This window comes from Squalius cephalus, assembly GCF_949319135.1.
Source record: "Squalius cephalus genome assembly, chromosome: 5".
Lineage (NCBI taxonomy): Eukaryota > Metazoa > Chordata > Actinopteri > Cypriniformes > Leuciscidae > Squalius > Squalius cephalus.
Window position 1 is genome coordinate 46,805,688 of NC_137126.1, and position 288,358 is coordinate 47,094,045.

The 288,358-nt window shown below is 36.8% G+C and overlaps 5 protein-coding genes and 2 long non-coding RNA genes across 12 annotated transcripts; 5 read left to right on the forward strand and 2 right to left on the reverse strand.

Moving 5' to 3' along the window:
- Positions 1 to 5,072: 5,072 nt before the first annotated feature.
- On the forward strand, positions 5,073 to 19,046 carry ajm1 (apical junction component 1 homolog). Its single transcript, XM_079872069.1, has 2 exons — positions 5,073 to 5,245; positions 15,199 to 19,046. The coding sequence occupies exon 2, from the start codon at positions 15,252 to 15,254 to the stop codon at positions 18,537 to 18,539; it is 3,288 nt and encodes a 1,095-aa protein (XP_079728195.1). The 5' UTR covers positions 5,073 to 5,245; positions 15,199 to 15,251; the 3' UTR covers positions 18,540 to 19,046.
- An 11,276-nt stretch (positions 19,047 to 30,322) lies between these two features.
- On the reverse strand, positions 30,323 to 66,744 carry mapkap1 (MAPK associated protein 1). The gene is made up of 12 exons (XM_079872846.1): positions 66,556 to 66,744; positions 64,317 to 64,755; positions 58,051 to 58,140; positions 57,813 to 57,961; positions 55,682 to 55,854; positions 50,959 to 51,135; positions 47,859 to 47,968; positions 40,946 to 41,053; positions 39,364 to 39,504; positions 35,382 to 35,519; positions 32,924 to 33,021; positions 30,323 to 31,019 (listed from the first exon to the last, which is right to left on the reverse strand). Exons 2-12 carry the CDS (start codon positions 64,588 to 64,590, stop codon positions 30,897 to 30,899), a joined length of 1,581 nt encoding a protein of 526 aa, XP_079728972.1. The 5' UTR covers positions 64,591 to 64,755; positions 66,556 to 66,744; the 3' UTR covers positions 30,323 to 30,896.
- Positions 66,745 to 69,211: 2,467 nt separating this feature from the next.
- On the forward strand, positions 69,212 to 117,734 carry pbx3a (pre-B-cell leukemia homeobox 3a). 2 transcript variants are annotated; one of them, XM_079872843.1, is made up of 11 exons: positions 69,212 to 69,946; positions 70,750 to 70,823; positions 102,848 to 103,089; positions 104,217 to 104,407; positions 106,790 to 106,925; positions 110,887 to 110,916; positions 112,141 to 112,306; positions 112,965 to 113,042; positions 113,961 to 114,070; positions 115,114 to 115,203; positions 117,054 to 117,734. In XM_079872843.1, exons 1-11 carry the CDS (start codon positions 69,771 to 69,773, stop codon positions 117,144 to 117,146), a joined length of 1,386 nt encoding a protein of 461 aa, XP_079728969.1. In that variant the 5' UTR covers positions 69,212 to 69,770; the 3' UTR covers positions 117,147 to 117,734. The 2 variants fall into 2 exon arrangements, with proteins under 2 accessions (XP_079728969.1, XP_079728970.1); XM_079872844.1 differs by lacking the exon at positions 110,887 to 110,916.
- LOC307159449 lies at positions 115,127 to 117,803 on the reverse strand. The gene is made up of 3 exons (XR_013821378.1): positions 117,728 to 117,803; positions 115,388 to 115,530; positions 115,127 to 115,196 (listed from the first exon to the last, which is right to left on the reverse strand). It is a non-coding gene; the product is annotated as an uncharacterized lncRNA (long non-coding RNA).
- Positions 117,804 to 142,555: 24,752 nt separating this feature from the next.
- Positions 142,556 to 169,844, forward strand: mvb12ba (multivesicular body subunit 12Ba). Of its 4 annotated transcripts, XM_079871265.1 has the most exons (11): positions 142,556 to 143,052; positions 144,153 to 144,190; positions 150,656 to 150,778; positions 155,311 to 155,418; positions 157,132 to 157,228; positions 157,760 to 157,889; positions 159,167 to 159,316; positions 163,561 to 163,652; positions 166,260 to 166,315; positions 166,429 to 166,488; positions 167,425 to 169,844. In XM_079871265.1, the coding sequence occupies exons 2-11, from the start codon at positions 144,170 to 144,172 to the stop codon at positions 167,509 to 167,511; spliced, it is 924 nt and encodes a 307-aa protein (XP_079727391.1). In that variant the 5' UTR covers positions 142,556 to 143,052; positions 144,153 to 144,169; the 3' UTR covers positions 167,512 to 169,844. The 4 variants fall into 4 exon arrangements, with proteins under 4 accessions (XP_079727391.1, XP_079727392.1, XP_079727390.1 ...); XM_079871266.1 differs by lacking the exon at positions 144,153 to 144,190 and having other exon boundaries at positions 142,613 to 142,839; XM_079871264.1 differs by lacking the exon at positions 144,153 to 144,190 and having other exon boundaries at positions 142,621 to 143,052.
- Positions 169,845 to 184,123: 14,279 nt separating this feature from the next.
- Positions 184,124 to 244,348, forward strand: lmx1ba (LIM homeobox transcription factor 1, beta a). Of its 2 annotated transcripts, XM_079871819.1 has the most exons (8): positions 184,124 to 184,454; positions 185,884 to 186,070; positions 237,178 to 237,410; positions 237,486 to 237,664; positions 240,095 to 240,172; positions 241,514 to 241,580; positions 241,689 to 241,853; positions 243,424 to 244,348. In XM_079871819.1, exons 1-8 carry the CDS (start codon positions 184,388 to 184,390, stop codon positions 243,579 to 243,581), a joined length of 1,134 nt encoding a protein of 377 aa, XP_079727945.1. In that variant the 5' UTR covers positions 184,124 to 184,387; the 3' UTR covers positions 243,582 to 244,348. The 2 variants fall into 2 exon arrangements, with proteins under 2 accessions (XP_079727945.1, XP_079727946.1); XM_079871820.1 differs by lacking the exons at positions 184,124 to 184,454; positions 185,884 to 186,070 and adding an exon at positions 206,970 to 207,031 and having other exon boundaries at positions 243,424 to 243,658.
- Positions 244,349 to 278,547: 34,199 nt separating this feature from the next.
- LOC307159346 lies at positions 278,548 to 282,077 on the forward strand. Its single transcript, XR_013821361.1, has 4 exons — positions 278,548 to 278,678; positions 279,591 to 279,705; positions 281,770 to 281,948; positions 282,021 to 282,077. It is a non-coding gene; the product is annotated as an uncharacterized lncRNA (long non-coding RNA).
- The last annotated feature ends 6,281 nt before the right edge of the window (positions 282,078 to 288,358 follow it).

The following is a 288,358-nucleotide window of genomic DNA, read 5'->3' on the forward strand; positions in this document are numbered from 1 at the left end:
TGGACTTGTAACGACTTCGGATGCATTTTGACTCGGACTCGAGCATTTGGGACTGGAAAAATTTTCCCGAGTCCCGGTGAAATATGTTCAGGACAGTTGACGGGATTATCACTGGCCAGAATCGGGTCAGCACTGCATTGTCATCGTCATTCGCATGTGTTTTTAAGTTTTGCGCGAATGCCAAATTAAGTTCTCTTTCGCGTCTTATTGTGCTTCTACACACTTAAAGACCCCCTGTAGTCAATAATTTAATTCCTTTAAACTCATCTTTGATCATCAAAATAACATATTTAACATCTTCATGCCTTAAAATAGCTTGAATGTAACTCGACACCCTTGCCTCGTTTAGTATACGCGGTTCTATGAATATGCAAATGAGCCCCGCCTCCACTCACTCAGACCAGCTCCGAGATCCACTCGTTGACGATCACACGTTGATCTGGGGTGTGTTTCCCAAAAGCACCGTTGTTCGCAAGTTCCATCGTTATCAGCATAGTTTAACGAGTCGGTGTTTCCCGAAACCATCATTCCAACGAACATTCGCAAATAGCATCGCAAAATTGTGTGGTTGGAACGACAGATCTCAACCTGTGGTTAGAAGCAGAGTTTCTAGTTTGCATGACATGTGGACTTCATAAATCCTTATCTTGAGCTAAATAAGCAAGCTGACATTCAGTACAACCTGTGTCTTTAATTTAGAATACATACAAATGTTATTTACGTCTTTTAGTTTGTCAAGAGATTTAAAGCACCGTTTTTGAAGAGTGCGCATGTGTGAACGTTCTCGACTACGTAAGAATGAGACTATGATTGAATCTGGAAATAAAGCAAAATAACTGAGAAAAATGAGAAATAGTCCTCAAATGCCATGTCTGTAATTTATATCAAAACATCTAGCGTTAATTCGAACTCAAACAGTTTCATTAAAAGAAGGTATTACCCCACCACATGCGTCACATCATTAACCAACGTGGTTGAATGACCAATTTGCGCCAATATGGTTTCAGGAAACAGTCGTGACTAGCTGGTTGATTTCTTCAACGATGCAACGCACTACGGTAGTTAAGCAGCGAGTTACGTCGTTGTTCGAGAAACGCACCCATGATTGGTTACAAGGTAGTTTGTGACGTCAGAAACACCAGCGATTTCAAACTTTTTGAGACTGTCTTTGCTTCACTGCAGTTTTAAGGAGAAAATACTCAGCAATGCTGTCGACTTATGAATTTACACATGGTTTCTCTTAAAGCATATTAAAAACACCACATAGACATATGAACATCAATAAAAACTTGCTTTTAACCACAGGGGGACTTTAAATACACACAAAGTAATGTCAAAATGCCCATCTCAGTGAGTATTCGCGTAAACACAGTCGGTTATGTCATAAGTGAACATAAACAGTTGGGAGAAAATTGGATGTGTCTGTATATTTGATCCGTGCATTAGATCTTAAAGTGACGGCAGCCTAATAAACCGACTGCTGTCTGTGTCATTAATCATAATCAAACATCAAAAGAAATAGAGAGAATGATTCACTGCTCTTGACTGAGTAACTTTAATAATGATCATTTATTTGTAATGCATAGAGTGAAGATTGCAATCGTTTCAAATTATGTTCCCAATAACATTCCTTAATCAAGATACGTTTACTTAGGAAGAAAAATGACATAATATATTAAGTCTTGTTTTCTGAACATTTTGTTAAAATGAAGTGACAAATTTTCCCCCTTTGAATTATGTTTAACATTCTTAAATCAAGATGCATTTACTTGAGAAGCAAAATCATATTTAGATATTTGTATTGGAAAACAAGACAAAAATATTGATTAATAAAATGTGATCACAAAATCAAATATGATTAATCATGCAGACCTAACTGGTAGTGTACATGAATCTCCCATTAAGATATTAATCTGATTTTTGCATGCATATAAGGCGCTTAAAACAGAATACAGTGCATTTCAGCATCATCTTGACAATGTGCACGTGTTTCCTAAGTACTCTGGTAATGCATGATGTTGAGGCATCAGTATCATGAGATGTGTAGTATGAGGTCATAAGAAGTCTGTCGTGTGTGTATCAGAATCATTGATGGGCTCATGTGCTGAGAAAGCTCTTCATTAATCGCCAGACATTCCCATGGCACAGGTCCTGAACGCTGAACAGGACAGCAGGCAGATCTAAAGAACAGGGTCTTTAAATAATGCATGGCCAGCGTTCACGCTTGGCGTCAAGGAAGCTTGTCACTTAATGAGAGAGGAAACCCTTTAAAGAGAGAGCGATGTGGAGAGCTATAAGTGGACACTCACGGTTAGTGTTTTTGACCTGCATTTTGAAGATGCACGATAAAGCAGTTCTCAAATAATGTCACTGCCACATGGGGAAAAGAAATGTTAAATCAACTCAAATTGTCACATACTTTTTTCATAAAAAGTATTCACTTTTATTTTTTTTACTTAAATTAAAGTTTTTAAAAAAACTTTTTATTATAATATATTTTTTTATATTTATCTATACTGTGATAGATAATAATAGAATAATAGAAATATTTGTAATATGGAGCGATATGTAATAATACTGTAATATTTGCTGAGAAAGACGGACATTACTCACATTAAATTATTGTGCCAAATGCATAAACATGAAAAGACAAAAGGTGTCCTTAGAGGTTTTAGTATTCACTATCATTGATGAGTCCAGTGCAACCCACAATCGAGTTTAACAATTCTTCAGAGGTATCGCAGACAGACTTGTATGCAATACTTTTTTATTGTTGGTCTGTTTGTATACATATGCTTTTTACTTTTTGTTCACTTTTAAGTGATAACCAGTTTTCCTGCTGTGTATGATGACTGCTCCCCGAAACAAAACCTGCCGAGCACCAAAGTTGAGAATCCAAAGCTAAAGTTGCTCATGCAGAACATGTCAATGTGAGCGTCAGTCTGGAGTCATGTGTGTGTTTGTGCTGACTTCACATATAGAGGGAACAGTCTCTGTCAGTGTCCTGTGATAGGCCAGCAGGTGTGTGTGTGTGTGTGTGTGTGTGTGTGTGTGTGTGTGCTGTTCAGCACATTTCTCCATTCCCGGAGTCAAATCAATACGGAGAGCTGGAAATCCAGCACGCTTCGGCCCGCCCGGGGAATTCAATATCCTTATGTGAGCTGTATGTTGTTAGACGGGTCTTTAGCATCAAGGTCAAGGGTGTCATGACATGGAGCGCGAGTTTTCTTTACAGGATGAGATTTAGACGAGTGGATAAAACACATAGGCAGCGTTTTAAGGCATCATAGGCAGCACAATTTTACATCAGTGTCCCGTGCACATCATGAAAGTGAAAGAAAATTGGTGTAGGATTTACTTTGAAACCATTTTCACACTGGAATTTCTAGTTAAAGCAAGCAAGTAATACATTGACTTAAAAACTGTTGAAGTGTTTTAGTGTTTTTGAACTGTTATTTCCTTGTAAAACGTACTTCAATAATATTTGTTTTATTTGCGACAGCGAGGCTGTTCACCAGGGTTTGGAAACGAGCCATAATGAGGATTTGCAGTGAATAAAATGACTGGTCTTGAAGCCATCAGTCACGGAGGCCTGAATGAATGCATCATAATTACAGCGTTTCCTCTAATGCATGCGAGGTGTTGTGTTTTTAATCGCTTTTTACGGCAGGCGGCGTGTTATCGGCACACAATGCTGGCTCATTTGCATTCTTGTTCTCTTTACAACAGTTTAAGGTCGTTTGTAGTGAAATGACAAGCTGTCTTGAATAATTACAGTAGGACAAGGAGGATAAGCTGGTTCACAGCTGTGTGTTTGACTACACGTGTTCTTCGGCTGCTTTATTAATCTTATTAACCCACACTGGTCAGTGTTCCACAGAGTGATCGTCCCCATGGAGGTCCATAGAGGAATTTGAGTATTGATCCGCTGCCCATCGAGCAGCCGGGATGAGGCTCAAATCCCTGTAATTGTATTGAATACAAAAGCAAACATTCTTGTGGATTTCTGAATAACAGTAATGGATTATACGATGCATTTGTAAAGCAGAATGAGCAATTTAACTGTTAAGATATCAGCTAACACTAAAAGCAACAAACACCATTTGTAATATTTATTCAAACTGTACAGGCAAATATTTATTACATAAATATTGCAAATATTGTATGGTGTGGAGTACATTGCATTCTCCTTTTTCTGATATGTACTGTATAAAAGAGAGACCATCAGTGGTTTTGCATGTTTCAAATCTTATTCATTGTTGCTTTTCATAATTGTGTATCTTCTTAAAGGGATAGTTCACCAAAAATGAAAATTCTGTCATCATTTACTCACCCTCAAATTGTTCCAACCAAAACCTGTATGAATTTATTTCCTCTGCTGAATACAAAAGAAGATATTTTGAAGAATATGGGTAAACATACAGTTGATGGACCATATTGACTTCCATAGTATGAAAAAAAAAAAAAAAAAATACTATGGAAGTCAGGTTTGGAACAACTTGAGGGTGAGTAAATGATGACAGAATTTTCATTTTTAGGGTGAACTATCCCTTTAAATTGGTCTGGAAACCCTGTAATATGCTTTTTAATGGCAGTTTCCCCAGCTTGTGTTCACAAGGTTCATAAAGTCATCATGTTTAATGGTTTTGCATCTTTAGATGTTGGACTGTCCAATAATAATAATCATGTATTATTGATGTATATTATTGACGTTGTTGTTGTTTTACAATACAAATAATTCTATACGGTGGGAGTACCATGATACTTTGATCTTGCGCTATTTAGATGAAACTCCAAATTATTTCAAAGAATACAGCGGTATTACTATTAGTAGCCTACTTCTCTATAAATCCATGGTAACACCATAGTAGCCTATTGTATTTGATATCATCGCTATACCATGGCACTCCCATACTGTTTTGTAAGGGCAGACACGGAATATTCAGAGGTTTAATACTACTTATATGTTATATTATAGCCAAAGGCGTCACCCCGCCCCTTTAAACGCGTGCCAGCCGCGTCCGCCCCGCCCCTTTTGAACGCATATTAGACGCATTGGACGCCGGTGCTGAGGAGACGCGCGCGGATAGTAACGCCATAGATGCGTTCAGCTGAGGCGTGAGAACGACACGGTTCTCCGATACTACAGCCGCTTTCACGCTGAAATGCGACTCTCAGCACATTATAAAGCATAAGCGCTTTATATGATGGATATATATACGCTATTGGCGGATGGATTAACACGGTAAGAGCATCGCGTGATCTCTGTGTGCAGTGCGCGTGACAGATGAGCAGCTTTTCTGACATTGACATTGAAAGCACGCGCATCGATATTTGACAGATGACTTTATCGAATCGCATACGATCGGTGGGGATGTATGGGAGGATCTGTTGGTATGGAGATGGTTTGATGATGTAGTGGGGAAACAGAGTTGCGCATGATGCTGTAGGTAATGAATGCATCGCTCATATACGGGAGGAATAACCTGAAACCTCCAGCTTTATGCATTGCATATGCATGGTCATTTAGTGGGAGTCTGCAATATGAGTTATGCAATAACAACCGCTTATTCACATTGATTATCTTGTGCATGCAACTTATTTATTGCATGCAACAGACATTTCCTATAGTGTTCATTTGTCATATGTGATGATGTCAGTATTGTTATTAATAACGTTATGTAATGCAGGCTGGGGAACCTACTAGTGAAAGTGAACTAACCTCTAATGATGCCTGATGAAATGGTCTACTTGTGTCACGTGGTGTGGGATGCTCTGGGGCCATACGTCATCGTACGATGGTGCCTAGAGACTCTAATGTTGCATGCTGGAGCTGCAGTGTGCATGAGAGCAGGTTTGCATGACAGAACCCCTTTTTAATACATATTTAAAGGAAGCATTTGGCAATGATGTCATTATTTGCTCGGCCTCATCTAATTCCAAGCTTGCATGCTGCTATATTTTTCAGTGGAAAGACAAAAAGAAGATTTTTAAGAACCTTCAAACATCTCTTTACCATACAAGGACAGTTCATATAGTGACCATGGCTGTTGAGGTGCAAGTGATGTTAATTTGGAAATAACTCTTAACCTTATTCATCTTTTAACCTTATTCATCTTGCCCCTGTGAAAAAGTACACTTGCAAAGAACATACTCAAGTGCAAAGTGAATGTAATGTTTTTGGACACTTAATTGCATGTTATTTGCAATTGAATTAAAATGTATTATAGTTGAAAATTATATATTAAATGCAATGTCAAACTTTTTCACCCATTTAAATATGTAATAATTATATTGCCTTTGAAATATGGTTAAAGTGTACTGATTGTACAGACAAGCATTTATGGAAAACTAAGATATACTTTAATGTAATTTTTATGACATATTTTTAAACATATTTGTAATTCCACATTTTATAATGAGGTTGTTGAAATTTAGTACACCTTATTTTGGGGAACAATTCTCACTAGTTGTTTATTAGCATGCATATTACTAGCATATTAACTGTTTAGTACTTATAGCACATATTAATGCCTTATTCTGCATGATCATATTCTACATCCCTAAACTCAACAACTACCCTACTATCTATTAATAAGCAGTAAATTAGGAGTCTGTTGAGGCAAAAGTCTGAATACGTGTTCCCCATACTAAAATGTGACCTATATATTAACTTTAAATGTAACATTGAATAACACACTACAGTTGATAAAGTACTTTGCATTTGCTATATGTTATTCATCACATCAAAATAAGTGCACTTCTTTAAAGCACAACAAAAGAATATTAAAACATGATTTAAAATGTACTTTAAAGTAAAACATTTAATTTGACATTATCACAAAGTGCACTTTTAAAAGAGACAGTCATGAAAGTGTATTCTCTTTAGTGGCCATTTAATTTTATTAATATTATATTATCTGCATGTAAACATTTTTTTTTAAATACACATATCATTTGAAGTACACTACAAAGGCACATTCAATACAAGTAAGCTCACTTCTTTTTCATAAGGGTGGTCTAAAAAATACTTTTTTAGAAAGTTTAAATCTAATGCTTCTAATAAGTTTTAACCAAACATAAGTTTTAACGTGTGACAAAAACTCTGTGTTTGCTGCATCTTTTATCCAAGGTGAAATCATTCTAGATCATATTTATCTATCATATAATTGGCTTTTAACTCTGAACAAAAAAGTAAAAAAAAGTTACTCTCTGATAATCTGAAGAAATTTCATTCAGGATTACATTCAGATTCAAATAAAACATAATTGTTTCTCAAATACATGCTAACAAATATTGAGATTCGAGAGCTTAAGTTAAGATGTTTTTATTGAGTAATGATTTAAATGTTATATTTTGTTTCTCATACTACTGCATAACTCATACTTTAATAATTCTTTTACTTTGTTTAGTTAAACTTGACAGACATAGTCACTGTGAACTGTTATCATGTGGAAGAAAGCTGAATTCTCCTTTGGTTTTCCATAGAAATAATACAGCACGCAGAACTGAACTGAATGTTCGTCTGAATATGATCGGTCGTATGCGATGATCACTGTCCACCGGAAATGCTGTTGCCTTCGGTCTCACTGGAACCTCATTAAACTCAGTCAAAATTGCATTACACACAGTATCTCTCACTCTTGCTCTCTCTCTCTCACGTGTGTTGCACGGGCTGTCTCTTATACATTACATGCACACTCAACTGACTCATATGTTTCTATTTTTGCTCCACTTCCAAAAGCATCCACTGCATTATTTGTGCAGCCTATAAGAAAACAGAGTCAGGACAGTTTCAAGAGGTCACATCATCAGAAATCATAAATCACGTCCAGTGCTGGTCTGAAGAAGAGCTCGATGAAACTGTCAAAACCTGCTCTCACTTTCAGAAATCGAGATATTCTCCCAGCCTCAAAAGATAATGTGGAGAAAGTAGAACAGATCCTATTATTCCTGTGTTGCAGTGTTATTAGTATTACTTAATGTAGTATTCACTCATATTTTGAATTAGCTTTTATTTTTATATTTTTCATTTTCAACTTTTGCCATATTTTGTTTTTATATGTATTTAGCTTTAAAAGCCTCTTTAGATTCATTGCTCATTGTATTCCTCAATTGTAAGTCAATTTGGATAAAAGCGTTGACCATGAATACATGTAAATTTGTATATTTCAGTTTAGTTTGACTATTTTTAGTACTTCGACTTGATTTCATATAGCTTCCAAGCCAACATTTCTAATATTTCTAATATTATATTGTATTTATGTCAGCTTTGTTTCAGTTAAAGAAAATTATTTTTAATAATTGTGGTTTTAGTTAACAATAACAGCATTGTCTGTTGGGAAGCAAGTAACTGAACGCAATGCTAAATGAACTTAATTACATTTTTCATTCAGAGTGGCTTTGATGTTTCATTTGATTAGTTCATTTAAACTAAAAAAAACTTTGGCACAAATTAGGGTGCTGTTTAGCTTATTTATGTGCATTAATATATTAAGTTTGATTGTGTCGCTCCAGTAATTATCTCTATTGGTTTTGTGCCAGATAAATAGTGCTCTTTCTATTTGAATCAAATAATCTGTAGTTTAAAAGAACTTTAGATATGCCACCTTATATAACTTCAATATTTTTAACTACTTCTTAATAGTAGCTTGTAGTGTATTCAACTAAAACACCGTTCCTAAAAGACTGTAGTTGAAATACTTTAAATTATAAATGTATCTTGGCATGTCGAATATCACTGTTTTTGATGTAACTGGGCCGCCGTGAAAAAATAAATGAAGTGATAAAAACTGTATGATATGACCCTGTAATTAGTGCATGAGCTCAAAGTGTTCAGGCCGTATGAAGGTCCCCGGATGTTTAGTCCTGATGTTTAGTTATTTTTAGCTTGTTTTCAACATGCCCTCACATGTGAAAAGCTTTGCTATCTCCGCTCTGGTTATTGCATCTTTCTGTTTGCTCGTCCGGGTCAAGGAGCTTCAACAAAGCACGATTCACTCAAAAGCCTTTCATTGAAGAGGCCTTTCCCACACACCAGGAACACAGCGGCTGTTTTCCGCTCGCAGCCCTGTGGTTATGAGTGTGTGTGGTTAGATGTTACATGATGCTTATATAGTCTGCATTTCCTGCTTTTAGTATGTAATGATTTTGCTTCTACATATCGTCGCTGTTGGGCGCAATATATCTCCATATCACTACTGTTGGTCACCCTTTACGCCTGTTTGTGGGTTTTGCTAAATATTTAAACAGTGACAAGTGTTAAAAAGAGCTTGTGACTAAATGTCGTATCTCTATTGGCTCCTCGAACTGTCAGTCAAACATTATGACTCCGCCCCGCCTCTATATGAGTGAAGCGCTGCACACGATTTGGGCCATCTCTGCTTGTTTGCAATGCAAAGGTAAATAAGAACTGGTTGAGTGAATATACAGCATTTTCTTTACTCTAGGAACACAATATATAAAGACTAATGTTTTGTGTGTTTGAGGAGTGGAGAAGAGTGTCTTAGTGTAGCATATGTCGTCTTAAATAGCATGATTATATATATAATAACATGAGATTTTGGCCAAATGACAGAAAAAAAACTGAGCGCCCACATAGCTACAATTCACTTTTTAACCTATACGTGTCGGTCCAAAATCTTCTGAAATTCAGTGGTCAAAAACTAAAGCTTGATTTTGGTAAAATGGTAATAATATAATGGCATAAGCAAGTGTCTGACCATATAAAGCCACAATATCAACTTTGACAATGCAGTGTTTAATTATATTCAAAATATATACAGTGTTTTCTCCATTTCCGGAAAAGTAGCACTTTTTTCTGGACCGACAGTAATGATATGTTTATATAATGTTCTACAGATAGATAACTTTGTCTTGTGATTCTAGTCATTATATGAAGTATGTCTGGGTCATATTTCACCGCAAAAAGTGCATTTTAAAGCCATTATCATGACAATTTTGGGGTGAAATATATGCTGTTGAGATGCACAAGACTACATTTGAAAGCAGAATATCTTGCAAACTCAATATTTTCAAATACATTTTTGTGTTGCAACAGTAAAAACAACAAATGTGCATTTTAAAACCATTATCATGACAATTTTGTGTTTTTTCTTTCGTTTTAGGGACGAAATATAGCATTTTTAATGAGATGCACAGCACTAAATTTGAAAGCAGAACCTATTGTGGATCAGAAATCAGGTTCAGGCTTGCATACTGGATATTTTCACATGAATTATTGCGTGGCATAATTTTGAGGCCGTGTACATTCGGGTGTTTCCTGACCCGCAGCTCGTCCTCAGGGCATTTTGTGGTCTGTGTTTGACTTGGCCTGATTCCGATTTTATGAGACAAACTCCTGTCCTGTTCACAAGTGGAAGTGGATTACAGAGATTAGAGATTGAGGAGCACAGATTGACTGACAGCACAGACGCTACACAAAGACAAGGTCATAAACTGGGAAGCTCGTTGGCTGGGAATATGATGGAATTGTCGGGAGCAGCCGGGAAGAACCATCCAACATGGTCTCCTAATGTCAGTGTCTTTCTGAATATCACTGTTTCATGAATGTTAAAAGTCCAGATAGAGAATAGTATAATCACCCAAAAATGTATTCATCATTACAGTGAATTGTGTTGCCTTTCATTTAAAGATGCATACACATCTTCACATTACAGATCTTTAAGTTATCATTTGATAAGTTCTGTCATAAAACTTGAGATGGTGCAGGCTGATGGGTCCTTAATGCAACCTGCTGATCTTACATCGTTAACTACACGGCGCAAGCTGATTGGTTCCTGCTGCATCCGCAGCCAATGAGCTTGATGCTCAACATTTAAATTGTTTGCTGTAGCGCAGAGTTCCTCTGAAACCCTCCCTCTTCCCCAGCTCCACCTGTATAGATCTGCTGAGGGTCATTTCATTTAAGCTATCTGTGCAGCAGCAGTTTATCTAACATGCTCTCCGCAGCGTGTCTGGGAATGTATTGGCAGTAGCAAGTTTCTTCTTGTTCTGCAGCAGCGTAGCAGATCTGTTCCACCCAGACCAAACACTTTAACATTGTCATATCCATTACCATGCTGAACTCTTCCGAGGGTTGTCATGATAGAAATATGATTATCTCTGTCAGTCCCATTCGGTAAATGATTCACAAATCTGCACGTTTAAAAGAATTCAGATGGAAAATCTGTTTCAAATCACTAATGATAAAGTCTAAAAATAAAATAAAAAATATCACATTTTGTTGTGGCAATAATTAGCCAGAATTTTTCCCTTTTTTCGATTCAGAAATCTGGGGTCAGTACTTTTTTCTTTCTTAATTCTTTCTTTATTCAGCATAGACACATTCAATTGACAAAGTGACTATAAGTACATTTATAATGTTACAAAGATTTCTATTTCAAATAAATGAACTTTCTATTCATCAAGGAATCCTGAATTTTTTTTATCAGGTTTTCTACAAACATTATGAAACTATCGACTATTTTTGACTGTCAAAATGCCGGCGGACACTGCTACAGTGAATTGTTCAAAACCTTTCTTTTTAGTAAACTCTGTGTACACAAACACTGTTCTCAATGCTGGAGTTCATGTGTAGAGCCCCTGGTGATACTTCGAGCAAAGTTTCATGTTGTGTCGAGCCTTCTTAGTGTTTTAAAAATAGCGCTTTTGATGCTATCATAGAAGTGCCCCGCATGCACTCCCATTCAAAAGGCAATTTGACCTAAAACGAAAATACGGTCAAACTTAAAAGTGGAGTTTCCATTCTAATTATGCTTTTACGTTAAAGTTTGCCTCGGGTAGATTAACAAAAAGAGCCTAGGTTGCATTTTGGCGAGAGTTACCCTTTAATGAAAGTAAAGGACCACTTTTGCACCTATTATCCATTTATCTGTTTAGAGAAGTCAGTCTTATCAAAATGTGGATTAGATTAAGTTCATCAGGGCGAGACATTGGGTGTCACCAGATCAGTTTGAACAGATGGTCATTCTCCAGGCCTCACGGGAACGAGACGTTTGTTTTGATGATGTCTGACATCAATGATTTTTCAGATCAGCCCATTTGTTACAGTACATCCCATAATCAGTTTTATTTTTTCCAAACCTGGCAGTGATGGTTTTCTGTTGTCCTCGTGTCAAGTGTTTATTGTACACTCTTTCTATACTCTGTTTCTGCAGTGGTCGTTCAGCAGCTCTGGCTGCAGGATTGGGAGTTTTTTGTTTTAAAGCCTTTCACAAGACTCCCATTGTCCCCCGTATCAAATGGGCTCATTATGCGAAATTAGCGCTGGGCCTTCGGCGTGGAATGGGCCGCATTGGCAGTCCTCACATTAGCATGGAAAGCTCCTATTCAAGACTGCATTGCATTATGAGACCAGACTGCTATTGATAAGACTGAAGCGGGTCTGATAAGAAGGGTCTGATGAATTCACATCAAGAAATAATCACTGGGTGTGTTAAAAGGCTTGAAAAGTCTGAGCAAGACTCCTTGACTTTCATTTGTGGCTTTACATTTTGTGCTATTGTTTCTCATGCAAAATTATTCAAGCTGACCCCACCACTTTGTGATTTTGCATGTCTACTAAGTAATAAAAATATAGATTTATCTCGTTTTGAACAACCGATAACGATTCTTAAATCTTAAATTTTACAGCTGGATAAAAGTCAGATTTCCATGTATTTAATGGATGCCTCATGGATAGATCTATCTAATGTAGTGCATTGTGTATTCAGTAAAGAGAAAAGCACCTATAAAGGAAACATGTGGTGGTAAAGAGGCTCATATGTTCAATAATTCACGTCCATCTGTATCTCTGCGGAGTCTGCGCTGGGTTAAAAGGGTCAGCTGGCATCAGCAGTCGTGAGATGAGAGGGGAGATGGCACAGTACAGGCATTTTCACACACTTTACAGATGACAAGGTCAAAGGCCACGGATAAGCCTTGACTCCTTTGAGTCTCATTGCTGTATTTGGTGATTTTCACTGAGATGCTGGACAAATGCTCCTGTTAACCTTCATAGCAAAACTGTACTGGATAAAAAAAAATGGTGTAGTATTTTCATTCAGAAATTGCTAGTAAATTTCACAAATTCTTACATAGAAAAGGCATTGAATTAAACATGCAGTTTTGATGTAGATAGAGTGAAATAGTAGTTTTCTTTTAAAACGTACTCCAATAATCTTTTAAAAGTTTTTTTTTTTTTACGATATTTACAAAATTCAAGATGCATTACTCAAAGTTATGTTCAGGCATCTTGTTGACTGTTTAACTAACTTTAACCTTCTCACCAAGATTCTACAGCAAGGTTGCGTTTCTTGGTTTGTAAACTAGATTTCCTTTCATCATCTCTGCCAATTGATCCTACAATTTTTCTTAGACTGTTTTCAAGTACAAATGGATATTCTTTTTTAAGAACTAATGATGCATTCCCAAATCAGGGAACAACAAGGACTAGACATTATCTTGCACACAACTCTGGTGACTTTAGCCCTATTCAGACAGGACTAGTTTTCGAGGGGGAGGTGTTTTACAGATGTACTTTGCGATTTAAATCCTGTCCAAATCTGCCAAGTCTGTGTTTTTCTCACACACACTCAGTAAAAATGCAACAGTTCTCTGAGAAATTGAATACCGTCCAAATGCGAATGTCTGGGATTGCTGATGTTGTATTATCCCAACGCTTCTCCTCATTTGTTTTTGGAGCTACCGTTTGCACACCTTTCATTTAATTTCAATATGGATGCTATCCAACCAAAAAAATTAATTATGAAAGTAATAAATAGAGCCAAACTGCGAAGACTGCCCATTTTTAATATCAGTGTCAGGTAAGAGTAAGATACTTGTCTAGATTTCTCTGTTAGATTTCTCCTTAAGTTTACTTAAATAGGGTTTTTATGATAAATTATAAAAAATAAATAAATTAAATGACATATATGTCTGTAATCCACACCCCCGCCTCTGTGATAAACATGGAGATGTTAGTCCCGTTCGAATCAGTACATGAAATCACAGATGTTCGAGTGATAAGAATTGTAACTCAAAAGTCATTTAGAAAACTAGTCCCGTCCGAACAGGGCTTATGCGTATGTTGGTAGACAGCGGGTGTTTCATACAAATGCAGCTACTCGATTGTGTGACACAACGTGAAAAGCTGCCAGACAAATGCTCTGTGAGTAAGCAGCGTCTGGGGATAGAAATGTTTGAAGAGGTTTCAGTTCCTTCTTTACATAATGTCTGTCGTAGAAACACGATGTGATTAGCTGAATCTGATAAACTTAGCAGTGGGGAGTGTGTAGAATGTCTTGAATACGATTTAATCTCCCTTTTGCAATAAAATAGACATTTACGATGTGGAACTAAATGTGATTTGAAGTGTTTGTGTAACACTCCTGAAAAGGGAGAAAATAATTAACGAAGGAACGACACGGATGAGGTGCTTCTTCAATGGTGGTTTGATTGTATCTTTAATGACTACGTGCATTATTTCACTTGTGTCCTCTACAACACACCGCAGGATCTTTGTACAATATCGTTCTTCGTGACAAATGATTGCACCTGTTTAGACAAGCCTTCAAAGTGCCTAATATAGACTCAAGACACTATTTCTGTCCTGCCTTCAACCAGCAGATTTGAATTGATGAAAGTTGAATTTGAAACCAAGTATAAGAGATAAAAAGGTTTAGATTTACATAAGTGTTCTTTAGTGATTTACCATTCCAAGACATTTCATAGGTGAAAATAAGGGTTTTTGTATTAGGGATTCAGTGCAATTCTGTTGAGCCCTCTCACTGTTTGTACTATGATAGTTATGAGATGATGTTGTTGCCAGGGGAAACATCATCCTCTGGCAACCAACTCCAATTTACTCGCATACATCCTGCCAACTTATTTTGCTGAACAACGCAATGCAGTTGAAGCCATTCAGAATCAGAAATGAGTTTATTTGCCACGTACATCTGCACTGAATCTCTTCTTGATGAATTACTCCTTAAGATTATGCGATACTAATCAACTATAGAATACTAAATATTGTGCTGTTATTGTTGACCATATTCAATTTAGGCTATTTAAAATTTGTCTTGTGTTTTTGTGATTATCATCCAGTTCCCAAAAACACTCTTTGCATTCATGCTTTTTTTCTTCATGCAACAGTTTTGAATGCAACTAATTTTGTTTTGTTTTATCCCTCTCTTGCAGGGAACCTTAACCTAAACGAATTTAATGGGGAAAATAAGAAGAGTCTCATTAAGATGACACGCACAGATCCACCTGACATATTAGTATCAACTGTGTATCAAGATGTCAAAGTGAATTCCCTCTCGACCCACTCCAAAGCCTGTCATCCCTCAAAACAATGTGATTCCCCATCCATCAGGAAACTGGAGAATACCCGAAAAAGCAAAAAGAGGCACTGCCGTAGATTTGACACTGAGTCTATGGACAAACTCCAATATCATACAATAGCAATGGAGTACCCATACCGAAGGGCTGAAAGGTACGCGGCCAATCCAGATGTTACCTGGAACGCCTTAGGTCGCCAACAAGGGCATGGACTCCATCGGTTTTCTTCCCCAGACATATTTAGCTACCGTCTCACCTCCCAGCCAATGACTGCTGAGATGTCTGGCGAAATTGCTGTGACAGAACAAAAAAGGAGGACTAGATCTAGAAGTGCCTCACGGGTTCAGACCAGCCTAACTCCTGTATCATTTGGTGCTTCCCCTCCAGTGGCAAGGAGGGGTCGGGAAGCTCAAAGAGCACATAAAAACACTCAGCCAAGGCCAGAAGTTTCCCCAAGAAGAGAGTCTTCCTATGCTGCCACACGGGCACATTTGAACGAAGTACACCCCATCAAACTGCAGCCGCAGAGGAGTGACACAAGCAGGTATTCCCCTGTTTATGTGTCTGAGGGCACTGATGAAGGAAGGCCAGATAAACCTGCTACTAGTCCTCATGTTCGGTGCCGAGTGGACATCAAACCAGATGAGTCGGCCATGCAGCAAGGTGGCCGAAAGGCAGCTACATGCCATGTGGACATACCTTGGCAGAAGTATCCTAGCAGTGGCAGTCGGAGTCTGACAGTGCCTCGCCATTTCTCCACTTCGAGGACACCAACTCCCACTGAATCCTTCACGGGAGAGTACAGGCAGGCGTACCAGTATTCACAAAGTATGCCAAACAGCTACATGCAGCCTATGGAGATCCCTTTACAAAAGGTGGCCTCACCACGGGAGCCAAGGGAACACTATGGACGGGAACGAAGGGCTCATTCAAGCCCCAACGTGCCAACTAAATTCTTCTATGCAGAGGATTTGGGGAAGTATGGATCTTCAGCTCCATCAAGGACTTATTATCAAGATGACCGATACAGCATTCCAAGCCAACCCTACTCACCTAAAGTACAATATGTACAAGACCCAAGGACTCACATTGTTCATACTGTACCTTCCCGGACATATTTCTCAGAAATTGACCACTACCATTACCCTGGACAGCCTACGTACTCTAAACACTATGCTGCAAGTGAGCCAGGGGCGTATATTATACAGACACCTCCAGCAAGGACTTACTATGGCGATGACCCAAGGACATATCAGATTCAAACAACCCCTCCTCGGATCTTCTACATGGCCGACCCATACACGCAACAAATGGAGCATCATATTCCTGCAAGGGCATATTACACAGAGGGAAGACGACATGCCCGTGTGGTGCAGCCACAATCTGAGGATTGGTACGGCTCAGAGGTATCCGGCTACTCTAGCCATTACCCTTCCTCGTACGTCTCACAGGTTACTCCCACAAAAGTTAGACAAGAGCCAAAGCACACAACTTGGTACGCCAACCCATGCATGGAGCCAGCAAGAGCCGTAACAGACCCAAGGCCATACTCAAGATCTTGGGATAACATCCTCGATACCCACGTAGAGCGGGAACAGCCCGTACCTCGAGGGAAAAGTGATGAGAATCTTCTTTGTCAGGGGATACAAACTTCAAGTGAAAGACCTAAACCTGTGGTTGTCAATCTTTCCAGCTCACCAAGGCGTTATGCTGCACTGTCCTTATCTGAAAACTCTTTGATTGACAAAAGTCCAACTGAGGCCATGAGCTCTTCCAGTAAGCTGTGGTTTGTCACACCTGAAATTACCATCACAGACAATGATATCAGACCAGGTAATCTTAGTAAATCAGAAGGACGCTCAGCAAGTTGGGATGTGCTGGATTCAAAAAGTGCCCCACATCAAGAAGCCCCTCAACGTGAAGCAAAATCCCGCTCTGGAGAATCTACCAAAGAGAAACCGCACGGTAGCACATCCCTACAGCAAAGTTTAGAGCAGCTCGATGAGCTTCTAGCTGACCTTGTCATCGATTACAAGCCTCCAGCCAGGACCAGTGAGGAACTCCTTGATCAACTCAAAAAGCTCATTGATGAAGAAGAAGCAGTATCTTCAGCGAGAAAGGATTCAATGGCAGGATCTGAAAGCGGCATACCCCTTGACAAACAACCCACTTCAATAAAGATAGATCCTGAAACACTAAGAGACACTGATGGGAGTTGTGATGGGCTGAGAAGCACAGAAGAGTGCTCCCCTGACCAGAGTCCAGATGAGGACGACACGATGATGTGTTCAAACAATAAATGCCGTCGGACCGAGACCTTGTTTAACGCCTGCCTCTACTTTAAATCCTGCCACAGCTGCTATACTTACTATTGCTCTCGCAACTGTCGCCGCGAGGACTGGGATGTCCACAAGGAGAGCTGCCTCTATGGGCGAATCGGCAGTGTGTGTCGCCACATTATTAAGCACTGCCGAGAGACCGCAGAGGTCCACAAAGCTTTCTCCCGTATAGCCAAAGTTGGATACTTGTCTCGGGGCAGGGGTGTCCTGTTTTTGGGATTTCCAAATCCGGGTTCGTCCACAAATTTCCTTCAGTTTGGACTAGAAAGTCTGCTCATGACACCAACCTACTTATCCCTCCGTGAGCTGGAGAGCTTCAAAGATAACCTTGGGGAATATTGCAAGGAGCTCCAAGAGGCGGGAAAGGAATATGACCCTAATGAATGTTTTCTCTTGAATGTATCCATCGCTGTTGGTGATAAAGTGCCTGACGGACCATCGCCAAGGGTCCAAGCCCCAACCGTCAGGAAATTTGCCAAGATTGCTCTTGCTTCCTACAGCCCAGAAAAGAAGGTCCATCGGAAGGAAAGTGACATGGAGACGTTGATCCTGACCCCACCACCGGGTATGGCTGACATTGACAAGGAAGGTGAGGAGGGAAGGAAAGCCAGGGAGATCTGCTTCATCAACATTCAGCGAGAGTTGAGGATACGAGGGGTGTTTCTTCGCCACGAGTATCCCAATGTCTACCAAAAACTCTGCGAGTTTGTTGAAAGCAACAGGAGGTTCACGCCCACTACTATTTACCCTATTGATAAAAGGACCGGCAAGCAGTTTATGTGCATGATAATGGCAGCCTCCGAGCCACGAACTTTGGACTGGGTAGCCAACCCACATCTCTTAGATGACATTATTTAAACAAGTGCACCTTTTATATATTAAAGCATAGATCTCACAATAGTACATATCTAAATATATCAAGCTTATTTGTTATACATGTTTGTAGATATGTATTTTGTTAATGGAAAAAAAAATGTACTCATGTCTGCAAGGTCAGTATTATTCAATATTGGAATATTGCCCATCAGATGTTGAATATGAGTAATTCATATTGTTTGTTTGTTTTGTTTTTCATATCTAGACCCAGCTTTTGTTCATTTATGCTTCACTGGCAATTACTGCCCTCCTGTTTCTTTGTAGCAGTTCTCTTTTGATATTCTTTTATTGTTCATGAAAAGAGAGAGAAAAAACTATCTTCTATTTATTTTATCAATCTACAGAATTATGTACTTATTTACTTCAGAGCTGAATATTTTTTCCTATGCAAAAAAAAAAAAAAAAAAAAAAAAAATGCCAACATTGTCCCGCAAAAATGTTGAAAATGTTTTGGCTAAAGAAATATGATACAATATTTCTTTCAATCTCAAAAAAAAAGAAGAAAAAAAAAGTGTATTTTTAATGCAGGCATTATTATATTATATTATATTATATTATATTATATTATATTATATTATATTATATTATATTATTAACATACTTTAAGTGATTTTGTGATCGGCACAAACTTAAAGAGGAACTTAATAATGCAGAGTAGAATCACAGTACAGACAAAGGGTTGTGGATTATCCACGGTCTACCAAATGTACTTTGTGGAAAGGCTTTAATTAAAAAGAGAGCTGCTTAGAATCAAGCAACACCTAGAATTATGTGCTCCAACCTGGTAAATTCATTTTTGTAAATGGTTTGTTATTTAGCTTTCAATTTAATGAAGTAATTGGTGCTTTTTATGTATGGTTAGTAGAATTACTTGAGCAATAATGAACTTGAAGACAAAACCTGGAAAATAGTGGTATCAGTGATGTGCTGCACATTAGGTGTTGGCCGGTACTGTTCCATCAGAAACACTGTGAACTGAGTTATCTCTTATATGCGTGTCACTTGATAGAGTTTCCTTGTGATCACCTATTAGACTTGGAAATATTTTAGTAGTTGTTAAGATCACAAGGGATATATGAGAAGATGCAACTGTAGTTTCGTCTCTAGAAAAATGGAATCAGAGTTGCTGTATTGGTTATTAAGCTTGGAAAAATAGTATATTTTTTGTGGTTTTGTTTGCACATTACTGGTTTTGCATTTAGATTTTCGTTCAACAATGCAAATGCAACATGCGGTAGCAAAACAGCACTGATTCTTGAGCTATACTGCACAAAATGGCCCACATTTGTATCTGCCATTTAGGCATGTTAATAGCTAGCAACACCAATTAATAGATCCATGCAAAAACAAAATCAACACTCAGATGTGTCAAGCAAGTCAGAAATGGAATATACAGTCTGTTTAAAACCATCCTGTATTATCACTTCATTTTTACAGTGTAATGTCGCGTCATATAAAAAGTATTTGACCTAACCCGTCGGTGTTGACGAAAGGAAAAGAAGACATTTTAAGCAGCAGATCATAAAGGAATACCTCTGAAATGATATAGAACAAATCCAAAGGAATTCATTCCTTTGGCACATTCATTAGTGTGGCCTGTTTAGTCCCAGTACTCAAGAATCAGTGAGCTGATACCTGTAAAACTTTGTCACGTACTTGCAGTTTGTTCCTATTTCACCACTGAGTCTGAAGCGGGTTTTTCCTCTTTGAGTTTCCTAGTTATACTTTGCTCGACAAATCTGTTCACTGCTTTATTGATGAATTCATGTCCTAGCACAACCTGTCTGAACTCAGAACAGCTATAGCACATGTTCCAGGTGATTTTGCCCAGTTGAGTGTAAATATACAGTGGTAAACAGACAGAAAGGATTGCATGTGATTCTATTTTTTCTATCTCATTACATTAATATAGCCTAATTTAACCTGCCTGAATATTTGATATTTGAAAATATGCTGTATATGAGGGATAAAGTATATAGTAAAATATATGATTATATATAAAGTAGGAGTAATATTTTCAAGATCAATGTGTCAACCATTGCTGTTATGCTGAAAACAACAGACAAAGACACAGTCTCACAGAAAACAAACAATCTCAAGCTTGAATAAAAAAAAGATGTGTCTTTGAAAAATGTTTCTGTTGTCCTATAATTACGATAGAATGTATCTTACCTTGTGTCGATGTCATGGCTCCACCATGTGGTGTGTTAGAGGATTTTTTTTTACCTTTCCTGATCTTTTCTACTGTGTCTCATTAAGGATCCCATGCAACCGTCCGTTTAATTTTACAGAGCTTTCATTTGTCATTATTTTTACATTGAGACTTTTTTTCAGCACCGATTCATTTTCTTCATTTGAAATGGCTGATGTCACTCAGTCTCAATGTTTAACCTCCAGAGGGCAGCAACGCGCAAGATAAAATTCATTTGGTTATTTATTTTTGGAACCAAATAAGAACGTTCTTCCCAGAACGTTCCCTGTGGGTTATTTATAGAATATATTTTATAACCTATAGAGAACGTTCCCTGCAGGTTATTTTTAGGTTTTATTTTTATAACCATATTATTTTGTGCCGAAATGTCATTTTTAGATAAAGTTTATTAAAACCTGGATTAGATCAATCAAAACGTCAGATAAATCCAATTTTTTGAAAAGCATGCAAATCATAAATACGTTGGGTTGTTGTAACTTTCTTTACTGCGCATCCCTACTGCTTCTCCAGCACGCGCTTACTTCTGTCTTCCACAACAACAACAACAACAACCACAACAAAGAAAAAAAGAAAAAAAATATTATCTAATTAAGTACTAAAATTCACTAGTTTATCGAACTTTTTTAAAAATCATTTTATTAGGTTTAGTGTCAACATGTTACAATGTTTACATGGTACAATTTCTGGTAAGCTACGTTTTTATTTATTATTGCTTGACACAAATTTCACGATTTCAATTCAATTAAATTCTTGTGATTTGATTTAATATAGACTCATTTGTATATATTAGGTACAAACGTTAGGCCTTAATTTTTCTCAAGAAAAAAAAAACCTCACCTAATGCTGTAAACATATCCCTATCAGCTGGTATTATTTAAGGTTACAAATAACTCAAATTAAATATAATGCGTTTTTTTTATTACAATAACAACTTTATTTAATGATATAAGTAAAAATATAATAAGTATGTAATATAGTAGGCCTATATAGCAAAATACTCTCTATAGTTTTTTTTTCTAGCGAACTAACGTGCTATATGGTCATTAAATGGCTTTCCTGAGGTAAATGTTGTGACATAATTGTTCTCCAGCTGTTTTATTGACCCGTTTCCGCGGTTGAAAAACACTGATTGATCAATATTATGTATGAGGAATATACATTTCGGTAAGTTGTACTTTATCTTTCAACATTGTTCATTCGTGTTTATTTAGGCCTACTAATAGCTAGTAAATATGATCGGTTCACAAGTGCAAGTGCCAAAAACGGTGCCAAAACGGTATTTATTGTTTGAATTTCGTAATAACATTTACAGAATCTGAGAGCTGAGATGTTTTTTTATATCATAAGTAACCTGCTCTGTCCTCTTTACTTCGCGATTTTTCTGTGCGTGAGAAAATGGATGTGTAGCGCGAGGTGAGCGTGTGACAAGTGTCAATTGCGTGAGTCTCACGGTGAATGCGTGAGAGTTGGCAGCCCTTAGCTGGCAATGGAGTGACAGAAAGCTTTCAGATTTCATCAAAAAGATCCTCATTTGTGTTCTGAAGATGAACGAAAGTCTTACGGGTTTGGAACAACATGAGGGTGAGTAGCCTAATTAATGACAGAGTTTTCACTTTTGGGTGAACTATCCCTTTAAGAGCGAAATACTGTTGAACAAGACATGCGGGATTATCAGAAGTGTTTAAGATATTTTCATGCACAATTTTAGATTTATACAAAAATGTAATAGGCTACTTCATTTATATAGATCCAAATTTCATCATGCTGGATTTCAGCAGTTAACACACTTAATTAAGTGCATAATGCACGACACGACACCAAAGATGTGTCTGGTCAGTGCATTCTGAAACGTGTGCGGAAAATGCAGTTTGAAGAACAGCAGCTCGGTGTTCCTCTAGAGGGCAGTCAGCTTCTGTCTGAAGAGATGCTGCTTCTGGAAAACCGAGGTTATCAGTGAAGAAAAAAAAAGCATTTTACTGCTCCAGGCTGCTGGATACAAATCAAACAAACATGAGGAGTTATGAATGTGGCTCTTGGTCTATATTAATTCATGTGTTGCTGAGCGGCCCTAGTGCATTTACTGCAGGAACTATTAAAACATTATATATGATTCAATAGACAAGTTTTATACTGTACAAACTGTATATTCTATCTAACCCTAAACCTACCCATCATAGATTTTCACTAAACTTATAAGCCAATTTATAAGCCGTTTCCTCATACCAAAAAATGGCCCCACACAAGGATTTCGGATATTGCCATCTTTGTGGGGACGTAACGTAGGATTTACCCGAAACACACACACACACACACTTTTTCTCTCTCTCTCTCTCTCTCTCTCTCTCTCTCTCTCTCTCTCTCTCTCTCTCTCTCTCTCTCTCTCTCTCTCTCTCTCTCTCTCTCTCTCTCTCTCTCTCTCTCTCTCTCTCTCTCTCTCTCTCTCTCTCTCACACACACACTCACTCACTCTCTCTGAAAAAAAGGTTTCTTTTTAGTTTAGTTTATTACAAGGACAATGCATATTAACATATGTTAACAGTTAGTCAAAAGGCTAGTTTTCATCTGCAGTCCTAGGCCAGATGTACAATAGGCAACCTAAAAATACAATGTAAATACAACAATTTAATCAAAATATAACAGAATACAACAAACCCTACAATTTCCAAAATCAACAGAGAAAAAAAAAAAAAATCAATCAATGTTGACATATTTGCATGCTAAAAAGCCAAGTTTTAAAAGAAGAACGAAATCTATTATAACTATTTAATTCTCTACCTGAAAAGTGTGTGTGTGTATATATATATATATATATATATATATATATATATATATATATATATAATACATTTTATACACCAGATATAATTTTTTTTATATACTAGTGGGATATATATAATTTTTGTTCCATTTTGAAATCTCTATGGAAAATGTAAATGGTAAAATCTTCTGTAACCATGGCTGAAAAAAACGTACATGGCACAAAGTATTTTGACAATTTTGACACTGAAAATAGAAATGACACATTTAATCCGTTTAAAAAACACACAAGCAGCTCTGAAATGACACTAACACTGAGTGCATCAGCATTCAAACCTAGTGCTTTGAGAAGCAGACTACCATCAAAACAATTGCATTCAGCAGAACACACAATGCACTGTGTGCGAAAGCCAAGCTGACACCGTCTGGAAGACTCCAGTGAGGACGAAGAGCCAAAACGACCGTCGTGACAGAGCCGAAGAGATGTTCACAGCACTGAGACACCAGAGGAAGACAAAACAAGCCTCTTCCTCCCGCAACAAGAGCTGGGAAAATACATCTCCGGCTCCATGACTGTCACTCTGAATTAACTTTATTGTCTTGGCTGTGGCGAAGTCCCAGGATATTTTTATCCAGTGTCTATCTGCGTTTCTCACGGAGGGCAGAAAAAGATCTCTCAGGGGCCACATCTGCAGAAGAACCCCGAGACCGAGGCGTGTGTGAGGATGAGTCCTCTGCCAGCTGGTGTCTGATACACACAACACCGGCTCGGCTTAACCCCAGGAGAGACGGTACCTGTTGTTGACGTGCTGCTTGCTTGCTTGCTTGCTTGCTTTTTAAATGAAAAAAATTTAATAAAAAATTGTCTAGTTGGTCTTTTTCATTAAACTGTGAAGTGAAATGCAATCTGTAGTTTCTTAAACTGCATTTATGCATCTGATTGTGGGCCAAACACTGGGAAAGACAAACCCGTCAAAAAACAGATGAATTGCAGTCAGGAAATCCAAGAAGTCCACAGTCAGTCCAAGAAACAGGCTTTCTATTTGAATGAGCTAAAATAGAGTAAATTGTGTTCTCACGGTGTTCTCCTCTTCTGATGGACACTTCCAGCAGGATAACACACATCACAAAGCTCAAATCATCTCAAACTGGTTTCTTGATCATGACAGTGAGTTCACTAAACTCAAACGGTCTCCACAGTCTCCAGATCTCAGTCCAGTAGAGCAGATTTGGGATGTGGAGGAACGGGAGATTCACATCATGGATGTTCAGATCCGACAAATCTGCAGTAACTGTGTGATGCTGTCATGACAATATGGACCAAAATCTCTGTGGAATGTTTCCAGCACCTTGTTGAACCTGAACACGGACACAATACAGTCAAACCAAAAATTATTCAGACTCCATAAATTGTGACATTTTTTTTAGTGAGTGCAGGACACTATAGTCGGGGTTCCCACAGCTTGGTTAACTTCAAATTCAAGGACATTTCAAGGACTTTCCAGGTCCAATACCCACAAATTCAAGGACTTAATGTGGGAACACATTTGTTGTGTCCAACAACAAACGCTGAGGTACCATCGTAGTAGTTTCGTGCGCGCGTGAATCAGCAACGTACAACACAAAGCACCTCACGCGGGAAACACTTAACGTACGTGTGCGTAATTCATACAAGCAGCAAAATGCACTCAACTTAAATGAATACTGCCATTTCCTGTTGAATACATATAATTTTATATTCTGGGATTTTTTTTCTGACCATAAAAAAATATTTTAACGAAATAATTTGTCAGTGCATTCATTAGCTGTGTCACTGGATATACATATTGTTTCTGAAGTTGATTTGCATAACAAAAAGCTTTATGACTAATTTGTAATGAATAATATATCTTTTATGTGATAACGTTTTTAAAACGTTCCACTAACAACCTTAAAGGGGGGGTACAATGGTGTTTCATGTATTCAGAGTTGTTTACAGTGTTAAAGAGATGGATTATCATGCTTAACATGGCCAAAGTTTTTTAAAAATATTTTGGACGAATAACGGAGAATTTCTGTGCTGAAAATCTTACTTCCGGGTTGGTACAAGTTTCGGCTGGGTTTTTTTCGACCGTGGATCTAATGACGTAGACCAGAGTGGAACTCCTTATATGAGCATTTCTCCCGGAAAAGCTCGCCCGCGCACACGTCGACCAGAGGAGAGCGAGACCGCGCACATCAACGCGCTTCAACAGGAAATCATCGGCAGCGCTGTATAGTGTCTCCAAAGTGTGTTTTTGGATGTGAGGGAAAGCTTCCCAAAGAACCCAGCGTTAGGAACAGTGGATGCAACGATGAATGTTTTATAAACAAAGCCCAGATCGACGGATTCTCTCTATGGCTCTGGCTTCGCCCACACGGCCCGCCTCCAGACGCTCGGTTTTTTCCGGAAAGACTCGGTACAGCTTATCTTTCTTTTTTAAATATAATAAAACTAAAGACTTTTTGGAGATATGAAGGATGCAATACTACTCTATAGGTACTCAAGATTAACAGGAGATTGAGTGAAAATGAGCATTTCACCCCCCCTTTAAGAATAACGTTTAAGTTTTAAACGTTTAAGTTTTTAGAACGTTTATCAATGGCATATAACGTTGGCACAACGTTATAATAACGTTACTGCAAGAACGTTTTTTCATAACTTTCAGAGAACGTTAGCCAATGTTCTGGGAACGCACAAACTATCAAGGATTTCAAGGACATGTGGGAACCCTGATAGTTCATTTGTGTAGTTCACAAGTGAGGATAGCAAAATAAAGTAAACTGTGACATCTTATACCCAAACATTCTTCATCCAGAGGACCACCAGTAAAATTCGGGACCAAAAATTCTTCGGACACTTTGACCTGACCGTGTTTTGCTGAAGTGTTTTTTTTTTTTTTTAAATGCTAATGCGACCTTTTTACAACACAGACTGTACAAAATTAAGCATTGCTTGGTAATTGGTTGAGCTAAATTGTTATTATCTAATTGTGTAGTTAAATTTAACAGCTGACAGATATTCAACATAATTAATCTGTGAGACAGTCAAACAGAAGGATGGACAAAACCAGGGAAATATCAACTGATTTGATAACTCTCGTATTTTATTACCATTTTCTAAACTAAAGCGAATAAACTGTGAGAATGGGAGAAAGTTGAAGGTGTCTGAATACATTTTGGTTTAACTGTACATCAGCTCCAGCTCATCTGTCACTACTTGCATAATTCTGTTTGTATAACAAAAAAAGCACCACAGATGCAGATCACGACCACAACTGTGCAAATCAGAGATAAATGAGTGAGTGTTGGACGACTCCATGTTCAGTCTCGCTCTCTCGTGGCCTGTAGGGTTGGGCGAGCAAGGCAAACTAAATGTGACAGAGGAGAGACCCTGCACTAGCCCGAGGCTAACAAACCTACTTGGCTTTGTATTAATGCTGGAACAAAGAGATTTCTCTACATTATACAGAGACCAGTAAAAACAAAACTTCAGTTTTACTTTTAACAGTAGCTTTAATGCAAAACCTAGTGACCTGCCGTCCTGTCTACATAGGCAGCAACCTTTTAAGACACTAACCTAGCTGTGATAAAAACATAAGCGCTCTACATAAACAACACCACTCATATAGTGTCCCTCAAGCAATACACATCCGAATATAGTTTGCATAAAAAAACCCACAATACTCTAAAAAGCAGAAAATACATTGTAGACACAAATACTGGAGAGATAAAATAAAGTCTAAATTATTCAGAATCAGTGTCAGTGTTTCTGAACTCCCAGAAACGCCTCCATTGTAGTCTTGAGTTTTCTTCCCGGGAATGAACACGTCACAATATTCCTCATTTAAATCATTCATACGCAGAATAAAGGGGCGGGGCCTATTTGAGTTAGGCCCTGTTTACACAACACCGTTTTCAACTAAAACTGTAAAACTTTTTATGTGATTTGGCCATTCGTTTACACGACATCGGCGTTTTGGGCGGCTGAAAATGCAAACTTTTGAAAACGGTTTTCAAAGTGGAAGTTTTTGAAAACGGTCTCCGTGTTAACAGTAAAAACGCGAATCTGTAACGACAATGACGTCAAGCACATGCGTATTACATGTTCAGTCTATAGTGCTTCATCGCCATCTAATGGCCTGGTAGCAGAATACAGCGTTTTCAGTTGTTTTCGCGGATCGTTTTGACAATAGTGTCGTCTGTACGTGGAAAACTCAAAGTAAAAACTTCTCTGTTTTAAGCATATCGTTGTCCTGTAAACGTACCCTAAAGCCCGGGACACATGAAGCCGACGGTCGGCCGACTAAGTTTTCTCAGTGTGTTCCGCACAGTCGGCTGAAATTGGTCCTCGTCAGCTTTTTTTCGGCCGATTCGACATGTTGAATCGGCGTCGGGCCGTTGGTGAGAGAGAGAACTCTGATTGGCTGTCCAGCTTAGTGAACGAGTCAGTGCATGAGAATAATAGCAAAACAGCGAGCAAAGAAGTCAAAACGGTACAGATAGAAGGCTGTTCTAATGTTACGTCATCTTACATGAGTGTTCCTTGGCGAATATTTCAATATTAACATGAGCGGAGTGGAATAAAGAAAGTGTTTAGCAGGACTGATATTCAAAATGGTAAGCACGCACTGCTTTGTTTATGGTTTGTGAATCTGCAGTGTCGGTTTCCCTTTTTGAATGACGAATATAGATGAATATATTTGCAGAAATAGACAGTTGTCTCATTTACACGCAGGCGCAGAACGCGCATGCTAGCTGACAGTCGGCTGTAGTTCTCTCATGTGTTCAAGTGCAGCTTTTCCCCTGACGCAGAAGACGCGAGGCGACAACACAGTCGGCTTTCATCCGCGCTAGTTCTTTGGCGTCGGTTTGGTGTGTCCCGGGCTTTAGTTAGTAGTGTGTTGAAACTCACAGTAGTGTTGAGGCGCGGGACATTTCCCAAACACGCTCAAAGTGGTTGACCAATCACAACACACGGATCCAGCCGACCAATCAGAGCACACTGTGCTTTTCATAAGGAGGGGCTTCATAGAGACAGGAACTAAACAGAGCGTTACTGACAGTATAGCCGCGTTTCCATTCAATATTTGCGCAAAACTTTTGCGATTTTTTCTAAATATCGATAAAAAAACTATTGCGAAATGACGGCGTTTCCATTAACCGATGTTATGCGACTAAAACGTCATTTTTTCCTCTCGCGATAAGTCATTCCAAAAATCATGCAACGAACGTTGGTAAGTTTATATATATATCACAGCCACGTACTGCACTAGACATTATTATTATTAATGGAAGGAAACGTAGGCGTGTTATCCAAGGATTAATGGCAAGGAAAGACCATTATACTGTGTCTGTGAGCAGCACATGAGGTGTTTCTGGGTTTTTCTCCCTCATTTCTGCTCCGAGGTCTTGATTGTGGCATTTCTTTGAGGTTTAGAATCCAGTATTTCTGTCATTCTTCTGTCTTTTATGAATTCAATAAAGAACTCCGTCTCGTATTCTGTCCAAACACACCGCGCCTAAGTCAGGTGACCTGTAAATGCGCAAAAATTGTTTCCATTGCAGTTTTGCGAAATATTTCTTTTTCGAATTGCCTGAAAAACCACCTCATGCACGCATAAAAACTTTTTTGCGATAAATGGGAGTTTTTGCGAAATTTACGTGTTTCCATTGAGCGTATTTTCAATTCGCAATTTAAATTTGCGCAATTTGAAGGGTAATGGAAACGCGGCTTGTGAAGAGAGGAGCTGCAACAATGGAGAATATGAGGAAAATAATGTGTTTTTTGAGCATTCAATCATGAAAACACAAAGACTTTGAAAAAGGGCATGATGGGTCCTCTTTAAATATTGAAAACACAATAAAACAACACAAGGACAAAATATATTGTAGTTCAGTCTTTAATTAGAAAATCTACTTATATACAGTATACATGTACTGTAGCAAATATTGTTGATTCCATAGGCCGCATGATAACCCCCCCAGGTCATCGTAATATTATAAATAAAGTTTTATTTGAAATGTCTATTCAGCTGTTATCCCCATCACGGGAACACACGCTCTATTTGTCCATCCGTCAGCGCTGAACTGAGTATCACTCATCGCTCTCTGGCTTTGACAGACATAAAATAAAAAACAAAAAAGAAAAGAAACAAGATCAGTCAAGACAACATGGCAGTCGGAAACCTGAGTCAGAACGTTTTGGATAGAACATACACCCTGAATCCAGTTTAACAACAGCAGCGATTGAAGTGGAGTTATAGGAAGAGTTTCCTCTCATTTGTAGAAAGAAACAGGTTGAAACGGCAGGTTTGGTGCGGAGAACGAGCCATCTCTACACACACAGATGAAATGAACCTAGCATAATAATGTTATCTTTAACATTTATAATGAAATGTGGCAAAAACAGTCATACATTCCCATTGCAGCCCAAGAGGACAGTCCGAATAAACCAAAACATCCATCTAAAAGAGATAGAAGGCGATTGGTCTGTTATAATATATGCAATCAAAAGACACAATGCAGAGGGGAAAAACACATCACAGTAAAAAGTAGTTATTAATTTCTTATTTGATCATTAAAAATCTGTCATTCCTTAACCCTACGAGCCTCCCTCTGTTGGTAAAACGAGTTTAGAGGCTTTTCCCGACGCTTAAAATCTCGAAGAACGCAGTTGTCACATTGATCTGTAGCAGGCACTAAAGTACTATGGCCAAAGAGGGTTTGTCATCAGACCCTGAATATGGTTGCTATTTACATTTTCGTTAAAAAAAAAAAAAAAAAAAAAAAAAGATCACGATCCCTTTCCCTGTCAGAGTCTGATGCGGTTTAAGTTAATATCTTTGATACATACGGGAATAGATAATACGGTTGACTTGCTCTTTCTGGCTTGTAAGGTTCCGACTGCGTTGGTTTGGTGTGCGTTTATGTACAGTTCGTTTGTAGGCAGTGGAAGTGAGTCTTTGAAACTGACGCAAACAGCAGCAAGTTCTCGGTCCTTGGCATCCAGAGTCCAGCTGATGGTTTTGTCTGTTCTGGGCGACGGCTGTGGCTTCAAACGTTAATATAATTGTTCAATTAGATTGTTGGTTGGTTTTTCTAGTACATTCGAGTGACAGCAGAGAGCATTAGTGCTCTGATATGATTAAGGACCGTCAGTCCAGGAAAGGCCGACCTTAAGAGGCTGATTTCTCCATCCAGATGAGACAAGAACGTCTGTCTCATATTCATCCCATATTCTCTCAATCTTATCCTTTTCTAAACTTCTTGGAATCCTTCTATTTTCCCATCTAACCTCTTTGCCTCTGTTCACACAGGCCCGTCAGTTCTGATCGGTTTGGCCGCCAGCCCTACTGGCCCGACTTTTTGTCCTTCTGGAAACTGAAACTCGTGCGACGGTTCAGTTTGCGTTGTTTCTGTGCGAAGTAATCCGCCCTCGACGTGCTGGCACGAGACTCCAGGATGTAGTTCACCTGGGAGAGGACGAGAAGTAACACACTTGCTGTGAAAGGGATCAAATTTATACAAATGCACAAAATTAAAAACAGTATAGTGCCCCCATTTTAAAGGTTCTTAATTTTGTTTTGGAGTCTTCTACATTAGGGTTACAGACATCCAAGGTCAAAAGACGGTTCGATAAAGGATTCAGTCTCTCTAAACCCCTCCTTTCTGCTCTGATTGGTCAGATGGCTCAGTCTGCTGCTGTGATTGGTTGAACGCATGTTGGAAACAAAACGCCTATTACCATATCTGAATTTCAGCTCTTCCTCAGCATTTTATACACACTCATACAAACAGTAACGATGGTGTCGGATTTACAGTTTCGATTCCAGTGCAAGTCCTCATCCTTTGGAAGTGCAGAAAAGTGGATTCAAAAGTGGACATGAACAACACAAACCAAACTCTTCCAGTCTCAGCTACAGCTACAGCAGGCCCGGAGTGGGTAATCGGGAGAATCGGGAGAATTCCCGGTGGGCCGCTTCACTTTTGGGCCGGTCGAGGAAATTATTTTTTTTTTTCCACATTTCAATGTCACGTTAGTTACATTAGGCTACACACGTTCCGCATTCTGACACTGACACCGCAGCGCGCAGCCTCTGCATGGGTTGTACCATGTGAGGGAGTTCTCCCCTCCCCTCATATAGAGTTGGTTGGGTCCATAGCCCGTCTTTTCCAAAACGTTTTCTCAGGTAGGCTACCGCGGCACCGCCGGCGCCTACCGATAGCTGGGCCGGCCCTACAGTACGGTACGCGTCAGGGAGGAAGAGGCCAGGAGGTATGGAAGCTTGTTTCCGCCACAGAATAAAACATTTTAAAAGATAATTGCGACTTTGTATCTCACAATTGTGAGTTTACATCTCGCAATTCTGACTTTATTTCTCAGAATTGCGAGATATAAAGTCAGAATTGCGTGAAATAAAGTCGCAATTGCGTGTTATAAAGTCAGAATTGTGTGAAATAAAGTCGCAATTGCTTCTTATAAAGTCAGAACTGCGTGAAATAAAGTCGATATAGAGTCATAATTGTGTGATATAAAGTCGCAATTGCGTGTTATAAAGTCAGAACTGCAAGATAGGCTATAGAGTCAGAATTGTGTGAAATAAAGTCGCAATTGCTTAAAGTCTAAGTGAATTATTATTTAACCTTTAAGCTACATTATTTGTTAACCCATGGTATTAATACAAACTACAATAATTGCTAATTTGGAATTCCACCATGGAAAAAGTGGGCCGGTCTTGGGCCTGAAACTCCCGGGCTGAAAAGTGTCCCCACTCCGGCCCTGAGCTACAGTGTTTGAGGGCGGGGCAAAGTAGACGTCAATCATGGGCAGCCAATGAAGACCATAAACTATACCTGTCAACCCTCCCGTTTTTCCTGGGATTCTCCCGTATTTTACCTTGCTATCCCGTTATCATCCCGTTTAAATATTTTCCCGTATTTTTAATCTTTCTAAAAAAAAAAAAAAAATTACATAAAAAATCCCACTGGGCGCAAACCAGTTAAGTGGAAATCCTGCCCTGCAGCTAATTTCATTAGTTTTTGGAAAAATTGGCCATTGGAAAAACACCCCTTTCCCTTATTTTCAAATCCCAGAGTTGACAGGTATGCCATAAACAGGCATTTTGCAAATATGTTGCAAATCTATGTAGGTTTGTAACAGAAAGTGAGACTGGAATTGCTCGACTCGTTTCAGGCAGTTCAGAATCAATTCCTTCATTCAGGAGACAATAACTTTATTTGTTGTGCACTTTGATCTTTAAACCTTTGCAGACCTTTTACATTCAGAAACATCTATAATACACACTGTATGAAAGGTAATATTTGAAAAAGCATACTTTACAAGATACAAAAATATAAAGTCTCAGTTGAACCCTACCTTGAGCACAATCTCATTGACAGTAGCAGCATCACACTCGAAGTACAGGGCTTTGTAGTCGTGGTTGCTAAGATATGTGAGCTTAAATATTGCATGACCTACAAAGAAAGAATAAAAATCGTCTTACATCCAGGAAAGAAGAAGAGACACAGAACATGATTGGGGATGCAACTTCCAATTAACACACAGAGAGCTTGTGAGCTAATCTACATTTGGGACATCCATACATTTTTTTTCTACTTATGTGAATATATTTTAAAATATAATTTATTCCTGTGATTTTCAGCATCATTACTGCAGTCTTCAGTGTCACATGATCCTTCAGAAATCATTCTAATATGATGATTTGCTGCTCAAGAAACATTTCTGATTATTATCAATGTTTAAAACAGTTGTGCTGCTTAATTTTTTGTGTGGAAATATTTGGTGAGTTTCTAGATGAAAAGAAAGTACAATTATTTGAAATAGAAATCTTTTGTAACATTATAAATGTCTGTCACTTTTGATCTATTCAATGCATCCTTGAAGAATAAACCATTTACTGACAAACAAGAGCCTGATTGAAGGTATTGTTGGGTGCATAACAAACTGAATTAAATATGACCGTGTTAAACATAAATTAAGATGTTAGCTTTGGCATCTCGGAATATGAACACAGGACACATAATAAAATAAATGGCCCTGCTCCAAAAACAAACGCATTTCCAAGCGTAGTCGGATCATCCGTGAGCAGACTTCAGCAATCTGTCTTCACTTCATCAATCACTGTTAGCAGCACGCGTCTGGAGAGCTGCGCTCGTGTCCCTGTCATATCCGCTAAGAAGAGATGTCTGCATCACTTGCCAATGCAAACCTTACAGAAAGGCTGCATAAATGGATTTAGTTTTCTGTAACGGAGTTCCCTGTAAGTGTAATGCAATATAAATCCCTTGGTGAGTTTGCAGTGCTACAACTAGCCTATATCTGTCAGTCGGCAGTGATGTGGGGACATCAAAAGAGTTTATACATAAACCAGAGGCCTTTTCTCTGAGGAGGCGAGAGTGTGTTTTAGTGCCTATAGTGTTTTTGGCAACACTTTACAATAAGGTCTCGTCATTAGGAAAATGCAATGACTAACAATCAGCAACATATTTGTACAGCATTTATAAACCTTTGTTAACCTTTGTTATATATATATATATATATATATATATATATATATATATATATATATATATATATATATATATATATATATATATATATATATATATATATATATATATATATATATATATATATATATACACGTATATATATATATATATATATATACATACATATATATATGTATATATATATATATATATATATATATATATATATATATATATATATAGTTGGCATGGAGTACTTTCCATAAGATCATCTCTCAATGCAAATCAAACCAGCTATTAGGCTAACTGAAATAAAACCATGCCAATCTCTAGGTATGGTGAAGGCTATGTGATGATGTGGGGCTATTTTAATTCCAAAGGCCAAGGGAACTTTATCAGGATGCATAGTATCCTGGATCCATGAAGTAACTGGCCATTAAAAATAAAACTCTGCCTGCCTCTATGGGAATTTAACATAGGGGTGTCCAGACTTATGCACCCTGTATTTTAAGGAAGAACATTTATTTATTTACGATACATTATTCATTCACAAAGAAAATTGGTGTCCTTAAAGGTTGGATTTTTCCTAATTTTTTTTAATTAAGCCATTAAGTTCAATTTCCAAAAGATGATTTTTTATTCCTCTTTTTAGTCAACTTTAGCATGGGTGTCTAAACTTATGCATAGCACTGTATATAAATTAGTATATTATACTTAATAATGTATTAGTAAATTTTGAGAGTAAATAAAAAAAATGCTGTAGAAGTATTGCTCATAGTTCATGTTAACTAATATTAACAATTGAAACCTTATTGTACATTTTTACCATTACTTTAGTGAATTATAAAATAATACTTAAAAAATACATAAAGTACACTTTGTTTTACCCCATTTTTAATAAATGTATCTACTACTGTTCAAAACTTTTTTAGAAATTAATACTTTAAATTAATGCAGCACAACTGTTTGTAACATTGATAATAATCAGAAATGTTTGTTGATTTCTGAAAGATCATGTGACACTGAAGACTGGAGTAATGATGCTGAAAATTCAGCTTTGATCACAGGAATAAATTACATTTTAACACTATATTCACATAGAAAACAGTTATTGTAAAATGTAAAAAATATTTCACATAATTGTTACTGTATTTTATGATCAAATAAATGCAGCCTTGGTGAGCAGAAGAGACTTCTTTCAAAAACAAAGTCTTACTGATCCCAGAACCTTTGCATGGTGGTATAAATAAAAAAATAAATAAATAAAGATTTGATGCAGAACTAGTTATATATTCCTTTACTAAAGTATGAGCAGAACTGACTTGGACTCTTCTCCTCCACCAGGTCGCAGGCACACAGCAGATCCGAGTCTATGGAGATCGGCTTCTGTCGGATCCAGAACTTCGTGCTTGTCTTCTGATTGGTGACAGGGTCGATCTCTACCTTTTCACCAGAAACTCCTGAAAAAGTGGGAAGGCTTTATCATAAAAATCACTTTGGAAACCATAACTGTCAACTTTTATCTAAAGGGCTAACAAAAGAATGGCTTCCAGGTTTTAAAGATTATTTAAATAAGAATGGAGACCCGAAGCAGGCTGAAACTGATTCTGAGGGAAACTGTGTGTGTGTGTGTGTGTGTGTGTGTGTGTGTGTGTGTGTGTGTGTGTGTGTGTGTGTGTGTGTGTGTGTGTGTGTGTGTGTGTGTGTGTGTGAGTGTGTGAGAGAGAGAGGTCTGGAATATTATTACAGGTCTATCTCACAAGCACACACAAAGTCCATCCATAATGGATGTGACAGCTGTCCATCATTCACATGACATAAAAAACAGCATGCAAACATCAGTGTGTCAGAAAAAAAATTCCAGTCTGTCAATCAAACTGAAATTCCAAAAAGGATTCCACAACTTCCAGTGCCTGCAGCGCTGCTGTAATTGGGATGGAGCTGTGACTGTAGCAACTGTCAAGTGTGCTGGAATATTTTCTTGTGTTTTCACAAAACAGAGCTGTGTTTGATCTGAAGACCCTCAGCCAAACTTTTGTTCATGCGTGGAGTTGCACATTTTAAGAGTTGGAGAAACTGAGAAGTCAGGAGAAGCGAGAGATAACTGGAGAGACTTTTGTTAAAGGAATTTTTCAGTTAGCATTTTGTGCCGTACTAAACTAAACCATATGAATAACTTATTTATAGTTTTTATACATTATACTACATGATATTATTTTGTTTAATACTACAGTATAAATTTATGATTAAAAGAAAATTTCTGAATGGCATGTTAACATTTCATTGTATATAATACTTTCATCATAATATAATACTATCACACTTTCCTACTATACTATTAAAATAACAATACTATTACATACTATTATATGCTTCTACACTATATTATACCATTTCTAACTTCTATATTACACTACAGTAGGGTTGGGTATCGTTTGAATTTTACACAAATTGCACAAAGAAATACAATGAACAAAGATATGATTGAAATAAACAGTTTTAAGATTTTCAGGTACAGAAACTAATCAAATGTAAAATAACACTGCACTTTATAAATAAAATATACATTATATAGTTACAAAAGTTATCCAGTCAAGAACAGCTTTGACTTCTGTTGTTTAACGCTATTAAAGAAATATTAGGTTGCTGTCACTTTAAAGGGACAGTAAGTGGGATTTTCTCCCATCTAGTGGTGAAATTGTATTTTGCAATCAAATGAATAGTGCTCTCTAGCGCCTAGCATTTTCAAATGTGTGTTGCATCTACGGTAGCCATTATGTACCAAAAAGCTATGACATGATGTCCTCTAATAGCACTTCATCGAGTTTTCCTTCGGGTGAACTGGTTTGTTATTTCAAACAAACTACAAATTGACACAACGAACAAACGAATGTTAAAGTTTTGAACAAACAAAACTTACAACCTTGTTTATAGGGCCTTCTCTACTTTACTCAATAGTAGAGATACTACTTTGATACTATACCTTGAAATGTGCTGGGGTTTTTTTCATTTAATTTTTGATGTGCACAAATAAATGACAGGTACCATAAGATTTTCTTCTTGCTGTTCCTTTTTTTTTCTTCGTTCATGCATGTTACGAATGCATGAATGAATGAATGAATGAATGAATGAAACATTTATGTATGACTTGAGCAATAAATAAATAAATAAATAAATAAATGTATCAATTTTCAATACCACAGGGAAAAACTTATAGGCCTACTGTCATATAGATATTTTTATCTATTATTTTCTTATTTTTTTTGTCCATCCATTTAAAATCTAGGAAATCATTACTTTCTTCTGAAGAGATCACTTTACATAATGACATATTCAATTAAGGCTTTTTATTCATATATAAACATTGCTCAATTACCATTGCAAATCTCACCTAAATGTTTGCTCACTCAGTGTATGGGATAATTATTGGGATAATAATTGGGATAATGTGATAATTATTGGGATAATTTTGTTATAATTGCACAAGATAGCTTGTTTTTACTATATTTTATGTAGCCTAATAATTTCACAGTAAATCTCCAAATTAATGTAGAAACATTATAAAGACAGTATATTTCAAATAATTGTTTAATGGCATATTTTTATGAATGAAATGTTATTTGATTCTGATGTCACTGCTGCACTGTCACATGTGGATCCCACACGCGTCCCATTTTCTCACAACTCTTAACGTTCATTTAAGACTTTATTTAACTAATTTAAGCTCTGATGAGGATACTCAAAGCGAAAGCGCGAAAGAGAAGTCGAGTCTGGCGCGCGTCGTGTCAGCATCACAGACAGCACATTCTCTTTTGTATTTTCTCGCTTGCATGGTTAGAAGCATTTGCATGAAGAAGAACGTGATTATATAATGTAACGCTAGCCAAAGGATGACAGAAAAAAATGCTGCTTTAATTGCGTTAAATATTTTTAACGTGTTAAAGTGAAAAACATGAATCGCACGCATTGCGTTGACAGCAGCACGGACATAACCGATGTGTTTATGTGAATACGCGGCAAGACGGACGTTGTGACAATGTTTTCGTGTGTATTTGACTGTAAGCGCATCATTGAAAAATAGGCAGCTTTATGTGGACGCACTGGGAATAAGGCACGGGAATAAAATCACACGCAAGCGCAACCTCCGCAATTCAACGCCGAAAACTTATGATTTGCATTTTTATTATAAATTTGTGCGCATTATTTGTTGTTATTAGAGACTTCCGACGATCCGAGATTGATGGTAAAAATTGTTTTTTTACACAGCACCCCTGCTCTCGCCAGAAGCACCCCAGGGTGCCGCGTCACCCCGCTGGGAAACGCTGGTCTATATAGGCTAATAAAAAATAAAAATAAAAAGCCTGTAATTAAGACCTTAACATTGACTTACCTGTCGAGAAGAAAGCAGGCAACTTCAGCGTCTCTTTTGAAAGCTTTCTCCTGCATTAGCTATCCCGACATTATAATAACCCTTGTTTTTGTAATCTCCGATCACGTTTCCTTTTACGGTCTTATTGTGGACTTTTTCGACGAAGAGGACTCGTTATCCTGTGACTTAACCGTGCAGTGCAGCCTTTTAAACTTGCCGGGGCAGTGACAAAAGCGCCTCTCACTGCTCTGCTCCGTTTCTGCTGGTTTCAGTCACGTGACGCGGGCTCTGAACGAAAACGCGTTGTGGAAACGCGTTGGCCTAGTACTTTTTGTCCCTCTCTGCTATTATAGTTTTTCAAGATGGCGGAACTACATGGAAGCCTCCGTGGACTTACCCGTCCTATGTATATAAAGATAATAAATTCTTCGTTTACGAGGATAAGTCAGATCATTGGCAGAGGTATTTGTACACCATTGAGGACATATTTATGAATAAAAATATTGATTTTAGATAATAAAATACCTAAAAAGTTACTTATTGTCCCTTTAAGAGCTGCACGGATCCAATATACTGTTATGAGGTCTGTTTATGTTAAGATAAAACCGAATTCATGAGGATAGTTTTACATATTTTTGTGTGTAATGGTTCAGTATTGTGCTCTATTCAGTATGAGTAGCGGCTTTCTGTGTGCATATTTTCGATGTGTGTGCAGCAAAGAAAACAGCACTCGGGTCTTCTTGCGCTTGAATGATTTAAAGTCATATTAAAATGCACAAAAAGGAATCAAATTTGAATTTTATAACAAGTATCCAACTCCCACGTCGGTACGTGGTTCGCGATTTTGTCCCACTGATTCTGAAGAGGAAACTCTTGGGTTGGCTCTGAATGTTGGTCTGTGTATTGGCAGAAGTAGAGCCTAGTGTAATCTGTACCTAGCTGTACATCTGTGGTGAAGCGGAGCTTGTGGATCATGCTGATCTTGAAGGACTTGTAGTGGTGACTGCTCAACATGTCCTGTACCGTAGTGATGTCTATAGGCGGGTCCTCCTCCGAGCTTTCCTCGCCTCGAGAACCTACAGATGAAAGCAGGAGGTGATGGAGAAAGAGATGTTGTTTAGGTGTGCATTTGCGCACTATACATTTAAAGTTGCTGTTGTTTTTCAACAATGAATGTGATCAATAAAGTGCATCTATTCATTTAATAAAGGAAAAACTCTTCCTGAAATGTTTTATTATGTTCTATTATGCTTTTTCCACCCACATTCTTAATGTTTTTTAGTGTGTAATGTTGCTGTTTGAGAATGAAAATGGTCTGCACAGTAACAAAGCACAAAGTCCCTCCAGCGGGAGTTATTCTCTATATCAGTGTCACTGTTTCTGAACTCCCTGAAACGCCTCCATTGTAGTCTTGAGTTTTCTTCAGGGAACAAACACATCACAATATTCCACATTTAGCTAAATAATTCCCAACTAAGGCATACGCAAAATAAAGGGACGGGGCCTGGTTGAGTTAGTTAGTAGTGTGTTGAAACTGGCGGTTATGGTGAGGGGTTTCACACGTTCAAAGTGGTTGACCAATCACAACACACTGACCCAGCCGACCAATCAGAGCACACTGTGCTTTTCGAAAGGAGGGGCTTCATAGATACATGAACTAAACAGGGGTGCATTTCCTAAAAGCATCGTTGGCCAACTATATTCGCAAGTTCCATCGTTATCAGCATAGTTCAACGAGTCGGTGTTTCCCGAAACCATCGTTCCAACGAACATTCGCAAACATTGTGTTTGGAACGACAGATCTCGAGCTGTGGTTAGAAGCAGAGTTTCTAGTTTGCATGACATGTGGACTCAATAAATCCTTATCTTGAGCAAAATAAGCAAGCTGACATTCAGTACAACATGTGTCTTTAATTTAGAATACATACAAATGTCATTTACGTCTTTTAGTTTGTCAAGAGATTTAAAGCACCGTTTTTGAAGAGTGCGCATGTGTGAACGTTCTCGACTATGTAAGAAAGAGCCTATGATTGAATCTGGAAATAAAGCAAAATAACTGAGAAAAAAGAGAAATTGTCCTCAAATGCCATCTCTGTAATTTATATCAAAACATCTAGCGTTAATTCGAACTCAAACATTTTCATTAAAAGAAGGTATTACTCCACCACCTGTGTCACATCATTAACCAACGTGGTTGAACGACCAATTTGCGACAATATGGTTTCGGGAAACAGTCGTGACTAGCTAGTTGATTTCTTCAACGATGCAACGCACTACGGTAGTTAAGCAGCGAGTTACGTCGTTGTTCGGGAAACGCACCCCTGAGCGTTACTGACAGACTGGGAAGAGAGTAGCAACAATGGAGAATATGGGAAAAATAATGTGGTTTTGAACATTCAATCATGAAAACCCCAAAAACGTCATTATAGGCCCCCTTTAAAATGCTTCATGAGTGTGCAGTGTTTAAAGATCATGTGTTGCAATGGAAGGAGCATCAAAAATGTCAACAAAACTCACTGTTTTCTCGGACCAAGCAGAACTCCAGCGTTCCCTGGCTCTCCAGCGTACTGTCCAAATCCACCGCCACATTTGGTTCTGTTTGCTTCTCTAGTCGATACATGGGACCTAAAACAAATCCCACATTATTTAGCGTTTGATTTGAGCTGTTAAGAGTTTGGCTTAGTTGAACGTGGTTGAACTTGGCTCACGTGATCTACAAAATTCATTGTACTGGTTGATCTGAAAGCTCATTACATGCAATATAATATTCAAAGATCACGTGTTTATTCCATTAAGCCTGACTCTTTACTTGTTGCAGCTACATAAGCAGACCATATACATTTGTTTGTTTTATTGGATTTAAATTTTAATCAATCAAATATGTAGATTCTGAAAGACTTTTACATTCGGATGGGAAACAACTGCACATAGCATCATCAAAAATGAGTCCATGCCTAATTAACAAAATTCATCTTTGATCACAGGAATAAATTACATGTTAACATATGTTCAGATAGAAAATAGTTATTTTACATTGTAATAATATTTCACAATATTACAGTTTTTACAGTATTTTTGATCAAATAAATGCCACCTTGGTGAGCAGAAGAGACTTCTCTCAAAAACATTAAAACCCCAAGTATTTCAACAGTTAGAATCACAAAGACACACAATGAAACTTGGTTTATCTCAAGTATGCTGTAGTTTCTTCTTTTTCAATACATTAATACTTTGAACCTTTGAATAGTTTAATACAATCACAAAGAGCCCTTGAGAGAGGGTAGCCATCATAAATGACTTCAGGGTGACCAGAACAATCTCTTAGATACGGTGTGATGGGATTCAGAGCTATTGGCTTCTCTCTTTATAACGTCGCTTGATTAATATTGCTCAGTGCAAACAATCTAATTTGACCTTTTTTGTCCAATCAGATGATATCAACCCATCTCAGACCTAATGACCGATTAACTTTGACCGATCTTCACAAACCTCTCTCAATAACTATTGCCTTGCAGGAGCAATTGATGGCTATAAAACCCAAAAAATGGCTTTATTGGATACTGTTTATTTCTTGTCAGAAGCCGGAAAAAATGCCCAGAGGTAGGATCAAGTCTTTACCTCGTTTTTTTGCCAGAAAAGAAGGGAAAAAAAACAATACAGAGAAGCTGCCAATCTAAATAGGGCAAACACTCAAGGCGATATTTACCCTTTCGCAAATACCATGGTTTTCCAAAATGTCACCAGAGCCTCCGAAAGCTTACGACCTCTACGGAGAAAGAAATATGTTCACGACACCCTCCAGCACAATGCGAGATATATCAGAACACAAACGAAGTGAATCAATTCTATACAACACTCCAGTTCTGGACTTGACGTGCAAGAATCAGACTAGTTGAGTATACATGGAAGAAGCGGAGACAGTGTCTCTCTGAATCTAAGGGAGAAAATGTGAATCCCTGAAACTGCTGTGACACTGAAGAGCAAGAGACTGTGACTAATTCAGAAACACACGATCTGACCTTTTACGACCTTTCCTGCGACCCTGCGCTGATCTCAATGAGATGAGAGGTTGCTTTTTATCCATTTTATTCTCCGGCAGGTGAAAACTGAAAGTCTGATCACTTAGTAAAGCAACAGCACATGACAAATCATTTTGAAATAAGGCATTACAGTGCACTAGCCAGTACATAATCGTAGGGTGACTGAATCTAGATATTATATAGGCACTAACATTCAAAGCTTTAGGGGTTGCATATGTTTTTGAAAGTCCCTTCTGCTCATCAAGGCTTCATTTATTTTATAAAAAATAAGGATTTTATAAATTCTGTGATCAAAGCTGAATTTTCAGCATCATTATTCCTTATTTCTTCAGTGTCACATGATCCTTCAGAAATCATTCTAATATGCTGATTTGCTGCTCAAGAAACATTTATGATTATTATTATCAATGTTGAAAACAGTTGTGCTGCTTCATATTTTTCTGGAAACCATGATACATTTTTTCCAGAATTCTTTGATTAGCAAAAGAACAGCATTTATCTAAAAACAGAAATGTTCACTGTCACTTTAATGTGCCCGTTCTGAATAAATGCATTCATTTTATAAAAAAAAAATTAAATACAAAATCTTACGGAGCCCAAACTTTTGACCGGTATTGTATATGGCAATAATATACGGTAATACATTTAAATAGAATTCAACTGATATGCAGTCACAGGTGTGTATATATCAAAGGTTTCACCGATCAGGTTTCAGAGCTGTTTTATAATGAATCTTTAATAATCGGAAACCAGATGTGCTGTGTGGAGCTCCAAATCCAATCATTTTTTGTGCATGTGCGTCATTAAAATATCAAGCCAAGAACTAAATAAGACAGCTGATGCTAAATACTTACAAATCCACACAAATACAGCATCTGCTGAAAATGTTCAGCTTTGTATTACGTCTCACTGCATTCCCCCTAAGCACATAAAGCATAACAGTCACGGTCTTTCTCTTTCGTCTGAGCTCATCTGTAGTTCACACACAGGCACACCGACCCCGAACCGCAGCCGTCGCCGCCTCCCAAATGTCACCAACATTTACCCTGATAAGCCTCATAGGAGGATTCAATCGCGCTTATCTCCCCCAACAGACCCACCGAGCTTTACAAACCCTGAGCCGCTCATAAAACTAGTCATATTTTACAGTGCGCACCCTTCCTAGTGTCCACACGCCTACCATTATATATTCACTCAGTTTAACTGCTAAACGAGACAAATATTGGATGGATGGATGGATGGATGGATGGATGGATGGATGGATGGATGGATGGATGGATGGATGGATGGATGGATGGATGGATGGATGGATGGATGGATGGATGGATGGATGGATGGATGGATGGATGGATGGATGGATGGATGGATGGATGGATGGAATGATTAATGATAGATAGAACGATAAACGATAGATAGAATGATAGAAAGATAAACAATAGATAGAACGATATAGACAATTTGATAGATTGAACGATGGAACGATTGATACACAGATAGATATATATGTGGATGGATGGATGATGGATGGATGGATGGATGGATGGATGGATGGATGGATGGATGGATGGAACGATTAATGATAGACAGAATGATTAATGATAGATAGAACGATTAATGATAGATAGAACGATAGATAGAATGATAGATAGAACGATAGATAGAATGATTAATGATAGATAGAACGATTAATGATAGATAGAACGATAGATAGAACGATAGATAAAATGATTAATGATAGATAGAACGATTAATGATAGATAGAACGATTAATGATAGATAGAAGGATATATAGAACGATAGATAGAATGATTAATGATAGATAGGAACGATAGATAGAATGATAGATAGAACGATAGGTAGAATGATTAATGATAGATAGAACGATTAATGATAGATAGAAGGATAGATAGAATGATTAATGATAGATAGGAACGATAGATAGAACGATAGATAGAATGATTAATGATAGATAGAGTGATAAACGATAGATAGAACGATTAATGATAGATAGGAACGATAGATAGAATGATTAATGATAGATAGAGTGATAAACGATAGAGAGAACGATAGAAAGATAAACGATAGATAGAACGATATAGACAAATGGATAGATTGAACGATGGAACGATTGATAGACAGATAGATATATATGTGGATGGATGGATGATGGATGGATGGATAAATGGAACGATTAATGATAGAACGATAGAACGATTAATGATAGATAGAACGATTAATGATAGATAGGAACGATAGATAGAATGATTAATGATAGATAGAACGATTAATGATAGATAGAACGATAGATAGATCTATCTATTTATCTATGACAGATGGTTTGTTCAAATACAGGTATTAAATAAAAGGTTAATAAATTAATATATAATGGGAAGAAAACAATCTCTCAGTAAAGCAGAGAGCAGCGGGAGCAGAAGAGAAGGCACACACTGGACAGAAGACTGGATAGGTCTCTTGTCTCCAGCGGGTAAATAAACAATCAATACTCATCTAAATGCAGATGAGAGCACGGTCCACGCCGCCTAACGTTTCTCTTCTGGACCAACTACCCCATCACATCCACTCAAGACGTCTTCTGAGACACCATCTCGGACTAACACACAAGCCATCACCTGGCCGGGACAGGCCAATGGCTCACTGCCCACAGGGCAATTCTGAAGGTTTATTTCCAATTAAACTCCCTCTGAGGGCTCTCTTGGGTTTCTGTCCAATCAATCCGTCTCTGATGAGGCTGTACATCAAACACAAGTACTCTCAAACCACTGAAACTAAATATGCTATTATATAACTGAGTGAGTGTGGCCATCCTTTTAAGAGCTAGGAGTTTTTCTCTCCCTTTTTTTTTTTTTTTAAGCTGACTGAGGCATGTCTAAAATGTCACAAATCCCAAAAGAGAAACTCTGGGTTTGTTTTTATGCCCCAGAGACTTCAACCGCACGGGAAGATTGAGTTTGCAGTCCCTCTGATACCTTTAAAAAGACAAAGAAACGCATATCTCACCAAGTCGGAGCATTTATTTATCTCTTATTCTCACAGTCTTTGATGTTTCTAGAAAAGCTGTCAAATACTTGCTTGGTTTTGCAGAAAGAAATGGCAACGGATTGAGTTTCCAACCAAAAATAGCATCCGAAACATTCTCACGTTAGACTATTTGTGAATTTCAAAGTGCGAAATGGTTTCAAGTGAAAGGCAAATGTCACTGTGATTGATTATCTTTTAAAATGACTACAGACAGTTTAGTTGTACTAAAATAGCATACGCTGTTGTCATTTTTGAGGAAAGAAATTGAAATGTGACTATTTAAAAAAAAAAAAGCATTTTTAGGACGTCTATTAAATAACACATACAAATCAAACCAAAGAACTTCATAAGATGGATTAAATATATTAAAATCATTTAAAATATGGCAAAAACAATGACAAAACCTGGATATGAGGGAAAATGAGGAAACCTGGAAAAGTATATAATATAATGTAATGTAATTTAACATAATAAAATGTATTTAATATAATATAATAATTACATATTTTATATAATTAAAAGATATTGTATATATATATATATATATATATATATATATATATATATATATATATATATATATATATATATATATATATATATATATATATATATATATATATATATATATATATATATATATATAAATATTGTATATAATTGAAAAATTAGGAGATTGAGAAAAAAAGTGTTACAAAGTGAATGTTTTTGGATTTATACTTTAAATACTTTGTCACCATTAGGGCCGAATGAGGATTTCTATTGTGATTTATACATTTCTTCATTATTGAAGACGTATTTTTTAATAATAAAAATATTGCTCTATTTTTACTGCTTTATAATGTATTACAGCATATGAGTAAGAAAGTGGAATATTTAATATCAATATGCAGTGTTTACCCCTATGTGGATTGTTTCATATATTTTATTTATATTGAAATAATCTTTTTGTGTGTGTGCGTGTGTGTCACATGATTTGTGTTATTTGACATGTTTTTGAGTGCGTCTAATTAAGGTGTTGCAAGTTCAATAAAAAGTGGCTTGGAGCAGTTATTTTCAGACATCAATTTTTCATTATTGTTATTTTGTTGTCATGCACCTGAGCCCAAGTAGGATGCGTGGGATGTGCACACCTTTGTATTTTTGATTCTTGAAAAATGGGTGTCTTGATTCCACAGGTCGAGAACCCCTGCTATGGACTAGTCAATCTGGAGTCGATGAAGGCGTACATGAGCCATACTGACGAGACTGTGTGGATAACGCGAAGACTATAGCCTCTTCAAACTGACAGCGCTCGCCCGCAGCACCCTTACTGAAGCGAACCTCTCTCGCTGCAGGCTTTGACCTCAGTGTGTGCTAAATCCAGGAGAGATGAGGCTCCAGTGGCTCTCCACGCACCATCATTTTCTCTGCGTTTCATCCATTTTCTCTCTAATATACTTTCGTTCCCGCACCATTGCTTTCCATTCTTTATGTGCACTTCTCCGTCTCTGAGTCAGTCTGCGGCTCAATCTCCTCTCCTCACCCCTCTTATCTCAGCGCTGCCCCGGCTCATCATGGCCATCAAAGGGGCGATCCGTTACCTGTGACTTTTTGTATTAAAGTCTCTGGCCTTATCAGATTCGCCCATTCGGCGATGACAAATTAGGACGGCACATTTCCACGGTTATCGGGCCAAATCACAGCAGACGGCTTCACTTGCTTTCTAAGATGAAAACTACACACACACACAAATTCCAGTTCGACTGACAATTCAAAGGCACCATTTGCTACACTTCTTACAGCATTTATTATTTTCCCCTGAAGTCCACTTTTTTTGTCAAGGTTTCTTGCACCAAAACATTTCATTTTCATGCCGATATGTAAGAAAAGGCATTTGAGTTGTTATTGAGTTGAATTGTTTTTGTTAATAAACAATTGTAAATAATTGTAATTGTAAATAAAGCTGAAATATATATATGTAATTGTAAATAAATGTATATAAATAATTGTAAATAAAGCTGAAATTTTATATATATATATATATAAAGATAAAAAATTTTACAAAATAAAAATTAGAAATGTTACATTGGCAACTAACGAAAATATAAAGTGATAAAATTCCTACAGCTAAAATAGAAATAATGTTAAATATAAAGAAAAAATTATAAACATTACAAAAACAAAATTAATAATGAAAAATTTATAAAAATAAAAGCTTATTTAAAATATTAATTCTAATAATAGTAAATAAATAAATAAATAATAGTAAAATAACATTGCAGGCCACCCAAAATAGGAATATAAGCTTGAGTCCAAAACATATCTATCACTTCACATTAAGTGTGAGATGAATCTTTCAGATGTCTCACCTGATCCTTTCTGGGAGCCCTTCCTCTTTTTGAGGGCCTTCTGCAGAATATCCTTCATGGTCACTTTCAGGCTGTCCACTGGGATCAGGGAGAAGCCATGAGCGGCGTTTCTGTGGGTGAGGAAGGCAAATCATCAGTCATACTGAATAAATCTTTACCGTTTGAGTTAGATGCGAGATTCCTGTCCATCAGAGCATCAACACTGAGATCATGCCCTCAGATTCTCAGGACTGAGCTTTGAGTCTCAATCAATGGCTGAGCATGTCATATTCAATTATATGAAAGACATCAAACCATTAGGTTCAAGATGAGTTGAACATGATTTAGATTTTTTTTTCCTGAGGAAACTAGAACAATAGTGGTTAGAAACTGCTTATGAGCACAAAAGCATCAAAAACATCATCATCAAGTGATATTGTGATCGTAACATAGCATTATATTTTGGAATCATTACATCAAATGGCCGAAGGAATGGCATAAAAGTGCTAAACAGTGTTATGATAACTAAAATCAAAAATATTAAGAAACTTTTACGTTAATTGAAACTAAAGAAACATTCTGTTAACATTTATTTTTTTTATTTAATTTCAATTTCATTTTTTTTATTATTACTAAAACTAACTCAAACTAACACGAAAACAGAAAATCTAAAGATAAAAACCAATTTAAAATATTAATAAACACTATAATAGTATATTAATGATACTAAAATAACACGACTACTATAACGTCTAATGATTCGAATTATTGCATATAATCATAATAAACAATGACAGCGATCACTTAAAAGTAAAATGTGCGAGCCAGTGATTTCTACAGGATTTTGAACACAATTACTCTGTAATTTAATCAGCCAAGTTTCATTAACCCTTACATTTTTTAAAATATTTTCACACTTTTAGAGACATTCACCTTCGGTTCAACAAACGAGCGAGTCATCTGAGTTGATTCAGACCAATGACTCTTGCGATCGAGTCAGAATGATTCACTAAACAGCACCACACAACTCAAGTATAAATATGAAACCAATATTTTTTTGCAGATGTACTTTGAGATTCAAGAGAATCACTCTTGAATGACAGTTTAGCGGGACTGGTGTGAGCAGTTAATGTCAGAAGAAAAGCTTGCACACAGAAAGAGTGTATTGTACTCTTAAGTGGTTGGCGAGCACATAACAGGGCCGAGGGGCAGTCCACGAGTCAAACTTTGAGCACATGGACGCATCACTGCGATAGACTACATCAACAGAACAACAACCCCAGGCCAGAAACCGGAGAGCGCACACTTTCAGGACAGTGGACTCGCTTGTCCACTTCCATTTAGCAGTCCTGACCCGTCAGCCTCGGGCCAGGGCTTCTGACAGGCTTCACGTCAGAAGAGGTCGCCGGCCCCGATGGCCCACTGAGGGCCAAGCACTGGCTCAGTTCTCGCCCAGGGTCCTGCAGTGCCACATCAGTGGTCCTCTCGTGAAGGGAGCATGCATCTGACCCAGAGAGCTCTGAACACCAGCCGACGGCTGAGAGCGGATGAATAAATCACAAATAAATACAGACAAAAGACAATGAAAAGTGCAAAGCAGCTGGGCCACAAATGAAACTTTTGTTTAAAAAACTAAATAAATAAATAAATTAGTTTATGCCACAGGCAAATGGCTACTTATAATGGAGTTATACTACCGCTGAAAAGTTTGGAGTCAGTAGATGATCTCTTCTGCCCACCAATGCTGCATTTAGGTTATCAAACATACAGTAAAAATGTGAAATATTATTGCAGTCTAAAATAACTGTTTTCTGTGTGGATATATTGTGAAATGTAATTTATTCCTGTGATCAAAGCTGAATTTTCAGCATCATTACTCCAGTCTTCAGTGTCACATGATCCTTCAGAAATCATTCTAATATGATGATTTGCTGCTCAAGAAACACTTCTTATTATCATCAATGCTGAAAACAGCTGCATTCCTTAATATTTTTTGTAGAAAACCAAAATAATTTTATAGGATTCTTTGATGAACAGAAGGTTCAAACGAACAGCATTAATTTGAAATAGAAATCTTTTGTAACGTTATGCATGTCTTAGCTCTCACTTTTGATCAATTTAATTCATGTTTTTTAAAAACAAAAATCATACCGACCCCTAAACTTTTGAACGGTAGTGTATCTTATTTCTTTCCTCGCTGGTGAAATGTTAAAGGAACAGTTCACCCAAAATCTGCAAAACACATCTTTATTTCCTAATAAAAATGTTAAAAAATGTGTTAATTGGTGCAAATATCACCCAATCTAAGCAAGTGCAAGAAAAAAAAAAAACCAAAAATCTGTCACATACACAAACAAGCAGAACCCATTTTTCAAACAAGCAAAACAAACCAAACCAAAATTTACAAACCAAATTCAGTATTACAGCCCAAAGCAAGGTTCCCCATCAAAGGCAGGACAGTCTGGCAGGGAGCCATTCAAATCCAATTAGCAACTTCAAATTAACAGGGGTCTCCTAATGCTTTTTCAGTCACATTAACCAAACAGTTGATTAGAGATATTCCCAAATGCACAGAAGAGCAACAATCTAACAGAGCTCACAAAGATGAGAGCTTCATGGAGAGGCATGAGGAAAAAATCTCCAACAAACTTAAAGGATTGAGTGTTTAAGACTTGTGTGAACGGCCAGGCATTTAAACCTAAAACATTCAGATGGTTCTCATAAGAAGCGTATGAGAGGTTGTGCACTGAGGTAAACTTCAAGACAAACACCAATAAGTTGAATATTTGATGACGGAGAGAGATTTGTGGTTAGATGTGGTTCGTTTTACTCTTTGGACCTATGCATATATATACAAATATATATATTACCATTCAAAAGTTTGGGGTTGGTAAGATTGGCCCCAAACTTTTGAACGTTAGTGTAGTTAAAATGATGGTATATAATATATAAATTTTGTCAACAAAAATCTGTTCCCAACCCATTTTACTTCTATTATGTATAACGTGTATTATGACAGTAATTCAGGTACATTTTAATTTGATGTTGACTATAAATGTATTTATTCTTCACAGTAGTAGTAACTGGAGGTGATAAAGTCAGACTTAAGTGGCTTTCTTACATTCGAACAAAGAGTGACTGTTTGGGCCCCAGTCCAGGAGATGAATACTTCTCGACCAGCGCCAGTGTGCTGAAGCCAAACTTGTGGATGGGTTCGTTAGAGTCCAGCGGAGGGAAGTCTGTGTCCACCTCCCCATCATCCTCAGCGATGTGGAGACAGTAGGTGTTGACATTTTCTCTGTGGAGGCAAGAAAGGAGAAAATAAGAGAGATCAAACTCAAAGAGAGTGCTATTGTCGATGCAAAGTATGTTTACTATTTCAAACAAGTCAAATTTGCTCATTTAAATTAAACATTGTTCCCATTATAAGAAACAAAGGCATATATGTGACCCTGGAGCACAAAACCAGTTACATGGGTCAATTTTTTTGAAATTGAGATTCATAATAAGCGTTCCACTGATGTATGGTTTGTTAGGATATGACAATATTTGGTCGAGATACAACTATTTTAAAATCTGGAATCTGAGGGAGCAAAAAATCGAAACATTGAGAAAATCTCCTTTAAAGTTGTTCATTTATGTTCACGATTGTGCTGCATTCACTCACAAAAATAAATGTTTTATATATTTACGGTAGGAAATTTACTAAATATCTTCATGGAACATGATCTTTACTTAATATCCTAATGATTTTTGGCATAAAAGAAAAATCTATAATTTTGACCCATGTATTGTTGGCAATTGCCACAAATATACCTGTGCTACTTGTGACTGGTTTTGTGATCCAGGGTCACATATTGGTGGTAACAAGTCACATATATCATATGTGTGAATTCATTGCAATGAATTTCATTTATTATACACTCCCAGTAAAAAAAAAAAAAGCTTATGCTCACCAAGGGTGCATTTATTTGATCGGAAATATAGTAAAAACAATAAAGAAGAACTGTTTTCTATTTATATACATATATATTTAAAAATGGCTTCTGAAAATTATTGTCTAAAATTATTCTAAAATGATAAACTTCAGACATCAGCGTTACATGATCCTTCAGAAATCATTCTAATATGATGTTCTACTCTAATAGTTCTAATATTTGGTGCTCAATTATTAATAATGGTTATTGTTATTATCCATGTTCAAAACAGTTTTTGCTACATAATTTTTTTTTTGGAAACCACGATACATTTTTTCAGGATTCTTTGATGAATAAAAAGTTCAAAAGAACAGCATTTATTTGAGATAGAAAACTTTTGTAACATTATAAATGTCTTTACTTGCTTTTAAAACTAACTTACTGTTTGAATGGTAGTGTTTCACGGTTTCCACAAAAATATTAAGTAGCAAAAGCAGTGATTGATAATAATCATAAATGTTTCTCGAGCAGCAAATCAGCATATTAGAATGATTTCTGAAGGATCATGTGACACTGAAGACTGGAGTAATGATGCTGAAAATGCAGCTTTGATCACAGGAATAAATTACATTTTACACTATATTCACATAGAAAACAGTTATTTTAAATTATAATAATATTTCACATTTGTACTGCAATTGTGATCACATAAATGCAGCATTGGTGACTATAAGAGACTTCTTTCAAAAACATGCAAAAAATATTAATTATTCCAAACTTTTGACCAGTAACAACTTCTAAAATTACTTCTAACCCTTCAATTCAAAAATGATTAATATTAATGATAATGATAAATGATACGTTCTGTGTGTGGAAAAGTGCCTCTGAAGGACTCTTTCTAAAAGCTCTGGTTTGTTGAAGAAGGGCAACAACAACAGGGACATCAAACAAAAGCACCCAGACACAATTTATGAGTCAGGGCATGTAAATGAGGGCTATTCATTGAGGAGCAAAAACATTGAGTGTTTGTTGGGATGCAGCCTGGCACAGAATGAGGATGAATCAAAAGAGAAGCACTGGGAAGAGTTAACTTCACTGGTTTCATGGTTAAACCTTTTGTTGTATCATTATATATGGTGTAGGCTGGCACTATTCCAGATTACTTTTGCCCAGAGCTTTGTTTTATATCATAATGGATCGACTCCTTAAGGAAAACTGATCCATCAGAAATATAAAACTAACAGCAGCCTATTCCTCGATTCATTCAGCGCAGGCATGTTAAGCTTTGTCTTTATGATATAGCTTTCATCCCTCGAGGCCAGTGCCTGCCCTGGTGTTTGTGCTGGGACGATGGCGTTTTAATTTGCTCTGACACACTGTCGAAATCCAGGCCCGAGCTGTAAAGACTAACTGTCATAGTGTTAATCAGACCCATGATCCTGCTCAGGCAGCCTGAGGAGATAACAGCCGACTGAGAGAAGAGGCCTAAATCTGGGCTTTTTGTGTTTCAATAACATGCACTTCTTACTTTCACCTCTAAATTCTGATGTGGGGGGGGTAATTTCTAAATCACACGAGGTCCCTTTTTGGCCATATAAATATCAGCAACTGCACCAAATTGCATATTTTTATATATTGCAAAATGAAATTCTGATGCTGGTAATGTCAATGCATCAGATGGCAAATGGCAATGAGATGCTTATAACAGTATAGCAGATACTTACATAAAATGCATATAAATAACAGTAATCATTCTATATCTGCCAATATGTCTTAGTAAGATGACACTTAAATAGTAAATTAAAATGTTATTATACAATAGCAATATATATTTCAGTCATAATTAATTATTTTGGCAGTTTTTCCTCAAGACCTTTGTGTTGCAGTGTGTATTTAATGATAACTCGAGTCATGTATTTTCAGACTAACCCCAAATGGTTTGACTTTAAGTTTTGGACCTTATTTACACACAGTCAACTTGTGATTGTACGCCCAACCCTAAAACTTATTAAACCACTAAGGCATTATAGACGTTACATTCTGACTTTCTGTAAAGCTGCGTGGAAACTGTGTTTTTTGTGAAAGCTATTTTAGAGCCCTTTTAGGGCTCATCATAATGGACTTTTTTAGATTTTAAATGTACAGTTACACATAATTTAAGATGGTAAATATTTAATTGAGGAGTTATATAACCTAGGGTATGATTTTACCACAAAAATTCAACATATCTGACAAAACGGTAACTGCGAATTGGTATTTCGCTGCCTAGTTAAGTTGTTTCAGCAAATTGCAGCGATCCATTTTTCTTCTCTTTTTTGAAGCTTTCAGAAGTCTGTAAAAAGATATCTCCGTTTGCTTGTTTAATCGGATTGTACAGTCGATCGCACAGCTCTTTTCCATTTTAGATGTGTTTTTGTGTGTTTTCTCCACCAACACTGCCACTCAGCCTTTTTGCCACTCAGTGGGTATAACCGCATTGACTCCCATGTGCATACCCTCTATACTAGATGTAAACAGAGTCTAGGATTCATTTTAATAAACTACTCAAACTGGATCGACAGAAGCAGTTCAGCTTAACTCTAGGAGAAAGGGTGATGGGAAATTAGAGGTTGACCGCACTGACAGCGATCTGAATGTCCTGAAAGAACCATCTTTGAATTGATCATCCTTGATCCTCACTCAAAAGCAGCTTTCAGAAGGTTTCTAGTAATGGCCAAAGCCGTACGGAGGTAGTAGACTCATTGAAATCCCACACAAGTAGTGTATCTCTTCCTCTCTACAGCCTGACCCTCCTCCAGGGGGAAAAGGCTCATTGCTATGCCAATCAGGTCTCACATCAACCACCAAGACTGTCTGTGTGAGGCACCAAGCTGCCCAAGAGGGAATCTGCTTTTTTTCCCCCTCGTCTTCTCTCCATTTTAATGGTTACCCTCTCCTCAGTCTGACTGAAGTATAAATCTTCATATTGTACCATGTACCAGGGAGAAAATTCCTGCGCTATTCGGTCAGCAAACCTCGGAGACGCTCTGAATGAGGAGATGAGAAAGAAACCCAGGGGAATCCCTGCCTTGGCTGGGAAAGGTCAAGACTGGCATTAGCAGCAGAGGTAGATGGAAAAGGAATATAAATGCCTCTGGGAAGGATCACTAGTACATTACTTGGAGAGTAGCACTTTCCAAGCAGGTTGACAACAAGCATATTTTATTTATGGCACCCTAAACAAGCATCCATTAAAGGCCCGATACACTCACAGCGAAGATGTTTCAAACTCCCGGAATGAACTCAAAATTTGTTCTCAATGACATCACACAAGTCCGTTCTTCGATTTCGAGAAGTATACTGATGACTTAAAGGGATATTTCACCGCTGGAAAGATGAATGTGTATTTAAATTGGGTCATTTATGTAGTAGAAATGTGAAATTATTTTAGAAGTTGGTGCCTTCTAGACTGAGAAAAGCTCCCAGAATGCACTTGCTTCGCTGCCCTACGAGGACACTCCCAAGCCACGCCTACCGGTTACAGAGGGCAGTATCGGGAGAAATGATACAACTAGGCTACTAGTCGACTCGAAACTAAAAAGACGGTGTTTTATGGTGAGATCCCCCTATGGGCGGGTTGAACACATGCGGGACGAGCTCCTCCTACTGGCTGGAGTCTCTCGCCTCTGGACAAAAGAGCCTCAGATGAGCTAAATGAAGATTTTTGCGTCATCTGAGTTTTTTTTCCAGACACACAATACAGAAATCTCTCGTCTCAGGGGGACATGATAGCACGGTCATTCGAGAATACTACCGGGTTTCTACTGATACAAAGCTTAATGCTAATCGGTGAAGTATCCCTTTAAGAATAACGTTAACATCAACGCACTGTAATATGAAGAGATAAGTTCTTATCTAGGATGCATGTGTGAAGTGTTTTCTACTAACATGAGCTTGGGTTCACGGCCCTCACAGGTGTACTGCCAGCAGATGAGCCCGATAAGATCGTGGACCCGAGCGTTAGCCATCGTGACCACCGTCATGGGGTGAAGCTTTTCTTGGGTTGACTGCATCGAGAGGTAGACGTCAATTTTTTTGGTTGCCGTTGTACCAACATGGCCCTGAAAAAGAAAGGTGAAGGAAGCATGTCTGTAAGCAACCCTGTGACTGAAAAGATACTGCAAATGTTAAAGCAAAAAGCAGGCAAATAGATAAAAATAGTCAAACTATGGCCTTTTTTTAGCCGTGGTGTCATATCCTGACTACATTAGTGCTCTCTACCCTCAAAATAATTTTGTTTCCTCTAAGTTTGTCAGTACAAGTAGAAAAATGAGCCCCAATGAAAAATAAAATTCAAATAAACTTACATTAATTTTTCTGGATTGTTTTTAAGATTTTACTGGAAGAGGAGAAGCCTTTATGCATTCCTGACAAATTCATAGTACAGAAAACAGAGTGTTTGTAAAAACATGAATCTAAAGAGCCAAAGGGGAACAGATGATAAAGACAGCTGTAATTGATGCACAATGACAAACTACACTTAAAATCTCCAAGACTGTCAAAAAATGAAAACGGCAGTCTTTCTCTTTTCTGCGAAGGTGTTATCGCCTGGAGCTGATCCTAATGCACGGAGACAGGAGAGAAACCTGCATGACACCAGTTGTTTCTGTTCTGTACTTTACAAAGAGCATGCTTAGAGGATGACGAAAAGACTCTTTAATAATTGTTTTGATTAAATTAACTCTGCCACTCATTTAAAGCCTCATTACATATTTTTCAACAATGGGTGTTACTGGTGATTTCATAAGCATGTTCATTGTTTTTAATCATGCAAGAGAGGAAGGGTTCAGCCCTGCAACATTCATGAACACTTAAAAATTATGATGGTTAATGTTAGGGCTGTCGATTGAACATGTTAATTCAATTTAATTAGTTACAGGAAAAAGTAATGCGTTAAAATTAAGGCATTTACCGCCTAAAGCCTAAAAGTTGTGTAATAAATTCTATGTTGAATCAAAAACATTTCTTTTTTCTAAAATTACTTTTTTTAATGACTATTTGATGCTTTTCTCATTTAACACGATAATGACTTTAATTATCTTTTGGGGTAATTTCTAAGCCAAATTCAATGTGCGATTAATTTGATAAATTTATCGACACATCGTGTTAATAATTAAATTAAAAAAATGTAATCGCTTTACAGTCCTAGTTATTATAGTTATCTAAAACTGAAAATAAACCATTAAAAAATTAATTACTTGAAAATAAAATAAACATTAACTAGACATTAACATTAACTGATAAAATACAATATAAGAAAACTATATAATAATCTTATTTTATTTCAGATAGTCGCCAAAGCAACATTTCACATTTTCATTTAGTTTAACTTGATGTGTTAAAATAACTAAAACTGAAATAAAAGTTAATAAAACTATTTAAAAAAATGGTAACACTTTTCAATAAGGTTTCATTTGTTAAAGTTAACATGGACAAACAATGAACAACACTTCTACAGCATTTATTAATCTTAGTTCATTTTAATTTCAGCATAATACATTTTTTAAATAAAAAGTTGAAAGAATGCGCTGTGAACTAACATGAGCAAACAATGAACAGTACTTTTTTATTAACTAATGTTAACAAAGATTAATAATAACTGTAAGAAATGTATTGTTCATTGTTATGTTAGTTAACAAATGAGACCTTATTGTAAAGTGTTACCTAAAAAACTATTAAAAATGACAAAAACACAACAAAATCACAAAAAACTCAAATAAAAAACAATGAATAATAAAAACTTTAACGTTAGTTAACAAATGAGACCTTACTGTAAAGTGTTACTTAAACTATTAAAAATTACAAAAACAATAAATAGTAAAACCTAATAAAAATACTATAATAGTATCTAAATAATTCTAAAATAACACTGATAATGATGCATTATTTTGTCAAACTATAAAAGGGAAATTTATTAAGAAAGTGACTCATGTTGACCTTGAAAAACATCTGTATTCAAAGATAACCCGGCATGTCATTTTAGAGGAAAAGTACTCGGTCTAGACACAGAAATGCTCACCTTGCCATCAAATTTGGAGTATTCGTTGAAGGGGTTGTTGAGCTGTTGGGGACACTGTTCGAGCCTCAGCGAGAGTGTGGATTTACTACCTGTGCTCCGGGGCCTGTCCTTAAAGTCCTTCTTCTCAAAAAGCGAGCTCAAGTCATCTACTGCAAAAATCAAACATTCACAGGACAAGAAATGAAGAGGAGATAATGAGTGTGAACTTCTCTTTTGAGTACGGCTACCGCTACTGTACCTGATTGAGACGAGTTTCTCTCTTTCCACTGGATATTTTTGCACTTGATCTGGTTCTGTCGTTCTTTCCTCAGTCGCTCCAGTCTTTGAGCTTTAAATGAAAAGACTTTCATCTCATTAACAGTGTCAGTGGTGTGACCCCATTAGAGTTCAAAATGGTCAACTTCTGTTAAATGAAAAGAAGATTCTGTTACAACTGTGATTGACATATACAAGGGCTGAATGCACCTGGTGAAAAAAATATATATAAAGAGGGTTATGACACCTTTCAAGCTATGATACATCTTTGATTAAAAAGCTGAAGACATACAGGTTACTATTAGACGGATGATTTAAATATTAAAGTGCTGATCAATGTCTAACTTGACCCACTATGCCATTAGTCTTGTTTTTCCTTTTCACTGAAATATGACCTGTACATTTGTTTGAGATTCAAATCAAAAGAAATAAAAATAATATACAGTATATTTTGCATTCAGAAAAAGATGATTATTTTTTGGATGGTGATCAAGACAATTAAACAAAATCTCATTACATCGCTGCTAATCTTGTCTGGACATAATTGTTGTTGTTATTTTTAATCAGCATGATTGCATTTCTTACAGCAAATACTACAATGATGTATACTTAAACATTTGTACTTTACAAATCTTTTTCTCATTACAGTAATAAGAATAATTTTTATTAAGTAACATCATGAAAGGAATGTCACAAAGGGAAAACATTTTAATTGCCTTAAAATGCATAAGCGCTATTATTCAAAGCCCTATTGTAAAATTAAGCTGTTTTGCATAGAAATACCATCTGAAGCAAACTTAGAAAAACACAACATGACATTCATTGTTAGCCAGACAATCACTGTCTGAGAAAAAAAAAACCTCAATTAGTGTTTCATTCATGTCATTAGTTTATATTAGGGCAAGAATATTCTGGAATGTCTACAAAGACGACATTTTCCATTTACTTCATGAGGTCTACAACTGATCGACATAATTTTTTATTTTACAAACACATACTAAATATGTATAAATATATGCAGCTCGTAGAAAATATAAGATTGTCTACAAGCTGCATAAATGCTTATTGTTTAGAATGCATTTGTATGTGTTTGGAAGTTTATATTCAGAGTAGTTTTTGTACACTTTGTACCCTTAAAACTAAAAGATTCGGTCATAGAGCACTTGGCTGCCATTTTGAGAGCGAGTACAAATATGCAGCACTCGAACTTGAAGTATGTTTGCAAATGTAATCCTCTTTGACTTTAATGGCAACAGTTTTTTTACATTTTTTTTTTTGCTCTGTAACATCTCTTATACTCAAGATAATATATAAGTGAAAATATATATTCAAATATATATGTAAAGCATGAAATATGCTCTTCACAAATATGTGAATCCCAAACATCACTGGGGACTGTTGCTTCAACAATGCACAAAGTATGTTTTCTATTTCACAATGTGTACTTTTGACTTTACCTTGCCTGACTTACATTAAAGGGGTGGTATAATGCTCTTTTCACAAGATGTAAAATAAGTCTCTGATGTCCCCAGAGTGTGTATGTGAAGTTTTAGCTCAAAATACCCCACAGATATTTTTATATAGCATGTTAAAGTTCTCACTTTTTAAGGGTGAGCAAAAATGCACCGTTTTTGTGTCTGTCCCTTTAAATGCAAATGAGCTGCTGCTCCCGGCACAGGGGGCAGAGCTACAACAGCTTGTGTCAAAAACACTTTTTTGTTTATCTTCTAGTCATTGATTAGCATATTCTGTCTTGATAATCTATAAATCGTGTTCAGGGGGCGGGGTTTATGTAAATTCTAGGGTTGGTGATGTCACTAACCCGGGAGGAATGTGGTGTAGTCTCTACCAGCCGTTTGTTGTAGTCCTTAAAAAGCGATTTCTTTAAAAGCAAATATCTTCCTTTGCTTTGAACTTTGAGCGTTGTAACTTTGCAGATGTTGTTTATGCTCAAACAGCAACATTACACACTAACTAAAGTTAGAAAAGTCAAATCATAATCAACCACCCCTTTAAGAATATAAGTATTTAGTTACAATATTGACCATCACTAGTAGTTTCTAGGCACAACAAAATGATTATATAGTAGATTAAATTTATAAATTAATTACAACTGAACAGCCGTGGCAGTGATACAACATCTCAATATATATAAAATAACTAAATACCATATAGCTATCCAAAGAACTGAATCAAGTTGATACAATCAGTGTTTCTAGAGGGCAATTCAACTCTTAAAAAAAAGAGATAATTTGAAGTCATGAAATAATTAGAAAATGTATTCTGTCAAATTAAAGATTATTATTTTGAGATCACAAAATTAATTGCTGAAATTCAAATGGAATAGGATTCATAGATAAGATTCATCAGATTCATATTTTCAGCATTGTTTCCTGTCCTGAACACTTGCTTACCAGCATGCTCAGGTCTCACGAAACTGTCTTGTCGTCCTGGAGACAAGTTGTTCAGATGGTTGATAATAGAGGAATATGTCAAAGATCCCCTCTCCAACAAAAGCATCGCAAAACCACTAAGCACATCCATTTCATCAAAGTTTGAATGCCGAAGTGCCGGTGATTATCAATCCCTAGCCCAGGATTAATTCATACTCCAACATTTGCCATGACAAGAGGTACTGACTGAAACTGAATGACTCCAAGAACAAACCTCAACATAAACAGGCATCAGTATTTCAATCCTTTTTACACAGACTGGAAAAAAATGTTTGTGTTCAAACAAGCATAACCGTAATTAGAGCCTCACATACTTATGACTAAATCTGCAGTTATAATTGCCATATTATTTCCAAAGGAAAAAGTGACAGACAAGGCATAACTCACCTGTAATGTGAAAAACTGACTGACTGAAAATGTGTTTTTTGAGGAATTACTCAACTAATTTAACTCAAAAAAAACATTTTAGTATAAAACAATGTGTGTTTGCTGGTATCTACTGAAAAACATACATGAGACACATATGTTGAACACCAGAGATAGGCTATTCTCTGAAATCCAAACACTAAAGTGTGTGTTCATACTGATTATTTGGAATAAGATTAATAAATAAACAAGAACGACCATATTTAATGTGTAATGTGTTTTTAGAAAATCATCAGATAACTGATTCCAAAAGATCCAGTTTCACCAGAAATAATTTTAGCACTGGAAACAGGTTTGCAAAGGCAAGATCGTCTAAGAGTACAAATCAGTTTCAGTCAGTTGCCATTCCCAGCCAACAAGCACAATCAGATTATCCCTTGATCATGATTAAAAATAAATAAATAAATAAATAAATCAGATAATAAAATGAATTCCCCCCAAAAAAAACAGTTCATTTGATTTCAAATGGCACCGATTGAGATCACAATGCTTTGTGAAATTTCCTTTTCATTTATGTAAACATTTATTGAGCCCCAGATTATTCTTCCTGCTCACTTCTCTGTGGCTGGTACAGTAAAGCACATGATAAATGTGGCGCTGCACTAACAGGACAGCTGTGAGTGAAAGATGAAGCAGCAACAGAATATAGTGTTTACGTCTAGCCTAATTAAAAAAAGATGTTCTGCTTTGTTTTGCTCCAAGGTTTCAGCCTATTGATAATCAGAAGTGATGGGAATAGTAAGGAAACTTAAAGAGTCTGGTTCCTCAGGGTTTGCATTAACAATTCTCTCAGCTTTTCAGAATGAACACAATTTAGAAAGCAATTCTTTTGATCCATTGCATTTAGGGCCTGGTGTCAAATGATTTCAGATATTCTACAAAAATGAAAATACAGAGAACCAAAGAACTTCCTCTGAAGCCATATTTTGCTAAATGAATAAATAACTTTCTGGAGGCCTGCTATTGGAAAATCAGCCAGTTCTTGATTCCCAACCCTAATAAGCTGTGATGTCTGTCCATCTGCAAGCCATGGAGCGGTTTAGTTGATGACCAAATAAATACTAGTCTTAATACTAGATAACACATCACACTTATTTAACTTAAGACTCTGTTGTTGTTGTTTAACTTCTTTAAAAGCAAGCTAAGGCTGTACTTCCTAAATGGCTTCAAATGTTGCATTTATCAGCATCATCAACCTGACCGCTTAAAGCAGAGCAATACAGAGCAAACTCGAGCAGAAGCGTGCAAGGTTCAGTTTAGGCCGGCATCCCATTAGCAGATTTTCAACATTCAGCATGTTTGATATTATCAGTTACCAAACTCTTGTGGCCTTGGTAGCCAATGAGCTTCAAGATAATGACAAGCCACTGTCATGCTCATATATAATCCCACAGCAAATTGCAAAGCCACATATTGAAAATGCTGATAGAGCAAGTTAAGCATGAACACAATGATCTGAGCGATACTGGAATTTCTTTCAATACCTTGAAAAATACTGACATTTGATACTATTTCTATTTCAAATTTTCTCAAGGAAAACAAATGTCTTAACTAATGCTGTAAACTATGGGAGTCAGTGTTAGCCTATAGGCTTCATTAGCCTACTATAATACTGAAGGTAAACATTAACTGATTTGTTTACAAATACTTAAATTACACTTTTTTTATTTTTATAATAATAAAGTTATATGAAATATAAACATTAAATGGTGGCTGTCATAAAGACTTGCCAGATTTATTCAAACATGCATTAAATATTGAAGAACATTAAAAATTATAATGAATATGTAATATGGTGCATATATTTAGCAAAATGCTCCTCTCTAGAGTTAATTTTTCTAGCTGACTAACGAGTTTATGGTCACTGGATATGGTTTTTCTGAGGTAAATGTGAAGTTACATTGTTTACAAGCTGTTTTACTGACGTCTTTCCACGGCTGAAACACTGATTGGGAGATTCCATGTGACGTGATACAGATTTCGATAAGTTGTACTCTATCTTTTAACTCACTTTCAGAAGCTCATTCATGTTTATTTCGCACTGTAACCGGTATTATTAAGGTGGAAGAGAAGATCACAGCGCCAAAACGGTATTTATGTTTTTTGAATTTCGTAAGAAAATGGACGTAATTTGAAATCTGAGACTTTGTTTCATATCAATAGTAACAAAGCACAAAGATTGTTGCGATTTATTGGGATGCGCGCTATGATGTTCCATTCATTCATCAACTGAAAACAGCAGCCCTAGTATCTACTAAGTACCAGACAAAGTTTGTAATAATTAAGATTTTTTTAACATTGTTGAAAGTCTCTTATACTCACTAAAGCTGCATTTATTTGACGAAAAATAAAGTGAAAACTAGTGATGCACTTAAATTTCGGCTACTGACAATTTTAACAACAATTTTTGGTTTCGGGTTAGGGTTAGGTAAGGGTGCTCCGACTGATCGAGCGCCGATTGTAATCGGCCGATAAAAGCTTTATGTAGCTTGATCTGCTGTCTCTATAAAGGCCGATCAGAAGAGCCAATCAGATACAGATTGCTTCACTACATTCACCGTTCTGGCAATTCTACCAGGTGTCTGAAAAGGACAATAAATTTGCAGCGTCTTTGCGGAGACATTGCAACGATAGCAACCCTACAGCAATGACAGCAAGAAACTAGAGCCGTGCGATTTCAGTGCATCGTTTTCTTTCCTCCCTAAAAGCCCAAAGTTAACGTAAAATACAGTCTACTGTTGATAAACGGCAGGACGTGATTGATGATAAACAGAGTTATTAAAACTGCATCTTGCATTGAGAATGCAATACAAAAATTTGAATACTTATGTCTTAATATCTTAACTTGAAAGAGTTAAACCCTTGAATTTTTATTTTGGGGGAAGAAAACTGTATTGGAAACCTTTTAAGTTTCTGTGAAAACAGGTTTACAAATGGCTCTCATCACGAAACTAGTGAAATGCTGTAATAATCTTTCCGCCAAAAAAAGTTGGAAATTAGGCGGAAGTGGAAAATAAAGTGAAGCTGGCCAATATACACTTTTCTTAAAGGAACACGCCAACGTTTTGGGACTTGAGCTTATTCACCGTATCCCCCAGAGTTAGATAAGTCCATACATACCCTTTTCATCTCCGTGCGTTCCAAACCGACAGAGTTACGGCACGCACGGAGATGAGAAGGGTATGTATGGACTTATCTAACTCTGGGGGATACGGTGAATAAGCTTTAGTCCCAAAAAGTCGGCGTGTTCCTTTAAAACTAAGCGTGAGAAGGTTTTGTGCGATACTTTGCCTTTACCTGTACCAACCACATCAGTAAGCAGGAGATTCATGGTCCCGGAAGCAGAAAACAGAGTCAGACAGCTACTTGCCTGTGTTGGAGCGCCGTCGGATGCCAAAGTCCCAGCTGGAAGTGATGTCGACAGACTGAGAGAGATCACAGGTCTGGCCTTCTCCTCCACTGCTGGCGTCCCCATACGAACCCCCGGACGAGCCTCCGCCAGCGGACGCCACCGACGAATGGCACTTATCCAGATCCACGTCGTGATCGATCAGGACCATCTCGCACATCCCGGTGTCATCGCTGGTCACGTGGGACTGCCGGATGTGGGCCAGGATGATGGCGGGGTTGTCGAGGAAAGCCATTCTGAGCACCAGCCTCTCGCCCCTCTGTCGCTCTCCGGGTCTCTGTCCAGATGTGCCGACCCTCAGTCGGAGATAGAGGCTGAAGATTCCTCAGCGATGCAGCGTCTTCTTTTCCTTCTTTTGGGGGTTATTTTCTCCTCTCCATGGAGGGACATGGATGCCTGCCTGCAGGGTAACACACCCAGATGTTAAAGCCACAATACACCCACATATCATACAATCGCTTAAAGGGATAGTTCACCAAAAAATTTAAATTCTGTCATCATTTACTAACCCTCAAGTTGTTCCAAAACTGTGTAATTTCTTTTTTTCTGCTGAACACAAAAGAAATTATGGTAACACTTTACAAGGTTGATTAGCTAACATTAATGACGGTAGAATTAAAAATGAGCAATACATTTGTTACAGTAGCCTATTTATTAATCTTTGTTAATGTTAGTTAATAAAAATACAGCTGTTCATTGTTTGTTCATGTTAGTTCACAGTGCATTAACTAACGTTAACAAATACAACCTTTGATTTTAATAACGCATTAGTAAATATTGAAATTAATAGTTAATAAATGTTCATTCTTAAATCATGTTAACTAAGGTAGTTAACTAATGAACCTTATTGTAAAGTGTTACCAAAATTATGTTGAAGAATATGGTTAACCAAACATTTGTCCCCACTGACTTCCATAGTATAGGGGGGGAAAATACTATAAGTCAATGGGGTCCATCAACAATCATTCTTCAAAATATCTTCTTTTGTGTTCAGCAGGAGAAAGAAATTCATACAGATTTGGAACAAGTTGAGGGTGAGTAAATGATGACAGAATTTACAATTTTGGGTGAACTATCTCTTTAAGTAAGATTTAACCTATATAGCTTACTGTATCATATTTGATATACATGAATAACTAAGGCCTCTAAATTACCAAAATGATCAAAACTTTCCTGAAATTCCTGTTGTACGCGATCTACAAGACTTCCGATGATAGTCTTTACTTGCAAAAACGTCCCATGTCAGCTTGTTATGCTGTGAAATCTGATTGTTATAAGGTAAATGTAACAATAAAGTAACTTTACTTGATTATCCAAACATCTTTTTTTTGTTTTGTTGAAAAATCACATTCAAATATGAGTATCAAATATGATCCATCAGATGTTTATTTGTTCTTCTCTCAGTCATAATTGTATTGCATTGCATTATATGTTTTGACCCCCAAAGTAAAAACTACAGACCTTTGATCATAAAACTCAGCATTTAAATATCATCTTAAATAAGACTGGGAGATATGACAACTGATATTGCATTTTACGCAAGTAGTCTACTATATATGGTTATAATAACGTTATTGATTTACATTACAAGGTATCAGAACTGCATCCTACTTTTTGGCCATATAAATAACAACATCGACACCAAATTGCATGTTAAAAAAGATAAAAAGACCAATTGGGACAAAAATCACGAGGAATATACACAGGTATAAGTGATAAACCGGTCTTCCAGGATCTAGTCTTGTTCTTACGTGGATGTTGATGATATAAACACACAGTAAAGTACATGCAGATTGTAGACACAAGCTGTCAAGATCTCTCATGTCACCAGAAACCCAAACAACAAACCTCTGAACCAGACTATGACACAGGCAGGGACAACCGTGCTAAATAACTACACTACATGTTCAAATGTTTTTAAAATCATTCATTGTAAACAAAATGAGAACTGATGGAGCTAAAATGCTAACTAGCCAGAAAGCTAACACATTCTTATTTCTAACCGCATTAATTGTGTTCGTTATAAAAGGGAACTGATCACAATTGTACTCACGTTGCTGTCTGATAAGAATAAGATTATATTAGAACAATACTGCTGATAAAACAGATGTAAGTAACAGCTGACTGAACGCGCTAGTCAGGCCCTGCTAATGCTCGTGCTAATCTGCTCGATAAGCCTCAAACATCACCTCATCATTACCTTCATTCATGCCTATAACAGCGGCTGGAAACATCCCCGACACGCCACACCGTCTGAGCGAGGGACTGACTGTACTGTCTCATTTCATACTTGTGGAGATATCGTCCCAAAAACAGAATAAACGTGTCTGTTGTTTACTCTGTTGTTCCTGTGTTGGTGGTCCTGTAAGCTACTTCCTGCGGGTTTACCCCTCATACCGGAAGTACATCACTCTGGGAAACACCCTCTAGAGCCAAAGATCGACAAGACATGCGGCCAATCGAGGCTAAGAGAAAGTAGATAGATAGATAGATAGATAGATAGATAGATAGATAGATAGATAGATAGATAGATAGATAGATAGATAGATAGATAGATAGATAGATAGATAGATAGATAGATAGATAGATAGATAGATAGATAGATAGATAGATCCAATGATGCAAAACATTTCCATAGTCTGTTAAATAAACAGAAAGAGATTTTATTTATATGTTTTGCTATACTGAATTGTATTTTATGATCTGATGCTAAATGATAGTCTTATTTTTTCATTAATTACATAATAAGTGCACTAGCCTCCTCCATATTAATTCAGTACAATGTGATTTTGCAAGGAATAGTGTCAATAGTAGGCTACATCTTATTTGATCAAAACTATTCATAAACAGCATTATCAATTCACAGCCTAGTCAAGTCACCTTCATTTCTATAGTGCTTTATACAATACAGATTGTTTCAAGGCAGCTTTACAGTGATAACATTAAAATGATGCATTTCGGCTGTTGTTTGGCTTTAGTCAGTTCAGTGTTGATTCAGTTCCTTTGTAAGATCGTCAATTATTAAATTAGTTCATTTCATCTATAAAGCAGTCTATCTGCACAAAATGATGTCATGATTTCAATGATGTCGTCGTCCAGCTCAGTTCAGTTCTCATCAGTGCAGTCAGAACAATAATATTGCTAAAAATTGTGTTCCCAACTAAGCAAGCCATGAGGCAAGGAACCCAAACTCCATCAGGTGAAGGAAAGGAGAAAAAAACCTTGGGAGAAACCAGGATCAGTCTTTCACACGCTGCTGCCAAGAGCATAACCTCTCCTCAACATCAGCCAGACCAAAGAGATTGTGATGGACTTCAGGAGACGAGAACACAGAACACAGCAGCTTCAAGCCCTGCAGAGGGTGTTGCAGACAGCCTGAGACACCGCTGGAGATGAGCTTCCCTCCGTCCCGGACACACACACCATGCAGGCGGTGTGTGAGGAAAGCTCAGAGAATCATCATCCACTCGAGCCATGGGCTCTTCAACTTCTCACTGCTACCATCAGGCATGCGGAGCATTAGACGACTATCTGACAGCTTCTTCCCCTAAGAGAGCTCTTGATCTCCCACATTCAGCTATTCTTCAGCACTGCACCTTTTCAGTCTCACACATATACTGCACCTTATAGTTATCCATATTCACTGGCTTCATTCAGCTGACTTGAACTCACACCATAGACTAATTCAGCACATGATCCAACCCACTGTTCATAATCACTTGTGTACTTGTTGCGAGAGTCGTGTGTATGTGCTTGGGTTGTATTGTGTATTTTACATTATATAATTGGGGGGGGGGGGGGGGGGGGTATAAATTCTCTATATATATTCTATATATCTTAGCGGCCCCTAATTTAATAACAAATGATCGTTGTGACGGAAGCGAATCAATCAAAACTGACTTTAGCTGGAAAATAACTTTATTAAAGAACCACTATAAAGCCAAAACAATCTGTTACCTTAAATTATACGTTTATCTCTGTAAAGCTGCTTTGAAACAATCTACATTGTTAAAAGCGCTATATAAATGACGATGACTTGACTTGACTGTTCATTTGTATCTTAAGTGTATACTGTATGTGTGTGTGTGTGTATATATATAATATTCTATGTTGTTGTGCTATAACATATTGTGAGTATACTGATAATGCCTGTTGTAATCAGCTTGATTCAATCAGTAAATTATATTTAACTTGAATAAAATCTGATGTAAATGACATGCTTTTAAAAAAACATTTAAATTATTTATTTGTTTTTTTGTTTGTCCTATTTTTGTTGAGTATATACATTTATATTAAATTAATTACTAATTTATTTTGGATTTGTTTATAAAGATAATGTTTGTTTTTTTTTTTGGTTTTTTTTTTTTTGATATTGATGATGAGGAGGATAATGAAGAAATCAAATTATTTGATTCATGGACAAACATTATAAAAAATGTAAATGTGCAATAGTTACTGTTACTGATCAGATCTGAACAGACCTATAAAAAGATATTGGTTTAACCTTAGCTAATTTATACAGTCATATTGATTAAGATAATTTATTGAAGCATAATTTGAGATAATTAGATTTTTCAAAAATTTTAATGAATTTATCTGCTTATGTTGTTTTTCTTAGCTGTTTATTATATATAGCCTATATACACACACACATACACACACACACACACACACACACACACACATATATATATATATATATATATATATATATATATATATATATATATATATATATATATATATATATATATATATATATATGATTTATTTAATTGTGCAGTTGTGAGCGCGAGCCCCGGGTGGGCGGAGCCGACAGTCCGCACGCTGTTGTGCAACACTGGCTACATCATCTTCATCATCATCATCATCATCAGGAGGAGCTGCTGTGCACGAGACACACACAGCAATCCACACGGATATTCTCACAACCCATTACATCTGCTGTAGATCATCCACAAGAGAATGTGCATTTAACAACCTGTCTGTATTATTCAACAGCTCAGCAGGAGGAAGAAAGAACACTGGGACGCCAAGGGTTTATTGCAACTTATATTTATCACATTTTTATTTCATATTCTCATTTATTTTCTTTTGATGCACTCGAGGACGGAAATCAAATAAGAGGTGGATTTTTCTGAAGTTTTGCAGAAGCTGCCTCTGGACTGGATGGAATAATAGTGTGTAACTATAGAGCGAGGCAAACGATGAACAAGCAAAGCATCAAAGTGCATAGACTGTTTCTCATACTGGAAATCAGAGGAGCATTTTATTAAAGCACTTTTTGTTTTTCGCGAACTCGGGACTTTTACGCATCCATCATTTTAATGTAGCTGATTTATCCAGGACAGCACCAAATCTCTATCTTGTGGAATAAAAAAATAAAAAAATAACTAAAGGCATTTGAGCCTGAGGATGGAGGAGCAGAGTCATCTGATGCACACCCTGGGCGGCGTGACCCTCACCGGACTCCCGGTGGCTCTGCCGGTGCCTCATGATGGAGCAGACGCGAGAAACAAGCAGGACATCGGAGACATTCTGCATCAGATCATGACCATCACCGACCAGAGCCTGGACGAGGCTCAAGCAAAGTTAGTTTTACAAGGGCACTTTACATTGCTGGGCATGTTAATACACTTTAATAATAACAACAATAACGTCTAGCCTACTTGCAACCAGCTCCGCATGTCACACTTTTTACTCCATGCAGTGAATATTTATCATCGTGTCAATTTCCACAGTCCTGAAGACAAACATGGGCACTAAAATATTCATTGCTGTTGGCTAGGGATAAAAAGATACAATTAATTGAACACGTCCGCCACACATCCTATAGCGGGGCATGTTGTCACGCGATGGGGGAAGTTGTCACAATCTGTCATTAAACAGCCTATATATATATAGCCCACAGAAAATTAAAATTAAAACTTACGTGACAACTTACCCCGACCTGACATTTATGAAAAATAATCAGTTTTCAGAACAAACTGGACAAAGCATTAAATCAGTTATGTGTCTTCTGTACCAAGTTGTTTGGTGTTTAATCATATTAACGATGTAGGATATGAAGATACAGTTTCATTTGTTGCAGACTTCTCACAGATCAATGCACCATAATACATTTACATCACAGGTGATTTAACCACAACAGTCTGGTTTTATATAAGCCTCTTCCCTTACAACAATTAATTAAAAGTACTCTTTATAAATGCACATGCCGCATGAAACATAATAATATTTGATGTTGGTTTCCTAATGAGAAACTTGGAACTTGCTTGAAGCTGTGAGGTGCAAACATATTTAGAAGCACATTAGATTTTTAATGGCAAGTACAATGTTACCTGCATGTGTGGATGATAAGATCTTCTAAATAACTTGTGTTTTTCTTTGATAGAAAGCATGGGCTGAACTGTCACAGAATGAAACCGGCTCTATTCAGCGTGCTCTGTGAAATCAAAGAGAAAACAGGTAAAGCGCTCCTTTATGCCCCACACAATACGCTGCCATAATACACCTGCACGCATGGTGCTCTTCAATACACACCGCTGTTCAACTCACAATAGCCAGCACCAGTCCTACGGAAGCTCACGTTTATTACAGACAATAGTGCTTTTTACACTGACAGATGCTTCCTTACCAGAGTGGAAATGAGCTGCGTCCGTGACGTTTTCTGACGGTGTATTTTGTAATGGTGTGGTTGATATCTTCAGTAGGCTATTCTTCAGGAAAAAGACTGTTTGATTGCGTGTAAACAGAGCACTGCATGCAAGAAGAGGTCTGGAGTTGTTTTTAATGTTACTCATTGATGTAAGCATGCAGAAACACAGACATTTAAACATGTGCATCTCAGTAGAGGCTTTGATAATTAGCTTTGAATATGCAATGAATTCCCCCTATTTTTAGCCCAACATGTTATTATGAGAGGTTCAGATTATGCTGAGATACGTTTATATTTTAAAGGGAGGGTAGGCAATGTTTTTCATAAACGCTTTTTGTAATGCTGGTTGAAAATCTCCTCACATCCTGATAGCAATCGATAATAGAAGTGGTCTTTTTTAAAAAAGTACATATATCTTCTGTGGAAGTCCCAGGACCAAAACATGTCTGCCCAATCATTGTGTTAATGATTTTGTTTTACAATGTCTGCTTTATTATTTAGAAATTTTCATAGTCCTTAAACTTATTTTTGTATGGTATTTAAATTTCTGATCTTGGGTTTTATTTGTGTTATGGTAACTGCGGTCTTTACATTCGGATCATTGCAATCATTGAATCATTCATTCAACCGACTTGTTTAAAAACATTGATTTTATCGGGAACGAAACAAGTGACTATACAATAAGTGGGCATTGAATCATTCATTCAACCGATTAGTTCAGACTAATTTATTCGGAAACATTTATTCTAACTCTTTATGGTTGAGTAATTTAATCATTCATTAAGTATATTTGTTTATTAATAATCCTTTCAAATTAATAAAATTAATACAATTAATACATCCTCACAAATGATGTTTAGTCATCACTATACCGTTTTTCTTTAGGTCTGTCATACTACCTTTAAATGGTTTTATGATACTTTATGTAAACTTTTAATTGCATTTTTACAATTTGATTTACATATTTCTATATTTTGCTTTACATGTGTCCTACTTTTATATTGATTTTTTTAGGCTGAACCAAAAAAAAAAATGTGTTTAGTAGACTAATGTTGTTTTGTAAATCTGAAATTTTAATTTTTTGTTCATTTTTTTTTTCATATTCACATAACCTAACATAACAAGCCTAAACTTGACATAAACCCTAAACTTGTCCCTCAAATCTGATTGGTTTAATGGAATGTTGTTCCAGGATCAACAAAGATGTCGATCCAGGAACATGTTGTACTTGGTGAAATCAGGTTCTGCAGCGTGGCACAGTTATGGAAATGAGTAAAATCAGTCCAGAAACCATCAAATAGTGATATTTTATATGCTCAGCTTTACAATATTTAATTGGCTTGATGTTTCTTTGTACGTGTAATGCATGAAATAATTAAAAATCCATATCCAGTAATCACAAATACCTTGGAAGTCATGGAAATTCTTTGGTAAACTGTGTGGGGAAATTGGTTGTGTAAAAGTAGCACAAAACATTCCTTAGTCATGACAGCGGTTCAGTGCCAGCGCAGTAAACACTCTGACATTGCCATAGTAGTGAGCAACCCCCCTTTCAACACTGAATATTTTCTCAAACGCAAGTTTTGCAGTGCATGCATATTTGTATAAATATGCATCTCTCAATCTGCAAAATCAATTGTCAGCTTTAAGTAAAGCAAAGCAATTGCATTTGATTCATTAGGTTGATTTACAGGCGTGCTTTATATTAAGTAAGCACTTCTGAAGTCTACTGGGGGCATTTTAGTATTGACGCAATCCGACAGAGCTAATGAGGGAAATAAATCAGGCTGAATATTATTTCTCTATTTGGGCAATAAAAAAATATAGCGAAAGTTAAATACATCTCATTCTGGCTGTTGTGTTAGCGATAGAGATAATAGTCATGCAGAAAGTGGTGTGATAGAGGTTTATGAATGATAAAGCAGTAGATTTTAGCATTTTCTTAGCTTAGCTTTCACAAGCTTAACTTTCCAGGGTGATGCTATATGGTTGTTAGCATTGCTAATAGGTTGCAAGGCGATCTGGGTGGTTGCTGGCCGGATATCTATGATATTCTGATTTCTAGATGTTGATCAGGTCCCACATTCAGTTTAAACTCATGTTTTCTTCTTAAAGTTTTCCTTGTAATGTATCTGTTTGTACACGTAGAAGCTTTTTCTTGGTTATGTGAATGATAAGGAAACATAATGTTCTATTAGCTGAAGAACGTTGGTTACCCTTTATTTTAAGGTGTCATTGTTACAGTGTAATTATATATTTAAGTACTGAGTAATATTACTATAGGGTTAGGGTAGGATTAGGATTTGGTTAAGGGTTGGTTGCATGTAATTATGCATAATTTACTGTTATTACTGTACATGTCATGTAACAAGGACACTGTAAAATAAAGTATTATAAGAACGTTTGTTCATAAATTTGAGAAAAATTTGCCAGATCTGTGAATGTTTTCTTTTAGCTGGGAACCTCTCTTCAACACTTATCATGTATCATGTAACACCATTCAATCACTATTTCAATATTTCTAGTATATTGGCATTATGAAGTGCTCTGTCATTCTAAAAAATCAGAAAACCATTAACATGACTAAAAAGTTACCTAAATATGATCATGAATATGTGCACCTGAATCTGTCAGTCATACCTGTGTTTATGCACACACATTCCCCATGCATTCGCAGCTGTTCCTGTTCGCCGTCACTATAGAGTGCAATTAACTGGGCTTCGCTGGTTAAGATGTGCTTGACTGTGGTGGGTGGATCATTACACTCTCTCGGCCCAGGCGGGTTGTGTTCAGCTTGCTTACCCTGTAGGCAGCGGAGGACTGTCAGAGACGGGCGGCACGGATCAGTGGCTTGGAAAATGGACACGAGAATTGAGCATAATTGATTTAAATCCCCGGCGTTTCTTCCCTGCTTATGTACTTCTATGTCGGCGTATAGGACTAAAAGCATAATGTACATTTCTTGAGAAAATGTGCTCTGTGAGTGTAGTGATCGCGAAGCCAAAAGCCTTCAGCCAGAGCATTGCCTTTTATGAAGAAAAATAGCAACGAACAAACAAAAAAAACCAATGAACTATTCCAGCGTTAGTGGAATAGTTAATAATATGATGAACTTTACCTGCACTCAGAGAGAAGGCACAAAAGCTGTCATTAGGGTGATACCCTTTCAAATGGTACTAATGTGTTCAATTTAAGTATTATACTGATATACTAATACCTTTTCGGAGTAAATAAGGTACCTTTTGGAAAGATACCACCCCAGTGACAGTGCTTTTCTGTGTGTGAACTTTCTTCCTCTGTATTTTTGTCTTGTCTTCCAGTGCAAAAATCTTAAATCAAGATACATTTACTTGAGAAGCTAAATTAAAGGGGTGGTTGATTATGATTTCACTTTTCTAGCTTTAGTTAGTGTGTAATGTTGCTGTTTGAGCATAAACAACATCTGCAAAGTTACAATGCTTAAAGTTCAAAGCAAAGGGAGATATTTGCTTTTAAAGAAATCGCTTTTTAAGGACTACAACAAACGGCTGGTAGAGACTACACAACATTCCTAGAATTTACATAAACCCCGCCCCCTGAACACGATTTAGATTATCAAGACAGAATATGCTAATCAATGACTAGAAGATAACTACACATAAGCTACATAAATTCATCAACTAACCATTCAGAAATGTCCTGTTGCTTCTACATGTTGTCACTTCTTCTTCAGTCTCTCCATCATTGTCTGAATCCGGTTTGAACATAAAAGGCTCAAAGTTTTTGAAATGTTCAGTGCATGTGTGTGTGAGGTAAAATGACACTGTTGAAGCTCCGCCCCCTGTGCCGGGAGCAGCAGCTCATTTGCATTTAAAGGGACAGAAACAAAACGGTGCATTTTTGCTCACCCTCAAAAAATTGAAATTTTAACATGCTATATAAAAATATCTGTGGGGTATTTTGAGCTAAAACTTCACATGCACACTCTGGGGACATCAAAGACTTATTTTACATCTTGTGAAAAGGGCATTATACCACCCCTTTAAGATATTAAGCCTAAACAAATCTGTACCACTTTACAATAAGGTTCATTAGCTAACATTAGTCAATGTATTATCTAACATGAACTAACAATGAGCAATACATTTGTTACAGTATTTATTAATCTGTATTAATGTTAGTTAATAAAAATCCAGCTGTTCATTGTTTGTTCATGTTAGTTCACAGTGCATGAACTAATGTTAACAAATACAACCTTTGATTTTAAAAACGTATTAGTAAATGTTGAAATGAATATTAACTAAGATTAATAAACACTGTAGAAGTATTGTTCATTCTTAGTTCATGTTAACTAAGGTAACTAATGAAACTTATTGTAAAGTGTTACCAAAAAAAAAAAGTAAATTAAGTGACAAAAAATCTGTTAGTGGGGTAAGAAAAATAGTCATGTTTATTTTTCTTACCTCATTTGCAGATATATTATATTGTTTTAAGTATAAACTTTCTTAATTTTGATACATTTTTCAGAAAACAAGACTTCATATCTTCAGTCATTTTGTGTCTCAAGTACGGTAAATGTATCTAGATAATGTTTAGATATTTGAACTGAATACTGAGGAAGAAAATCCTGTTTTGCAATGAGAACTGACTTCATACATCCACTAAACATCATCTAAACACCAATATTAAAAGACATCAAGCAAAATGTATGAAGTAAAGGGAATGTTTGACAGTCTGTTGTCGAGACCACCTGACAGATGTGACACTGATTTCGGTGTGTCAGCACTTGCACTCTCGACAGGTTAACTTAACTGAGCTAAAGTATCACTGCATTCATTTTTCATTTCCCCAAAGTAAATGCTGCAAACCCCCCCCCCCCCCATCCCCCACCGCGTCTATTTTAATATTTTACATTTCCCCTGTGACATGCATGCGATATGAGTGCCATTTTTGATCTGCAGTCATCCATAATTTTTCCACAAGCCTGGGAGGGAAGGGTCGTATATTCCATAGAGAGAAAATATAACACAGGTCGGGCTGATCAAGCCGTCATGTCTGTGACTTTCACACAAGGCCGTTTCCTCTTTTTATCATGCATCGGGAAGTTGCGTACGTGCATTTTTCATTCATGGCAACGCAGGTGTGTTCTCCATTTTATTCCAGGTGCATGGTAGAAATAATATTCAAACTTTAAAGAAAATCCTTCATATTAAATCTTACTGGGCCATTCTTTGTGATTTAAAACTTATTGAAAAAAGTAGTGCTATTATGTTTGGCTATACTCTGCCAATCTTGAAGAAAAAGTTAATATTGGTAAAGTTCGATATTGGTGATTTTTAAATTAGGGACACTTTTGACAACTTTGAATCTTGCAAAATTAAACTTTTATCTTATATCCATGAATAAGTGACCTTGATCACATGGAAATTAGTATAAAGTGACAATGTGGATTTTTTTTGGTGTCACTTTTCTTTTTAACTTTTTTGAAGAAAATAGGATAAGTCTGGCATTTTCTATACAATAACAAATTAGCTAGCATGCAGTCACTTTATTTAAAAAAAAAAAAAAATTCAGAATTGTACAATAGTACAGAATTGACGTTTTCTGTTTCTGTTGTCTCTTTACAATTGCAAAAAATGAATCTATTCCCATTCCCAAAATGCGAATCTATGTATCTATGAATCTAAAAGTGAATCTATATATATAATAATTTCATACAGCTTATATGTGCAGTCATTTGTAGCCAGCTGGGTGACGCCCTCCAAAGACACGTCAGCAATGATTGACAGGCAGAGATGCTTTCTGATTGGCTAAAAAATAATCACTGGCCACTCCCCTGACTTTTTTGTTTGTTTGTTTACAGAGTCTGGTGATGTCACATAGAAAGAGGTCATTTCCGCAATACCTTTTTCAATGATATCAGTCATTTAGAGACATTTATTCGTGCTCTTCCAATAATAAAAAAAAAAAAAAAAAAAATCTGTGTTATTACCAAATGTTGTTGTTGTTCATTAAACAGTATGCAATAATAACAGAGTGTAAATGATTATTATTAAAATTGTTAAATGGGACAATAAAGCCCTTCCTACACCCCTAATCCTAAACACTTTATTATTAAACACACATTAGACACTTTATTTACCATATTTTCTTCATTTTTATTGAAAATGAATGCCTTTCCGATCTGATGTGTGATGGGAAAAGAGAGTAGAGCGAGTTCGGCAAAAGGCAGATTCGAACTCGGGTCGATTTGCGTCAAAATTGTTTGTTACTCGCCTTTCCCCTATACACTACTGACAATCCAGCGTCTTTCGTTATTCTGTCTGGCCCAACCAGACGTCAGTGGGTGGAGTTAGTGTAAATAGCCTCTGCCAATGAGGCGGGTTTGCACTTAGTGTAAATATACACTCTGTTAAAATAAAGTTTCAGTGTGTATGATCAGTATATGATCAGAAATATAATCAGTCTAGAAGTCACAGACATGTAGTTTCCTCTCTGTAGGACGGATACACATGACCCACGTCCACCGTTCAACTTCATCGGATATTTCACAGCAGAAAGTGTGGTGCAAAAAGACTGCAGCGAAATGAAAATTTAATCAGCCTTTTCTCTGCCTTAACAAGGCAAGAAACCCTCATTTGCTATAGAGGAGAAGAAACTAATATTTTATTCATAACAGTTTTGGAAGTTGGTATACTTCATTTTTCTGAGGTGAGGTGAAAATAAGACAACAAATGAAAGCTTAAAACTTGCTGCAAAGCACAACGGCCTAAAACTATATTCTGTAATGCAATATGTTTGTTCATGTAATCTCATTAGCATTCATTCTAGCACACGTACATTTGCATACGTTTGGATAGACAAAACATCATAAAACATCAACAAATTGTATTTGTAATTGTATTGCATGTAAACCCATTTACGTATGGACAACTTTAAAGACATAAAAAATGCTTACAAATCTTTGTGATTGTTGAGTTTTATGCTAATTACAAATAATGCACAATTTGGATTTGATTTATAAATTCATTTGCGATTTAAAAAAAAGTATTTCTCTTTTAAAGTTTCTTCATTTTCTGATAACCAAGAGTCTTGATGTGGGATTGTGTTCGAGTTCTGCTTTCCTTCAATTCCAGTTCACTTCAATGGATTTGTAAACATTTGTAGACATTTAAAGCCGTACATGCATAAAAGACTTTACGCTACATGCTGTCAGTGTGTCGATATTGTGTATATGGATATGATTGATGATTTATCACCCAGGTTTTGTTAAAAGGAAGAGCTCGTCAATTCTTTGCACTGGACTTGATTTTCCCACAGTGCACTTCTCTTTTCCCTGGTCTTTTATCATCAGATCTCTTTTATAGCCTATCTCTGTTTAGCAGGTTTGGTTTATGACTGTCTATCAGTCGTGTCAATATGAGCCTCCTGGGAATCTCACGGTGGACGTGCTCAGATACAGTAGATGAATGTTCAAGGGACTTTTAACTGAGATGTGCTGCTATAACATGATGAAATACAACTAATGTCGGATACACACTGTACGATTTTCACAGTCGTGGGATCGCTGTTCTTCTCACACTACACGACTGTCTGGGGTCACACCACACTACGGATCGGGTCACACAATGATATATTAACAAACCCCACTGTAAAAAATCTAGACAATATACAGGTAGATAGGAATAAAACTCTAGTTTGGCGTGGCGTATGTAAAGCTGTTGAAGTGGCATGTATTGACTATAGTTCAGATGCAAAAGCCTCTAAGTGCCATCTGATATTTTCTTCTAGAATGATCATTTTTATCTAGCTTGTATGTTTATGTTCAGTTATTTCACTTTAATGGCAAAGAAAATGACCTATTAATTGTCATTAAAGTGAAATTACTGAACCTAAATATACGGGCTTGATAAAAATGCTAATTTTAGAAGAAAATTTCAGATGGCACTTAGAGGCTTTTGCATCTGAACTCTTCATATATTTCGACAATGTATCGTAATTGAAATCTACAGACTCAAATGCATAAAGTGTAATAATGAATGTATTCTGGATGTTTTCTTTCCACTAGTCTAATATTATGGAAGCAAAATAGCCCAAAATCTCAAAATTGACCAGTGGTTTTGTCTTGCCTTAACACATTCATTTCTTTTCTCCTCCAAACACATAATTGCAACAAGTGAGAGTTAAAAACAACGCAAGGACACCGGACAGCATGTTATTACACGTCTGCGGTGTCATCAAAGCCCGTGAAGGAGTCTCGCACTCTCCTGTCACGGGAGGGGGAAAGAAATCAATAGTGCAATCCTCCCCGTTCCCGTCCTCGCTGGCGGTAATTGAAATAGAAAATCAAATGAGCGGCGGGCAGATAATTGTTTTATCAATATCCTCCTGCCCGCCCTCCGCGGGTCAGTGGCGCATGATCACCGAGCTCTGGATATGACGAGGACGAAATGTGAAATTGAACAGCTCGGCTCTCGTTTATCAGACCTGACAACTCGGAGTGACCGACTCGCAGTGGCCGGACGCCGCAGCTGCTCCCACTGAAACATCCCGTCTGCTCACACTCACGCTTACACATCTTAACATGATGAAGTGTGTGCCGTCGCCAACGCTGTCATCAGACCAACAAGATGTGAATGTATTCTTGCTCTAATATGTCCTTTAGTTGGACTGTGATATGATAGATTACAGTGATCAATGTATATTCACTCTCGGCCACCCATTCAAAGGGCGATTGTATTGTATTGTACTGGAGATATTGTAAAATATGGTCGGAGGACATTTGGATCGCACAACAACGTAAAGGGCAAACATTTGGTTTCTCATTTTGGTTGTTTAAAAGCACAACTGTCTCAGATGAAATTTGGATAAAACCCAGCCACCTCCCAGAACAACCGAAAAAGCAATAGTTCAAAGGCTATTGAGATTTTAATGTCATTATTCAGGTGTTATAAATTATTGTCCAGCCTATAAGTAGGAGCTGATGTCATGTGGTACTTAATATTTTACTCGACATAGACTACTAGACATGACTGGCTTTGTAAGATATTTTGGAGGTCATTGGAGGTTAGATGACAGACAGACAGACGATAGACAGACAAACAGATAGATAGATAGATAGATAGATAGACAGACAGACAGATAGATAGATAGATATAGATAGACAGACAGATAGAGATAGATAGATAGATAGATAGATAGATAGATAGATAGATAGATAGATAGATAGATAGATAGATAGATAGATAGATAGATAGATACACAGACAGATAGATACACAGACAGATCGATAGAAAGATAGAAATAGATAGATAGATAGATAGATAGATAGATAGATAGATAGATAGACAGATAGATACACAGACAGATCGATAGATAGATAGATAGATAGATAGATAGATATAGATAGACAGATAGGTATAGATAGATAGATAGATAGATAGATAGATAGATAGATAGATAGATAGATAGATAGATAGATAGATAGATAGATAGATACACAGACAGATCGATAGATAGATAGATAGATAGATAGATAGATAGATAGATAGATAGATAGATAGATAGATAGATAGATAGATAGATATAGATAGACAGATAGGTATAGATAGATAGTTAGATAGATAGATAGATAGATAGATAGATAGATAGATAGATAGATAGATAGATAGATAGATAGATAGATAGATAGATAGATACACTGACAGATAGATATAGATAGACAGATAGAGATAGATAGATAGATAGATAGATAGACAGATAGATAGATAGATAGATAGATAGATAGATAGATAGATAGATAGATAGATAGATAGATAGATAGATAGATAGATAGATAGATACACAGACAGATAGATCGATTTTTTAGACCCAAATTTTTTACCGAAACCATTACTTTAAAATACAATAAGAGAAAACACTCACACAGAAAAAAGGCCCAGTTCATGTGAAATGATACAGATTTAATGTAAACAGTGATCGACGGTGGATGATTCAGTTGAGACTCCCTATGATGCTCATGAGAATATATTCACATGCATGACTTACAACAGTTTTGATTTGGGTAATGATGAATAGTAGCAGTAAATCTTTGGTTCATATAGTGTTTGCTTTAAGATGCTGATGTCTGCTCATGGTTTAATTGCTCTCCTGTACTCTTGACTCTCTTGAGTGGCTGGTATATATCACACACAGTCATAATGAATTAGTCCACTTCACACACCGCATATTTCTGTATGACAGATAACGCTCTGGAGAAACGACCTGTCTTAATTTATGATAGCTCACGGAGACGAGGTGAGAAAGACCAGAGGAAGATGATGTATGTACGCAGGGAAAATAAATGTTAACCTGAAGTCAGATTGAAACATTGTTTTAGACTTTAGACTTTTTAACAATCCTGTCAGATTTATGTGTTATAGTTTTAAATGCTGGCTGAAGAACTAGTGAACACACAATCTCTATTAATGCACCAAGTTGCTCATTTGGCAATTGTAAACTTTTATTATTGGAATTATTATTTAATCAGATTATTTTAATTAATTAATTAAGCTTTTTATTGAACATCAGTGTATTTCATCAGGCACTTGAAGGCTTCTTGCTTTATTAAAATGAATGCATTACATCTACATTGTAGAAGAAACTTATGTGCCTGATAAAAGCCCTTCTATAAAACTGGTACTTAATGACTACTTTATGCACAATTCAATCAATAATATCATTAAATTGCATCATTACAGAGATGTTAAATGGGCTGCAAACACCATTTAATGTTGACTTTGCATTTACAGTTCAGCTGGGAACAGCTTGGCTTGGCAGCGTTGAAATATTCAAAACATGCTCCCATGATATTGCTAACCCATCCAAGAAACTTTATATATATAGGCTACTGTATATACCACACCAAAAGTTTGTGTCCACTAAAAAAAAGTAAGGTTTATTTAAAATCAGTGGTATGATATCAAGTACAATCTACTGCAGTGAAACAAAGTGAGTAAATCTAACTTAAGTCCTTTTAGACAATAGATACATTTTACACTTTTCACAATTTTCACTCAGAAACTGCTTGTAAGTTTCCCAAATAATTTCAAAGAAACGCAATGAATTAAACTCAATTTTGAAGTAGAAATACCGAAAAAGAATTTTCTTGTAAAATGTACAGATCTGATGCAATGTATTTAAAACAACATATAGTATATCCAAGTGTTATACTATCATAATTGGTAGACTTAACTTTAAAGTGCCACTATTATGCTATATTAAAGCTTCCTAATTTAATTTTGGAGTCTTCTACAACAGGTTTACAGGCATCCAAGGTCAAAAACACTTTAATTTTTCTCATCATATACATTGCACATCAGAGCCTGAAAACGGTTCGTTCGAAGATTCTGCCCCTCTAAACCCCTCCTTTCTTAAAGTCTACTCTGCTCTGATTGGTCAGATGGCCCAGTCTGTTGTGATTGGTCTACCGATTAAACAAAACACCCATTATAATGTTTGAATTTCAGCTGCTTCTGCTTCCTCAGCACTTTAAAGACAGTGACAGTGACAGTGACATGAACAGTAACGATGGCGTTGGTTTCTCCGATTCTTCATCCTTTTGAATACGTCTTCTCGACATGTCTTCCTGACTTCCAGTCTCAGCTACAACTCAGTGTTTGAGGGGCGGGGCAAAGTAGACATGAACTCGCGAGCAGCCAATGATGACCAAAGACAGCATTAAGCAAATTTCTTACATTGTTACATTGTAGGATTGTTACAGGAACTGAGATGGAATTGTCGACTCGTTTCAGCAGTTGAGAATCGATTCTTTCTTTAAGGAGACTTTATTTGTTGTGCACTTTGATCTTCGAAACTTTGCAGATCTTTTACAGTCACAAACAGCTATATTACACTCGACATGAAAGATGACTACTCGTAAAAGCATAATTGGGGCACTAAACAACCCAATGAAGGGAATAGATGAATGTTTGTAGTCTTTTTAACATTTTTCAATCAGCAGGTCGTAAAGAAAACATTTTCATTGAGACTTTTTGATATGTCTTGTAAGCAACCATATTAAGCTTTAGTTCCTTGAAAATTGTGAGGCGTCTGTTGTCGGCAACATTCAGCAGCAAAAACTCTCTCGGCATTCCCTTCTGCAGCAAACACGAATATAAACACCTTCGTCCCTGAAGCGAACAGTCTTGGTTTCTCTTAGCGTGTTGTCTCACCTGTATGGTAGCTGTCAGGAATTGATTCTTTCATCTAGAACAAGGGAACAAAGACTGCTTTTAGGTGATGCCAAGAAAAGCACCAGAGCCAAGGTGAAGTATTGCGTGCCTTGTCTCCAGTGGAGCGTACGGCTTTGATCAGACGTACACTAAGCTTTTGGCACACAAGAGCTTGAAAAGCCCAAACACACCATATAATGGGTATGTGTGCGCTCGAACCACACCTGACTCCTCTGCCCTCATCTGAAATGTATGAACTGTGCGAGTTTGACAGACTGAATAACAATGTGCTCTTAAAATGTCCTCGTGAAATGTTGCATTTGCACCTGAGACAGAAAACTGGGTGCATGACTGGATCTTCCCATTGAGTGGGAAGTGTTTGGAGCGTTTAATAGACCACAAAAGCATGGCACTAATATCTTGTCCTTTTGTTATTAAAGGGATTCGAAATCAATCAATCAAACATGCCGTGAAAACACATTTGCAATGCCGTTTTTGCATTTTATAACAAAACATGGCGTGCCAAGTTTGAGAATTCCCTCCATTATTCTCTAAAATCTGGAAGAGCAGCAAATCAGCATATTAGAATGATTTCTGAAGGATCATGTGACACTATTTTTTACAGTTTTAAATATATCCAAATAGAAAACAGCCTTGATGAGCAGTTTCTTTCAAAACCATTACAAATCTTATCGATCCCAAACTTTTGAACAGTAGTGCATCGTAAAAAATTATAAATAGTAATATAAAATATGCACAAGAATGGTGAGATTTAACAGTTATGACAGAGTGGAACTTAAATGTCAGTCTCTATTCCTCACACAAATCTATCGTACGGTATAACTTGAAAAGACTTGCAATAGTGCATGAGTCATAGACTAATGTTTTGACTTTGTCGGCTCCTGGTCACCACATGCTTTCATTGTATGGAAAAGAGCAGCTCAGACATTGAATCATATTATATGGAAGAAAGTCATACAGGCTTGGAATGACATGAGGGTCAACAAATGTGCCTTTATTTTTGACCCTCTGGTTTAAAAATGTCTAGCAACAGACAGTGTTACGCTGTAGAAGCTCAGTAAACTGTTGATTCAGACGGTCCTAGAGAAAACATTGAAAAAACAGTTAGTCCTCCTCCTACACCCGACTCAATGGAGTCTTGGGAAATCATATCGATCGATAGTTCCTGTTCAAGAAAGATTGCTGCGCACACTAAAGGGCGATGGATGTTCTCAGTGGCCTTCATTTACAGTTTCCAATCAATAAATCTACATGACTAAGCATGAGCGTCAGAGGTAAATTACAGTTCACATTGACTTCCACCATATGTGTTTCCACATCGACTTTTCTTCTACTTAGGATTGAGTAAATTTAAAATGTGAAAACCCTTAATGAAGGCATTTTACACAAACATTGGATTGAGACATATCTTGTTGCCTATATTTACCTTTATATACTGGCTGTCAAGCCGGAGCATTTCAGTTTTCAGAAAAATGTCAGAATTAAAGAAACTTCAAGGCTTTTTAAACGGTTAAAAACGTATTTAACAAACTATTAAAGATTCATTTAACACTTTAATGCTTTTTTCTAGTTAAAAATGAAACAGATCTCTGCATCTGTTATATTTTCCCTTTTTCTAGCAGTTTTTAAATGCAATAATGTGTCGTGTATGAATGCCTCGTAACACTGAACGGACACATCGCTCCTCATTAGCCTGACATTGGAGACTGTGTTTCTTGGATTTATGCTTCCTAAACAGGACATTAACACAATCCTCTGAGCAGCGGTCTCCTGATTAGCATAATTAACGTGCACTCCAATGAGAGTGCCAGCGTTAACGAGGTATAGCTGGGTAATGAGCCCAAGTAAGGTTGTGTCATGGATCTGATTGGCTGGTGCGTGTGCACAGTGTCCCATCTTTGGGGGCTTCCTTATTTTTCCCACCCATTCTAATGTCAACACAATTCAGGATACTTCTACACTAATCCATTTGCAAAATGCATATTTTTCTCTACGTTTTGGCCTTTTGTCTACACTGCGAACACTGAGCTTTTTGAAGACGCTTTCCCAAGTGGATACATTTGAAAACACATTGTAATGTGGACAATGAAAACGAAGGTGTTTACTCGCAGTTGTTGTCCCACTCAGCATTTTCACTGGCCACAATTTTGACATCGATACCATGGGGAAAACTGCCATGTAGATATTTTTTATATTATCTTATAATTTGGCAGCGGGTATATTAGGCTGTTGTCACTTTAAGACCTGATGCACAGATCCATTATACTGTTACACATGCGTTGTCTTTCTCAACTGTTTACATTCACTTGACTGACATGACTGACTGTGTTTACGTGAATAATCGCCAAGACTGGCATTTTGACATTATTTTGTAAAATTATGTGCAATACACGCAATCCCACGCCGAAATTCAAGCCCTATAATAGCAACAATATTCATCCGGAGCAAATGAAACAAGTGAGTGTGTGGAGGGGGGTTTGTAACTCGCTATCAGAGAGATGAGAGAGAGAGAAAAAGTTGCTGGTATCGTATTCTGTAGAAAAATGAGTATTGGAAGAGTCTATTTCAGTGTTGATATGTATCGAAAAATCTATATTTTTGACAACACTACATTGCACTTAGTTTATTATTTCAGATGGCTTTTTTAAAGACTTCAATTGAAAAATGTATATAAAATTCAATTTTGTTACACGCCACTGCTGATATCCACCCCTCATTTGACGGGTTGTTGGGTTTTAATGTCAAGCCCTGATCAGGATTACTGTTGAGTTGTCTCAGTGTTGGACAATACTTTTATTGTTATTTGGTATGTTTGCTAATGTTATAAAAGTTTATTGAGGTATATTAGGAGCATATATTTGTGAATAGTTCTCACGTGTTATAAAAACAGGGAGAGAGTTTTATCATGTCATGTGTCTGAATCGTTGCATGCAATATATGATTTGTGATACCAGTGTTTGGATTGTCCTGTTCCAGTGAAGCGTGCATTTTGTTACACAAAATCGTTGCAATGCTAAACCTGCTGCTTTTCTTGTCAGGTTGTGTTTTGACAACATATAATATCTCTGCAAAGCCCTTTTGTAAAGGTTTCTGTAGGTTGTTTGCCTGCAGTGATAACAAGCGGTCACACGGTTTAGCCATGAAATGACTCCTCAAAGACAAAATGATTTTCGAGGCGAAAATGACTTTGGAATTGATCTGTCGCTATCGACAACATGCCCCACCGCCACTGAGCCGGTCATTATTCAGGTTGTTTCCCACAGCGGGGGCCAGATGTCTGAGACACCATTGAGAAGCTGGGATTTTCTCATTTAAAACCTGGAAAGAAACAAAGTCTAAGGGTTTAAAAAACATACTAAACAATAAAATAAACAGATGTACAATGAAGAACAAGTATTGGACTATTGTGCAAATTGTAAACACCGTGTGGCACCTTATCCTGTGTGTATCCATTCTTTCATTAAGAATATGAACCACCAACCCTGCTGTTAAAAACATGTGTTTCTTCAGATGATGCTGTTATTGCATCCCAGAGCTGCCCGTTCATCAGCCTTGTCACACTGACTGCTCTACAGTCTCTCCATGCACTTCAATTAACACATAAGCCTCAATTACCCCTATTATCAGGACTGAGAGTGCCCAAGTGTGTGTGGCACTGCTGCTGCATTGAATGCAATGTTGAGTTTGGCTGTCGTGTGAGGCTGACAGTCGGCACATTTCCATTACAGATTTGTGCAAAACTCTTGCGATTTTTTCTAAATGTTGACAAAAAACTACTGCGAAATGACGGCGTTTCCATTAACCGATGTTATGCGGTTGTTATACATAATTTTTCCTCTCGCGAAAAGTCATTCCAAAAATCATGGCAACGGACGTTGGTAGGTCTATGTATGTACCACCTCATGCGAGCGTAAAAATGTTTTTGTGATAAATGGGAGTTTTTCCGAAATTGACATGTTTCCATTGGGCGTAATTTCAATTTGCGCAATTTTAAGGGTAATGGAAACGCGGCTATTGACAAGGGACGCTGGGATGAGGGTGCGAGGTTGAGGTGAGCAAACATAGTATTTCTATGTTGTTTCTAGGGTGTTGCTATGTGGTATCTTTATGTGCTTTCAATGTTCTTGTTGTTTCTAGGGTGTTGCTAAGTGGTTTCTAGGATGTTCTGAGTTGTTTCTGGGGTGTTGCTTTGTGATTGCTATGGTGTTTTGGGTTGTTTCTAGGGTGATGCTGTGTGATTGCTAGGGTATTCTGAGTTGTTTGTTGCTGTGTTATTGCTAGGGTGTTCTGAGTTGTTTCTATGGTGTTGCTGTGTGATTTGGGTTGTTTCTAAGGTGTTGCTGTGCGATTGCAAGGCTGTTTTGGGTTGTTTCTAGGGTGTTGCTGTGTGATTTGGGTTGTTTCTAGGGTGTTGTTGTGCGATTGCAAGGCTGTTTTGGGTTGTTTCTAGGGTGTTGCTGTGTGATTGCAAGGGTGTTTTGGGTTGTTTCTAGGGTGTTGCTGTGTGATTGCTAGGATGTTCTCAGTTGTTTCTAGGGTGTTGCTGTGCGATTGCAAGGGTGTTCTGAGTTGTTTCTAGGGTGTTGCTGTGTGATTTGGGTTGTTTCTAGGGTGTTGCTGTGCGATTGCAAGGGTGTTTTGGGTTGTTTCTAGGGTGTTGCTGTGTGATTTGGGTTGTTTCTAGGGTGTTGCTGTGCGATTGCAAGGGTGTTTTGGGTTGTTTCTAGGGTGTTGCTGTGCGATTGCAAGGGTGTTTTGGGTTGTTTCTACGGTGTTGCTGTGTGATTGCAAGGGTGTTTTGGGTTGTTTCTAGGGTGTTGCTGTGTGATTGCTAGGATGTTTTGGATTGTTTCTAGGGTGTTGCTGTGCGATTGCAAGGGTGTTTTGAGTTGTTTCTAGGGTGTTGCTGTGTGATTTGGGTTGTTTCTAGGGTTTTGCTGTGTGATTGCAAGGGTGTTTTGGGATGTTTCTAGGGTGTTGCTGTGTGATTTGGGTTGTTTCTAGGGTGTTGCTGTGCGATTGCAAGGGTGTTTTGGGTTGTTTCTAGGGTGTTGCTGTGCGATTGCAAGGGTGTTTTGGATTGTTTCTAGGGTGTTGCTGTGCGATTGCAAGGGTGTTTTGAGTTGTTTCTAGGGTGTTGCTGTGTGATTTGGGTTGTTTCTAGGGTTTTGCTGTGTGATTGCAAGGGTGTTTTGGGATGTTTCTAGGGTGTTGCTGTGTGATTTGGGTTGTTTCTAGGGTGTTGCTGTGCGATTGCAAGGGTGTTTTGGGTTGTTTCTAGGGTGTTGCTGTGCGATTGCAAGGGTGTTTTGGGTTGTTTCTAGGGTGTTGCTGTGTGATTGCAAGGGTGTTTTGGGTTGTTTCTAGGGTGTTGCTGTGCGATTGCAAGGGTGTTTTGGGTTGTTTCTAGGGTGTTGCTGTGTGATTGCAAGGGTGTTTTGGGTTGTTTCTAGGGTGTTGCTGTGCGATTGCAAGGGTGTTTTGGGTTGTTTCTAGGGTGTTGCTGTGTGATTGCAAGGGTGTTTTGGGTTGTTTCTAGGGTGTTGCTGTGTGATTGCAAGGGTGTTTTGAGTTGTTTCTAGGGTGTTGCTGTGTGATTGCTAGGATGTTCTCAGTTTTTTCTAGGGTGTTGCTGTGCGATTGCAAGGGTGTTTTGGATTGTTTCTAGGGTGTTGCTGCGCGATTGCAAGGGTGTTTTGAGTTGTTTCTAGGGTGTTGCTGTGTGATTTGGGTTGTTTCTGGGGTGTTGCTTTGTGATTGCTATGGTGTTTTGGGTTGTTTCTAGGGTGATGCTGTGTGATTGCTAGGGTATTCTGAGTTGTTTGTTGCTGTGTGATTGCTATGGTGTTTTGGGTTGTTTCTAGGGTGTTGCTGTGTGATTTGGGTTGTTTCTACGGTGTTGCTGTGTTATTGCTAGGGTGTTCTGAGTTGTTTCTATGGTGTTGCTGTGTGATTTGGGTTGTTTCTAAGGTGTTGCTGTGCGATTGCAAGGCTGTTTTGGGTTGTTTCTAGGGTGTTGCTGTGTGATTTGGGTTGTTTCTAGGGTGTTGTTGTGCGATTGCAAGGCTGTTTTGGGTTGTTTCTAGGGTGTTGCTGTGTGATTGCAAGGGTGTTTTGGGTTGTTTCTAGGGTGTTGCTGTGTGATTGCTAGGATGTTCTCAGTTGTTTCTAGGGTGTTGCTGTGCGATTGCAAGGGTGTTCTGAGTTGTTTCTAGGGTGTTGCTGTGTGATTTGGGTTGTTTCTAGGGTGTTGCTGTGCGATTGCAAGGGTGTTTTGGGTTGTTTCTAGGGTGTTGCTGTGTGATTTGGGTTGTTTCTAGGGTGTTGCTGTGCGATTGCAAGGGTGTTTTGGGTTGTTTCTAGGGTGTTGCTGTGCGATTGCAAGGGTGTTTTGGGTTGTTTCTACGGTGTTGCTGTGTGATTGCAAGGGTGTTTTGGGTTGTTTCTAGGGTGTTGCTGTGTGATTGCTAGGATGTTTTGGATTGTTTCTAGGGTGTTGCTGTGCGATTGCAAGGGTGTTTTGAGTTGTTTCTAGGGTGTTGCTGTGTGATTTGGGTTGTTTCTAGGGTTTTGCTGTGTGATTGCAAGGGTGTTTTGGGATGTTTCTAGGGTGTTGCTGTGTGATTTGGGTTGTTTCTAGGGTGTTGCTGTGCGATTGCAAGGGTGTTTTGGGTTGTTTCTAGGGTGTTGCTGTGCGATTGCAAGGGTGTTTTGGATTGTTTCTAGGGTGTTGCTGTGCGATTGCAAGGGTGTTTTGAGTTGTTTCTAGGGTGTTGCTGTGTGATTTGGGTTGTTTCTAGGGTTTTGCTGTGTGATTGCAAGGGTGTTTTGGGATGTTTCTAGGGTGTTGCTGTGTGATTTGGGTTGTTTCTAGGGTGTTGCTGTGCGATTGCAAGGGTGTTTTGGGTTGTTTCTAGGGTGTTGCTGTGCGATTGCAAGGGTGTTTTGGGTTGTTTCTAGGGTGTTGCTGTGTGATTGCAAGGGTGTTTTGGGTTGTTTCTAGGGTGTTGCTGTGCGATTGCAAGGGTGTTTTGGGTTGTTTCTAGGGTGTTGCTGTGTGATTGCAAGGGTGTTTTGGGTTGTTTCTAGGGTGTTGCTGTGCGATTGCAAGGGTGTTTTGGGTTGTTTCTAGGGTGTTGCTGTGTGATTGCAAGGGTGTTTTGGGTTGTTTCTAGGGTGTTGCTGTGTGATTGCAAGGGTGTTTTGAGTTGTTTCTAGGGTGTTGCTGTTTGATTTGGGTTGTTTCTAGGGTTTTGCTGTGTGATTGCAAGGGTGTTTTGGGTTGTTTCTAGGGTGTTGCTGTGTGATTGCTAGGATGTTCTCAGTTTTTTCTAGGGTGTTGCTGTGCGATTGCAAGGGTGTTTTGGATTGTTTCTAGGGTGTTGCTGCGCGATTGCAAGGGTGTTTTGAGTTGTTTCTAGGGTGTTGCTGTGTGATTTGGGTTGTTTCTAGGGTTTTGCTGTGTGATTGCAAGGGTGTTTTGGGTTGTTTCTAGGGTGTTGCTGTGTGATTTGGGTTGTTTCTAGGGTGTTGCTGTGCGATTGCAAGGGTGTTTTGGGTTGTTTCTAGGGTGTTGCTGTGCGATTGCAAGGGTGTTTTGAGTTGTTTCTAGGGTGTTGCTGTGTGATTTGGGTTGTTTCTAGGGTTTTGCTGTGTGATTGCAAGGGTGTTTTGGGTTGTTTCTAGGGTGTTGCTGTGTGATTGCTAGGATGTTCTCAGTTTTTTCTAGGGTGTTGCTGTGCGATTGCAAGGGTGTTTTGGATTGTTTCTAGGGTGTTGCTGTGCGATTGCAAGGGTGTTTTGAGTTGTTTCTAGGGTGTTGCTGTGTGATTTGGGTTGTTTCTAGGGTTTTGCTGTGTGATTGCAAGGGTGTTTTGGGTTGTTTCTAGGGTGTTGCTGTGTGATTGCTAGGATGTTCTCAGTTTTTTCTAGGGTGTTGCTGTGCGATTGCAAGGGTGTTTTGGGTTGTTTCTAGGGTGTTGCTGTGTGATTGCTAGGATGTTCTCAGTTTTTTCTAGGGTGTTGCTGTGCGATTGCAAGGGTGTTTTGGGTTGTTTCTAGGGTGTTGCTGTGCGATTGCAAGGGTGTTTTGAGTTGTTTCTAGGGTGTTGCTGTGTGATTTGGGTTGTTTCTAGGGTTTTGCTGTGTGATTGCAAGGGTGTTTTGGGTTGTTTCTAGGGTGTTGCTGTGTGATTGCTAGGATGTTCTCAGTTTTTTCTAGGGTGTTGCTGTGCGATTGCAAGGGTGTTTTGGATTGTTTCTAGGGTGTTGCTGTGCGATTGCAAGGGTGTTTTGAGTTGTTTCTAGGGTGTTGCTGTGTGATTTGGGTTGTTTCTAGGGTTTTGCTGTGTGATTGCAAGGGTGTTTTGGGTTGTTTCTAGGGTGTTGCTGTGTGATTGCTAGGATGTTCTCAGTTTTTTCTAGGGTGTTGCTGTGCGATTGCAAGGGTGTTTTGGATTGTTTCTAGGGTGTTGCTGCGCGATTGCAAGGGTGTTTTGAGTTGTTTCTAGGGTGTTGCTGTGTGATTTGGGTTGTTTCTAGGGTTTTGCTGTGTGATTGCAAGGGTGTTTTGGGTTGTTTCTAGGGTGTTGCTGTGTGATTTGGGTTGTTTCTAGGGTGTTGCTGTGCGATTGCAAGGGTGTTTTGGGTTGTTTCTAGGGTGTTGCTGTGCGATTGCAAGGGTGTTTTGAGTTGTTTCTAGGGTGTTGCTGTGTGATTTGGGTTGTTTCTAGGGTGTTGCTGTGCGATTGCAAGGTTTTTTTGGGTTGTTTCTAGGGTGTTGCTGTGCGATTGCAAGGATGTTCTCAGTTGTTTCTAGGGTGTTGCTGTGTGATTTGGGTTGTTTAGGGTGTTGCTGTGTGATTGCAATGGTGTTGCTTTGTGATTTGGGTTGTTTCTAGGGTGTTGCTGAGTGATTGCTAGGGTGTTCTGGGTGATTTACTTACTGTCTTACTTGAAAAGAGTCCTGCACTCTCAAAAAGTCCTACAGTAGCATGCCTCATCTCAACAAGTTGCATGATTCATTCATGTTTATAGCACATTTACATCCAGTAGTGATAGTGATTTGAACAAACCTCAAACACTGTGAACAATATATTATAACTTTAATGGCAATGATTAAGTTTATGCTTCATTTTGAAATTATATATATTATAATTTATATATATTACATATTATAAATGTCTATTGCAAATTTTACTGCACACAAAATAAATTCACAGAAACGAACGATTGATTGGTAAAGCTCAAATTTCACTCACCAATGCATACTGAATATATAGCAGTAGCACACTTGTGTTTGATTGACAGATGCTTTACACTTCAGTAGAAGAAGACATTCATTGTGATGTAAATTCACATGCTTCGAAGAGTCTCTGAGAGCTTAACCACGGTGTGTTGCGTTTAGAAGCCAGCAGCAGCCGTTTTCCCGTTGATTTGTGATGAGCTTATGTGAGAATAATTAATGCCAATTATCTCTTAATTACAGTGATTAGAGCTGCAGCTGTAGGATCCTCATCCTGTCGTGAAGACAGAAACTGATGCGCTTTAAATGGTTAAAGTGTGTGTGTGTGTGTGTGTGTGTGTGTGTGTGTGTGTGCGTGTGTGTGTGTGTGTGTGTGTGTGTGTGTGTGTGTGTGTGTGTGTGTGTGTGAGTAAACTGACATAAAAGTGGAATGAGAAATATAGATTATTAAATCACATGGACATTGTTCACTTTGAGAAAGATCCAGCCTAATAAACGAAGACAATGACATCATAAACTGTTTGTTTCATTTAATTTACATTAAATATCAAGTGTGTCATTGCAACGCTCCGAGTGGCACCAAAGCTGAATTGTAAAAATAATGTATAATAAATGAATGATAATAATATTTGTCTTATCCTGTAAAAATATCGAAACATCCTTAAAATACCCAAAGCAAAATTATATTAAATATAATTTTCACAGAATAAATCTTCAATAAAAATGTATTTTTCTTACCCATTTGGTAAAAAAAGGGTAAAAAAAATGGTTTAAATGAATGAATGAATGAATGAATGAATCAATCAATCAATCAGAATTTTTGTCTTTTTATCTTTTTATCTTTTACATTTTTTAAAACTTATTTAAAGCATTCAAAGCTAAATTATATGTAATCTACTGACTTGTTTTCACAGAGTAAATTTATTTTTCTTACCCGCCTGGATGAAAACTAAAGTAAAAAAAAAAAAAAATTCACAATAAGTATTTTTGTCTTTTTATCCTTTAAAAATATTTAAACATCAGTAAAACGTTCAAAGCACAATTAGGAAAGTTATAAGGAATAAATTTAAGAAATACAATAGTTTTAGCGAGAGAAAGAAAGAAAGAAATCTGCTCAAATGCAATGTAAGTAATTCATTTTTCTTACCCAGTTAGCAAATAGTTTTTTCTAAATAAATAAATAAAGAAGAGTGCCAGACACTCACTCTAAATATATGTCACATAAATCACAAAATACATCCAAATATACGGTTACGGTAATGGATATTTAGTTTACTAAGTGCCTCAAAAAAAAAAAAAAAAAAAAAAACGAAATATATTTTTTTAAAGATTTGAATCCACCATCTTGGCAAATGTTCAGTGTCAAGTAGTTTTCTCAGAAAAGCTCCTAGGATCAACCTTGTGAACACAAATGTGTTTCCTGGCAGAGCCTGTGAGTTCGTGCACTTCTTGCACTCAGTTTGCCGCAGGGTTTGTTAATATAGTTGGTGTTTTGCAGCAGCAATTAAGCTTTAATCTCAGCTATATTCATCCAAATTAACCAATATGACTGAAAGACTAATTAGAATACAAACTCTAATTAGCAAATTATGAAGCTTAAACCCACACAAATATGTTTTAGTAACAAAGTGTGAATAAATTAAGACAAGGCATCCATACCGCTTTCTAGAAAACCGCATTAAACGCCTGAAACTACCCAGCGGGCGTCTATTTTCTGACATAAGAAGGTTTAACGTGAAAAAAAAAGTCATTTTATTTCTGTAACCGTTGGTATAAGCCAACTTACGTTCGATCCCAGTGCTAATTAAGAGCAGGCTGTGGCTTTGAGAAGATTTTCTGAGCGCGAAGCAGAGCGTCGTGGGAGAGAGAATGGCGTCTATTAGAGTCTTCATGCATCAAATATGCATTTCAGCAATTGGTTTTGCTCTGTGAAGAAATCCAAAACCACCCACAGCTCCTTCCAGCTGTACAGTACAGTCGGGTTTTAAAACTGTCATTGCTCAGCGATGAAACCGGCTTTGAGCGTTTCGCTGAGCAGATTAAATTAGACTTGTAAATGTGGGGTTGTGAAGATTTGAGAGCTCTGGATTATATTTATTTTGGAGCAAGACCTCACTCGTGAAGGCTTATAGAGGACAGGACAGGAGTTAGTTCTCTTATGATTTATTTCGAGGGTCTGTTAAAGGAATAATTCACCTAAAAATTAAAAGTCATTAACTCACCCTCATGTTGTACCAATCCTCACATAACTTTCTTTCTTCTGTGGAACACAAATGGAGATGTTTAGCAGGACGTCCTGACTCGTGGCTTATTTTCCCTATACAGCGAAAGTGAATAAGAACAATGTCCAAAAATGACAAAAAACTCCATAACAATAGTCAATGTGTCTCACACTATATTCCCAAGTCTTCTAAAGTCATACTTTGTATGGAGAGCAGACAGAAATTTTGAATAAATTACCTAAAACTGAAAGTCAGAAAAGCCATGTTTGAAGTGAACGAGATTTGAAAGTAAAAGTTTTAAAGGAGAACTCCGGTCAATTTTAACATTGAGCTCATTTTTTGGTAAATTTGGAGTGCTGTCAGTACAGAGAACAACGACAAAAATCGGTGTTGCCTACACCTTATTATCCTCTTTTTAAAATTTGCACCCTGTTGACTTCAATGGGGCAAGTTTTAAACCTGCTTTTAGCCTCTTAACATCCTTGATGTGTCATTACAAGTGCACAGGTCATGTGAGTGATTCCTTCAGAGTGAACACGGTGAATCTGACTGCAGTAGATGTGAAAGATATGAATAAAAGTTTGATAAAAGTCGATTGTCGAGTTAACGCGCGTGATCATAGGTAACTAAACCTATGCGCGTGAACTCGACAATCGACTACTGTGAACTTCGACCAAAAACAGGATGTAAATACAGGTATGAGCGCTGGCTGAATTAATATCACTTTTATTCATATCTTTCACATATACTGCAGTCAGATTCACTCGTGTTCACTCTGAAGGAATCACTCACATGGCTGTGCACTTGTAATGACACATCAAGGATGTTAAGAGGCTAAAAGCAGGTTTAAAACTTGCCCCATTGAAGTCAACAGGGTGCAAATTTTCAAAAGAGGATAACACGGTGTAGGCAACACCGATTTTTGTCGTTGTTCTCTGTACTGACAGCACTCCAAATGTACAAAAAAATGAGCTTAATGTTAAAATTGACCGGAGTTCTCCTTTAAGATGATCTTTTCTCACAGTGTCTGAAATGGTTTGTTCGAAGATTCGGCCTCTCTAAACCCCTCCTTTCTGAGAGCCGACTCTGGAAATATATAATATATTTTATTAAATAAAAAATGACAAAAGCTCATGAACCTAAAATATAAACATAAAAGCCAATTAAAATATTAATAAATATATGTGACCCTGGACCACAAAACCATTTTTTTAAATTGAGATGTATACATAATCTGAAAGCTGAATAAATAAGCTTTCCATTGATGTTTGGTTTGTTAGGATAGGACAATATTTGGTCGAGATACAACTATTTGAAAATCTGGAATCTGAGGGTGCAGAAAAATCGAAAACATTGAGAAAATCTCCTTTAAAGTTGTTCATTTATGTTCACGATTGTGCTGCATTCACTCACAAAAATACATGTTTTATATATTTACGGTGGGAAATTTACTAAATATCTTCATTGAACGTGATCTTTACTTAATATCCTGATTTTTGGCATAAAAGAAAAATGGATAATTTTGACCCATATGTATTGTTGGCTATTGCCACAAATATACCCGTGCGACTTGAGACTGGTTTTGTGATGGGGTTTACATTTAATAAAATAACATTCGAAACTCTCTTGACGTGAGCTGACTGAACAACAGCTCAGAGAAATACCTTGTATCCATATGCACCACAACATCAAATCCCAGACGCTGATGTATTCCTAACATGCCCAGGCAACTTCCTCCAGTGATTAAAGATGATTATCGGAAGTCTTTGTTTGACTAATCCGGATTAATGGCATTGCAGGATTAATGCACTTGTGCTTGAACTCATGTGACCTGGCTTCCAGCAGTCAGTGGGATCCTGTGTGGAAAAGCACATAAACATTGCAAAGGTTGAGCGAGGGAATGGAGGTCATGGATTTACTCTGTGAGATCTCTCTCAGGGTAGCCGAGTGTTTAACCAGACCAGACCTAAGCAGATAAAAACACTCTACAGGCCCAAACCTGACATTTATCTGCTCGTATAGAGCATTTTAATGTCATTCAAATAAAAGCTTTTTATAAAAAAATGTACAGTCCAAAATAAAGGCTAGATGTCTACAGCTTCACAAAAACAGCCACAAAGCTGCTGGTGTTCTTAGTCTGTGTAAGGGATAATCTACAGTCAGTTTTCTTTTTTTACAAAATAAGCCAATAGGCTGATCTGAACCCTGACGTAAAACGTGCGCTTATTAAACACTTATCAAAACATGGACTTAAAATATTGATTTGCACAAATGTACAGTATTTATTAATATGTGACCCTGGATCACAAAACCAGTCGCACGGGTATATTTGTGGCAATAGCCAACAATACATTGTATGGGTCAAAATGATTGATTTTTCTTTTCTGCCAAAAATCATGAGGATATTAAGTAAAGATCATGTTCCATGAAGATATTTTGTAAATTTCCTACCGTAAATATATAAAACATGTATTTGTGTGAGTGAATGCAGCACAATCGCCAACATAAATGTACAACTTTAAAGGAGATTTTTTCAATGTTTCGATTTTTTTGCACCCTCAGATTCCAGATTTACAAATAGTTGTATCTCGACCAAATATTGTCATATCCTAACAAACCGTACATCAACGGAAAGCTTATTTATTCAGCTTTCAGATGATGTATACATCTCAATTTTAAAAAAATTGACCCGTGTGACTGGTTTTGTCATCCAGGGTCACACATGGTGTAGGTCTTCCTTTTGCAGCCAATTCATCAGTTCGTCTTGGGAATGACAGATGCAAGTCCTTCACAGTGGTCAGAGGGATTTTGAACCGTTCCTCTTCCAGAACTGTGTGATGCTGGTGGAGAAAAAGGTTTTCTGACTTGCTCCTTCAAAACACCCCAAACTGGCTCAAAGATATTTCGATCTGGTGAGCGTGCAGGCCATTAGAGATGTTAAACTTATGTTCATCAAGCCCTTCTGTCAGGTGGAAAAATGCCATGAGATTCAAATTTGACAAGTCAAATGACCCTAAAATAAAGACACCAGAACAAGGTCAACTTTTAAAATACACATGCATTACATGCATCATTTCCCACTGTAAATGCACAAAAATCCACCATGCTTCATCCCAAACAAAGCGGATATCAGCACAGATGTGTGAGTGTGGAGAGCTTCATGTGAGGTGTCAGGTGGAGAAGTTAAACTGCAGACGCTTCAACACACAGCTGTTCACACACTATCAGGCCTCAGTCTGTCATCAGCATCCAGTTTCACTGGCAAACACACCATGAGGACGGGACCATTAGAAAGACCGTCATCTTTTTAAACAGTAAACATTTGGTAACCCAGTATTTAAAGAAGGGTTGTGCCTTTAAAATAGAACTAAGAATGCATTTAAATTTCCTTTTTTCCCTGAATATAAATCAAATTTGACAGAATGTAGAATTGTAATTTAAATATATATATATATATATATATATATATATATATATATATATATATATATATATATATATATAGACATACATTTCATACACACATGCATTTTATTTTGTTAAAATTATAAACATTTAGCAGATTCTGCAAGGTGTATGTAAACTTTTGACTCTTTCTCTCTCTCTCTCTCTGTGTGTGTGTGTGTGTGTGTGTGTGTGTGTGTGTACTTGTACAACTATCTGGACCAGTTTGAGTTTTAGACCATTGGAGTGAGGACAAAGAGAGTAAAGTGAGGACATTTTGGCCGGTCCTCACTTTCTGAGAGCCTTTAAAGGCCTGTTTGAGGGTCAAGACTTGGTTTTAGGGATAAGGTTATAATGAGGTTAAGGGTCGGTTTAGGGTCAGGGGTCGGGTTAGGCACTTAGTTGTGATGGGTAAGGTTAGGGTAAGCGGCTAGAGATTGCTTTGTGTCAATGAATGTCCTCATAAAGATAGATGTACAAGAATGTGTGTGTGTGTGTGTGTGTGTGTCGGTAATTCATTATGGACATATTTGGAATACTTCAGACATCACTATAGTTATGAATACATTTGTCTATGTATATATGCACCTCTCTGTCGATTCTGTTTTCTTTCAGTCACCGTTAGCTAATTGGACGTGTGCTTAAACAGAGCCGCTGTCTGAGAGATGCGTTTGATGCGATGTGCTCTGTGCTGAATTAGCATGTCTTCGCCTGAGGTCTGAATAGGGAATAGTGCCACCTTTACCATTTTGTTGCCATTAAAAATGAAAGCGACACCAAGGGAAAGGACAAAGATGAAACTGAAATGAGATTAAGAGCAGAGCAAATGTTCATATTCTGTGGAGGAAACATGCAGTCCTGCAGGATTGCTTCTGATTCGTTCCCTCATATTCAGTCCTTCCATCTTCTGTTTGTTTGCCTTTGTCTGCTGTGCTTTAAATGTCATCTTGCATTGACCTCATGAATACTGTGTGTGTGTGTGTCCGGAGGGCAGTGTGTGTGTGTGTGTGTGTGTGTGTGTGTGTGTGTGTGTGTGGATGCTGTATCTTATTCTAGTCATTGTTAGCAGCTGTGGCGTGTTTACAATCTTGTCCTCGGGATTTTTGAAAGAGCATCTTCAAAATCACCTAAAACTGCAGAACAATGGCATCGCACTGAATGTTTCTCAGAAGAGAGATTCATTTCTATTTCATAGCTCATCTAATGCTCACTAATGCTTCTTTAAGTATCAACTTAGTCTAAAAAAAGCTTTTGAAAAGACAGAAATTATTCAATAGTTAACATCCAGAAATAACATCTATTCGATTTTATTTAAATGGTCATATTTTCAAAATGCATTTATTCAAATTGCATAAATCTGTTCATTGTAAAATCAATTGAATTTATTCAGTTAAAAATTATAAACATATATGGCTAGCTGTGGAACAAGCAATATTCAATAAGTTAAATATATAAGATTGAAACAAATTATATTTATTGATGATAAATATATAAACCTAATTAGTTATTGTGAATTCTTTTTTTTTATTATTATTATTTTTTTGCTTTTTAGATTACATAACAAAGACAACATAATATGACAACACAAACTTTGACAATTACCATTGTTTATTTCTATACCAAATGTCATACACTTGCAATGAAGCTAAAAATATAAACAACTACATCATTATGTTGATATCCTATATTTTTACAATAAAACTTAGGACAAACATGTCTTCTAATATCCTCAGTTGTTGCGTATACCGAGCTGCATCGAACACATTTGTAAATTACTTTCCATGAACCCATTGTGCGAGTTCACTTTAATACCGCGTGCTTTATATACATGTTGCTGCTGATTGGACTGCAGTTCTGACACACCCACCAAACAAGAGAAAACGTATCTCAAACCCCGTTGCACACCGGTGCACGCCGTTTCCAGGAAACATGACGTTCAACCCGGAAACCGTAGCAAAACGTTGCGCACCGTTTTGAACTTGAACGTGCCTCAGGCTTACAGTATATGGGGTGAGCTAAACAAGGTAATGAGACACAGGTGGATGTGATCATGGTTGATCAGTCTGGGCAAAGGATTATGGGGAATGGAGTCTGTGAAGGTGTGGGAATAGTCCCGGTTATACTCTCACTGGTGATTGTTACAGTCACACGCCACTGCTGAAATACACACGCATTTGGCGAGTGTTAAAGGAGAACTCCGGTCAATTTTAACATTGAGCTCATTTTTTTGTACATTTGGAGTGCTGTCAATACAGAGAACAACGACAAAAATCGGTGTTGCCTACACCGTGTTATCCTCTTTTTAAAATCTGCACCCTGTTGACTTCAATGGGGCAAGTTTTAAACCTGCTTTTAGCCTTTTAACATCCTTGATGTGTCATTACAAGTGCCCAGCCATGTGAGTGATTCCTTCAGAGTGAACGTGGGTCAATCTGACTGCAGTAGATGTGAAAGATATGAATAAAAATGATATTTATTTAGCCAGCGCTCATACCTGTATTTACATCCTGTTTTCGGTCAAAGTCCATAGTAGTCGATTGTCGAGTTCACGCGCATTGGTTTAGTACCTATGATCACACGCGTGAACTCGACAATCGATTACTATGGACTTCGACCGAAAACAGGATGTAAATACAGGTATGAGCGCTGGCTGAATTAACATCACTTTTATTCATATCTTTCACATCTACTGCAGTCAGATTCACTCGTGTTCACTCAGAAGGAATCACTCACATGACCTGTGCACTTGTAATGACACATCAAGGATGTTAAGAGGCTAAAAGCAGGTTTAAAACTTGCCCCATTGAAGTCAACAGGGTGCAAATTTTAAAAAGAGGATAACACGGTGTAGGCAACACCGATTTTTGTCGTTGTTCTCTGTACTGACAGCACTCCAAATTTACAAAAAAATGAGCTCAATGTTAAAATTGACCGGTGTTCTCCTTTAATGTCAAGCCCTGTATATATATGTGACCCTGGATCACAAAACCAGTCACGAGACGCACGGATATATTTGTGGCAATAGCCAACAATACATTATATGGGTCAAAATTATCCATTTTTCTTTTACGCCAAAAATCATTAGGATATTAAGTAAAGATCACGTTCCATGAAGATATTTTGTAAATTTCCTACTGTAAATATATATTTTTAATTATAATTTGTAAATATAAAATACATTTATATGTATTTGTGTGAGTGAATGCAGCACAATCGTGAACATAAATGAACAACTTTAAAGGAGATTTTCTCAATGTTTCGATTTTTTTGCACCCTCAGATTCCAGATTTACAAATAGTTGTATCTCGACCAAATATTGTCATATCCTAACAAACCATACATCAATTGAAAGTGAATTTATTCAGCTTTCAGATGATGTATATATATATATATTTTTTTTTTTTAAATGACCCATGTGACTGGTTTTGTGGTCCAGGGTCACATATATTCTAACTCAGCAGAGGAAGCAGAATAACAAAAACTTGAATGTAAAAAATTGTCTCCCACGCTCACGTGAGCATCCACTCCATTGCTTGCAAACTCAAAATCAAACGTGAGGTGCCAAAAAAGTCTTTGGTGTGGAATTAAAGGAGGCCGTCGCTGGAGCGCATCTGAACGGCTCACAGCGCTTCTCCTCCACCCACCTCAGAGAAGAGACCTGCCACTGTCAATCATTCTCTGGCACACACACACCTCGCACGCTGACGTGACCTCTGATAAACAGCGTGTCATAGCAGACTAATCCTGCGCTGTGCAGTAATGGCTGAGGACGTGAGTGCTGGGCCCGTCTTATTCAAGAGGAGAGAACTGCCTCTCTGAAACCTTCTGTGGGTGGTCCAGGTGTTCAAGACATTGTCTTTGCATGTCTGAATGCTTTTTTTTGTTTTGTTTTTGTTCTACGGTTAACATTGCTCATCTCATCTCTGTATTTATGTGGTTAAACAGATTTTTTTTGTTGTTGTTGTAAAAATAAGATTTCAGCATCATTTACACGCACTCATGTTGTTGTTGTAAACAAGAATGCTGTGGAACACAAAAGAAGAAATTTAGAATCTTCATCTATATACAGATTCTAAAGATTTTTTATCTATCTTGTCTGTCTGTATAGATAGATTTACAGACAGATAGATGATAGATAGACAGATAAATAATAGATAGATTATAGATAGATAGTGTATAGATAGATACATATATAGAGATAGACAGACAGATAGATATAGACAGATAGATGATAGATTATAGATAGACAGTGTATATATATATATGTATATATAGATAGACAGACTCATAGATGATATAATAGTGTATAGATAGATAGTTGACAGTATATCTGTCTATACATATATACACTATCTATCTATCTATCTATCTATCTATCTATCTATCTATCTATCTATCTATCTATATACACTATCTATCTATGATCTATCTATCTATCTATCTATCTATCTATCTATCTATCTATCTATCTATCTATCTATCTATCTATCTATCTATCTATCTATCTGTCTATCTATCTATCTGTCTTTCTATCTATCAACTCATCTCTTCCGTGAGCACTTCATCATCATCATCATGATTAAAAAAAATTCTATGCTTTCACTTTCCTTAAATCCCTCCCTAACCTAGCTTATGCTACTCCAAGCAATGTGTGAAACACATGAAGATCTGCTTCCTGCATATTCATCTTTAAAGTGTCTGTTTTGTGGCAGGTCTCAGTATCCGTGGCAGTCCTGATGAAGACCCTCCTGACCCTCAGCTCATGCGTCTGGATAACATGCTTCTGGCAGAGGGCGTGTCTGGGCCAGAGAAAGGGGGCGGGGCATCGGCGGTTGCTGCGGCAACAGCGGCGGTGGGAGTCGGAGCCGACAACTCCATCGAGCACTCGGACTACAGAGCGAAACTCACTCAGATCCGGCAGATCTACCACACCGAGCTGGAGAAATACGAGCAGGTCTGCAACCAGTGCTTATACAGGAGTCTACAGAGACACGAGTAACCACACATCCTAGCGTTACAGGAAAAAGATAAACTACTACCATTCTAGGGAACAACATAGTTACTTATCTCATGCAATGAACACATTCACACGATCATATGAGCAGTGTTATTTTATGTACTGTTATAGTTTGTATACATTTTATTTTATTTTCAGGTTTTTTTTAGTTTTAGTTCAATTTATAGTTATTTTTTAAAATATATTAATTACATTTTTATGTCAGATTTAGTTATAGTTAAGTGTTTGATGTATTTTAATTTATATTATTAGTTTTATGGTAAATCTTTACAATAAGGTCTCATTGGTTAACATTAGTTAATGCATTAGTTAACATGAACTAACTATGAAAAATATATTTTACATTATTTATTTACCTTTGTTAATGTTTACTAATAGAAATAATCATTCATGTTAGTTCACAGTCCACTAACTAATGTTAACAGATACAACTTTTGATTTGAATAATGTATTAGTAAATGCTGAGATTGACATTATCAAAGATTAATAAATGCTGTAGAAGTATTGCTCATTACAGTTCATGTTAAGTAATATAGTTAACTAATGTTAACAAATGAAACCTTATTGTAAAGTGCTACCAGTTTGGTTTATTTTATGAGTAATTTGATTGGTTCACTGGCGTGCAGCATGTCTTCATTTTATATTTACTTTAATTTTCTTCAAATATTTTTTAAATATATATATTTATTTGATTTAATTAAGTTTTTTATTTATTTTAATTTATATAATTTGTATATATTGTTAGTTTTAATTTCCCCCCAGATTACTCATTTTAATACTAATTTTAGTGCTTAGAATAGTTAGTTGCCAAGGTGTCATTTAAAAAATATTAATCTAATATTTATTTTTTTTAAATTATTTCAGCTTTAAATATATTTATTTATTTTATGTTCTTTATAATTATTATTTATTTTTATTTATTTTTTTCCAGATACTTATTTTAGTGCTTCAACTCAGTGCTTTTCACCTAATATTTATAATTAATTTTTATTTCAGCTTTATTTCAATAAACAGAAATGAATTTGCATTCACTATCAGTTATGAGTAATTTGATTGGTTCACAGGCGTGCAATGAGTTCACTACTCATGTGATGAACCTGTTGAGGGAACAGTCTCGCACGCGACCCATCTCACCCAAAGAGATCGAGCGCATGGTGAACATCATCCACCGCAAGTTCAGCTCCATCCAGATGCAGCTGAAGCAGAGCACCTGTGAGGCGGTGATGATCCTCAGGTCACGCTTCCTCGACGCCAGGTCAGAAACTCAAGCACATGCACTGTCATGCATTTGGCAGATGCTTTTAGTTGTATCCAAAACAACTTGCATAACATTTCATGTATGCATTTGTCCAGCATACTGTATCTGTTTGCTTTTTTGAATGAGGAGCAATCCAGAATACACCTCATTTACATAGAAACGGTTGGTAGGAAAAATGAATAACACATTCTACGGAGCCATGAAAGGGACATGGTTAGGCTTGCTGCGGTACTCAGTTACATTACAGTCCATCAGATTTCACTTATCACGTGAAGATAGGAAGGAGAGATGATTGACAGGACGATGATGGAGGATTTGGTGCGCAACAGATGTATGCATATATGTGTGTGTATATGTATATGCAGTGTACACACACATTCATATATATAAATATATATGTATACTATATATACACACATATATATTATATAAACACAAACATTTATGTTAGATGAAACTAATTGAAACATATTTTTTCCATCACCATCCCTAGAATGCGTCATTTCCTATCCGAGCACAATATTCGGCTTCGGGCACATCAGTGTAGATAATGCTTGGATTGCTGGTGGTTAGTGAATAAGCCCCAGGTTTTTGCTCTAAAATACAAAGCACAAAACTGGTTAGTAAATTCAAACATCATTTTGCCCCTGAGAGACTGTCCTACTTATAATGCACTGTAAATAATAAGCATTTGCTTAATAAAGAAAAACGATTATTGGTCGTGTGTCTGTTTTTACACATGTAGGTGTTTTTGCTAGTGTGGGTTTGTTGCTCATTGTATTGGATGTGCTGAAAGCGTGGCATGTGTGAACGAGTGGGTGATGTGGTAATGTTTTAAGGTCTTGTGAATCCTCTGGAGTATTTTGCTTAAACTGGCAGACGGATAAGTTGGGTGGGCACAGGAAATTTGCCAATTAGTTCCAGTTGGTTGGTCCAGTTACTTAAAGCTAAAAGTAAATTATGCATAAATCTGCTCATCAGAGAATTATTCAAATGACTCTTTGGAATTATTCAAATGCATGCAAATGAAGCAGACATTGATTGGTGGGCTCACTGATGACATCATAAAGAGAGTGGCTGCCAAGGTCAGATTTAATCTAGTCTCATTAATGACATTGCATTGCATTTATATATTATATATATTTATATACATTTATATATATATTTTAGATTTTAAAAGTACAACTAAGCATTTAAATATCATCTTATAAGACATAGTATTGGTAGATATAGAGTGACGACTGACATTTATATGCATTTTGTGTAAATATCTGCTATACTTTTATAAAGATCTCATTGATTTACAGTACAAGCATCAGAATTTCATCTTACTTATTGGCCATATAAATATCAGCATCTGCACCAAATTGCATATTTTGCTCAGTTTGGACCTCTGAATAAAATTGAGGTGTTTTTTGCTCCTCAACTATGAGATCCATGTTCTCACTATATCATCTGAGCCATAAAAGCCTGATGTATCAAATATGATATTCAACAAAAAACCACATTTTTCCATTTTAAAAAATGTGATTTTTCAGACTATCATTTCAGATGTCAGGCTTTACAGGGTTAAGCAAATCAATTGTTTTGGGCCACATCAGGGACTTATAACTTTAGTCCCATTAAAGGGGTGATGAACTGAGAAATCAAATTTTCCTTGAGCTTTTGACATATAAGAGGTCATCATACTCAAAGAATATCCTGTAAGTTTCAGAACTAAAAACTTCCTTGTTAGTCCATAAAAGCTTTTATTGACACCAGGCACAGCGAACGACAGGTTTTTCAAAGTGGGGATCTATGACGTCAAAGGGTATCAAACCCCGTCTCCGTAGAAGAAGATCAACGCCTACTTCAACACTGCCTGTTTAGCCCCGCCCACCGATTCGCCCTTTACATGAAACTCATTATAATATGCAAAACTGTTATCCAATCACAGCAGTGGGCGCTTACTTCCAAGTCTTCAATGCGGCACGCCCAAAAAAACCGAGCGTTTCAGGAGCTAGGCTCAAAACCAGGGTAGAAAATAGCCTATTACTGATTCATTTTGATGTTTTTGAATGTAAAAACCAAGCGAACGTCATAAGTTGACCTCAGACAACGATATAAAAATTAACAAAAGCCAGTTCATGACCCCTTTAATATATACTACATTCAATAATACATACTTTATGCATTATGGTGTAGTTACAGCATCGACCAGCAGGGGGTCATTAGAGCATGATAACCAGCTAAACCTTTGAAAACAATGATTATTTGTGGAATTCTCTGGTGTTGCTAGTGAATATCACACTTTAATAACCTTTAGTATATTAAGATATAGAAATGGTTCAGGATCTAACAAAACCAATGATTTATTGTTTCCATTTTATGCTTCTCCAGGAGGAAAAGGCGCAACTTTAGCAAGCAGGCGACAGAGATTTTGAACGAGTATTTCTACTCTCACCTCAGTAACCCGTATCCCAGCGAGGAGGCCAAAGAGGAGCTGGCGAAGAAGTGTGCCATCACAGTGTCGCAGGTGAGTCCAGTTCTCGGACGATACTGCGCACACCAGCCTTCAGCTGTGAAACAAGAGGAGATTTTATTCACAATCTGAGCAAAATCACTAACAAATTTGTTAGCGGTGGTCTGTGACACTGTGAAGGTGCAGAGAATTTGGCTCAAAATACAAGTGAAGAAGCAGAGCAAAGCTGCCTAGCGACGCCTCGAAACAAATGTAGTTTTCTGCAGCATGGATCCTGGAAGTATTTTTCCCATTGCTTTTCTTCATAAAAAAACATCTAAATAAAGTTGAAATAGAGTTTAGTTGAGTTTAAAGAGAAGGTCTGTTTTTAAAAATGTACTGTTCAAGGTTATAAAAACCATAAAGAATTGCAAACGATTTGGTCCAAGTTTATATTAGGTGTCTTTAACTACTAGTCAAGTCAAGTCAACTTTATTTCTATAGCGCTTCATTCAATACAGATTGTTTCAAAGCAGCTTTACAGTGATAACAGGAAAATAATGATTCAATGATGCAAACAGTTCATTTCGGCTGTACAGCAGCTCTATAGTGTTGTTCTTCGGCTGAAGTCAGTTCAGTGTTGATTCAGTTCCGTTGTAAAGATCAGCAATTATTAAAGGTGCTCTAAGCGATGTTGGGTGACGTCACTTCTTGTTGACGTTCGAAGTATTGTCAAACAAAACGGAGGCTAGCTCGACCCTCCCTCCTCCTCATCCCGTCCCCTCCCCCTCCCTTCCGTGCTTCCTGAAACAGGCTTTTCCCATGTAAATTCATTCCTTCTCCTTTTCCCTCTTCTTTGTTATTTGTTCATCGGAACGTCGTCTCTTTGGTCGTGTGTCGGCCATATCAAAACTCTCAAGATTATAAATTAACGTTAGTCGTTGTCGTTGTCTAGGACATCTCTCCTCTAGCTAACGTCCCTCTTCATGCTTCTCTCTCCTCCATTCCCCACACCCCCCTTCATGTGCACGCGCACTAACCCCCCACCCCCCCACCCCCAAATCATTCTAGTCGGTTATTGGCTGGAACACTGTTTGTTATGTTTCGTGGTCCAGGCTGGGCCAGTTTGTTTTTCTTGCCGTTTGTGGAGCCTGGGCTGTCTACAGAGACTGCGTTTCTTTACAGTGTGTTCAGGGGACAGGCATCTAGCGGATAGTGAGGAGATGTTTGCTGGATGTGACAAAAAATGTTTCAGCCTAAAAAACACGTGACAGCACCTTTAATAGTTAATTTCATCTATAAAGCAGTTCTGCAGAAAAACAGTGATGTCGTCGTCCAGCTCAGTGCCAGTGCAGTCAGATCAATAATATTGTTGAATATTAAGTGTTTCCAACCCAACCCCAAACTTCATCAGGTGACAGAAATGGAGAAAAAAACTTGGTAGAAACCAGGATCAGTCGGGAGGCCAGTTCTCCTCTGGCCAACGAGCGATCATAGCGTGATTATGATTCAGGCAGCATCACGAGTCAGAATTCAGATCGGAATCGGTCAAATATTCCATCCAGTTCCCTTCGCTTGAAGATCGCATTCATCACGCCAGTATTGAGATGAAGCTGGTCTTAGGGTCTGTGCTGAGGGTCAGTGCCGATGTCTGTCGTGTCGATGAGGTCTCCACAGGGGAGAGTCTAGTTGATAGGATCTCAGCTGACATTCAGGGCTGAGCACACAAGCGCCACAAGTGCGTCTAGTCCTAGTCCTCCATCTGATCTGGATCCGGCCTGGATCCGGCTGACTACGGTGACCTCGGGATAAGGATGAGACAGACAGGCTAATATTAGCGTAGAAGCCATTCTTCTTATGATGTAACAAGTACATCAGGTGTTATAGGAAGTGTTCCCGGTTCCGGCTGACCTAATGTATGCAGCCTAACAATCCTTTAATGGAAGTGAATTATAGAAATGTGATAATGTGTTATGTGTATGCTAGGTTAAAGAGATGTGTTTTGAGATGTGAACTGACAGAGTGTGTCTGTTTCTTGGACAATGTTAGGAAGACTGTTCCAGAGTTTTGGTGCTAAATAGGAAAAGGATCTACCGCCAGCAGTCGATTTTGATATTCTAGGTATTATCAACTGGCTGGAATTTTGAGATCGCAATAGACGTGAAGGACTATAATGCGTTAAGAGCTCGCTCAAGTACTGCGGAGCTAAACCATTTAGTGCTTTGTTAGTAATCAGCAAGATTTTAAAGTGTATGCAATGTTCAATAGGGAGCCAATGCAGTGTTGACATAACCGGGCTAATATGGTCGTACTTCCTGGTTCTGGTAAGAACGTTTTGGACCAGCTGGAGTTTGTTTATTAAGCGCGCAGGGCAACCACCCATAAGAGCATTACAATAATCTAGCCTTGAGGTCATGAACGCATGAACTGTTACGCATTTTTCATTGTAATTTAGATATATTTTTAGATGGAAAAATGTGTTTTTTACAGATGCTAGAAATGTGGCTTTCAGATTGGTATCAAAGAGACACCCAGGTTCCTAACCAACGACAAAAGTGCTCACATGGTACAAGTAGGAGCTCTCCGGAAATTCCCAGATTACAAATTGTAATTACGAACTCTGGGAGGATGAGTTTTTTTACAAGTTGAAATCTCGTAATTGCGATTTTTAATTACGACATCATGGCGTGAACGCATCTTTACTTAAAATGTTAGTACGTACTAGTAGATAAAAGACACTTAATATAAAGTGGGACCAACAATTTAATCTATTCAATTGGTTGTTGTGTCTAATCTAATCAGAAAAGACAACTACTGACTTTTATGCTCCAATTTCCCATTTTAATTAATGTTAAGTAGGAAGCTAGTTAGTCTCAGCCTCAGCACGTAAAACCTTGGCTGCAAGTAAACTATATAGATATCTATGTGCAGAATTGTATATTCCATTCTGTTTACTGAACTAGTCAATAATCATTACTTTTGGACACAGAATCCAAATCATAAAATCAATTTACGCAAATTTTTCAGATAAATCCACCCAATGACACATAAATGAACTGAACTTCAGTTGCACGAGACTGGTAGACCGTGTTATTTTTTTTATTATTTATGTACTATTACAGTTTCCATTTATGGAAGCTTGTTTCCGCCGCAGAATAATACAATTTATTAGATAATTCTGACTTTTTTCCCTCACAATTGTGAGTTTATATCTTGCAATTCTGAGAAAAAAAGATGCAAACTCACAATTGCGAGAAAAAATGTCAAAATTGTGAGATAAAAAGTCGCAATTACCTTTTTGTTTTTTTACTCAGTGGCAGAAACAACAAGCCTCCATATCCATTCATATTTAAAAATATTATTTATTTTTATATTTTCAGTTTTCAATGTTAGTTAAATTCTTAGTAATTTTGTATTTTCATTCATTTTTGTTTTTTAAAAAGTATTTCTAAATTTCTAAATACTTCTAAATTTTTAGTTTATTTCAGTTTGTAATTTTAGTACTTAAACTTAACTGCATTTCATTTTCATCTAGCTTAACTTAAGTTTTTATCTTATATTCATTTTTTACTTTTGAATAGTTTTAGGCAAAGTTGTTACTTCAGGATTGTGGGTAATGTAGTTCTTTACAGGAAATTCTGCAATTAGAAACAATATTGTTAAGTAGGAATCACACTGACACAGAATAACTCAATTTTTAAATTGTAAATAAAGAGTATGTTTTCAGTCTTTCTACTTCTAAATTTCATGTTTAAATCAATGTGTTACTTGCAGTCTCTTAGTAATTACATCTGAAATCCTACACCAAATTTATTTTCAGTGTAGAATCCAATAACACCCTCAGTTTATACATCTCTCTGAATGGCATTCTTACTTCCAGAGGCCGACTGTTGCTCTCAAATGAACTTAATGATGAACGTCTATCCTTTCTTCAGCCTGTTTAATGGGAGCGGGTGTTGTTTGTGTAATGGGTGGGTGTGTGGGGTGTACAGGAAGTCGTTACTGTAAAAAAAGCCCCTTCTTTTTGTGCCCTTAGGGGAAGGGAAGCACCATCACTGTGTCACAGGTATGTCACTAAAACACGCGTCCGTCTGTCCTCTGTGTTGTCTGTCGATGTTGGTTGGTTCTGTGTCCTGAACAACGGTCATTCTTTACAGACCGCGCTGGAAATGCTAGTGTTTGAGCGGCCATAAGACAATGCATACATGTACTCGCCACTGGGAACAGTTACATGCCTTTTTGCACTTGGATCATGTCCTCTGGCTGTCTTTTATTGGCTCCCGAGATTATGACATCAGCGAGGCGTTTTTTTATTGCGCATCTTCAACTGTTCCGCCTCCCATTGGCAGTTTAAAGCCTGTTTGGAGATATTTTATGAAGGAGCCATTGCTCGGGGTGGATGTGATTTTAATATGTCTGGGTTTGTAGCAACGTTAATATTCTTTTGCACAAGGTTGGTCCATTTACAACCGTATGAGAATAACAGTCGCTGTAAAACACATATAAACATCTTTTTCTGAGAACCTGTAAATGCTTTGTTTGCAGCTTATATTTCATTGGACTATGCAATTCTTTTTTTTTTTTTTATGAATTCTATAAATGCGACAGGTAAATGTCATGAAAACTGTCAGGAACGTGTCTGGGTGACTTTTATTAATTTTAATTTTAATAAATGTCACAATATAAACATTTTAATGGTCATTAAAGAGGCTTCATTCTCTTTATGCAAAAAAATGTATTTAACAGTAGCATTGTGAAATGTTATTACAATTTAAAATAACTGTTTTTAAAATGTAAACTATAGATACAAAACTGTTTTAAATTTTCAACTATTATTAATAAGCACCAATAATAACTGAGCTGCAAATCAGCATATTAGAATGATTTCTGAAGGATCATGTGACACTGAAGACTGGAGGAATGATGTTGAAAATTCAGCTTTGATCACGGGAATAAATTACATTTTAAAATATATTGACATAGAAAACAGTTATTTTAAATTGTAATAATATTTCAAAATGTTACTGTTTTTACTGTATTTCTGATAAATGCAGCCTTGGTGAGCAGAAGAGACATTTTCAAAAGCATAAAACAATCATAGTAACCTCAAACTTTTGAATGGTAGTGTGTAATTATTGTTTGTTGTTGTTGATTTTGGGATAAAAAAATGATAATGTATTTTATTATGTATAATATAATACTTTTATAATATTTTATAATGTATAATATTTTAATAGCATTTCCTCATGAGATTCCTCCACATTTGCCTCTCTCTTGCTCTCTATCTCAGGTGTCGAACTGGTTTGGTAATAAACGTATTCGCTATAAGAAGAACATTGGTAAATTCCAGGAAGAGGCGAATCTATACGCAGCGAAGACAGCAGTGACGGCGACTCAGGCCGTTGCGGCCGCTGTACACAACAGCCAGACCAACTCGCCCGCAACGCCCAGCTCTGGTACAAACACATACACACACACACACACACACACACACACACACACACACACACACACACACACACACACACACACACACACACACACACACTCTATGGACGAGACCACCGGGGCTAGTTGTCACTAATGTTTTGAGTCCATTTGCACAAATACTTGTTTTCTTTAGTAGTAGTTTTGCATGTTGGTTTCAAATATAAACATGTGTTGCCCAAATCAGTGGCATCCTTAAATTATTTGGCAATTATTAACAGGTAAATTAGTTAAATAGCCCACTGTGACAACATGTCCTGCTATAGGGGTCAACAAGTGTTAAATGAACTCTATCTTTTTTCCTAGCCAGTAAGAGTGGACATATTTAATAGCTTTTTTGTAGCCAGAACTTTTAAGGTTTTGTGTCTACACAGAAAATAAACCCCTTTGAAAGCAAAACTGTTTTCAACTTTCATCTATTATTAATAAACACCAATAATAACTGAGCAACAAATCAGCATATAAGAATGATTTCTGAAGGATAAGTAGCTTGTATAAAAATTGTGACAACTTGCCCCGCTCTCCCCTATATTCCATATACAGCAGATCTAGTCTATTTGAAATGAGTAATTTAAGAGTTTAAATGGGTTCTGTTCTGCATCAAATGTCTGTCATTTTTCTCTTCAGGTTTCCAGATGAAAGATGAAGACTTTCAATTGGATGCAACAGAAGATAAAAACAATCTGTTAAACAACATTTTCACTGGTACGGCAACTTGAAGACACTTCCTGTGATGAGAATTACAGTGAACTTCCTGTCTCTGTGTTCAGTTGTGTATGTGCATATACAGTGACCACAAAAAATATCCATTTGGATAATTATTTTAACCCTGTAAAGCCTGACAAGTTTTTTATTTTATTTTTTATTTTTTTTAAATGGAACGCTTTATCAAACCTTTAGACAAAAAAAAGTTTAGTATCATATTTGATACATCAGGCTTTTGTGGCTCATATACTGCAGTATGATAGTGAGAATATGGAACTCATACTCGAGGATAAAAAATACCTCAATGTCACTCAAAAATGTGATTTTTGGTGCATATGGTGATATTTATGGCCAAAAAGTAAGATGAAAATCTGATCGCTTGTAATGTAAATCAACAGTACAGCTGTACAAATGTCTTAGTAAGGTGATATATAAATGCTTAGTTTTATTATCAAAGTGTAATATTTTTAAAACACATAATGCAATGCAATACAATGATGATTGAGAGATAAAAGTTCCTCAAAATCCTGATGGATCATATTTGATACTCACATTTTAACATCTTTTCTAACAAATAATGTTTGGATAATCAAGTGAAGTTGCTTCAGTCCAGTAAGTGTCCATCTAGAAATATTACTAACAATAAAAAAGATATTCTTATGTTTATTGTATAGAAATCAGTGCAGATTTTGCAGCAGAAAGACTTGTGAACCAGGACCTGAAGGGGGCGTTTTTAGTTACTACTAAAAGGCCTTTTACTTGCTAAAAATGACAGAAGGCATGTAGTGCATTGTGTGCAACAGGTTTGATCATGTTGATCATTTGCAGGCCTTAGAAATGTGATACAGTAATATGATACACAAGAAAAAACTTCACTGAGCATGTTCACAAACTCACTGTTCCTCCGTCTCTCTGCAGGGTCTTCGGGTTCGTATAGTTTGCCAGGTTCAGGAGACATGTTTATGAGCATGTCCAGCCTGAACGGTTCATACCAGCCGGCCCAGGTCCCCGTCCCAGGACAGACACAGGTATCACACACACCAGCGCAAGAGCACAATATATACTATAACATACAACATAATATGCTCACCAAGGCTGCATTTATTTGATCGAAAATACAGTAATATTGTAAAATAGTATTACAATTTAAAACAACTGTTTTCTATGTGAATATATTGTAAAATGTAATTTGTTCCTGTGATCAAAGCATCATTCTTCAGTGTCACATGATCCTTCAGAAATCATTCTAATATGATGATTTGATGCTCAAGAAACATTTATTGTTATCAGTGTTGAAAACAGTTGAGCGGCTTAATTTTTTTGTAGAGACTGTGATACATTTTATCATGATTCTTAGAATGAATAGAAAGTTCGAAATAACTTTTTTTTTTGTAATATTATAAATGTATTTACATCCACCTTTGATCAATTTAATGTCCTACTAACCCCAAGCTTTTGAACGGTAGTATATATATATATATATATATATATATATATATATATATATATATATATATATATATATATATATATATATGTGTGTGTGTGACCCTGGACCATAAAACCAGTCACATGGGTCCATTTCTTGAAATTGAGATTTATACATCATATGTAAGCTTTCCACTGATGTATGGTTTGTTATGATATTAGGACAATATTTGGTCGAGAGATACAACTATTTGTAAATCTGGAATCTGAGGGTGAAAATAAATCTAAACATTGAGAAAATCACCTTTAAAGTTGTTCATTTATGTTCACGATTGTGCTGCATTCACTCACAAAAATAAATGTTTTATATATTTACGGTAGGAAATTTACAAAATATCTTCATGGAACATGATCTTTACTTAATATCCTCATGATTTTTGGTATAAAAGGAAAATCTATAATTTTGACCCACACAATGTATTGTTGGCTATTGCCACAAATATACCCGTGCGACTCGTGACTGGTGACGTGATCCAGGGTCACATATATGAAATATGTGTCTAGAATACCAATAATATCACAGCCAGTCCTTCATTATTTCTCACCGTTTATGATCTCCTGTCCTGTGTTTCTCTCTCCGCAGGGAGACTCCATACGTCACGCCATCGGTCAGTCGTTGGGTTACAGCGATGGTCTGCGGGGAAACCCACTTTACAGCCCTCATGGCTTGAACGTAAGTGTGTTATTTGAGTAAAACATTTAAGCCAGAAGTATATTCCGTGCAAGTGTGCAAATGCTTGGACACATTCAACTAAACGAAAAGTCAAACAGACTTAAATCTGCACCAAAAGCTCTAGTGTAAAAGTGCTTTAGGGTCTGAATATCACTCACACTCACACACACACAGACACACACACCGTCTCATGTGGTGGCGAAGGAATAATCTCTTCACAGCAGGTCTCCTGGAGTCATTCAGAAAGACGTTGTATGATCAAACCGTCGCTCCATGAGCCGACAAAGACGACAGCCGAGATTAAGACTGGGAGAGGTGATGCTGCTTCTGTGAAAAGGCAAAGATAAACATATGGATTCATATTAATATCCGCACACGCACACAGGGCTGTTTGCTGGGATAGATGCAAATGCGTTCTGTTTCCATTTTCCAAAATGCATCTAATAACGCAACGACATGCACGGCTCTTGGCAGTATATCTGCCTTCTTATTGAAACACACTCTCTCTCTCTGAGCGAATTTGCGGTCCATTTCCTTATCACTATAATAAAATATGAAACTGGAATTGCCTGCAGCTTTGTACAGATGTGAATAGCATCTTCCCAGATGAGGTTTGATAAGACATGCTTTATAATGGAGTCACAGCGTTAAAGGTTCATTTATCTATTGAGGCGGCCACGTCGAGGAAAAAAACAATACTAATACGAGAGGAAAAGAATCATCCATAGCCTTATCACAAAGAGAAATTAAGAGCAGAACGAATAGCTTCAGATGTCATGGACATTCACATTACAAAAACAATCATTTCCAAATTGGTTTAAGTCTTGTTTTACGGTTAAGATATCTAAAAATCCTTGAAATTAGAGAGATTTTCATAGTACCACATAGGATAATAAGACTTGTTTTTCAAATACAAGGCTTGTTAATACCAATTACATATTTTTTTTGTATAAACAAGTATCAAATAAGTGAGGAAACAATCTTCCAGTGTAAATAACAGTAATAATCTTAAAATTAGACCAAAACATTTACCCAAAAATCAGGAATGGGTCTTTTGCAATGTAGAATGTTTATACTTGGCTTAATAATTAAATTAAATCAATCAATTCATTAAATTAATCAATATGTATCATCTTATTATTTTAAACAAAAACTGCTTAATCCAGCACATGATGGTTTGCTGGTCTCGCCGGGTTTAAGATGGTTTCCTAAGCAGTGTTGGAAAAAAGTTACTTTTAAAAGTAATCTGTTACAATATTGCATTACTTTCTAGAAAGTAACTAGTTACTTTTAATGGAAAGTAATGTGTTAGGGTTAAAAACAAAACAAAGGTCCTTTCAAAACAAATGCATTTAAATATTGCATGTTTGTGTAATATTCTGAGTTTGCATTTCACTGTTTTGAACCATCATATTCAACCATCAGTAACCATCATGTTTTCACACGGCACACACAACGCCTCTGCACTTACGATTTCTCTCCACATGGGAACAGAAGAGCTGTCAGTAAATTCATGGGGAAACAAAGTAACTTGCGATACCAATTTGAAAAAGTAACTAAGATTAAAAATGTTTAAGTAATGCATTACTTGAAATAAGTAATCTGATTACATTGCACAAGTTACTTGTAACATAACACAAGCTTCTAAAACCGTATGAATAGACTAGCCTGAACATGTTTAGGCTGGTTTAAACTGGATTTTATTTCGGTATGGCGAACAACAGTTTAGACAAAAAGGATACAAACAGAGCGTTTTATCTGATCTTACTCTCAAAAATCAATACCGGCTAATGTCTCCATTCTGACTTTTATTACGCCTCTCAAATAGTCTCTTGTGTGTCTCTTTCCAGGGTAACGGTGGCTGGCATGATGCGGTCACTCCATCTTCTGTGACGTCTCCTATAGAGGGAGCGAACAGCGTTCACTCGGACACCTCTAACTGACCAGTCTGAGAACCCGCAGGACAACCTACACAACTCAACAGCATCTCCAGCGAGAACACGAAACGAAACTCAGACGTGAAACCGCTCTGGTTCCTCAGTACCGTACTTTGACTAAAAGAACACCATGGGATTGATGGTACCAGCTTTCTTTCCAAAACTGGTGATGCCTCAATAAACATGGCCAACATGTGCGATTGTGGAAACAAGGGATGCTTTTGTCATAATCTCTGTGAACATCTTTGAATAGGTTTAAAAATAGATCATGATTTAAATTGACTCGTATCACTGTCTTCTTGCACAGTACAGTGTGTTCGTCCTTAAGTGTGATTTTTCTCTTGCAGATCACCAACATGATTGAGAAACTGATTTTTTTAATCTGTATTTTTAATGATTTAACTTGAGCATTACTGTTATTCATAATAATAAAGGTCAATGACATCTTAGTTTTAACAAATTATGACAATAATTGACATCAACACTGCAGTCATGCATATTCAGATTCAGCTATTTATATTCAGGTACAATGTACCAAGATCACTACATCAAAAGAGCAAAGCTGTAGGCTTCCAGAAGTAAAATACCTTTGATAATGTCCATAAAGACGATGTATGCTGTATGAAGTGACTGTATCTGTGGAGCTGATTGGTTTCTTTCAGGTCCAGGTTGGCATTTGAAATGTCTATGGAGAAAATGCATGGAAAATTTACTTCTGAAATCTTCTGTTCAGCAATGCTATCAGTAACAGTTTGCATCTGAAACATTTCTCAAATTATAAATTCTTGCACTTGTAAAAATAAAGCTTCCAAAAGGTTTTTTTTACAGTGATGCCAGATAGAAGAACCATTTTTGGAACCAAAAACCAAGTTTTTCTTAGTGTGAAGAACGTTTTAAAGGGTAACTCTCGCCAAAATTGAACCTAGGCTCTTTTTGTTAATCTACCCGAGTCAAACTTTTGTGTAAAAGCATAATTAGAATGGAAACGCCACTTTTAAGATTGACCGTATTTTCGTTTTCGGTCAAAATGCGTGTTGAATGGGAGTGCTAGGGGCACGACTATGATAGCATCAAAATCGCTATTTTTAAAACACTAAGAAGGCTCGACACAACATGAAACTTTGCTAGAAGTATCACCAGGAGCTCTACACATGAACTCCAGCATTGAGAACAGTGTTTGTGTACACAGAGTTTACTAAAAAAGAAAGGTTTTGTACGACTCACTTTATCAGTTAGTGTTTCCGGTGGCTGGAATTTTGTCAGTCAAAAGTAGTCGATCTCCGAATGCAACGTAACATGAGGAGAGTAAAGATGGAAAGCTCCTAAAGCTTGTTTCCATATAAATTCATGGATAATTTTTTATCTAAGTTATCATGCTTTTCATTGAAATTACAAGTTCATGACATTTCCTCATATGGAGTCAGTTCATTACGTTGCATTCGGAGATCGACTACTTTTGACTGACAAAATTCCAGCCACCGGAAACACTAACTGATAAAGTGAGTCGTTCAAATTTTTTTTTTTAGTGAACTCTGTGTACACAAACAATGTTCTCAGTGCTGGAGTTCATGTGTAGAGCCCCTGGTGATACTCCAGCACAGTTTCATGTTGTGTCGAGCCACATTAGTGTTTTAAAAATAGTGATTTTGATGCTATCATAGTCGTGCCCCAAGCACTCCCATTCAAAAGGCAATTTGACCGAAAACGAAAATACGGTCAATCTTAAAAGTGGCGTTTCCATTCTAATTATGCTTTTACACGAATGTTTGACTCGGGTAGATTAACAAAAAGAGCCTAGGTTCCATTTTGGAGAGAGTTACCCTTTAATATTCTAAATAAACTTTTTCCACTATAAAGAAGGTGTCGAAAGTAATGGAACCATTGAAGAACTTTTATTTCTAAGAGTGTAGAGCTACTGTTGACGGATCATGCAAACCAGATTTGTATTTGATAATGCCATTTAAGCGACAAGACATAATCAAATGATAAAAAATGCATTTTTGAATGTTTTTTTTTCCCCCTTATTCCATACAATCATGCTCCGTATGACAGAATATACTGATTCTTTTTAAGTTTGCTTTACTTTTTACTACTCTTTGGGTAGTTTTTAATTTGCAATGTCTTTTAAAAAAAGGTTGTAATATTTAAAAAAATATGTTCTAATGTATTAACAGAATTTACACTGAGCAACTCTCTATGAAGAAAAATTCATGTAATATTATTAGTTTTTGATAAAGGAAATACTTGTATTTCTGGCCAAACAAGTGTTTCAATAAACATTTTGAATTGAGATTCTTAGTCTGATATTATATAAACTCGTGCACGACAACTTTTTTAGTGTTTTTCCCATTCATGTTTAATGGGAAAGTTAGTGCATACAGTATTCTGACTGTCAGTGAGCTTTTCTGTCTTGTTGAAGCATTACAAATGATATTGTCTGTGTTCAATGTTCATATGTATTTCACTTTGCATGCTGTGAGCATCAATGAGACACTACAGCCAAAAACATTTCTGCTTTTCAACATGTCTTTATCAGACAAAATATCTATAAGTGCATAGTGCGTCATTTGGGACACAATATTTTCTCTTCTTTTTTTTTTTTTGCCAATTTTATAATCTGCCAGACAGAAGTGCCTAGGAAAAGTAAAAATAGCAGCCCACACATCTCCCCAACTATCCATGTGATTTAATTCAGAAATAGAATTTATGATGCAAAGTTTGTATTGGGTTTGGGCAAAAAGTATGAGCAATAGGAATTCAACAAATGTGACAAAATCAATAAAAATAGTAACAATAATGCTTGCAAAACCTCTACAAATGAAGCGCAAAGGGGTTAAAGAAAGACTAAAGCATTTGAAAAGCTTGTGTTGAGTTGATCTGTTTGATTGGTTAACCACACACACACACACACACACACAGAGGGAGACGGCATCGTCAGCTTTGGCAAACTGAGCTTCATTAATAATTCCACCTGAGTGGCAATAAATCTGTGGTGGTTCTCGATGAAACGGCAACACACCCTCATAAATCAGTGAGATTACAGGACGATATTTCACGATCTCACGTCTATTTCTGTCAGTCGAACTAATAGCCTCTGCCGATCCCTCACAGTGATAGCTCATGAATCCGAGATTTGTTTTCAAAATGTCAACGGTGCAATATGCAATCTCACTGACAGTGGCAAAATGCCCTTTAATTATTTATTTACCCTCCACTGTCAGTTAAAGGGCTGAGAGGTCAGGCAGAAACGCGAGCGTGCGTCCAATGCATTAATGAGAAGTTTCGATGAAAAATTCCGTATGAAGATCAAATCGGCACAGGAGGCTGGGACTGGCGATTGATGAAACGTCTACAGCATATGATTCTTTGCGAAGCCTAATTGCAATTCAATAGGCTATTTAGGGTGAAAGATTTGTTTCTCTGCGATGTGAATTTAGCACAAGTTGTTGCCCTCTCAAAATAATGTGTCAGGTTTGACAAGCATGCTAAATAACCTTTTGCTGGTGGAGGACTACATTTGATCTACATTTACAACAGGAGCGCTGGAAACCACGGCTTGCAAGTCAACATACAGACATGACAAAATTGAGTCATTCTCAGCAGTGCACATTATTCTGAAGAAAAAAACAAAAACATTTCATCAAAAGTCATAACTTACTCTGTCTCTGGCACAACTTTCCTTTTCAGCCCTCTTGTTTTTCAACCTCCTGTCGTATTGAGACACTTCGAATCAATTCCCTGCATGTAAAAACCAAGTCTTTTTTCTTGTTGAATATCGCAGCTGACTCAGAAAAAAGCCACATTAAGGAATTTAAACGCTATATCTAACATTAAACTATAAGCTAACTAGCCTTCACTATAAGCTAGCCTACTAACAAAACTAGTTATAGAAACAAACATGTGTTTTCCCCATTGAGTAAAGTTAATGCATTTTCAGGTTAAAGTTAAAGCATTCTCAAGTTAATGTGTCTTGTTTTAAGGTTTTATATATTTATTGGACAACGTGACAAAAATAATAAAATACATAATTCTTTGTTACTTTTAGTTTCTAACTACATGTCACTAATGGTTTGATCACCTTCTAGAGTCAAAATAACTATATTATTAGCATATTATCTGACCACCCCTGTGGCTACAGAAAGTCTCTGTGGAATAGGGATGCCACACACACACACACACACAGCCCGAGGACAGACTCGAGAGATCTGCTCATTAGTGTTCACCATGCTGCTTGTGACACCATTAAAAGTAAACAAAAACCAGGCATTTTTCCCTCTAGCCGTGAGCTATACGAATCAGCATTGTACATTAAGGAAATTAAGGTGAAAGGTGTCTGAGGTTAAAGACACCAAAGGATTTATAGCTTTAAAAAGCATGCAACTTTTGTATAATGGCGCTCAGGATTGGGCTTTGTCAGGTGGACGATAAAAAAGGAGAGCTGATATAAAGTAAGGGAAAGCATCTCTGCAGCCAGCAGGCATCATAAAGAGTATGCAAATCACACCGCCTGTCTGCCTCATTAATATTAAACATGGCTTATTAGACAGAGCAAAAGCCTGACCCCTGGAGCGGCTCACACACCTCCTGAATAATTAATGCGTCTGATTATGTTAATCAGGAGCGTTCCAGGAGAGGAGTGTGTGGGGATTTGCTCGAGGTGTGGGACGACTCGTGCCATGGGCTTTGCTTTTTATCTCCTGTCAACTCAATCTGCGTTACGCCGCTACACGCTTCATTTTTTTTTATTTGATCCTAAAGAAAAGGTCCTACTTAATCAAAATACTAATTTGTATTGCCATGTGCAGCAGAATTCTTGTTCTGCTTTGCTATTTTCTACAACAATATACACTAACAGACACAAGTTTGGAATGCTTACGTTTTTTAAATGTTTTAAAAGAAGTCTCTTCTGCTCACACTGTACAATTTAGAGGCTAAAATAACAGTTTTTCTATTGTTATTCCTGTGATCAAAGCTGGATTTTCAGCATCATTACACGAGTCTTCAGTGTCGCGTGATCCTTCAGAAATCATTCTAATGTTCTGCTGCTCAATTACTAATAATGATTCTTGTTATTATCAACAAAGTTTTTGCTGCATAATATATATATATATATATATTTTTTTTTTTTTTTTTTAAACGTGAATATATTTTTTCAGGATTCTCTGATGAATAATGTTCTAAAGAACAGCATGTTTTTCACATATAAATCTTTTGTAACATTATAATGTCTTTACTGTTACTTTTGATAAATTTAATGCATCTTTGCAGAATAAAAGTACTTTTTTTTGTATCTTATACAATTGAATAGTGTTTCGCAGTTTACACAAAAACTGTTTTCAACATTGATAATAATCAGAAATGTTTCTTGAGCATCAAATCATCATGTTATAATGATTTGTGAAGGATCATGTGACACTGAAGACTGGAGGAATGATGCTGAAAATTCAGCTTTGATCACATGAATACATTATGTTTTAAAATATATTTAAATAGAAAAAAGTTATTTAAAATTGTAATAATATTACTGTACTGCTGATCAAATACAGTCTTGGTAAGCATACACTCTAAAAATGCTGAGTTGTTTTTTTAACCCAATTTTGTTAAAAAATTTAACCCAACGGCTGGGTTTGTACATATTTGACCCAAATCTGAGTTGAAACAACCCAGCATTTATTAGAGTGTAATTGAGTTCTTCCAAAAACATGTAAAAAAGTTTAATTATTCCAAAATGTATGGGTTAATGTAAATGAGTGGACCTGTGCTAAAAACGGACCTCAGCGAGCACCTGAAGTGTTTAGCTGTGTGTTGGAGAAGTGTGCAGGTCTTACTCACATCTACACAAAGGCAAAGGGCATTTGATTAGCGCTTTAGGCTGACCTCCTCTTGACCCCTCATTTCTACTGGATCCTCCATTCCTGCTGCTTTCCTCTGGGGAATGGAAGAAGACCAGCAATGAATGACCAACAGATCCCATGGAAGAAGATCCAATCAGTCACCGCTGGACAGAAGCGCCCTGTGAAACTCATCAGGGATAAAGATGGCCACGGGGTCTCGTCTTCTGAGAAAAACGGCCCCAGAAATGATACGATCAGCATCTGTCGGTAAGGCTGCGCTCAAGGCCATTTTTTAGCTTCAATATCCTGAAGGAGAAGATGAAGATGATTGCCAAAATAATGACTTTGTGGAGCTGGAAAAAAGATTTATATGATATATGTACGGACAAAAGATGAGATTTAGTGAGTGATGAAATTTATTTTTAGCAATTTTACCATCCCGCAAAAAAACGGTAGTTTCTAGCCCTTATTCGCCAGAGAAACAAGTGCGCAGCCATCTTTATAATTTTGTGTAATATTTCTATGTCTCTGTATATTTCTATGGCATCGCTGTCGAAGAGTAGCCTGATTCGCTGTTGAAGTGGATTTACTCATTGTAAAGTTAATGAATGTTATCATGAGCATTGTACTGTTCGAAGCGGATTCATAATAAATGTCAGTAGAAGATTTGAAAACGGGCGGCTCATTCATAAATCCGTAAGATCTTAACTTCATGCTGTGGAAATACAAACCGGTCGACAGAACACAACGAGTGTAGCGCTGGAAAGGGGCGGGGCTACATAAAGGAAAGGGGCAGGGCTACACAAAGGAAGGGGGAGTGGCTATGTAAAGAAAAGGGGCGGGGCTACATAAAGTCTATACAAGGATGAATACACAGCTGGTTTGGTGCCGATTAGTTAATAATCATGAAAGAAAAAGCATGTGTTTCTGGTGAAGAGGCTTGACCAGGAAGCCATACTTAGTTAAAGGAATAGCTCACTCAGTTCCTAAAGGGATAGTTCACCCAAAAATGAAAATTCTGTCATAATTTACTGACCCTTACGTTGTTCCAAACCTGTATGACTTTCGTTCATCTTCGTAAATGCGCTTTATAGATTCATATTTTGTAAATAAAGTGGTAAATTATGTTTTTTTTTGTGCAAATAAAGAATCACGTCGCTTCATAAAACTGAGGTTAAACCGCTGGAGTCACATGGATTACTTTAATCATGTCTTTACAACTTTACTGGGCCTTGAAAGTGGTAGTTGTGTAGCTCTCAATGAAGGGACAGAAAGCTTTCAGATTTCATTAAAAAGATCTTCATTTGTGTTCTGAAGATGAACGAAAGTCTTACAGGTTTGGAATGACATGAGGATGAGTAATTAATGACATAATTAAATTGTTTGGGTGATTTATCCCTTTAAAATAGACAAAAGGATAGACTTTGCAGAATGTCCAAAATGTACACTGTTAGGCAGTAAAAAAGTATTTTTTATATGACATGACTTTTCCTAGCAAGTTCACAAACTCAACTAGAACCAAATTAGAATTAACGCTTTTTATTTTATTGCCTGACTTTTACAAAAGATTTCCATTTCAAATAAATGTTGTTCTTTTGAACTTTATATTCATCAAAGAATCCTACATAAAAAATGATCATGGTTTCCTTCCACAGAAATATTAAGCAGCACGACATCCATAATAATAATAAGATGAACGGAGTGTCTATTTACAGTAAGTGCAAATTTACACTAGGAAAGACAAATAATTTGGACCAAAATCGACCAGAGTTCAAATTCACCTTTTGCCGAACTCTCTCTACTCCCTTTTCCCATCACACATCAGATCGGAAAGGCATTTATTTTCAATAAAAATGAAGAAAATATTCAAAAGGTGGAAATAAAGTGCCTAATGTTTGTTTGAAAGTGTTTAGGGTTAGGGGTGTAGGGAGGGCTTTATTGTCCCAATAGGGCAGCATCCATATAATTTGAATAAATATAATCATTTACACTCTGTTATTATTGCATACTGTTTAATGTACAACGACACTGAGGTGCAAATAGTATCTGCCACTATTTATAAGTAACATAAACAGCATCTAATTACTATTAGTGCAAAGAAAATAGGCCAACTACTATTTTTACAGTGTAAATAGAATATATCGCTATTTTCACTTAGTGCAAATAAGAAAAGTTTCTTGTGGAGCAAATCAGCATGTGATTTGTGAAGGATCATGTGACACTAATAAGTTTGTAAAAAATGGTACTTTTGAACGGTACTGTAGTGGTTTTGTCTGCAGTAAGTGGCAGCTAATTAGAGCGGTATTAGCATTCATGTGTGCTCGGAGAAATTTAAAGTCCTTCTAGGGACAAGTCGGTCATAAACACTGATTCATTTCAGCTGGGATGGTGTTCATCGTTTGCTTGTAATTGATTTTTTTTCTATGATGTTATTACTGGCAGACTGTAGCACCTGCGAGTGCTGCTAATGTGCCATCTTCCCTTCAGATGCTACTTCACCAATCACTGTTGCCAGCGTAACCGTTTCATAAAATTTCACGGCTCGCCATCTGCTCTTCCCAGACAGACGGAGGCTCACGCGCTCATCAGCCGCGGAGACGAGCATTAACACGGATGATCTCAACCGGGAGCCGGACAGGTGCTTCCAATCCGTTAAATACCAGCGTCTCTTCATTGAGGCACTTTTGGACTTTCTGGAAGATACAAAATAAAAAATTTAAAAAACATCTTGAAAACATCTCCAACCCATATTGCTCCATGATGTGTCAACGTTTGCTTTGGCCAGGTGGTATTTATAGCATAGGGGGCGGAGCTTTAGATTCTAGAAGGCATTTGATTGGACAGAAGAAGTGATGAGAGGCTGAAGTCTGCGGTGAAGTCATAAAAATGTGTAATCCATTTTAGCGGAAGTGAGAGATTTTGATTTCAGGAAAAACGCTGGCGAATAACGCGCGCCAATATTCGTCCCGGTGTGTAGGGCCCTTTAGAACAAAAAAGTTCAATGAGGTTCTATGTAGAATTCTTGACTCCATTTTAAAAAGAACTAATTATGCCAAAAAGGTTCTATTTAAGGAGAAATGTCTTAAACGATTGCATTATACTTTCATTTTAATGGGTCAATTTAATCTTTTCTTGTGATAAATTATGTTACGAGTTGCTTAATGCATACAATTTCATTAAAATTACAAATTAATTATAACAAAATTAAAACTAAATCCATAAAATTATCCCATGATGGGAACCCCTGAAAGGTTCTATATAAAGTGCCTGACAGAACCCTATAGTTCTAACCTTTTCTTCTAAGAGTTTAGTTTATTACGTTGGCTAGACAAAACATGCTAACAATGTGCTAAAACATGCTAGCAACATGATAATTCATGCCATCAACGTGCAAAGAAATGCTAGCATCATGATAATTCTTGTTAACGATGTGTTAAAACTTGCTAATTCATGCTAGCAATTGGTTAATTCATACTAGCAAAGTGTTAAACAATGCTATCAATGTGGTAAAACATGTTAGCAAAATGCTAATTCATGTTAGCAATGTGTTAAAACATGTTAGTTCACGCTGGCAATGTGCTAAAATATGCAAGCAACATGATAATTCATGCTGGCAAAATGTTACATCATGCAAGCAATGTGATAAAACATGCTAACAACATGTTAATTCTTGTTAGCAACATGCTACTTATGCAAGAAACATGTTAATTCATGCTAGCAAAATGTTAAAAAATGCTAGCAATGTGCCAATTATGACATGCTAAAAACATTTTAAATCATGTTAACAGCATGCTAAAAATGTATTAAATCATGGTAACCACATGGAAACAACATGCTAATCATGCTAACAGCATGCTAACAACATTTTAATCATGCTAACAAAATGCTAGCAACATGTTAAAACATGCTAGTATCATTTTTTACTTTCTCTGAATAAAACCAAAGTTACTTTCAACCTTCAGACCTGGCTTTGTCAAACCAACATCAAAGTTTGTCATCAAACTTTACTCATCTAGTTTAATTTGTTTTTTAACAGTGTCTAAAGGCCTGTACATGCTTCGTGGGAGAATTCTGCCATTTTTTCTTTACAAATCATCATAAAAAGTAATTTCCACCACATCAAAGTGATATTTACCTTGATTTACCTTTCTTGTCGTCACACACATCACTTCCTCTAGCTCTTCAAGTTTATAACCCTGAAAAAAAAGTAAGGGGCATAACTGTGGTGGAAAGGATGGCACAACTGAGGGACATTTGAATGAGACCACTTTAGTATCTGCATTAAAAAGAGCAAATTTCCTTGCTCTAATACATTGGTTTTGTTTGTTTTTGAAGCACAAATGAATTTTGCAGTCTTTCGCAAGTCTTTTTAGTCTTCTTTTCTGCATTTCACCTCGGCTCTTGTTTCCTAATCTATCTTTCTAAAAAACCTGCCATAGATTAGTATGAGCATATTACTCAGTGGCAGATTACTTATTCTGCATTTGTAAGTCGCTTTGATAAAAGTGTCTGCTAAATGAATAAATGGTTTTCTTTTTTGGTGTACAGTATGTTTAATACAGACAAAATGTGTTCAAATGCTGCAGATAAACAGTAAAAGTGATACTTTCATCTGTTGGCACTTACAGTTTACAATAATACAATAATAGCGGCTGATCCCACACGCCTTTCTTTTAATTATTCTTTGTCTTGTTTTCTTTAACACTCTTTCTCAGTGTTTCATCTAACAGCCCCAGGTCTTAAACCCCTGTAGTAAGAGGAGATAGATGTGCTTGTGCAGCGTGAGTAAAACTAATGATTATGATTATTATGATGAATGGGGAATGTAGAGAGTAAAAACTGAGTTAGGGATGACGGTCCCCCTTCTGTTGCTGAACACTGGGACTGTATCTGCACTGATTTACACAGAATACATTATGTTCAGTGGGTTTTGGGACCTCGGTGCATTAACCCTTTGATTGTCATCATGTTACAAGCACTGTTTATCTTAGCAAAGCCATAGTTCAAACTCTGAGGATTGTTTCGAGAAAAACAACAACACATTTCACATAAAGCACTGTATTGGGCTTGATCCGTTTTTCCAAAAGCATGTGATCATGACGTACGAAACTTTGTTAGCCGGAGAACCACGTGACTGCTTCAGTATCGAGGTTAAAGATAGCGAAATATGAAGCACAAATGAATTTTGCCCATGAAATAAGTATTATTGAGGAATGGTCAAAATAGACAGATCAGAGATTATATTTATGAATTTATTTTATTTATTTATTTTAGTGCCAGTACACTGACATGAATTAATAACTTTTATTTCTTAAATAAAATAATAAAATAAAATAAAACAGAACAGAACAAAATAAATAAATAAAATAAAATAAAACAAAACAAAATAAAACAAAACAAAACAAAACAAAACAAAACAAAACAAAATAAAATAAAATAAAATAAAATAAAATAAAATAAAATAAAATAAAATAAAATAAAATAAAATAAAATAAAATAAAATAAAAATAAAATAAAATAAAATAAAATAAAATAAAATAAAATAAATAAAATAAAATAATTGTATTATTTATGACCTGATTCGCAAAGCTTTGTCTAGCAATCTCTAGTTTACACTTAAGTAAATACTGGCTGCTATTTTATATTTTTAAAAAGTATCCAAAACAGTGTGCATCATGTATGCACTGTGCATTTTAAAAAATATTGTTATGCCATGGCCTCATTATGTTGAATGTTTAGATCTGCAAAATTTGAATCAATCATTGAGTCAAGAAAAATATTTATTTCTGCAAATGTTGTAAATGTCATGCTTGTATTTCTATGCATACAGAAATATTGCTAACTTTGCACAGTTTACATACTGCATTTACTTCAAAGTGACCTATACCTTTGGCCAAATTCTAAAGCATTATTTTAAGGTTTCCTTGTAATTATACATTTAAGTACCAAGTAATAATCAGTAATAATCCATTTTTATGTTTTTTTAGAGTATCACATTGCAAAATCTATTTAAATCATGTCTTTTGCATGATGCATGAAATGAGGAGGAGAGTCATACAAATCAGGCTCGAGAAAACTGATACCATGCAAAGTACAAGTAGACAAGCCTTACCGTCTCTGAACACACACAGGTGTCTCATTAGCATAACACCACAGCTTGCATGTGATAATGCACGATCCATGTCTTTCGTGTTCTCCGGTAACATTCTTCACAATATCTTGAGCTCGACTGATAATGTATCGCTATACTCTCTTCTGAGTTTCCTGAAGAGAAAAAAGACAAAACATGTGATTTAAATGGCAAAATAAATGATAAAACCATTGGTTTATAACTAAATAGCATGAATCACCTTCAAGTCCTTGCATGATTTGGTAGCATTTTTAATGTTTATATTTTTATTTATTACTATGATTAGTCATGTGATTTGCTATTATATGTTGTGAGTTGCATGCAATGCTTTATAACCAAAAAAAAAAACCCAAAAAAAAAACCTTCTAATAGTGCTTAAAATGTTATTCAATATATTTTACAGTACTGTTAAAGTGCTTCTTTTTTAATTTTTACAGTAAATTTCACAAGATTTTTCTATGGAATCAATCACATTTTTGTGCTTGTCTTGGTGATGTATTACATATAACCAGTGACTAAACAATAATATTTACATATTGTCAGCAAACATGCTAAACACACTCATATTTAATCTCCTTAATTAAGACACTAATCGATGGCTCCCCAAGACACCGGGTGTTTAAGCCAATTGCAGTATTAATAACCTCATTAATTGAAGGACATAATTGCGTATCAAGAGCCAGGCTGCTGTGTGGGTTCAGAGGGGAAGGGTTCATTTTCTCAGAGAACCAGTCATGCATTATTTACGTACGCCGATTAATAATACATCGTAGCGGGGTGAAAAATACATTTCCCCCCCACTCAGCAAACCTGCAGAAAGCAAATGATTTTAATATTCATGGCTTGCGTGAAGAACGACGAGCTACGGTTGCGGGGAACAAGAAAGACTACTTTTCATCTCCTCCAGCTATAAATAAAAATGTGCACAGAAACAAACTTCATTTATTTCGCTAAACAAATGACTGACCTGGCAACACTTGTGGGTGAAACAAAAGAAACATTAGAGAGATAAATGGCGCCTGTGATAATGGGCTGTGAGAGGGGTGAGCGTGCCTATTAGACATGTATATTATAATGGCAAAAATTCTCAGGAAAACAGCATTATGAGGAATAAAATCAGGAGAGGGATTTATCATGTGCGTAGATGAGGAAATGATCATAGAGTATCCCAGCAGCCCGTGCCTAAAGCCTGACACACAGCTATCATTAGTTTACACCAGTACATGCTGAAACAAATGCAATATTTCTGGAATACAAGAGTGTGCAGAACAACGGTTAAAGGAAAAGTTCAGACAAAAATGAGAATTCTGTCATCATTTGCTTGTTGCATGACTTTCGCTCTTTTGCAGGGCACAAAAAGATTTTTACCACATTAAAGCATATTCATACACTCTAAAAACTGTTGGGTTGAAAAAATTACTTTTTATTTATTATTACAATACAATTTGGGTTGTTTTGTAACCCACTGCGCTATTATTTTGACCCAGCATGTTGGGTTGTTTATTTAATCCAGAATAATGTTTTGAAATATGCTAGCTTTTTTTCAGGATAACTAACTTACTTTTACCTCATAAATGGGTTAATATTGCAAAAAAGTGTGCAGAGGTACGTATTTCCCATGAGACCAGGTTGTAATATTTCCAGATAAATACACTACACACCATTGTGTTTACATGATACGTCCCTTATTTAGTTCTAAATACAGCATAGTTTACAGTTTGTATTCATGCTATGAAAGCATATATGACCTGTTGTGGTGAAGGTCTAAAAAGGTAAAATACATCATATTTCTTTTTATTAAAAAAAAGGGTAACACTTAATTTTACAGTGTTCTTGTTACATGTTGTTAGTAATTACTATAAATTATGCATAATTACATGCAACTAACCCTCAACCAAACCCCAACCCTAACCCTATAGTAGTTAATGATTATTACTCAGTACTTAAATGTATAATTAGCAACACTGTAACAAGTACACCTTAAAATAAAGTGCAACCAAAAAATGTATAAAAATAGTTTAAGAAAAGCTATTTTCTTTTAAATTTACAGACAGAAATAAAGTCATATGAGCTTGAAACATTGAGAGGATGAGAGAATAAGAATTTTATTTTTAACAGTTGTTTTGAAGGACATCACCTTTTTTTATCTAAAAAAGTATTTTTTTTTTTTTTACAAATCCTCCAAAATTGTATTTTTAACATTTTTAGTTATTCCTTTAAATCTCTCTCCTTTTTTTTTCTTTAGGAAATGTAGGCCTGTGCCCCAAAACACTGTCTCTTTAAATGAGCTAAAAGAGCACAAAATATGATTTTTAGTGAGTTTGTTTTGTATATATATAAGTGTGCATTTGCCTGCATTTGGTGAAAGTCCTCCTCAGCATTAATTACTGCATATGACAAGCAGCTTGACAGGCGTGTAGAGCTCATTATCCCAGCTCACTGGAAACTTTGCAATTTACGAGTGAGGCAGACCAACCATGGGCCAAATTAATCTTTGCTCTCTCTCCTTCCAGCGCAAAAAAAAAAAAAAAAAAAAAAACCTTTTCTAATATTCTCATTAATAGGCTTGTGCTCTGGACCTCATTATGTGTCAAACATTAACCAAGGATCCGGACGTTAACAAAGAGTGCTGGAATCCACGAGGAGCGTGTTCATATACGCCTGTCTTTCTGCTTTATACGAGGATCTTTTAATCATTGCCCATGTTTCTCCTGAAAGAGGATCGTTACGAGCTGCTGTGTTTCATCTCGAGGAGAGAATGAGTAGTGAAAACATTTGGTTGTGTGAAATCTTTGAGCCTCAAGATAAAATAAAAAATGAAGCTCGCTTTGATTTAAGTGCTTGTTTTATATTTTATAAAAGTGTGTAAATTAATCTGTGAACTTAAATAAAATCTCAAAAAATACTTTTTATTACCCCTCACAATGAAGTTTAAATCAATAGATTTTAATCTAAGGCATAAAAGCAAGCATCAACGTCACTCATATTTGGGCTTAGAGATCAAAACGAACCACTTATCCCTTATAAGAATTAAACATTGGCACATATTTTGTCCCGGGACAGATATTATGATGACGTGTTGAGGTGTGCTATTGCTTTTCTAAATAATACAATTTTGAATACCTGAAAAATCCCATTTTTTTTATAGACTTTTAGACTTGGACGATACTTGGAAAATTAGCCTGCTAAAATCACCAAAAACATGTGATTAAAAACAGTGATCCAGATGGTCGCTTATTGGCTAAACTCAAAAAATAAATGAAAAAAGTCCTACCACAAGAGTTTTGTTGTCCATCAGGGAAAATAATATCCAAACACTAAAGTAATAGCACAACTCTTCTTACATGATTAATAAATGCACTAAATGAATCCATGTTCGGCCATATGAATAATTAAGGTTGGACTCGTATTGCATTGCTCAAAACACCCACATGCATGTAGATCGAGTAACTAAATCAGTTCATGGATTTAAACAGCACTTGATTTCTCACATATAGCCTTTATAAATCCGCTTGAACAATTTACTTGTGCGTTTGATGGAATGAAGGAAAAAAGGGCAGATAAATTCTCATTTTCGAGGAAGTTTCCACATAAAACATCTGCAAACGAATGGAAATGAAGATGTGGTAATCGGCATAACGAAAAGACTTTTGTGAAGCGTACTAATCCTCTGGTTTTGAGCGCACATGTCCTCCACACTGCATTAGCACGCTGTCAGAATGCAAGAGACACCAGCTAATGTAGGTCAGATGGGTTACAGTGGAATAACTTACACACATTTTGACACTAAGTCTGGATTTTGTCCTAGTGTAGTGTGTGAGAGAGAGAAAATGTGATGCACACTGAAGCAGGGCTATAGATAGGCCTAACTAAAACTAAAACTAAAACCATACTTTTATTTATTTATTTATTTATTTTTCTTTAGTGTGTAATGTTGATGTTTGAGCATGCAAAAGCTCTGCAAAGCACAATTCACTCCAGCGGAAGTTATTCTCTATATTAGTGTCAGTGTTTCTGAACTCCTGAAACGCCTCCATTGTAGTCTTGAGTTTTCTTCAGGGAACGAAAACGTCACAATATTCCTCATTTAAATAATTCATATTCAGAATAAAGGGGCGGGGCCTGGTTGAGTTAGTTAGTAGTGTGTTGAAACTTGTGGGCTGCATCCGAAATCACACACTTCCCTACTATACAATAGGTGAAAAACAGTGTGTGTCAAAAGTAGTATGTCCGAATTCACAGTACTGATAAAAGAATAGGCAAAAAGTCCCCGGATGACCTACTACTTCCGGTGAGATTCTGAAGTGTACATATGATGGACATTTTATTATCCCATGATGCCATAGGTGAGGATTTATGAATGACAGTGAAGCAACGCAACTGACACTGGTAGGTCACATGATAATGTGATACATCCAGATTACATTCATATAGAACCTACTTTATGTTTTTTTATTACTTATTTAAAATGTGATTTCGGATGCAGCCGTGGTTATGTTAAGGGGAGGGACATTTCCCAAACACGTTCAAAGCGGTTGACCAATCACAACACACTGGTCCAGCCGACCAATCAGAACACACTGAAGGAGGGGCTTCATAGAGACAGGAGCTAAACAGAGCGTTACTGACAGACTGTGAAGAGAGGAGCTGCAAAAGTTGAGAATATGAGGAAAATAATCAATATTCAAGCATGAAAACATGTTCTAGTACAGAACTAAAATAAACATACTAAAATAAACATATATACACACATCTATATATATATATATATATATATATATATATATATATATATATATATATATATATATATAAAACATACTACTAATAATGACAAAAACACAACAAACTGACATAAACTGAAAACAGAAAATAAAAAGTCATTCAAAACATTAAAAAACTATAATAGTATCCCAATGATCCTAAAATCAGGGTTCCCACACCTTGGTTAACTTCAAATTCAAGGACTTAATGTGGGGACACATTTCAAGTGAGAGCAAGGGGACATCGTGTTACCTTGTAAGACACATTGTTACAGTTTTTTAAGTGTCAAACACAACTATGCAAAAAAACTTTTTTTGGCCATATGACAGAGATCAGATATTCTATTTGTCGTACTTCTGATTTGCATAAAACTCAAGAATATTCGGTACATCCTATACTGTATTCTAAAATGATCTGATATTAACTTTTGCATGAAACGTTGAGGTACCATCGTTGTAGTTTGGTGCGAAAGCACTTAACGGGAAACACTTACCGTAACGCGAAAATGCGCGTAACTAACATAAAACAAGCAGTGTTGGCGAAATAACACATTAGCAGACTTGAGGGAATAATATGGAATTTTTTCCAGAAAACTTCTCGCACAAAATAAATTCAAGCACTTTCAAGGAGCTGTATCTATGTATGTTTATTTTCAAAAACTTTCCAGGGCCTTGAATTTATTTTTTCAGATTCACAAACTTTCAAGGATTTCAAGGACCCGTGGGAACCCTGTAAAATAACACTCTAACGCACTTAATATAATTCAATACTCAGTAATTCAATAGTAATTAGAACTACATCTTTTGAAGACATTGGGTTATTGTTGTTCATGCAGAAATCACATTTACTAACACAAGGCATAAAATCGATTGCTCAGATAAAAATAACAACAGTGATGCTGTACGATTATCATTTTAAATATAGCTTAATCAATAAGTTTTGATAGCTAAAAAGTTCCTTGAACAAGTGTCCTCATAAACTCCACCTGGAAAATGCTTCCATATAGAGATTTTAAGGTTCATTTCCACAAAAATGGTGCAGATCATATTTTCCCTGTAACCTGACAGGCCCTGGACGTTTTGAAATGCACTGGCCCACACACTATCTAATGCATATGAATTTGCGCTCGGGGGTGAGCCGGGTTGGAACAGACAGAGAATGGTCATGATGAAAGGTCAAGCACTTCAAACCATTTATATGCATGTTGACAGACAGACAGACCATCCGAACCCATACACCAGATCAGCTGGAGAAAACTACTAAAAAGGATTCAGCCTGGAGATCACGTAATCCTCATAAGAATCAGCCTACAGGTATATTCAGACAGATTGCTAAAGATCAATATCTTTTTGGAAGAATGAAAGGGATTTTGCCTAGTGTGCTCTAGTGCCAGTAAAGTGTGAGACAGTATTTGGTTCGACAGCTACAGCCCAACCCTCCCGTTCCTCACAGATTATCATTTATTTTCAGTTTGGACTGTCATTTTGTCTGGTTGATGGCTCATCGTGCTCAGTCTCAGGTGCAGGTTGTTGAAATAGCACTCGCAATTGAATGTGCGATGTCAGATTTTATCACTCCGTGACTAATAGTCACATTTAAATGGTGGTGGTACATTCAGAGGTGGTGCATGATGGAATGACAAATGTTAATATTTCTGTATAAAACATCCATTGCATGCAAATGTTTACATATCACAGTGTGTTTGCATTATATTTTGTCTTTTTTATATGCAGTATATGGCATTAAGCAACATAAAAGTGTATGCCTGTGCATTCAGAATATATTCTCATTGAAAGATGAGCTGCGGTGAATCATATATTCACAACTAGCTGGACTACTCTCCTTATCTGTCTCTCTTTCTTGATTGTAAAGACTGTATAAGAAAAGATAACTGGGTTACACTTTATTTTAAGGTGTCCTTGTTACAGTGTATTTATATATTTAAGTACTGAGTAATTATAATCAACTACATGTTCTTACTATATGATTAGGTTTTGGTTGAGGGTTAGTTGCATGTAATTATGCATAATTTACTGTTATTATTACGGTAAGTGCATATAACATATGTAACAAGGACAGTGTAAAATAAAGTGTTACCGATAGGCTAACTGTATATGTATAGTACTTACACAACAGTGCACTAGCATTACTTGTCATAAGTAATTTGTTGACCTTTTCATAAATGCTTGCATGAAAAAGTCAAGTGTGGGTGAATGAAGCTGTACAATACCTTCTCAGCCTCCGGCTAAACCACAGATCGGCCTCGGAGACAGAGCCGTGCTCACTTGTGTATAATAAGAGTGTGTATCTACAGTGAATGTACAGTATACCGGGATGTTTTGCGCATTTCCAAATAGTAAATTTGTAAAGACTTTAAAATCTACTACATGAGCAAGAAAAATCTAAATTTATTGTCTCTTCTTGCTGAAATATACTAAATATATGGTTATATACTAAATATATTCAAAACATCTCTCTCTCTCTCTCTCTCTCTCTATATATATATATATACTTTTTTGAATTTATATATATAAATTCAAAAATATTTGTAGCAAATATATATATATATATATATATATATTTTTTAAATTTATATATGTATATATATATATATATATATATATATATATATATATGTGTGTGTGTGTGTGTGTGTGTGTGTTTTGAATATATTTTAGTAACTTATTTTTCCAGATTCTTTTAAATTTTTCATAAAACAATATTATTTACAGTGTATATATACAGTATATAAATATCTAGAGAGAGAGAGAGAGAGTGTGTAAATAATATATTTTAATGAAAAAAAAAAACGGCAAACAAAAGTCACAAAAAAAAACACATATACATTAGCAAATACATTGTCCTATATATTTTCACATTATGTATTTTTAAGTAGCATCAACATTTTATAATATTGTCACATTGTATGCCTGCTTGGCCACTGATATCTCTGCTTCTTTAGGGAGTGGACAATAAGACAAACCTTTACTGTCATCCACAAAAAGAAGCCAAATCAGAGTTCAGTCGACATTGGCAATGGGATGCGGTGACCTCTGACCTCTCTGAGCCCGGCGCTGGAGGTGTGATTGATAACCCCATTATAGAGAGAGAGAAACATCTCACACAAAGTGTGCTTCACCATGATGCATGCAAACTAACAATACAGCAACACACAAGTACAGTGCAAATAACTTAAATGTTATACCATAGCCAAGTCATTATTCGCTGAAAATATTCCCCTCCGCCAAAATCATTCTCCGTTCAGCTCATGTACATGTGTGATCATTAGAAGCATGCAATAACCAATGGCTTCTACAAAGAAAGAGTAAATAATGACAGAATTTTCATTTTATGGGTGGATCCCTATTACCAAAGAAATACACTTTTAACACTTGATAATAAAGGGATTATGTAGATTCTAGAAGGATATAGACTGGAGAATAACTCCCTTTGGAGGGACTTTGTGCCTTAGTAGTTTATTAAGACTAGTGGTAATGGTAAGAGGCGGACATTTCTTAAACATGCAAGCAGTTGACCAATCACAACACATTGGTCCAGGTGACCAATCAGAACACACTAAGCTTTATAGAGGGAGGGGCTTCATAGAGACAGGAACTAAACAGAGCGTTTCTGACAGACTGGGAAGAGAGGAGCTGCAACAATGACAAATATGGGGAAATTAATGTGTTTTTTGAATATTCAAGCACGAAAACCTGTTCTAGTAGAGCCCAAAATCAACATCAAGACTTTGAAAAAGGGAATAGGTCCACTTTAATTTACAGTACGCTTAGGGACAATCACCCAAGAGTAACTGGGGCAAAGTGCCCTGCACAAGGACATAAAGCTAATAACTCCTTACAGAGTCTAATAACTCCAATAATAACTCCAATAAGAGTCCTTACAGAACCTGAACTGGTTACCAGACCTGAGCTTGAACCGCTACACCACTGGCTGCTGACTAACACTCTTATAGATTACAAAAATATAGTGGTTTTATGGAAATCTAATGCATTTTGAGAGTGAGGTATAGCAGTGGACTTAGCATTTTGAAAAGAAAAAGAGTGAATTTTATCCAATAAATCCAAGGAAAGTGATTTAAAGGGGGGGTACAATGGTGTTTCATGTATTCAGAGTTGTTTACAGTGTTAAAGAGATGGATTCTCATGCTTAACATGGCCAAAGTTTTTAAAAAATATTTTGGACGAATAACGGAGAATTTCTGTGCCGAAAATCTTACTTCCGGGTTGGTACAAGTTTCGGCTGGGTTTTTTTCGACCGTGGATCTAATGACGTAGACCAGAGTGGAACTCCTTATATGAGCATATCTCCCGGAAAAGCTCGCCCGCGCACACGTCGATCAGAGGAGAGCGAGACCGCGCACATCAACGCGCTTCAACAGGAAATCATCGGCAGCGCTGCATAGTGTTCCCAAAGAACCCAGCGTTAGGAACAGTGGATGCAGATTGTTTTTCCGGGGCAAAAACGAGTTGTGTAGACTGTTTGTTCCCTGCATTTCGACGATGAATGTTTTATAAACAAAGCCCAGATCGACGGATTCTCTCTGTGGCTCTGGCTTCGCCCACACGGCCCGCCTCCAGACGCTCGTTTTTTTCCGGAAAGACTCGGTACAGCCTATCTTTCTTTTATAAATATAATAAAACTAAAGACTTTTTGGAGATATGAAGGATGCAATACTACTCTATAGGTACTCAAGATTAACAGGAGATTGAGTGAAAATGAGCATTTCACCCCCCCTTTAATAAAGTGATTCATTATCTTATGATTAATAGTGATTCATCCAATGTATGGAAAATATAGTACATAACAGAGACATAAATAAAACATAAAAATAATAATGCAACTTAGGAAAGAGTGAAGCATTTAAAACAAGCATAAACACAAATATGCTGTTGGAACTGAAGCCCTATAGCAGTGCTGTGTGTGTCAGATAAACAACAACAAGTGCACATACACAACCTACACACCAACTGGACAGTGAAAACACTATATATACACCACAGCTTCTGTGCCAAGCTCATATGACTCGTCTGTACAAATGCTGTTTTTCAATATTCAACTGAAAAAAGACACACATTAGATATACACTATACTGTTCAAACGTTTGAGTCTGGAAGATTTCATTTATTTATTTAACTTTTATTCAGCAAGGATGCATTAAAAATCACAGTAAAGACGTTTAAAACATTTCTATTTCAAATAAATGCTGTTCTCTTGGACAAATAATCTTGAAAATAATGTATCAACATGGTTTCCATACAAATATTAAGCAGCACAACTATTTTTAACATTGATAATAATAAGATAAGATCAGCATATTAAAATGATTCCTGAAGGATCATGGGAAATACAGCTTTGCATCACAGGCATAAATTACATTATTAAACTACATTCAAATAGACAACAGTTATTTTAATTTGTAATAATACTTCACAATATTACGTTTTAATGTATTTTTGATCAAATAAATGCAGCCTTACCAACCCCATACCTTTAAACGGTATAGTGTATATCACAATAACACTATTTCAGGCTAAACAAATGTAGAAATATAAGAACAAACTCATAAGCCTAAGTATTAAACTTTGGCTTATAACCCATTTACTGTAAATTAAAGAAAGGAACCAAGTCATTTGTAGAAACCAGAATGCTATAGTGAATAACGCTATGCTAAAAAAACATTCAGAACACCTTATCAACCGCATAGTACGTAAACATTTTATTTATCCTCTACTTTATTTACTAATCACGCTTTTGTTCAAACAAGGGAAGAAAATACAGTAGATAAGCAGTGAATAGCCACTGTCAATATGGCTGTCATTACACATTTAGGATGTTTCTCTTTTCTGACACACACAGCTGAATTCACAGCTGAACACACATCTCACACTGTAGCAATGCCACCCTCCTGTGGTCATACAGCAGGATCACAAGAGGACATCAGAGTCTTAGCTAACGATGAGATTTAAGGTCAAGTTTAGTTTAAACTGTCTTTACTTCAATCCTTTCATATCTTCATAAGTAGCTAGAACTCGCACTGAAACCTAGAAATGACCGAATGCAACCGAAGCACTAAGTAGAGCAGAGGTTAAATACAAGTGTTTCACTCACCCTCAGGTTATTCCAAACCCGTGAGCAGTTATATTGTTCTGAGGAACACAAAAGATGAAATGTTGATTTTTGTTGTTGAAATTGTTTTATACAATAACAGTTCATATTGATGTGACCATTTCTCATTATTCAACCAACGACCGCTGAAGTGTTAACTAAACTAAAAATATTTCAAATAGTTTTTGCTTATTAAAATAAAAATATTAGATGAAAAATGTACCCTTAAAAATCTTAAATGAAAACGAGAAACGTTGCCTTGACAATTAATTAGAAAATAGGTAGATAGATACAAAATAATATAGAAATAAAGAAAATGGGTAAATAGGTATAGAAATATTCAAATAAAATTGACAAAAACACAACAAAACTACTAAAACTTAAAAGTATTAAAACTAAAATTAAAAACTGAAAACAAAAATAAAAGCTAATTCAAAATATTAATAAATTCTACAATAATACATACAGTATATAATACTAAAATAACACCGGACGTTAGTCATTATTCAGAGAAGTTGCAAAATGCAACACACACACACACACACACACACGTTGGGTTTCCATGTTTAATGGGAATTTTCCATAGACATAATAATTTAATATCCTATAATATCCATAATAATTTAACATAATAATCCCCACAAGAACAGATAACGTAGGGTTTACCTCACCCACACACACACACACACACACACACACACACACACACACACACACACACACACACACACACACACACAGGTTTAATGCCCCATAAACATCCAGTCTAAAGAAAGCATAACTTACTGGAAAGATCCTGATCATTTGAATTTATAACTTTGATTTCTGGAAATCATTTTTCCATTAATCTAACACCAGCCATCGTGACACACATCTGACATGTGACTTAATACAATCATTTATAATTTGGGGGAGCCCTCCACTCTCACTAACTGATGGCATTGCTAATGTAATTAAAGTGAGATTATCATGTCTGCATGGCACTCCAGATGGCACCGTTCAAAACGGTTGCAGACCAGTGGGCATTGCTGACAGGACATTTATACATTCAGATAACACATATCCAACATGAGCTGTTGCGTAGCATATACTCATCAGCCTTCACATAACATTCACGATCACACATTTGGCCATGCATACATGCAACTTATACATCTACAATCCTCAAATGTTAATGTCATCAATTAAAACCCCAGTTTGTGATTAAAAATGAAATGGTGCAGAGATTCGCAATCTACACATGCTAGTAAAGCGTTGGTCTCTGTTTACCTTAATCCTTCTTAAGAATGACCTGTGGGCTTCATTACACCGATCTCATTCGTTCTGATCTGGGGCATCAAGAGCTTTCGGCGTTTGTCCAATACTGTGAACAAAACACTCGGTCAATTAGATTTTATCTGACAACCATGATCGGGGTGTTGCTGCTAAATATCACTATCTCTATCTTTCACACTCAAACACACCTGGATATTTCATCACAGTGTTTTAATCTGTGCATTGCAGATAACATTTGATGAAGAGCAAAAAAATTAACTATTGAACATAAGCAATATTTACAGAGGTTAACCAGTTTTACCATTGTGCATATACAGCATCATTGAAATATAATCTGAAAACTTTAACCCTCAAGATCTGATATGAAAGCTGTTTTGCTTACAGCAATACTGCCGTATTAATCAAAATATGTAACTTTGGGGCAGTTTCTCATATAAAACCATCAACATATTCGATAGCACAATCACAGTGAAACTACCACTTACAACCATTAGTTAAAAAAAGGTTTTAAACATGGTTCCAGCTTAATTACACAGCTTTATGGACCTGTACCATGGTATTCTCTGAAGTTCCTTTTGATGAACATGTAGGCCTACATGAATATGGTAATCATTGGTTCTCAGTCTCTAAAATATGATCATCCTGGTGTGAGGGACCCACATTCTAAAATTTAAAAGGTATCCATTTATACTGTGAGAAATTACTTGTGTGTAAAATATTATTTGGAAAATATTAGATAACATTTATTTATTTATTTATTTATTTATTTATTTATTTATTTATTTGTCAATGTATTTAAATTATTAGGCCTATTTATTTGTTTAAATCTAATTGTATTATTTATGTATTATCTACTTTAACTTTTTTTATAATTATATATCTATTTTTACATTTATTTATATTGTTGTAAACTTAACCACAGACCTCCTTTTGTGGTATAGGACTCTCTTGCGGCCCCTGGACCCCAATTTTGAAAAAACCCTGCCCTGCCGTATGAAAGTATAAAGTACCATAATATTCATAATCTGACACCATCACTGTACCATAATATCACATTACTTTAATTAAGGGCTGATAACATTAAATTATTAAACGAAACAACTTATTAATTAATCAACATGCATAGAGCCTTTATATCTTAAAATCTCGAGATTAAATCTAGTTTTGCATTACAGCAATAGTACTTTCTGATGTTTTTGTGTGTAATTGTTGGGTATTCAGAATATAAAACATATATTAAAAGGCAAAGACTTCATAACAACTACATCAGCAACAAAACAGAGAACACACACACACACACACACTCACACCCCTACCTCCCACCCTCTCCTCGTCTCCTCTCTCCTCTCTCAGTTTCAGTGACTGGTTAGAATAGAAATGGCAGCTTCTGAGGATCCCTAAACGACTCTGGAAAATTAAGGAGAAATGCATCCTTTGAAATGGATTAACTGATTAACGGGAATGTCAACAGTCCCGTCGTGAGCTGTAACGACAGACAGAAGAGGAACCAGTGGCGTATATCTTTTCAAACAGCAGCGTCTGTCTGTCTATCTGTGTGAAGTATATTGGGGTAAGAGAGACGTCGATTAGCATTAGCACTGTTAGCTCCGCTTCTGCTTTCGCCCGCCCGAGCTTTCGCCCTGTTCCCGCCGCATTCCCTGCCGCTCCGCCCCGCTCTGCTCTTACGCGCTGCCGAGGCTCCTGCGGCCGCTGCTACCGCTGTGGGCTGCGGGTCATGAAAAGCTGCTTTTGTCCGAAAAGGAAGGACGCAGTGCATTTTACAGTTAAGTCAATGTGGAGTTTAATGGGTATATTACTATTTGCACAAATATTGAGAAGGATAAGGAATATTTAGTAAATTAAATTGCGTTAGCTTGTTAGCTCGACTAGGATAAGCATAGAATATCTCTAAGGAGTCTCCTAGCAACCTGCCGGCTAATGCTAATGGCTAAAATTGGGCTTCTGCCAAATGATGAAACTGACTATTATTTATTCATATTATGGACTCAATATATTATAATAACACCTAGATACGTGTATGAAATGTTTTAAAGAGTTGTGAATTGTTTAGCAGGATAGTAAATCATATTAGTTAATGTTACTGTAAAGAATAATGATTTATTACATGTTTGCTTTTGTATCTTACTTATCTGGTCATGTAAACAAAAACGGAGATGTTTCATGGTTATGAGGGAATAGAAATATGGATAAGGTGCTATATATTCATTTATTATGCAGAGCATTGCTTGTCTATTGGGAAAATGTATTTAATCTGCTTTGTAAATCAAATTTAAGAGTGTCATATTGTCATTTAAGAGTGTCTTTTAATTCTGTGTTCATGATTCAGATCAGGGTTTCCGAGGGTCATAATTCGCCTTTACACAAAATAAGGCTTAAAGAGACCTAAAAAAATTGTCCTGGTTTCCAATACATGGATAAACATCTTTAAATAAGGATTTACTTGAGATTTAAATGTAAAATGAAGCCTAGAAAACGTAACAAATTTAAGTGAGTGTTTTATGCTTAAACTTTTTTTGTACAATGAATAAAAAAGTAATAGATATCTGTTATCTATACATTAAGTTGTATTTCCAAACTTTGAAGTGTTGCTAATACTCCTTAGACATTTAATTTTAGATAGCATATTGATGTAATGTATTCTCTTCAATTTATTCCCTAAATGTTCATTACTTGGTCTTTAAAAGGTCTTAAATATACCTTCATAAAGCCTATACAGAAACCCTGCAGATGTCTGACCTGTTATACAGTGTCGGCTGTTATTAAGTTTACAGAAAGCAAGTGGCTGTGTAAACAGAGCTAATGCTGTAAGAAATAAATGCTCTCATGATTGGCTCTTTGAAAATGTTGAAATTGAATTTTCAGATCAGATTATCACCAAGATGCCTAATGAATTTGATAAGGCAAGTATGACATACCTATTTTGTTGTCAAATACTCCAGCATGGGTTAGACTAATCAGCATGTTGTTACGGCCAGAGTGTCTTCTGAATGCTGCTCTTGTTTGTGAGATTTGGAGCCGTAATGTATGATTCATTTATAGACCAAGAGCTGCTTCGTATTTGTACGATAAATGTTGATGTTGTATGTATTTTCTATAATGCTCTGGCCTGGATTCATTCCGAATTTGTGCCACTGGTGTTGACATATTTCCATATTTTGATTAGCACCAGATCTCTTTTGATTTTAAGTCTCAAAATTGTTAAATATTCTTTTGTATAGCTGTATTCATACTGTTCCATGTTATACTTTTCACCATCCACCTATACATGCATGCATACATAACTGGATGTGGCTGCTAGAACCTGTGCTCATGGATTTGATTAGTTTCCCGTGGTGATGTTTGCTTTATCCACCTGTTCAAACAAGCATGCTTTCTTAGAGAGGTGATGTAAACTTGAACAAGCAATGAAACCAACACATGCAGGGCTAAAACAAAAAAAAAGGATTTGTTTTCCTACTGGCATAGTTAACTTGGGATAGTAGATCTGATTTTGATTTGCCCTGTAAACTTTTTCACTGGCCCAGAAGTAAATGTCTTTATCAACATATTCGATGCATTTAGCAGACACTTTTACAAAAGAGGAACTAAAGCAATTAATCAAAGAGCTACCAATATTCGTAATATACAATGCCAGGTTTATTTGACAACCATATTAGGAATAACTCCAAAAAAACAAACCATGTGCGAACTGAATTGACAGCATAAATGCAGCAGTGGTGTAGCGTCTCTCAATCTGGCTCTGGGCCGTCCTTATTGTTGAGCCCTGAAATATCTCCCAGACCCCTCGGTTGGCAGTGTCTGTGCCATCTGAGGCTTCTCTGTCCTCCTGGCAGATGAGTGATATGAAAGCAGATCTGTCCCTAATGTCCGAGAGGCATCGCAGAGCCTTTCCTGCTCATGTTTCAGGAAGGATGCATCTGTTCTTTATGATAATTGCTTTGGTGTGCATTTGTTTATGAAGATTCATCATATATAGGCTACTCGTTAGATATAGCCAGTTGAAAGACCGGTATGAATTTTGCTTTATTGTGATTTATCCAATAGGACATCATTGATGATAAGGTTCCTCTTGGGGTAGGGGTAGGAAAGCCTATTGCCAATGCCAGTGTACTTCTGCCAACATTTAATTGTTAAGACTATTCTAAGACCATGTTTATTCAAGAATATGTCCTTCTTGGCTACACACATTTACATGCATTTTTATCTTTCTAAGTCCAATCTGACTGCAGATTCCAAAAGAACTGTTTTATGTACCCTAAACTAAACTAACTTCCAATCCAATTCAAATACTCATTAGCTATGAACTAATTTTCATCTATTGAAATTAATCCAGTCCAACTTCAGATTCTGAAAGTTCTGTTTATATGAATCCTAAACGTAGTAATACCATTCACATTAGCACTGCACAATTAATCAAAATCAAACCGAAATTGCGATTTGACGTTGAGTGATTATTAAATAGCAAAGGCTACGCTTTTCAATTGAATAAATATATGCACAGTGTACTGTACTGTGTTAGTGAAGAGTGTCTCTGTAAAAGCTGCTCCATCTCTGAAAAGCACTGCGAGTTTGATTCGCTTATAACGTGCTTTTGAAAAAGCAACATGCGATAAACATCTTCTCAAACTTGTAATGCGAAGCATTCTTAAATCTGTTGACCAACAAAAGACATTTAATAACATGTTTTTACTCCCTTCATATCGTCAATCGAGTTCCTTTTGTGGATTCTTATCACAGAATGAGGCATATATTATTTTACAGTATTCTATACAGTGCTTCTCACAAAAGTATAGATCACAAAAGGAACTTGATTGACCATATGAAGTGAGTAAAAACAAGTTATTAAATGTCTTTTGTTGGACACAGATTAGCTGTGTCGATTAGCATTGCATTATAAATAAACGTTATTATTATGAAAACACCCTGTCTTCATGTTTAATCAGTCAGATCGTTTCTATCTTCTTTTTATTCCGCTACAGTGCTAGCTTCGCCTTAGGGATTTCCTGAAACCATCATTATATTACTTCTTTGAGTTAACTGTTGAGTTTCTGCTCGAGGGTGTCCTCTGGCTTCCAGTGTGAATGGACAGACGTGGGTTTAGCGCTCATTAATGGTCACTCCATCCTATTTTGGGTAAAAAATATGACAAAAAATACTTCTCTCTCTCTAAAGAAATTTACATGTGTTTTCTCCAGTGTACAGGAGTTTTTCCCCAACCGTGGATGCATAAGAAGCTCATATTTCATACTTCAGCTCGTTTTTGGTTTTGCATGCCTCCAGAGTCCTGACAAATGTTCATCTATTGAAATGAATCCAGTCCAACTTCAGATTCTGAAAGTTCTGTTTATATGAACCCTAGGCTAAATGTTGCAATCACATTCACATAATTAATTACATATGCAGCCGCTGTGTATTTTAGTGCTGGTTCAGCTTGGTTTAATCTTAATTAGTGATAGTGCTGGTCTTGCTGGTTAAACTACTTTGGAGGCTCGATGTGCACAGCCCAGCATCCAGAACATCGCTGGCTATATAAATCATATGCATCAAATAGGAGGCTCCATAAATCAGAATATCAATGAATAATGAATGAATGGCTCAATAATAATGAACGGATATTGGGAGCGTTCCTCTCTTTACCCCTTTTCTCAGCTGGGTTCTGCAATCCTCTTTCAGATCTTAAACACGTTTCTACTAACTTCTAACTATAACTAACTAAGATCAGACTAGTTAGTAGAGCATATTTATAGTCATTTTAATTCAGAATTGTATAGGCCATTGCAATACAAGCTGGTTTTAATATAACAGTCAATTATTTAAATATAGGACTAATACAGTTCATATTCATAAAAACTATTTGTAAATTAAATTGTTTGAAACGGCAGCTTTGCAGTTTGTCATTTTGATTGTTGATTATATTGTGAGTGCTCTTGTTTTGTTTTGTGTTTTGCAGTGTTATAGTTTCAAAAAGTAAACTTTGTGCGAATATAATCCCATACTCAAGCACTGACGCTACCGCTTTCTGGTTCAAAACCAGCAGGTTTAAGTGTTTTCTTGCCCAGAACTGCCTTTTCTTGGGTAGAATTGAATTGGACCAAGTTGGGCATATTATGAGTTGAAAAGGGATTTTATGAAATCTCAGTGTTATCTATGATTTAGGATGTTGCAGTCTTGATTCACATTAAACTAAAATACAATATATGACTTCCTTGATTGCATTCCATCCCTGTTAACGAATGCAGTCTATTCCTGTTGGCTTTTCTCACTGTTGACTCCTGAGATCATCGTGTCACACCTTTTCTTTTTTAACACTCTCTCTTGGCTCTATAGAGTTCTCACATGCTCTTGGTTTGATCTCACTCTCTTTCTTCTCCTCTCTCTGCTGTTTGCTTGGCTGCAAGCTGCTTCCATGTGCACCAGTGATTTGACACAGCTTCTTTGTGGCTTGTTTGCAGAGCGCGGAGGGCAGGCCTGGTTGCCAAGGTTGCCTCCAAAGCGCTTAGCTTCATCCAAAGACTGTGAATCATTTGTATTCAGCTACATAACTCTTCAGATGCGCAGGAAGAACAAACCCTGACTCCAAAATCAGTTGATTTGTGAAGTGCATGATGGAGACGAGACCAGAATGCCTTTACAACCAGTAAATCACTAGCATATGTGACCAAATTGAACATTAGGCAACTAAAAACGTCTTTAATTAGCCAATGCTATTAAATTGTAGGATTTCAGTCACCTGTGATTGAAAGGCAAAAAATAAGTTTGGCACAATATAAATTAATTGCCCGCTGAGCTTTGCGCACTGTCGCCTGGCTGAGAGCGCTCACTGTTGCTTTCTTACACACACACACACACACACACACACACACACACACACACACACACACACACACACACACACACACACACACACACACACACACACACACACACAATTAACGTGAGAGAAGGAGAGAGACTTCCACTCATGCCACGTAAAGAGAATTGACACGCTTGATTTAAATGCAGGGCTCGACAATAAGGACTTCCCGATGGCCAAGAGTTATTACTGTCCTGATCGGGCCAGAGCTGCATCGTCATGAAAGTTGATCTTTTGCACATGTTTTTAATCCTTGCCAATTTAAACTTTTAAGTTATTGAAAAGCCCCAAAAGATTGTGAATTGAGCTCTCTTTCACTAACGGACAAATGCCCATCTTGGCGAGTATCCTAGTAAACATAGTCGATTATGTGTTAAGTGAACGGAAACAGTGAAGAAAGAAAATGCATGTGTAACAGTATCAGTGTACTGGATCTGTGCATTATGTCTTAAAGTGACAGCAGCCTAATATTCCTGCTGATGTCTGTGTTTTTAATGTTAATCGCACAACAAAAGACTCACTGCAAAAATAAAAAAATCACTTAATGCTCTTGACTGAATAACTTTTGTAACTTAAGAACTGTAACTTGAGTAACTGTAATAAGTATTCATCTATATTTAATATATGCAGTGTTATTTTACATTTGCTTATTCAATTTCTGTACCTAATCTAGTACCTTATATGTATCTAACTACTGTTAGATTTACCTGAAAATCCTAAAAAGCACTGTTTATTTCATTTTTAACTTTGTTCTATTGTGTTTATCTGTGCTATCCATGTAAAAAGTCAGTTCAAGTTTTCGTCCAATAGTGTTAGTGTAGTCTAATCAATAGGGCTGGGTATCGAGTTCAATACTTTTTAGGCACGGAATCCAGTAGAATTTTAATGGTAAAAACGGAATTAACTCACATACGTTAAACTAGGCATCTCGTAAAGTGTGCTTATCTTTAAGGTTAGCTGCATTAACATTATAGCTTTCCCCCTTCCCCCCCCCTTCACATTAATGTTACAGCCTCTGCTATAACATGATCTGTTCATAAAATTGGTATCAAAAAAAAGTATTGTTCAGGAACCGGTATCGAATTCATGGTATTGGTACCCTACAAATCAATAATATTACTGAATATTAAGTGTCTTTTACACTGCACACACTCATGCCTAGCAGTTTTTCCTCTACTCTTTGTTTAATCTGTTGATCTCTGTTTTCCACTTTTACCCCCAAGACTGTTTACGTTTTCGAGTAACATGTAAGCTCTTGTTCATTATAAGCTCTCAGACGCTCTGGAAGTGTTTACTCATCTCAAAGTAAATAAACAGACTTCATTATCAGAATCCCGCTAATTGTAATAGTCTTGGAATATAGATATTTTTCCCTTGAAGTAGTTAGTGTGTGAGATTAGAGGAACAGTTGATAAGGAAAGGACGTGTTTCGTTGGATGTGTTGCTTGTCATCTAGCTCAATGTTTGGTCTCCTCCCTCTTGTGCTTTCCATCTAGACTCTTGTTCTGTTCTGCAGAATATTGTTCTCTGTTCAAACATGTCTTTTACACAGTGACTTGGTTTCATTTGTCAGCTTGCCTTCATGTTTTGGCAGTGCCGTGACTGCCGTCGTGTTTTTATTCTGCTCTGCGTTGTCTCAGAGATATGTTTGGGTATCAGCTTGAGTACATGTGAACTTTGTAGTAAGTGTGTTGACTTTCAAAGATCTTTTCTATTACTAACAGTAACAAACAATATAGGTCATATTTGGCATCAGTTTATACTCGAACTAAGAGGGAATTTTAAATGAAGCATTACGGAAATGAACTGGAATTAACTAAATCATGAAAAATAGGTGTCATGCAAGATTTTGTAGAAGTCTATAGATTATTTGTGTGTTTGGATTGTATTAAACAGAATTCATTGGGAAAACAATATGCTACAATGTTGTTGTTTGGTCACATATAATAGTGATTCAAAGAACCCAGAGTGGATAGTTTTTTTCCTTTTCCAAGTCCTTAAATAAATGTTGTGAAGTTCACGTTGTGGATTGTCACCCTCATCTATAAATATGCGAGTAAAATCAACTACATTTGTTCCAGGGTAAATTCACTTAATCTCATTACATTTATGTATTGATTCAAGTCATTGTAGTGGCATTACTAGCAACTGAAATGTTCACCATAGTGTACTTTAGAAACATTATGTTTTCACTTTCTAACGAGAACTTTCTCCTTTTAGTACGTGTTTGCCTCCATTGCAGTCTGTAGTTTTTAATCACATTGCTGTATAATTTAACTTCTTTTAAAAATGGCATTTTATTAGCACATCCTTCTGAAAGTCATGCTGTTCATGGAAATCCCCAGTTCATTCCTATGGGATGTTATGAGGTAGCAACCGAAACCAAGGGTAGAGTCTAACAAAAGTTAATTTGCTTTTGTAGACAAAACAAACACTATTTAGGCTGATCCGACATGTTCTGTCAAGTGGTTCGGTGTTTAGCGTGTAAATAACAGCACTCCTGTCTTCTCAGAATTCCTCCATGATGCCTGAGGTGCGGGACCTTTCCGACGCCCTGCCAGAGATGCCCATGGACCCGATCACGGGCGTAGGAGTCGTGGCCTCGAGAAACAGAGCTCCCACCGGCTATGATGTGGTGAGTGTGTCCTATACAGTTATGCAGATGGTGAAGATAGCGTAGAAAGTGCATAAGGAAGGAAAACTCTTTGTTCCTCCAAAGCATTTGTCAATAAATGACATCTGTTCTTCTAGTTTTTGGGGGGTTTGGTGTAGTGCCTAGCATGCTGTTTCTACGCGAGACACTATAGCTGTATTTAAAAACCTAGTGAGACATAGATTGATTACGGGTTTCTCAATGGTTTCTCATTTCACATTTACAGTAATTCATTTAGCAGATGCTTATTATTTTATTTGATATAAATCAACATTGATGATAATAAAAAGATGTCTTTCTTGAAGAGCAAATCCGCATATTAGAGTGATTTCTGAAGGATCATGTGACACTGAAGACTGGAGTAATGATGCTGAAAATTCAAGTTTGATCATAGGAATGAATAATATTTTACAATATATTCAAACAGAAAACAGTTTACTGTATTTTTAATCAAATAATTGCAGCTGTACTGAGCATGAGAGACTCCTTTCAAAAACATGATAAACATCTTACTCCAAGCTTTTGAACTATATAAGGATATATCGTATTTGTACACAATATTTTCTCAAAATTCACCCCAAAATTTTGAAACACAATGTTGATTAATTTACAAGTCTGTTGGTTGATTTTGGAACTGACACGAGGGCAACTAGCACTACGGTTAATTTGGGCACGCAGAGATTATGTTATTGTGCGATAATCTGATAATGGTCAAATACCAGCTAAATAACCATATTCACCGATAGTTGTGGGCGATATGACCAAAGTCGGTATAGATGTAGTATGATAATGGTATAGAATAAACTATAGTTAATTTTGCTTTAAATAAAGTTTCAAAATTTTTGAGAATATTGAAATTTAATAATTTAAATCTCCATGTGAGGACTGTTTACATTAGACTAGAAGTGCGCACCGGCCGCATGCTTATACAAGTGACGATTGTTTACATCAGAGTGCACACGTGTTTCGCGCAGCATACGCAGTGTTTGTTTAAGCAGTTGATGGAAAATAAGCTATAATGCGCGTTCTAAAAATCTAAATTCGGATCTATTATTTTTCACGGTATTTTGAAGTGCCCTCGATAACAATATCGTGCATATTCATTACCGCGATTTATCGCATTACCGAATACCGGCACATGTCTAGTTGGATGTATTTCTCTTTAGAGTTAATATCAACAAAGAGCCCTGGAGACATGCACACAAACCATGTTGATCTCAGTTGCAGAAAATCCCTTGTCATAGTGTTCACAGTCAACAGGCTGGGAGAAATACAATCTGTCTGTGGTTTAAAGGGATGACGTTTAAAGGCTCACAGCTATGCAGGCGATATCTACGTAATCACACCACCTGAACTATCAAGAAGACGTCTTTAAGAATGTGTTTGCGTACAGTGTCAACGTTCTGTAACATCTATTTCATTTTGTCAGATCTCCCGGAGACTGTTTTCCCAAAACCTTTTGGAAAAATGCCACAGCATAGCGTAGGATCGTCAGGATTAATGTTTACATGTTGCACCTCATGAATAGCCTGACATGAACGTCACATAACACCCTAGAAAGTACATTTCTGATCACAGGCCCAGTTTCTGACGTTTTGTGCCGTACATTATTTTTTTTTTTTGCACCATTGCATTTGTGTTTTTTTGGGCAGGAACTCGCACATGATCTGGATCTACTTTGGCAACAGAAGACGCAGTGGGGTTGTTGTGTTTCCTTTAGCTGTCCCGGTCGTTGTCGTCACTCCAGCGCAGAGCTTAACAAAGCTTCCTGTGTGGATTGCGAGAGTGTGTGAAAGCAGGGTCTGTTGATAGCACCCATTCCACCCCCAAAACGTCTTCTCAAATAGCAGAATCGCTGTAGTCTACACGCAATGCATCAGAACTAGAGAGAGAGAGAGAAATCTGTTGTTTCCAACACTAACAGTGAGCTACTTGTGTCTTTCTGTCTGTTCAATATCAAACTACAGAAGTCTGAGGTTTGACTCTTGGACAACCCCTAAAATCTGTGCTCTTCAATGACTTCATTGAGTCATTACTTTGTCACATATCCTTCCGAGGTGTCTTTTAATTGGTTCAAATGAATGTAGGCATTGTTATTTGTCTGTTGTTTACAGACAATATCTATCTAATTTTAATTATTAATATCAAACTGCCTTCATTCATTTCAAATTTCCTTTAAAGATGGGCAAAGAAAGGGTTTCAATATTCATCCAATTTAGTATACAGGTGAAACCCGAAAAATTAGAATATCATGCAAAAGTTTGTGTATTTTCAGAGGGCCGACATTTCTGTATTTAAAATCCTTTTTTTTATTGATTTCATGTAATATTCTAATTTTCTGAGATTTTGAATTTGGGGTCTTCATAAGCTGTAAGCCATAATCATCAAAATTATAACTTTTGCACGATATTCTAATTTTTCGAGTTTCACTTGTACATTGGTACAGATGTTATAAATATTATTGAGAGTGTTATGCCTGACTTTTGCATCACTAATGATTGATTTATCTAATTAATTGTGCTTTCAAAGTAAAGCATCATTATTATTGTTCAGTCTTTGGCATTTAAACAAATTGAATGGTAAGCGACTTCTTTTTATATGAAGTTAGCTGATACTGAGCAGGACAACGACAAAGTTTGGTGTAATTTTACAGTTTTATTACAGCAGGAATTAGGAAATACAGAGATAGAGGAAGTACCATTTTAGCTAGCCTTGACTTCTTACCTACTGGCCTTGCATTTGCTTCCTCAAAGCAACGTAGGCCATGGGCAGAGAATCGGAAGATAGAGCTCAGTCTTCAATGGGGTCTATAAAATGTGAACACTTTTTTTTTTTTTTTTTCATGCCAAATTATATCATCAATGTGAGTGAAATGTTTGTTTGAAAAATGAACATGAATTTGCGTCTCAGTATTTGGATTGTGTCTCTTTTGCTATAATGACAGTGGCATTTGAGCTACATGAACAGATGTGATGATCATGTTTTCCAGGTTTCATAGAGCATCTTGAGCCTCAATGGAAGCCAGAACTTAAGATCACATGGTCAATGTCACAAATTTACTTGCATTTAAACCTAGAAATAGTGCAGGAAATTGAAGATGGAATTTTCAAATTCATAAAACCCTTTAAAATCACAAATTTCAAGTCTCAAACATTTTAATCCCAACATATATCCCTCAGACTTCTTTTCTGTGCACTCTCTTATTAAAATATTACTGACACTAATAGTATATCATATATTTGGTGTATAAATAAGCATATCATCATGTCCGGCCCTAAGACTTAAAGGGATACTTCACTGATTAGCATTAAGCTTTGTATCAGTAGAAACCCAGTAGTATTCTCGAGTGACCGTGCTTCCCTCCCTCATGTCCCCCTGAGACGAGAGATTTCTGTATTGTGTGTCTGGAAAAAAAACTCAGATGACGCAAAAATCTTTATTTAGCATCATCCGAGGCTTTTGTGTCCAGAGGCGAGAGACTCCAGCCAGTAGGAGGAGCTCGTCCCGCATGTGTTCAACCCGCCCATAGGGGGATCTCACCATAAAACACCGTCTTTTCAGTTTCGAGTCGACTAGTAGCCTAGCTGTATCATTTCTTCCGATACTGCCCTCTGTAACCGGTAGGCGTGGCTTGGGCGTGTCCTCGTAGGGCAGCGAAGCAAGTGCATTCTGGGAGTTGTTGTCTTTCATCCACATGAGCCAAAAATACATTTTCTGGCTTTTCTCAGTCTAGAAGGCACCAACTTCTAAAATAATTTCACATTTCTACTACATAAATGACCCAATTTAAATACACATTCATCTTTCCAGTGGTGAAATGCTGCATCAATTCAGACAGTGGTCTTTCCCTAACACTTGTGTGACATTTTACCCGCTCATTGTTCAGTCGTGTTTGTCGAGTGGCTTGTGGGAAGCCACGACTGATGGTTGGCTGTTTGTGTGGGCAGCTCATGCTGTTTATTGAGCAAGCATGCATGTTGACTGCTGTTGAGATGGACTGTACAGTTAGCGCTAACCATCTCATTGTGGTCCATACAAGCTGAATGCTTTTTTTTATTGGCAGAACTTCTCAAAAGAACTTCTTTAAAAGCCGGTCTTTTTATATCTATCCTCCTAAAATCATCACCACTAAAGGAACATCTAGATACTCCATAATCAACCTTACTAATCGACTAGTTTGTTGTACATCTAGGCAACTTCTAGAAAACATTTTGACTCTTTCTAATCTGTTGTGCTTATTATTGAGGGTAGGAATTTCCCAGAAGCCCTTGAGAAGCTAATTAAAGTCTGTTATAAATTAGGAACTCGTTTGAACTAAATCAGGCCTTTTTTTTTCTGATGGATTATTAATGTGAATAAATGTTTTGTCATATTTTGGCTCATGGCTGTCGTACTGAATAAATTATTTGTTTATCCTTTTAAGAACAGAATCAAGCAAGTAACCTTCTGCAAATGGAAAAACTAATTTTATTATAATGCATAATCAAATCAGTGTTTCTTTTCATTCCTTTTAGGTTGCACAAACCACAGATGGGATTGATGCAGACTTGTGGAAAGATGGCCTGTTCAAATCCAAGGTGACCCGCTATCTGTGCTTCACCAGAGCATTCTCCAAAGAGAACGTGAGTCATGTCTTCAGGTCTTTATCAGATCATTTCTTTTAATTATGGTAACATTTATAAATAGAAATATTTCTAGTCCAAGATGCTGATTTTTTAAAGTCGGCATGAAACGGACGTGGGAATCAACTGTTCTTCCCTATTGTGAAGTATATCTGAGTGAAACGGCTTCTCAAACAAGAGAAACTGTTGGGTGGGACTTTATTTTGTCCCGGGGAATTGAATTGGATTGTTGTGGATCGTGATTTGTCGAACTTATGAGAGTGACGGGTTGTCTCGCCCTCGCGCCAGTAAACACATCATTAGAGAAGAGAAATATGTCATGCCTAACAACACCTTATTTACAATATAGCACAACCCATTTGCTTAAACGTTATTTAGTACTGACCCACTTCAGTGGCCAAAAACGAGGATGAACTTTTAAATATCCAGAGCATGTTCATCATGACGGAGTGTTTATATAATATTATATCTTGTTAGAGTTGAAATGATCTCTGTAATATGTCACAGGATCTCTTCCTTTTGTTTTTGTTCATGAAAACAAAGCCGTTCCTCTTCCTTCTGTCCCTGCGGGGTTTAGTCTAATTCTTTCTTCTCAGGCAAACCAAAGCGGAAAGAGCTTTAAAATAATGTTTGTGGTTTTACTTTTTCCCCTGCTTTTAAATTACTTCTGTTTTTGGTGCAAGAAACCTTGATTACATTACTATTATTATGATGATGATGATGATGATGCTTCAAATATTGTATGCTAGGGCTGCACAATATATCGAAATTATTGAAATATCGCAAGTGCATATATCTCAACAGCTTGCAATAACTGGGGTCATGAACAAAGGACAAAGAGAAAATCACTCACTGCTCTTGGCTGAATAACTTTTGTAGCTTTAATAAGAATCAGTATATATTTAATTCATACAGTGAGAACTAAGCAGTGTTTTATTTTTATGTTTGATTATTCAGTTTCTGTTGTTAAATAACCCTAATGTAGGTCTACCTGAAACCCTTTTGCTCCAACTCTGAGCGAACTCTCTGCTCCTCACCCCGGGGCTTCTCAGGTGTTGCGCTAATCACTCCGCCCAAGTAGCAGTGCTTCGCCTTCTGAGAATATAGTTCCCAGTATGTATCCGGTTAGAAGATGGCTGTGTCTCATGTGACCTTGTTATTTGTACACGCTGTGACTATACAAATCACAACATGTAAATAGGAAAATGTTGGCGTTATTTTGTCACTTATTGGGAGCAGTATGCTAGTTGGAGCCATTTACCTCCAGTCTTTGTGCTAAGCTAGGCTAGCAGTGGGTGCGTCAGACAGAGTTACGGCACGCACGGAGATGAGAAGGGTATGTATGGACTTATCTAACTCTGGGGGATACGGTGAATAAGCTAAAGTCCCAAAAAGTCGGCGTGTTCCTTTAAAATAACACTTCTTATGCTACAGTAAAACACTGATGTTCACTTTCAGAAGTTGTAGGGATGTTTTCTTGTCACAAAAAGAATGTGAAACACGTATGTAGATTTATAAAATTTTAAATATATTTTTAAGATAATTTAAGTTTATTTGACACACTTTAAGCATTATCTTATCGAATATCGCATTATTTAATGAATTATCGCATTTTTCTCCAATTTCGTGCAGCCCTATTGTTTGCTTATGTGTTAGAAATAATAATAAATCTAGAGATGTGGTCTACTGACATTCTCCTGTGTCTCTCCACAGAGTCATTTAGGAAATGTGCTCGTAGACATGAAGCTCATCGACATCAAGGACACGCTGCCTGTGGGATTCATTCCCATTCAGGAGACCGTGGACACACGTAAGAGCCCACATCTCCTCTTGATCATTTACAACAGCTATTTCAGCCAGATCACAACTGATCCGTCTTCAAAACCATATTTTCTAAATTGATATGCACAGCATCCCAGGGTGGATTTGACGTTGAAATATGAATACTTTTGAAGTCTTTTTCAGAATGCTAAATGTGAAATCGCGCTTGCATAACTAGCTGCGTTTGTGTTCACATACTTGCGTTTTGTATATTTCAGGCTTAAATGTCATAATTTCAAACTCTCATGTTTGCACAGACACTCAAGATATGAAACCGTTATCGTAGCTTAAATAAAGCAGTGACACTCCAGACCAGAGTTAAAGAGATGTTTGTTTGTAGTTGCTAGTAGAGCTGGACCTCCATTGTGGATTTAGTTTCTCGTGTTAAATAATTAATCGATTGTGTGAAATGATCCTCTTTCATTCCCAGCGCTGACCTCGTTCTGTCTATTTTCTCTTTCTGTTGTAAACTCCATCTCCCTTTCACTTTCTTTAACATGTCCTGTTCCTCTCTCTCCAGAGGAGCCGGCGTTCAGGAAGAGGAGGTTATGTATTAAGTTCATCCCGAGAGACTCCACCGAAGCTGCCATCTGTGATATCCGTATCTTAGGACGCTCCAAACAGGCGCCGCCACAGTATACGTTCATAGGGTCAGTTACTCTACACAACAACTTGAGACCTAGACTGACTTCCTGATATATTTAAAAGACAGTTTGGAAGTATTGAGTGAGAAAACGAATAGTATTCTGCGGGTGGGCAATGTGAAATTAAACAGCATTAGGGAACATAAGCGTGACCTAACAGCTTTAAGATTTCAGAAAACCCCATGGCATTTGATGAATTTAAATGTTTTAGTGTGTGTAGATAAATATTGCTGTTATATTTATTATATGTACTTTATTTAATAATAATGATAATATATTAGAATAATAATTTATTAACTGTATTTTTATGTCTTTGAGTCATGAGTTTCATGATTAAATATTTTTCTTCCGTGAATGAACTCAACATATATATTTTAATTTTTAAAAATACATGTATATAATATATAATTAATATAATACAATATTGTGTTATATTAATAATAATCTTTTTTTATATCCTTTTTTACTTCTGGTAAAAATCTATGATCTAACCTAACTTTTTTTGGTAATTTATGGTTCCTCTGTGGAAAAAATGTTTTTCTTAAAACATGCAGGTGTCCCGTTATCATTCCACTATCTGAAAAATATATATAATTATTAGAGCAATATTCAACATCTTTAATATTGCCATAAGCCTGAAACCTATTAAGACACCATTGTTTTTAAGTATTTTTCAGCCTGGAGTATCTGGAGATCTCTGGCTGTACTTTGAGATCTCAAAAGCGCTTTCTGTCTTATATTACTGTCATATATTCTGATATATGTGACCCTAGACCACAAAACCAGTCACGAGTCGCACGGGTATATTTGTGGCAATAGCCAACAATACATTGTATGGGTCAAAATGATAGATTTTTCTTTTACGACAAAAATCATTAGGATATTAAGTAAAGATCATGTTCCATGAAGATATTTAGTAAATTTCCTACCGTAAATATATAAAACATTTATTTTTGTGAGTGAATGCAGCACAATCGCCAACATAAATGAACAACTTTAAAGGAGATTTTCTCAATGTTTCGATTTTTTTTCACCCTCAGATTCCAGATTTTCAAATAGTTGTATCTCGGCCAAATATTGTCCTATCCTAACAAACCATACCTTAATGGAAAGCTTATTTATTCAGCTTTCAGGTGATCTCAATTTAAAAAAAAAATGTACCCATGTAACTGGTTTTGTGGTCGCATATTCTTATTAAATACATCTGTGTTTTGTGTTTCTGAGTATTTAATTTATCCTGAGTAAATCATTTACAGTTTGGTGAATTCTGTGTTTCCTCTTAGAGAGCTGAACAATATGGGGATCTGGTACCGTATGGGAAAGGTGCCACGGACCCAGGACTCTTCACCAGTACAGAACAACTCCTCCACCAACACCACCAATAACATCCAGACCGTCACCAACAACTCCACTCCAGCGCCAGTCATGCCCAAGTACGTGTTTGTGAAGTGTGAACCGCGTTCGTAGCAACAGCTGCAGAATAGAAAGAGAGAGACTGAGTCAAACTGAAAGGAGGAAGAGAAACATGGAGTGGAAAAACACTTTAATTAGCAGATGCAGCATAGCATTCTTTAGATTCTGGAATAAACGAGGTTGTGGTTTTTCAGGAAATTCCATAGTAGTTATAGTATATCCCATATAGTTCCAATATATGTTTTTCCAAGAATCTTCAAGAAAGCTCAAAGATCAGCATTTATTTGAAATAGAAATCTTTTTTACATTATAAATGTCTTTACTGTCACTTTTGATCAAACAGTATTAATCAAATTAAGAAAAAACATGCGGTTTTCCATGATATAACTGGGCTAATGAAATGTTAAAGAGTGCTTTCACATGCTATTCTTGTGTAAATTGTGTATGTTTACGGGCTTGTTTGTGTCTCAGGGTTTTGTACGCCCCGGAGCTTTTTCTGACCCAAATGGGGAAGTGTCTGTTCCAGCTGTTTCCCTCTCATGATTTCCTCTCTGTCTGTCTGCTCTCTTGATACGGTCTGCCTGTGATCCTATTATATATAACAGGATACAACTGCAGTGAAGTCACATAACCAAAAATGCATCGCAATAAGGGAGTGACCGTCTCTGTCTGGTCCCTGAACGCATGTCTGGGAAACAATGTAATTTACATATCGAAATCTTAAAGGTGGAAATGGTCATGTAAAACCAAATGTGATGCATGAACCCTTGACTAACATAAGTGAACACTTACGGGATAGGGTTAGATAACAATTGGACATTATAAGGGAAAGATTATAATGCTATAAATTCAGTCACTTTAATTCAAGTCAGTTATCTTTACCACTTTACAAACGGAGAGTAAAAGTGGTTTAACACAACTAAATTATTTTTATATCCACCTTTTCCCTACAACCCTTAATATTTTGCATGAATTATGGGAGTAACTTTCATTCAACTGTAAACAATCAGCGAAAGGTTTGCTCTATGAACGCAGTAATTAGCATTTTCAAAAACTGGGTACAATCAGTGAGATGACATTATTCTACTCACCCTTCAACCATTGAACATTAAAAGGACATTTAAAAGTGTAAAAGCATAAAAAAATTACTACAACAGACCATGAATAACCCCAAAAGCTCGATTATTTCCGCAGCAATATTAAAGGGGTGGTTGATTATGATTTCACTTTTTTAATTTAGTTAGTGTGTAATGTTGCTGTTTGAGCATAAACAACATCTGCAAAGTTACAAAGCTCAAAGCAAAGGGAGATATTTGCTTTTAAAGAACAACTGGTAGAGACTACACCACATTTCTCCCGGGTTAGTGACATGACCAAACCTAAAATGTACACAAACCCCGCCCCCGGAACACGATTTATAGATTATCAAGACTAATCAATGTGCTAATCACTGATTAGAAGATAACTACACATAAACTACATAAATTCATCAACTAACCATTCAGAAATGTCCTGTTGCTTCTACATGTTGTCACTTCTTGAGTCTCTCCATTATTGTCTGACTCCGGTTTGAACAAAAACATTGACATTTTCAGTGCATTTCAGTGTGAGGTAAAAAAACACAAGCTCTTGAAGCTCCGCCCTCTGTGCCGGGAGCAGCAGCTCATTTGCATTTAAAGGGACAGACACAAAAACGGTGCGTTTTTGCTCACCCTGAAAAATTGACAATTTTAACATGCTATATAAAAATATTTTGAGCTAAAACTTCACATACACACTCTGGGGACATCAGAGACTTATTTTACATCTTGTGAAAAGGGCATTATACCCCTTTAAAGGATGTGTTAAATATCACTACAGTAATGTATGTCTGTATTATGTAACATTAGTTGCCTTAATCAAAAGTGTTCATTAACTGGAACACTGAGTGATATTATTTCAAAGCGATTTCCATCATTTGACAGATAATAAATATTGTATTTACTTGCTTTAGAAACATTGCAGTAAACACTGCATACATGTGAAAACAAACCTGGAAAGAGACGTGAGGATTTGGGGAATAAACGAGAGATTCTTAGTGCATTCCAGTGATTTATTCATGGGATCTATTGTAAATTAAATCAAGAGAGCAGATCACAAATGCGCAGAATATGTTTGTCTTTTTCATACTGTTACAGCAGAATACAAAGGAAAAAGAAGGAAAGAATATAATCAGGAGGAAAATAATGCAGCGACTGAAAAAAGCTCTTGCCATATTCTTGTTATACCAAACGTTGGGAAACGTCGGATGAGGATTATTTGTAGTGCAACCTTATGATTTGTTTCAGTCGTCTTGAGTGGAACTTCCCCAAATTGGAAGTGCCTCCCATAATCTAAATCACAGATGGCTTGTTCGGAAAAAAGATAGGATAGATTTGTTTGTTTTGTCATGATTTGGTATTAAGTGTGGAGTTTCCCTTACAGCTGCCAGCAGAACACCTACATACTGAACGCATCAGCAGAGCAGAAGTCATGTGTGCGGTGGTTTAGTCATGTCATGAGTGTTTAATGGTGGGTGTTGCACATGAGACCTACAGCATTCTCCTGTTATTAAGTGGATCTGTAGTGTATGCACAGCTTTATCTGAATGTGGGCTAGCAGCAGGGATCATGTTACTGGAGCAATTGCTTATGTTTCATCCTGAAAAATACCGGTTTCTAATGCTTAATGTGTGTGAACACTGAATTGATTCCTCTTTCACATCTCCTTGTACTTGAACGAACAACACATACACACAAAATTGTCAAAATACCCGTCTTGGCAAGTATTCACATTAACATTGTCAGTTATGCCTAAGTGAACGTAAACAGTTGAGAAAGAAATCGGATGTGTATCATTATATTGGATCCGTGCATTCGGTCTTAAAGTTAATTTTTTCGGTCTGAATTTTTTTTTCTTGCTGATCTGAAAAATTATGCAATCCATGACTCAGAATCCATAATATGATCTGAAACGTGAGTTTTGTGATTTGTTGAACCACTAACTATAATAGTATACATTGCTAAAATTCTTGCGTTCAAAAACAGCTGTATGTAGGGCAACAGAATGTTTTATTAAAAAGCAGTAGTATTTTTAACTTGTCACGTCATTGGCCGTTTCCACAACTGGCGCATTTGTTTTGGAAAAAGGTGCGTTTTCTCCCTCAGCTGGTTCGTTTAGGCATATATGAACACCGGCAATCGCGCAATTGCTCCGAGATCAGCTGAATGAGATGGTCTCGGCCAGATTGAAAACGAACCATTTCGGTTGAGGTGAGAAAGCAATCCAACCCAACGGACCAACAAACCAAGCGCTATCATAATTCATAACGGGAAATGTGTTTTATAAAAAGCAGCAGTGTCTACATCTATGCCTCTTCATCTGTGTATTATATCAGTGCATTGAAAGAATGCTGTCCCAACGAAGCCTTGATTCCCACTCTAACTGCATTAGAAGTGATATATATATCATTTTAAATGTAATTAAATATATATAATTTAATATATATATATATATATATATATATATATATATATATATATATATATAAAAGCGTGTCACAACAGCTATAGATGAATCTTGATGAATGACGCAGAGGAACGTAAACAGGTGAAGTCTGACCAATAAGAGGACAGATTTACTCACATGTGACTTGCATAAACGCATGTTAGTACGCTTTGAAGTGTTGCCTTGTGAAAGCGAGACAATCCATGAGGAAAATGCAATATTGTATTTCAAATAAAGCCCGTTTCAGAACAAATCAAATGATCTACAGGTCTGAAAACGCCCTTAAACAACACTCATGGCGAGATGTGCACAAGACATTTCTCTGAGAGGGTTTTCTAACAGCTAAAGCTATTTAAAGATTTGCCACTAAAACAGAAATTCTACTGAAATAACTACTGAAAATATCCTTAAAAAACAAAAAATGATAGACAAAATGTACTGAAAGGGTCTAGCATCATCCAGCAAACAGGATGTAGATCTCCTCATGTGATCTGAGACAGAATTATCATAATTTGCATGACTGTATTACGGATGCAACCTTCAGTCTTCATCAAGGTTGTGAGTCAGATGAAAGATTGGCAGGGACATTTAGTATGATTTAAAAAGCAGCCGTGTTTTTTTGTGGTTTTTTTACAGCTGATGAGACACAAACAACTCTGATCATTTTGAGGTTGAAAGAAGATATGTTGAATACTTGTTTGGTTAAGTGATTAAGTCTTTTATTTCTGTTCCTCCATAGGCACATATCCATGACCCTGCCGGCATGTTTCAGAAAAAGCACAACCAGACCAGACTTTGAACACCAGAACTCCAACCTCTATGCCATCTCTGGTACCAGAAACACACAAAACACAAACTGAACACCTTCACAACCTCTTCAATATCCCATCAGTGCAAACCCATCAGTGACCACCAAAGAGAGAAATGTTCCTAGAGCTCCAGTCTAGAAATTCACATGCTTTTACAAATTAAAGGGATATTTCACCGCTGGAAAGATGAATGTGTATTTAAATTGGGTCATTTATGTAGTAGAAATGTGAAATTATTTTAGAAGTTGGTGCCTTCTAGACTGAGAAAAGCCAGAAAATGTATTTTTGGCTCATGTGGATGAAAGACAACAACTCCCAGAATGCACTTGCTTCGCTTCCCTACGAGAACACTCCCAAGCCACGCCTACCGGTTACAGAGGGCAATATCGGGAGAAATGATACAACTAGGCTACTAGTGACTCGAAACTGAAAAGACGCTGTTTTATGGTGAGATCCCCCTATGGGCGGGTCGAACACATGCGGGACGAGCTCCTCCTACTGGCTGGAGTCTCTCGCCTCTGGACAGAAAAGCCTCAGATGAGCTAAATTATGATTTTTGAGTTATCAGAGTTTTTTTTCCAGACACACAATACAGAAATCTCTCGTCTAAGGGGGACATGAGGGAGGGAAGCACGGTCACTCGAGAATACTACCGGGTTTCTGCTGATACAAAGCTTAATGCTAATCGGTGAAGTATCCCTTTAAATTAATAATTAATTCATTATAAAGTAGTAGAAATAATCAGTAATGGAGTTTACTCTGTAAGTTTACTCTTTCTAACTAAAAAAAAGTATCGGCTATATGATATATGGACTATGTAGTAAGAAGAAAGGTAGTGTATTATTATTATATATCAGATGTAATGTAGAATCTGCTTGAGTTGAGATCTCACATTTGAGATGAAGGTCAGTGAAAAAGGGCTCGGTTAAATTTGCATGTAATAATCCTCTGTCTGAAATCCCATCAGCACTCTCAGTGTCCGTGTGGATTCATAACTGCTGTCATTAGGGATGTGATGATAAACCCTTCTCGAGGTGGAATCTGTTTAACTCTACCAGATGGTGTCAGAATATCTCTCTCTGTTCTGAGCTCTCGTTCATCACCGCACACATCCGTGAAGAAAAATGACATCTCCGTAATGATTTAGTTTTATTTACATTTATCATTTAGCAGATGCTTTTATCCAAAACAACTTACAAATAATTAGGCAATTTGTAGTAATTTGGTTGACTTGTCATTAGGCCTTTCGCGATTATTGATTAATCATCTAATTGTGCTTAATCAATCTAATCGTAATTGAGATGTCTGCGATAATTGTGCAGTTTAAAGTTCATTTATCACATTCATAAATCACATTTTGCCAAAGGATTTTGAGAAAAAAAACCCCACCATTGTAAAGCATATAAAGATAGAAAAAGGTCTTCCTTCATATGAAATGAAGCTTTGTTGGTTTAATCAGACTTTGTTATATTATATTATATTATATTATATTATATTATATTATATTATATTATATTATATTATATTATATTATATTATATTATATTATATTATATTATATTATATGGTCTTCCTTCATATGAAATGAAGCTTTGTTGGTTTAATCAGACTTTATTATATTATATTATATTATATTATATTATATTATATTATATTATATTATATTATATTATATTATATGGTCTTCCTTCATATGAAATGAAGCTTTGTTGGTTTAATCAGACTTTGTTATATTATATTATATTATATTATATTATATTATATTATATTATATTATATTATATTATATTATATTATATTAATATTCTCCCACGATTCTGAATAGACAACTACACAAAATAACATGTAATTAGAGGTTCTGACAAAATATTTATTGCTGCAGTTTATTTAAAAATATTTGATTAATTTGAATTAACTTTTTTTTTTAAATGACTCTCATAAAGACTTCACTTGTTTCATTACTGGATGAATCAGTATTTTAATGACAAATACATTTTTTATCACTTGCCGCCACCTACTGGTGTGACGATGTAATTGATACAATCTTTATTTGAAGCATAAAGTTGCTTTCAAAAGGTGATTTGCTCTATTTTGATCGCAACCGTAGACATCAGTGTTTATATCCTAACTATAATCTTTTATCCCAGTACTTCTGTGATCATTTGAATTATTATAACAGAAATAATGATACTGTGTGGTATTTATACATGATAACAGCTCTCTCTGGATCAACGACAGCGCCAACACAGATCTCGCTGTGATCCTTGTGATCGCGATCTTTAAACGACTAATCGTGCAGCTCTATATTATATTATTAATATATAAATTTTCACAGCAGTTAGAGTAAATCATGTGGGTTTATTTTGTTATCATTTTTATTATTATATTACATACGATTCCAAGTATCAGAATAACATATTAGGCTTACACTGTAAGTGACACAAAATTGAATCATTAATCACTATTTATTTGTTTAATAATGAATCATCAGCACAAAATTCATGATCGTGCGTGACAGACCCTACTTTACATAGCCATTCGAATTTTATTTCGTAGAATGATTTACTGCTTTATTATAGTTAACTCTTTCTAGTGTGCACTATTTATTTCTGATTTCTTGACTTCTCAGCTATGGATGGAGTGCCTTTCATGATCTCGGAGAAGTTTGCGTGTGCCTCCAGTGACGTGAGTCAAAAAACACAATACTTCAAAGCTTCCATAGGATAAAAAGTGTTATAGGTAACTAGTGCAAGAGCTTATATGGACATTGAGGAGAATTGTGTGTGTGTGTGTTTCAGTTGCAGCAGGTTGATCTAATGGGCATCAGAATCAAATCACTTGCAGAGATTGAGAAAGAGGTGAGGATCTGTTGAGTTTCAACCATGTGTGCTTTTTTTGTTTCCATTTTAATGTATATTAAATGTATAAAGAATATTATGTATATATGAAAAGGCCTCAATGCACTATAGTTTTTTATAGTTGTTTTTTATTTATTTATTTATTTATTTAATATGGACATAGCAATAACATTGGACAAACCAGATGCATTGTTTAAAGTGTTATAGCACATGTACTAATTTTCAACACCTGTCCATAGGGGCTTTTACAACAGATAAAGACACATTGTTAAACAAAACGAGGCACATTTTACACATGAGAACAACTTTGGCCCGATTTAAGCCACTGTTTGAGCTCTCTGGTAAAGATGTTAATATTGTTCTGTTATTATCAATAAGTAGTTCATTTGTTTATAGAATATTGGTGTGTTTTATCTTGTTGCTGTCGATACTGTTTTTATAAAAGCAATATCTTTTTTAAACAGGACACATTTAAAAGGCTGTGCATTACAATGATTAGTGGTTATTGATTACAATGAATGGAGGATTTGACTAATCATTTAGTAAATATATGTTCTGAAAATGGAGTATTTATTATATAAGTCTAGTTGAGTTCCTCATTCATTAAGGTTGCAATACATTGCTCAAAAGTGACTGTAAACTCATTTATAATGTTGCAGAAGATTTCTAGATCAAATAAAACAACAAATTGATTAAAGAATCCTGAAATCCACAATTTCAACATTGATAATGTTTCTTGAGCAGCAAATCAGCATATTAGAATAATATCTGAAGGACAAACACACTAATATATAATTTCATGTAATTAGTTGTGAAATGTTGAGAGGTGTGTGTTGCAGTACCGATGTGTGAGCCACTAGAGGTCAGTGTTTGCTATGAAACACTCTCAGATGGGTGTGTTTATTAACTCTTTCTGTCTGGATATGTTTGTGTCAGTATGAATATAGTTTCCGGACGGAGCACAGCGCCGCGGCCCGTCTGCCGCCCAGTCCCACCAGAACTTCCCTGGGCTCCGAGGCCTAAAGCTCACTCGCTGGAGGAAAGCCGGAGAGGACTTCTGAAGACCTGACCTGAGCTGAGACTCACACACCTCTCTGAGATTAAAACAGAAACCCACCAGAGGGCAAAATCACTTTTCTCCATACAAAAAAAAAATTAACAAATGTCATTTCATGTGGTCAAGTTCAGTCTCTCTTAAGTTGATGCTGCTTTTTCATAAAGAGCTTCGGATGCTCCTTCTCTACAGCGATCGATCAAAACCACTACAGTGTCGTAAAGTGAGTGGGAAAGGCCTGTGGAAACTCCCGTGCTTTTATCATGCGTTGCGTATTGACTTCTTCTGGCTGCTGGACTGAGAAGCTGTTACTGTTGTGACTTCATGAAGGGTCGGACTTGGACGTGCCCTTGAAAATTCACATTTGAGCCCCAAAGTCTGCGCTCGTACGGCACGGATCTGGAAGAGTGTATTATTTTTTTTGTATCTCGCCTCTTTTTGTTCATTCGCTTGCTCGGTTTTATTTCGATCGCAGCAACTGCATGACTCGTGTTTTTGATCCGTTTGGAAATGGAGCTCAGATCACTGCACTGTTACAGCATTTCAATATGTGTGTGTTTGTGTGGAAAGAGAGATTAGAGAATAGGAACACTCCAGCTCTGAGCGAGCCCTTGTACATAGACAGCCGATGATGAATCAGGAATGTGCTGTTTTAGAAAATGTGTGTTACTCGTTTTCCCTTTTTCGTCTGTGTAACATCCTTCTTGAGCGGATCTACTCCGGTCACCACTGATCCAGTTTTAACTGAGATTCGACTCTTTCTCAGTCTGTGATAGTGTTCGATGGTGCTCAGGCACTTGGATATTGTTTCTGCCAGTCCATTTGTGGCGTCTGAAGTTTATGGTGATATTTTTGTGACTTTTTTTTTTTTTTTTTTTTTAATAAACCAGTGAATATTTCTTCAGTCATATTTCACCCCAAGATCTAAAGAAAAAAAATAGAAATTAAATTTTGCATAAAGAAAATAAAACCTATTTTTAGGACCTGAAGTGTGACATTTTCATGCAAATTTTACTCAAATTTCATTACTGAAAAATATTTTTAAATGGTTTAAATTCTGTCAAACAAATTGTACACGAGGTAGGCTTTGTAATTTAAATTAAATTTAGTTTTTTTTCATATCACATTCAATTATTTTATTTTTTCATTGAATATTGGTAATGAGACTTTGGAGCTCTCATGCTTCTTTATGCAAAATACAATTTCTCATTTCTTTCTTTCGATTTTCAGGGTGACCTGAAGAATTCTTGACCGTTTTCGTGAGATTCACCTGATTATTCAGAGCAAATTTAGTTGTTAGCCGTTTTAATTTTAGTAAACCGCTCAGTCGGTTTACGAGTCGGCCTCTGCTGCTTTTGTTGGATATGGTGACGATTATGGGTGAAAGTACAGTGTTATTATTTCTAAAAACGGCAATCTCAGGTGAAAGTGTTGAGCTTGGAAACATTCACGTGTCTGAGTCCATTCAGATGGTTTGACACCTTCACTGTGAGACTTTAATCTAACACTCAGATGGGTTTCTATTGCTCACGTTGTGGGTAATAATGTTTAATAAGCAGCTATATTGTTACATGTTCTAACCACTATTGTGACTTTTATTATGTATGATTTCAAAATCTGAAATTAACCACCTCTTTGTATTGTTTCATGTCTGTGGAAGTCGATATCTTCAGACCTTCACACCTGATCGTCCAGGCATCCGTCAAGCCTGTTTTCAGATCCAAGGCCTCTAATCTGTCTGGAAAACTTAGTTTTTATCTAAATAAAATCAGAACAAAAATTATAGTTTAACAACATCACATCTGGATTACATGCTGATGTTGATTGAAATTTCTTCAGTCAATTCAGGCGTTTATTTAACAGAAAAATAAGGCCCTATATGAATGCATGCAGCGTTATCTATTTTTTCAGCATTAAAATGAGGATTTAATTTGCTGTTTCATAGTTCTCTTTGATTTAATTATTTAATGATTTTATATGAAGACTAATTTAAATGTTTAGGAATGTAGCTAGTATGTTGCCCCAGTATTTTTTAATGTTTTTTTTTTTTTGGGAATAGTTGAGTGTGTTTTGCAAGTTTGGTCATGCAAACAAATACAATAAAAGATGTTGAGTTACTGCACTGCGTTAATAAACTCCTGTTCACGATTTTATAAACCGTTCAATGTTTATCATCAAATCATTGTTTTGCCTCTAGATGAGTAGTTGTGTGTGTTTGACATTTGCATTGTCTTTATTGTATATATTGGCTGCTGGTTGAATTTTGTGCTTTATTACTCTATAAAAAATACCGTAAACTCTTCATGCATTTCTTATCAACACAGAAACAAAGAAAGTTTGAAAGCTCTTTTAGGTTAGTGAGCACTGCAATGAGTTTGACTGTATGTGATGGTTACTTTTAGATATGTGTGCATAGTGACACATCTTACCCCTACTTGTGCAGATGAGATGGTTTCGCCACAGAGTAATCCTTGTTTACTGGAACTTCGCCTCTGTTTTGGGTTCACAAACTCTCCGAGCTTCCTGTGGCCGTTCGACAAGTCACTTTATTTAGATCCAACATGCGCACAAAACCACAGGGAAACTTTCAAGACTTCAAGCATTAAAACACTGCAGAAGGTTTCGGGCAATGTGCTGCTGTTTGCGTGGCTTTTTAATGAGTTTTTAAGAGAATGAAGAGCTAAACAAGAAACAGCAAAGCACGTTTATAGATAGCGATTGAGCATTTAAGAAACCACTCAAAGGTTATTTCATTTACTCTCTTAATCGTGACATCTTGGTTCTGGTAAATACTTCACTTTTACTGTAAGTTCAGTGTGCATGCCTCTCTTTTTTACCGAAAGTATGCGCTTAATTTCTTCAGGTTTAATGAATTGTGGTTTTGAATTCAGAAACGGCTCTGCTTGTTCGTGTTTGGGTTTCTACCACTTGAAAATATCATGTACTGTGTCCTACAAAGATCTGATTAACATTCTAGTATAAACCATAGTGCACAATTACAAGACACATCCTAAGACCAGGACTGGACCCGTGAGAGCTGGATTCAGATCCAGATCAAGATCTGTCAGTTACTGAAAAGTTAATGCCAAATTTGTTGCAGCATTCATTTTAGAAACTTCATTCAGAGCCATGGGATTCTGGAAGATTCTCCAACAACCATTGGTTCAGGTAATTTATCACTTGTACAGAAATTGAACACCATCTTGTAAGACACTTTTAAGTGAGACCCAGGTAAATGACCTTTATTTTGAGAGCCACAACAAGGCCGAGTAAACACTTAACATCACATTCGCTGCAGTTCTCAAATCTCAAATTCTCCATTGAACATATTCAAATTTACATTTATGCATTTGGCACACTACAGGAAAGCTACTTGGAAATAGTGGGAGGTAAGATTATCGGTGAAAAATTACTTAAACTTGGGTCTGTTTAAATATTTTATGGAATATAATGCACAAGGCTTAAAGGGAGAGACTTTTGTTCATCTTCGGAACACAAATGAACATCTTTTCGATGAAATCTGAGAGCTTTCTGTCCCTCCATTGACAGCAACTACCACTTTGACGCTTCAAAAGCTTCAATAAAGAGATCGTAAAACTAATCCATATAAATTGAGTGGTTTAGTCCAAATTTTCTGAAGAGACTTGATCGCCTTATATGATGAACCAATTTAATTTAGGCTTTTATTCCCATATAAACATTCATCAACTCATACATCAGCTGTGGTAAACGGAAGCTCAAGCATGTTCACTTGACGTGTGAGAACCAATGAGGTTCATTCTCGTGTTACGCAGCACGTTTGAGCTTCTTAAAGAGCCAATGAGGTTCATTCTCGTGTTACGCAGCACGTTTGAGCTTCTTAAAGAGCCAATGAGGTTCATTCTCGTGTTACGTAGCATGTTTGAGCTTCTGCAAGAACCAATGAGGCTCATTCTCGTGTTACGCAGCACGTTTGAGCTTCAGCAAGAACCAATGAGGCTCATTCTCGTGTTACGCAGCACGTTTGAGCTTCAGCAAGAACCAATGAGGCTCATTCTCGTGTTACGCAGCACGTTTGAGCTTCAGCAAGAACCAATGAGGTTCATTCTCGTGTTACGCATCACGTTTGAGCTTCAGCAAGAACCAATGAGGTTCATTCTCGTGTTACGCAGCACGTTTGAGCTTCTGCAAGAACCAATGAGGCTCATTCTCGTGTTACGCAGCACGTTTGAACTTCAGCAAGAACCAATGAGGTTCATTCTCGTGTTACGCAGCACGTTTGAGCTTCAGCAAGAACCAATGAGGTTCGTTCTCGTGTTACGCAGCACGTTTGAGCTTCAGCAAGAACCAATGAGGTTCATTCTCGTGTTACGCAGCACGTTTGAGCTTCAGCAAGAACCAATGAGGTTCGTTCTCATGTTACGCAGCACGTTTGAGCTTCAGCAAGAACCAATGAGGTTCATTCTCGTGTTTCGCAGCACGTTTGAGCTTCTGCAAGAACCAATGAGGCTCATTCTCGTGTTACGCAGCACGTTTGAGCTTCTGCAAGAACCAATGAGGCTCATTCTCGTGTTACGCAGCACGTTTGAGCTTCAGCAAGAACCAATGAGGCTCATTCTCGTGTTACGCAGCACGTTTGAGCTTCTGCAAGAACCAATGAGGTTCATTCTCGTGTTACGCATCACGTTTGAGCTTCAGCAAGAACCAATGAGGTTCATTCTCGTGTTACGCAGCACGTTTGAGCTTCAGCAAGAACCAATGAGGTTCATTCTCGTGTTACGCAGCACGTTTGAGCTTCAGCAAGAACCAATGAGGTTCGTTCTCATGTTACGCAGCACGTTTGAGCTTCAGCAAGAACCAATGAGGTTCATTCTCGTGTTTCGCAGCACGTTTGAGCTTCTGCAAGAACCAATGAGGCTCATTCTCGTGTTACGCAGCACGTTTGAGCTTCTGCAAGAACCAATGAGGCTCATTCTCGTGTTACGCAGCACGTTTGAGCTTCAGCAAGAACCAATGAGGCTCATTCTCGTGTTACGCAGCACGTTTGAGCTTCAGCAAGAACCAATGAGGCTCATTCTCGTGTTACGCAGCACGTTTGAGCTTCAGCAAGAACCAATGAGGTTCATTCTCGTGTTACGCATCACGTTTGAGCTTCAGCAAGAACCAATGAGGTTCATTCTCGTGTTACGCAGCACGTTTGAGCTTCTGCAAGAACCAATGAGGCTCATTCTCGTGTTACGCAGCACGTTTGAACTTCAGCAAGAACCAATGAGGTTCATTCTCGTGTTACGCAGCACGTTTGAGCTTCAGCAAGAACCAATGAGGTTCGTTCTCGTGTTACGCAGCACGTTTGAGCTTCAGCAAGAACCAATGAGGTTCATTCTCGTGTTACGCAGCACGTTTGAGCTTCAGCAAGAACCAATGAGGTTCGTTCTCATGTTACGCAGCACGTTTGAGCTTCAGCAAGAACCAATGAGGTTCATTCTCGTGTTACGCAGCACGTTTGAGCTTCAGCAAGAACCAATGAGGCTCATTCTCGTGCTACGCAGCACGTTTGAGCTTCTGCAAGAACCAATGAGGCTCATTCTCGTGTTACGCATCACGTTTGAGCTTCAGCAAGAACCAATGAGGTTCATTCTCGTGTTACGCAGCACGTTTGAGCTTCAGCAAGAACCAATGAGGCTCATTCTCGTGCTACGCAGCACGTTTGAGCTTCTGCAAGAACCAATGAGGCTCATTCTCGTGCTACGCAGCACGTTTGAGCTTCTGCAAGAACCAATGAGGCTCATTCTCGTGTTACGCAGCACGTTTGAGCTTCAGCAAGAACCAATGAGGTTCGTTCTCATGTTACGCAGCACGTTTGAGCTTCTGCAAGAACCAATGAGGTTCATTCTCGTGTTACGCATCATGTTTGAGCTTCAGCAAGAACCAATGAGGCTCATTCTCGTGCTACGCAGCACGTTTGAGCTTCTGCAAGAACCAATGAGGCTCATTCTCGTGTTACGCAGCACGTTTGAGCTTCAGCAAGAACCAATGAGGTTCGTTCTCATGTTACGCAGCACGTTTGAGCTTCTGCAAGAACCAATGAGGCTCATTCTCGTGTTACGCAGCACGTTTGAGCTTCAGCAAGAACCAATGAGGTTCGTTCTCATGTTACGCAGCACGTTTGAGCTTCAGCAAGAACCAATGAGGCTCATTCTCGTGCTACGCAGCACGTTTGAGCTTCTGCAAGAACCAATGAGGCTCATTCTCGTGTTACGCAGCACGTTTGAGCTTCAGCAAGAACCAATGAGGTTCATTCTCGTGTTACGCATCACGTTTGAGCTTCAGCAAGAACCAATGAGGTTCGTTCTCATGTTACGCAGCACGTTTGAGCTTCTGCAAGAACCAATGAGGTTCATTCTCGTGTTACGCAGCACGTTTGAGCTTCAGCAAGAACCAATGAGGTTCATTCTCATGTTACGCAGCACGTTTGAGCTTCAGCAAGAACCAATGAGGTTCGTTCTCATGTTACGCAGCACGTTTGAGCTTCTGCAAGAACCAATGAGGTTCATTCTCGTGTTACGCAGCACGTTTGAGCTTCAGCAAGAACCAATGAGGCTCATTCTCGTGCTACGCAGCACGTTTGAGCTTCTGCAAGAACCAATGAGGCTCATTCTCGTGTTACGCAGCACGTTTGAGCTTCAGCAAGAACCAATGAGGTTCATTCTCGTGTTACGCATCACGTTTGAGCTTCAGCAAGAACCAATGAGGTTCATTCTCGTGTTACGCAGCACGTTTGAGCTTCTGCAAGAACCAATGAGGTTCATTCTCGTGTTACGCAGCACGTTTGAGCTTCAGCAAGAACCAATGAGGCTCATTCTCGTGCTACGCAGCACGTTTGAGCTTCTGCAAGAACCAATGAGGCTCATTCTCGTGTTACGCAGCACGTTTGAGCTTCAGCAAGAACCAATGAGGTTCATTCTCGTGTTACGCATCACGTTTGAGCTTCAGCAAGAACCAATGAGGTTCATTCTCGTGTTACGCAGCACGTTTGAGCTTCTGCAAGAACCAATGAGGCTCATTCTCGTGTTACGCAGCACGTTTGAGCTTCAGCAAGAGCCAATGAGGTTCATTCTCGTGTTACGCAGCACGTTTGAGCTTCAGCAAGAACCAATGAGGCTCATTCTCGTGTTACGCATCACGTTTGAGCTTCTGCAAGAACCAATGAGGCTCATTCTCGTGTTACGCAGCACGTTTGAGCTTCAGCAAGAGCCAATGAGGTTCATTCTCGTGTTACGCAGCACGTTTGAGCTTCAGCAAGAACCAATGAGGTTCATTCTCGTGTTACGCATCACGTTTGAGCTTCAGCAAGAACCAATGAGGTTCATTCTCGTGTTACGCATCACGTTTGAGCTTCAGCAAGAACCAATGAGGTTCATTCTCGTGTTACGCAGCACGTTTGAGCTTCTGCAAGAACCAATGAGGCTCATTCTCGTGTGACGCAGCACGTTTGAGCTTCAGCAAGAACCAATGAGGTTCATTCTCGTGTTACGCATCACGTTTGAGCTTCTGCAAGAACCAATGAGGCTCATTCTCGTGTTACGCAGCACGTTTGAGCTTCAGCAAGAACCAATGAGGTTCATTCTCGTGTTACGCAGCACGTTTGAGCTTCAGCAAGAGCCAATGAGGTTCGTTCTCGTGTTACGCAGCACGTTTGAGCTTCAGCAAGAACCAATGAGGTTCGTTCTCGTGTTACGCAGCACGTTTGAGCTTCAGCAAGAACCAATGAGGTTCGTTCTCGTGTTACGCAGCACGTTTGAGCTTCAGCAAGAGCCAATGAGGTTCGTTCTCGTGTTACGCAGCACGTTTGAGCTTCAGCAAGAGCCAATGAGGTTCATTCTCGTGTTACGCAGCACGTTTGAGCTTCAGCAAGAACCAATGAGGCTCATTCTCGTGTTACGCATCACGTTTGAGCTTCAGCAAGAACCAATGAGGTTCATTCTCGTGTTACGCAGCACGTTTGAGCTTCTGCAAGAACCAATGAGGCTCATTCTCGTGTTACGCAGCACGTTTGAGCTTCAGCAAGAACCAATGAGGTTCATTCTCGTGTTACGCAGCACGTTTGAGCTTCTGCAAGAACCAATGAGGCTCATTCTCGTGTTACGCATCATGTTTGAGCTTCTGCAAGAACCAATGAGGTTCATTCTCGTGTTACGCAGCACGTTTGAGCTTCTGCAAGAACCAATGAGGTTCATTCTCGTGTTACGCATCACGTTTGAGCTTCAGCAAGAACCAATGAGGTTCATTCTCGTGTTACGCAGCACGTTTGAGCTTCTGCAAGAACCAATGAGGCTCATTCTCGTGTTACGCAGCACGTTTGAGCTTCTGCAAGAACCAATGAGGTTCATTCTCGTGTTTCGCAGCACGTTTGAGCTTCTGCAAGAACCAATGAGGCTCATTCTCGTGTTACGCATCATGTTTGAGCTTCTGCAAGAACCAATGAGGTTCATTCTCGTGTTACGCAGCACGTTTGAGCTTCTGCAAGAACCAATGAGGTTCATTCTCGTGTTACGCATCACGTTTGAGCTTCAGCAAGAACCAATGAGGTTCATTCTCGTGTTACGCAGCACGTTTGAGCTTCTGCAAGAACCAATGAGGCTCATTCTCGTGTTACGCAGCACGTTTGAGCTTCTGCAAGAACCAATGAGGTTCATTCTCGTGTTTCGCAGCACGTTTGAGCTTCTGCAAGAACCAATGAGGCTCATTCTCGTGTTACGCAGCACGTTTGAGCTTCAGCAAGAACCAATGAGGCTCATTCTCGTGTTACGCAGCACGTTTGAGCTTCAGCAAGAACCAATGAGGCTCATTCTCGTGTTACGCAGCACGTTTGAGCTTCAGCAAGAACCAATGAGGTTCATTCTCGTGTTACGCATCACGTTTGAGCTTCAGCAAGAACCAATGAGGTTCATTCTCGTGTTACGCAGCACGTTTGAGCTTCTGCAAGAACCAATGAGGCTCATTCTCGTGTTACGCAGCACGTTTGAACTTCAGCAAGAACCAATGAGGTTCATTCTCGTGTTACGCAGCACGTTTGAGCTTCAGCAAGAACCAATGAGGTTCGTTCTCGTGTTACGCAGCACGTTTGAGCTTCAGCAAGAACCAATGAGGTTCGTTCTCGTGTTACGCAGCACGTTTGAGCTTCAGCAAGAACCAATGAGGTTCGTTCTCGTGTTACGCAGCACGTTTGAGCTTCAGCAAGAACCAATGAGGTTCGTTCTCATGTTACGCAGCACGTTTGAGCTTCAGCAAGAACCAATGAGGTTCGTTCTCGTGTTACGCAGCACGTTTGAGCTTCAGCAAGAACCAATGAGGTTCGTTCTCGTGTTACGCAGCACGTTTGAGCTTCAGCAAGAACCAATGAGGTTCATTCTCGTGTTACGCAGCACGTTTGAGCTTCAGCAAGAACCAATGAGGTTCATTCTCGTCTTACGCAGCACGTTTGAGCTTCTGCAAGAACCAATGAGGTTCGTTCTCGTGTTACGCAGCACGTTTGAGCTTCAGCAAGAACCAATGAGGTTCGTTCTCGTGTTACGCAGCACGTTTGAGCTTCAGCAAGAACCAATGAGGCTCATTCTCGTGTTACTCAGCACGTTTGAGCTTCTGCAAGAACCAATGAGGTTCATTCTCCTGTTATGCAGCACGTTTGAGCTTCTGCAAGAACCAATGAGGTTCATTCTCGTGTTACGCAGCACGTTTGAGCTTCAGCAATAACCAATGAGGTTCATTCTCATGTTACGCAGCACGTTTGAGCTTCTGCAAGAACCAATGAGGTTCATTCTCATGTTACGCAGCACGTTTGAGCTTCTGCAAGAACCAATGAGGTTCATTCTCATGTTACGCAGCACGTTTGAGCTTCTGCAAGAACCAATGAGGTTCATTCTCGTGTTACGCAGCACGTTTGAGCTTCTGCAAGAACCAATGAGGTTCATTCTCGTGTTACGCATCATGTTTGAGCTTCTGCAAGAACCAATGAGGTTCATTCTCGTGTTACACAGCACGTTTGAGCTTCTGCAAGAACCAATGAGGTTCATTCTCGTGTTACGCATCATGTTTGAGCTTCTGCAAGAACCAATGAGGTTCATTCTCGTGTTACGCATCATGTTTGAGCTTCTGCAAGAACCAATGAGGTTCATTCTCGTGGTTACGCAGCACGTTTGAGCTTCTGCAAGAACCAATGCGGCTCATTCTCGTGTTACGCAGCACGTTTGAGCTTCTGCAAGAACCAATGAGGTTCATTCTCGTGGTTACGCAGCACGTTTGAGCTTCTGCAAGAACCAATGAGGTTCATTCTCGTGTTACGCAGCACGTTTGAGCTTCAGCAAGAACCAGTGAGGCTCATTCTCGTGTTACGCAGCACATTTGAGCTTCTGCAAGAACCAATGAGGTTCATTCTCGTGTTTCGCAGCACGTTTGAGCTTCTGCAAGAACCAATGAGGCTCATTCTCGTGTTACGCAGCACGTTTGAGCTTCTGCAAGAACCAATGAGGCTCATTCTCGTGTTACGCAGCACGTTTGAGCTTCTGCAAGAACCAATGAGGTTCATTCTCGTGTTACGCAGCACGTTTGAGCTTCTGCAAGAACCAATGAGGCTCATTCTCGTGTTACGCAGCACGTTTGAGCTTCTGCAAGAACCTGCTCAATTCATTTGGATTAGTTTCACGATCTCTTTATTAACTTTTTGAAAAGTCAAATTATCTGTTGATAATTCATCTTCGGAAAACACAAATGAAGATATTTTTGATGAAATCTGAGAGCTTTCTGTCTCTCCAGTGACAGTTACGCAACTACCACAGTTGCATAACTGTCTCTGGACGAACAGAAAGCTCTCAGATTTCTTAAAAAATATCTTCATTTGTGTTTTCCGAAGATGAACAAAAGTCTGACGGGTTTGGAACGACTCAAGGGTGAGTAATTAATGACAGAGTTTTTGTTCTTTTGGGTGACCTATCCGCTTAGGAGCGAAAAGAATAGACTGTTGTCTTGTGACATTTGTCATAATCTCAGCATTCTTGACTGAATTAACTAATATATTGCCTCTGAACACTTCTGATGTCTAGTTCTGCCGTCATGGAAAGAAAGTTGGGCTTCCTACCAGACGTTTACAGCGCACCTCAAAGACCTCCCAGTCGAAATCAGCCTCTGAAGCTTGTGTCATTTCTACTTTGATAGAGTCTTTTGAAGGTTGTTTTTCCATTAGCTTCAGAGGAACCTTTGCCACAGGACAATAAAACAAGTACATAATGAAGCCAAACCATGAAAAAAGTCATTAAAGCAAAACCTCCCAGCAAAGAGATCTGATCAAATGTTATCTGAACTTTATTAGACTTTATAACTTTCAGGGTGACAAAAATGACATTTATTAAATACATTTTTTTAAAAGGTTACATTGATTTGAAAGATACGTTTATGCCCGGTTTCACAGACAAGGCTTAAACTAGTCCCAGACTAAAATGCATGTTTTATCTGTTTTAACTGAATGCAACTTGCACTGATATACCTTAATATATGTCAGTGCCATTGTTTTGTCTGAAGATTCACACCAGTAATGTTTTTTTCCTAAGGCACGTTTATAAAAGCTATTTAAAGGGATGGTTCTGAGTAATTTCAACCTAGGGTCCTTTGCACCATGACCTCGAGCCAAACACCCCCCAGAAGCCTTTTTCCCTTGGTTCAACATTATTAAAGTTAGAGCTTATTTAGAGATATCAGCCGGATGGTTTAGTGCAGATGCTAATGGATCCAAGGCTGTATCTGGTAAATTACCGCATTAATAATGGCCAGAATGGTACCAAACTTCTACAGTAGTACAAATAGGTTCTGTACTCATAAAATCAGGCATTGGAAAGTTTGTAAGTACATCAGGAGTTTATTTAAATAACACTTGCCTGATGGCTAATGCTACTGCTAACCCGGACGTCGAGCTCACTTCCGTGATTTGGGAAAAGTCCTGGCAGAAAGCGATGCATTTTTTTATTATTTTTTCCGAAGTGTTGACAACTTAGTGTTAACTAATAATTGTTATAAACTGGTACTATCAACAAAATATTAGTGCATTCCTGGAGCTGGGCGTCGTTACACTACATCCTTATGCATCGCTTTCTGCCAGGACTGTTACAGGCTTTTCCCAAATCACGGAAGTGACGTCAATGTCCGGGTTAGCGGTAGCATGACTGGTGCAAAGGACCCTAGGTTGATTTTACTCTGAACCATCCCTTTAAATGTCCTTATTGAACTAAGGCCTAATCCTGGATTAATCTGAGCCCTGTCTGTGAAACCAGGCCTTAATATTTAATTCAATATGCACTACTTGCCTAAAAATAATGATGAAAGTAAGACTATACTGTGATGCAATGTCAATTTTAGAATATAATCAATGATATTATAACTTTACTCTAATTGTAACTGAAGTTAAAACACTGGCTATGCAGTTCTAGTGTACCGCTTACTGCACAGTATACACATTTCCTAAAGTATGTGAAACAGTAAACATTATTCAAGAGCATTAAATGTCTTAAACAGTAATATTCAACACTGTTGTCAACTGCATCATGTTGCATGTTTAATTCAGCAAGTGCCGTCCAGTTATCATTGTTTTAATCTAATTTTGTGTAAAAATCTGGTAGTCCTGTCAAAGTGCATCTGCATGTGGATTAGCATACAAACATATTTAATATTTAAATAAAGCGTAAAGATCAATTTTCCGAGGCTGGGGATCACTTTTGGCCGCTACTGTGTTTTTTTTTTTTTTTTTTTTTTTTTTTTAAATTATCATTCTGTTTTGCATCATTTTGACACATGTCCAACACAAATTTGTTGTCGCTGAAGAAGGTTTAATCTGAATTAGCCGCAGATCCTGTTGCCTTACGGAACCTATTAAACGCAGCCACAAATAAACAGTTTAAGAGCTCGGTTTGTTTTCCCCGCTTGTTAAATGTATTTACATGCAATATTTTCCATTTGGAAGAAAACCTGCGTCACATAAATGCAGATTACATGAATTAGCTTTCATATTGTAAAAGTCATTTGATCAGGGCTTTGATGAGACATGCTTCTCTTTCAGGAGGGATTTTAATGAAGCTCATGGGAGGTTTTCCTGAATTAACATTCATACCAAACATCCACAACTTCATATGCAGTGTCCACCAGTTTCCTCTGTCGGCAGATCAGATAGAAGCGTTCAAGCCACAGATGTTACACACGTGCTGTAATCTTGACTCAGTAAGATTTGATTCTTTTATACTTGTTTGATTTCATGTTTGTCTACATTTGTTTGCGCCTCCAGGTTTGTAGTTGTGACTTTTGCACAGGCAAGCACTAACATTTTCTTCAGAAATCTCATGCATTGCAATGCATGCTCTGATTGATTTACCCCCAGTTTCACTGACAACGTCTTAATCCTAGTCCCAGACTAAAATGCATGTTTGAGCTGTTTTAACTCATCAATTTGCACTGAAATATCTTAGAATATGTCAGTGCCATTGTTTTGTCTCGAGATGAACGCCAGTAGCGGGACATTTATAAAAGCTACTTAAATGTCCTAGTTGAACTGAGGCCTAAGTCTGTCTTATTTTAAGCCCTGTTTGTGAAACCAGGCCTTGGAGTTTGAATGGTACTGTTTTGTCCTGCATAAAATACAGGTTTCTTAGCCTAACTTTAAAATTAAAACAATTATACTTTTGTGATACCAAAATGTGCAAGTGTGCTGCCAGATTGATAAATGGTGCTATTGCCTGAGTTTAATAAACGGCTATTATGAAGAGGATTTGCTCATAATTACTAACTTCATTCTTATCAGTGTCGCTGATATCAAATGGCACTATTTGTTTTATGGCACTCTTTTCTTCCCTCAAGTTATTCCGCCCTGGTTTAAATGACTTGAATCACACAAATAGATCCCAAGAGGTTTTTCTTTCATTCTTTGTAAAATGCAATGTAATTCGATCTTTTCCCTCTCTCTAGTAATGAATGATAGAGACAGAGAGGTTGTGATCAGGAAGAGTGACGCTAGAGAGCGCAAGAACCCAATATGAACACAAGCGTTCAGCGCTATTAATGATATATAAAGCCTACTTTTGAAAGCTATGAGTCTAGGATATTAATAATGCAATAACATGACTATGCATTATTTTATTTCCTTTGTATTTTTGCTGTTTAATGTTTAAATTGAATTGGTTTAAAAGTATGTGTGATTGTCTGTTGAAGAAGCAAATGTCAGTAGTTTATAATTGCGGGGGTTTAAAATAATTTGAAGCGTAGCTATTTCTAAATGTTTAAGGATAATATGGCAAAAGATTGGAAATTACATGATTAGAGTTTGTTGGGTTTTGCGCCATGCGCCCCGTATTGACATGACTTGAAATACAGTAATAGAAGTTCAAACAAAAGGGTTGGTGATTTCAGTTGGCTATAATGTATAAAATATATAAAAGTAGGCTATAGGCCTACATATATGTGCGTTTTTTATTTATTTATTTATTTTTATTATAAAGATCAATATTCGTAGAACACAGATACTCAAGTAGGCCTAAAGTATCGGATGCGCGAGATGAAAACTGACAGAATTCTTTTTAGAACGTTGAGAAATTCTAGAGGGAAAAATCTCCCGCTTGAAAGTCGCTGAATAATTCGAATTCTAAGAAGAAAAGCTCATCCTGATGTTTGTTCAGAATATTTCCCCCCACTATATTAAATTCTGCTTTTAAAAGTCTGAACTTTAGACTGTATCTGTTCTATACAGACACCAAAAGGCCTAGTGTTAAATATAAGCTAGTCTACTGCTAATTATTAATGGGTTAAAATAGTGATAGCTTAATTAAAATGAATTAAAATAATGCAGTTTGTTTGTTTGCCCTTTAATTAGACTAATGTTATTTGTATATCGTGTGAATGAAAATTAATATTATTAAAGGCTATAATACAAAATAGCCTGTCAAAGCCTCGATCGCGGAAAAAAATATACAAAATAATTTTATATTCTAATCTTTATTTGTTATGTTTTACTAATCTTGATTTTTTTTATAAAACGCAACATAAAAATAAAATAACCTATACACACATTACATCAGGTGTGTTTAGGCTATATTTAGGTGTGAGGCAGTAATAAAATAAATCATAATTTTTACTTGGAAAGATAAAAACTGGAAAAAGATGGGAAATGTTCAGGAGAAAGTCGTATTTATTTGACGGAGAGAGCGTAAATCAGCCTGTCATAATTAGAAGAGAGATGAATACTAATGAGGAAAGTAATAAAGATACAAACTCCCCCTTTCTTTTCCTCTCCTCGCAGGTTTATTGCCCTGAGATGTCTGTCTGTGAAATGAATTTGCGCAGATCTGAAACACAAAAGATTCTCCTTATGAATTTTACATGGATATTATGCGGAGAGAGATTAAATCAGCTTTTATCTGGGTCTTTATTAATCATGCAGATAATGTCATGAAGATAAAAGCAGCTGCGCGAGAAATCAAATGATTATGACCGGAGATCGGAATATATATAGGCTCGATTTGACGCATGGGTCGAGTGAGAAATTGTTTATGACAAAAGCAATTAAATACAATATGTTAAAATCGGAAGATCAAATGTAACGAGTTAAAGTAGGTTAGGCTACCTATATTCTATGAACAATTAAAGTTATTTTTAATTATAGTCCATATTTTATATAGAAAGCCATTTTCGTAATTGATTTATATAATTATAAACGTGAAATAAAATAGAACAGAAATAAAAAAGTTAATGGTTTTGAGACTTAATTTACGCCCCGATTACATGCTGTTTGTTTTATATCGGCTAGGGTATTTAAAATATCAAGACGAAAACTGTTAAAATATTAAAACGTAGGCTATCTTTTAAAAAGTGGGTTGTTTCAACCCATGTTTGGGTCAAATATGGCCAAACCCAACCATTGGTTTACATTTTAAATTAAATGAAAAACCGTTTTAACAGTAAAATTTAATAAAAAAAAAATGTAAACCAACGGTTGGGTTTGTCCATATTTGACCCAAACATGGGTTGAAACAACCCAACATGTTTTTTTTCAAAGTGTTTATATCTTATTAACGGTACAATAATTATAACAGCCTATTGTTAATAACCATCACCATAAATAATTACAAAGCTTGTTTATTTTTTCTGTCATTGTTGTTGAAATCATCACATGAACTCTGAATGTTTTGTGGTCGCAAACTGTATGAAATATGCCGTTGTTTCCCTAATTTGACCTCTAAAAATACTTTAATTGGCATGTGAACCTGTTCGTATATGTAGATTCTATAGGTTTGTTTTTTTACAGTGTTGACTATTCAATTATATTTTTGACTTGAATAATTCAGATATGTTCAATCTATATATTTATTTATAAGCACATGTTAATTATGTATTTGTAATTGCCCTCAGCAGCAGCACATGATGTGTGTGTGTTTCTGTGTGTGTGTGTGTGTGTGTGTGTGGGGTGTTGTAGGCGGTTCCGCTGTGACCCAACAGCACCAATAGCATCACACGGAGTTGAGGAGAATGACGCGCGCGGACTCCTCAAGAGGAGCAGGGCTCGTGAACGCGATCAGTGAGAGAAGAGCTCGCGCCGGTCACAGCTCACGCGCGCGGCCACTGGATTACCGGAGGATCTGACGGTTTCATTCTGTTTCTCTCCGAGCAACCGAAGAAACGCGCGTCGCTTCTCTGCTGTGGCCTACTCTACACGCATACACAGACAAGGCAGTTTACTTTTAGTTTCTCTCTCGTCACGGTCCGTGTGCAGCAGGAGTCTGGATCTGCTCCTACACTTCTTCTGGACTTCGCAACAGGTCCGAGATCAGCTGAGTCGAGATGCTGGACGGAATCAAGATTGAAGATCAGTTCAGGACTGGAGCAGAGTCTCTGGCACTGATGCTCGGTGAGTTTCTCACAGAAAACACTACGAACACTTTACTTGTGTCACACAGTCATTTCAGAGACACGTCTAAACTAAAGTAAATATATCGGTGACACTTTACATTAAGGTCTCATTTGTTAGCATTAGGCTAACATGAACTAACTATATAACCAATGTATTTTAGCACATTCATCTTTGCTAACTTTATAGGCTAATTGTTCATGTTAGTTCACAGTGCATTAACTAGCCTAATGTTAACAAACACTATACTTTGGATTTTAAAAATTTAATAAATGTTGAAATTAACATTGACTAGCTACACTCTAAAAATTATTATTATTTTTTTTCATGTCAAATATTGAAAAATCCAACCGTTGGTTTAAAAAATTTATAAACTTTTTTTTTTTAACCCAACCGTTGGTTTCATTTTTTTATAGGCTACATTTTTTAACCCAACAGTCGGGTTTGTCCATATTTGACCGTTGAAACAATATTTTAGAGTGTAAGATTAATAAATGCTGTAGTGTAGAAGTATTGTTCATTGTTAATGTTAACTAATATGTTAAGAAATGAAACCTTATTTGAAAGTGTTACCAAATAACAATAATTAAATATGACACAAATAATTTTGTGTGCACCTTTTGACGTTTTTACAGCGCTTTTCCATAGGCTACAATTAAAAACGATAGACATACTAGATGTTTGCATAATTAACTAGTTAACCACTATAGTATAACAATAACGAGTTGTAATAAAAAAAAAGAGCTTCTCAAAAGAATTAAATATTAGGCTACATGTTCGTCATAGAAGTAGGCTACTATATTGTAAATGGCTACTAATGTAAAATATATTTATGTTTAACCTTTAATCAGCTTGTTGTTGATATTGCACCAAACCAACTGCTTTCATATCAATCGGAAACATGGATCATGCTTCTGTGGATAAAGGATTTTTTTTGTTGTCTTCATTTTTTTTTTGTAAAAAAAAAAAAAGAAAAAGAAAGTTGTATTAAATAATAGTGCAGAAAATATAACACAAATGTTTAGGTTAATGTTGCAACGACAGTCAGTCAGAATTACCACAGTAAAAGTGTTTTGTCAGATAACATCGAAATGAACTGGTTCTGTTACATATTTAATATTCTGTAATACACCGGCCAATTTGGCATAATATATTTTAAGATGTTTAATTTTTTTTTTAAATATAGCTATAGGCTATTACATGAAATATCTGATGTAAACAATCTGCTTATTACATTAGTTTACCCCAACTAAAGTAGGCCTACTTTTTTAAGATTTTGAACTGCGTAACAACTGCGCGATTTAGATTTTATTATGGAAACATTTTTTTTTTTTTTTAGTGTAGGCTACTCCAGAAAGCGAGTTCCTAATGTAGCCTATGTGGCATTTGTGTGTGTATGTGTGTGATGTATATTGCTCGTGCGTTGCAGGTTCAGATTGCGCGCATCCAAGTGTGTGTGAAGGATGTCACAGACCCATCTCTGACCGCTTCCTCCTGCGCGTGAACGACTGCTCGTGGCACGAGGAGTGTGTGCAGTGCTCGGTGTGTCAGCAGCCTCTCACCATGAGCTGCTACTCCAGAGACCAGAAACTCTACTGCAAACACGACTACCAACAGTAAGAGCTCGTTCATTCATCTCGTGGCATGTGTGTGTCTTCTGGCGCGCGACGTTTTCTCCAAAGGAGCGTCGCGACATCAGTTAGCGCGCGCGCGCGCGTGTGTGTTCATAAAGGGAATATTTCGAATTTTTGTTTTAATCAAACATGGTTTTTCACATGGTTTTTAAGCATAGGCTATATCATAAATTATTTATATTTCGATATTATCAATTTAATTGTTTTAGCGGCAATAAGAACAAGATAGCCTAGTTTATTGTTGTTGTTATTGCCAAATTGTTGTTATTATTATTTATTATTATTATTATTAGGGCCTATTATCTGTACGGATATTGTAAAAGCAAATAGGCTACTTAAATCATAAAATATAGATTCATAGGCTAATTTGAACGTTAAAGCACAATAAATAAATACATCAAAATAAACGTGAGAATTTGGCCACGATAATTATAACAAAATGAACTCGACTAAATGAGTAATATGCATAATAATCTTGTTCTTATTGCCGTTGATGTGTCCACTCATAAATCACAGAGCTTGTCGTACAGTTGTACAGTGAATGGTCGTTGTAATCGCCTGCTCTTTTTTAAGACCTTTTCTTCAGTCATCGCGACATTATCGCGTCCAGTCTGACGTCACGCGTCGCGTTTTTTTTAATAAGGTCTTATAAGCAAGTAGAAGAACTACTTCTGTGTCTTCATGGGTTTACTTAATGTGGTTTAATAATTAAAGTTTTTACCACTGAGGCCTATATATTATTGCTTTTGAATGATATGTAGCTTATGATTATTTTTAATAGCCTAAACGTTTAGTGTCTTTTAAATTCTTTTTAAGAGTGTTAAATACATTTTATAGATAGATGGATAGATAGATAGTTAGATATATAGATAGATAGATGGATTCACTCTAGACAAAGTTTACACATAGTTGTAACACAATTGGATAATTATATGTATTTGTGTCTTTCGCTTATTAGGCTAAATTACACACTTTGAATTTTATTGCATAAACTTTATATTTACGCTCCAGTCAACAAACTATGTATCAGACTATGTGAGAAGTGGCTTTAATTGCATGTTATTTGTCTCTTTCAGAGTAGTATTTATAAAGCAGTGATGATGAGGCACTTAGTGCTCTTAATTCACACCCGGCTCTGCTTTTTATGGCTCTCTTTTAAGAGAGATTAACAAGCAAAGCCACAGAACACACTCACACACTCTCACACACCTCCATGTTTAACTCGCTCTAATTGACAGACACGCTTGTAATGAGTCGAACAGTAAAGCTCACTTATAGAGATGTCTCATCCAGTCAGCTGTGAATAATAATCTGCAATTCTTACATTACATTGTTTATGTTGTCGTGTTAGGTTTTTTTAAGTGATAAAACAATAGTATTTGGACTCTTCGTGGTTGTCAGTTGTTAGTTGAACGTTCATATTGTGAAGTGTTTCATTTAAGTGAGTGTTTTGTGTGTGTTATACTGTATATATTCCTCTTGCTTGAGGGTATAGACAGTGATGTATCCTCTGAATATCACTTTGCACATGTATGGTATGTTGTAAAAGTCGGAGGGAACATTTTCTAGTTATGTTATTTACTGCCATTTCTGTTTGAATTTGTGCTATTCTGTGAATTTCACATGTCTGTGTTATCAAATGTGAGCTGGAATGTGGTGTTTCGTGTTGATTTCACACTCGGCTCATGACATGATGATGCATGCTCAAACTTATCATTTTAAAACATATTTTGTTCCTATAATATCAAAGATCATAGCGATTCTGGATGTAGTCGGCGCTGCTGATTCTATACAAGCTTCTTTTTTTAGGAAAGCATTGAAATCCTGTATATTTAAGGACAATATGCTATTTTTTCCCCAAAATTTATTATAATTTCTGTACTTTTGATTCGTTAGTGGGTTTTTGGCATGTTGCTATTACTGCATACATATAAATGTTGAAATATTGGTGTGTGTGTGTGTGTGTGTATATATATATATATATATATATATATATATATATATATATATATATATATATATATATATCACTGTAAAAAGTGAATAGTTGGATCAACTTAAAAAAATTACTTCAATTGGTAACACCTAAAGAAATTAAGTTTTCTCAAATTAAATTATCACGTTTTTCACGATAAAACGTGATAATTTAAGTTGAGAAAACTTAATTTCTTTAGGTGTTACCAATTGAAGTAATTTTTTAAAGTTGATCCAACTATTCACTTTTTAGTGTATATACACACACAAAATATGTATGTATATGTGTGTGTGTGTGTGTGTGTGTGTGTGTGTTTGTGTTTATCCCATGGCTATCTAAAATATCCTGATTCATAAAAATATAATATAATGTAGAATATGTATAGCATAATCATATATACATATTTACACACACACACACACACACACACACACACATATATATGATTTTGAAAGGACAAGACGGTGATACATGCTTTATTTAAATGTATTTCTATACGTTTGATTTCTTTGTGGGTTTGTTGCATGTTTTCTGTAAAACGTTTTATGGATATTGGGATTGCGATATTCTGCTTGCACAATTTGGTTTTTACTAGAAATGCTCAAAAGAGCAAGTTTTCCATAAAGTCTGACATGGCTGAATCCCAAACCCGAAGAGGCTATAAACAGCGCTATAGACGTCTGTTCACGAGAGAGAAAATATCTGCCACTTTACAACCACTGGTGGACCCTTAGGAGACATATTCACAAACACAAGGCTTCTTTCAAAACTCTTTAATGGCGTTGACTTCCATGCTCAGTTCATTAAACCGTTCTGGAGCGTCGATGTTTTGGGTCAGGTCTAGCTGGAGTGTTTTGTTCTGAGATACGGAGAGCAGGAATTCCTGAGATCCTGAACCCTGATCTTCATAACGCGACTCTCTCCTCTTTCTATGTTTGGATTCTGATGCACAGAGAAATATCTCCGATTACAGAAACAACAAACATGCTTATTAGCCCTTCAGAAATGATGTGGGAATTAGACGTTTGCTTCTCTATTGCCTGTTCCATCACTGGCCCCTAAAACTCAATGTCACTGTATTAAAAATATCCCCAACACATGCTGCACAAGCTTTTAACTTCACTTTTCTTCAGCATTTTTGCCCAATTACTTTTAATAAGCGGCTGTGGCAATGATTTTTTAATTTATTTTTTAAGTGTATAGAGGTTCAGGAACCTGTTGACATTTTGTTTTTTATGGCAATGACATTCTTTAATCGTGTCTTAAGTGTCCAGAGGGCTGGATTTAAGTGTCTAAAACATTACATAATCTGTAGAAATATTAATGCATGCAATTAAAATGATATAATCTGATGTGGTACAGGATATTTTATATGTTCAAAATCATATTTCTTTTATACTTGTGGCATTTTTTGTCTACAGGCAGATTCCTGTTGTGCATATACTTGACATATATTGACATGATGCCAGCTGTTCAATGAAAAGCTCATTTAAATATTGGAGAAAACACAATGCTATTTTGCACAATAAAAAAAAGCATTCAATGCCGAAGGTGTAAACAATAACATAGACAATTCTCATAATGTGTTAATGAAACATTATACACCAGATAAATACTGTATTTTAATATTATCCGTATCTTTATGATTATCCAAACGGTTGTACAAGCGTTTTATTGATTTACTAAATACAGATATGACTTGATGCAGGGTAATTAACAGATTATATAAATTGAATAATGTCATGTTTTTAGGATCGTGCTTTTCTACCACATATGTGACCCTGGACCACAAAACCAGTCACATGGGTCAATTTTTTTAAAATTGAGATTTATACATTACATGAAAGCTGAATAAATAAGATTTCCACTGATGTATGGTTTGTTAGGATATGACAATATTTGGTCGAGATACAACTATTAGAAAATCTGAGGGTGCAAAAAATCGAAACATTGAGAAAATCGCCTTTAAAGTTGTTCATTTATGTTCACGATTGTGCAGCATTCACTCACAAAAATAAATGTTTTATATATTTACGGTAGGAAATTTCCTAAATATCTTCATGGAACATGATCTTTACTTAATATCCTAATGATTTTTGGCATAAAAGAAAAATGGATAATTTTGACCCACACAATGTATTGTTGGCTATTGCCACAGATATACCCGTGCGACTTGTGACTGGTGACGTGATCCAGGGTCACATATGCCGTATTCTCTTTAGAGGAACAGGTCATTTGCTGAGAATCGAGGCTAACACACGAGCAACAGTAAAACAACAGAATATTTTTTTGGAGCAGATAAACTGAGATGGGCTGACAAAATCTGTTAAGGAACAATAACTAAACAAAGCATGATTCTGCAGTTTCCTATTAATGGGATAATAGATGTGTCTGACTCCGAGCGGAGGGTGTGTTTTCTCCTCTGGCTCATCGCGTGTGTGTGAGATCGTTCAGTCTGCACACTGTGGCCTCCTTTGAGAGAGAGTGTGAAATACACACACACACACACACACACACACACACACACACACACACACACAGTTGGGTTTCCATGTTTTATGGGGACTTTCCATGATAGACAATAATGTTTTTTATACTGTACAAACTGTATATTCTATCCTCTAACACTAAACCTTCCCATCACAGAAAAGTTTCTGTTTTTACATTTTCAAAAAACATCACTTTAGTATGATTTATAAGATGTTAAGACACACACACACACACACACACACACACACACACACACACACACACACACACACACACACACACACACACACACACACAACCTTTCTTTCTTGTAAGGCTGACAATCACTCAGATGCAGTATTTTTTACATTTACATACAAATTCTTATATTTATTGATTTTTATTTTTGTATAACTTATTATTTATATTTTAGATATTTTTTAGATTATATCCTAAAACACTTTAATATATATATATATATATATATATATATATATATGATTTTTCACCTTAGGTTGAATGTGAGTCTCTGATTATTGATATTAGATTTGTATTGTATTTTTCATATGGCTCTATAACATTGTGATTTCCATATTTCCCAGTAATCTGGCTGATGTCTGTGATCTGTCAGTAGTGCTGGTTGTAGACTGATGTGCATTTAGATTTCATCAACTAAAGGACTTTTGATGTTCTGTTTCCCTTGTTCTCTATTGTAAATGATTTGTGGATAATATGATTATTAGTTGTTCTGGAAGTTTGTGCATGATTGTCTTTAGAGTGATTCTGAACTGGTGTGTTTCTCGGTCTCTGTGGTTTTCTGGTCTGAGACGTCACCTCTCGGCTCTTCTGTCACCGAGCCGTGAGGAGAGGTTGGCACGGCTCTGTTAAGTGCTGTGTACCTGCAGGCCTCCTCTCGCACCCCCGTCTCACATTCTGCCCGTGCCTGAGGAGCGGGTGCAGTTTTCTCCTTCACGGAGGAGAGAAAGACTCTCAGGAACATGTGAGAGTCCACAGACATGCAGAAACACACGCCATCTCAATGTGGCACGTCTCAAACCGGCACATTCCCCATGATGCCGCAGTGCACAGAGACGTATAGCGTTTGCAACCCATTTTTACCACTTCCATGAGATCTCTTTAAAATATATATATTGTGCATCAGATGCATGCAAATTGTGCATCAGATGCATGCATTAATATTACAGTGCTGGATAGATTACTTGCAAATTGTTCTCCATTACTGATTACAAATTACAAAGTAACTTTGTCTAGATAACTAGTTTTAAGTAATGTATTCTGACTACTTTTAGATAACTTAATATACGTTTATATATATATATAAACACAAACGATAATGAAAGAACTGCAGGGGATTGATGATAAGATAATAATTAATTATAAAAATATCAAAATAAAATGAATAATTTTTTTTTTAAGAAAGGAAAAAAGAACAATTACTGAGCATCAATAAATTATGAATATACCATTATGTGAATAATATGTAATCATGTAATCCATAAAAAAAGTTACTGTAATCTGATTATGGGCATTTTAAAATCTAATGTAATCTAATTACAGGTACTATATTTATGCAATTAAAATATATACAAATTAACATAAATATAATAAATGAATATAAATAAATGTATACACGTGTAGATACCGAATGTGTGTGTGTATATATGTATATACACACACATTTTTAATAATTAGAGGACTATTATATAATAATTAAGTCAATTATTAATTACCTAACTTTTAAATCATATATTTAAGTAGAATCAAACATTTCTGATCAAATTCTCCCAAGAACAAATAGTCCGAGCTGCTTTTATCCATGTTCATTTTATACCTTGTATGTCTCTTTTGTATCTTTTTTTTTTTTTTACTATTCTAAAGGAATTTTGTGAGAAACATCTATGACAAAGTTGACGTATTAGAGGACTCCAGTTTGCTGAGTTCTGGAAGAGCGACATTTGAGCAATACCTTTTTCCTCGCAGGCCCCCGATTCCCGAACGCACCACCCAGATTCCCTCTGTCTTTCTTGTGGGCTCTTCTTCCTATAATGGGATTAGCAGTATGACCCCCACGTTTCCGCCCCGGCTGTAGAGTTGAGCTCCACACTTTTATCACTGACTGTGACACTGAGCTCCCCTGTCGCTTTGTGCCCACCGGAAGCCTGTTCCCTAATCCACTTATTCGTGTGGAGAATGAAGGAAAAGAATGAGAGGATGGAACAATATGGAATGGAAGAGGAGGGACTCTGGAAAAGACCCCCTGCGACTCTCTTCTTAAACCAATTCAGAGAACATGAGATCGATATTATGAGGCTTTAGACGCACACATGTGTGTTTAAGTTGCCTTTTGTTTTTCAGCACTGGCCACAGATTTATTTTGCAGCTGTTTTGCATAATGAGCTCTGGACGGTATAATCGAAAGTTGTCCCAAGCAAACGATTTGCTACATGGTTTTATAGGTGCTGGTTTTATGTCTCTTGTATTGCTCTGTGCTCACTTTGTGCTTGCATTATGAAATAATTTCCACATTTTTTTATTTAACAATTTTGTTTGTTTATTTAACACATTTATTTATTTATTTACCTGTTTTGTTTATTTATATAACATTTATTATTTAGTTGGTTAGTTAGTAGCCATGCAATTCTGGGTCCTGATCACCCTTTATTTATTTATTTATTTATTTATTTAACTATTTATTGAACTATTTTGTTTATTTATTTAACATTTTTATATAACATTTATTATTTAGTTAGTTAGTTAGTTAGAAGCCAAGCAAGTCTGGGTCCTGATCACCTTTTATTTATTTATTTATTTATTTATTTATTTATTTATTTATTTATTTATTTATTTATTTAACTATGGTTGTTTATTTAACATTTTTATATAACATTTTTTAGTTAGTTAGTTAGATAGTAGCTATAAGTATGGGTCCTGATCACCCTTTATTTATTTATTTATTTATTTATTTATTTATTTAACAATTATGTTTGTTTAACATTTTTTTTTAATATTTATTTATTTAACAATTTTATTTATTTATTTACTTCAGTAGTTAGTAGCCATACAAGTCAGGGTTCTGATCACCCTTTATTTATTTATTTATTTATTTATTTAATGATTTTGTTTATTTATTTATTTACTTACTTGCTTACTTCATTAGTTAGCCATTCAAGTCACAGTTCTGGTCACCTTTTATTTATTTATTTATTTAACATTTCTATATAATATTTACTTACTTCATTAGATATTTGCCATACAGGGTTCTGATCACAATTATTTGTGATAATCATGCAATCCGTTACATGTTGTTCTAGCGACTTGTACATATTGTGCATTGTTGTAAACACCATATTTTACCATCTAAAGATTACCAAGGCTTTGCAAAAGCCTCCGAAAAGCGTTTAAAACAAACACTAAGAGATGTTTCAGTAGTGCACAAAAGATTTTGTCACATGCAGCTGCTAAAAAACAACAACAACAACAAAAACTTTTTTTTATGACTATGAATTTTTGGATGCTTCACCATGTGAGTTTTATGAAGAATATTGGTATTCATTGGTACAGTTTAATCAACCAGAACCTGTATTAGGCCTATACATTATCGGTCGTAAGATGCATCTCTGTGTTGCTTTGCATAGAAAACCGATCTCAGATTCCAGCTTCCACCGTCCTTTATTTACTCAGCCAACTGTTGTTGGTCGTCTGTTAAACAGATGGAGTGAGGCGAAACTCATTATCTCCAGCTCAGGTGCACAACAGCCTGTTTCGACCTCCAGTGGGTCAGAACTAATGTGGGGGTGACAGGTGGTCTGCAGGACACCGATCCGGACCACATTCCTTTACACCTCAACCGTCCCGTCTCACAACAGACAAGATTTATCATGACAGAACAATTTCAGGCCTGGTTTTCTTCCTGGCTCTCTCTTGAATCCAAGAAGTGACTTAAACTGCAATACATCGACTGGCCACTAGAGACAGGCTCCAAAAGAGAGTCAATCCCATAGACCTCCCATGTTAAAATGCCAAACTTTACAGCAGAAAAAAATGTTTACAGCCTGGTGCAAAAAGTGGTTTTGGTGTATATAGCTAATTTGGCCCTTTATTACAACTATGACGGGGGTCAAATTTTTTTTAATGCAAAGTTCTGCATAATTAAGGGAGTGGGCACTTGAGTGACAGGTGGATTGTGGCTGGTGTCACTACTAGCCGTTTGTCTGCTGTCTGTTAGCGTCACGCCACCTCAGCTAATCCGCTTCTTTGCCCATTTCCGGTTATCCGGGAGTGACGTGCTGCCAAGATGGCGACGGCCGGCTCCGCCCACTTTGGGCTTCAAAAGTGCTCTGCAGAAACCTACGGGTGACGTCACGGACACTACGTCCATCATTTTTTCATGAGTCTGTCCCACCAAAGTGCAGCAGTATATTCACCTGTTTCGGTAACGTGACGTTTCCCGCTCATCAGACCATAATTAGCACTGACCAAATTATCATACTCTAGTGTTCAAAAGTTTGGGATCGGTAAAATGTTGGAATGTTTTTAAAAGACTCTTTGCTCACCAAGGGTGCATTTATTTGATCAAAAATACAGTAAAAATGTAGCACCGATGGCCCCGTGGTCAGCACGCGACATGTAGCGCCGTTGCACTTGGGCGGCCCTAGTTCGAGTCCCGGCTCATGGACCTTTCCCGATCCCGTCACCCATCTCTCTCCCACCTCGCTTCCTGTCAACTCTATACTGTCCTGTCACCAAAAAAAAGGCAAAAATCACACAAAAAAATTATGTATACAAAAAAAACAATACAGTAAAAATTGTCATTTTGTGAAATTTTATTACAATTTAAAAGAACGGTATTATATGTGAATATTTTGTAAAATGTAATTTATTCCTGTGATCAAAGCTGAATTTTCAGCATCATTACTCCAGTCTTCAGTGTCACATGATCCTTCAGAAATCAGTATAATATGCTGATTTTCTGTCGAAAACTGCTTCATATTTTATTGGAAACCATAATACATAGTTTTTTAAGATTCTTTGATGAATATAACAGCATTTATTATAAATCTTTTGTAAGATTATAAATGTCTTTACTGACTTATATTACAATCCAAACCTTTTCAGTGGTTTTCTCTGTTGATATGTTTGAGTATTCATCACCATTACTTTGCCTCATTGATGTTCACAAATATAGTGGATGAATGGAAGACATTGTGTGACTGAAACAAATGAATACTAATACATTTAAATATTTTAAATACATTTTTCTTATACTACCCCATCAACGTCCACTGCCTTAAACCTTTCAACCTTTAACACGCCTCTTATTTGAGTAGTTATAGTAAAAAATGATCGGCTTTTATCTGATGTATGGGAAGGTAAAAGAGTTCGTTCTCCAATCAGTGGTAATATCTTAAGCCGTTTAAAAACAAGTCTTTTTATGTCTTCTGTTCAACCTCTCCATAACTCTCCTGCAGATGAGGAGACAAGCAGGGGCGTCACGTTGTAAAAACCAAGAGCTCAGTTTTATTAGAAACCGCAAGATCTGCTGTGCTCCCTGTCTATCAAAGGGATCAGGGCCGTGTATCCGGGTGTAAATCCAGGATCCCGGGCACAGCGGGCCACCAAACATGCTTCAGCTCCTGTGAGTTTGTGGAGACGAGTAAGTAAACCGCAGCCGTAGAGGCTGCAAAAACAACACTCGGTGGGAAGTGCTCTCCGGATTGTGTTTCATGCCTCCCGTGCAAAGACCCACGCAATTCTTTCCTCTCCTCCCTCGCGCCGATGCTCCTTCAGCTCAAGGTGATTTGTAATCTGGTTTTCCTGACCCTGAAGGAGCTTCAAACGGAACAATCTTGGCCGGGGTAGGAGGGTTCGGGATGCTTGGAGGCGCTGACAGCCGGCAGTGTGCCGAACTTTAAACTTCTCCATCGACACTCAGCACACCTTAAAGTCCTATTTGTACTCTATTTAATTTAGTTTCTGTCTTGGTGAAACAGTTGAGATATTGGAAATATGCCATTGGAGCATATTGTTCCTTCTTTTTTTTGTCACAGAATATGTTGTTTAATTCACTGTACACTTTAAAAAAAATAAAGGTTCTTTATTGGAATTGATGGTTCCATGACGAACCTTTCCATTCAACTAAAGGTTCTTTATAGTGGAAAAAGGTTGTTTGGGTTATTAATATGTTCTTCACACTGAGGAAAAATGGTTCTTTTAAAGTCCCCCTGTGGTGAAAATCTAGCTTTTAATGTTGTTTATATGTCTATGTGGTGTTTTTAATCTGCTTTAAGACAAACCATGTGTAAATTCATAAGTCGACAGCATTGCTGAGTATTTCCTCCTTAAAACTGCAGTGAACCAAAGACAGTCTCAAAAACACGCTTTGAAATCGCTGGTGTTTCTGACGTCACACAATCAGATCAACGTGTGATCGTCAACCAGTGGATCTCTGAGCTGAGTGAGTGAGTGGAGGCGGGGCTCATTTGCATATTCATAGAACCGCGTTTCTGTCAGGACCACTTTCATCGAATACGATTGACAGTTAGCATACAGTTTGGATTGGCGGTGTGGTTCTGTTCTGGGCAAGAACTCCCTGCGCACCCCTTAGGGCAGGGATGGGCAACTTCGGTCCTGGAGGGCCACTGTCCTACAGAGTTTAGCTCCAACCCTGAAAAAATCACCTGCCTGTGATTTTCTAGTAATCCTGAAGACCTTGATTAGCTTGTTCAGGTGTGTTTGATTAGGGTTGAAGCTAAACTCTGTAGGACAGTGGCCCTCCAGGACCGAAGTTGCCCATCCCTGCCTTAGGGTAAACAGAACAGAACCATCAAATCAAACTTTAATTTGGAAGGGATGCATTAAATTGGAAAAAAAAAGCAACAGTAAAGACATTTATAATTCTGTTCTTTTGAACTTTCTATTCACCAAAGAATCCTGGAAATAATGTATCTTGGTTTTCATAAAAAAATAAAATAAAATAAAAAGCAGCACAACTGTTTTCAACATTGATAATAATAATCAAATGTTTCTTGATCATCAAATCTTCATATTACAATGATTTCTGAAGGATCATGTGACACTGAAGACTGGAGTAATGAAGCTGAAAATTCAGCTTTAAATGACATTTTAACATAATTAAAATAGAAAACAGTTATATGAAAGCATAATAATGTTTCACAATATAACTGTTTTACTGTTTGTTTGTTTTTTGACAAAATAAAGGCAGCCTTGGTGAGCAGAAGAGCTGAAGCTGAGTCTTTTGAACAGTAGTGTAAACTGAATACACTGAAAGACTAGTGTTGATACTAGACACCAAGACGAAGTGATATGAGACTAGCGTGAGATCAGTGGGCTTATCTTCTCTTTGTATGCTCTGTGATTCTTCGTCATGCTCCATGACTGCTGTTGCACAAGCTTTGAGGGTTGATTTAGGATCTTTTGGCACACTCTCCTCCTGTTCTCCGTGACCTTACAACACCTCGCAGCGTGAGGGGTTTGCCTGGTACTGATGACCAGCTCAAAGTAGGGCATGTCTTCCCCCTCAGCGGCCCAGAAATAGCCTGTAACTTCCCTCTGCTAAATTTGAAGGTTGTGCGTCAAAACTGATACATGCAATCGAAAGTGAGTGGACTTTTTTGACGCCAGCCCACTCCTGAGTAAACCTCTTTAACCATTGCTGCAGAACGCTTTAAAAGTGTGGACAGGAGAATGTGACTTCACTAAAGGGCTCAGGGTGCGTTAAGGGTTAACCATAATCACTATTATGCTGAAATGGACACAATCCTCCATATTCATAGAAACTTTACATGCAATTGTAACTTAAAATCAGGTGTGTCAAGCTAGTATGAGATTACAGGTATATGCTAAAATTTGACTTAAGGGCATTTGAATACAGTCGATGTCCTGAAAGACATGATTAGATGCTAGAAGAGAAATTGGCTACAATTGAAGTGCACCTTTCAGAACTGAATTAAAAATTCAGTTCCATTCATTTGAAATTGAATTGATGTAGTGAAGAAGATGCAAAATTGCAATTTGAATTTGAATGTCAAGTCACCTTCATTTATATAGCGCTTATATACCGCAATATGAATTGTTTCAAAGCAGCTTTACAGTGATGATAGGAAATTACCTTAACAGATTGTTTTGGCTTTACAGCAGCTCTAGGATAAAGTTATTGTCCAGCTAAAGTTAGTTTTGAGTGATTCACTTCCGTTGCGAAGATCATTAGTTATTAACTTAGGGGCCGCTAACACAACACCGTTCTAACAGGAAAACCCTCAACACACTCCGGCCGCTCATCCTCACAAAACAGTGTCTGGTGTCTCGAGAATGCACTCCCGGAAATAGGTTCCAAGGTGCAAACGATTATCAGTTATCTCTGAGCAAACCTCAAAAACGCAAACCTGCGAAAACGCAGACATGCGCATCACGTGTTCAGTCCAAAGGTATGCGCATATGTGCGCAGGCGTGTAGTCCTTCTTTACAAATCAACCCTCAATAAACTACTTGTCTGGCCTTAACAATTTATAATACTGAAAATAAAATGTGTTGCGTCTGCTTAGCCACGTGAACCGGAATTATCCCGAATGTTAGGAAGAAGACTTGCAATTGAAATTCAAAGAAATTCATGACTGTATTTGACTCGCAATTGCTGTCCTGCGGCAAAACATGATGACAATTGTGTTTTAGACCATGCGACTTTGAGTGCGACCTGGACGCAACACTGAGTAGCGGGATATTTTTTACTCTCGGTATCATCTTGTGAACTTTTTAGTATGTTTTACACATACGCATGTTTCAGTGTGGATGAGCATTTTAACACTATTGTGGACAGGGAGCGTTTTGAAACGTTTTGAAAAAGAAGTATCCGGATTTATGTAGACTTGAGGCCTGTTCACACCAAGAACGAATTAAAATGAATGATTTAAAAACAAACTTTAGCTGGACAATAACTTTATCCTAAAGCTGCTGTAAAGCCAAAACAATCTCTGTGACTGTAATTTCCTATTATCACCATAAAGCTGCTTTGAAACAATCTATATTGTTAAAAGCGCCACATAAATGAAGGTGACTTGAACGGACCTTTAGCCTGAGTGATAATACACATAAACCAAGGGTTCTCCTAACTTTAGGGGGTTTCTTGCAGCAGCTTTCCAGCTCATAAAGTCTTCCTCCCCTAAGGCCGTGACACTTCTCTCCTCAAAGAAACCCATCGCTCTTCAGCCGTGGTGTTGTATCTGCTCGTCCCCAAACCCTGCTGGCAGAGGTCACCCGGGCTCTCCGCCGGCCACGGGCCCTGCTCGGGTTTGTCTCTGCTCGGTAGTGGGTCCAGGCTGGAGGTCTGAGAGAAGAAAGCAAGGCAGACTCGCAGCCCGTAACCCGAGCCCCGTTCTAGCCTTCTGCTCCCAGCAGGGGCTTCGGCCTCGCGCTGGATGGAGGAGATGATCGGAGACCTGCCACTGTGCGTGGCGCCTGTGTGATGCTCGGGGGCTGATCCCGGGTCTGTGCGGCACATGGTTCGTGTCAGTTCCTTCCCACTATCTGAACCAGCAGCATCCACATCAAAGCATCTTCAGTTAGGTCATCACATGCAGCTCTAGGTATGAAGACGGCCCTGTCATAGCGGGATCACTACATGCAAAAGCATTTTTTCAGTTGTTTCAATTTTGGACTATTTGGCTATTATTTCAGACTAGTGGAATGAAAACAACCAAAATACACTTTTATGTGTTATTGCACTTTATCTGTTTGTGTCTGTAGATTCCCATTATAATGCATATCTTTAAAGGCTGTGATTATTATTTTTTCTCTCCAGAATCACCACTTCAGCAGCTTTACGTACACCAAACTTTACAGTTTTATTCCTATATTCCTAAAATCTGAAGGTCAGCAATTATTCCATCGAAAATAGGAATTGTCCATTTTGATGTTATGGTCAATTTAAAGGGATAGTTCACCCCCCCCAAAAAAAGAGAAAAATCTGTTATTATCCTTTGATGATATAATCAATTCAATTCAAATTCATTTATGATGTTATCATCCATTCAAATTTGTCACGACTAACGTTTTTTTACACTGACAGACATGGTTTTAAAGCTATTGTTATCCAATTTTTGCTCTTACATTTCTGAAAACCCTGTGTTGACAGGCACTCAAAAGCACTTCTGAAAAGACTATTGCAAAACCAGCTCATATTTTCAGGCTTCAGTAATCATCTACACATCAGCGATCATGCTGTTGATTCACTACACAACATCGACTGAATAAACTCCACAGCTTTGACAGTGCGGTTGAACTTTGCTCCCCAAGACGGATAATTCAATTTCCTTTTGTTATTGTTTTTATGCTGATCCAGTATCCAGTTGCTTCCTTGTCTTGTGTCTCTCAAAATTATTTTCCTTTGACCTTACTGTAGTTTATTATAGCCTAGTGTGTATACTATGCTATAGTGTGTTCGATAATGCTCCACTCTCAGTGCTCTGTATCGCTGTATTCACCATTTATTTTGGTTTTTGAATTTATGCGTTAATTTCTACTTTTAATTAAGTTTTAGTTCAGTGCTAATGTTAAGTTTGATTCAGCTTCCCTTTCAGCTTAAAGAAGTCATTATGCGCACGTGCCAGATTTGACACATGGAATCTCATAAAACCCGTTAAGAACTTGTTCTGCTTGTATTTAAAAAGGAAAATGAAATAAGAAATAAAAGTAGCGTTGGTTAGATAATACTTTGATTCTCATTACTGTAATTCCACACCTTGTACTGCTTTACAGTAAGGAAAATTACTTTAATACAATGATTTGATCACAAAAATATATAAATTAATACATTATTTATTTATTTTCATGACTGTTAAGCATATTCATACATGAATAAGCACACAAATGCATAAATAATGTTAAAATGAGCATAAAGGCAGTATAGCATGTGCAAATCATTATCTATGAATATTTTACATTTTGTTATAATTAATTTTAAATATCATATTATTTTTCATTTTTATTCATTAATTTTATTACTTTCCTGTACGTAAGTCTTGAGAATTCAAGCAATGAGAATTCATGGAGCAAAATGTTTAATTGTCATGAAAATAATGCCACAATGCAAACATTTTAAGGGTCCTAAAAATAGTTTTTTTTTTTTTTTTTTTCACTGTGTGTGTGAGTATGTGTGTGTCTGTGTGTTTTTTGCTGGCAGCACTCGGGTGAGAACAGTGACCGTCCCACAGTGAGATGGGTTATAGAGTTGGAGTGTGACCGCATGATATTTTCTTGCCATGCCACATACCAACCGCAGTGTGTGTCTGCTGAATCACAATTTCAGTCATGCTCTCTTAGTTTAGCACAGAAGCGGAAGGCTATATTCCCTGGAAACCAGTTGTAAGAGTCTATCATGTATAATCATTGTTATTATAGTCATAATTATTACCATTAATACTAATCAGAGCCTTCTGCTTGTCACACTGATAATGAGATGTTGAAAGACAAGATGTTTATTGGAGTCATTTGTTGGTTTGTTGGTTTTTACTTTTTCATATGCATTTATTATATATGAATATATAACATGCTTGTTTTGTATTTTATGACAATTATATATATATACTTTTTCTCTTATTGCGTTCTGACATTATTTGTATGAAAATTAAGCACCCCCCCCCCCCAAAAATGCAATGGAAAAAAAATGTTGCTTAACACTTTCCTTAAAGCCTTAATGTATATTGCATTATAAATGTATTCATAATGTATGGGATAATGCATTATATTTTTTCATAAGTAATCTTAACCAAAGTTAAAATGCATTATAATATTCTCAGATTCCTTGTTACATCGGAAATTGGTGGGTTGTTGTGTTTTAATGCATTATACTTTCTATTATAATGTACTATATTATAACTGTGGTTATAATTATTAATGAAACCATACAATGCATTATAAGGTGCATTACAAGGCATAATTAATGCATGAAAATACTTATAAATAAAGGCTTAAAGTAGAGAGTTAACGATTATTTTATTCTTCTGAAATTTACAGTAGCTATCGATTTATAAAACGTTATAAATCCGAAGTGTTTAGCACGCATCGGATACTTTCAGCATGAGTAAAACACAACTGCCCGTAAACATCCTCTGTCACGAGATGTTCTTGGCCAGACTCTTCCCCCCGATGAGCTTCCGGCCCGACGTCTGGAGCAGGGCAGCGCGGCACTTAAAGTGTCCGGGACAAACAGGCGTTTATGGGGGAGATTCATAACGGCTTTAAGGATCAAAGTCTCATTTGACAGAGTGTGTGTGAGACAAAAACGGCAGCCTGTTACTGCACACATTTATGGGGACTTTCTGAGAGGGAGAGCATGTCGAAGAGAAAAATAACATTTGTTGAATTAATTCATTATTTTTATCACCAAGCAAGCAAATGAGGACCAGACTGGAAACAACTCTGGTACAGAGAAAGGAAAGGAGAGTAAAACGTTTTTTCTTTTAGAAATTTACCATAATTCTGTATCATATATAATAGACTATATGTGACCCTGGATCACAAAACCAGTCACGAGTCGCACGGGTATATTTGTGGCAATAGCCAACAATACATTATATGGGTCAAAATGATAGATTTTTCTTTTATGCCAAAAATCATTAGGATATTAAGTAAAGATGATGTTCCATGAAGATATTTAGTAAATTTCCTACCGTAAATATGTAAAAAAATATGTTTGTGAGTGAATGCAGCACAATCGCCAACATAAATGCACAACTTTAAAGGAGATTTTCTCAATGTTTGGATTTTTTTGCACCATCAGATTCCAGATTTTCAAATAGTTGTATCGCGACCAAATATTGTCCTATCATAACAAACCACACATCAGTGGAAAGCTTATTTATTCAGCTTTCATGTGATGTATAAATCTCAATTTAAAAAAATTGACCCATTGTGGTCCATGGTAGCATATTATCTGCAGTTTTCATGTCAATATGCAATGGTATTATTGTAGCACTGTGTAGAAACTAATTGATCACGTATAATTTATTATATTATTTGATATCTGAAGAGAAAGTAAACATTGGACACAAACGTCTGCCAGTAACTCTGATTGTTTAAATATGTACTGAGCTGTATTTGTGTGGGACGGTGTGTTGTTGTAGTGTCAGATGAGTGCTTCGCTCCACAGCGCTGAGACTTGACAAGGAAAATTTGTCACCTAGGGCTCATGGGAGACGGGGTGCTTTATTTCCAAAAGCTAATATTGTGCTTGTGTGTGTGTGTGTGTGTGTGTGTCACTACATGACACTGCAGATGGGGGTAATATCAGCTGGTGGGTTTGCAGTCAGTACCCGGGGGGGACGTCAAATCTCAGAGTTAAATCTTCAGGGAGGGTTGAACACACACACACACACACACACACACACACACACACACACACACACACACACACCTATCATCCATCCATCTGTTTGTCTGTCTGTCATTTTATACGTCAGTCTATCTATCTTTCTATTGTATCTGTTTCTTTTTTTTTTTACTTTTTTTTTTCTTTTTTGTCTTTTCAAATTCTTTTCTTGTCTTTTTTCTCTACTTCTTCATGCTCTTCACTCATTTTATCTGTGCTGTGGGCTCCTGCAGGAACCCAAGCAGCCATTTAGCAGTTTTCAGATGACGGCGGCCCTCAGGGAAGCTCTTCCTCCCAGACACTCTCTTTATTAACTCTCTGCCTCTTTATATGTGTGTGTGTGTGTGTGTGTGTGTGAGAGAGAGAGAGAGACAGTGATTTGGGGGAAAGACATCGGCCCGTCGTGTAACAGTAATTACTCCATTGATATTCCTCCTGCAATAACCCAGCGGTGGCTCATTTGCATAAACTCTGCTCACTAGCGGGGGAGACGAATGCCCGTAATTTCATTCAGACCTCACTGCACGTCTCTGTCTCTCTGTGCCGCTCGTTCTCCATGTCTCCAGGAACAGCATGACAAAACTAGAGAAATTAACCTGACTGATGCCTGTGCATCACACTTGACAGTTTACAGCACACAAAAACCACTAACTCTGATGGTCACAATGCAATCTTCAAGCTCCACTGGAGGGACAGGCCTCCTGCCTTCATGTCATATCACTCACACCTGAGGAGCTTGAAAGCAAACACGTTTTTTTTTTTTTTTTGGGTCCTTCAAAGCAGTGAAAGCACAAAGGGGCCGTTCTCTCTCCCGTTAGCACGATTTAACCTGTTTGCACCTGACGCAGCGGGGGAATAGCGCGCATAGCTCTGAGGATTAGATTCTCTTGGGCTCAGATTCAGGCTTGCGGTGAGAGTGAGTTTGGGCTCCTGGGTTCATTACAGCCATGACACAGGCATTTTCTAATCTGGACCCAACATGAGTCTGGGGTCCCTGAGGCGCACACACACACATACACACACACACACACACACACACACACACTCTTGTGAATAATGACAGTGCCGAGAACTTCAAACTGCAGAATGATAGAAACTGAAAGAGCAAAATATCTATATCTGTCTGTGTGTGTCTGTCTGTCTATGTATATATATAGCCTATATATTTGAATATAGTTTCACTAATGTCAGTCTGTCTATCTCTATATATCTATCTATATATTTATGTTTTAATATAGTGTGGTATTGGTCTATCTGTCTGTCTGTCTGTCTATCTGTCTATCTGTCTATCTGTTAGTGCTGCACGATTAATCATATCGCAATCGCGAGGTCAAGCCTACGCGATTATATGACGCAAAATGCTGCGATTTTATATTAAATAAACAAATTAGCGCTGTTAGCGCAATTAACGCAGCATCTGTTAATTTTTGGCATCCTTTGGCTAGTGTTACATGATCCCGCTCTTATTCATGCAAATGCTTTTAAACCATTCATGCGCGATAAGACTCGCGCTAATATCGTGCGTGCGCACAAAACAGCATGCCAGAATACAGCTCTCTTTCGAGCTTGAACGATCAATAACACACACAATTATGCCAAAATGTCTTTTTGTCGAGGATCTTCATAACATAAGAGTAGTCTTATGATGAACGTGAAGAGTTGTGACTCGTGAATGAGGCGCGTGTGAGATCCGCGTCTCTGACAGCAGCTGCTGGTCTTAAAGGGACAGTACACAGTAGCCACTAATTATATCTGTCGCTAAAGTTAATCAAAGAACAAAGGGAACAGAGAAAAACACTCACTGCTCTTGACTAACGAACTTTTTTCTTTAGGCAGATTATCACTAATATGTGTGTGCATCTATTTTCCTTGAGAACCAAGCAAGTTGACTCATGAAACCATTTGTTTATTATATCACATATCACAATCGCAATATTGACCTCAATTATCGCAATATGACATTTTCCCCAAATCGTGCAGCCCTACTATCTGTCTATCTATTTGTCTGTCTGTCTGTCTGTCTGTTAATATTGGTCTGTCTGTCATCCATCCATCCATCCATCGTTCTATCTATAGTTTTATATATAGTTATGATAAAATGTCAGAATTACAAAGTGATTGAAAAAAGGACAGAGCAGTTTTTATGTTAAAAGTGTGTGCATTTGCATAATTTTTGTCTACTTTTTTGTCTCCAATACTATGTAATATGAACATCCTGTAGCATTTGCTTTGATACTTTGCATGTAATGCACTGACATTCAAACAGTTTTCACGTTAGAGGTCTTTGTGCCTGTATGTGTGTCGGAGTGTGTGCTAGTCATTTCTCTACCACAATATTTGATTGGGTAAGTGGGCATGAGACTCCCTTATCAGATTTGAGTGAGCAAGCGCTATCATCGGCGTCTGCGGTGGTTAGCCCCGTTCGGCTTTATGATATCTTTTGGCTGAGACAATTTACTTCTTCCATGCCAATAATGCCATTACAGTATTAGATGCGTCAGATAAGGCCGTGTCATTTCAGCGAGCCGTGAGTAAGAGATCCATCCGTTCACGACAGCGCTGCAATTAATGCTTTCATTCCTACGTGGAAATGTTTTCCTGTGAACTGGTTCAAGCTGTTTCCCTCGCTGGCTTGTTTCAGAGCCACAGGCAGTCGTGGATTTGCTTGTGTTGGACTCGTGTGGGTTTCCACTTCTTAACGTTACTGTAGAGCTGCATACGGCCTCAGAGTCTGTAACATGTAATGATTGTGCCAAGATATTAATTATTTTGCTTTGTTTAGCTTTATAAAAAGCTGTTTTAAAAGTTAATATGATGGAAAAGTATGTTTCTTGCTCAGTTGAAATACAATTGAACAATATGATGTTATGTAAACATATTTAACATGTTCCTAACCTGATGAATCTCCCGTTCCTCCACATCCCAAATCTGCTCTACTGGACTGAGATCTGGAGACTGTGGAGACCGTTTGAGTTTAGTGAACTCTCTGTCATGATCAAGAAACCAGTTTGAGAGGATTTGATCTTTGGAAGTGTCCATCAGAAGAGGAGAACACTGTGGTCATGAAGGGATGGACAGGGTCAGCAACAATACTCAGGTAGACTGTGGTGTTTAAATGATGATCAATTGACCATTCGCAAAGACCCGCCCCCTTTAGTTACTGTTGCTATGTCCGACAAGCCACGCACGGCATGTTCTCTCGCAGTGAAAAATACATCGCAGAGCAGAGAGGACACTGACAACGCGCTGACAGACAGGACAGACCAGGTTACTTTTGATATGAAATAAAGTCTCAACTTTCAAATTTGGTCATTTTTTTAAACGAAATTGAAACAATAGCGTTTTGTGGCTCTTTAATGTGTCTGACAGATCGCCTCAGTTAAAGCTGCTCGTGAACCGATCATCTCTTCCTTCTAGTTAATTTATAGCATCAAATAAACATGAATGAACATCAGAAGGAATGCTGTTTTAACCGCGGAAAGACGTCAGTTCACACCGTTTTTCAAGTTCAAATCCTCCAACGTTAATCTACTAACCCAGGGTTCACCAATCTCGGTCCTGGAGGGCCGCTGTCCTGCAGAGTTTAGCTCCAACCAGCTCCAACACACCTGTTTGAAAGTTTCTAATATGCCTAGTGAGACCTTGATTAGCTGGTTCAGGTGTGTTTAATTGGGGTTGGAGCTAAACTCTGCAGGACAGAGGCCCTCCAGGACCGAGATTGGTGAACCCTGTACTAACCTATAAGAGATCTGACTTTGAGACTTTGAGCCCCTCAATTGACCCTTCGAAGAGAATTTGAATGATGGGTGATCTGACCTATCATAATCATTGTCTGAAGAAGCAGTCAGGAGAGACTGCTTTGTCGGACAATGATTATGATTGGTCAGATCACCCATCATTCAAATTCTCTTCGAAGGGTCAATTGAGGGGCTCAAAGTGTGCCATGAATACATCCCTCACACCATTACAGCTACAGCGCCTGAACCGCTGATATAAGGTTTCATGCTTTCATGTTGTTTACATCAAACTCTGACCCGACCGTCTGAAAGTCGCAGCAGAAATCCAGACCAGGCAACGTTTGTACAATCTTCTATTGTCCAGTTTTATTGAGCCCGTCTGAATTGTAGCCTCAGTTTCTTGTTCTCAGCTGACAGAAGCGGCACCGGTGTGTGTCTGTAATTCGTCTACTTCTAGGTTGGACGTGTTGTGTGTTCAGAGATTGTTGTGCGTTCAGAGATTGTTGTGTGTTCTAGGGTTGGGCCGATAGACGATGGCTGACAGACATCACAATGTTGAGCCGGCATCGCGATACTCCCCCCGTTTCCATGGTCATGCTTGGCACGTGATTCACCACAGCCAAAATAGCGCTCCTTTCTGTATGACAGATGTAGTGCTTTTATTTCTTAATATTAACAAACTTGCTTACCATGTCATCAACTATCTTCTATTCCGATTCTCAAATTCGTAAATGAGTTTGTTTTGTCGTTTAAAAATCTTTATAAATTATCTTGATCTGTAACGGGAGATGGGCGCCACCATGTTTGTTTGGGCCGTGAATTCATCCGTTTCTCCCGAAATACATGAAAGTAAGTGGCCGGTGAACTGGGAGAAGAATAGAGTAAACTTTATAGTTACTTACACTGTGTATCTGATATGAATAAAACACGTCAGCAAATATATTTGAATGGATTGTTATTGCTGCTTCCATAGACACCATTGTGTATTTTACAAACTATACATTATGTGGTTAAAAGTTAAATGTGGTCATTATGTGCGCCAGCCATAGCACGAAAGCACAGTTTGAAGCACAGTTCCCCCCCCACACACACACACACACTTCCCAATGTCATCGTCCATCGCGATGTTTCACTGTAGATATCGTCTGATGCCAAATTGGTAGACATCGCCCAACCCTAGTGTGTTCAGAGATTGTTGTTGTGTGTTCAGAGATTGTTGAGCGTTCAGAGATTGTTGTGTGTTCAGAGATTGTTGAGCGTTCAGAGATTGTTGTGCGTTCAGAGATTGTTGAGCATTCAGAGATTGTTGTGTGTTCAGAGATTGTTGAGCGTTCAGAGATTGTTGTGTGTTCAGAGATTGTTGAGCGTTCAGAGATTGTTGTGCGTTCAGAGATTGTTGAGCATTCAGAGATTGTTGAGTGTTCAGAGATTGTTGTGCGTTCAGAGATTGTTGAGCATTCAGAGATTGTTGAGTGTTCAGAGATTGTTGTGTGTTCAGAGATTGTTGTGCGTTCAGAGATTGTTGAGCGTTCAGAGATTGTTGAGCGTTCAGAGATTGTTGTGCGTTCAGAGATTGTTGAGCATTCAGAGATTGTTGAGCGTTCAGAGATTGTTGTGTGTTCAGAGATTGTTGAGCGTTCAGAGATTGTTGTGTGTTGTTCACTGTTCAGAGATTGTTGAGCGTTCAGAGATTGTTGTGCGTTCAGAGATTGTTGAGCATTCAGAGATTGTTGTGTGTTGTTCAGAGATTGTTGTGTGTTCAGAGATTGTTGTGTGTTCAGAGATTGTTGAGCGTTCAGAGATTGTTGAGCGTTCAGAGATTGTTGTGTGTTCAGAGATTGTTGAGCGTTCAGAGATTGTTGTGCGTTCAGAGATTGTTGAGCATTCAGAGATTGTTGAGTGTTCAGAGATTGTTGTGTGTTCAGAGATTGTTGTGTGTTCAGAGACTGTTGTGTGTTCAGAGATTGTTGAGCGTTCAGAGATTGTTGTGCGTTCAGAGAATGTTGAGCATTCAGAGATTGTTGAGCGTTCAGAGATTGTTGTGTGTTCAGAGATTGTTGAGCGTTCAGAGATTGTTGTGTGTTCACTGTTCAGAGATTGTTGAGCGTTCAGAGATTGTTGTGCGTTCAGAGATTGTTGAGCATTCAGAGATTGTTGTGTGTTCAGAGATTGTTGTGTGTTCAGAGATTGTTGTGTGTTCAGAGATTGTTGATGGTTGTGTGTTCAGAGAAGCTCTTCTAGATCTCGGTTGTATTGAGTGTTTATTTGAGTTACTGTTGTCTCTCTATCAGCTGAACTGCTCTGGTCGCTCTCTGACATCAACAAGACATTTTCTCCCACAGAACTGACGCTCACTGGATATTTCTCTTTCTCAGAGCATTCTCTGTAAACCCTAGAGATGATTGCGTGTGAAAATCCCAGAAGATCAGCAGTTTCTGAAATACTCAGACCAGCCCGTCTGGCACAAACAACCATGACACGTTCAAAGTCACTTAAATTCCTCATTTTGATGCTCAGTTTGATCGTTTTGACCAAGTCTCTACTGTGTGTAAATATCCCTCTACTTGAGCTTTTCTTATAGTCCTCATGAATATCTATCCAATTTTTCTTTTTCTTTCTTGCTGGTGGTATTTAGATCTGCATGAATTTGAGTGGTTATGACAACTGGAGTGAGTCAAGTGAAAAAAAAATAGTCAAAGAGACTAAGTCTTCTTAGGGCCGGGCAGCGTTCACATGCACAAATCCTTAACAGATGTGTGTGTGAGAGAGTGTGTGCCAGGTGAATTTCACTCCTAGATATGCTGCAATAAAGTGCCGCTCTCTCATTACACCTAAACGGTTATATTTAATACATAAAATTAGATTATTTTTTACATATTTTAGTGCTTAAATCAAGACTTCCATCAGACTTCCATCCAATCCAAATCAGATTCTTGCAGAATAGGTTTTTGATCTTCCACACAGAAAACTCATCCTGGCCCCAAACTAGTCCTAAAAACCTGCTAGACTCATTGACTCAAGATCCAAGAGCATGATGGCGACTGAACTGTCGTTCTGTTCTTTCTTGAGCGCATAGAAATGGGAATCTCAACACAGTGTGTTCAGAATTGCACTCATTCGCCAGAACAGTATATGGAGAAAATAACAGTAAGAGACAGAATAGCGAGAGCAAAGGGGGCTGAGAAAGGGAGAGACCGTCATCTTTTATTAGGTCTGTGGGTGTTAAGAGCACAGTGAATAACACAGTGTGGTTTATGGCCTCGGCTCCACTGTATGAGAGCCCATATTGTGACTGAGATTCCTTTTGGCCCCTGTCGCGTGTTTTCTTTCCCGGCTTTTCATCGCACGGATTATGACCCCCACCACAATTATACTCACTTCCAATCTCTGTTCAAAAGGGCCAAGTATGGAAACAGTGGTGCGAGTGTGCTCTGATTTCTTGCTATATAGGGATGTGTGTTGGGTTGACTAAACCTCAGCCTATTTGCACTCTCGGAAATGTGCTGTTTTGTTACCCAGATGCAGTGATTTGTTTTCTTGTTCGAATTGCATCTCACAATTTTGAAATGATTCTGCTTTTCCTTTAGCATGTTTCTTGGCACAATATTCAATTCTCATTGCTTTCTCGGATCGTTCTCCCTAGGATACATGTGATGTTTCCCTAGAATTTGGTCAAATATAGATAGGCTATGTTTTGGAATTTGTGTGATCTATTTTATTTTATTTATTTATTTATTTTTTACTCCTTTTTTATTTTATTTTTATGTTTATTTTTATTTTTTTATTTTTTATTTCCTTCCTTCCTTTATCCCCCCCCCCCCCCCCGTATTAAATGTCTAGATTATCATACCATAATTATTACTATCCTGAAAAAGTTTTAAAAATAGTTTTTTCCCCATAGAGTTCATTGCATTGCATACTGGGATTGCTGACCCTGTAAAGGATGCATGTAATATTATTTACCTTAGAATTTAATCTAATTTAGATATGCAAATTAAAATTATGTTCGCTAAGTTTTGAACCGGTTTTGGAACTTCCTTTTTATTTCACTTTACTTGTTTTTATTTTTTTTCCTTTTCTTTTCTTTTTCTTTCCTTCTTGCTTTCTTTCCTTTTTTCCCTTACCATTACATGTCTACATTATTATACCAGAATTATTACCTTGAAAAAGTTTTGAAATTAAATTTTTATTTTCATTGAGCTCATTGCATTGCACTCTGGGATTGCTGACCCTGTAATACATGTGATGTTTCCCTAGAATTTGGTCAAAAGTAGATTTTTATTGTTTTATTTTATTTTATTTTACTTCTTTCTTTCTGCCCTCACCCCCCAACCCGCCATTAAATGTCTATATTATTATAGCAGAATTATTATCCTCAGGGCGAGGGGTGATCGAGGGCCACAGGTTCCCTGAGGTCTAATAAAACCCATAACCTGCCGGTCATCTCTGATTATCTGTTGGAGATCACTGTCAATAATTAGATAACTAAGACATACGGAGTGAGCGAGTTATTCTCATCATTTTACTCCCCGTGGGAAATAATGTTTATTACTCCTCTCTGTCCTCCGCCTGATTTTAAATGCGCTCAGAGAACATGTTCACAAAGAGTATAACTAGGATCGAAAATTACCCCAAATTACAGTTAAAATAATTCATTTAAAACCTCTGAAGGCCTCAATTGTTTAAAGGAAAATTCTGGATTCAGTAAATGTTTAGCTTTATTGACTGATGCTGTTCATAGAGCCAATCTTATATCAAATATGTGATTGTTCTTGAAGTTCCTGCATTGATCAGCCATACAAATTAAGGTTGAAAATATTTGCAGTATGTTGTTAATGTTTATCTTGGCACGTTTTTGGAAAGCTGTTATTCGAATCATCCGTCTGAGCTTTACACATGATTGGTCAATATGTGAGAAACTGTGCCAAAGCTTTTGAGATCTGTCAGATGACAATACGGGTCGTCTCGCAGTTAACATGATCTGTGTGATGAAAGGAAAATGGTGGGGCAGATGTCATAATAATGGCATGTTGTTTACACTGTGTTGACAGCGTACAGCCTAACTGAGAGTTCAAGTGTCTGACAGTTTGTTGATATGGATCATGTTTTGATTGTCAGTCAAAGCATGCAATATGAACATCCGCTTTCCGTAACTTTAAGCTTTACCCAACAGTTGGATATGAATATAATATAATGTACTAAATTACTTGGTAAAAAAAAAACTTTTTTTATTGTGATAATAATAATAATAATAATAATAATACTAATAATAATAATAATAATAATAAATGTTTTCAAAATATTATATTAAATTCTATTAAATTAATAAGTCCTCATGAACATTGTGAAGTTTCTCTTTTATTCCATTATTCAAGTTTAGAAAAAACAAAAACAGCTTTAATCATCATTCCATTTATTATATTAAAAGCAATACAAATGAAAAAATAATTGAATTATTCTTCAACTTTATTACGGCTGCGCTACTATTTTTCTCCTTAAATTGTCAGCTGTAAATTAATAAATTTTATTCACAGTTGAATGCATAAGTTTACAGAATCTGCCAGATGTTTATCATGTAAAAAATAATAATAAAAGGATTCATAAAAATTGCATTTTGTTTTTTATATAGTATTACCCTGATTAAGCTATTTCACATAACAGATGTTTACATATTATAAGACAAAATAATAACTGAATCGACAAATGATCCTGTTCTGAAGAACCTTCTGAAGGGCAGTACTAAATAATCCCAAAGATTTGTAACATTTATGTAAATTCTGCCAGGAGTATGCGAAATTATGCACTCAACTTTATTAATGCAAGTTATACTTATATTTGTGTTATTTATAAAACGAGTATGCAATTTTGGACACAGCGAGACACTGATTCATTCAGGAGCAAATAAGTGTTTTGAATGAGTCATTTCAGTGAATGATTCAATGACTCACTCCTGAATGAATCAGTGTTTTGAACGAATCAGTACAGTAAATGATTCAATTACTCAATCTTATAAACAGTCACTTGTTTCATTCGTTCATAATCAGTTGAGGTAAACGATGTGACACAGACACATGGAGTGACACTCACAGTGAAAAGTGAGTCCAAAATCTGAGGACCAGAACTGTAATAATTCCCTAATAAAGGTAAAAGTGGAAATTCAATTCTTGTGGAAGTGCAATTCTTAATTTTACGTTTGATCAATTTCGATTATGTTCTTGCTTTATTGTATCATTAAAAAGTCTCCTCCTCATAATGAGAGAGCACCGTTTACCATCCCTCACACACACACAACACACACCCCTCTGACAGTGTTGAAGCTGTGTGTTCGCGTGTCAGGGCTCAGCTCTGATTGAATTAGACAGCAGACGGCAGCTGCCAGCACACACTCCTCACAGCACACACTCCTCAGAGACACACACTCTTCAGAGACGCCCCTTTGTCCCGCCCACACAAAAGAGCACTTGGCACAGAGAATAGACATGAATAAAGACGCAATGAATCTCTATTGTCACTGAGTTTACAGCTGGGATAAATGTGTGTGTGCTCCAGTTTTGATGAAGGAATACTCGTGTAAAGCAATATAGCAATATGTTTATATTGCCACAAAAAAAGAAATGGTATTATTGCATGCACAGCTCTCTATATAAAATTGGATATATATTGCAGTCAACTTTATTGGCATACATAGTCACTTGCATAAAGTAATATAGCAAATCTCAAATGCCTGATTTTCTATTTTGTCACAAAACTATATAAAGTTGGATATATTAGAATGTACCTTTATACAAGATATACTGTATAGCAATTCCTGGCTGCGCGATTGTTTATATTGCCGCCAAAAATGCAAACCGTATTATTGCATAGCTCTATATAAAAAGTTTATACACTTACATACAGTACACTCACATAAAGTTATATATATATTATATAGCAAATCAACTGCCTGATTTTTTTTTTTTCATTGCAAATTGTAACTATATTATCGCCCAGCTCTTTATATAAAGTTGGATAGGTATGTAACTCTCTAGGTAAGGTAAGGATAGGTAAGGTATCTCTCTCTCTCTCTCTCTCTCTCTCTCTCTCTCTCTCTCTCTCTCTCTCTCTCTCTCTCTCTCTCTCTCTCTCTCTCTCTCTCTCTCTCTCTCTCTCTCTCTATATATATATATATATATATATATATATATATATATATATATATATATATACAGTACCAGTCAAAAGTTTGGAAACACTACTATTTTTAATGCTTTTGAAAGAAGTCTCTTATGCTCATCAAGCCTGCAGTTTAAAAAAAAACAGAAAAAAAACAAAACAGTAATATTATGAAATATTATTACAATTTAAAATAATAATATACTTTAAAATGTAATTTATTTTTGTGATGCAAAGCTGAATTTTCATCAGCAAGTACTCCAGTCTTTGGTGTCTTATGATCCTTCAGAAATCATTCTAATATGATGATTTGATACTCAGTTATTATCAATGATGGAAACAGTTGTGCTGTTTAATATATTTTTTTGGAATACTTTTTTCAGGATTCATTGATGAGTAAAACGTTAACAGCATTTATTCATAAAAACAGCATTTATTCAAAATAAAAACATTTCTAACAATATAAATCGTTACCATCACCTTTTATCAATTTAACGCATCCTTGTTGAATTAAAGTACTAATTTCTTAAAAAAAAAAAATAGTTATTGTTCCCAAACTTTTGAACGGTAGTGTATATTGTTACAAAAGATTTCTATTCTAAATAAATACAGTTCTTTTTAACTTTTTATTCATCAAATAATCCTGAAAAAAGTATCTCAGGTTATAAAAAAATATTAAGCAGCACAACTGTTTCCAACATTGATCATAAATCAGCATATTAGAATGATTTCTGAAGGATCATAAGACACCAAAGACTGGAGTACTTGCTGATGAAAATTCAGCTTTGCATCACAAAAATAAATTACATTTTAAAGTATATTAAAAAAGAGAACCATTATTTTAAATTGTAATAATATTTCATAATATTGCTGTTTTTTTTTTTTTTTTTTTTTTTTAACTGCAGGCTTGATGAGCATAAGAGAGTTCTTTCAAAAACATTAAAAATAGTAGTGTTTCCAAACTTTTGACTGGTACTGTATATATATATATATATATAAAATATAAAGTAACATTTGAGGTATGTATCTTACATGTATTAAAAAAAATAATAATAAAAAAATATATATATTTATATATATATGTGTGTGTGTTTTAATACATGTAAGATTATTACAGTATGTTTTACAAGAAAATACTATTTCAGTCTTTCTGCCTATGTTATATGTTTAATTCAATGTATTACTTGCCATTTCTTTGTAATTACTTGTGAAGTTTACTAGCAAAAATTGTTTCTACGGCAATTTTTTTTTCTCAGTATATAGCAAATATACTGCATGATCGCTTGCATCATCGCAAAATGTAAACTATATTGAGGCATCAAGATTTTAAGATTTTATAAACATTACCATCATGATTTTCTGTAAAGCTGCTTTGAAACGATGTCTATTTTTCAACAATACAAACACATTTGACTTGACTTGAATATTTCCCCCCAAGAAATGAAATGTTCCACGTTTCTCATGCAAACACCCGGTCCATGCACGTATGCAGTGTGCGGTTGGAGAGCGAGATCGTGGGGAGTGTGTATTCCAGCAAGAGTTGTGTGTATGAGTGGGTGGGGGAGCAGGTGAACGCCTGCCAGAGAGAGAGAAAGACAGTGGGTGTCAAACACCTGCAACCAGTTCTGCCTGTTAGCCCCGGGCCAGTGGGAAGATGGGAATGCTTTGAGGATGGCCTGCCATTGCCTGAAGCAGGGATGCATTCAAAGCTTCAGTGTGTTTTGATGAATCTTTACCGTGGTGTGAACTCATTAAGTTGAGGACAGGATGACATCATGCGTGATCGATGGATCTTTGTGCTGGAAATTTGCATACGGCTGGTGTTTTATGTTTGATTTATTTCCCATACTGTGTGTTTCGTAATCGAGCAGTTGTTTCCTTAAAATACCAGCCTAAGCTCTCTTCCTGCTCCTCAGGTTCAGAAGCCGGTTCCCACCGCAGAGCTTAATATAAACTAATACAGTTTGGTGGTAATTGTGGTAATCATATTTCAAAGTGAATAATGTTTTATTTCTTATTTAAAACATTAGCTCAAAATTATATATGTATATATATATATATATATATATATATATATATATATATATATATATATATATATATATATATATATATATATTTATTTATTTATTTATTTATTTATTTATTTATTTATTTATTTATTTATTTATTTATTTATTTATTTATTTATTTATATAATATTTTATTTCTTATTTTAAACGTTACCTCAAAATGTTACTTTATATTTTGATTAAAAAATATTATTTATATAACATTTTATTTCTTATTTTAAACTTTACCTCAAAATGCTACTTTATATTTGAATTTATTTAATTAATTTTATTGATTTAAATAATGTTTTATTTCTTATTTAAAACATTAGCTCAAAATTATACTTTATATATATATATATATATATATATATATATATATATATATATTATTTTTATTTTATTTATATAATATTTTATTTCTTATTTTAAACTTTACCTCAAAATGCTACTTTATATTTGAATTTATTTAATTAATTTTATTGATTTAAATAATATTTTATTTCTTATTTTAAACGTTACCTCAAAATGTTACTTTATATTTTAATAAAAAAATATTATTTATATAATATTTTATTTCTTATTTTAAACTTTACCTCAAAATGCTACTTTATATTTGAATTTATTTAATTAATTTTATTGATTTAAATAATATTTTATTTCTTATTTTAAACAGTAGCTCAAAATTATACTTTATATATATTTTTATTTATATAATATTTTATTTCTTATTTTAAACTTTACCTCAAAATGTTACTTTATATTTTAATTCATTTAAATAATTATATTGAATTATATAATATTTTATTTCTTATTTTAAACTTTACCTCAAAATGTTACTTTATATTTTAATTAAAAAGATTATTTATATAATATTTGATTTCTTATTTTAAACTTTACCTCAAAATGCTACTTTATATTTTAATTAAAAAGATTATTTATATAATATTTTATTTCTTATTTTAAACTTTACCTCAAAATGTTACTTTATATTTTAATTTATTTAATTCATTTTATTGGTTTAAATAATATTTTATTTCTTATTTTAAACTTTTACCTCAATATGTTATTTTAATTTTTTATGTATTTAATTAATTGTATTTATTTATATAATATAATATTTTATTTCTTATTTTAAACTTAATCAAATTTAAAAAAATTTTTTTTACTTTGAGACGGAAACAGGCTTCCAAAAGAATAAAAAAATTAAAACAGCATTTCACCTCGAGCAAAATTGTTGGCATAGAAGAGGTTAGAGCAATATAAAAATAATTCAGATAGCATAGCAGACCTTTTGTTCTTAGAAGAAGTTTCCTCATTGCTTTCTAGGACAATCAATTAGCCTTTTTCACGTGGAATCGGAAACTTGTCACGCAGGGTAAAGTTAGGGTGTATTCACACCTGCCTTGTTTGGTTCGTTTGAATCGAACTCAAGTTCGTTTCCCCCCTTGGTGCGGATCTTTTGGGCAGGTGTGAATACAGCAATCGCACTCGGGTGCGGACCAAACAACCGAACCGAGACCCAGATGAAGAGGTGGTCTCGGTCCGGTTCCAAACGAACTCTGGTACGGTTTGTTTATGGCGTGAACATGAACCGACCCAATTGCTGGAAATAACGCATACAAATACTGTTGTGTTCAGCAAGTTTAGCGAATGGATGAAGGAGAGGGGATATAAGCGGCCTCACGCACAGTCCAGCGCGCTGTCTGTGCACACGATACTGTTGCGCGTCTTTCTACGTGTCGTGTGTGCATCAGGACATTCACAGACAGAGCCTTCTCTTTTGTCTTATCGCGCTTAAATGGTTTAAAAGCATTTGCATGAATAGGAGTGTGATCATATAATGTAACGGTAGTTTAAAAATCCTATTACAACATCGTATAGACGACATTGTATCATATGATGCTCATTAGATTCTTCATATTGCGTTTGTAGAGAATAACACCAAATCAGTAAAAGAACAAATACTGCATTACGAAATATCTCCATACTGAGGCTGTTTTTGCACTTCCTGCTTTTCCCTGCTTGAGAATTCCTGTCCAATGAATGGACGACCTTAGCACACGTGTGGTTTTGTTTGGTTCAAAACAAAGTTTGGTTCACTTGCAAAAAGAGCAGTGTGAAAGCGAACCGTAGTGATGTAGTACGGACTCGAGTCCGGTCTCGAGACCAATTTCTGCTTTCTCGGACTCGACTCGGACTTGTTCTTACAAAGACTCGGTCTTGACTCGGACTCGACCCTTCAAAGACTCGGTCTTGACTCGGACTCGGCATAGGCGGTCTCGTCCCATCACTAGTCCACTAGAATACATACCACTAGAAAATTTTAATTGACTGTTCGCAAAGACCCGCCCCCCTTAGTTACTGTCGCTATGTCCGACAAGCTACACCGTTCTCACGCCACACCATGTTCTCACGCAGTGAAAAATACATCGCGGAGCAGAGAGGAGACTGACAACACGCTGACAGACAGGACAGACCAGGTTACTTTTCGGTTACTTTTGATATTAAACATATTAAACAAAGTCTCGCCTTTCAAACTTGGTCATTTTTTAAAAGAAATTTAAACAATAAATACCGTTTTGTGGCTCTTAAATGTGTAGTGACAGATCGCTGTAGAGCATCAGTTAAAGCTGCTCGTGAACCGATCATCTCTTCCTTCTAGTTCATTTATAGCCTCAAATAAACATGAACAAACATAAGAAGCAATGTTGTTTTAACCACGGAAAGGCGTCAGTACACTCCGTGTTTCAAGTTCAAATCCTCCCATGTTAACGAACGGACTCGGTCTCGACTCGGACTCGACCCTTCAAAGACTCGGTCTTGACTCGGACTCGGCATAGGCGGTCTCGTCCCCATCACTAGCGAACCGTACCAAACAAAACAAAAAAACATTTTATTTGGTCCGGACCAAAGCAAGTGAACTATCGGACTTTCCTGGTGTGAATACACCCTAAGTTCCTCTACGGGTCGGTGCCTATTATATTAGTATGCTATTTTCTCAGAGCATTAGTATGCTATTTTCTCAGAGCATACAAATGAAAACTTTATAACTTATCCGGCCACTCAGTGACTGAAACGCTCAAACAGGCCGGTAATCGGTGGGTAATCGGGAGAATCGGGAGAATTCCCGGTGGGGCGCTTCACTTTTGGGCCGGTCGAGGAATTTTTTTTTTCTTTTACATTTCAATGTCACGTTAGTTACATGGCTACACACGTTCCACATTCTGACACCACAGCGCGCAGCCTCTGCATGGGTTGTACCATGTGAGGGAGTTCTCCCCTCCCCTCCTATAGAGTTGGTTGGGTCCATAGCCCAACTTTTCCAAAACGTTTTCTCAGGTAGGCTACCGATAGCTGGGCCGGCCCTACAGTAACGTTACGCGTCAGGGAGGATGGATGGGAGGAAGAGGTCAGGATGTATGGAAGCTTGTTTCCGCCACAGAATAAAACATTTTAAAAGAAAATTGCGACTTTTTATCTCACAATTGCGAGTTTACATCTCGCAATTCTGACTTTATTTCTCAGAATTGCGAGATATAAAGTCGCAATTGCGTGTTATAAAGTCAAAATTGCGAGATATAGAGTCAGAATTGCGTGATATAAAGTCGCAATTGTGTGTTAAAAAGTCAGAATTGCGAGATATAGAGTCAGAATTGCGTGATATAAAGTCACAATTGTGTGTTATAAAGTCAGAATTGCGAGATATAAAGTCGCAATTGTGTGTTATAAAGTCAGAATTGCGTGATATAAAGTCAGAATTGCGAGATATAGAGTCAGAATTGCGTGATGTAAAGTCACAATTGTGTTATAAAGTCAGAATTGCGAGATATAAAGTCGCAATTGTGTGTTATAAAGTCAGAATTGCGTGATATAAAGTCAGAATTGCGAGATATAGAGTCAGAATTGCGTGATATAAAGTCACAATTGTGTTATAAAGTCAGAATTGCGAGATATAGAGTCAGAATTGCGTGATATAAAGTCGCAATTACGTGTTATAAAGTCAATTGCGAGATATAGAGTCAGAATTGCGAGATATAAAGTCAGAATTGCGTGATATAAAGTCAGAATTGCGAGATATAGAGTCAGAATTGCGAGATATAAAGTCAGAATTGCGTGTTATAAAGTCAATTGCGAGATATAGAGTCAGAATTGCGAGATATGAAGTCAGAATTGCGTGATATAAAGTCAGAATTGCGAGATATAGAGTCAGAATTGCGAGATATAAAGTCAGAATTGCGTGATATAAAGTCAGAATTGCGAGATATAGAGTCAGAATTGCGTGATATAAAGTCACAATTGTGTTATAAAGTCAGAATTGCGAGATATAGAGTCAGAATTGCGTGATATAAAGTCGCAATTACGTGTTATAAAGTCAATTGCGAGATATAGAGTCAGAATTGCGAGATATAAAGTCAGAATTGCGTGATATAAAGTCAGAATTGCGAGATATAGAGTCAGAATTGCGTGATATAAAGTCAGAATTGCGAGATATAGAGTCAGAATTGCGAGATATAAAGTCAGAATTGCGTGATATAAAGTCAGAATTGCGAGATATAGAGTCAGAATTGCGAGATATAAAGTCAGAATTGCGTGATATAAAGTCAGAATTGCGAGATATAAAGTCAGAATTGTGTGAAATAAAGTCGCAAAATTTTTGCTTCTTATAAAGTCAGAATTGCGAGATATAAAGTCAGAATTGTGTGAAATAAAGTCGCAATTGCTTCTTATAAAGTCAGAACTGCAAGATATAGAGTCAGAATTGCGTGTTATAAAGTCAGAATTGCGAAATATAAAGTCAGAATTGTGTGAAATAAAGTCGCAATTGCTTCTTATATAAAGTCTAAGTGAATTATTATTTAACCTTTACATTATTTGTTAACCCATGGTATTAAACTACTACACAATAGTACGAGCTGAACTGTTGCTTCATTTATCCAATTTAGAAAAAGTGCTATTTTGGAATTCCACCATGGAAAAAGTGGGCCGGTCTTGGGACTGAAACTCCCGGGCTGAAAAGTGGCCCCACTCCGGCCCTGCGCTCAAATATATATATTTGAGCGTTTCAGTCACTGTATACCGTGGCTGGTTTGTGTTCACCGGCTGCCGTGTCATTAACTGAAATATTGACTAGTTCAGTCATTTCCCTCGCATCACCACACCATGAGAAATTGTTTAAAGACTTTTATTTCAACTACAGATGCACATTTTCGGCATGGCTTGTTGGGCATAGCAACAGTAACTAAAGGGGGCGGGGCTTTGTGAATTGACAGCTGAGTTCTTCTTGAGAACTGTCTTTATTAGTTAGGGTGTGTCCAGTCATTTATCATCACACACTTTAAAGTCTTGTTGTGACATATTAAACAACTTCAAACTGATGTCGGTTGGACACACACACGCACATGCACACCCACACACACACACACACACGCACACACACATTAATCACATTGCTCATACAGCACCAGGAATTCAGTTGTACCTGTTTCTCCGGCCGCATTAAAATAATCAACTCTAATTTGAAGGAAGTTTTGAGAAATCCTGATCATCCAATACAGTGAGACACTTGCATGTTTCGGCACGCAGGGCACACCTCAGGACAAATTGTACGTTCTTCCTTTATGGCGGTTTCAGGGTTTGTTCTGAGCATAGCCAGGCTGCAGGACAAGTGTGTGTGAGAATGAGATTGAGAGTGTGTGTTTTATTCATTTTTCTACAACACGTCATTCAAGCCCACAAGTCTGACCCAGATCTAATGTGTCTAAGTTGTTTTCTTTAGTTATAGTTAAAGGCTGTTGTTATAGCACTGAAAAAAATGATTCGTTGAATTTAATAAAAAAATTATATGGTAAGTGGTTGCACACAATTGATTTTAGCTACATTTAAACAAATGCATTCAGTTGAACTAAAATTGATTAAGTTCAACTGAATGCATTTGTTTAAATGTAGCTAAAATCAATTGTGTGCAACCACTTACCATAAAAAAATGGTAAAACGTTTTTTTTTTTTTCAGTGAACCGTATTCAGATTTTTTTCTGTTTATGAACTTCGGTGAACTTCTCTGCCGTTGTCCATCTTGTTCTCCTGGACTAAAGATGATCTTTTCTCATGGTTTCTATGGTAATCTTCACATTTACTGTTTGAGCGTCTCCAGAACTCTGTTTGCTTAGCAAGTTGAATCACCGCTTTTTAAAGGGTCTCGTTTTCAGTAAAGCTCCTGCTTACCCTTTACTATATCTATCTATCTATCTATCTATCTATCTATCTATCTATCTATCTATCTATCTATCTATCTATCTATCTATCTATCTATCTATCTATCTATCTATCTTTCTTTTTACAGCATATCTATGCTAGTTGTATATCTATAGTTTTTAATGTTTAGGCTTTTATTTTACATAATTCAGGATTATTATACAGTAGTCAACATTTGAAGTGGATCAAAACCTCTCATCAAAGTTATACATGAATTATACATGAACTTGTCTTAGGACAACTTTGATTAACATTTTTGATCCACTTCAAATGTTGACTACTGTAGTTAACTGAAACTAAAACATTTAAAAAAAAATTGTTTCTTGTAATAAAATAAACATTAACTGAAAAAAAATAATACTTAAGCTTATTTTATTTGAGCTAGTTAGCAAGGCAAGATTTCTCATTTTCATTTAGTTTAACTTGATGTATATAGACATATTTTTAAAAACTTTTAAATATGGCTAAAAATGGCTAAAAACAACCGAATGGCTAAAACAAAAACGAAAACATAAAAACTAATTCAAAATGTCAATAAAAACTATAATAGTACCTAAATGATACAGAAATAACGCTGACATAAATTATAAATGAGTTTGAAATAGAACAATTTTTCAAACCACAGTTAAACATAGTTTCTATATGAGGACTATTGTATTTTTTTTAATAATGGCATGTTTTTCTATAACACTGTTGGCACATTCAGATTCACATTTATATTTAATTATTTAGAGATTTTACAATCCTAATCATGGGCTTATTGATCTTTATATCTGTATAACTTGAATTGACTCTAAATGTCTCATCATTTTCTGACTGGTTGAACCCTCTACTGTAATAGTCACCACAAACCCACCCAAGGCTTTTCTCTCGGTCTGCAGGATTTAGCCTTCATCAGGATCCAACATCCCACAATGTGCCAGTGTTGCTATGGAAACGTGCCGCTCTGACAATGTCCCGCACACAGTTCGAGTCTTTTGTTGTGGAGTCAGGGCCGGACTGTTAGCGCAGCTCCAATATTTACCCTTAACGCTGAGAGAGAGTTGGCTCTCCACTTTCTGGCCCACAGTGTTCCAGCTTGGGGAAAAATGAGGCAGATAGAGAGACATTTTGAAGTTTTTAAGTGTTGAAAAATAATGCATTTGTGTGATACCTGTCAGTTCATATGTTATTTACGTACTTTTGAGTAATGTACGGTCAGTAATGGTGTACAGCACATTTTACAGCTTACAAATAAAGTCGAGATCCATGTTTGGTTTATTACATTCCATCACAGATATTTTTTTTATCGCAGATTTAGTCGCAGTGAACAGCTCAAGCGGCTCGTGACACTTTCATTTAAGCAGAACATCGCAAGCTGTCTGTAATATTGTCTTTTTTTTTTCTTTTTTTTTTAAATAGTTTTCTGTAAAGGTTTTATTTTTTACCTTCGTTTTCCGTCTATGATATTGCATGTTAATATAGTGACTGTTATCGTTTAATGACCTTGCTGTCGTCTTGTCATCGTCTTAGTCATGGATAAAAAAGTCGTTGACGAACATTTTTCGTCATACTTTTCGTTTACTAAATTAACACTAATGTAAAACATAAAAATAGACATTAAATGTTGATTTGAGCTTACAATGATTGTATGATGTAAGAAAAAGGAGAGCACAGAATGAGATGGGAAACATGAAAATAGCATTGAAAAAGCATTTTCTAAATCCATATTTTTGTCTCGTTTTCCAGTAGAAATATTGAAATATCTTTAAAACAAGATACTTAAGATATTTATTTGAGAGGCAAATTTGCTATTATTATAAACAATTAATATTGATGTTTTGAGAGAATTTTATATATAATCTAATGGATATAATATCAAGAAATCATTTAATTTATTATTTTGTATTAATTTAATTTAATAATTTATTGTTGTTTTTTATTTTTATTTTAGGGCTGTGAAATCAACAATTCGATTAATCCCATCTAACATAAAAGTTTGTTTATATAATATATACTGTATATACATATACATACATACATACATACATACATACATATAAACATATATGTATATATATATGTGTATATGTATATATATATATATGTATGTGTGTGTGTGTACTGTATATATTCTGCATACATACACACATGTACACACACACATACAGTATATTATACAAACAAACCTTTATGTTAGATGTGATTAATCGTGATTAATCGATTTGACAGCACCATTTTCTTTTCTTTTTTTTACTATATTTAATAGTTTATTATTTTTATTCTAAGTATAAACATCTATAATGTTGAATATTGCATGCTTTGTTTCTTTGCCTGGGTCAATTATACAGTCCAGCTAGTTATTAAAGAGTGTTAGATTTATGATGCCGATCATAAATATACAGGAATCAAGAATTTTTTTCAGAAATTTTTCAGAAATTATAAAATTAAATAGTAATTTTCACTTATTAATTAGCCAGATATTTCGTGGGCTTTCGCAGAGTAAACATTCCAGACCTCAGGTCTAATAATCTAAGGATTACCAGTGCTAATTAAAACTCAAACAAACATCCCGTTGCACAGCCAAAGGTCCATAAAGTGGTGGGAAAACACACAGACTAATCCAGCATCGCTCTCAGATGTGGCTAAAGCTCCTCTAAGAGGGATTGATCGGGGGTCGAGGTGAGGCACTTGAGACTCGCCGTAATCTCACAGCTGGGTCACCGGCGTAAACCCCCAGCCACAGATTAAGGAGTCCTTGTTAAAGAGTCTCCACCGCAGAACTCCTTAACATGCTCGAGGACCTCCTCTTCAAAACGTCCCATATTACTGTTTGTTTAGTCTCTCTGGGCAGAGCACGAGGGTCAGGGGTAATTTAAAACCAGTCTCCAGCTTATCCAGCCTCGGGCCGAGGACTCTCCCTTATTTAACGTTTGTGTTTCAATGCGGTCACCTCATGGTTGGCAGACTGTGGCTCTGTCCCAAACACTAGTGAGCTGCCTACCTGGACCTAGACAGCATTTTAAGGGAGAGACAGCTTCTTAAATCTTAAAGGGAGGCATAATTATCCTTCCAAGATATCTTTTATCCAGATTCGAAGGCATAGTCACACCTAGTGAAACCATCCCAGAATGCATTGCAATGAGCTTAGTGTTGATTAAATACATTTATAATTATATTTTTATATTATGTATAATTGTATTTTATAGTTTTAATATATATATATACACACAGTATATACATATGAGAGAGAGAGAGAGAGAAATATACATTTATATATAAATTATTATATGTATATAAATTGAGTGTATATAAATTAATATAATAATAGGCTATATTAAATATTGTAATATATATTTCTAATAATATTTAACTTGCTTATAATTTATGTATGCATCATTATAATTTGTATAATTTTTATTACTGATGGGCTGTGTGTTTTTTCCTATAATCTTTGGTAACACTTTATTTTAAGGTGACGTTACTTGTTACTACATGTACTTACTACAGTAATAACAGCAAATTATGCCTAATTTCAAGTAACTAACCCTAACCCAAACCATAACTCTATAGTAAGTACACGCAGTTAAGTCATATAACTCAGTACTTATTTGAGTAATTGCAATGCAACTACGTCACCTTAAATAGTGTAACCAATTATTTTTGTATTTTTTTGTAAAGCTGCTTTTGAATAGTAGAAAGAAATGTATATTTGTATGCTTACTAGAGATATCATGTTGATAGTAACTCTCTCGGAGCACTTTACTTTTGTATATGTAGAGCTTTCCAGATAGTTTGCTGACGGTATGTGGGTCCGTTTGGGTTCGGATGCTCCCTATCTAGGCAGCTCACTAGGTTTTGGCACGGAGCCTAAAAGCAAGAGCTGTTCACTTCAAGTAGCGTCCACTTAATTAACTCTCCGTCGTGATCTCTCCACTTTGATTCTCTCCAGAACTAGTTCATATGGTGTATACTGGACAACAAAACCCGGCACATCTGCTCTGGAGAGCGCGTTGGCCTTTTGACATCTACGTTAAGCCTGAGATTAAGCAGCGCTATAGATCTTGAGGAAAATCTGGCTTGCCACTCTTGTGGTTCTACCAGGCTTTATTGGTTTGCACAGATGCCCCTCATGTAAAATAAACCCTTGTGTTCTTTGTGTCAGCCAATGGGACGCTTGAGGAGGTGGGGGTATTAGCAATATCCTCCTGTCAATCATGTGCTGGCCTCTCTCTGATTGGCTTATCTTCAAGCCAAGCAGCTGCAACCCCTAGACGGCAATTACAGGGCGCGTAACTGCAGCTCTGGGTATATTGTCAGATCGCTCACTTTAGCAGCGAATAGAGCCCCGCTGAGCCGTGCTAAACAGCGACGTCTGCTTTACATCAGCCAAACCAACATGGAAATGCACCAGATGAGGAGAGAGACTCATTAAACTGGGTCAGATTTAGAGGAAATGAGTGTTAGATCAACACTTATAGGAAAGTATTGTTAGTTTGTAAGAGAGGAAAAGTATTTTCTCTGAAATTGTTGTCTTGTTTGCCCGTGCAAACCTGCTGTGGCTTGTTGCCAGGGTGTTGCCATGGGGTTGCCAATTTGTTCAGAGTTGTTTTTAGCACATTGATGTGTGGTTGCTAGGGTTTTATGGGTGGTTGCTAGGTGATTCCTTAGCCACACATCTCTATGACATTCTGGTCTCTAAATATGGCTGTTTTTTTTATATTTTATTTTATTGATTTTATTTTTAGTTTGTTACACAGCATTTTTGGGCATGAATATGCCCATAATACAATGTTATCTAGCTAGGCTATATAAGACCATTAATATTTTTTAAATACATTTTCTATATTCATTTTATTCATATAACGAATTAATTGTAACATTTATTTTTATTAACATAATTTTTATTTTATTAAAATCCGTCACATTTCCCTCAAAGTTCATCATTAATTTGATGTGAAAATCTTTCTCATGATTTATTTATTTTATTTATTTATTTATTTATATTGTTTACTTAATTTTTTTTTGTTGTTAGTTTGTTACACAGTATTTTTTGGGGTTGAATTGTTTTATTAATTTTCTAAATTAATATAACAACTTCCTTTTTTTATTAACAATTTTTTTTTAAATTCAAATTAATACAATTTCCCTCAAAGTTAATCATTGCTTTAATGTGAGAACAATTTTATTTTATTTTATTTTATTTTTTTATTTACTTTTTTAATAACATTTTATTTCATTTATTTCTCCTACCAAGACAACATACCCAGTAATGCTGTCTAGCTAGTCTGCTCACAAGGTTTTGAACCACAGCCAATAAGAAGCTGAGAGAGAATGGACTCCATTCAGGCCTGTGGTCGGATCTGGGTTTGATAATACGTCCCGAATACTGCACAGATTCTGTGGCCAGGGTTTCTTCTACTACCTACACAAAACCTGGACTTCTGAGGGACCATTTTTAGACCATGAGCTCAGATCTGTTCGGGTCTGTAAGAAATTACCCTCTAATCAGCTTCAAGGCGCTTCTACATATTTCCTAATAGATGACTTGCACATTTAAAATGAAAGTTCCAGAAATGGTTTTACAGCCTGATGCCACAGGCGAACTTTTCCAGTTTTTAATTACTGTATTCGTTCTAGTGGTTTATGAAAAGACAGAATGGCATTACACTTATCTGAAGAACTTAGAATGTGGCATCAAGTGCATTTTTAGTCTTTTTTAGTTCAATATGCAAAAATAGTTCTTTGCTGAACTTAAGGTTTTATTTTTAAGTGTAAAGCAAGTGTAACACAGTGTTTTGTGCGTGTGTTTGTGTGTTGCCTTTGTGTGCGTGCTCCATTATTCGCTCATGCTCTGTTTGCTGTTGTGGCAGAGCTGAGTAAACTCCAGTCTGAATAGAGCTGCCAAACTCTGGAAAAGCAGCTGTCCAAACACACACACACACACACACACACACACACACACACACACACACACACACTGTGTACCTGCTGTATTCCTTTCACACACTCTCCTTTGATTTCATCTCTGTCCTTTTCCTATCCTTCGCTCCGATTGTTATATGAAAAGGACTTTATTCTGCAGTTTTGCGTTAGCATTTATTTTTACCTATATTTATGCAAGTTCGCATGTGCTTTCTCCCCAAAACAAACTTAATTTAGTTTTATATGACAATTTTTATATGACCATTTGCACAGGTGGAAAAGAAGGGGAAAGAATAGGTATTGTGTATACAATTAAAATTAACATTATTGTCGTATATAACATGATGTCTATGGTTTCTATACATATATTATGTTATATAATACCAATAATAATTTTTATTATAAATTTGATTCATATAACTAATTAACTTTAATATTAATTTTATTTTAACATTATTATATTTATGATAAATTCAGCACATTCTATCATTGCTTTGATGGAAAAACATCTTTCTCATTATTTTAACTTTTTTTTTAACTTCATTATTATTATTATTATTAATTTTTTTTTTATTAATTTTTTTTGTGCATTCGGCTTATTTTGCTACATGCAAATTATAATTTCTCTTTCATTATTTTTGTGTTTTTATTTTGGGTGGATATTAATAGAAGATTTTGTGAGATTCATCTAAATGCATTTTTAATGCTCCTTTTTCAAAGATATCCTGACATGCTTTCTTTCCTCTCGTCAGTGTTTGCGTTTGGATCTGTAATGGTGAATTTAGCATGTCTATGGGCGATTTGAATGTTAATATCAGTTGAGCTGTGAGTGATGAGCTTGTATCATTCGGGCAGGAGTTTACTGTGAGGCCCTGGACAAACACACGCTTCATTTACTACAGCGATTACCACCCGCGCTGAACACACACCTCTTAACTTCAGTCTCATCAGACACGATTAGTGCTAATTCACACAGCCACAGTAGTCAAATGAAAACGATTAGTCTACGTGATCAATCGTGTCATATTTGGGGTGCTTGTTGTGATCATTTAGGTCTATTAAAACACAAATAAGTGCTTCTAATTGAATAAATCTGCCAAACCCAATCATTTTCACATAGCTTGTTGTAATTTTACAGAACAGTTTATATTTGATAACAGTAACACTTTACATTGTGCTTGTTACACATGTTAAATATAGTTACTGTAGCAATAACTATAAATTATGCATAATTACATGCAACTAATCCTAAACCAAACCACAATCCTAACCCTAACCCTACATGTAGTTAATTATTATTATTAATTATTATAATTATTACCTTGAAATGCAATGTAAGTCGCTTTGGATAAAAGCGTCTGCCAAATGCATAAATGCAAATGTAAATGTATTATTACTCAGTACTTAAATGCACAATTACTCTGTAACATGGACACCTTAAAATAAATTGTAACCTTGATAACTTGTTCTTTATTATGCAATGCATGATCTTCCTAGACCGGGGTTTATTAATATTTAGTATCATGATTGATTTACTGCACTGACACTATCGGATGAGAACAGAATTTGAACTGAATGAAGACACTAGTGTTTTCTGTAGAGCTGCTTTACAGCTGGAATTTAATTTGGAATTTTTCAACATTAACAGTGCTATTTTCCTGTTATATTAAAGGGGGGGGGGGGGGGTGAAATGCTCATTTTCACTCAATCTCCTGTTAATCTTGAGTACCTATAGAGTAATATTGCATCCTTCATATCTCCAAAAAGTCTTTTGTTTTATTAAATTTTTAACAGAAAGATTGGCTGTACCGAGTCTTTCCGGAAAAAACCGAGCGGCTGGGGGCGGGCCGTGTGGGCGAAGCTTACGCCCGTTTCACACATACTCCGTGTGCAGTGCATATGCAGTGCGTGTTGCAGTGCGTATGCAGTGCAGGAGCAGCACGCGCAATAGTGCTTTCACATATGCTGCGTTTGCAGTGCGTAACTGATCCGCTGTTGTAGGCTATACCACAAATTGATTTGTGACAAATACATACTCACTATTTGTATTTCAAATACAGAAGTTATCAGCAACTTTTATTTAAAAAAAGTTTTTTGTCAGCATTGCGATTCTCTTTGTACACATATAGGCTACACTGTTTAATAGACGTAGCCTATTCACGTTTTAACACAATTTAAACAACATATTATTAAATGCATTACTTCTATATAATTATATATTAAGTTGCTCAAGCAAGTGGTAAAAATATTTTACCATGTAGTCTACTTATATTAAAATCGCATAGCCTACATTTTAAATTAAAACTTAAAATTGACGAAAACAGCAGACTCATACCCTTGCCTTTCTTTTGCATAATTTAAATCTTTATACAATAAATCTTGCATGTCACAAAGAACTTGTTTTTCCACCTCCACGAATGAGACGAGTGTTGTTCATTATGTTGTCTTGTTGAGGTAAATTGTAGCTTTCCTTGCTTTACCCCGGTCTTAAAGTGAAAAATATATAGCCTATATATATATTTAAATACATTTATGTTGAGATTACTACATTTTATTTAATTAATCGCATTTATGGTGAAATTGCTACATTTTCAGTTTTTCCTTGATTTACCCCGGTCTTAACGTCTCAGCATTGCGATTATCTTTGTACGCATACACTCTTTAACAGACGTATTCACGTTTAAACACAATTTAAACAACGTCAGCCTATATTATTCAATGCTTTCTACTTATATTAAGTTGCTCAAGCAAGTGGGCAAATATTTAACCATGTAGCCTACTTATATTAAATCGCAAACATTTTAAATTAAAACTTAAAATTGACAAAAACAGCCGATCGACTCTCATGCCTTTTCTTTTTCATTTAAATTTTACAATAAATCTTGCATATCACAAAGAACTTGTTTTTCCACCTCCACGAATGAGACAAGTGTTGTTCATTATGTCACCTTGTTGAGGTAAATTGTAGCTTTCCTTGCTTTACCCCGGTCTTAAAGTGAAAAATATATAGCCTATATATATATTTAAATACATTTATGTTGAGATTACTACATTTTATTTAATTAATCGCATTTATGGTGAAATTGCTACATTTTCAGTTCAATCTGTGTTCATTTTGACCACGAAACATGCGCTGTCACTTTAATTCAGCGCGTGCAGCACAGCAAAAATAGACTCGGTGCGGAAACGATCTCTGCACTGCTGTACACGCACCGCAACTGGAACGGATCGACGGACTGCAACCGCGTGCAGTGTGAAAGCTCTAACCTGTTAACATGGGTACGGAAAAAAATACGCAACGCATACGCACTGCAAACGGAGTATGTGTGAAACGGGCGTTAGCTGTGCTAACGCGCCAAGCTAGTGACAACACACAGAGACATTTGTTCAACAAACAGTTTTACTCACCGTCCGGTTCCAACGCACGACCGCGAAACTTTATCATTGTGACTGCTCGATCCTTAAGCATTAGACGATCTGCAAATCCGTCGATCTGGGCTTTGTTTATAAAACAATCATCGTCGAAATGCAGGGAACAAACAGTCTTGCAACACAACTCCGTTTATGCTCAGGAAAACAAACTCCATCCACGGGTCCCTTAACGCTGGGTTCTTTGGGAATCTGTGCAGGGTTGTCTTGCCCTGGCAACCAAAAACACACTTCTTTGGTGACATTGACTTCCCAAAAGCCGGGCAGGGCGCTTTGATGGCGAACTGCTTTCACTCTCTTGCTCTAGTCTACGAGTGCGCGCGCGGCCGCGATCTTACCGGAGAAGTGCCCTTAGGACCCATATAAGGAAATTCCGCCCTATCTTACGTAAGACAGAGCCATACTCGAAAAAAACTTTCCGAAACTTGTGACAAACCGGAAGGAGTATTTTTGGAACAAAAATACTCCTTCAAACGTACAACTTAGTTTTTGAAACTTTGTCCATGTTTAGCATGGGAATCCAACTCTTTACCAGTGTAAAAAACTCAGTATGCATGAAATAGCATTTCACCCCCCCTTTAATGTGAAGCTGCTTTGAAACATTTTGTAGGCCTGTTGTATAAAGTTCTATATACATAAAAAAAAAAAAAAAAAAATTGTCATTCAAGTGTTTTAAGTTAAGTAAATTGTTGAACCTCGAGTCCCACTTCCGACACTCGATGCATCTGAGACCTTTCGAATTTTATAGAGGCGAGTGGATGTGGCTTATACGCTTTGATAGGGTCAGAGTGTAGTTAAATGTGGTGTGTGTGTGTGTGTGTGTGTGTGTGTGGACTACAGGGTATTTTCCATACAGTACCTTCAGAGGAAAGCGCCAGGGTTTAATGACATCTTTAGTCCTTTTGTAGTGCACATGCATCTGTGCTGTATGGATGTGGAAGAGGCGGTTGGAAAAATCAAACGTGCACACACACACACACACACACACACACACACACACACACACATTGACGTGGTCATATGTCTGCAAGTCCATAATGGCATCAAAAGGCAATGTAAAAAGATTGATTAAAAAGGATATAATTACTTTCAAATGACGTACCAGTTACAAGTAAATGCATGTGTCTGTAGACTGATTCCTCAGGTGCCTTTAAATATGAAAGTCTCAATATGAAATCAAACCTTTCTCGTGAAATTCTGAGCTGCATTTTGCGTCTCTATACTTTTGCAATTAGTAGTTGAATAATTTGTGTTTTCATTTCTCCAAAGGAATTTTAGAAGCAAAAGTTGATTTATTTTACCTCTGCGTATCAATGTAAATTGTGTCACCCCGTATTGAATCCTACATGATGTCTTCTTGTTTCAAAAGCACCTAAAGCGGATCTGAAGAGATGTTGTTGTAAGTAATCTCCAGTCTTAAGCTCTCTCTCTCTCTCGGTCGGGCTGGTGTTTGGTGTTTGGAGAGATGTTTGGTGGTTTTCCATAAGCCCGTTCAGACGTGTCTGCTCTGAACAACTTTGGTGGCGGCAAACGAGGGATAAATTATTGTTTGTGTTTGTTACATTTCTGATCTATAGCAAACAAATACAGAGAGAAGGATAAATCAAATCCCCCCTCACACATACAAACATCAATATCACATGCACACATTGAAGATCACAGATCTGAAGGCTTTTCTAAGCATGACTGACTGAGCGTGAAGACTTGCACTTCTTAAGGTTGTCCTTAATGGTATTAAAGAGGGATTAGTTTCAACAACTGCACAGTGTCAATCAAAACAAGTTCTTTCTTATGGTACTTTCTCTCTCTAACACACACACACACACACTTAGACATAAAAGAGACCAAAAAACGGTTACACTTTATTTCAATGGTCCACTTTAGACATTTTACTAACTATAAGTAACTTTGCAATGTCAACTTATTCTACTAACTCGAACCCCTAACCCTAACCTGACAGTCTACTAATACTCTAATGAGAGTTAATTCACATGTTGCAAATTTACTTATAGTTAGTAAAATGTCTAAAGTGGACTTTGAAATAAAGTGTAACCCAAAAATCTTCTTTTAGTTAATTTCCACATTACTTGTCTTGAGTTAAACAATCACTAGTACCATTACTCATTGTTAGTTTAACTACTGTAAAACTTCAGTGTGTAACTCATCCTCATCCGCGTTTTTGTGGTTTGTAGTCGTAGGGATTTGTACATGTGGATTCTTGTCTTGGGAACATTCCATTTTATAATTTTGTAATAATGTGAATGTTACTTTTGAATGTTCTGAACGTTCTGAAACACTTTTGAATGTTCTGAACATTCTGAAACAAGTGGTAACATTTAAAAACCATTAGACAAACGTCCAACTAAAATGTTACGGGGGAAAAAAATGATGAACGATGTATAAATAACATTTTGAGAACATTGTTTAAGACCAGATAAGACTGAACGAACGTTCTGCTAACGTTACTTGAAGAGTCGCACTGATGCAAGTGTCACTCATGGCTGTTCTGACAAAGACTCGGGACAAAGCCGCCGCTGTGGTCCTGTCAACAAAAGACAGAGAAAGGGACAGGATTAGTTCTCAAGCACAATAGAAGAAAGGGAGATCTCCAGAAGGATCATGGGAATTACAGACACCAGCATAATGGGAAGTGACAGACAGAGGAAGAAGGGAAACATGTGCGATTATTAAACATTAGCAGAAGATGGAGAAAGAAGAGGTTTGGGTGAAAGGATTGAACATATTGTACGTTGTAGAAAATGGTATTGCTGAAAGGTTGCTCATTCAGGCTCAGTCGACTTTTTCTCTGTTTGCTTCTTGTAGGAGAAATAAAATACATGAATTGCAAATTTCAAACACATGTTGCAAATTTACTTATAGTTAGTAGAATGTCTAAAGTGGACCATTGAAATAAAGTGTAACCCAAAAATCTTCTTTTAGTTAGTTTCCACATTACTTGTCTTAAGTCAAACAATCACTAGTACTATTGCTCATAGTTAGTTTTACTAAAGTAAACATGTTCTTAACATTTATTATTATTATCAATATCGAAAACAGTGGTGCTGCTTCATATTTTTGTGGAAACCTTGACACATTTCTTTCAAAAGAACTACTTTAAATAGATATCTTTTGTAACATTATGAATGTCTTTTTGTCCATAATGAATAAAAGTAGGCTAATTTCTTTAAAAAAAAAGACCCCAAAGGTGTAGTGTATATACAAATGAGATAAATATGTCATACAATAAGCTATAAAAGAAATGTGTAAATGTTATTAAGTTGAGATCTTTGACTTTTGATGGCAGTTTCTGTGATCTTTGAGCACAGTTTGAGATCTCTTCTGAAAACTTGCGAGACCACCGCGGTCTTTTCATCAGGAGAAACATCTTCAGCAAAGTCTCCTTCAATGCCGTCTGTGAGAAACAGTGGAGATATTAAAGAGATCTCATCTGTGATTTGTCCTTCCTGTGGGTCCTTCTCTGAATATTGACTCCTCTGTAAAACTCTTTTGTGCCGTCTCACCTCATGATACCATCATATCTCGAGGCTTATTAAAAATCTCTTTCAAAGTCATAATCATGAGCGCGGCGGCACCGCTGGGGCGTCCGGTGTCAGTCACGCATTGATCTGTGCGCTTGTGATATTTATGGATGAACTTTATTGGTGTGGGAGAAGACACCGCTCTGAGGGAAGATCTGCTTAATGCTTCAGAATTATTGAGCTTTGCAGCGGATTTCACGTCAGGGGGTTTGAGTATTAACCCAAGAAATGAGTCACTCTTGCGCTTTGCTGTTTCACATTGTACTTCAAATAATTAAGACTAGAGATCCTGCTGGGTAGCCTACAATATGTCATGTTCAAATCTGGTTTTTGCAATAGTGTTTTGACCATTATTCACTTAAAATCAGTGAACTCTCCTACTTTACACTGCCATTCAAAAGTTTGGGGTCGGTGAAATTTTGAAGGTTTTTGAATTAAGTCTCTTCTAAGACTGCATTTATTTGATAATAAATATAGTAAAATTGTTAAATATTATTACTATTTAAAAGAACTGTTTTCTATGTGAATATATTGTAAAATGTAATTTATTCCAGTGATCAAAGCAAAGATTTTCAGCATCATTACTCCAGTCTTCAGTGTCACATGATCCTTCAGAAATCATTCTAATATGATGATTTGATGCTCAAGAAACATTTGAAATGTTGAAAACAATTGTGCATCTTGATATTTTTGTAGAAACCGCAATATTTTTTTTCTAGTATTCTTTGATGAATAGAAAGTTTGAAAGAACAGCATATATTTTTATTAGAAATCTTTTGTAACATTATAAATGTCTTTACTGTCACCTTTAATAAATGCAGTGCATCCTTGCTTTTATTAAAGTATTAATTTCTTTCAAAAAAAGAAATCGTACAAATTGAACGGTAGTGTATATTTGGAAAAAAATCTGTTTTGCAGCAAAAAAATTATGTGAATTCTTTTAAACATTTAAAATAAAAACAAATGCAATGCATTTAACTTGATTTATGTAAAATGAACTATTATACTATTTGCTAATATTATTTGTCCTCGCCTTGGTGACATCAGCAAAAATGTTAGTCATTTCAGAGTAAAAGAAATAATATGAATTTTAAAGAAATAATCTGAAATAATTCCTCAGCACTAATAAATTGTGCACAATGAACGTGTTTTTAATGTGTTGCTTCTCCTCGTCAGGTTGTTCGCGACCAAATGCAGCGGCTGTCTGGAGAAGATCGCTCCCACCGAGTTTGTGATGCGCGCACTGGAAAGTGTGTATCATCTGAACTGCTTCTGCTGCTGTGTGTGTGAGCGGCAGCTGTGTAAAGGAGACGAGTTCGTCCTGAAGGAGGGACAGCTGCTGTGTAAGAGCGACTACGAGAGAGAGAAGGACTTGCTGCGCTCCGTCAGCCCGGAGATGTCCGACTCCGGTGAGAACACAACTCTAGCCTCTCCTCTCGTCTGCTCTCCGAAGAGAGATGATGTTAAAATGTGTGTTTCTGCAGATAAAAGTGAGGATGAAGATGTGGATGTGAAGCAGGAGAAAGGAGCAGGAGGACAGGGTAAAGGCAGCGATGATGGCAAAGACCCGCGCAGACCCAAAAGACCTCGCACTATTCTCACCACACAGCAGCGGCGCGCGTTCAAGGCCTCCTTCGAGGTCTCCTCCAAACCATGCAGAAAGGTGAGCCCTTCTTCACAAGACCTTCACAAGCTCAAAGAAACCCCAAACCAACCTTAAACCAATATTCAGTTCTATTCACATTTATTTGCATAGCACTTTTCACAATACACATCATTTCAAAGCAGCTTTACAGAATAGCACGAGTCCACATTACAATTTAGTCATTTATTACTTTCTAAGTTATGCATTTCCGTAATGTACGGTTGCACTTTTTTTTAAGGTGTCCATATTACAGTGTAAATATACATTTAATAACTGAGTAATAATAATTAACTACATGTACTTACTATAGGATTAGGTTTTGGTTTAGGGTTAGTTGCATGTAATTATGCATCATTTATAGTTACTACTACAGTAATTACATGTAACGTGTAACAAGGACACTGTAAAATAAAGTGTTTACCAAATGTACATATACAAAATCACACTTAGCTAAAAATGTATTAATTTAAACTGTGTAATAATTTAAGGCGGAAACAATGAGCTCATTGAAGTAATGAATACTCGTTTGTTAACAAATGATTATGACATTTAGAAATATGTAGGATTGGTGCATGTTGATTCAGAGTCTTCTGAAGTCTTCGTAATATTTATATTTCTTGAATGTGCAACCTGTCTTTAGCTACTTTAAAGTGTAGAGTGAATATTACCTTTCATGCACTGACTGTTTGTGAATGTGAAAGGCCTGCAAAGTTTTAAAGATCAAAAATAAATGAAGTTATTGTCTCCTAAAAGAAAGGAGCAATTTGATTTGATTTGATTTGATTTATTAGACAAAAAAGTAGTGAAATATACACTAATTTGTCGAGGATAACACAAAGAATTAAAAAACGTAGGCTATTTCCATTTGCGGTCCTTGATGAAAAGCACAAACTTCCCTCATAGTGACAGGTTACTTGCATTGCATACTATTATAAATGCAAAGCTACAATAAGTTTCCACAGTTGCAAAGTTTACAATCACAATTAAACATCCACACAATACACTAAAACAAATTCATCACTAAAACAACCCATCTATTAACCAACTTTTACCATTTGCATTAAAACCAACCATATTAGAAATACTTTTGATATCCAGAGACAGCGAATTCGCCCTCACACTGTAGTTGTAGCTGAGATTGGAAGAGTTTGGTTTGTGTTGTCGACATGTAGAAAAGACGCTGTTTTCTTCAAAAGGATGACGACTAGGGCTCGATCTCATACTGTAAAAATAACGACATCATTACAGTTCGTATCACTGAAGCCTCTGGATCTGATATTCAGATATGATAATGGGAGTTTGGTTTCTGGCACGCACTGTAAGCGGTCGACCAATCACAGCAGACTGTAGTAACTAGGTTTTTTAGAAAAAAAGTTTTTTTGCTAAAAGGTTTTTTGCTAGTTTCAGCCCAACGCAGTTATCATTTTCACGTCCCGCGCCACGTTGTTTAAATAGCAAATGCATTTGCGCTCATTTGTGCGCCCATGGTTCTGGCGCATTGTTGGCGCGTTGCTATTTTGAGGCAACAGAAATAGACTGTGCTATTGACCAACTGAAACCTGAACTAAAGTCAATGGCGCAATATGTTTTTTGTTATTTAAAGAGTGCTTTATTAATGTGTGCCTATAGGCGGGTCCACAACACGCGTACACTCTGCTTATTACACACACAGGGACGCACAGCAGCACACAAACATGCCAAATGTTTAAAATAAAAGGATTACAATGTAAAATCTTTATTGTGTACATAAAGATATGGTGAATCCGGATGGTCCTGTAGATGTTCTGCTTGCGCACTTTTACCTCGGGCACGAGCAGATCCGCTTGCTCTCTGGAGACGCGTTCAGTCTTTCCACTATCAAATTCCGTCATGTAAATAGCGAATCCGCCATGGCGTGAGCACAACTGGCATTTAAAGGGAATGGGAGATGAGACTCTGATTGGTTTAACACACGTAAATCCCAAATCACCCATTACTCATTATGAGAATAAGGGACAACCCTTTTAGACCATGCGCCGGGAGCGCCGACCATTTTTCCCGGCGTTAAACTAGCAAAAGTGGATTCGGACATGCACTAAGTGAACGTGCGCCCTGCACTTTAGACCATGCGCTTAGATGGTTAAAATAGGGCCCTGAATCTTCAAACTAACTGTTTCAGACACTGTGAGAAAAGAGGGGATGTGCAATGTGTTTCATATACAAATGGCAAACGCTGAGGGATCAGACTTCATGCTGCTGGTCAAATGTCTGGATACACTGAAAAATACTGTCTTGCAAACAATTTTCACTCAGAAATTACAGTCAATTTCACAAATAATTACAAAGAAACTGCAAGTAACACATTTACACAGAAAGTATTTTCTTGTAAAACATACTCCAAAAAAATGTTGAAATATATATTTTTTTACAGTGTATACGAGACTTTGATGTTCATTGCTGTTATTTCAGGTTCGAGAGACTCTGGCGGCTGAGACCGGTCTGAGCGTTCGAGTCGTCCAGGTGTGGTTTCAGAACCAAAGAGCAAAGGTGAGCACAGCCTAGGTCACAGCTTTTCAGTCTCTTCATGCAGTGGGCAACCAGATAACATCATCCTGGTGTGAGGAACCCCCATCCGGAAATGTAAAAGGCAGCTGTATATTTTCATGTTGTGAGACCCAATGTATACTGTAAAAAATTATATTATAAATATGTGACTATAGAGTAAGTATAATTATTATTTTTTTGCTAACTTTAATACTATTCTACAGATGTATTATTAATTAATTAAATAATTTATTTATTTTACTTTATTTAAATATTATCTTTTATTATTTATTTTTACATTTCTTACACTTTGAGTTGAATCAAACTAACTGGAAATAAAATAAATAAAAAACTAAAACTGAAATAAAAATGTATTAAACCTATATTATTATTTAATATACATTAATTAATATTTAATTAATACATATATATATATATATATATATATATATATATATATATATATATATATATATATAATAAATACATATGTATATATATAACATAAGCACATAAGAAAATTAATCACTAAAAATTTAAACATTTTATTTTTTAAATGTTATTAAAATTAAAACTAAAAGTATATATAAAAAATATGAATTAATATTTTAAAAATATGAATTAATCGTTCATTCAAAATATTGATAAAAATAGCTACAGTACTGTACTGTAATGTATTATTTATTTAAATCTTTTTTTATTAAATATTTTTTTTTTTTTTTTTTAAAGTTACACTTCAGTTTAAATTTAATCCCTCAAATTACTAACTGGAAATAAAATAAATAAACTAAAACTGAAATAAAAAATGAATTAAACCTAAATATTAATATTGTTTTTTAATTATGTGAAAACTGAAAAAATAATAGCTACTTTCAAAATATTAATAATAACTTGCTATATTACTGTACTGTTAAGTAGATGTTTTATTTATTTATTTGTTTGTTTGTTTATTTATTATTTTAATCAAATTATGTATCTATTAATTAATTAATTAATTAATTTATATCTTATCTTTTATTATTTATTTATTCTTAAGTTTGTCACATTTTAGTTTAAGTCAAATCACCCACTATTACTAATGGGAAATATTATAAATAAAAACTAAATATTAATATATAAAAAAAAAAACTAATAAAAATGACAAAAGCTGAAAAATGAAAGTGTAAAAATAACAGGTAATTTAAAATGTTAATAAAAACTATAATAATAGGCTATATAAATAAAACTAAAATAACAGTGCCTAGGTGTCCCCGAACCCCAGGCCTAAGTAACTCTTCAATATAGTTCAATATAGCTGATGTTAAAAATGATTGAGTGTTTTTATGTTCCTCTTTTTCCGCTCAGATGAAGAAGTTAGCGCGCCGACAACAGCAGCAACAAGAGCAGCAAAACTCTCAGAGGATCGGACAAGGTACGAGACTCCCAACACACACGCTTTCACGACATATGCTGTTCCTCTGCGGGGTTTTACATCTGCTTTATGTGTTCAGTAACTCAACTCATGCTGCGTTTTCTGCAGATGTGATCTCCAGCCGAATGGAGAATCTGATGAACTCGTACACGCCTCTGGCTCCGCCTCCACAACATCAGCTAGTGTCCATGGAGGCGAACGGATACAGCACAGACCCGTTCCAGCAAGGCCTCACTCCTCCACAGATGCCCGGAGATCACATGAACCCATACGGTGAGCAACAAACACGTCTCCAGAGTGACGTTACCAAAGCAAAACACACGTCCCGTCGCGTCTTTGGAATGATATCGACCAGAAGCGGCCGCTAATGCCACGAATGGGCCCAGTAAAAATAAATGTGCCATTAAACTGTCTTCACCCTTATGTAACAGTGTCAATTAGTTTTTGAAAAGCCTATAAAATTACACTATAAAATTACACACAGCCCTCCTGAGAAAGTGAGCGTGAATCTGCTTGCCTTCAGACGCTCTCCATTACATATTGATAAGTGTGTGTTGTCCTGCTGTGAGCTGACGCAAATGAGTAGTTTATATGCACTGTTATATAACTCTTTATAGCCAATTAAAGCAGCCGAGAGTCTCAGTTCTACTCTTGTGTAATCATATTTCTACGGCTTATGGTAAACTGTGTCCATGAGGATCAGAAGCTTCTGTTCAATGACTTCACCATATTTGTTTATTGCTAAAGCTTAGAGATCGAGTAATAATGCATTTTTACAGCCAAGGACAATTATATTTAAGGTTAAATAGTTCAAACTGATATCCAGAATTGATCTTTAAATAGTGCTGTCAAATCAATTAATCACATCTAAAATATAAGCTTGTTTATATAATACATATGTGTGTAAATTATATAAACTAAACACACACACACACACACACACACATATATATATATATATATATATATATATATATATATATATATATATACTTTTAAATTGATTGCAATTAATCGATTTAACAGCATTATTTTTAAGAGTATGAAAAATAATCTCACTTGAGAATTGTCTGTAAAAATTTTTTTATTAAAACATCAAATTAAATTTTGCCTGTGAAGATCCACCAAATTGTGGTATTTATCGGTTGAACTGATATAAAGGAACTTATTACCAAGTAAAAAAGTGTGAATAATATTGGTGACGAAATATTGGTAAAACGAATTACATTTGTCTCTGATCAGTGTTATTAGTGTATTTTTATACTTTCATTAGTTTAGAAGTTTGAGGTTAGTAAGATTTTTGTAGTTTTTTGAGAAAAAAAATTCAGCAAGGATGCATTAAATTGATATAAAAGTGACAGGAAAAAAAACTATTTTTAAGAAATGCTGTTCTGTTGAACTTTCTATTAATCAAAGCATCCTGGAAAAAAATGATCATGGTTTCCACAAAAATATGAAGCAGCACAACTGTTTCAACTTTTATAATAATTGTTGAGCATCAAATCATCATATTAGAATGATTTCTGAAGGATCATGTGACACTGAAGACTGGAGTAATGATGCTGAAAATTCAGCTTTGATCACAGGAATAAATTACTTTTCACAATATATTACAATAGAAAAAAGTTTTTTATATATTGTAATAATATTTCAAATTTTTTACTGTATTTTTGATCAATTAAATGCAGCTTTGGTGAGCAGAAGAGACTTGTTTCAAGAACATGATGAAATCTCACCGACCCCAAACTTTGGAGGAACAAACACCACTCATAAATGCAAAGATCTGGTTTATGTCATGCTAGCTTTTCAGTACGCAGCCCTAATGATGTTTGCTCTTCTTTAGGAAACGACTCGATCTTCCACGACATTGACAGTGACACGTCTCTGACCAGCCTGAGCGACTGCTTTCTGGCCGCGTCAGACGCCGGATCCCTGCAGACCCGCGTGGGAAACCCCATCGACCGCCTGTACTCCATGCAGAGCTCCTACTTCGCCTCCTGAAACCAGATCATACTGAGACTAAACACACACACACACACACACACACGCTCGCCAGCCTCACGAACACCAACAAACCTTCGCTGAACTGCCAACTCCAAAACGAGAACACACAACCAGACGGCTCATGCTACAGATGAAAGCTGGTCTTGGTTTTGTTGGAGACGTGCTGAGGAGGTCTTGAATGGAGCAGTTCAGAGCTGTGCTGGCCAAGTGTATGTGCGACACTGAAGATGAGACTCGAAGGCTTTGTTGGAAAAGAAAATCAAAAACCAAATATTTTCAGAGGAGCTACAGGACATTTACAGCGGTATACCGGGGTGAACAGAACACGTTTAGGCCATAAATAGACGAATGACACGCGTGCAAAAAGTGGGAGACGCTTAACTGCATACATTGCAATAATGTTCCTTTGTTTTCAAACCATACATTAGGATGCGAGAGAATATGGATTTCAGATGTTTTGAAAGAAACTCAAGCCGAGACAGCTGTGTGTTGATGAAGACGACTAGATATTTATTACGTACATGTGCCAAGTAAACCTGCAGAGCTTTATTTAAAACAAATTGTGTTAGAGTAAGTACCATAAACCTCTTTATGTAGTGTTACTGTTGATGTTTAAAGATGTATATGTTTATTTCGCTGTGCTATTTATTTGTCATTTGCATTCTTGGACGTTGTAGAGGATGCATTTTTGCTCAAACCTGCTAAAATTACCAAAGTTTGTTGGTACTAAAAATAAATAGATAAATAAAAAAAATCTTTTAACTTATTTTCTTTTTTTCGTACATTTCACGCATCATTTTCGGGCCTCAAAATGCACTTTAATTTTGCATTTGAGAAAAATTAACAAAGAACGTGAAATGAAAAGAGTGTCTGTATGGGAAGATGTTTGTAAAAGAACGTTTAAATGGGGCTCTATATTGAACTAGGGTACTTGACTCAATTTTAAAGAACTCTTTATGACAAAAAGGTTATATACGGTATAAGGAGAAATGTCTTAAATGATTGCATAATTAATTAAGTATGTGGATAAAGCAATTGCGTTTACATCACACAATTCTTATTTTTCTTCTCAGAATTGCGTAATATGAAGTCAGAATTGTGAGTTATAAAGTCAGAATTGTCTGATTGCATGTTATAAAGTCAGAATTGCATGATATAAAATCGTAATTGTGAGTTATAAAGTTATAAAATCAGAAATGCGTGATAAAAATTCACAGTTGTGTGTTATAAAATCAAAATTGCATGATCTAAAGACACAATTGTGAGAAAAAAAGTCAGAATTTGTGAGAACAAGCTTCCATAGTACGAGCTGCTTATTTCAGGAATTTCAATCAAAAAATGTATTAAAACTAAATCCATAAAATGATCCCATGATGGAACCCCTAAAAGCATATGAATGAACCTGACAGAGCCATTTAAAGTATAGAATCTCTCTTCTCAGAGTTTTCTCTCTGTTGTCTGATTAACGTAAAGCAGCCTCTGTTCATCCAAACTTTTTCGTTTGGTTTCAGGTTTACACGTCTCAAGAGATCCACATGAACAACACTGCTGAACTTTGACCCCTGAGAGCCCCCATGTGGCCTTTGCTCGTCCTGTTCGCTTTTCAATCTTTATGAGGCTCTCATGCAGAGTGTGTTCGGGATGTTCTTCCAACACACATTATCTCATAATAACAAATGATCATAATTTAGTGTTATATGAAATTAGAAGAACTGTGGTCTCTCTCAGAATACTTGACACTAATAAGACAATGCATGTTAATAAATACAAGCATAAAAATGTAAACATGCTTTTTTTTTGCATGATTTACATCTGCAAATGGAACAAAACAGGTCTTGAAAACAAACGTTTGTGTACCAACAAATTATTTAAGATAAATTTTTCAAACATTTTCAGAGATATTTAAGTATGCCAGATGCAATATCAGATGCAAAAAAATAAATAAATGTGTACTGTAAAGTCAAATATTAATTATAAATATTGATTAAGAAAGAATTGCGAATAACGGTTTTATGTAGTTGACAAAAACATTTTAAAAAACAATGTCTAGGACAGAAAACAATATCATATAAAATGCACCTATTTTGTTAATGATGGATGTTTATAAACTGCATCTGATCTTGACCTAAAACACAAAAGTTTGCCTTTACTTTATTGCATGAGCCATGCAACTCATGTAACAAGCTGTTTCCGTGGAGCTTAATTTGGCAAATATTACAGTTCCTACTTCAATATGACAGTGACGCACAACTTTGATCTTTTTGTGTAATTATTGTAAATTATCTAAGGCAATATTTACCCTTCACCCAGCCAATATCTCCCTCAGTTTTTCTGTCTCAGCGTGACGGGAATAACCCAATTAGTCACGCTTGGTTTAAGGCAAACAAGCATGTCATTGACTAATGAACTATCATTTACAGACTGCTTTAAACAAAGAGTGTACACATTCACGCTGAGCTTTACATGCATTCAGCTGGAAATTACAGTACAAGACAGATGTCAATGTGTTTTCCGCTTCGGCGAACACAACAGGTCATACGCAGGCCAGACTGGGATTTGTGAATGTCAGATTCTTGATTCAGGCGATGTTTCATCGTCATATCATCCCATTTTTGTCAGTGTATTTATTTTTGTAGATATGTATTTTTCATTGCAACAAAAACATGTTTTCATTAATAATAATAATAATTCGTTACATTTATATAGCGCTTTTTCTGAGGCCTCAAAGCGCTTTACATAGATGGGGGAATCTCCTCAACCACCACCAATGTGCAGCATCCACTTGGATGATGCGACGGCAGCCATATTGCGCCAGAACGCCCACCACACACCAGCTTACTGGTGGAGAGGAGACAGTGATGAAGCCAATCAGTATATATCAGGGGATGATTAGGAGGCCATGATGGAGGCGCAGAGGTGCCAGAGCTGCATCTACGCATTTGGTGAAAGTGCGGGGTGATAGTGCTAGGCCGAATGGAAGAACTCGATATTGGTAAGCTTTGTCCCCGAAAGCGAACCTCAGGACCTTTCGGTGTATGGAAGGATGGATATATGGAAGTATGCGTCCTTGAGAACTATCGTGACAAACGAGTCCTCAGATCTGATCTGTGGCACGATTTGTCTCAGTGTTAACATTTTGAACTTTAGTTGCATGACTGACTCGTTCAGAATTCGAAGATCCAAAATGGGATGCAACCCCCCGTCCTTCTTTGGAACTATGAAATACCGACTGTGGCTTGTATCTCTTGTATCTCTTGTTTCACAATGAGCCCCAAATCTGGAGGCTGTTCGGCCAGGCACAAGTGGATCTGTTTGCGTCTTCCCGGGAGTCCTGGAGAGAGTTCACAGGGACCAGATTTGCCTACTTCTAATAGTCAGAGTATGGTTCCCCAATCTAGAGTCTCTCCTCGACGGACCTCCGCTGTAGTTACCCATCAGGAGGGACCTTCTGTCTCAAGCAGGGGGCTCGATTGTTCACCCCCGCCCAGAACTGTGGAACCTGTGGGCTTGGCCTCTGAGGGGGCCCAGCTCATAGGGACAGGTCTCTTAACAGAGGTTGTGGAGACCATTCTACACTCCAGAGCTCCTTCCACAAGGAAACTTTATGCCTTGAAGTGGAGAGTCTTCACTTCATGGTGTTGTGACCGTAAGCTGGACCCAGTTAACTGCCCGGTTGGTACAGTGCTGGATTTCCTGCAGGAGCGGTTCACTGCAGGTCTATCCCCATCCACTCTAGAGGTTTATGTAGCAGCCATAGGTGGTTACCACATTCTTTGGGTAAAGACCCCTTGGTTTCCTCCGTGGTACTCTGAGGCTGAGGCCTGCAGCTCATACCAGGGTGGCGACATGGGATCTGGCCATTGTCCTTCAAGGACCTTTCCCTGGCTCCCTTCGAGCCATTGGAGGAGGTTCTGGCCAAGTTTCTGACCTTGAAAGCTTTATTCCTCCCTGCTATCACTTCTCTTAAAAGGATAGGAGATTTGCAAGCACTGTCGGTTGCACCCTCGGGCTTGGAATTTGCACCTAGCATGGTTAAAGCGATCCTTCATCCTAGACCAGGCTATGTTCCAAAGGTCTCCACTAATGTGGCTGGATCTATTATGCTGCAGGCCTTCTGTCCTCCTTTCCAAAACTCAACCCTGTGGCATAAATCTGAACAGCTGTTTGTATGTTTCGGGCCCCCTGACAAAGGCTCCCCTGCATCTAAGCAGAGAATGAGCAAGTGGGTGGTCGAGGCTATCTCACTTGCTTATGAGTCTCACTTACAGCCTTCACCTATGGCTGCCGTTCCCACTCTACTAGGAGTATGGCGGCCTCCAAGGCCCTTATTTCAGGAGTTGCTCTCCAAGATGTTTGTGATGCGGCAGGGTGGCCCTCACTGCACACATTCGTAAGATTCTACTCTTTAAACTTGGACTCTACACCAGGGTCCCTTTTCTCCAAGTGCTTCTCCTCGCGATTTCACACTGGACAGACACTTGTCGCTATGATGGCGTTGGTATAGACGTTCCCTTAGCATCAATCGACGCAGCGCGAGTTCCCTTGAAAGGGAACCTTTTGGTTACGACTGTAGCCTCGGTTCCTTGAAGAGGGAACGAGATGCTGCGTCACCTTGCCATATCTCCTATGTGCCTCCTAAGCTAGCGCTGCTCTGTTTTTGGGCAGGCTTTATAGTTTCCTGGTTCGTGACTTCACCCGCCTCTGATGTTCTGCCACACCATTGGACTGATTTTACACGTGTTTCAAGACATCATCACGCGAAGCGTTCCCTTAGCGTCAATCAACACAGCGTCTCGTTCCCTCTTCAGGGAACCGAGGTTACAGTCGTAACTGAGGCCTTTTTCAAGCACTGGCCAATTTAGAGATTTCCAGCTAGATATTCCAATTTAAATACATACAGGTGCTGGTCATAAAATTAGAATATCATCAAAAAGTTGATTTATTTCAAGAATTCATCTTAACAGGTGAAACTAATATATTATATAGACTCATTACATGCAAAGTGAGATATTTCAAGCCTTTATTTGTTATAATTTTGAAATCAAAATCCCAGAAAATTAGAATATTACATGAAATCACACAGTAATTACACAGTGATACCATGGTCATTGAACCAGGTTTTGGTTATTTTGGCAGTGTGGGCAGGTACAAATCCTGCTGGAAAATGAAGGAAGCATGAAGTGCTCTGGAAATGTCCTGGTAGACGGCTGCGTTGACTCTGGATTTAATAAAGCACAGTGGACCAAAGTCCTCTTTTCTGATGAGAGCAAATTTTGCATCTCATTTGGAAACCAAGATCCCAGAGTCTGGAGGAAGAATGGAGAGGCACACAATCCAAGATGCTTGAAGTCCAGTGTGAAGTTTCCACAGTCTGTGTTGGTTTGGGGAGCCATGTCATCGGCTGGTGTTGGTCCACTGTGCTGTCCACTCAACGCAGCCGTCTACCAGGACATTTGCAGAGCACTTCATGCTTCTTTCAGCAGACAAGCTTTATGGAGATGCTGACTTCATTTTCCAGCAGGATTTGCACCTGCCCACACTGCCAAAAGAACCAAAACCTGGTTCAATGACCATGGTATCACTGTGTAATTACTGTGTGATACACCAAACTTTATGGTTTTATTCCTATCTATTTTCAAGGTTTTTACAAAGGAGTTTGCTCATAAACCAATTACCTGATTTATATAACATTTTATTCCTAAAAAAAAAAAAAAATCTGAATTATGGAGCGATAAAAAGAGATATCCATTAAAATAAAACATGAATTTATCCAATGTTCAGATTATGTATGCATATTAGTGCATTTTTAATTAGATAATGCCCCTTTTGAATATTTAATCATAGCACTTCATAAAACATGTAATACAAAATGTAATGTCTGGTAACACTTTATTTTAAGGTGATGTAGTTACACGTTACTACATGTATTACTATAGTATTAACAGTAAATTATGCATAATTAAAAGTAACCCTATAACCAAACTGTAACTCTATAGTAAGTACATGAAGTTAATTAATATTACTCAGTCCGTATTTAAGTACAATGTAACTACGTCGCCTAAAGGGTAACACTTTAAGGTAACACTTTATTTTACAGTGTCTATTACATATGTTACATGTACTTACTACAGTAATAACAGTAATTATGCATAATTTCATGCAACTAACCCTAACCCTATAGTAAGTACATGTTGTTAATGATTATTACTCAGTACTTAAATATATAATTTCACTGTAACAATGACACCTTAAAATAAAGTGTAATAGAGTGTACTTTGTCCGTGTTACAGCGTAATTATACATTTAAGTACTGAGTAATAATCATTAACAACATGTACTTACTATAGGGTTAGGATTAGGGCATGGTTTAGGTTTAGCATGCATGTAATTAAGCACAATTTATAGTAACTACTATAGTAACTACATGTACACTGTAAAATAAAGTGTTACCAAAAAATGTACCCTACTGTGCTTTAAGACTGATAGCACTCATATGTGTGAGAATATTCTCTCTCTCTGTCAGACCAACGCTTCGGGCCGCAGGTGGAGAAGAACTCTGCGTTCAGCGAGTGACCCGGTCATGCTCACTGGGAGGGGTTTTTAATCTAGTACACTGTAGGTTTTCTGAGCTCTTATCACAGGTGTAATCTGACATCACAGGTGAGAAGACGAGCAGTCGTCTATCATACAGCCGTCGCTCTGGAATGAGAAGCCTGAGGAAACTCTGTGACATCACTCACACACTCGCCTCTGATTGGCTGAGCAGCGCTTGTCAATCTTACAGTCTCGAGGAATAACTGCTGTACTTCTCAACTCTGAGTCTGAGCTGATGAACTGTGGGCGGGAAAATACATGGCAGAGGAAACAAGTTTGATCTTTTTGAGCTTTGAAATAGACTGGGGTTTAAAAGACACTTAATATTCAGCAATATTATCGGATGAGAAACTTGAACTGAAAACATCACTGTTTTCTGCAGATTTGCTTTAAAGCTGAATTGAACTTGCTTCATAATTCATGAACTTTATACAGTTATTGAACTGAACTGAATCAACACCGAAATGAACTGTGCTGAATTATAACACTAATGTATTTTAGAGCTGCTTAAAGCTGAATTGAACTTGTTCTAACATTGATGAACTTTACTTATTACTTATTAATTAACTACATGTACTTACTATAGGGTTAGGGTAGGATTAGGATTTGGTTGAGGGTTAGTTGCATGTAATTATGCATAATTTACTGTTATTACTGTGGTAAGTGCATGTAACATATGTAACAAGGACACTGTAAAGTAAAGTGTTACCAAGTGTATCCTAAAGCGCTTTAGAAATAAAGGTGACGAGTCTTGTTTGAGTGGATGTTTTTGTCATGGTGCTGCACTAACTTTTAACGTATATATATATATTGATGGTCGATTGAATATCTTAGGTGTGTTAAAATTTAAATTTGCACAGGCAATAAAAACAACTTAGAGCAAATATCATATCTTTGACCCACATAAACTGCATTTTAAAAATCCAATGAAACTCATTATATTTTAGAACAGGGGTCTGCTGTCCATTCATCATAACTCTTTATTAAGATGATTATAAAGAAGGCTCGAGGAAGAGGACGCTGTGTTTAGTCAACTAACACATACAGGCCTGAGGGCAAGTGACATGCTAATGGTGAGAGTCTCGACCTTTGACCTCAAACACCCTTTCATCGGGTCAGACCAACGACACCCACTGCTTTAATCAAACACACTCATATCTGCACTTCCCAAGAGACGCTCACAAAGAGAAGATATTATAACTTTACATATTAATTATTTTCATTTTGATGTGAGAGCAAGAGTTTGATTTATCATATGCAGCTATTAACATATTAACATTATTGCCAGAGAATGGAGCAGCAAACACTTTCATTCGCTCGTATGACTAGATGAACATGAAGATGAATCACATGAAAACATTTCTGGGCCATATATTCACCTCAACAGTAAAAGGAAGAAATGATATTTTACTTACAGAAAATGAAGCCTATTTTAGGAATATGTTTTGCATTTTGACTTTAGTGCAGTTGTATGAGAATACAGCATATTTTCCTTTTGAAAAGTGTCAGGACGATGTTTGAAATTCTCAATATTATTACATTTCCATTATATAATTCTCATTATAGTGCAGAAATAATGTGTCTGTAATACAATGATTTCTTTCTACAATTAAAATCAACAATAAAACAAAAACAAATACTGTATAAAGTATTTAACAGTTTAACATTTATGTATTTATTTGTTTGATTGTTTGTTCTATTACAGTAATAAGAAATTGTACTGCTCTGAGACACGAAGGTTGAGGACCCAAATGCAGTTTATTTTGAAAGGGTAATCCAAAGTACAGGCAAGGTCAAACACAGGCAGTCCGTCCAGATAAACAAACACAACAGAAATTCAGCGGACACAGGCAAAAAGGGGAATCCAAGAAACAGGCAAAGATCAAAAACCAAGAACACAGGCTCAACACAGAGAATGAATTGCAGTGTTACACTAAACAAGACTTCGCAGGGAATGATAGAAAGAACCAGGCTTATATAGGCTGAGTAAACAAGATAATGAGACACAGGTGAACATGATAATAAATGATGGTCTGTGCAAAGGATTATGGGAAATGTAGTTTGTGGATGTGTGGTGATTATCCGGGTTGGAGTGACCTCTGATGGTAATCCTGGACTCTCACTGGTGATCGCTACAGAAATAGTTATGTCATGATGGTAATAATGAGAAATTAAGGGGAGTAAATGCTTAATTTTCATGAAAATATTACATTGCAAAAGATCCCAATAGTCCCCTTTTTCTTTTATTGGCATCAGAGTGAAAAATGACCCAGACATGTTCACAATATTACAATACATACTAAAAGGTATCAATACAGATGCAATATTGACATATTATTTTTAGATGATTAACAGTCTCACTCTGTAATTTCAGTTTCTCCTCAGTGAACCAGATTTGTTACGTGAGCATTTATTTAAATTTATGAAAACATTTCTGAATTTTTTTTTTTTTTTTGGCCTGACGGTACACGTTTCCCCAAAAAGTTCATCTTTTAATTAAGTGTGGAATGAGAAAGAGCCTCAGTGTGAAAAGTTAAACCTCTGAGCCGGGGGAATGCTAACACATGGACACCAGAGTCTTTGTATGAGTGAGATTACTGCTTATTTAGAAAGGACAGAGAGTATGTTATAGTATCCGTCCTGCACTCAAATGATGTTTATTGTGAACTGATCACCCTCACAGTTTATAAAAGCTATAAGAGTCATTTTACTAGGTACCAGACCCCATTCAGGTCAACTACTGTCAAGGTTTGAAGAGAATCTTGCAATTAAAGTGAGTTAAAGTCCCCATGATATCAAAATGGGAGTTTTTTAATTAGTAAAACATAATTAATAAATAGTAAATATGAATATGTGTTCGCCTTACTGTTATCTATAAGCTAGTGTGCTTCAAAACAATGAAGAAGAAAAAATTCGCATTTAGAAGATATAAGCATTTAAAACGTACAGACTCTCACTTCCGCCAATATAGATCAGTGATTTTGATGACATCTCTCTGCACTTCAGCCTCTCATTAAATCTTCTGTCCAATCAAATGCTCTCTAGAATCTGAAGCTCCGCCCCCTACATTATAAATAGACGCTGAAGCTGCGGCTGAAATCGGTCACTTGTTCACACATTCACTGTTTTCTATATGGTGAATGACACAGTGCACTATATAGGGGACAGGGAACGATCAGACAGTGTAAATATGCTTTCCATCAGAGCGAATGAAGTCTGGTATCACGTTAGTGTCACGAGAACCATCGCAGCTCCGGTCCAGAGACACGACACACAGAGCAGAAAACGTATCGGACCCGCTTGAACTCTGCACAGAATGCTGTATTTTAAAGCGATATGAAGGAGATTAGGAGGAGAAACGGTTAGAGATTAGAAGGAAACTGTGGCTTTACTGAGCTAAACGGCTCTGCTCGAGCTGTGATATAGACTAAATGCTATTGGCTATTTTAAAAAAGGGGAGGAGCTGTTCGATATGCCCCGCCTTGTCTTACGTCAACACATTGAATAATGCTGTGTGTTTCAAGGCACTTCAGTGGGACTTTAAACAGTCAATAATGTCAAGGTTAGCTTCTTAAATAGTAACTCAACAATGATAACTATGATTTATTGGCTCAGACATTTGAAGGGAATTATAATGTGCACTCTTGTATCGCTGTGGCATGGAGACTTCAAATGTCCCCGTCAAGTTTGTTTGTGACACAAGAGCGCACATTAGTATATAAGTACACAAAAGTATTTGCATATAGCATGTTTCAGGCCATGCAGTCATTATCATGTGACCTACCAGTTTCCTCTGCTCATCAAGGCTGCATTTATTTGATCAAAAATACAGTAACATTATTTTAATATTATTACAACTTAATATACCTGTTTTTAAATTTTAAAAAGTAATTTATTCCTGTGATCAAAGCTGAATTTTTAGCATAATTACTCCAGTCTCACATGATCCTTCAGAAATCCCTCTAATATGCTGATTTGCTGCTCAACAAACATTTCTGATTATTATCAATGTTGAAATCAGTCGTGCGGCTTCATATTTTTTGTGGAAACCATGATACATTTTTTGCCAGGATTCTTTGATGAATAGAAAGTAAAAAAAAAAAACAGCATTTATTTGAAATAAAAATCTTTGCAGCAAGTGACACATTTGATCAATTTCTTTCTTTCTGAATAAAATTATTTATTTATTTTAAAAAAAATATATCTTTCTGAACCCAAGCTTTTGAAAGTTAGAATATGTGATATAATACATCTTAATTTGATTTTGCAAATGCAAATACATTTGCTAACTCATAATATAAATGAACATTTTACACAGTATTTACCCAAGATTCACTCACATTTTAGTAACAATTCTATCCAAGAGAAGAAGAAGAAATGTATTTTTCTTTCCCTTTTACTTCTAATGAACGTAGGCGAGATATCCAAATGGACTAAGTGATTCTCAGTTGCTAGTGTGTTTGGATGCTAATATGTGGTGTGATGGCAGCTCACTGCAGACGTCTGTGGAATGCTGGGAAGGGTTAATGTTTTTGTATGTCGGGCCCCGAGGGGCCTCACGCCTCAGCGATGACCCCTGTGCTTTGACCCCTCCGTCGCCCCTAGCGACAGCACCGTTCCCATGCAGCGGCCTATCAGTGACCTGAGCAACTCTTGCTGTGAGTCTGCCGTCTACACATCTCTCTTTCCCTCTGTTACGTGTTAATCGTGTTAAATGTCACTTCTTGAAGCTCACTTTAGGCAGATATATTCTTTTTGCTTGAGGGTCAGATTCAACGATAGAGATTCAGATTCAGATTCATCCTCGTGGATTTTTCCCTGGCTTGCTTAAAACGTTATGACGTGTATTGGAACTGTGAATCTGTGATTTATGAGTGCTGTATCGGCCCAGACATAAAAGCTGATATCGCAAGACAGTTTTTCTTTTGGGGCACTTAGTGTATTTCACTACAAATTACCCGTCAACTTCAGTTCTGCCCACTGTGCTTCAGTCTTTGAAGAAAACATGACGGCTCTTAAATAATAGACCAGTAAATCATTTTTGTGATTTTGTTTGATTATAATGTTTAGTTTGACAATTTCATTATAGATAAAATCTAAAATAAATTAATAAATCACACACACACACACACACACACACACACACACACACACACACACACACACACACACACACACACACACACACACACACATATACATAATAAATAATAATATAATAAATATAAATAATATATACATATATAATATATAAATATAATATATTTATAATTGTATATATTAATAATAATAATAATAATAAATTGTTATTTATATAAGAAGTATTTTTTAGTACATAAATAACATATATAATAAATTATATACATTTATATGATAAAATAATTTAATTTAATATATATTATTTAAATATTATAATTTCTTATAAATATAATATATATAGAGTAAATAAACTAATCAAATATATTAATAATAATAATAATAATAATAAACTATTATGTACATAATAAATAATTGATAGTGCATAATAAATAAAACACAAACATATTTTATTTATATTTTAATATTATAAATATATTTTAATAAGCACTATTTAAAGAAATAAATATATTTAATTATATATATATATTAAAATAAATTAATATTAATATTTTAATATTTACATTTTATGTATTTATTAAAAGCGGTTATTTAGATTAGATGAGGCTTGGCATGGGTTTGATTCTCAGGGTAATGTAAGTTGCATTAGATAAAAGCGTCTCCTAAATGCACAACTGTTGCTGCACTCCTTTATTAACCCTCATATTGTTATTTTTGCAGTTATTTAGAGCACAGAGCCGTCAGATGTTGCGTCTCAGCTCTATCAGATCCAGCCACGTGTGAAGTGATTGTGTTTCAGCTCAATATCACTGAGCAAAGCAAGTCCGCTTGACACACATCGCTCTAGTTTACATAGCTTTAGCACAGATAAACTGTAGACTGTGTAGTGAGAGAGCTGTCCGGTTATTTGCACACTTGTTATGAAACCGACCCTCCGTCCATAAAGCTATAATGGGAGATTACACACAGAGAGCTTGTTGGATTTTCCTCTGCGAGATGTTTGCTTTAGCACAATATGGAGCTATCATAACTTTAACAACCTGTTTTTATATGTGATTTTTAATTTCTCATATCAGCCAGATCTATAGAACACACAAAGAATAAGAGCGCTGTATATTCCCAGAATAGTTTACACAATGCCATTACCCTTATAGCATGTGACAGACACTCTGATTGCTTTTGTATGTAGCGGTAGATTAAATATTATATTACAAACTAAACATTTAATTAAGTGCAGACATTAGACATAATCTAGATATTTAGTCCAGAGGAAAAATAAGGTGTACTTACTGTGACATCTCTGCCAGATAATAATATTAGTGATGCATGCCAATAAACTTAAGACTTTTTAATGGAAATAATTGAAATTATGTACATTATGGCGTTCCTGTAGCTATGGCACTAGCAATGCCAGTGGCTTGGATTCAATGCATGAACTGATAACATGTACACAACAGGCCAAAAGTTTAGAATAATAATAAAAAAAGTTTTTCTCTTGTGCTCACAAAGGCTGCATTTATTTGATCAAACATACAATAAAAATAGTAAAATTGTGAAATATTATTAAAATGTAAAAGAGTTGTTTTCTATGTGAATATGTGTTCAAATGTAATCTATGATCAAAGCTGTGATCAAAGCTAAATTTTCAGCATCATTACTCCAGTCTTCAGTGTCACATGATCCTTCAGAAATCAGTATAATGATTGATGATTGATAAGAGACGTCTTTCAAAAACACGAAAAACTCGTAATTATTACATTTTTTGCCGGTATAGTAAATCACTTTGGATAAAAGTATCTGCTAAATGCACAATTAAATATTTTTAATAATATTTTACTGTGAAATATAATGCTGTCATGATTAGATGAGAATAAATGATTCTTAGTGAATGTCTCTGGTTGAGCAGCTTCATTTCAGTGCCTGACAATCACAATTTGCATCAGAAACCATGAAAAAGTCTCTCTCTTTTCACTGAGGTCAAGGTCATTATTATTATTTTTCCTGCCCAAATGGCATTTTTCACATTTCTTGTGAAAGTTGTTGTGAGTGTCTCTGAGTTTCCCTCAGGGTACGAGCATGAGTGAGTGCTGCGAGGTTGAGGTTAGGCCGTGAGTTTAAGGGCTCACTTTGATCAGTTTGATTCATCGCTCTTAGCGATATCACGCGTTTTTTAGGCTGAAACATTTTTTGTCACATCCAGCAAACATCTCCTCACTATCCGCGAGCTGCCTGTCCCCTGAACACACTATAAAGAAACGCGGTCTCTGTAGACACCCCAGGCTCCACAAATGGCAAGAAAAACAAACTGGCCCAGCCTGGACCATGAAACATAACAAACAGTGTTCCAGCCAATAACCGACAAGAATGATTTGGGGGTGGGGGGTGGTGGTATAGTGCACGTACACATGAGGGGGGGGGGGGGGGGGGCATGAAGAGGGAAGTTAGCTAGAGGAGAGATGTCCTAGACAACGACTAACGTTTAAATTTTATATTCTTGAGAATTTTTATATGGCCGACACACGACCAAAAAGACGACGTTCCGATGAACAAATAACAAAGAAGAGGGAAAAGGAGAAGGAACACTAAAGGTGGCGAGAACTCCGCCGGCAGAAGGGCTTCCAATCCGACATTCAGGTGGCTCTGTTTTTGCTGGACAGGGGGTAAATCCAGTTTGGTTTTTCTAAATGGTTCATGACTGTTTCAGGAAGCACGAAAGGGAGGGAGGGGGAGGGGATGGGATGAGGAGGAGGGAGGGTCGAGCTAGCCTCCGTTTTGTTTGACATTACTTCAAACGTCAACAAGAAGTGATGTCACCCAACATCGCTTAGAGCACCTTTAACAACTAAGGCTGTAGTAGGTGAAAAACAGTATGTGACAAAAGAAATAGGTCTGAATTCACAGTACTGATAAAAGAGTAGACAAAAAGTACTACTTCCGGTGAGAATCTGAAGTGTGCGTACAATGGACACTTTACAATCCCATGAGGCCATAGGAGAGGATTTATGAATGACAGTGAAGGTTCGCAACTGACACTGGTAGGTCACATGATAATGTAGTAAGTCCAGATTACATTACACACATTAATAGCTATATTCACCTTATTTTTAACGGAAATACGGACACAGCCAGTTGACGTTTTTTTGTGCGAGACTTCCGGTCAGGCACTGGCTAGCTAACTCCCTTTTCACCGTAGTGGTTAATCAAACAAGTCTTCGTAACAACTAACAACTTGCTTGTGCAGTTTGAGGTTGTCATAATAACTGGTACAAAAGAAAGATTTACTTGGAGCAGGAGTGTTTTAATCATCGAACGCGTACGAGAGCTGAATGTAATTACGAGGCGCCCTACGACCTTTACCCCCCGCCGAAGAATGAGGAATCCCTTCGCCTGTGGTTAAAAGCTTTAAATTTGAAGAAACCACCGAAGCGACCGTATGTTTGTTCTTTTCATTTCGTGAACACAAGACCTTATCAGGCAAATAGATGTTTTAGTAATGAAAATTATATACATAAAAAAATTGAGCTCAGACTTGACTTTTGACCACTATTTTAAAGTTACTGTACTCTGCCTTTGTATTGTCAGCAAAAAGTGAGAAGTCATGCCAAGGCAAAAGGCAGTAACTTCCACACTATCAATATTTGGTTGCTGATCACCATTAACAAAATCATTATAGTAACACCTATAAAATCTAGTCATCATGGCATTTATTTTGTATGATTTACAATTATTTATAGCCTTCTACTTATTGCTATTCTGTGCTTTGGTTGCATTCTGATGGCATTATTAATACATTTGACATGACAAAATACCTCCATAGATGTATTAGTCCAGCGTTGGCTCGACCGTGTTTAGGGCGGGGCTGAAAGCGCCGGTGAAGTTTTGGCACTCTGCCAGCTAGATGCATGAGTGTTTCAACCAGGTCCGGTACCCGAACTGGGTGAGGCGGGGCTTTAGATCTTTGTTGTATTCATCTGATATGGCATGTGTAACATTTTTCTGTCAACTCTGCATAATCCTTCGCGATCGATATCGTTAGTTAGCCCAGGGAAGCGAGGAAATGGAAGTGCCGCACAAAAACCGGAAATTGGACCCATATTTACTTCCGTGTTCGAAAATAAGGCGAATAGAATGTACTGTTTTAGCGGTAGTGAAGTAATTACCTATTCAAAGTAAGTACTTTTGGGACGCAGCCTATAAGGCAAACTTCACTAATAGGCTATTAGTATACTAATAGTATACTATTGCTCATGCACTGAACCAACTCAGCGAGTAACTTATACTTTATACTTATAAGTTATTTGAATGGTTCTCCAGAGCATCCTATAGCAACACCATAACAAACAGCCAGAACATCATAGCATCTCCGTATTGAGCTCTACAAAAATGACTCACCATTGTGCTTGAATCGGACAATGTGCACAAAAATGTGTTTTTCAACTCAGTGCGTCTGAACAGATGTTTGTCATTACCTCTGAGACGTTCACCTCTGTATTGTGTCATGTAGCATGACTGTGCTAGAATAGAAAACCATTTTTTTTGTCACTTTCATGCATGCGAGGGCCTTTCCAGCGATGAAACATGCGATTTGGACGTAATGTTTGTGGTTATGTTTTCCAAGGCTATCATAAGGCCAGTCTGGAAGGATCAGTGTGTGAATGGTCAAACGCTCAGTGTTTCTGACGTTAATCAGAACCAGTCGGGAATTTTGGACGTCTTTTGTCCTTCTCGCCTCAGACCTCACGAATAATAATGCTGGATGTGGATTATTATGACTTCATTTCAAGGGTTTCGCGATCATAAAAGACACGTAGCTTGATAATAAGTGAATGGAAAGTGTGTTTCACGGAAGAATGAAAGTCGTACACGTTTAGAATGACATGAGGGTCGTTTTTCATTTTTCGTTAAACTGCTTTCCTTTAATGTGTTTACTCTTTTAATCAATATTTATATCAACATACTTACGCATTTGATTGATTAAGAATTGCAATAGGCTATACAGGTTTTATTCATTTTAGGATGTATGAACAAATCCCTCTGTAAAACCAACTTAAAACTGTAAAGTTTGGTGTGTGTGAAGCTGCTGAAGTGGAGATCTCTGACTCAAAACTCACCGCCTTTAATTGAAATTCAAGATGTAAATAGATAAAGCGCAATAAAATAAACACTTAATGTGTATTTTGGAGGTTTTCGTTCCACTAATCTGAAACAACACACTATAAAAAAGTCAAATAGCCTAAAATTTGTTCAGATTTGACAAGTGCATGACAATCAGTGTTTTTGCCTGCAGTGTCTTGAGATACATTTCTTCATTTACTGTACATAGATAAGGTTAAATATATAGCTTTGCCGGGTTTTGTATGCTATAAATGCTCACGTTTACCTCTCTTCTGTGATTCAAAGGTGAAAAGTTTCCCCTCATGAGTCAATATGACTGTTAGTGCTTTTATGCAGTAGACTCAGACTTTATGAGTGAGAAAACCCAGATCTGCCTTAGATCCATCCTTTCCTCCTCTTAAACACTTGTGTAAAAGTGTTTTAATGTGTCGGTTGGCAGAGGCCTAGTGTGACCCGTCTGGATGCCCGTATGACGGAGGATATTCTCACATGCGCTCAGCTTGAGTAATGGAATCAGACACACACACACACACACACACACACACACACACACACACACACACACACACACACACACACACACACACACACACACACACACACACACACACACACACACACACACTTACTCTCAGTAAAAGGAAATGACACAGTAACCTTTGATTTGGTGACGCTCCCACAATAACACACTTTGCATGCAATATCTTTTCAATTTCCTCAAGACATTAACACTGGGCGTTTTTACAATGTGTTGTTTTGTTGGGATATCATGTCTCACTGCGGCATCTCTGGGTTTTCTCAGTTTAAAGCAAATGAAATTGTAGTTTGCACATTGACTGTCTATTATCATTTAGACCACTGGAAATCAACCTCAGATCCGGATTAATATCGTTAATTAACCATTTTCATTGCTTGAAATAAAATAAACATTAACTGAAAAACAATGTTCAATTCAATTCACATTTTTTGCATAGCGCTTTTCACAATACACATCGTTTCAAAGCAGCTTTACAGTCCACATTACAATTTAGAGTGATCTGTTAGAGGTGACTGTCTAAGTTATGTATTTCAGAAATGTACATGTACAAAATGAGCTCTTTCCTATACTGTACTTGGTTGTGTGTGAAGGTGAGAGATTTCTGGATTGACTTTTGTGATGTCTTGTCTCAAATTTCATTACCTGTTGACCCAGAATTTTGCTTGCTGGGGAACTTTATGAAAATTGATAAACCACTTAACAAATTTCAAATACATTTTTTGTAAATAGCCCTGGCAGTGGCCAGAAAGTGTATTGCTGTCACATGGAAGTCTGATTCCCCTCTATCTAACTAAATGGTATTTAGAAATGAATAACTGTGTGCCTTTAGAAAAAATTACATATAAACTTAGAAAGAGATATAACACCTTTATTAAAATTTGGCAGCCCTGATTATGTGCAGCCCTGATTGGAATGTGACTGACCTCGAAAAATTGTATACCTACTTTAAAATAATGGAGCATCCTTTTGTTCTTGTTCTTGAAAATAAAGTATTCCAAAAAAAAAAAAAGCATCTAAAGCATAAAAATACCATAATATGTTGGCATATATTGAGGAAACATGCTAAGTTCACATACTCGTTTCTCTGAAAAACACTTCTACAGCCAATTTTTTTTTACTTTGAAATGTGCGTTTCCAGGCTGGAATGATTGTTATTGTTTTGGTCTGTGATACTTCACGTTGCCAATTTTTATTGTCCATTGCGCTCGTTCCTGTTGCGTGTGCTCAAACTGGCAAGCCGTGTGAGTGCCGTTCAGTAGCAGGAGCAGGTGGGGGGAGAATCGACAATCTCCAATATTTTTAATTGGACTGCAGTACCTGTTTCGACCACTAGTCATTCTTACAGACTGCACCTTTAAACAATGTAATAATTTAAGGTAGAAACAATGAGCTCATTGAAGTAATGAATACTTGTCTGTTAAATGATTACGACATAGAAAATTCTAGCATTGGTGCATGTTGATTCAGAGTTGTCACAATCTGGTTCAGATTAAACAAAACAAAACAAACAAAAACACACATTTGAGCTAAAAAACAACAACAATCCAACTAATTTCCATCTGATTCCATGTTATTAGAAGCCTGGTTTAACTAAATGAATTGGCAGACTTTTTATATTTCAGTTTTTCTTGACTGCGACTCTATTTCAACTGTTTCCATCTCAGGTCGCTGACAAACGCAGACCATTTCTGTCTTTATATTCAGACAGATTTCTGTCCATATTCAGACTAGTTAAGGCTAATTATGTTCACACTGTCTGTCCAAATACAAATATTTGTGTATCCGATTGGAATCTGATTTAAATTGTCTGTTTGTCTGTCCACACTGTGTATCACATCTGTTCAGATCTGATTTGTGTGTCCAGTGGCGTTCTTTTGTTTTCCGGTGTGATTCTGTGGTGACGGTACGGTTAGGATTTGGATTGAAATTAGGATTCGATCGGATTAGCTCAATACAGCGCCGAAAAGCACGACACCGGCACTTTACAGCAACACAACCTTGTTTCTGTAGTGACGTTCAGCATGTTTCCTATAACAGCGAGATAAGTCACATAACCCAGCTAGCAAAAAGTCGTCTATTAGACGTTGAACAGGTGTAAATCTTCAACATCTAATTACGACTTTTCAACGTTGAAAACAGGTCGATCTTTAACGTCTTGATGGAATACTGTATGTAAAACTCTTTAAATTTAATTGAGATAATAATGAACATGGTTTGGTAGTTTGTTTTTCTCTGTTATTTCAGCATGTAAAACAGACTTATCCTGTCTTAGATGATCAGTTAAAAACACAAACAGTCTGGCCGAAACTACTTAGTTGAAATCAAGTCAAAAACCAGTCCAAAGCAGACCGACTTATTTTCAACCATATTTCAACGTTAAAAGACGGTAATTGTTTACTGGGAAACCATGTGAAATCCAATCAGCGCTGTCAGACTGACACAGATTTGAAAAGGGTCTCAAATGAATGTAGCTCAAAACGGATTCGTAAAAATTGCATTTCATGGGATTTTTGTTTGCCGTTCACACTTGCTAAATATTATCGGATTCCAATTGGATTTGCAAAAAAACTGAACTTTCTCCAGTTTCACACAGTCCTGAATGTTCCCTAATGCGTTGAGGACAGGTGTCAGACGTTTTGAACATTCACGAACGCCTTTGCGGCTTTAGGAATGATGTCATTCCTGCTTTAACCTCATGAATGTGTAATGTCTGGCTCTGGGTTGAGTTTCAGAGCCAGCTTCACGTCCACACTAAGCCTGTCTGCATTTTAAAACAATAAACTAATTAACAAGTAGAACAAAAGGGCAAGTGGTGCTTTACAACTGAGTCAAACAGAAATTTGACTTTAAGTGACAAGAATTTTGTAACTATATTCTGGTTTGAGTTAACTCTTCCCTTTCGCTCTCATCTTCGCTTTTCTTTCTTTCCTACGAAATCCATGAAGTAGGCTACCACAAGGAAAGTGATCAAAATAATACCGCAATAGAAGCATAATGGAAGTCATGAAAACACAAAGTAGCCTGTATAGTAGCCTGGATATTCATTAAATTATTTTCTTTTGAGTTCCTTGGTAGAAAGAAAGCCTTGCGGGTTTGGAATGACATGAGCAGAGCCTAAAAATAACTTTTTGCCACACCTGCCAATGGCCAGTGACTTAAGAAAACAGAGATTATTCCATATTAAAGTTACAAAAGTGATTCAGTCAAGAGCAGTGAGTGATTTTATTCTTTGTCTTTGTTGTTTGATCAACATAAAAAAATTGAGATTGCAGCAGGAATATTAGGCTTCTGTCACTTTAAGACCGAATGCACGGATCCAATATACTGATACACATGCGTTATCTTCCTCAACTGTTTACACTCCCTTAAGACATATGTTTACCAGAGATGGGCATTTTTGACGTAATTTTGTATGAATTTGTCCATTCAAGCGCAAGAAGACGTGAAACGGAGCTTAATTCAGTATTAGAGCACTGTGTGATGCTCCTTTTTGATATATACTCACCAAATTTGTCATATGTGACCCTGGATCACAAAACCAGTCACGAGTCGCACGGGTATATTTGTGGCAATAGCCAACAATACATTGTATGGGTCAAAATTATCCATTTTTCTTTTATGCCAAAAAGGATATTAGGATATTAAGTAAAGATCATGTTCCATGAAGATATTTAGTAAATTTCCTATCGTAAATATATAAAACATGTATTTTTGTGAGTGAATGCAGCACAATCGCCAACATAAATGAACAACTTTAAAGGAGATTTTCTCAATGTTTGGATTTTTTTGCACCCTCAGATTCCAGATTTTCAAATAGTTGTATCTCGACCAAATATTGTCATATCCTAACAAACCATACATCAATGGAAAGCTTATTTATTCAGCTTTCAGATGATGTATAAATCTCAATTTAAATTGACCCATGTGACTGGTTTTGTGGTCTAAGGTCAAATATACTCGCCAAATATACACTCACCTAAAGGATTATTAGGAACACCATACTAATACTGTGTTTGACCCCCTTTCGCCTTCAGAACTGCCTTAATTCTACGTGGCATTGATTCAACAAGGTGCTGAAAGCATTCTTTAGAAATGTTGGCCCATATTGATAGGATAGCATCTTGCAGTTGATGGAGATTTGTGGGATGCACATCCAGGGCACGAAGCTCCCGTTCCACCACATCCCAAAGATGCTCTATTGGGTTGAGATCTGGTGACTGTGGGGGCCATTTTAGTACAGTGAACTCATTGTCATGTTCAAGAAACCAATTTGAAATGATTCGAGCTTTGTGACATGGTGCATTATCCTGCTGGAAGTAGCCATCAGAGGATGGGTACATGGTGGTCATAAAGGGATGGACATGGTCAGAAACAATGCTCAGGTAGGCCGTGGCATTTAAACGATGCCCAATTGGCACTAAGGGGCCTAAAGTGTGCCAAGAAAACATCCCCCACACCATTACACCACCACCACCAGCCTGCACAGTGGTAACAAGGCATGATGGATCCATGTTCTCATTCTGTTTACGCCAAATTCTGACTCTACCATCTGAATGTCTCAACAGAAATCGAGACTCATCAGACCAGGCAACATTTTTCCAGTCTTCAACTGTCCAATTTTGGTGAGCTCGTGCAAATTGTAGCCTCTTTTTCCTATTTGTAGTGGAGATGAGTGGTACCCGGTGGGGTCTTCTGCTGTTGTAGCCCATCCGCCTCAAGGTTGTGCGTGTTGTGGCTTCACAAATGCTTTGCTGCATACCTCGGTTGTAACGAGTGGTTATTTCAGTCAAAGTTGCTCTTCTATCAGCTTGAATCAGTCGGCCCATTCTCCTCTGACCTCTAGCATCAACAAGGCATTTTCGCCCACAGGACTGCCGCATACTGGATGTTTTTCCCTTTTCACACCATTCTTTGTAAACCCTAGAAATGGTTGTGCCTGAAAATCCCAGTAACTGAGCAGATTGTGAAATACTCAGCACCTACAACCATGCCACGCTCAAAATTGCTTAAATCACCTTTCTTTCCCATTCTGACATTCAGTTTGGAGTTCAGGAGATTGTCTTGACCAGGACCACACCCCTAAATGCATTGAAGCAACTGCCATGTAATTGGTTGATTAGATAATTGCATTAATGAGAAATTGAACAGGTGTTCCTAATAATCCTTTAGGTGAGTGTACATAATATGTCATATACTCGCCAAATTTTAATCTTCAGATTTATTTTATTGTTTTAAAGTGTTGAAAGCTAATGTGTTACTATAAACCAAATGTTTAATAAAGAACTTTTGTGGGCCCTTAACTTTTCAGTGAATTCCTGCTTCCTGTCATTTAAATTCAAATTCCAATTTAACTTCCTGTCTGTTTTGGCCAATGCCATTCCTATTGACACTCATCCATTGAAGAGGAGCAGACTTTTGACCTCCTTTTTTGCTCCTCTGATAGACATGATCACGGTTTGTAAAATTAGCCTGGATCACGGCATTGTCTGCACATGTCGGGGTTTGAGCTAACCCGTCTTACTTAGGAACGCCGAGGTCAGGGTGAGAAGCACGGCTATCCCAGAGTGCTTGGGAACGCTTGTGCGTTTAATTCAGATGCATGGCTCTGATTTCAGGAGGGATTACGTCTGTCTGGATGAACCACACCTTGCTCTCATAACATTTAAACACTTTCCCGGCTGGACCCACAGCATCCCACAATCCCATCTCTGACAGCAGCACGATTATATTTAGTGGGAAAGATCTTGTTTGCCAGTATTGGAAGTATTCCCTGTTTGCGTGTTTGTGTAAATCCAATTAAAGACAGTTGTACGTCCCACCACCAGCTTCCCTCACAGCTGCTTATTATTTGTTGTGGGAAAATGAAGTCTGGATTTAGCAGCCTGAACTTTTCTTTGAGCGGTCATAGAGTCAGAGAGAAAGAGAGTTGTCCCTTGTGAAAAAAAGAAGTGTGCTTATAATTGTTTTCAATTTTTGTATATTGATTAAATAAAAAGCCACTTAAGTGCACTTAAAGAGAGTAGCCTACACTTTCATGACTATGTTTGTTGGTACTTAAGTTTGTAATATTGTCAAATGAATAGTTTTATTTTAAATCTTTATGTTGTTTGTCATGCTTTAAAGAAGTACACTTATTTCGATGTGTTGACTGACATACTAAAGCACATGTAATGTATTTTAAATGTACTAAATTGCAACTTCATTTCAAATGAGTAATTATAAATATATTTGAAAATAAAAATGGTTACACTTTATTTGGTAACACTGTATTTTACAGTGTCCTTGTTACATATGTTACATGTACTTACCATAGTAATAACAGTAAATTATGCATGATTACATGCAACTAACCCTCAACCAAATCCTAATCCTAGTAAGTACATGTAATTGCTTATTATTACTCAGTACTTAAATATATAATTACACTGTAACAATGACACCTTAAAATAAAGTGTAACCCTTTATTTCAAGGTGATGTAATGTTACATTAATATTAATTAACTTCACGTACTTACTATAGAGTTACGAGTTAGTTACTTGTAATTATGCATACTTTACTGTTATTACTATACTAAGTACATGTAGTAATGTGTAACTACGTCATCTTAAAATAAAGTGTTACCCTTTATTTTACATTGTTTTTGATACACATATTATATGTAGTTACTATAAATTGTGCATAATTACATGCAACTAACCCTAAACCACAACCTAACCCCAACCCTATAGTACATGTCATTAATTATTATTACTTAGTACTTAAAAAATTACACTGTAACATGGACACCTTAAAATAAAGTGTAACTGAAGTTTCAATAGAATTAACATTAAGTATAGGCCTATTTTAGTTTAACATAAATGCTCGTCAGTGGATTCAGCTGTTTCAAAGATAATAAGTAATTGAGAAATTACATATAAAGATGTACTTAAGTTACTTAAGTGGGTCAAAAAGCACCAAAATAATTGCAATTAAATCATATAAATTGAAACTATAATGCATTTCATTTAATTGCAAATAACAGTGCACAAAATCCTTAAATTCAATTCGCACTTCAGCACTATTTCCGTAATAAGTGCTCTTTTTAAAAGTATGGCTCTTTTTCACAAGGGGTGTCACTGGACAGGGTGACTGGCGTTTGAGTGAGACTGATGGAAAGCGAGAGTGAGTGGAGCGACAGCAGAGGGTCTCCGTCTCAGGAGAAAAGATCAACACATTCAGTGATTAGATCAAGCAGAGTCTCAATGAGGACCCATGCTCAGATACATAACACACAAGATGGAGTTTGCTCATTCATTGCTCAAGAAATTTCATGAATATTATGTCAAGTTTCTCCCGTTTCCTAGAAGTTAACATAGACAGAAATGAGTCGGTAGATGTCATACAGTAAGAGAATGTGAAGCAGATCAGATCATTCGATCTCAGTAGAAAATGATGAGAAAGATTTGAGTTCAACTTCATATTGAGACTAGGTTTTTTTGGTCTTGTTGTTATTTATAGTATTTATTCATATTTTGAATAAGCTGTTATTTATATATTTGAATTTTTTTTATTTGAATGTTAGTTTAAGTTTTATTTTATATGCGTTTGCTGTTTCTGTTTAGCTTTTTATTTTAATTTGAGTGATTTTAATTTAGTGAGATTACTGGGGTCTTGTTCTCAGCAGAAACATCTGAGCAGCTTTATTCGAGTAGATGTTGTTATAGTATTTATTATTATTTTGAATGAACTTTTATTTGTGTATATTCTGTTTTTGATTTAATGCTATTTTAAGTTTTAGTAATGTCATTTTTTTAATATTTCTATTTAGTTTTAATTTATTTTTAGTTAAGAATTTTAGTATATTATTTTTTTTCATTTCAGTTAGCATTATTTGTAATTTTTGTTTTTGTTTTGTTTTTTCATCTTCTAATTTTATTTCAGCTTCATAACAAAATTATTTTTAACAGTTTAGTTTGAGCTAACAACAACAACAGGAAAATGTGTCCATTTGCTTGTTAAATTACTTCAATTGTTGTCTAGGAGAATTAACTGAGATTTTAAGGAAAATATAGTCTTTGTTTTTCTTTATACAAAATAGATTTACCCCCCCCCCCATTTTGTGGGATTCACCCCTAAAGAATCTATAATGTGCCACCAAGAACCATATAGTTGAACCCTGTGCAACTGGTTCTAGTGAGGAGAAGGTCTTCTGTGCTGAAGAACCATTGAAGAACCTTCACGTTTAATAATGAATGAGTCATTTGCAGAAATCCAAACCTGTATCATTGCATGTGGAGGACGTAAATTCCCCGTAAATTTTGGGTTCAGTCTCTTAGAGGCCCTAATCATTTTTCAAAGACAGGCCGTTGATGAATGTGCATCTTCTGATGTGTGTGTGGTGTGCTCGGCTGCTCATGCTTCATTGTGCATCAGTCTACAGCTTTACAGTAAAAGTCTTTTGCTGTCCGGTGGGACTCGGCGAGGACAGAAATGCATACACACAGTTGGGTTAAAGAACACACAAGCCTTTGACTAAACACTGTGCTGAAAAGCATCAGACACCTGCTCTAACACTGCAGTGATGTCAGAGAGAGAGAGAGAGTTTCTGAACGGGTCAATGCAACACTTTTACACTTTTAAAGCCATAGATTTTACAGCTCATGATTCATGAGTTTATGTTTTTGATTAGTGCTTTCAGCAGCGGGATGTGGATAAACTGTGGACGAGTAGATGCTTTGAGATGTTTACTATAAGAAAGGATTGAGATGTTCTCTGAATGGATGAGGTAAGGTGAAAAGTGTAAAACGGGTCTCTATTATGATCTCAGAGCACACACACACACACACACACACACACACGGCAGCAGCTGCTGGGAGTCATTAGACATCAGATGCACCTCGTCTGTTTAGATGGGATGTCAGATCTTTGTCCTATTCTCCCTTTCTCGCCTGAATCACAATAAGTGGGTCAGTGTGTGAATACACTGCAGCCTCAGGCATGACATCCCGCCACAATAACACACCTGCCAACGACAACACACAATCAATGTGCAAAATGTCTATAAACACATGAAACAGCCTGACACAAGCATAACAGCCTGTGCAAACACACACACACACACACACGTCTAATTGTCTGATCTAGATCTGAGAAATTAATGTGGACTAGAGCTATAGCTATTTACTATTTTAAATGTGTGTGTGTGTGTGTGTGTGTGTGTGTGTGTGTGTGTGTGTGTGTGTGTGTGTGTGTGTGTGTGTGTGTGTGTGTTTCTAAACCAACAATGCCAAATATTGATGATATCTTTTAAATGACACTTTTTCCCCCTTGGTTCATATAGGCTATAGCTACTGTAGACCTATATTGTTTTTGGAGTTTTTTTCCCCACTAGATTCTCACTTCAATTTAAGTGTATATTAAAATGAGCTTTTTGTTGATATAACTTCAGATATTTAATTTGCATTAATTTAAATATATTTGTCTTATTATTTATTATACTCATATGTAATCAAACATGAAGCCTCTTACAGAGATAAAATATGAATTGCTGCAATTTACTGTCTACTGTTTAATCAGAGAGGTTGTGATTATTGTCATTATAGTTAATGTACAGTTTAAAGCACATGAGTTGATGGAGCTTGTCATCAGATGGACTTTTGATGAGAGATTTGGCTGCCTTTTTTGACTCTACATTTTTTAGCACTTAGTCAGCAACTGTAACTACAGTAGGCCTACACAAACTATTTGAAAGATATGTATATTACGAAAGTAATAATAAGATTATTGAAATGCTTTCGCCTACTTTTCTGCGGAAATGCCTGACTTTTACATATGATTTCTAAATGATTTCCATGAATTTTTAACCTTCATCAGCCTGTGCACACACACACACACACACACACACACACACACACACACACACACACACACACACACACACACACACACACACACACACGTCTAATTGTCTGATCTAGATCTGAGAAATGAATGTGGACTAGAGCTAAAGCTATTTACATGTATAAATGTGTGTGTGTGTGTGTGTGTGTGTGTGTGCCTGTGCATATGTAGCTGTGCCTGTGTATATGTAGCTGTTGTAGGTGTGTCTGCATATGTCATACAGTACATATATCTTAAGATTTTTGTTTTAGTGTGTCATTTAAAAAAAAAAAAATGTGTGTGTGTGTTTCTAAACCAACAATGCCAAATAATGATGATATCTTTTAAATTACATTTTTTTCCCCCCTTGGTTCATAGGCTATAGCTACTGTAGACCTATATTGTTTTTTGAGTTTTTCACCCCACTAAATTCTCACTTCAATTTAAGTTTTTTAATTTGCATTAATTTAAATATATTTGTATTAGCAATTATTTATTATACTCTTATTTCATCAAATATGAGGCCTTTTACAGAGATAAAATATTAATTGCTGCAATTTACTGTCTACTGTGTAATCAGATAGGTTGTGATTATTGCCATTATAGTTAATGTAATGATAAAACAGTAAGAGCTCCAGTCAAGTAACATGAGCTACTTAATATTCATGAGCCAAGCCTTCATTCACTTCTGTCATTGCTTCTCGCTGTTCAATAGCGCCACCTGTAATCTTGTGTTCCCCTTTAACACTGCACTTATTCTGTACATGAACAGAGACGATATACAGTGAAGACTTAAACATGTTTTTGAAGGTACAAAACACATGCATTGAAACTGAATATGAATTGTTAATCTGGCAAACATCGTTTGGAATATTCAAACTGCTTAATATTAAACCATTGGATGACTAACCTGTCCACATACTCTTCGTTTTTCATGCATGTCTCATGTCTTCAGATCCATAAAGAGTCAAACGGCTGCAGGAAACTATCAATCTGAAGGCAACTTGAACAGTGACACGCGTCAACAGCTCCAGTGTTATCAGCGCATAACATCAGTTTAAAGCACATGAGTTGATGGAGCTTGTCATCAGATGGACTTTTTATGAGAGGTTTGGCTGCCTTTTTTGACAGTACATTTTTTAGCACTTAGTCAGCAACTGTAGCCTACAGTAGGACAAACTATTCGAAAGTTAGGCTATGTATGTATGTTACGGAAGTAATAATGAGATTATTGAAATGCTTTAGCCTACTTTTCTGTGGAAATGCCTAAAGAGTTGTCTTATAGACAAACAGAAAGTGTGCTTGATTTTTACATACAGTATGATTTATGATCTAAATCACATGTGACTCAAGGCCCGCGGGCCTAATCCGGCCCGCCACATTATTTTAAATGGCCCGCGAGAGCATATGGGTGTTTTAAAATTAGGGATGCAACGAAATTTAGGCTGCCAAAAAATTTTGGCCGGAAATAACATTTTCGGTTTTTGGCCGAAAGATACTAAAAAGCCGCCGCGCCCCTCCCGTGTTCGGCGATGGTTTGACTCTGGCTCAGCGTGTTTTATGACTTTGCGTGCGAGTCCGCTTCCGAAGATGCATAACTTCGAAGCGCGTTCCGCTGTGTGTGTGCGCTGTGCTCTAAGCTCCGTGTTCACAGCGCGTTCTGCTCAATGTTCCGCAAGCAACCTCCGTGTGTGTGTGTGTGTTTGAGTTGCGAGCTCTGCTCACGCTCACCGGAAAGGCAAAGTCCGCTAAAAAAAAACGTGCCGACATGAAATTTCTCTGGACTTGTTTCTTTTTGCAATAGCACTACTGTGCTGTAACATGGTGTGTATAGCCGTGCTGGGCAACACTGGTAAAATTACACGAATCACGATCCTCTCGTTCACTGGTCCTCTCCCTGCTCTGCTCATGCTCTGATAAAAATAGCTTTGTAGGAGTATACTTTATTTTGACAATTGGTCAAAAAATAAATCTGTTAGGCCTAAATCTGATTCTGCTGCATAGAACTGATTGAAGAATAATATATTGACATTTTATATTATTTTAATATAGGTACCAGTATGCATTTTCACCATTTGTATCACTCCGCTTGTCTGTGTTTGCGCCACTTGCATCATTAAGCCAGTAGGTGGCGACAGGTGACTGTTTTTATGAGTGAACAATTGAAATTTAAACTGATTAGTGCCAAAAACATTGATTAACTCAGGAAAGAAACAAGTTGCTGAAACCAATCTTTAATGCTAATATAAATTGCTCATTTGCCTCTGGACACACAAATATTGCACTGGTTTTTGATTGAAATGTAACATCTATGCAAAATAATCCTTGAAAGATTTCTCATTTAAGGCCGTTCCTGTTTGGAATATGTGATTGTATATTGTCAACAATAAGCAGAAACATTCTGCATTTCCATTTTGTAGTGTGGATCATTCATTGCAATATTTATCCTCATTCTCATGTTTAAGAATCTGTTATCTTGACAAATAATTTATGCTACTGCCCACTGACATGCTTTTAAAGCTATTGTTATCCACATTTTTTGGCCTTTAAACACCTTAAAATGCACCTATGTAGGTCCGAGAAATCCAAATTTTATCGGGGGAGCATGTCCCCGATCCTCCTAACAACCTCACATTTGAATATGCATGACTGTGTGGTAATGTGTGCTGGTGTGGCTACAGTGCCAGGGCTGAATTTTTGAGCCAGTTTGCCCCTGCATATATACAATATACATTATTCTCTGTATCAAATCATTATTACCCAGCTCCTGATGTTTCGGGCTCATCCCCTGATGTTTTTAAAACCTAGAAACACCCCTGCAAATACATATACAATATTTGTAACTTAAATAAGTAATAATCAAATAAAGAGACAATATATAAAAAGTCTTACAGTTACAACCGGCCCTTTGAGGGCAGCCATAATGCTGAAGTGGCCCTCAATGAAAATGAGTTTGACACCCCTGATCTAAATGATTTCGATGAATTTTTAACCTTCATCAATAATGCAGCATACAGTATAGGCGAGTGAACTCCAATTCACTTAGAGAAAACTGTCACGGCATGTCAAAAAGTGAAGCGAGGATTCAAGTGCAGATAAGGATTTTTATTAAATAAATAAACAAAACTACAAACAAAAACCTCCCCATGGGGAAAAAAACTAGACAGGTATCGGTCAGGAACATAACACAAGGGAAACAGACAACGAACCAGGGGTGTGTTTCCCGAAACCATCGTAAACTTGTGTGGTTGGAACGATAGCTCTCGAGCTGTGGTTAGAAGCATAGTTTATAGTTTACATGAGATGTAGACTGAATAAATCCTTATCTTTAGCAAAATAAGCAAGCTGACATTCAGTACAACCAGTGTTATTTTTTTTAGAATAAATGTAATTTACGTCTTTTAGTTTGTCAAGAGATTTAAAGCACCGTTTTGGAAGACTGCGCATGTGCGAACGGGCTCTACTATGTAAGAACGAGCCAAATAGAGTCTGGTAATAAAGCAAAATAACTGAGATAAATTAGAAATGGTCTTCAGATGCCATGTCTGTAACTTATATGACAAAATCTAGCGTTAATTCGATCTCAAACAGATTAATTAAAATAAGTTATTAGTCCACCACGTGCGAGACGTCATAAACCAACGTGGTTGAACGATACTTTGCGACATACGGTTTCGGGAAACAGATCGTGACTAGCTAGTTGATTTCTCCAACGATGCATCGTACTATGGTAGTTAAGCAGCGAGCTATATAGTTGTGCGGGAAACGCACCCCAGCACAGGACTGCAAACAAAAGAAGGCAACGACCAAGGCAGGTGTGGCAAATTAATCAATAATCAGGTAACAATGGGAGGGGAGACAATTGACAAGAGAGCGCATGGCACAAGAAATACAAGACAAGCCATGTGCTCACAACAAACCAGACTAGACACAAACACATGACAAACCGGGAATGTCAGAGCTCTGTCACCAACCCAGACATAAACCAAACAGAGGTGACAGAACCCTGACAAAAACAAGCCGTTGAAAAACAGAACAGGTAGCCTACATTTCTACCAGGACATTGTTCAGAATGAACATTTCCTTTCCCCTAAAGCACAACACAATACAATCTATCATTTGTATTGGGGAAAACAAAACGCATATTAACACAGTATTTGACCCTGTTAATACTGACTTTCTCTGAGTGTATGTTTAAAAGCATCCCAGGATGCAAAGAAGAAGCTCAAATATAAGAGAGTTTTCATTGCTGTCTCACGTTTATCATTCCCGGACTTCAACTTGTGTTATTTTAGAGTTTTCATGATTTTACTATTATTCTGAAATGTGGAATATTGACAATTATCTTTATTCGGTGTTTTTATTTAGCCCTAAAATTCATTTTATTTAATTTTTTTTGTCCAGAAAGCTTATATAACTTCTTAAAACGGCTCAAAAAGTCTCACAGTGGGTGTCTCTGCCGACCTCTTGTGGAAATAAAATAATATAACATGATATTTCATGACTCTTGCCACTAGATGGCCTTATAGCTCTATATGGAGCAAATAAACTGTTCCTCTGGGTCCTAAAGTCAGTTCTTCGTATTTGTTTTCTTCTTTAGTATGAATTCAGGTATATATTTAAACATTATAAAATCATTAGTTGGTAAAATGTTAGCATTTTTTTTACTCTCCCATTCTCCCACTGGGAAATGGGAACGATTCGTTCCAATGCGAGTGAAATTGACCGGCGCGGTAAGGATTTGTTACTATTTTTATTGCAACCAACTAAACTCTTCAAATCCAGTCAATGTGTGTGTGTGTGTGTGTGTGTGTATTTCAAGTTCAATTGTGACAAAAGTCCTATTAAGGTCTTGGACCACTCCGATGAACACTCACTTTTTAAAAATTTCAAAATTACCTGAGGAGAGAGTTTTGAGATCTTTTTTTTTTTCTCTTTTAAAACATCCAAAGTTCTCTTAAAAAATCAACTAGTAGCCTAGGCTATAGGCTATATGTTTGCTTTGATATCGCATATGAACACTCAAAATCAGGATGGCTGCTTAGTTGTGGCAAATGCTCTCACATCACATCATCTTGAGATGGTTTTGTGTGTTAACACTAAAAATGTTCGTTGTTTGAATGTATAAATGCTCGTTGTAACTCGTGTGAGGGCGGCCAGTGCACGAAGTTTTCGCGTGCATATGAAACGCACTTTATGGCGTGTAATAGGCGCGCACCCCTAATCCCACCCAAGGGATTTAGTATCATATGGGCGCAAAAACTAATTTTTTTGGCGTATAAATGGCACGTTAAGTAAAAATGCGTGCTATTTGATGAGATCGTTTTGGATCAGACCTCGGGAACGCTTCAGCGCACACACAGGACACAGGACAGGCTCAGGTCACTCCTCATTAGAAAGGCTTCCTCTCTAGCTGTGAGCTTGATCAGATTCCCATCAGAAATTCCAGACATTTTTTTCACAGCGTTCCTCGAGTTCCTTGCAGCAGGAGCATGTGGATTGTCTGCGGGCGGCGTGTTCACTGCTGTTAAACGGGCTCCACACCACAGACCCCCTCTGGGTCTCAGCATCTCTGTCTCTCTCTCCTGCTCGCTGTCTCTCTCTCATGCACATTCCGATCCCAGGTTACCAGGACAGCGTCCAGAAATCCCTGCTCTCCAGTAATGAGCCTGTGAGCTGGGCATGAGCTCCTGGATCAAATGGGAACTCGAAAGGGGCTTCTTGGGTTCATTTAGGGGGCAAAGGTGAGGTGTAGATCCCCCGTTTGGCTTTGATTGTCCTTAAATGTCCCATTAGTATGAGAATTCAGGATAGAACATTTGTATGTTTGAAACATAAAAGTTAACCCTCTATGGTACGGTGTTGCCTCCAGGCAACACAGTCTATTTGAATTTATTTTTAATAAAATGAGACGCCCATTTATTGGTCAAACCCATCTCAGGGGAGAAGAACTCAAATACTTAACAATGAAAGTGCAAAAAAGTGGTCACATGACCCACAGGGGTCCATTTTGTGTCTTGTTTCAGCACAGGTCACATGGCTCCATATTTTCCCCAATGAAAAGTGCATTTTTCACTAATTTGCATCCAGTTAATCACTTACAGAAAATATGAGTCACCTTCACTGGTAAGTAAAGAAGTATTTTCAAGAACTTTACATCATATATCATCAAATGTTTTAGAGGACATAACAAAAAAACTGTGTGTTGCCTCAAGGCAACATTGTACCACAATGGAATCACATAAGGCCATACCAGTATAGGTTGGATACAAATATATTTGTAAGGAAAATTGTTAGAATTATCTCTATATTAGCATTTTTGCGTGCTTTTGTAATGCACTTAAAAGAATGTAATTTGCATACTATCTGCACATAGTATGATCTGCACATTTTCTATAGCACCTAAAAAAGGTATAAAACACAACTGTCAGTTGACGAGGGTGAAGATGAGGGGTCATACTGTGATGAGGAAGATCATAGTGAATCCTGCAGGGAGAGAGAGAGGGTGAGAGCGAAGATGCGATGATGATGAAGATGGATATGATAACTTGATATGATAACTTGATGGCATGATGGTTTGGTTATACTTGTGTTCCACTATGGCCTGAGAGCAACAGCTGGATGTGAAATGCTACTTTTTATTAAATAGGAAATTTGTAATAGATTAAAAACTGGATAAATGTGTTTGTTCAAATGTCTGGTTAAAGAAATTGATGTTTTCAATAAATATATAAAAAAAATTCTACATGAAAATGTTTATTGATATTGTTATAGTGTCCGATTTTAAGCAGGAAAAACACCACAAATATTTTTTTTTCTCAATGATATCATGTTGCTTACCATAGGGTTGTTAACTAATAACCCATAGTATATGCACATTTTTTTTATTTATTTTTTATCCAGCAGGTGAAAACAAAAACAAGTCTGATTACATCTAGTGTTGTGCAATGGGTTAACCAAATATTAATGATTTATTTTATTTTATTGCCCCTATATGAAGAGTTAATTTTTTTCCTTTTCTAGAAACTTTCCTGATTTGCTTTGTTTGGTTGGTGTTGGACTGACTGAAACATTGAACAGTGAAATCAATATGGGTTCACAGGCCACAGGATGACATTATCGAGAAGAAAGAGTTCTACCCATGATAACGCAGGGAAACAGGCAGATCGTCTAACTTGAGTGAGATTCATTAATTTTCTCAGACGGCGTTTGAGTTTAGCAGCAGAATATCAATAGCCATCTGAGAATCTTCAGGGGAAAGATCGTCAAGAAACTTATTAACAACGATTTGTGGAGGAAAAACTGTTGTGAATTCTTATGAAATCGGCCAACCTTTCCCAAATCCGCACAAAGGCCACGGCGCAATACCAAACTAATTTTTCACTTAAGGCACTTGCGAGTCAACCCACCAAAGGTCGGCTCCCAAGGTAGCGCAGGAGAATGAAGACATTAAATGTGCTCTATGTATTGATTGGTTTGTTATTAGTTGGGGAGAGAGGAGAAGAATCAAGGCAGAAAAGTTGTGCGATGAAGACCCGAGGTCTAAAGAGCATTCGGCAATAAAAGGAGGATTTGGATCCAGCAGTAGAAAACAACTGTTGACTGTTGATGCTAAACTCAACATGGCTTGAAGTCCTAAGACATATAGACATCTAGAAAGAGTCAAAAACTGATGAAAGTGTGTTTTATTGAATGTGTTTACTGTACTCTGAGTTCTCCATTCAGTTCTGTTTTTAAGATATCATCTATTTCAAATCCAGTTCTCTGTCCAATCTCTGAAAGGAACGTAAAAGCAAAGACAGACGATGTTTGGTCGCTAAACATCAGATGGTCTCCTGTCTAAGTGGTTGATTCTTCATGATGGCCACATGAGACTAGACCATCTTTGGAGGTTGGTATGGGAAATGATTCATTGCTATACCAGACACTTTTCATATTTGCACAGCACCACTCATACAACTGTTTGCATGTATAATAATTGCACAAGAACTGGATTTTCGGATTTTATTTATGATTTTATACATTTTTAGGTAACAATTTACAATAACGTTCCATTAGTTAATGTTAGTCAATGCATTAACTAATATTACCCAACAATCGTTAACAGATACAACGTTTGATTTTAATCATGTATTAGTAAATGTTAAGATTAACATTAACTAAGAATAATGAATGCTTCAGAAATATTTTTCATTGTTAGTTTATGTTAACTGATGTAGTAAAATAATGTTAACAAATGAAACCATATTGTTAAATGATATTTAAAATCACTTTACATTCACATCCACATTTAAAAAGAGATGGGAATGCTGTATATGAGAGAGAGAGAGAGAGAGAGAGAGAGAGAGAGAGAGCTTGTGGTATCAGCATCCACATGGTTTGCATTTCTCCAAATCCCACCAACAATCTCCTCAGAACAGGACAGGTCATCACGGAAATCCAGATGAAGATACTGCAGGGGACTGAGCAAGATGGGACAGGGGTCGGGATTTGAGTCTTATTAAAACATGCTTTATATGCTCCGGGGATTATTGTAAACTTGGATAAAGAAACATTCTTTTGCTTGAGCAAAAGCAATGCAGATAATGATCAACAAAGATGTATGACCGATAACTAAGTCTAGGATGGTTATTGCTTTTGTAAACATTTACTGTGACCTGGTCCAAAAGGAACATGTTCTATTTAAAGGGCTTTTTCTATGGTAAATAATCAATTTGTCATTGCAGAATAATATTAAAAAAGATTAAAACATACCCAAACATTATAGAAGTTTTGGATAAAGCCTCTCTTTTCTCTATTTTAGGCGGATGTCCAAGACCCCCTGATTCAGCATGACAACACTGCCCTCCCGACCTCCTCATCCTCAACTAAAGCTTCTGCTTAACTCAATTAAACTCGTAACTGCGTGGAGAGTCTGGGTAAATATTATCGTAAACTTCTCCACCTTCCTACAATGACAGATATTGCCATGTTCACATGAGATGATCGTGTGATGTTCACCAAATAACAAGAATATATATATATATATATATATATATATATATATATATATATATATATATATATATATATATGTCAAATACAATATAACAAATACAACTTTTGATTTGAATAATGTATTAGTAAATGTTGAAATAGGCAAAACTCAAATAATTTGAGGTAATCAAATTTTTCAAGTTAAAAAAATTTAACATTTAAGTAAGCAGAACTTGCATATTTTTATTTTGTACTCATACATTTGAATTGCTCGTAACTTTAAATATTTGAGTAAGCTAATTCATACACAACTTAAAATTATCATGTAAACTCAATTTAAAGGGGGGGTGAAATGCTCATTTTCACTCAATCTCCTGTTAATCTTGAGTACCTATAGAGTAATATTGCATCCTTCATATCTCCAAAAAGTCTTTTGTTTTATTAAATTTTTAACAGAAAGATAGGCTGTACCGAGTCTTTCCGGAAAAAACGAGCGGCTGGGGGCGGGCCGTGTGGGCGAAGCTTAGCTGTGCTAACGCGCCAAGCTAGTGACAACACACAGAGACATTTGTTCAACAAACAGTTTTACTCACCGTCCGGTTCCAACGCACGACCGCGAACCTTTATCATTGTGACTGCTCGATCCTTAAGCATTAGACGATCTGCAAATCCGTCGATATGGGCTTTGTTTATAAAACAATCATCGTCGAAATGCAGGGAACAACAGTCTTACACAACTCCGTTTATGCTCAGGAAAAACAAACTCCATCCACGGGTTCCTTAACGCTGGGTTCTTTGGGAATCTGTGCAGGGTTGTCTTGCCCTGGCAACCAAAAACACACTTCTTTGGTGACATTGACTTCCCAAAAGCCGGGCAGGGCGCTTTGATGGCGAACTGCTTTCACTCTCTTGCTCTAGTCTACGAGTGCGCGCGCGCCCGCGCTATTCATGGAGAAGTGCCCTTAGGACCCATATAAGGAAATTCCGCCCTATCTTACGTAAGACAGAGCCATACTCGAAAAAAACTTTCCGAAATTTGTGACAAACCGGAAGGAGTATTTTTGGAACAAAAATACTCCTTCAAACGTACAACTTAGTTTTTGAAACTTTGTCCATGTTTAGCATGGGAATCCAACTCTTTACCAGTGTAAAAAACTCAGTATGCATGAAATAGCATTCCACCCCCCCTTTAAATATTTTAAGTAGTGGAAACTTGGCTAGCTTTAACCAGACAATGCAATAAATGCTATCTTGCTAGTTGGTAAAACAATGTTTTATAACAGTAATATAGCATAACACTTCCTCAATGAGTACAACAATGTAAAACATTTATCATACACTGTTCTCAAACCAAGCTCATGCTCCACTCGTCACTGATGGTGACCCCCAACCCCCCCCCCCCAAAAAAAACCCAACATAACAGAAACTCTTCTAAACTAGCAAATCAAAACATTAAACACTACTAAATCTCCCACTTAACATTAATCTGGCACAAAAAAAAAAAAAAAAAAAAAAAAACATTATATAACAGTTCATTTAAGCATTTACTCTCACTTTTGAGTGTCATGGCAAAGCATGCAGGGAAATAGAAATTCCAGCAGTTTCAGTTAAATTTAAGTTTGTCTAAATTTAAAGAAACAAGTTCATTAAACTAAAAACATTGAAACAATGAAACGTGCAAAAAATGTGTCAGTTTTGTGAACTCAAAAGAAAAAGAAAGTTGTAAATACTCATAAAAGTTCATTTGATGAAACTAATTTGTATAATTTGAGTTGGCTCTACTCAAACCAATTAATTATTTTGAACGATAGAGTTTACAGTAAATGTTGTAGAAGAACTATTGCTCATTGTTAGTTCATGTTAACTTCTGTAGTTAACTAATGTTAACAAATGAAACCTAAATGTAAAGTGCTACCAAAATTGTTGTATTCAAATTGATGCCATGTCTTTGATTTCAACTTCTGACCTGTGATGTCTGACCTGTTGCTCTGATGGTTTAATGAAAGGTGAGTTCTTCAGGCCCACGTCACGTTTCCCAGCCGCTAACCTTCAGCAGCCGCTGTGCTGGGGGCACAAACAACAATCCCAGGATTCTGTGTGCTTTTGTCCGGAAATAACAGACACAAACTGGGGGTCAGACGCTGAGCTCTGGAATTCAGATGAAAGACGTTGTCTGCTACAGCAGGTGGGGATGCTTAGCTTTAATCAAAAGATGATTGCTTTTGTTTGGCTGATGTTTGACTCTCTTGTTTTTTAGTCTTTTGCTTCAGGTCAGACATGACATTTCTTTTGCTACATTTTGAGATGTGACGGCAATTCAACAGATGAACCATGGATCAATGTTGTTATTTCTTTGTATTATATACACGGTACAAAATGCTTGTAATTCAGATTATTATTATTTTTAAGTTTCAATAAACAGTAAAAAGTTAAGTGTAAGTTATCTGACCATATCAATTAATAGAAACATGTCATTTTAAAGTAAAATATTGTTTAGGAAAAAAGTAAACTTGTGAAAAATATGGATATCCTGATGTACATTGAAAATTTATATTTAATATACACTGACCAAAATTATAAACGCAACACTTTTGTTTTTGCCCCCATTTTTCATGAGCTGAACTCAAAGATCTAAGACTTTTTCTATGAACACAAAAGGCCTATTTCTCTCAAATATTGTTCACAAATCTGTCTAAATCTGTGTTAGTGAGCACTTCTCCTTTGCTGAGATAATCCATCCACCTCACAGGTGTGGCATATCAAGATGCTGATTAGACAGCATGATTATTGCACAGGTGTGCCTTAGGCTGGCCACAATAAAAGGCCACTCTAAAATGTGCAGTTTTACTGTATTGGGGGGGTCCGAGAAAAAAAAAAAAGTTTATTGTGGCCTGTGAAATGTTGGTCCACTCCTCTTCAATGGCTGTGCGAAGTTGCTGGATATTGGCAGGACCTGGAACACGCTGTTGTATACGCCGATCCAGAGCATCCCAAACATGCTCAATGGGTGACATGTCCGGTGAGAATGCTGGCCATGCAAGAACTGGGGATGCACCTGTGTTTCGTTGTCCATAACATACGCCTGCCTATACCATAACCCCACCGCCACCATGGGCCACTCGATCCACAACGTTGGCATCAGCAAACCGAAAAAAAAATTCTCTGAAACGCCTTTGGAGATGGCTTATGGTAGAGAAATGGACATTCAATTCACGGGCAACAGCTCTGGTGGACATTCCTGCAGTCCGCATGAACGAATGTGTTTGGGATGCTCTGGATCGGCATATATGACAGCGTGTTCCAGGCCCCCCCGGAACCCCCCGGACCCCTACAATACCGTAAAACTGCACATTTTAGAGTGGCCTTTTATTGTAGCCAGCCTAAGGCACACCTGTGCAATAATCATGCTGTCTAATCAGCATCCTGATATGCCACACCTGTGAGGTGGAGGGATTATCTCGGCAAAGGAGAAGTGCTCACTAACACAGATTTAGACAGATTTGTGAGCAATATTTGAGAGAAATAGGCCTTTTGTGTACATAGAAAAAGTCTTAGATCTTTGAGTTCAGCTCATGAAAAATGGGGGCAAAAACAAAAGTGTTGTGTTTATAATTTTTTATATTTTCAGTATCTCAAGAGAATACATTCAATGTTATGGTGTTTTACTGTGAATGTTTTAATGCATTGTAATGGTGAATTGTATGTAACTCAATATGTGGCCATTTTACATTGTACCATTTCTGGTGGTATACATAATGTATAATAAACATTAAAACATTTACAGCCATTAAAATGCCTTTTTGTAAACTACAGCTGCCAGTTTCACAGTGCAACTAACAAAAAAAAAGGTTTTACAATCTACACTACCATTCAAAAGTTTGGGGTCGATTTTGAAAGAAGTCTCTTCTGGTCACCAAGGCTGCCTTTATTTGATAAAAAATCCAGAAAAAACAACAATATTGTGAAATATTATTACAATTCAAAATAAATGGTTTCTATTTGATTATATTATAAAATGTAAAAATGTAAAATTTCAGCATTATTACTCCAGTCTTCACTAGCCCCGTTTACATGTAGCATTGTATTCCGATTATAACCAGTTTAAAAGTCCAATCAGAATGAAAATGCTCCATGTCAACACCTCAATCAGATTAAAAATGCTCAAACCGATTGAAATTTCAGTCGGATTGAAGGGGGTGGAATAAACCTTTTCATGAACCGATCAAACGAAAGATTACACCATGTAAACGAGCTGATCCGATTACTTTGAGTGTACGTCTTTCTGCGCATGCCTGGTTTTGCGCCAGATAATTCTGTCAGCTAACATTACGCCTTCTGTTTGTGATCCTTTGTGGATTCTCACCGTATAAGGTAGGAATATTTATACCCGATGCAAAAAGCGATGCGCGCTAACCATTACCATAGTAAACATGGTAAATATGAACGCTTGAAGAAATCAGACAAATCATAAGTTATCTTAATCCTGTTTTTATCTCTTTATACTGGACTATCCTCTTTTAAACATAACTGTATCCTTCTGGGAGAGAGTGCTAAAGCTCCTCAGGTCAAATTTCTGGTGGCATATTTGTAGAAATTATCATTCTTTCTAAATGTGATGTAAATGTCCTGTAGCTACCAAATAAACAGAAATAGACGCGACTGAATAATTGTGTGTCCTCTTTCTTTTGTGAACGTTCACAAAACGTCATAAACGGTAAACCACTTTATTTCTGTGTGACTAATGTGCAATTTTGACACAAATTAATTCATTATGATCAATGTATCGCTTTTTATTTTAAACCTGTGGTAAAACATATATTCTTGGGTTTTAAATATTCAATTAAACAACAAAAATACCAGCAAACGGTCGCTCTTGTTTTGCGATCACGCTGTTTCCAGTGATTTCTTTCTGATTAGTTTTCTGATAAAACTTCCATTTTATTGGTGAAATGATGGGTTAGTGTGAGGTTGTTCCAGAGAGGCGTGTTACGGGCGTGTTTTACTGAAGCGCTGTGGAGCTTCTGGCCCGACAGTGGAAACGCAGCAGATTTTGGGCACGGTGCGAACGTTACTGACCCGAGGCTATTAGCCTGGCAAAGCCCGTTTAAAGCCCTGGCTCGCACTGGCCCGACATTGGAAACGCGGTTAATGTCTAACGTAAAACTAACGCGACGATTAAGTGATGCACCGTCTTGACAGGATTGAAAACGTGGGAAATAATGAGCTTCCAGATCCGGCAGACAAGCTGTGTGCGCATGTCACAAAATGATTTCGATTGGAAGCGTCAGCACATGTAAACACCTGATCGGTTTAGATAACATCCCATGTAAACAGTCAACCGGAATCCGTCAATCAGAACGATCTCAATCAGAATAGCTAAAAAGTGTGCATGTAAACGGGGCTAGTGTCACATGATCCTTCAGAAATCATTCTAATATGATGATTTGCTTTTTTAGAAACATTTCTGATTATTATCAATGTTGAAAACAGTTGTGCAGCTTCACATTTTTGAGGAAACCATGATCATTTTTTCAGGATTCTTTCATCTTTCTAATCATCATCAGGTGCTTTTAGGTAAAGTGGGCGAGTTTTTGATTGAATTAAAATATATTTGTATCTGTTTTTATCTGCATGCTCATACAGTACGTGTATATGCCATAATTTGATTCTGAGTTCACAGGTGAATGTAAGTTTCTTTCCCAGCGCTCTATCCCATGACCTCAGATCTTCATCTTTAAGTGCAAATCCGTGAGTGAATATCCAGCTGGGCCTCTCTAGATCCCAGCAGATGTTCCTGTCTCTAGTCTTCTCCATCCAGGGATCTGCAGCTCCAAATATCTTTCTAGATCTGCTCCAGGTGAACAATGGATTCTACTTACATGTTTATTACCCTTTCACATAAACTATGATTATAGATTATGGACTGATGAAGACTTGTTTTCCTTGCACAAACTATGTTCTTCTGACCTCAAAATGTTTTTACCAAAGCGCATGATTTTAACATGCATGTTTTTTTTACTAATACATTTTGAGATTTGCACCACATAATCAGCTTCATATATGTAGATTTTATGACTTGCTCAGTAGCTCATGTGTAACAGAATTGCATTTGCATGAGTTACGTGACGATAAAAAGTCACGATAAACAGCACAAAGACTTGATGCAAGCTAAAATTATGGTTGCTTAAGCATGTATTTTTATCTCATATTTGCTTTTGTTAACACTATCGATTAGATTTAATTACACATTTAATTTCCAAACTGTAGCTATACTTACAAGAACTGTAAAAAAACTTTTGCAGATACACGTTCATCGGTTTCAGATAAAACTGAACTGGATTTTAGCACCACTAACATTGAAACGTAAATAATTACAAAGAAATAGTAACACAAGTAAAATGTAAAACCTTTAAGAAGAATGTCTGAGATAGTAGGCTATTTTCTTGGAAAACATACTCCAGTAATCTTTGTTTTAAACTAATATACTAACTATATATATATACATTTTTTATAACACGTTTTTTTTTTTTTACAGTGAAGCAATGTAAAATCATTGTGCCAAAATGTCGCCACAGGCACTTTTTTCCAACCGTCCTTCCCGAATCTTTTGCACAAATGAAGAAAGAAAAAAAATTCTTGCTCACAGGACAGTCTCCTCTTACAACAGCATTTGTGAAGCTCAAACCTGAACTCTATGAAGCTCTATGAAGTATGGCTGGTAGGTTTCAATCTAAGTTCACTCCGTGCCAAAAGCCCTCAGTCATCCTGAGTTCTGCTCCACCTTGAGCTCACGTGAGACAAGGCCTGGGTCTTATCAAACGGACTTTTGTTCTCCACGGCTTGGCTCGGGTCTCTGAGGATGAGAGATGCAGTTAATACCCAGGGAAGTGGCCCTAATCGCCCGGCGCTATTACTGTGGCCAATATCAGCGGGGATGACAGACTTATTGATTCCAGAGCCGCAGGTGGACACAGGTGACTGCCCTCCTCCACGGCTGGGGTTTGATCTGCGCTCGGCTGGGCAAGAACAGCTCTGTCTCACCTGTGCTGTCGTGGCATGCAGAGTCCATCTCCAACCATTAGCCCACAGGACTGAGCTTAAGCCCTCAATTGGAGCTGATGAGTCCTGAGTGTACAGCTGATTGAAACGCTATCTAAATTTGGGGATTTTCCACGGAATGTGTCTCTACAATAGATAAAATTCTTCTAAATGAGTATTTAAAGGTGCACTCTGTCATTCTGTAGGCCTACTAATTAAAAAAATAAATAATAAATAAATAAAAAGCAAAAAAGAACAGCGCTTCTGAGAAGCATGTGCATGTGACAGCCATCATTAGTACAAGTGGGGAAAGAATCCAAACAATGACCATTATATGCATGTGTGACTATGAGAAACATAAATGTCAAAGAAAAAAACAAATAGACTAAAACTTGTGTAATTCAGACATTGGTGTAAAAATACAGTAAAAAACTGTTAACAGGAAAAATGACGAATGTCCTTGTAATTTATGTGTACATTAATTGTTGACACATACTAAGAAAATAAATGATGCGGTAAAATACTGTTGAAAATATGATTTATTGTGGTGGTTTTAATGTAATTATGGTGGAAATTATGTAAGTCAATATGTGGCCACCGGATTGTCTAAACAAAAGAGTACAAGTAAAAAAAAAAAAGTCTAGACAAGCAACCATGTCCAAACAATGAAAAAACTTTTTAGAGAATAAATGGAGAAAATTAATGATTGAAATGATTATGGAATAAATGTGATGTCTGGCAACTTATTTTCTTGTTTTTCCAAAAAAATAAATAAAAAAAGTAAAGAACATCAGAAAAGAACTCAAGCACAATGAATAATACAAGCATTGCTGAGAGCAATAGGGCTTGGCAACCGACGTCACTGCGCAGTGCATTCTGGGACGTAAACAAGAGTGCGCCGCCATTTTGTGAGGCCACATCGGGCGAGACTTAAAACAACCACTTACTACTACTATAAGTAAGTAATTATAGAGTTACAGCCGCAGAATCAGCTTTGCAGAATGGCATGAAATTTGCAGATGCATTATTCCAGAATGGTTTTTTCAATCAAAAAGCTTTTTTTTTTTTTTTTTTTTGCCAGCATGGTCTGAAGATGATCTGAGCCGATATTGATGGAAATCAGACCAACAATCTAGGAGGAGTTCAAAAAAGTATTTTATTTAGGAAAATTCTAAATAGCGGATTTTTATAATTTTTATGACGCAACATAAAATGTAATCAAATGTCATTCTCATGTTACGTATCATGTTTGAGCTTCAGCAAGAACCAATGAGGTTCATTCTCGTGTTACGCAGCGCTTTTGAGCTTCTGCAAGAACCAATGAGGTTCATTCTCATGTTACGTATCATGTTTGAGCTTCCTAAACAACCAATGAGGTTCATTCTCATGTTACGTATCATGTTTGAGCTTTTGCAAGAACCAATGAGGTTCATTCTCGTGTTAAGCAGCGCTTTTGAGCTTCTGCAAGAACCAATGAGGTTCATTCTCATGTTACGTATCATGTTTGAGCTTTTGCAAGAACCAATGAGGTTCATTCTCGTGTTAAGCAGCGCTTTT

Excerpts from the sequence above, each read along its gene's own strand:
- ajm1 (XM_079872069.1), top strand. The coding sequence starts at position 15,252 with ATGACACGCACAGATCCACCTGACATATTAGTATCAACTGTGTATCAA.
- mvb12ba (XM_079871264.1), top strand. The coding sequence starts at position 143,005 with ATGAAAAGCTGCTTTTGTCCGAAAAGGAAGGACGCAGTGCATTTTACA. Across the intron at positions 150,779-155,310 it reads CTCCCACCGGCTATGATGTG|GTTGCACAAACCACAGATGG; the intron begins GTGAGTGTGTCC and ends CATTCCTTTTAG. Across the intron at positions 157,229-157,759 it reads TCAGGAGACCGTGGACACAC|AGGAGCCGGCGTTCAGGAAG; the intron begins GTAAGAGCCCAC and ends CTCTCTCTCCAG.
- mapkap1 (XM_079872846.1), bottom strand. The coding sequence starts at position 64,590 with ATGGCTTTCCTCGACAACCCCGCCATCATCCTGGCCCACATCCGGCAG. Across the intron at positions 51,136-55,681 it reads GGCCGTGAACCCAAGCTCAT|AGAAAATGTCAACACCTACT; the intron begins GTTAGTAGAAAA and ends TTGCCTCCACAG. Across the intron at positions 39,505-40,945 it reads CTGCTTGGTCCGAGAAAACA|GTTCTCGAGGCGAGGAAAGC; the intron begins GTGAGTTTTGTT and ends TTTCATCTGTAG.
- pbx3a (XM_079872843.1), top strand. The coding sequence starts at position 69,771 with ATGGAGGAGCAGAGTCATCTGATGCACACCCTGGGCGGCGTGACCCTC. Across the intron at positions 69,947-70,749 it reads CTGGACGAGGCTCAAGCAAA|AAAGCATGGGCTGAACTGTC; the intron begins GTTAGTTTTACA and ends TTTCTTTGATAG. Across the intron at positions 114,071-115,113 it reads CCGTCCCAGGACAGACACAG|GGAGACTCCATACGTCACGC; the intron begins GTATCACACACA and ends CTCTCTCCGCAG.
- lmx1ba (XM_079871819.1), top strand. The coding sequence starts at position 184,388 with ATGCTGGACGGAATCAAGATTGAAGATCAGTTCAGGACTGGAGCAGAG. Across the intron at positions 186,071-237,177 it reads TGCAAACACGACTACCAACA|GTTGTTCGCGACCAAATGCA; the intron begins GTAAGAGCTCGT and ends TCTCCTCGTCAG. Across the intron at positions 241,581-241,688 it reads CTCTCAGAGGATCGGACAAG|ATGTGATCTCCAGCCGAATG; the intron begins GTACGAGACTCC and ends CGTTTTCTGCAG.